The sequence below is a fragment of the Lontra canadensis genome, unplaced genomic scaffold (genome assembly GCF_010015895.1).
Source record: "Lontra canadensis isolate GAN:19392208 unplaced genomic scaffold, GSC_riverotter_1.0 scaffold57, whole genome shotgun sequence".
NCBI classification, from domain to species: Eukaryota; Metazoa; Chordata; class Mammalia; order Carnivora; family Mustelidae; genus Lontra; species Lontra canadensis.
This window is the reverse complement of record NW_022631051.1, coordinates 7,589,184-7,824,090: the sequence shown is the minus strand read 5'-3', so window position 1 is coordinate 7,824,090 and position 234,907 is coordinate 7,589,184. Positions and strand designations below refer to the sequence as shown.

The 234,907-nt window shown below is 44.0% G+C and overlaps 3 protein-coding genes across 8 annotated transcripts; 1 reads left to right on the top strand and 2 right to left on the bottom strand.

Moving 5' to 3' along the window:
- The first annotated feature begins 55,283 nt into the window (after window positions 1-55,283).
- On the top strand, window positions 55,284-73,934 carry MPPE1 (metallophosphoesterase 1). Of its 5 annotated transcripts, XM_032875777.1 has the most exons (12): window positions 55,284-55,574; window positions 56,569-56,618; window positions 58,124-58,221; window positions 61,381-61,764; window positions 64,406-64,514; window positions 68,209-68,312; window positions 69,448-69,522; window positions 70,972-71,080; window positions 71,238-71,306; window positions 71,393-71,515; window positions 72,177-72,317; window positions 73,283-73,934. In XM_032875777.1, the coding sequence occupies exons 4-12, from the start codon at window positions 61,496-61,498 to the stop codon at window positions 73,463-73,465; spliced, it is 1,182 nt and encodes a 393-aa protein (XP_032731668.1). In that variant the 5' UTR covers window positions 55,284-55,574; window positions 56,569-56,618; window positions 58,124-58,221; window positions 61,381-61,495; the 3' UTR covers window positions 73,466-73,934. The 5 variants fall into 5 exon arrangements, with proteins under 5 accessions (XP_032731668.1, XP_032731670.1, XP_032731671.1 ...); XM_032875779.1 differs by lacking the exon at window positions 56,569-56,618; XM_032875780.1 differs by lacking the exons at window positions 55,284-55,574; window positions 56,569-56,618 and adding an exon at window positions 57,091-57,413.
- A 98-nt stretch (window positions 73,935-74,032) lies between these two features.
- Window positions 74,033-211,948, bottom strand: GNAL (G protein subunit alpha L). Of its 2 annotated transcripts, none has more exons than XM_032875775.1 (12): window positions 211,279-211,948; window positions 173,736-173,808; window positions 173,004-173,058; window positions 172,726-172,845; window positions 116,537-116,634; window positions 87,338-87,392; window positions 85,858-85,931; window positions 85,253-85,311; window positions 84,588-84,708; window positions 82,210-82,340; window positions 80,056-80,123; window positions 74,033-76,274 (listed from the first exon to the last, which is right to left on the bottom strand). In XM_032875775.1, exons 1-12 carry the CDS (start codon window positions 211,649-211,651, stop codon window positions 76,128-76,130), a joined length of 1,374 nt encoding a protein of 457 aa, XP_032731666.1. In that variant the 5' UTR covers window positions 211,652-211,948; the 3' UTR covers window positions 74,033-76,127. The 2 variants fall into 2 exon arrangements, with proteins under 2 accessions (XP_032731666.1, XP_032731667.1); XM_032875776.1 differs by lacking the exon at window positions 211,279-211,948 and adding an exon at window positions 174,075-174,596.
- On the bottom strand, window positions 93,418-96,123 carry CHMP1B (charged multivesicular body protein 1B). The gene has a single exon (XM_032875782.1). It carries the CDS (start codon window positions 95,990-95,992, stop codon window positions 95,393-95,395), a length of 600 nt encoding a protein of 199 aa, XP_032731673.1. The 5' UTR covers window positions 95,993-96,123; the 3' UTR covers window positions 93,418-95,392.
- Window positions 211,949-234,907: the final 22,959 nt, after the last annotated feature.

Below are 234,907 nucleotides of genomic sequence, written 5' to 3'. Positions count from 1 at the left end.
ACAAAATTTCTATTTGGTGCCTTCTTGGCTCACCTTTCTGCTCACATCTCCCCCCCACCCCCCCCCCCCCAGCTGTCCTGGACCAAACTGGGTGCTCAATTATATCTTCAGATAAAGCTCTTCTATCTAAACATCTAGAGAAAAAGACTTCATAACTTCATTGCTTAACTCTGAGATATCTTAAGGTAGAATCATGTGGTTTGGAATGAAGTTTGGAGCCAGCCAGATTTTCCTAAGTTAAAATATTGGCCTCGTTTCTTCCTTGCTGTGTGGATTTGAGCAAATTACAAATAACCGTCTCTTTGCTTCAGTTTCAATTGTTCCTCAAAAGATGATTTTTGGGGGGTATTATATGGGCTCCCATCCAGGTGTTTGGCACTTGTGTGTTTGCTCTGGTTATTAAAGACTGGCTCACCAGTGATCAGCATATCGCTTGGCACATAATAGGAATTTAGTAATTATCTGTTAATCATTGAAGATTGAAATCAGCTTGTCTAATAGATTATCCAAGTTTCTCATGCTTTACTGACCATTCTCCGTGGAAACAACATAGTTCTTTCACCATCATGACTTGTTTGCTAGTCCGCTTGTTACCTCCTTCAGAGGCCCTGGGAAATCACATTTACTTTGTTAAACCCCTAGAGCACAGTGTTCTGCCTTGAAAAACTACTATTTAACTGTCCTTTCTACCCTGACCCTGAGGATGCAGCCTCATTGGACACTCTAGTTCCATCAGGAGATGGAATGCAAGGTGACTGTGCAGAAGCCAAAGGGTTGGTGGGGGGAGGAGGCAGTGAGAGAGTAGAAGGGCAGACAGGACAGATTGTCTCCTTTTTGCCGTGCCTTTTATACCCTTATTAGTCTGGGATTCCTCTCTCCTGAGGTCCTTTCTGGAACAAAGCAAAGTCTAAATAAAATGTCAACAAAGTTCTTCTTTCTACGTACTTCTAGTTTACTCCAGCTTACTTTGATATCCGATTCTCCAGGGCCAAGACTCACTGTGACATTTGAGGAGTTTTGTTGGTTCATCTCATCTGAATTCCTAGAAGTAGGCCCAGGATAAAGTTTGACTGTTCTTAGCCACGGGTGTAGAAAGTTGGTGTTATGGGCTGAAGCTTGTTGCCCCCAAAATTCATATGTTGAAGGCCTAACCACTAGCACCTCAGAATGTGACTGTACTTGGAGACAGGGCTTTTAAATAGATAATTATGTTAAAATGAGGTTGTTAGGGTGAGCCCCAATCCAATATGACTGGTATCTTTATAAGGAAAGGGATTTGAAGGCATGCCTGAGTGGCTCAGTCAGTCGAGCGTCTGACTAGGTTTCGGCTCAGATCATGATCTTAGAGTCCTGAGATCGAGCCCCTTGTCCGGCTTGGTGCTTAGTGGGGAGTTTTCCTGAGAGTCTCTCCTTCCCCCCCTGCCACTACCACTGTGCTCTCTCTCTAAAATAAATAAATAAATCTTTAAAAAGAGAGAGAAAGAGGGAGGAAGGAAAGAAGGAAGGAAGGAAAGGGAATTTGGGCACAGACACAAAAAGAGAAGATCAGCACGAGCCGAGAAGAGAGGCCTCATGGGAAACCAGACCTATGGACACCTTGACCTTCTATTTCTTGCCTCCAGAACTGTGAGAAAATACATTTCTAAGTCACTCAGTCTGGGAGCTTGAGGCAGTCATAGCAGTTTCCCAAAGAAGGCTGCCTGTGCATCACCACACTTAGGGTTATAAGGAGCTTTTCTCAGCCAAGAGGTCTTGCAGAGGGCCATAGGGAGCCTGGGTCTCCAGGATGGAACAACAGAGCCAACTCTTCCGCCCACCACCCAGCTCCCTGCCAAGCTCTGTGCATGTGTGTGTGTGGGGTGGGGAGAGGTCACTTACGCATAATCAGAGTCAGCCAACATCACAACTTCTCATGAAATTGAGTCAGACAGGTGATGACCCACAAATGCTCTGTATTTAAATATTGCCCAACATATTGTGCATGACTCCACAACAAAGGACAGTCCAGGAGTCCTTGCAAAGCTCTGTTCCAGAGGAGTTGTCTATTAAAAAAACATTCTCTGAAGGTTATATGTCCTCATTTACTTCCATGGGAAAACTAGAGATGCTTTTTCCTACTCCGGAAAAACTCTCCAAGTCATTATTCCCATTGAGGAAGGGTTTAGTGTGGTGGTCATTACCCCTCCTGCTGAATGTGACCCTGTACCAGATAATCCCTGAGAATTCACCAGGTGTGCTGGCTTTCAGAATTTTGCAAAGCTTTTCTAGGGCTCCTGTTTCTTCTTGCTATTTTCTCAACTCACTGCTTACTTGGATTCTGTGTCTGTGGATCCCACCATCATAGATCCTGGAGACAGTGAAATTATACTTCAATAAGTTCAGATGCCACCTTCATCATGTTAACCTAACTTGCAAGACCTCAGTCCTGTAAAATAAATTTCCAATATTTCCTGTTCCATGCACTTGAAATTCTTCACGAGAGGTTTTATAAAATTAATCATACAAGCAAAGCAGATGGTATTTCACAATCCAACTCTTTATTTCCCAGCGACTGGATTCTTTCTAGCTTCCCCTCCTGCCGATGGCAGAAAACTTACTTCTAGGACAACTCAGATATGTCCGTGAATTTTCAGACTTTCCAAGTTCAAAATTCAACTAATTCAGCTTTGGGCTGTCTCCCCTTTCCCTAGGTGGGTCCATGCAAAGAGGTCTCAGCCTTGGGAGAAGACCTTCCCCCTTGAACCTCGCTCTATCTTGCGCTAACAGGAGGCTGAGATGGGACATGCCCCATCCAGGCTACTATGCTCGTTCCCGCTTTTGACAGCCTTGGCCATCCTGATTTGGGGTACTGACAGATGGTGCTAGTTTTTCCCTCGGCCCCTGGGCCCTTTCGGGTCTTGGGAACCCCTCTCTGGGGACACTGCGGATATGGGATGCTCGCCAGGCAAGGTTCCCAGCTTAGTCTTTCCAGCTTGGACATTTTCGCTTTTGCTGGCTCACCCTCCCCCAAGCTGATGTCGTGGGGAAGGAAATCAGGTCGTGTATGCTTCCCAGATCCAGCCAGGAAGGGGCCCAGGCTTCCTAAAGTTTTCCAGGAAAAGATCGCCTCTCCCGCTTCCCCCAGCTCCGCCCTTCTGCAGGAGTGGGCTGAGTGGCTGGCCTTAAGCTTTAAGTCTTCCCTCCCAGGGCTCCTCCTCCGCCCCTCCCCCATCGCGTTCTACTAAGGGTGGGAGGGATACAGCCTCTGCCTCACCATATCTTTTTTCAGAATTTTTGTTTAGTCAGCACTGACCAAATGGGCAAGCTTTGTTCTGAGTTCTCATGATAGTACCCCTCCCACCCCCCAAGGGTAACTCACCCTCGGATCTCACTGCCTGAAGGGGGAAGTTTCTTGGGGTTGCAAATGAAAGGCGACGGGACCTTACTAAGAAACTCCTCCATCTGCCTGTATTTTAAAACTGGATTGTTTTCAGGGAAATGTTTCTCTGCCTTTTTATTGAAAGCTTCTGTTCCATTTGTAAAGCTTTTTTTTTTTCTTTTCTTTTCTTTTTTTTTTTAACCTAAAAAGGCATTGTTACATTATTGTGGGGAAAGTTTGTTTGTTGGTACAAACAAAATGCTACGAAGTTATTAATAACATTTGAGAGGAAGACGCAGTGAGAGTCGGCTGCGTTTAATCCAATTATGGCTGCATTTGACTTGACATTTTGAAGTGGATGGAACAATGACCCGCCCTGAGTAAAGGAGATTCATCTCAAAGCTTTATGTCTTCATTACATAGACGCTGGCTTTTCAAAGTGTGGATACTTGCACTTTTCTTTTTTAGGTTATTTTGACAACTGCAGAAAGGGGGAAGTTTATGAATAGGTTTAGTCGTGCCAGACCTTTCTTCAGCTGACAGTTCTTTGTCTCTCACACATCCTTCTGCCGTTCAAATACCCCCTTTTTCGTAATCATAAGTCTGCATCAGCTCCCCTTCTTAGAGTTAAACAAACTTTCTGGACCAGCTTTGTTGCATAAAGCCCTTTTAAAAGTTCACATGCCTTTGGAAGATAGATTAAGTTTATTAAAATGGAGTTTCTGGCAATTATCAACATCAGTCACGTTTTATTAAGGCAGTGTTTTTTTATCGAACTTTACAAAATCTGGTCTGAACTTAAACATAGAAAGTACTTTCTAGGATAGGCGAATATGGGTGTGTGTTTACGTGTGTTTGTGTATATACACATGAAGACAGAGAGAGAGAGAGAGAGAGATAATACATCACCATATACCTTTGGGGAATATATAGCTGACAGAATAAAGCTAGCAAATATAGAACTTCACTAAGAATTTCCATTTCTGGGGCACCTGGGTCCCACGTCGGGGGTGGGGGGGTGTCCCTGCTCAGCGGGGAATCTGCTTCTCCCTCTCCCTCTGCCTGCTGTTCCCCTGGCTTCTGCTCTCTCTCTCACTGACAAATAAATAAATAAAATCTTAATAAAAATCACTTTTAAAAGTGAATGTTTAAATTTGCTAAATAGAAAATGAATTAAGTTGAACTAGAAACTTACTAATAATTACTAATTTTTAGGACCAAAGACACCCCTTTCATCTGCACCAATACTATCCTTGAGGACACTAAAAAACTCGCCGAGTCATCTCTTGGAGGTAATGGTGGTTGTGGGGGGACCATCACTGAGACCACAGACAGAAAACAAAGTAAAACAAAGACACTCCTTTTATTTCCATATAAAAGAGCTCTCTTGAAGTTGTTAAAGTTAACTTCTACAAAGGCAACCCAACTTTTCCCGACTTAGGGGGAAAAAAGTGTTCATATTTATATCATGAGCATCGTTCTTATGCCAGCCGTATTCCAGAACTTAATTTGCCTTTTGTTAGCTATTTGCAATGCTTTCTAACATTTATAACAAAGGACACACTTCAACTCTCAAGCTGCTGGGGTTTTAAGTTTCTTATTTCACATTGGTGGACTGTTGAATTAACTTGGTGTCTTATAAAACGGTTTACTTAAGATGAGAGCATATTTCCCCAGGATTCCAAATAGTTTTGTGATTAAAAGTGAAGTCTTCCAGGAGTGCCTGGGTGGCTCAGTAGGTTAAGCAGCTGCCTTAGGCTCAGGTCATGATCCCAGGGTCCTGGGATGGAGTCCCATATGGAGCTCCCAGCTCAGCAGAGAGCCGCTTCTCCCCCGCTGCTTGCCGCTCTGCCTACTTGTGCGACCTCTCTCTCTCTCTGTCAAATAAAAAAATAAAAATCTTAAAAAAAAAAAAAAAGGTCTTCTGGAAACAGTACAGAAAGAGAAAGGGGCTGCCATCCACTTCTCCCTAAGTTTCAGAATCAAAAACAAGGAGACACACTCTGAGGCCATATTGTTAAGGCTAAGCCAGAGGTATTATGTGATCCCACCCACAGTAAAAGCATCATTACAGCAAACCTGGGGCCTCCTGTATCAGGCCTACTGCAGAGCACAGACTTCTGGGAATTCCTCAGGCCACCAATATGGCCACTCGCAAGCTACCCTCGGGAAGTATGTACATGTTTGTGGTAGGCTCCAGATTTAAGCAAGGCCAAAGAAAGCACATTCTTTATTTTGCAATGTGAGCCCATAGACAATAAGTAACCTGAAAGGATTCTGAATTTTGCCCAGCATGGAATGAACAGAAACCTTAGGCATAAAGTCCAGCTGGGTCAACGAGTTTCTCTCTCCTTATGCTTGGCTTTATTGGACGAGCAACTCAAGCCAGCACCACTTGTCTGTGTCTCAATGGCTTGAACATTTCTAAATATAATGCCTTCTCTTTCCACTGTGCAAATAAGTAAACACGCAAACATGAGCAGATGATTGAAAACATTCATTTTCAACTGATTTATAAAATTTAAAAAATTGTGAAGACATTGCTAAAAGCATAGATTCTGATTTGCTTAAAATGAATAAGAAAGATTTCAAATAAGAAATTGTGAAAATAATGCAGCATTATTCACAATAGTATGTGAACAACCTAAGTGCTATTGACAGATGAATGGATAAAGAAAATATGGTGTGCATATGTGTATATATACTCACACATACACACAAACACAATGGAATATTGTTCAGCCTTTAAAATGAAGGAAATCCTGTCATTTCTGATAACATGGATGAACCTGGAGCATATTATGTTAAGTGAAATAGGCCAGATAGAAAGCATAGTATCACTTATATGCAGAATCGAAAAAAGAAGTGGAACTCATAGAAACAGAGAGTGGAAAAATGGTGCCAGGGACTGGGGTTGGGGGAAATTGGGAGAGGTTGGTAAAAGGTTGTAGACTTCCAGCTCTAAGATGATTAAGATCAGAGGATCTTATATATAACTCGGTGAATAAAGCTGATGAGACTGTATGTAGAAAGGAAGTTTGCTAACGGTGGGGGTGGGGGCTGGGTAGGTGGGGGTGGGGGCTGGGTGGTTCAGTTGGTTAAGCTTCTGACTCTTTTTTTTTTTTTTTAAGATTTTATTTATTTGACACAGAGAGATCACAGTGGACAGAGAGGCAAGCAGAGAGAGAGGAGGAAATAGGCTCCCTGCGGAGCAGAGAGCCCCATGTGGGACTCGATCCCAGGACCCTGAGATCATGACCTGAGCTGAAAGCAGCGGCTTAACCCACTGAGCCACCCAGGTGCCCCTCTTTTTTTTTTTTTTTTTAAGATTTTATTTACTTATTTGACAGAGTGATCACAAGTAGGCAGAGAGAGATAGAGGAGGAAGCAAGCTCCCTGCTGAGCAGGGAGCTCGATGTGGGGCTCGATCCCAGGACTCTGGGAAAGGCAGAGGCTTTAACCCACTGAGCCACACAGGCGCCCCAAGCTTCCGACTTGATTTCAGCTCAGGTCTTGCTCGCAGGGTTGTGAGCTCAAGCCCCCAACTGGGCTCCACGCTGGGCATGGAGCCTACTTACAAAACCAACAACAAAACCTAAAATGAAGTTCGTTAAGAGAGTAGAACTTTAACGTTCACACCAAAAAAAAAGGGGGGGGTGTAACTGAGGTGATGTGTGTGTGTGTGTGTGTGTGTGTGTGTTAATTAACTCCACACGGGGAACTATTTCACACAAATTAATGTGTCAAATCATCACATCACACATTTTAAATATCCTACGATTTTGTCAATTATACCTCAGTAAAGAAAAAACAAAACAAAACAAAAAAACCCACAAAATAGATGATACACTGTCCAGCAGTGCTTTTTTTGGTGTAAATTAAATTACTGTTTTGGATTAACTACCTCTTAATCAAATTACTTTGGATCAAATGGTCTGCCACACAAAATGCAGATGAAGGATGGATATAAGGCACAGAGAGAGGACAGGATCAGATTTTCCCAAAAGTATAATCTCAACCTTGTCCTGAGGCTAATGGGACTTCTAGTAGGTTTGCTTGCTTCCAGGAGAGGAGGGGAAGAAAGGGTATGCGAATGGGGAGCGGGGGACAGCAGTGTCCACTCAGACTTGCTTATCCTTCCAGGTCCTCAAATCATGATCTGCAGGCTCTTTATGGCACAAGAGACCCTTTGGGTGATTCCTAACTGCCCCCCAGTGCAGGGAGCTTGCCTTCCTTGTTGGTTGCTCTGGGTACTCTATAGAAAAGGCTGAAGTAGGGAGAGAAAGATTTGCTCAGTACTCAGAACACAGCAGCAGCAAAAATGATTCATAGCTTCCCTGCCTTCTAAGATCACTGAGAATCAAATGTCTTAAGAAGAAATACGCTGTGGGGCGCCTGGGTGGTTCAGTTGGTTGAGAGTCTGCTTTCGGCTCAGATCATGATCCCAGGGTCCTGGCACCAAGCCCCACATAGGGCTCCCTGCTCAGCGGAGAGCCTGCTTCTCCTGCTTGTCATGCCCCCTGCTTGTGTGCTCGCTCTCTCTGTCTCTCTCTGTCAAATAAATAGATAAAATCTTTAAAATAGAAAGAAAGAAAGGAAGGAAGGAAGAAAGGAAGGAAGGAGAAAGAAATACCCTGTGATGCCTGGGATGGGGAAGAGAGCGTAAGGACCCTTTCTAGAGATGTGATTTATTGGGCAAACAGCATTGTCCTCTCAGAGTAATTCGGGACATGGAAGGAGAATTGCTCATGAATGTGATAAATTATCCTGAAACTTCAAAGTATTTGGATGGGTCTTCGGTATATCTCTTCTTACGTAGAACAGTTAGTGGTATAAATAGGCTGTGTCCAGGAAGAGAAGAGGTGTGGACCAGGAAAGTCTATTTCTGAGCTCTTCGCAGTCAGTACTGTCCAAAGTCAACTTAGATCAACCCTGATGGTGAACATGGTAGAAGGCTGTTCTCTTTCTGGGCTTTGAGCCCATCCTCATTTCTCATGCACCCTTCTCCCATTGCTGATACTGTGCCAGGCTTGATCACTGAACACCCCCGATACCCAATTCCCTGTTAGACCCGTGCCCCCAAGACACACACACACACACACACACACACACACACACACTCAACATCTTCCCAGAAAGCTCTTCTCTCTTCTGGTCCTAAATAAAACTTGGCTTTTTCTAAGAATAAAGTCCCCCTTCCAAAGCTCTTCCACATCCCCAGGACCTGGGGCCTGTGAGGATGGAAAGATGGGAGCTGGGAGAAGGAGGTTAGCATTTCCCACCCCCTCCTCCACCTCCCCAGTGTCCTGCCTGTCCCATCTTTGCCTAGCTCTTAGTCATCTCTGTAGTCCATTCCCATACTCCACTTCCTGTCTGGACTGTCCATACTTCTTTCTCTCCTGCACCTATTCCCACTCCCTTAACTGTCCCAGTATCTCCAGGAGTGGAGCACTGGAAAGAGTGTGACTTCAGACCAACCCGGGTTCAAATTCCAGGTATGCTACTGGCTAGGACATCAGGCTTTTCACGATGACTGAACCTTTTTCAGTCTTCCCTTGGTCATCTAGAAAGTGGCTATAATACCAACTTCAATAGGACAGTCTAGAGAAGTTAATGAAGTAACGTCTAAAAGATCTAGCACCTAGTAGGTGCTATTAAATGTTGGCTTCTTCTTTCTACTTCCTCAACTTTGGTGCTACTCTGCAGAGCTTTTCCTCTCCCCTTCACTGACATTTCCAAACCCTCTCTGCTCACTGTTCAAATGCCCTATTGCCTATTTCACTAGGAGGTAATTCACTTTGGGACACACAACACCCTTCCCCTGTACCTATTTTCTCCTGATTCAAAGGAAGATGCGCTTCTCCTCTATTTCCTCCCCATTGTGCTCTGGACCGGCTCCTCCATTCTCCTTCTGGACCTCACTTCATCAATTACCTCCTTTCTCTGGTATGTTTACTCCCTGTATTCATGTCCACTGACTCTTTCTTCCTTCTTGCCCAGCCCATAGACATCTGATGTCTTCCTCTTCTTAAATGTCTTCTGTATAGCCCCGCACTTCTTCTAGTCTCCACTTTCCCATTGTGTCTGGATCTTCTTGAAGGAGCCTTCCCTCTCCTTAGTGCCCAGCCGGCCCGTCCTCAGCCTGCCGCAGTGTGACTCCCTGTGACACCTTACCTCGTCTGCTCTCAAATGTCACCAGTTCCCTTCTGAGTCCTGCATATCAGACACTTTCTCATCTTTCTTCCTACAGTTCTCGACAGCAATTTCACTCTGGGGGTTACTTCTCCTTGGCACGCCCTTCTCTTTGTTTCCAGAACCTCAATATCTGCTGATACGTCTTCTGCTTCTTTCTCAGTCTCCTTTGAAAACTCTTAGTTCCTCTCATCTAAGTCCACTCTCTCCAACATTTACTGGGTGCCTATGGTGGGTCAGACCTGTGTGGATGGATGTGTTGCAGAGAGACTAAGACAATAATAGAAGAAGTGTTTGTTGAGTTCAGAAGCAGCGCAAAGACCAGACCCACAGTCAGAAAGGGCCAGAGTGCGGTCACGGGAAGCTTCACGGAGACGTAGGAGGAAGAGTAGGTGTCCACAGATAGGAAAGGAAAGACAGGTTATTTCATGTAGAGGAAACATTCTCAGGGCATTGCCAAAAAGGTAGGTGGAAGTAGATTTACGCAACTAAAATTTGGAGCAACTCAAGTCCCTGAGGTACTATGTCCCTCTTTTTCAGTGTTCTCAACCAGTGTGATCTGGCCCTTCAGGGGACATTTGGAAATGTCCAGAAACAAGTTTGGTTGTCGTAGTGTGGGGAGGGCTGCCAGCATCTAGTAGAGAGAGACCAAGGATACTGCCCACAATGCAGAATTTTCCAGCCCCCAATGTTATTAATGTTGAGGTTGAGACATGATATTTTAACTCTAGTCTGAAGAGTCTGGCTCCAGGCCGACATTCTGAGTGTGATTTGTTTCAGACCAGACCTTAGGCAATTACGAAGTTTTACCTGGCAGGTCTCACAGGGGGTGGGCTCTGCCCTTCCCACCGTAGACTTGGTGCTTAGCCAGCGTACTGCTGTTTTCTGGAAAGCGTGGAAAGATCCAGAGGTCAGCCCCACAGTGCTCTCCTACCCTCAGCCATCCTCTGAGGCCTATCTGCAAGTCTGGTCCAAGCATCGCCATTCCCATGGCCTCTTTTTGTGGGGGAGGTGCCTCAGATGAGACTTTTCTCAGGACCTTGCCAAGACCACCTGGTCTGGGGGTCCTCAAAGACACTTCTCTCTACTCTGACTCAGCATTCAGTCCTTTTCCACTCTTAGCCTTCCCCACTCTGTCTCGGCCCCCAGGTCCTGGCAGCTGAACTCTTTCCAGGCAAGGCTGTAGACCTAGTCACATTATGCAATTACTTGAATTATTTGGCTCTTTGTCTTTGACTCTAGGAAACACTTCATGATTTTACAACCAAATGAATAAACGCGTGTGTCAGTTTTCCAGATGGCAAACCCAAGAGAGGTAATTCACAGCAGATGATAGAAAAAGCCTTCAAGGAATTTTGTGGACAGCTTGGTAAAGGAAAACTTAACTGGGGTCCATAGAGACTCTTTTCTTTAGGTCTCAGAGTCAAGGTGCCAGTGTGGAGTGAGTGCCTAGGGTTACCTAGCAGTGGTAGGGATCAGCATATGGAAGTGTTAGGATTCCTTGATATTTAGGGCCATGTAGGTTAGAATCTGATTGTACTCTGGCTGGTCATCCTGGAAAATCTTGTTCTGTTTTTGGCATGTTCTAAAAAGTTATTTGCTTAAATTAGTGATTCAAGGCATTTCAATGTGCAGCAGTCCATGCAAAGCCCACAAAAATGTCACAAGGGCACTGAGGGACAGCTCCCCTTTCATCACCAGCACCTGTCTCCCACTTTCCTTCTCCAGAGGCAATTACTGTTTACACACCATTCTTTAGGAGGGTGGATGACAAACCCGAAGAGGTCCAAGGAAACACCTGGGTAAATGAAGAATGTTTATCATGGAGAAGGAAAGACTTCCTAACATGCTGGAGAATAAGGTGACATGAAGAATTTTCCAGAAAAGAGACTGGAGCAGAAGTGGATTTGCTCTGGCTCTCATGGAACAGAAGCTTCTTCACTGTACTCCCCTAACCCCCCAACCCCGCCTTGCCCTGTCTTCTTTGAAGCCTTCAACCTATTACCCTGTTCATAATTGTTATTCTTTTTTTTTTCTTTCCTGAAAGAGAGACCACCCCACCCCGGCCCCCAAATTGAATAAGATTAGCTCCACTAATTCTGGATCCTGCCTTGAGCTAGAATTAGTCTACATAATTCCTTGGGACAAAACTAGGATTAATAGTAGAAAGTTACAGTGAGGCAAACATTGCTCAAGATCTGGAAATTCTCCCAGTTAGAGCTATTAAAAATTGGGATGGGCTGTGGAAAACCAGAGAGTACGTCATTGGATGCTTAGGGTAGAGGTGCGTGAGGCAGGAGTGTTGTAAGCCGGGGTGGTGATCTCTTCCAGTTCTAGGAATTGGTGTCTGAGAGAAGCTATAGAGCACTGGGAAAGCATTTGTTTGGCTTTGTACCAATAGTAGGTAACCCTAGTTCAGACACGTATTAATTTGCTAGCTTTAAGTCACTGTATTATAATCATATAATAAAAATATTCAAAAGTATTCAGCATTTTAGGATAGACTTTCTCAAACATATTCAAACCAGCAGGAAGTTACTGAATTTAGTTTGCAGTAGACTCCTATTAATCTATTACTCCTAGTACCCTGCTCCTCTAGCCATGCTCTTAGATGCTGAACACGCATGGTCGTGTTATTCCTGAAAGCTCTCTGGGGCAGGGAGAAGTAGTAGGCAACCCACCATCCCAGTAATGTTTGCTGTGTGGGACATCCAAGGGCAGTGGCCACTGGTCAAGTCATGTCAGCAGACACTTCCTCACCATGAATCCCTGACCGTAATTTCACTAATGGTGACGCTGTCATACACTTTGGGTTACTAGTGTCCCGTTTTCATCAGGAAGAAACTCTGCACTGCATTTTCTTTCTTTCTTTCTTTCTTTCTTTCTTTCTTTCTTTCTTTCTTTCTTTCTTTCTTTCTTTTTTTTTAAGATTTTATTTATTTATCTGACAGAGATCACAAGCAGGCAGAGAGACAGGCAGAGAGAGAGGGGGAAGCTGGCTCCCCCCTGAGCAGAGAGCCCGATGTGGGGCTTGATCTCAGGACCCTGGGATCATGACCTGAGCCAAAGGCAGAGGCTTTAACCCACGGAGCCACCCAGGCGCCCCTGCACTGCGTTTCCAAGGCCAAACACATGTGGGTCAATCCCCTATTCTGACCTTTAAAAGTCTGTTTTCTTGGACCACTCACACCCAGTGTGATATTGATCATGGTTCTCAGGACCAGGGAGAACTGAATCTAAGAAATTGGCTAAGCAAGTAAAAAGGCAAAAAACAGCAAAGTGTTTAGTCAGCAAAGACAGTGTAAAAATATACACTGGGGCAGGAAGCAGCTCCCAGCCTTAGGGCTGGCTGGGAAAACAAGGCTGGGATGCCAGAACCTGCCAGCTGGGAGGGGTGCCCTGGGGCTGGGAGCCAGGCCTCCTCAGAAGGCAGGACAGAGGCTTCCAGAGGGCCTTGGAAGAGCAAGGGTGCTGTTTGGTGGAACTTTCACCTCTGTAAGGCACATGCAGCCTGGCGTGCGGGTCTGGAAAAGAGCTGGGAGTTCGCCAGTGCCATGGTGACAAGAACAGCAGGCAAGCAGGTGCCCATTCCCTCCTCAAGCCTCCCAATCTCCTCTCAGCACTCCTCCTGGTAGATTCCCAGGGAGCCAGCTGGCAAAGGGCAATGGATTTGCAGAGACTTAACCTTGACGTCTAACTGCAGAACAGAGAAGGGTGGTGCTGAGCTGGAGGCCAATAGCTTAATAACCAGCACGGCCTCCCTTGCCTGTGGGAGACCCCCAGACCCCTCACGATCTGGTCTGCTGACCAGACTTGCCTTCCCTGTGTCTCCTTCCCACCCTGGTGAAGGGTTGCTGTCCCTCCTCGCCATTTCTCAGAAAGAACTGATGATGCCCCCCTCCCTTATGCTCCATTGTACCTGCCCAGGTCATTAAGAAAGCACTGGGAACACTTCCCAAGCATTGGTCAACGTGTCAGTTTCTTCCTATTAAATTCCTAAGCGCCTTGGTGGAAAAGGGTGAGTTTTCATTATTGTGTCTCCAAAGCCAAAGCTATAGTTGGCACATGGTAGGTACTTTAAAAACACTTGCTGAGTGAATGAACATGTCTTAGATGTTTGCCCTATCATGGCACTGATATTCCAATTGGAAGAGGTCAGATGAATCATTGATATACAGATTGAAAGTCTTTATTATTATTGTTTCTGAAGATTTTATTTATTCCAGACAGAGAGACAGCACATGAGAGAGCATGAGAGAGAGGGAAAGAGAGAGAGAGAGAGGATGGGGGCGGGGGAGAGGGAGAAGCAGACTCCTCACTGAGCAGGGAACCCAAAGTTGGGGTCTGTCTCAGGACCCTGGGATCATGACCTTAGCCAAAGGCAGATGCTAACCAACAGAGCCACTCTGGAGTCCCACAAATTGAAAGTGTTTAAAGGAAAGTGAAGCATACTTCACATTAAAATTTATATTTTAATTTTTCCGAGTTTGTGGAAAACTCTAACATAACTTCCGTTTAGTAATTAAATGTATTAGGTAGCTTTTCAGGGGTCTCTAAAACTCTACTATAACTTCCTGTTAGTAATCAAAGATATTAGGAGCTTTTCAGGAAGTTTAAAATCCTCCATCTCTCTCCGAGATGGATAACACATGGAAAATACTTGTGGTCTGAGAACAGAGGTGTTTTCATATATGGAAGGGTTTTTCTTTTTTCCCATTTTCTTTGGAAAAGATGGTTATAGAAACAGCAAAAACAATTCTAAATCTCCTCCCAGGAAAGCACACGGGCCCCACAGAGGACGCTTCCCAGCTCTGAAGAGGGCGTTCCTTCTCACGGCTGTCCCCTGGAGAAGGAATGGGCTCAAATGATGTCTTTGGGCTCATGACTGGCCCAGTGACAACTCTGGAGGCTAAAATAATGCGGACAATAATAACTCGAAAGGCTCCTTAAACAAGGGACACAGACACTTTAAAGAGTATGAAGCTGACATTTGCGCCCACTAAGAGGAAAGGAGGGCCAGGCAGCTCAGGGCTCAGAGGGATGAGACCCAGAGGGGCGTCCTTGCGCATGCGTAAGGAGGCCAAAACGAGGAAAGGAGGTGGGCCGGGGGACCCGCGCCCCCGCACCGCTCCCCCCCCCTCCCGCGCTGTCTGCCTCGTCTCTGGGGCTGTAATTCCCAGGTGAGCACCGTCAACCCCCCAAGTGACATTTACAACCACACAAGAGTAATAGAGACAACCCTGTGAGATTTCCATTCAGCTAAGTGCATTTCATGTGAAAAAAAAAAAAAGACGTCCTTGGCCGATCCTGTCCTTTCTGCATTTTGATGTTAAAATCTCCTATCTGTAATAAAATGATTGTGATGTGAAATGGCAGCGTTTTGTTTTTGTTTTTCCTTCCCATTTGGCCACATAAATGATTGACAAATCTATGTAGGTCACTAAAAGAAAAAAGAAAAGAAAAGAAAACAAAAAAGAAAGGAAAAGAAAAAAAGTGTGTATTTTTGGGATTTTTTTTTGGTTTTGGTTTTTTTTTTAGATTTTTTTTTTCCAGATGTTCCCAGAAGTCGAACCATGATAAAAGCCATGTCCCACGGGACCCCCCCCCCCCCCCACACACACACACCTGAGTCTTTCCTTAACCAAGAGGGGAAGTATTGGGTGGAGGGGTCAACAGAACATGGCTCTTCATCCTTGTTAATAAAGCAAGAAAAACAAGTCATTGGTGAGAATCCCTAGAACTTCCCAGGCTCGTGAACTTCTCCAAGTACTAAAAAGGGATCCCCCCCCCCCCACCCAACTCCACTTCCTCTCTCTCTGTCTCTTTTGCAAAATGTCCTTCCAGGAAGAAAAAAAAAAGAACCCTCTTAGAAAACACAGTTGTTATATAAATATTCCAAAAATTGTATTAATCTGAAAAAAGTTGTGTGGGTTTTAGGAGAAAAGAGCCTTGGCCTTTCTGTGGCATGGGCAACTGCACCTCTTCTACTTTCCTAAACTGTGGTAGAGAGCTGTCAATGGGGAGGTAGCATTATTCTCCAAAAAGAAAAGACTTTTTTAAAATCAATAGTTAATGATCTAAAATTATAAAATTAAAAACTAAAAGTTCTTTACCCTTTACCCTCCGTTGATAAATCTTGTGCAACTAGTCAACCATCTAATAATGTTACAATTCGCGTATTAATTTGACAGATTAAATTCCCCTAAACAACAGTATTTCCCAACTTGGCTAAATTATCTTAGATAGTTCAAGCTGTAATTACGAATGTAATATCTAATTCTTTCAAATACTTCAACTTGGAGTTTTTATAATTCTCAGGGGCAAAATCGCCTTACACACTTAAGTGTGCTTCTCCATCTAATAATGATCAGAACCCAACAAATCAGGTTCCCCAACCCTATCAAACATCCTCACAGCAGACAAACCATATATAAAATAGTGTAAAGACTCCCTAACTTACTGTCTCAACTATATAAACACAACACAAGCAAGTCCCATATAATATGGCCTTCATTTCCTTCTTCATCCCAGAGTTAAAAATGTGCTCTTCAGCCCAGGCATCAGAACCCACATCCCAGGCAGCAGAGCAGGTGTGGGGTCTCAGGACTGAAGCAGAGGCCCAGTGAGTCAGGCTGGTACCCTCACTCCCAAAGACTTCCTTGCTACCTGGTAACTCACTTCTTTGCTTTTATGAATTTTTTCACTCTGAATGTTTTCCCCCCTGATTATAGCTACCCCCTGCCTGGTCCCCACCTCCTTCTCTCTGGTCCCCTATCCCCCTCAGAGGAGCCCAGAGTCAGTCCTGTAGTTGCAGATCAACTCTCCATGCCCTGATTCACTCTGCCTGACATTATACAAACAAACAAAATACAATATACAAACAAAATACAAACCTGGTGTATAATCAAGGGTTATCCATACATAGCATTTTCTGAATCTGTTATTAGAAATTTATGTATAGCTTTCCCAAAGCATACCTCATACCTTGGCCTCTTTTGAGGTCATAATGGACTCATGGTTTTTTAGAGAATGATTATTTTCTTCTTAATGCTCAAGTTGTCACAGTGTAGCCCATGGGAGCGCCTTATTTAAACTGGCTCCTTAGTGATCATGAAATACCCCGTATCTTTGACAGCAAGCGAGTTGTGTCAGGCTGGGTTTTATTTTCCCTCTCTCACAGCACGGAAGTAGCTGCTCGGAGTGAAAGCAGCTGAGGGACCCTGGGGGAAATGACACTGATTTAGGCCACTTTAGTAAATGCCTTGAGTTCACATTTTGTATCTAATTTTATCCCCATCTCTACTGAGTGCTCTTTTTATTTAAAGCAATCTGATGTAAAATAAGATTTTCAATGTTTCCTTCCCTAAGCCACCCTCTTCTCTTTTCTGACATATCTATATCCTCTGCCAACTTTTTTGGTTTATTTTAAGTAGGCTCTGTGCTGAGTTTGGATCCCAAAACAGGGCTCGAATTCACCATCCTGAGATCAAGACCTGTGCCGAGATCAAGAGCCTGATACCTGACCGACTGAGCCACCCAGGGACCCTTCCTCTTGCCAGCTTGAATGCATCATACTATATGGTATTTCCCCCAACCATTTGATTAAATCATACCATCTAACCTTTCTGCTACACAAGTGTGTACCTATTTAGATCTTGGAACCCTTGCTTGGACTGCCCGCTCTTTTAAAATCCTTATGTATGTCATTGGCCATTGTTCTGGATTCCTTTGACAACTACCAAACTCTATTAGGAGCCAGAACCTAGGGATTAGAGATAGAAGACTGAAATGTAAATATGCTTTCATATCTCTCATGACTTCAAAATCAGTAAGATGCTTTGTGACTATCAGGCATTAATGTTAAACTGTTTATGTATGAACAGGTGATATTTACATACCAAAGCATACTTTGATTTTTGACTGCATTTTTGTTACCTTAGTGTCTGTGCCTGCAAATGGCAGAAACAGAGAAAAGAGAAGGGACAGTCACTGTTGGCTCAGTTCACTTACAAATATTAATTCCACAAGCATGTGAGTTCTTACTATGTGCCATGCCCTCTTTCAGATCCCGGGATCCCTGTCCTTGTGGGGATTACGCTCTAGTGCCGGCACATACTCTGTTGAGTAAAGCACGTTTGCTTTCAAAACCTGATTGAAGCATGCTAGAATTCCCAAGGAGACCGGAAGAGCAGAAAAAGGCCCCCTTACTACAGGCATATAATCTCTCCAACTGAAGTGCTATAGTCTGGAACACTTTTAACAGAGAACAATGCCTTCCAACTAAAAGGCAGGAATCTAGGACACAGTTACATTTTGAGTCACTGAATTGCTATGAATGATTTTCCATTGAAATACAAATGTTAACATTCCAGGCTTTGCTGACTTCCTAGAGAGATTAGAAAGTAGGAATGTACTGAGAGTGTGCATCCGGGAGGTTTGAGAGAAGGCAGGCAACAGACAGGAGGGACTGAGGGTGCCTGGAGCTGGTCTGTGTCCCAAGCCCATCCAGGTGGCTTGCCAAGCGCACACAGGCCTGCACGACCAATGGTGGCCGGTGCTCTGCTCTTTGCCTAGAGATTTTATTTAATTTTTAAAAACTTTTTATTGAGGTACGTATATAGTCAGAAAAGTACATAGAACTTAACTGAATTTTTTCTTTTCTTTCTTTCTTTTTTTTTTTTTTAAGATTTTTTTATTTATTATTTGAGATAGAGAGAGAGCCGGAGAGCTGTGTGAGAGCCAGAGGGAGAAGTAGACTCCCCACTGAACAGGGAGCTCAATGTGAGACTTGATCCCAGGACTCCTGGATCATGACTGAGCTAAAGGCAGGTGCTCAGCAGATTGAGCCCAGGGGCCCTAGCTGAATTTTTTCTTACAAAGTTTTTCTCGCTCTTAAACACAGAACTCACTGAATTTTCACCACTTGAACATACCTATGCAACTAGCCACAATGAAAAAGCAAAGTTTTATTTTAATAATAGGAATACTTTTGCATATGAATGAAATCCAAAAGGTCAAAAAGGGTATGTATGAAATGAACCTCTCCCCTACCCCATTTTCCAGTCACCCAGTTCTCCTTCCTAGAGAAAAAACATTGTTTCTAGTTTCTTAATCAGTGGGCTTCACTTATTTTTAAAACATTTTAATGACAGTATAATGAACATACAGTATTATATTAGTTGCAGGTGTGCTATATAGTGATTCAACAATTCTATACAGTACTCAGTGCTCATTGCAAGCACTTAATCCCCTTCACTGATTTCCCCCAACTTCCCGCCCACCTCCCCTCTGGCAACCATCCCTTTGTCCTCTACTGTTAGGAGTCTTTTTTTTTTTTTTTTAAACTAATGAGTTTCTTTTTAAAAAGATTTTATTTACTTGAGAGAGAGAGAGAAAGAGAGAGCTCGTGTGCTTGTGAGCATGAGTGGGGAGGAGAGGCATAGGGGGAGGGAAAAGCAGACTCCCGGGGGAGCAGGGAGCCTTACCTGCCAGGACCCTGAGATCACGACCTGAGCCCAAGCAGACGCTTAAGGGACTGAACCAATGATTTTGACTGAACTTAAGGCGCCTGAACCAATGGTTTTAAATCACACTTTCTCACAGCTATATGAGGGCTGGGTGCGGGGAGGGAGGGTGAAGTCCTGGAATGTTCTTTATGTGAGCCAAATAAGGCCCCTGAACCTGTACCAGCCTCGGCCTGGCCCAGGCTGCCCAGGGACAGTAGCCAAGGAGAAGGGTCCAGACACCAGGTTCAAGCCAACAGCCATCCCAAGTCCTGCCCGGGGCACCCCTCCAAGTCCCTGTCCCGTCCCCGCGTGCATGACAGGTTGAGGGAAGGGGGTTACAGAGGCCGGAGGGTGGGGGTGGGGAATCTGAGACTCAAGTCTTATGGGCCCTTGGCCACCAACGAGGAAGCTTCCGGGAGGATCAGGCACAAAGGTGGGCAGAGGGCCATTGTCAGTCCTGGGAAAGGGGACTGCAAGGAGGCGGAGAGGACGGCCTTTTCCTGAGAGAACGGGGAAAGAAGGCAGAGCCTGCCACGCCTAGAAGGAAGAGAGCAAGGCCGCTGGGAGACAGCCTCTCCCGGGGCTTCTGGGGGGCGGATCCCCAGGGTCTGGAGGCGGTCCCCCCTCCGGGGGTGGGAGAGCTGGGGACTGTCTTCCCTCCGGGGTCCGGAGGCGGTTCTCTCGCGGGGTGTCCGGGGACGGTCCTCTCTCTGGCCAGGCTGCAGCGCAGAGGCTGGCAGGACCCGGCTGCAGTGGCCCGGCCCCGCGGTACTTTTATTTTGGGGATCTCCAGGAGGGATTTTAAAAATAGCCTGGCTGACATGTGAAGAGTGACTTTCTATAGCAAGTGATGAGTGCCTGCTCAACTGCAAGCCTGAGGACGCAGTGAAGAGGACAAACAGGGACCGTAGCCGCCTGCAGGGATAAGTGTGAATGCACCCGCCTGAAGTGGGACAAAGGTCGCGCGTGGGACCCACCGCCTGCGGAGGCCCAGACGCTGTGGTTCTTGTGCCCAAAGCTCAGCCAAGGCATTTGTATTTTCAAGATAATAGAGAAAACAGAATTTTTCATTAAATGTCTTTTTTTTTTTTTCCCCCTCTCCTGGAGCAGGGTACACTTTTACCTGGGTCATCTTTTGGCCTGGCTTTTTTTGTTTTTTTTCCTTTTTTCTTTTCTTTCTCCTTCCCTCCTTTCCTTCCTTCCTTCCCTACTCCCCCCCTTTTCCTTCCCTTTCTTAATAAAGAAACTGACAACGATCTCCTTCATGTATTCATCTTTACCCGGTGCCAAATGAAGAGTTATTTTAACTCATCAGCACTTCAGTTGAGTTTGAAGCTAGTTATTAATTAGATAACAGGTGTTTATGGACACTTGAGTTTAGTCTGAGCTATGCCACTTCGGGGGGTACGAAGGCGTAACCTTGGCTTTCTGGTCCTCAGGTTTATTATCTCTGGGAGGATGAAACTAGCGCCTTGGACGTCATATATGGCACAGTAATGCAATTTGCGTTAAATTGCGAAATCAGACGACGGTTTTTCTAAGACTTCGGAGGAGAAGAGATCAATGAGAAAAAAGGAAATCAGGGCAACATTCCAAGAAAGGGCCTATCTTCAAGTTTAGATGACATTTCAGTCCGTACTCATTGGGTTACACTGAATTAAGCCTCCTGGAATCTTTGTTGCGTTTTATAACAGGAAGGCGGGGTGTTCACGGAAAGCTCTCCCCACACTGCGGTATACTCGTCGCCCAGGTGAACGCGCAAGCTATCCTAGCACCCCGGAAGCTCCCCTTGTGCCTAACCCCCTCCCGCCCCCCCCCCCGCTACTCCTCCCTCCCCCCTCCACGAGGTAACCGCTGTCCCAATATTAACACCACGTATCCATTTTGTTTGCTTCTGAACGTTAATATATGTCTTCTGCTCCAGCTCTCAAGCTGCAGCCTCTAGGTTCCAAACCTGACTGCGGGCGAGACTCCCTTCCACGGACCCCTTCGCCCCGGGACCCACCAGAAAGCCTCAGAGAACCTGCGGCGGGGCGGAGGGGGCGGGACTTGCCTCTTCCTGCTGGCTTCCTGTTGGCTCCCTTTCCTGCCAACGTTACCCCAGCAACCCGCTCCCCGCCCCCGCACGCCCCTCTCCGCCCGCCGCCGCAGCGGCTTCCTGCGGGCTTTCGTTTCGTCTAGTTTGTAAGTTTCGCAGCATTTACAGAACCAGCCTCAGCGCACCCCGGAACGCCAATCCCAGCACCAGAGGGGTTGGGCCGGGGCCCTGCCCTCAAGCTGCTGGATTTCAGGAATTCCCACTTTTCTCTTTTTATTCCCCAGGCCGAGGGGGTTAGTAGCTACCTCCCTGAAACCTCTTTTTGACTTTTAGTCGTCTAGTTAATAGCTTTATACCTAGCTCGCAGTTCTTTCTACTGCCTTCTCTCTATTGGGATAAGCCACGGTGTGGTTTGTCTCCCCTTACTGGATGCTGACTATAGAATCTGTTCAGGGTTAATTCTTCTGTGTCTGGCTTCTTTCCCGCATCCTGTGAGACTCCTCGGGCTTAGTCCGTGCAGCTAGATAGAGTTCGGGAATCGTCGCTGCAGTTGATTTGCACTCAATCGTGTGGACACGCCACCATTTATTTATCCAAATACTGTTGGTGGTTTTGCAGTTTGGGCTGCTATATGACGCTGTTGTGAATATCCTTGCATGGGAGGGTTGATGTCTAATGTGCGTGCGTTTCTGTACGGGTGTCCTTGAAGTGGACTTGCATGATAGGGTATGTATCTGTTCATGCACACGGTTAGGGAGATCATTCACACGGTGTTCCAGAATGGTGGTACCTGTTGTACACCCACCAGCAGCGGTGCAAGGAGAATTCCCTTTCTGCACATGGTAACCAGTTCTCGATAGGTTGAACTTCAAAATTTTAGGTATTCTGGTATATGTGTGGTGTTATCTATCCTCTTGGATACACCATTTACATTACAAATTACCCCCAAATTTGGTGGCTTAAAAACCTCATTACCTCTCGTTTCTGTGGGTCACAGTTTCTTTGGGAGTGACTTAGCAGGATGGTTCTGCTCAGGGTCTTTTTCTCAGAGTTTGGATTCAGCCCCAGTTCCTCACCGTTTGGGTCTTCCTAGGGCTGAGCAGCCAGCTGCTTGATATGGCAGCTGGTTCCCCACTCTGAGTGACTCGTGAGAGATTGGGGGGGGCACCCACTTCCATCTGCTTTATTCTCTCTGTCTGAAACCAGTGTTTACTCAGAGTGCCCTCAAAGAAACTAGTCCGCATGTCTTGAAGGGAGAAGTAGCAAAGAATATGTCAACTTATTTTATTTTTAAAAGATTTTATTTCAGGGCGCAAGAGTGCACGAGCAGGGGAGTGGCAGGTAGAGGAAGAAGCAGGCTCCCCACTGAGCAAGGAGCCCCATGCAGGACTAGATCCCAGGACCCTGGGGTCATGACCTGAGCCAAAGGCAGAATGAGTCACCCAGGCATCCCTGGACTTATTTTAAAGCCCTCACACACACCATGGTTTTCATTTACAGCTGGTTACTAACAAAATTGAGACTGTCCATTTGAGTATCCTCCTTGGGGAAGTGTCTATTCACATCTGTTGCTCATTTTTCTCTTGTTTTTTTTTTAATTGATTTGTAGGACTTCTTTGTATATTCTGAACACAAGCTCTTGTTAGAAGTCTGTGTGGCCAATATCTACTCAGGCATGGGAAATTTCTTTTAGGCCGTGCCATGTTTTTGAGTTTCTTGCCGTTCACATACATTACTTTTATATTTTAAAGGAGCTTTAAAAAATAAAATTCTGGTGTTAGACGGACAGGGAAGCAGACGGCCAGGAGTTAAAACATCAGTGGATGTGAGGAAAGAAGGACAGTAGGTGCTGACAGGACAGCTATTCACTGGAAATTAGTCACTGACCTGAACATTCCCCAAATCCGTGTTTGAGGGCAGACGTTTAAGAAGCCTTAATTAATAAAGTTCTGTTTTCTGTCCCAGATTTTGAAGATGATTTCGAGGATAACATACTATGTTCCCTGCCTTCCCAAAGAGGGATACCTTGTCCCTGGGGATACAGATGTTTTCAGTTTTACTTACTGTTTGTTTGCTGACAAAAAAATGCATTAGCCCCGAGCTCAAAGTTTGAGCGAGAACACTGTATTTGTTTGTAAGAAACTAGCGAAGCAGCAGAAACAGCTGATCTCAACAATCTCTAATCAATATGCCCTTTCCTGAGGTTTCCTTGGGAATTGATTTATCCTTAATTTGTTACAGGAGAGCGCCTTCTCCATGATAAGCCCTTCACCAATTAATACAAATATTTCCCAATACCATAATTCTTGGTACTTTGTTGTCCTTTGCCACTTAATGTAAAACTCTACCTTGAAAGAATTCTTAATTTTTCAGAGCCCAAAACGTTATGAATGGGACAATACTGTGTGTGAGGTCATTGTGTGCTTTTAAACAGTTCAACATGAGAAATAACATTAAAAACCTCCAGGTTTTGTCTTCCCTACTTAATGTCTCTTGGAATTCTGCTGACTGATTTCCTTCCTAACCTAACTCCTCACCTGGTTAGGATCTACTGTTTGAATCAGCATATGAAGGAGAAGCTGATTTCGATCCTGAATGGATCAGGCTGCGGAGTCTCATCACAGTAGAGGGCCGCTTGCGCCACCTGCTGGGAACATCGATAGTTCTTGTCGTCTCTGCTGAGTCTAGTTAGATCACAGCCTAATCACTTTTAGTATTTCTGACGATTATTTGCCTGGAGACCCTCTGTCTTTAAGATTACATTTCAGAGAAAAGCAAAATGTAACTTACCCTAGAGATAAAAATAAACTCAAACCAAAGTATGTAGACATATCTCAGCCATTATCTGCTCTTACCCCAAAGGATGTTCTCAAGAGGGGCTAAGGTAATAGGTATAGCCAGAAAATGCCTAATTTCTTTAGGGTGATCACTGTGGGGTGTGTGTGTGTGTGTGTGTACTCTTATTCCCACCAAAATGATGTCCCTCTCTCTTCCTTCCTTCCTTCCTTTTCTTTGTCATCTTCCTTCCTTTCTTTCCTTCCCTTGACCCTTCCACCCTTATTCATCGTCCTCTTCTTCTTCCTTCTTCTTTGTCTCCCTCTCCCTCACTCTTTCTCTAATGAACAAAGCCATTTATTGAAAATCTGGTATACCTCTGGAACAAAAACTTGAGCGAAATAGCTCCATGTATATTCTTCTGTTGACAAACTTCCTTTTCTTTTTCCTTTTTTAAGATTTTATTCATTCACTTGAGAGAGAGAGAGAGAGAGACAGCACAAGCAGGGGGAGCGGCAGGCAGAGGGAGAGGGAGAAGCAGGTTCCCCATGGAGCAGGGAGCCTGATATGGGGCTGGATCCCAGGACCCTGGGATCATCACCTGAGCTGAAGGCAGACGCTCAACCGACAGAGCCACCCAGGCACCCCATGTTGGCAAACTTCCCAAGCTTCAGATTCCTGCAGAATTCTGTGGTGTGCACTGAGGAAACAGAGTGGCCGCATACTCCGTGTTTGTGTGGTTCTCCAGTGCTGCACTCATACCCTGCCACAAGCGTCTCTTGGGGCCTCTGCTCCCTAAGGAGACAGGAAGAGCACAATCAAAGACTTGGGCTTAGAGGTTCAAAACTTGGCACTTATGATTTATTAGTATCAGTTGCTTCTTTGATCACAGTCCAGCCTGCAGAAACGCTGAGTCCCTGAACTCTCTATTGTCTGCTGGATTCCTACCCCCTCATCCCTGCCCTTTGCCCCACACCTGCATTCCTCTCTGCCCCCCCCCATCCTGGAGCACCCCTACTCTGTGATGGTCTGGACTGCTGGCCTTCTTAGTCTGGTCTTCCTTGCTCCCACTCTTGGCCCCCAGCCAGTCGCCACCCAAGGACAGACTTCATTAGTTCTGCGCTCCTCAAGGAAAGATTTAACAATGAGTTGAGTACCCCGTCCACAGCTTTCTTTGCTTGGTTACAACTGGTTGCTATTTCAAGCTCCATCCAGTCGATCCAACCTAAATCCTTAATTTCCTCTGGATGTGATGGCTATGTTTCCACATTGATGATGCCAGTAGGTTTTACTTGCAGAGATCTGAGAAAAATTGCTTTGTCTTATATGAATTGGAAACTCAGTGAACTAATTTCATAAGCTCTGCTACTTTATCAGCTGGGTTAGAATGAGTCATGGTAGGTGATGAGTCTTAGGGTCACGAGGACTTGTGACTTAGGACTTGCCTGTACTTCCATTGTGCTCACAGAGCAGCCTAAAAGTTATATTTCTTTTTCTTTTTATTGTTCCTGAATATAGGGGGAGTGTGATCGTGTCTACTCTTTGACAAGAGTTTGAGATAATTAATATTTGAACATCCCTATGTTAGAATAAAAAGCAGTCTCCTTTGTCTAACATCCCTTTTGTAAAGTTACGAAAATAATTTTAAATACTGTCTTCTGAGACAATTATGCCTTCAGAGGAAATTGTTCAGATTTTCTTGAAGGTCTACACTTTATTCTTCTGTCCGGTCTTTCAGGATGATGCCTACTACTGTGAACCCAGGGTTTTGGCAGACAGTTTTGCTCATTTCTTGCTTGAAAGTCTAGAGAGCAGCAGAGCCAGTGACCATCACACTTGATTTTAAAAATTAGAAATAGTTATCCTAGCAAATTAAATTAGGTAAAGTTTAAAAGTGTCACAATACAATGGAGTACTTTCTTATGCACTGGTGATGGCAATAGTCAAGAAAACAAAAAAATCTTGGAGATTCTCAAAAGGTCTAATTTGATCATGGGACTTCATTGTTGACATATTCAATAATTTATATTGAAGCAAAGGCTGGGTGGCATTTTAGGGAAAAGATCAGAAGTCCCAGCCCTCCGTTGACTCACTGGTGATCTTGGATAGGTTATTGAACCTTTCTAAGCTTTAGTTTCCACACCTGTAAAAACAACAACAACAACAGATGATAATAATAAAGTTCATCCTATAGGATTGTTGTTCTTATTTCTTTTTTTTTTTAAATAATGTATTCATTTATTTGAGAGAGAGAGAGAGAGAGAGCGAGATAGTGAGAGAGAGCATGAGTAGGGGGCAGGGAAAGGGAGAAGTGGCTCCTTGTTGAGCAGGAAGCCTGATACAGAACTCGATCCCACGACCCTAGGATCACAGCCTGAGTCAAAAGCAGACGCTTAACTGACTGAGCCACCCAAGTGTCCTTCACTGAGTTCTTTTTTTTTTTTTTTTTAAGATTTTTGTTTATTTATTTATTTGACAGAGAGACAACAAGGGAGGGAACACAAGCAGGGGGAGTGGGAGAGGGAGAAGCAGGCTTCCCGCTGAGCAGGGAGCCTGATGTGGGGCTCGACTCCAGGACCCTGGGATCATGACCTGAGCTGAAGGCACAAAGCCCAACGACTTAGCCACCCAGGTGCCCCTCATTTAATTCTTTTAAATGAGTTACCGGGACAGGGTATGTAGTAAGTGCTCAATAAATGCTACCTAGAGAAACAAATTAGTTTCAGTTTCTCTTTGGTAGTATATCCTGTGGTAACTAGCCTCCTGATTCAGGCCTTTGGAGAATCTTCACCTACGTTGTACCAGAGGTTGTCTGTGGACATAGCAGAAGTCAGCGCGGGTTACACCTGCGGGTTACACCGGCTATAAAAGACTGGGTCTTCCTTCCACCGTCTTGGGCTCTCCTCATTCCGGGGGTGACATTCAGGTTGCTGACAGTTTGGCTACTTAGTAAGGAACTGGGGTATTTGACCAACAGCCGGCAGGACCTGGAAGTACTGACAGATATGGGTGTGAGCCTGGAAGTGAATTCTCGAGCCCCAGATGAAGGCAGCCCCAGCCGACAGCTTCACTGCAACCCCATAAAAGACCCTGCACCAGATCCCCAGAGTCTAAAATAGGGATGCATCTCACAGTTGATGGTGGCTTAGATTTCAAGAAATATTCTCGTCTCTCTAAATCATATCATAGTTACATGATCAATCCCACCCAACCCCCCCAAACCATACTTCTTTAACTGCCACGATCTTTATTTTTTGGAATAAATGACGATGTTTGAAACAGAGGTGCCTGGCACATTTGCCATCTAGAGGCATTTTGGCTATTACTGACCAACCGTGAAACTAACCTATCAATATGCAATTGTTTTTATATTGAAGGTGCCACTAGGGGTGTTGTTGAAGGTTAAGAGGAGCTGATGACTTAGAAACCTGTAAAGGTGTCCTTGGCAGGCACTGAGAGAAAGGCTGTGATTGTGAATCAGCTGGGTACATGGGGACTTTATTCTGTGGCTTATCAATCTCGCTTACAAGTCACTGGTAGGTTGGTCACTGATATCATGGGATAGAATGAAGCTTGTGGGAAAAGGTGTCTCTCTCTCTGCTCCCTCCCCACATCCTGCATCCACATTAGCCAGTGTTGGAAGTAGTGTGAAGTGAGGTGAGGAGGGAGGAGGTAAGGAATATAAATGAGATGCTTCAGAATTTCTCCATGGTGACAAGAAGGTAGTTTGTCAGCAGAGGAAACATGGGTCCCTAACATCAGACTCTCATGTGTTTAACATTCTCGTAATGCATTTATTAGGTCATCAGAGAACTGACGTATTCATTGTAGGGCAAGATCTAACAGAATTATCATGAGCTCCATATTTGTTAAATAATTATTATTTCTGCCTTGCAGTGCCCTGCAGATGCCTCTTTTTATATTTTCTCTCCATCACCCTAATATAGCACTTGAGTTGTTTTCATTTGGCTTACCCTTCTTCCGTGCACCATGATGCTCTCGCATTGAGTTTCCCAAAGCATTACGGTGCTCACAAACTGCTATAGATGCTGTGGTCAGCAGAATAACACCCCCTCCCCTGCCAAAGATGTTCACATTCTCACCCCTAGAACCTGTGAAATTTTACCCTCCCTGGCAAAGGAGGATTAAAGTTGCTGCAGTAAGATCAGAAAGATACTTGGTCTTTGTCCCAGTTCCTGAAACAGAGCTTCTCGAACTCTTAGAATTTCTGGAATGATGAGGTGTTCCAGTGAGGTGACTCTTGCTATCCTAGATAGCATCAGGGTAGCAGCCAGTCACCAGAAAGGTCAAGAGTTGATCAGAATCTTGGAATTTTCTGCTTCATTCTCCCTACCCCCTCTCCCCCAACCTCTGGGGAGGGAGGAAGACCTGGAGATTGAGTTCATTGACAATGGCCACAAGCATGCTTAAATAATGACACTTCCATAAAAACACCTGAATAATGTGATTTGGGGAGATTCTGAGTTGGCAAACACATCCATGTGCTGGGACGGTGGCACACCTCAACTCCACCAGGACTGAGGCTCCTGCACTTGAGGCACTTCTGGTCCTTGTCCTATGTACTTCATCTGGCTATATTTGTATCCTTTAAAACAAACTCTCATAGCATGTACAGCATTTGCCCGAGTTCTTTGAGTCATTGTAGTTAAAAGTGGACGTTGAATGTTGAATGTTGGTGGGGGTTGTGGGGGAACCTGCAACTTTGTAGCAGGTTCAAGGAGAAATGAGGCTATCCTGGGGACTCCATACTTGCAACTGGTGTCTAAAATGAGTGCGGTCTTCAATAAGATACCACTTCCCACTTCACAGTGGGATACCACTGTCCTACTTCACAACAGTCAGAATGGCTAAAATTAACAAGTCAGGAAACGACAGATGTTGGCGAGGATGCAGAGAAAGGGGAGCCCTCCTACACTGTTGGTGGGAATGCAAGCTGGTGCAGCCACTCTGGGAAACAGTACAGAGGTTCCTCAAAAAGTTGAAAATAGAGCTACCCCATGACCCAGCAATCACACTACTGGGTATTTACCCCAGAGATACAAATGTAGTGATCTGAAGGGGCACATGCACCCGAATGTTTATAGCATCAAAATTCACAATAGCCAAACTATGGAAAGAGCCAGATGTCCATTGACAGATGAGGGGATAAAGATGTGAGATACACACACACACACACACACACACACACACACACACACAATGGAATACCTCAAAAAAAGAGAAACGATTGTATTCAGTCATACAAGCTAACACATTATATTTTTTAAAGTAATACATTTTTAAAAATTATTTATTTATTTATTTATTTGACAGAGAAAGAGAGAGATCACAAGTAGGCAGAGAGGCAGGCAGAGAGAGGGGGGAAGCAGGCTCCCCACTGATCAGAAAGCCCGATGTGAGGCTCTATCCCAGGATCCTGAGACCACGACCCGAGCTGAAGGCAGAGGCCTAACCCGCTGAACCACCCAAGCACCCCTTAAAGTAATATTTACCCCAATGTGAGGCTCAAACTCACAACCCTGAGATCAACAGTCCAATGATGCTCTACAGACTGAGCCAGCCGGGAGCCCCAGACTAACACATTATTGACTGATTGTGGGGGGAGAAACAGAGCAGACAACTTTTTTTTTTTAAGTGAAGTTATGTGATGCATTTTTTAAAAAAGATTTATTTATTTGACAGACATCACAAGTAGGCAGAGAGGCAGGCAGAGAGAGAGAAAGCAGGCTCCCTGCTGAGCAGAGAGCCCGATGTGGGGCTCGATCCCAGGACCCTGAGATCATGACCTGAGCCGAAAGCAGAGGATTTAACCCACTGAGCCACCCAGGTGCCCTTATGTGATGCATTTTGTAGTTTGCATGGCCTGTAGTGATTTTTATTTGTTGTATGTAATATCTTCCCATGTTTGGCTCAACTTAGACTAGGGATGAAGAGTTCCCAAATACGTCAATGTTCTCTAATAATTGTTTGGTTTATTTAAGCCCTATTTGTGTGAGTAAAACGAAAACATGTCTATATTAGAAGATTGAGGGCTCAACCTTCTCATTTTAGGTCGGGAGAATATTTCCTGTCATCTATCTCAGCAATTTTCAGCTTTTCGATGATATAACTTCAAAGGAATTTTGGAAACTGTGTACCCCCTCACCCACATTATTCATTGACAAATATTTTTTCATATATTTTCTTCATAAGCTTAAACAGTTGCAAAGGATTAATTGCTAGTCAATGCAAATAAAAGTACATTTAAATGAAACCGTTACATCTGTCTTTTAAATGTATCCAAGGAAATATAAATGTCATAGTGATTTATATCCACCGCTCTACATTTAGGAAAAACAAACAAGCTCTTTTTAAAGTTAGAAATCTTACATTTTCCTCTCATCTTAAAATCATATTTCCATCACATACGCTTAGGCTTGAACGTCCGTTACTGATCCCTGCATGAAGATAAGTATATAAATGAAAATCAAATTTTTAGAAAATCTCTTGTAACCACAAAGCTTTAGGTGTTTAATCATTCCCCTCTGGATTAATCCAGAGTGAGGCTGATGAGGAATGGTTTTCGCCCTTAAGGAGAATGCATTCTTCTTGGGAAGGCAAGACTCGCATGCAGATGACTGTCGAACCGTGTTTGCAGAGGTTGAGGCATAGAATTTTAGAAAGCAGGCGACTGCCAGAACTGGAGTGTCTGGACCACCAAACTGCAGTTGCGTGGGTAGAGAAAAGGACATCTTCAAATCTGTATCAGAATAAGTTGTTAAATTTTTTTTTTTTTTTGCTTTTTGGTTTTTTAATGTTTTGTTTTGCATGAAAATATCCAAATTCAGTTACCTGTGGACCAAGTTCTGTTTACTGCATTGTGCTAAGTGTTGGGGATACAGCAGTGAATAAAGGATTTTACATACTACTATGGACCATTATTTTTCCCAGTGGTGATATTGGGGGACCAGAATATATCCAGGAAGAGATCACCATTAAAGGGGAAAAAGCAGAGAAAAATGACAGGAAGAGCAAACAGAATAGGAAGCTAAAATTAAAAAAAAAAAAGTAATTACAATACTGGAATTAGTAATAACTTTTTCTTCTGATACATTTAGTCTAACTGCCACAGGGGTTGACAGTGATTAACACAATCTCAAAGGCTAGTTTATGTGTCATAATGTAATTTGAGGTTTCTCTCTCTCTTTTTTTAAGGTTTTATTTATTTATTTGAGAGAGAGGCAGAGAGAGTGAGAGAGAGAGAGCATGAGTGGGGTGAGGGGAAGAGGGAGAAGCAGACTCCCCACTGAGCAGGGACCCAGTGTAGGGGGCCCCTTGAGGTCTCTTTAGTATAAAACCCAAGATTTAAATGGAAAAGCCCAGTGGAAAAATTGTGTGTAAAGACATCTACAAACCAGAGGAACTAAGAGCAAATACTTGGAAAGGGGATTATCAAGGAGCTACAAGGGACTTAATGGTCACATGGTACATCCCCTTATTTATTTGATTTTCTTCCTTTATTTTATTTTTTATTTTTTTATTTATTTTTATATTTATTTTTTTATATTTATTTTATATTTATTTTTATTTATTTATTTTATTTTATATATAAAATACATATATAGTATGTATTTTATATATATATTTTATATATATAATATATAAAAATATATAAAAAATATATAAATATATATATAAATATATGAAAATATATAAAAAATATATAAAAAATATATAAAAATATAAAAATAAAATATAAAAAATAAAAATATTTATATTTTATTTTTATTTATTATATTATTTTATATTATTTTTATAAAGATTTTATTTATTTATTTTAGAGAGAGAGGGAAGGGAGAGTGCAAGCAGGGGAAAGGGTAGAGGGAGAAGGAGAAAATCACAAGCAGACTCCTGAGTGTGGAGTTCAAAGCTGGACTTGATCTCATGACCCTGAAATCATGACCTGAGCCGAAACCAACAGTCTGGCACTTAACCTACTGAGCCACTCAGGTGCCACATGCGCCCCTCCCCCGCCTTTTTAAAGAAGAAGAAACAGACTCTGCGTAAGGTTAGTGAACTGGGACTCCAGCTCAGGGTTTCCACTCCTTAGACGCTCTCTAAGTCTCACACTACAGATCTAGTATGGATTAGTTTTGTTTCTTTTATTTTTACAAGTTTAGTTTTGATGCGGAAATAATTCTTTAGACTCTGTGCTCACAAATTTAGACCAGCTTGTCAGGGGTAATCTTTACGGGGTCTTCACTTTGGGGTGAACATTAAAGAGAAGAGGAAGAATGTGAATTCCAAGAGGAGAAGTAGAGCATCTCTGTATGATTGTCGTCAAGCTGATGGGTGCCAGAGTACGATGAAGTACTCATTAACGAAGGCCACTGGTTTATTCTAAGCCTTTGACATTTACAGTGAGGTGGATACATGAAAGTGATCAAGATGACAGTGATTCTTGGACCCAGGATACTGAGAGAATGTAATTTTGGGTTTCGTGATTTAATAGACATTTTCCTAGAGCCCTGGGAGAAGTCCTGACTGCAGGTGTATGGCTGGGGTATTGATACAGTTACAGAAAATCCTAGTTTGGAAAAAAAGAAACTTAAGGAGCACCTGGCTGGCTCTGTTGGTGGGCATGAGACTCTCGAGCTCAAGGTCATTTGTTTAAGCCCTACACTGGACATGGAGCCCATTTTAAAAATAAATAAATAAATGGAGATGTTACATTATTACCATAAGTGGCAATCCTTTATCAATTGCCATAAAAAGATAACACATTTAATAAACACAGAGATCTTCTTCAAAAAAAGAAGAAAAGAAATTTAAGTCATGTAAGAATTCCTCGCAGAAAAATGTATTTGTAATGTATTCTAATTCACAGGATTACTAAGAGAGCAATCCAAAATAGTCATAAAATTTTCAAACTTGGGGCGCCTGGGTGGCTCAGTGGGTTAAGCCTCTGCCTTTGGCTCAGGTCATGATCTCAGGGTCCTGGGATAGAGCCCCACATCGGGCTCTCTGCTCAGCAGTGAGCCTGCTTCCCCTTCTCTCTGCCTACTTGTGATCTCTCTCTGTCAAATAAATAAATAAAATCTTAAAAAAAAATGTTCAAACTTAAGTGAAAACAAAGTAGGGATCATGGTACTAGATGGCAGGATTGGGCAAAATGTGTGGGAACTTTACTGTCTTGGGAGTGTGTTTAGCACTTGTAACTCTGATACACATATTGTGCTCTATTTTGTTTAAATTCCCAGCCTCAGAACAGAATGTTGGGATGTGTTAGAGAATAGAGTAAAGGCTGATGGCTGTTTTAAAGAATATATCCATTGGTGTGTGTGTGTGTCCGTTGAACATGGGCACTGGGGAGACACTTGTGCTTAGCATTTGCTAGAAGCCGAGTGGGGTGATGGGTGTGGAGGGCCCAGGGCCACAGTCACGGTCATCTACAGTCTGCCTTCTCCCTGCCCACCCTTATCCCTTGACCCACCATAGAAGTTTGCTCTCTAGCTCTGGGTAGTAGAGGCACAAGCAGACAAGATAGACGTCCATGTCATTGTTTGCACAGTGTGGAACACCCACCCCAGTTTATGGTCATCCAATGGTTAAAGCCAACTGAGGATTTACCATGTGCCAGGTACTATTCTAACATTTTGTATCTAGTAGAGTGCACAGTCCTCACAGCAATATTGTGAAATACTTACTGCTATCATTCCCACTTTACAGATGCAGAGCAAGGGATTAAGGAACTTGTCCAAGACCACACAGTTAATGAGAGGTAGAGTATGTATTTTGATCCAGGAAGTTAGCCCCCAGTTGGAATGCCTAACTACTGCACTAAGCAGAAGGTTACCTAGAGTCCTAGCCACATACCCAGTTATATCCAGTTCCAAGTTGTCACACGGCACCTGTTCCAGGCCGTTTTAAAAACTTTGTAAGCTCCAGGCTTGTTTCAAATTAAGTCCCATTGAACATTATATTAAACATTAAAATGCACCCACATCCATATTAAAAACTATATATGTATTTGTATTTTTGTTGTGAAACATTCAGAAGGATTTCAAAAAGAGTAATTTTGCTCTTGAAATTATTTAATTTTGAATAATATTCAGTTTATGTTTGATTTCTTGACAATCATTGGGCACACTCAGGGGTTTGATCAAAGTGAGAAAAACTATTTTCAAATGTCATAATATTTTTATGGATACTCACTTTTACAATGAAGAAATTTGATACATTTGATAGTGTTAGTGAAACATGTTAACTCCAGTTTCACAGTTTTCCTTTTGGGTTTTGGAATTAAAAAAAATTATTGTAAAATAAAACACAGACACAGAAAACCACACAGAACAAATGTATGGGTTAATGAATTATTATGAGGCCAACACTCTTGAAACCACCAGTGAAGTCAAGAAGCACAACTTTGCCAAGCACCCCAGAACACCCTAATCATGTGCCTATCCCGGTCACATCATGCAGCCCCCAAAAGTAATCATTACCCTGTCTTTCATAATACCCACTTCCCTATGTTTCTTTGTAGTTTTATTACCCAAGTCGACAATAGAGTTTGGTCTTGTCCATTTTTTTATATGTCTTTTGAGTTTCCTTTTTTTTTTTTTTTAAGATTTTATTTATTTATTTGAGAGAGCATGAGCTAGAGAGAGAGGGTTGGAGGAGCAGAGGGAGAGGGAGAAGCAGACTGCTTGCTAAGCAGGGAGCCCAGTGCGGGCCTCCATCCCAGGACCCTGAGATCATGACTGAGCCAAAGGCAGACACTTAATAGACTGAGCCACCCAGGTGCCCCAGGACTTTTAAGTTTCTTTTAATAATTATTTTTTTTTGGTTTTTATTTAAATTCCAGTTACTTAACACTCTAATATTAGTTTCAGGTGTACAGCTTAGTGATTCGAGACTGCCATACAACCCTTGGTGTTCATCATAGTTTCTTTTAACTGAAAAGCTCCATTTCCATCCTCTTCTTGCCTTACAACCTATCTGTGGGCGGCCTGTAGGGTTTGTCCTGCAGAATTCCCCACAGTCTGGATTTACCGACAGAGTACTCATGCACCTGTTTGTCATGCAAATTTTCACCTTGATCAGAAGTTTGATTGGATTCTTCCCTCTGGCAAGGCTCTAGGAGATGGTCTGTTCTTTCTTCAGGCAGCAGGGATCTCACGCCTGATGTGGGGTGGTGGGAGTCATCGCTGTTCAGTGCCTGGACCATAAATTCAACAGGAGTTACAAAGCAGCTGTAGTGTAATTATATGCAGTCTTTTTCATCTATTTGCTCGGAATACTTCCCTAAAGCATTTCATAATCCACACCTCACTAACCCAGTGTACAGTTCACATAGGAAAGACAGGATACATTTTAATTCCTTTTTTTCTTAGTTGATTATCTCCTCATGGTACAGTTTGAAAGTTAGTTTTTAAAAAACAGTATTAATGTGAACTCATGGATTTCAACATATCTTAGGTTTTTTTTTTTAATTAAGATTTTTATTTATTATTTGCAAGAGAGAGAGTATAAGTGGGGAGGAGGTGTGGAGGAAGAAGAAGAAGCAGACTTCCTTCCGAACAGGGAGCCCGATGTGGGGCCCAACCCCAGGATCCTGGTTGGGATCACGACCTGAGCCACAGGCAGATGCCCAGCCGACTAAATCAGCCAGGCGCCCCACTTATGGGTTTTAATTCATTGTAATTATCTTTATTGAGGTCCAAATATCCTGATCTTTGACCTGAGCCTTTTCAAGCTTCCTTTAATTCCTTTAGACATCAGCCTAGTAATCTTGAATAGGCCTTTCCAGTGACAGAGTTAGGAAATGAACAACACACACACACACACACACACACACACACACACACAGAGGCATACAGGTGCACACAACAAAATACCTCGTGATCTAATAGAGATACTTCTGAGTGAGTATTCCAGGGCTTTTAATCTAACCTTTTTAATGTCACATGTATATGCAGTTTTGTGTTGGTAAATCCCTGACAGCTTAATATCCAAAGCCCTGATTTTTAGCTCTTGCAAATTTAGGAGAGGAAAAAAACCTTACTCTCTTATGTTCAGTAAAAGGGGCATGTGAATTAAAGTCACAAAGGATGGATTAACAAGAGAAGATGTTTATTTTGTGTGTGTACAGAGATTTCTTAGAAAAGAAATGAAACCTTAGAGAAGCAGTTGGCCTGAGGGTTTATATGCCATTTAAAAAGGATCATAAATTGTGGAGAAGAGACTAGGCAAAGCAAAAGGCGAATGTAGTAAGTTGTGGGACGGGTGAGTAAGAAACGTATGGTAAACAGGGTTGGTTCGGGATTGTTTGTTACGCAGTCTCAAGTCATCCCATGTGAGGAGATTGTCTCTGTAGTTCTATTCTGGGTACAGGAGAGGGGGACACCTTTGCAAGTGGAAATTTCCTTAACAAATGGAAGGCCACCTAAGTTAGGCTTGCGTAGGGTGTGAGCAATCAGGCATTTAATGATGGTCATTGCTAAGGAATCAATATAAAACCAAAAAGTAATGGTTCGAGTAGACCATATGCCAGTTCAGAGGGCTGTCAGTGGAGAAGGGCTCTAGATTTTGGGCTTGAAGCAGCTTTAACTGGTACAGTGAGGACTGCAGTGGCAATCTGGTGACTTTCCTGCCACTTTGGCATAAGGATTTCTTGATCTGAAGTCAAAAAAGAAACAATAAACACGGGAAGAGCTTTCTAGCCCCACCCATCTGCCTAAAATAGAGGCATATTTTGGGGTGACATATGCTGATTCCCCTCCTTTTCCACATCTGAAACTTTACAGGAAGTTTCACATATTAAAGGTGAATTGGTGGGGTGCCTGGGTGGCTCAGTTGGTTAAGTATCTGCCTTCAGCTCAGGTCATGATTCCAGGGTCCTGGGATCGAGCCCCATATGGGGCTCCCCGCTCCGTGGAGTCCGCTTCTCCCTCTGCTGCTTCCTCCCCAGCTGGTGCTCTCTCACTCTTTCTCTTTTTCCCTCTCGCAAAAATAAATTAAAAAAAAAATCTTAAAAAGAAAAAAAGAAAAGAAAAACAAGAAACAATGATTAGAGCAGACACACACACAATTTCTGAGTTTGGAGGGCTCTCTGGAGAAGGTCTTCAGATGTGGGACTCAAAGCATCTTTAGCTGGGGGAGGAGGGCCGGCAGGGGAGGCTGACTTTCCTGGTTTGCAGTCTGAATGTCTTTGGTGATGGTGCAATGACCTCAATGTCAGAGCACCGTTATTTCTCCGGCGGAGCATGGACCCATTCAGCATCAGCCTGCAGAGCTTCTTTGTTTAGTTGGTAGGACATGGGGAGTCAGGTGTGACTTCCCGGAGGCACCAGGGCAGGAGGGTGAGAGAAAACACGGAAACACTGATCCCTGAGAGAATCCGTAAAATGGCCTCATCCAGCTTACAAAGAAATCAAAATAGCTTAGTGACAACGGACACTCACAAGGGTAGGTTCTAGTTTTCCACTGAAACATGAACTTTCTCATGAAAATTACCCCCCATTTCTAGCAAAGATGATCAAAGCAGGAGTGTTTTAGTTGCAAAACAAGCCTAGTCTCATCAAATGTAGCTTGATTATTCATGGTAGTGCAGCAAGAATAGTAACGGACCTCAGATTTTTTGAAGTTTGTTTTGCTGGAACTTTTTTTTAAGATTTATTTTATTTACTTACTTAGAGAGCGAGAGCTGGGGGAGGGGTAGAGGGAGAGGCAGAGAGAGAGAGAGAATCTCAAGCTGACTCCACACTGAGCAAGGAGTTTGATCTCATGACCCTGAGATCATGACCTGAGCCAAAAATCAAGAGTCAAATGATCAACCTGTAAGGGCCTATTTAGGCAGAGGGGCCCCACCCCGGTTGAACTGCCATTTTGTTGTTTATGCAGTAAAATTTAAATTGACCCTGCTCCCCCTCCCCAGGGGAACTTACTTAAAAACAAGTCCCAGGTAACAAAGTCCAAATACAAGGGTGGGTCGGGCCAGGTGGAGGTATCCAATCAGTGGGGGCGCATACTGTCTCCCTAGCTACCAAGGAGTATGGGCCCCGCCCTTTGGGCACCTTTTGGGCACCCATTCTTTTTTTTTTTTCCAAAGATTTTATTTATTTATTTGACAGACAGAGATTACAAGTAGGCAGAGAGGCAGGCAGAGAGAGAGAGAGAGAGGGAAGCAGGCACCCTGCTGAGCAGAGAGACCGACTTGGGACTAGATCCCAGGACCCTGAGGTCATGACCTGAGCCAAAGGCAGAGGCTTTAACCCACTGAGCCACCCAGGCGCCCCATTGGGCACCAATTCTGACCAAGGTGATAGGCTGGTTCAAATGTCTACTAGGGTAAATTGTAATTCAATTGGTCACTTAGCATGACTGTGCAGCTTTCTCTGTGTGTTACAACTTCATTGGCCACCTGTGCGTGGCCAGGCCCAACCACATGGCCTTTGCTCTATAAAAGCTAGTCTGTGAAACAGAGAAGGGTCGCCCTCTCTTGTAAGAGGCACGGCCCGAACGTTCCGTTTGATTCTTGATGCTTGACGCGAAATAAAGCTTTGCTTAACCTTCGCTTTGTATCAGTCTCACTCCTTTAATCACAGACCCATTATTGGGGCACCCAACATTGGGGACCCAACAAACCCCCTGAGTAACCCAGGTGCCCCTTGCTGAAACTTTTTTTTTTTTTTTTTTAAGATTTATGTATTGATTTGACACAGAGAGAGGGAGCCAGCGCAAGTAGGGGGAGCAGTAGGCAGAGGGAGAGGGGGAAGCAGGCTTCCCGCTGAGCAGGGAGCCCAATGAGGGTCTCGATCCAAGGACCCTGGGATCATGACCTGAGCTGAAGGCAGATGCTTAACTGACTGAGCCATCCAGGTACCCCTGCTGGAACTTTTTTTTTTTTTTTTTAAAGATTTTATTTATTTATTTGACAGAGATCACAAGTCGGCAGAGAGGCAGGCGGGTGGGTGGGGGAAGCAGGATCCCCGCTGAGCAGAGAGATCCCAATGTGGAGCCCAATCCCAGGACCCTGAGATCATGACATGACCTGAAGGCAGAGGCTTAACCCACTGAGCCACCCAGGCGTGGCCCCCTGCCTCCCCGCCCTCCCCGCTGGAACTTTTATAAGGAATCTCAGATTAGACTTTTAAAAGGATCTGGAGACTAAGAAGCCATGTAAAGAACTCCTAACAGACTTTCTGGCAATACCTATGGATTTGGGCGAATCCCTTTTCTTGAAGTCCCCCCCAAATCCTGAATTTCCTGGAAGTGACCTTCCTTACTCACCCATAAGACAAGGAACCCTACAAACCGGGTTCCAGGCTGGTTTTTCAAGGATCTTTTTAAACAATGGTTCCATAAAGTCAACCTTAGTTCCTTAAGACGGTCTGGACTATCTGATTCTATGCACACCTTTCTCAAATATGACATTCCAGTCAAAGCCTTTGTAATATAATCGGACTTTCCACTTGTGTCCTGTTAGAAGACAGATTTACTGAACTTCTACAAGTAACTATATTGCCACAAAATCAGGATATCCCATAAGACTTTCTGAATTCTAGAGATATCAGGTAGGTAGGGAGAAAAATAAGTGTTTCTGTTTTAAAAAACATAATCTACCAAGTTGCTAAAAGTTATATAGATAGCTTAAGAGAAGATGTTTCCTTGAATCTGGAAAATAAAACATTAAAGACCCAGTAATATCCTGAGCAAAACCATGAAAGAAATCATAATAATTTTTTTAAGTTCATTCAGTTCCTTGTGATTAATTCTTATTTTGCTACTACTGGGTTAATAGTCTCATAAGCTTATCAGCTTCTCTGCTAAAGTTGTGGAAAACCCTTTTCATTTTTTAAGATGAAGTGCCCCAACCTGCACAAAGGAAAACCCCCAGTTTCTTCTTCTTCTCTCTCTCTCTCCCACTATCCTTACCCCAATCCTGCTGTGTGGCCCCAGGCATGCTGTGTACTTTTCATGACTTAGGAGTAATAAACCTTGTTTTCTCTAAGTTCTCTAATGGTTGTTGCTGTGGGGAATCTGGCACTCATGGTAACGCACAACAACGGGTCCAGCTACAACACTGGCTCTGAAAGGCAGTAGTCGATGGGGGCTGCCACAAACAGGATGGGCCCAGGTGAGTGCCCACAGGCATTGTAACCAAAAGCATCACTATGGCTAGGCTGAAACCAGCCCAAAACACAGCATTTTATAATTTATATTTAATTTTTTAAGATCTATTTTTTTTTTTTTTTTAATGGGAGCATGGTAGGGGGCAGAGGGAGAGGAAGCCAGGGAATCTTATGCAGATTCAGAGCTGAGCAGGGAGTCCCATGTGGGGCTTGATCCCACAACCCTGAGATCATGACCTGAGCTGAAACCAAGAATGGATATTCAACTGACTGTACCATCCGGGTGGCCCACCATTTTATGATTTTTAGAAGCATGTATGTTTCTTCGTAGTACAAATTTCAATGAGGCAAAAGAACATGTTTATTGACAGACCCAAATATCTCAGTTTCTCTGTAAGAATAAGAAGCCAAAAGTAGATAAAGTTAATCTTGTGTCTAGTAGTTAATATTTCTGTATTTTATCTTATTTAAAAATGATTACAAATATCTATCATCTAAGTTAACCTAGTATAACTTTAAAGTTTTAAGTTACCAAAAAGATTTTGGAAATTATTATAATTTTTAAATATTTTATTTATTTATTTGAGAGAGAGCGAGAGCGAGAGGAGGAGAGAGAGCGAGAGAGAGAGAGCGCGCACAAGCACATACACATGTGCATATGGCAGGGGGAGGGGGCAGCAGGAGAGGGAGAAGCAGGTTCCCTGCTGAGCAGTGAGTCCAACTCAGACTCCATTTCAGGACTCTGGGGTCATGACCTGAGTGGAAGGCAGATGCTTAATCGACTAAGTCACCCAGGTGCCCCTTGACAGTTATTCTTGGACAGTTGTATTATAAAACAGAATTCTGTAGGGGCACCTTGCCTGGGTGGCTCAGTGGGTGAAGCCTCTGCCTTCGGCTCAGGTCATGATCTCAGGGTCCTGGGATCGAGCCCCACATGAGCAGAGAGGCTGCTTCCCCCTTTCTCTCTCTGCCTGCCACTCTGCCTACTTGTGATCTTTCTCTCTGTCAAATAAATAAATAAAATCTTAAAAAAAAAAAGAAATAACATAACCTAGGGAGAATAAAAATGGCATGTCTGCATTATTCTAAATGCTGACAACTTCGACGATATATGTTTTAATTAAACCAACAATATGAAATTAGCCTTATTTACCAAAAATTATGCCAGTTCATGTGAACTTGAGAGCTACTTGGATTAATTCCTATTTTTCTGAAAGTTTTAGGCATATCTATTTTATATATGCGCTTATGTTTTTCTAAGCCGATTAAAAGAGATCTCTCTTTTTTTTAAGGGGCAGATTTTAAAGATTTTATTTTATTTTAGAGTTAGAGATAGAAGCAAGGGACAGAAGCAGAGGAAGAAGGACAAGAAGACTCTGTGCTGGGTGCAGAGTGCACACGCGGCTGGATCCCACGACCTTGAGATCACGACCTCAGCCAAAATCAAGAGTCTGATGCTTAACCGACTGAGCCATGCAGGCATCCCCAGATTTCTTATATGGAAATTTATGGATTAATTCTGGCAATACCATCTGGAAGAATGAAACACCACATATACATATCCTACACACACAGACATACAAACATGCGGGGAGATACAGACAAGAATCTTAAAACTTTCATCCTAAAATTTTAGCCACAAGTGAGGCAAACATAGAATTCAAACCCCACGAGTTTATGTAAAATAGTTGGATCCAAACTGTGTTCCTGGCAGATGGAATGGGTTTAGGTAACCTGCTCAATTTTACCAATATTTGTGGAGAAGACTTTTGAGATTTTTCGTTTGCCCTGATAGGTAATGTTATAGGGGTATGGATTGAACTTTGGACAAGAGACCTTTTGGAAACACCAACAGGTGTTTGGAGGATTTTAAAAGCTTATCTGAGTGGATAAAATATCCAGTTCATTTTCAAGAAGTTGGAGTAAGATGGCTGTCAGTCAGGGAACCATTTGCTACCTCCATGGAAGTTTATTTTTCCAAAGAAAGGGCTCTCAGGTTCTTGGAGGGACAGTTCCTATTATCAGAGGTTTGGGGGCAATTACTATTTAAAATTCCCTTTTTTTTTTTCTTAAGTGCAGAACAGTTCCAATTTCCCAGGTCCTGACCTTTTACAGTATCCGTAAGTCTTTTCGGATGAACAAGGGGGTTGTGGGAACAGGTAAGAATGGTGGTTGGGTTTTGAATTACTTCTAGGGCCTCAGTTTCTGTCTTTGTAAAGATTCAGTTGGTAATATAGGGACAGTTGTTTTTCCTTTTAACCCCAAAGAATTCAGTCACCTCAGTGATAATATCAAGGGGCTGACGTGCATGTCCAACTACATTGTGTTGGTTTCTTTCAGGAAGATTTCTAACTAAGATGAAAATCCAAGGATTCCTAAATTCTGGATTTAGGAATGTGCCTTTGGGATTTTTTTTTTTTAATATAAATCATTCCACAAAGGCTTGAGTTTGTTTTCTTTCCCTCTGAGCACATAGTTCCATTTTAGCTCAGTTATTTATAGGTGAGGGGCCCTAAAAATAGATCCTCTCAGGCGCTAAATACTGGCTTCCAAGTGGGCAACTTTTGACCATAGTGCTCTTTTAAAAAAATCCTTTCAAGGGGCATCTGGATGACTCAGTCAGTTAAGCCTCTGTCTTTGGCTCAGGTCATGATCCTGGGGTCCTGGGATCAAGCCCAGGGTCCTGGGATCTAGCTCCACGTAGGACTCCCTGCTGAGCAGGGAGCCTGCTTCTCCCTCTGCCTCTGCCCCTTCCCCCATTCATGCTCGTTCTCTCTATCTCTCTCTCTCTCTGTCTGAAGTAAATAAAATCTTTTCAAAAATCTTTTCAAATGTATTATTATCAGGTTTGGCAAAGACAGACAGTGAATTTTCCTGGCCGTCTGAGCCTCCCACTTTTTTTCTTTCCAAAAGGATACCCATTACCAAGGTGACTTGAAACAAAAATCAATAAGCCTTTTTATAGCTTTACCAGGGACACAAGAGGCATTTCCAAAGAGGGCACAAAAGATGCAGCCACCATCCTCCAGAGCCACTGCCAAAGACAGACAAAAGAAAGACCTAAGTGAACCGAGGATGGCAGGGGTCAAGGGAATGTCAGCATCAGTGGGGTGCAGCCCACATCTCTGTCTGGTCAGCTATAATTTCTTGGGGCTCCCCAACCTGAAGGCTGGCTGCCTGCAGAAGCAGGTCTGACATCCTGACATAAAACGAGACAAAAAAAAAAAAGCAGTGACTGTCCCTGGGATAGCAAGAATCAATAACCATTAAGTACTCCAAACTGAGAGTCCCCCAGGAGTAATACCCAAACAACTAGTTCTTCTGAGTGTCTCCTCCTGCTCATCTACATTTAGATCATCAGATCAGAAATCTGAGAAGTTGCCGGTTTTGTCAGTCATCCCGAGTTCTCACCTACAACCTCCTAAATGATTGCGGTGTCCCGCCTGTCCTTTTGTGGTAGTCAGAACTCTAGCGGAGTAAAAACACCACATCTTTTCCTCTACTCTCTGAGGTTCTATACCTGGGGCCTGTGAATTAAAGCCACAAGAGGCAGATTAACAGGAGAAAAGTTTTATTTTGCATGCATACAGAGCCTTCTCAGAAAAGAAGTAAAAACTCAGAGAAACCGTTAGGCCTCGGGCTTACATGGCATTTTATTTTATTATTTTTATTTATTTATTTGAGAGAGAGAGAGCACACATGAGCAGGGAGGAGGGGCAGAGGGAGAGGAAGAAGCAGACTCTCCACTGAGTAGGGAGCCTGACTCAGGATTTGAACTCAGGACTTTGGGATCATGACCTGAGCTGAAGGCAGATGCTTAATCAACTGAGCCACCCAGGTACCCCTTATTATGTGTCATTTTAAAAAAGGATGGTGAGTCCAGAGAAGAAACGAGACAAAGGAAACTGGGGATTTGGTAAATTGTGGAAAGGCATAGGAAATGTATGGGAAACGGGTTATTTAGTAAGGTTTCTTATGTAGTCTCAGGTGATATAAGACTTATCTCCTTAGTTCTCTTCCCAGTACAGGAGAGAAGGACATCTTTACAAATGGAAATTCCTATTACAAATGGTAATGAAAGGTATTTTCTGCTTCTAGCCAGATGGGGGGTGGGGGTTCAGAGAGCTCTTGCCCTGTTTGTTGTTTCTCAGTGCCTTCAGATCAAAATAATCATTATGCCAATGTGACACATTCTGGTCCCCTTCCCAAGTTTCCATAGTGAAGAGGTTTGGGACAGGTCCCCCCAAAACGTACCCCTTTGGCAAGTAGACTCTCTTGAGCTGAAGGACTGTGGGCCCCAGAGAAATTTTTCCTCCCTTAACTACATAGAAGACTCCATTGGAGGGTCTTTGCAAGAATAAGAATTATAAACAGAAATAGATTTTATCTGGGTGACCCATCAGGATGGTGGGGCCAACATCTCATTAATGAACATTTGCTCTTCTTCTTGCCCTGTGAACTGCATTCCTTCTCTCTGAAGTCCCAGATCCCATGACCTTCTTCTTACCTCGAGATGACAAATAGACCTCATCTTGCCTGACCGACTTTGGAATGTCCATGACTGTGTGGCTTCCCCAAACGTATGACATGAAATTGGATTTTCTTCTCATATCAGTTTGATTCTCAGTCCAGCTAGAGAGACCTTGAAGGAGGCAGACTGTTCTTGCTCCCTGACAACAGTGCACACACCCCTAGCACGGCCGATTTCAAAGGATGTGTCCAGTGGGATGGGACTGCTTGTCGGTTTGGAAAGAGGTGCACACAACCGGCTTCAGCACAGCACTGTATGTACCTCCTTTCTTTCACACCGAGAGTTCTGGGGTCAGGTGCACAGGAACTAGGAGATTAGAATACCCCATAGTCATGAAGTCGCTTTCGCCCTGTTATATGTGCAAAAGTCTTAGAATAACACTGCCAAGAATGTTGCTACCAGTAGGCTTACTGAAATCAGAAATTTGTTTTTGTATTGTGCTCTCCATTCTTCCCCCATTAAGAGCAAGACAAAGTTGTACTCCATCTGTTCTGTCTGGGGTGGACAGCTATTACACACCACACTCTCGTTGAACGCAAACTTGGTCTGAGTTCAAAAGAAACTGTATCTCCGATGTTCACTGCTGGCCTTTATGTCCATGTCTCTCCCTCGCCATTTTGACTGTCCAAAGCTTGTTTTCTGGAAGAAATCATGGGAACTTAATTCACTGAATTCCCGAGTGTTGATTACAGTCGTCTGGGACCCTGACCTTTGAAATTCACTTTTGCTGTGTATAGAATTCTTCAGTCACGTTTTCTTTCCTCATGAAATGTTAAGTATGTACACTCTGTTTTCTTCGGGCATAAAGCGTACGGTCAAAGTCTGATGATAATCCTGTCAGGGAGCAAGAATTCCTGTCCCCTTTAGGGTCTTTTTAGCTGGACTAAGAACCATGTTGACATGAGACAGAGTAACAGGAGAGAATCAAACTCAATAGGGTACTTAGGGGGAATCCACACAGACATTGAAGTCCCAAAGACAGATGGAATGGGGTACACGTGTCTCCTGACACGTGTCAGGAGAAGTGGGGAGTGGTCTGGGGCTTCAAACAGAAGGAATACAGTCCTCGGGAATAACAAAAAAGAGTAAATTAATGTTTTCTGGGCGACTCAAAAATCATGGGACATAGAGGGCTTAGGTCACACAGGCCTTGCTGGGTTCCTGCTTGTCTGCCACAGCTCATAGTATAACGTAGGAACTCATGGTGAGAGCTCCCTTCCCAGAGCGGATTCTCTATCTGAATTCTTTTTAGGCAGCTGTGGGGGAGATAAAGAGCTTTTCCTGCATCTGCTGGGTTTTGATTTGGGGTGGGGGTTGATTTTTTTTTTTTTTTAATCAAAATCATCTTTATGCCTAAGTGGCCTGTCTTGGGGCAGTCTGACCTTGACCCCTACAATCTCAATTCTATTCCCTCATAAATCACTTCTTACTCTTTTTGCCTAGATGCCCAAACACATTTTCTTTACATTTTTCTTGAAAGTCTCATCATTTCACTGGACTCTGTCCTGATGTTCAGCATTCTGAATTGAGAGTCTCAGGTATGTAGAGTGTGCTTTCAATATTTTTCAAATATGTGCATTTTTTTTATTTCAGAAAAGTTTTCTTGAATGACAGGTTTTAGAATTGTTCTCTCATATTACTTTTCATCCTCCGGGGATCCCTATTATCTGTACAATATTCTTCCCTATCGTCCATATTGTCATATACTTTTTTTTTTAAAGATTTTATTTATTTATTTTACAGAGAGATCACAAGGAGGAAGAGAGGCAGGCAGAGAGAGCAAGAGGGAAGCAGGCTCCCTGCTGAGCAGAGATCCCGATGCAGGGCCCTATCCCAGGACCCTGGGATTATGACTTGAGCCGAAGGCAGAGGCTTTAACCCACTGAGCCACCCAGGTGCCCTCTGTCATATACTTTTAAACTCATTTTCTTTTTCTTCATTTCTCATTGGTTTTAAGGTGCCATGGGTTTTGTATTTCCTCTCATAGTCATTTCAATGTAGTTTCTATTTCTTAAATTTTCTTCTTCTATTTCTAATTTTTTCCCAAGTTGTCTCTTCATTTCTGAGTTCCTCTAATTCTGATTTTATCTTCCTTCATTCTCTTCATGTCTTTAGCTTGTTTTGAAATAATGGGCTCCAGCCTGGGTCTGTTTGGTGGGCATGACTTTGTGGCATAACATTCCTGGCTAATTTCATTGCCTGTGGGAATGGTACACTACTTTTTCTATTTTTTCCTGACAATAACTTTGATAGCTTTCAAATGTAATTCTTTTCTAATGTTTACTCTTATGTGCATTTCCTTCTCTTGAGCATCCCAAAGGCGCAGAGTTCAGGAGCAAAGTTCACTTAGCAATGCCCTCTGCTGTTCATGAGTGTGCTAAAATATACAATTTTGCTTTCTGAAATTTCTCCTTTCCCATTTTTTAAAAGAAAGATTTTATTTGTTTGTTTGTCAAAGAAAGAGAGAGATAGAGAGGGAGAGTGAGCACAAGCAGGAGGGGCTGCAGACAGAGGGAGAAACAGGCTCTCTGCTGAACAGAGAGCCTGATGTGGGACTTGATCCCAGGACCCTAGATCATGACCTGAGCCAAAGGCAAATGCTCAACCAACTGAGCCACCAGGCACCATCTTGTCCTCTCCTTTCCAACTTTTACCTGTACTTTCTCTTTCCCACATCTCTCTTGTCCATGTCCTGCAAAATTCTTATTCCATCCCAGGTGTCTTCCCCTCTGTTCAGGGTCTTATCCTTATCCTGGTAGGGAAGGAGGGATTGCAGTCCTTCCTCAAGTCTATCCCTGGGCTCCTGGCACTTGGTGCTGTTGGATGGGTGACCTTATTTTCTACTGATGTTCTCTTCTTCATTTCTGGGGAAACTCTAGGCTGTTTCCCCATCATTCCCCTGTTTCTACCTGCACATAAGTTGATAGCGCTGGGGCTAGCAGCTATCCGTGGTTGTTCCTTACTACCTTTACATTTTTGGGGTGTGTGGGGACACCTCGTCAGCTAGTTTTGTCCCAAGTATTGTCCATGGGTTTCAGTTTTGCTATCTACTCAGTCCATAGCAGCTAATAGATAAATGGTCCCCTGATGTTAAAAAGAAAGAGAGGAAAACTTTTAATGAATCACTCTTAATAATTTGCCCTCTGGACTCTGACTTGAAATAAACATGTGAATGAAGAACAAATCAGAGTGACCCTCCCAGGAGAGCCCTAGCCAAGGTGCTTAAAAGCTATAGTCCTTAAAAGTAATTAAAGTTCCCTAAACTAGAATCTCAGACAATAACTTCATATGTCTTAAAGTTTTCAATTTATCCAATATACAGTAGTTCCCCCACACCCCTCTTATCTAAATTTTGCTTTCCATGGTCTCAGTTACTTGTGGTCAACCATGGTTGGGAAGCAGACAATTGTCCTTCTGATGTGTGATCAGATCGGAAGGTCAGTAGTGGTCTAATGTTACATTACAATGCTTAAGTGACTCTCCTCACTTCCTCTCATCACATGGGCATTTTATCAACTTGTGTCATTGCAAAAAGAAGAAAGATGAGTACAGTACAATTAGATAATTAGATATTTGGAGAGAGAGAGAGAGAGACCACAGTCACATAACTATTATTGCAGTAACTATTTTTAATTGTTCTATTTTATTATCAGTTATTGCTGTTAATCTCTTCCTGGGCCTAACTTATAAATTAAACTTTATCACAGGTATGCAGGCAGAGGGAAAAACAGTGTATGTAGGGGTTCAGGACTCTCCTTCATTTCAGTCATCCCTTGGGGGTGTTGAAATGTATCCTCCATAGATAAGGGGGGCCCTGCTATATTTTTACTGGGAATTGATTATGTGTTGTGTATTCTATTTTTTAAATCAATTAATTAGACAGAGATAGAGAGAGAGGGAGAGAGCACAAGCAGGCGGAGGGACAGGAAGAGGAAGAGGGAGAAGCAGGCTTCCCCACTGAGCAGGGAGCCTGATGTGAGGCTCTGATCCCGGGGCCCTGAGATCATGACCTGAGCTGAAGGCAGATGCTTAACCCACTGAGCCATTCAGGCTCCCCAGCTTTTTTTTTTTTTTTTTTTTTTACTTTAGATCTCATGTCAAACAGGACACCAAAGGAGAGCAGATTTTGCTACTGCAAGATGTCTCTTTGGAGCTAAAGGCAATTCAGACCTATCAGATTCAGGAAAAGCTCTTTACTCCCTCCTCAGTTGCCTAAATTAACATGGGAAAGGGGGCCTGTACCGGAGAGTTAGTACCTGAGATAATCTTTTACTGAAGAAACTTACCTGTAGAACGGGACAACCTTTGTGTTCCAAACATCTCCTCTTGCCTTCCTGTGCATGGCTTTCTTGCCCTTGGCAACCCCAGGCCCTACTCTTTTCTTTAGCTCAGGATGCTCTATAACCCTCAGTAACCTGGCTATTGTTTGGATCTTACATTTTTATGGGGCTTTTGGACATACTGTTAAAAAGAAAATCACAAGCCCGCAATGGAGTCACTTGTGCTAGACCATGTCAGCAAACCAGGGTTTAATACCTAACCTAATTGTGGCTGCAAACTTCCCCAGAAAGGTAGCCTTAACGGAGCAGTCAGGAGTTTTCTGGTCAGCACCAAGAAGGTAATCTGTCACATAGGCCCTCTCTGTCCCCCAAAGGAAGATGAGGAACTCCACTTAATAAGACACTTTTGTCCCCAAATGAAGGTGACGTCACTTGAAATACTTTTTTTTTTTTTTCCTGTTCATGACTTCCTTGTCTTGCCTTTAAAAACTTTTCCTTTCTCTAGCTCTTTGGAGCTCCCCTCTCTTTGCTAGATGGGATGCTGATGATTCATGTAGTGATTAATAATCTTTAAAATTTACTCAGTTGAATTTTTGTCATTTACCACTATGAATTTCTTTTCTTTTTTAGAGTAGGCTCTGTGTCCAATGCAGGGCCTGAACTCATGACCCTGATATCAAGAGTTGCATGCTCTACCCAAGCCAGCCACATACCCTGAAATTTGTTCGATGTTACCTGTTAATCCGTTTTTATCAATTTAGTTAGACCAACTAAAGAACCTACGATAGAGGAAGGAAACTGTTTCTGTCTCCTCAGTAGAGAGGATGTTGACCTTAAGAAAAGAGGAAAAAAACTGCAACGGTCAAAGAACCAAATCTAAGTTGCAAATGCGTAACTGAGGTAGGAAATGGCTCCTTTAGGATCTCATTCTTTTACGCATCTTAAGAAGGAACTCAATGTGTCTAATCAAGCTTTATAAACCAGATAAATTGAGACTAGTAATTTGCATTAAAACAATTCTCTCATTTATAAAATTGTTAGCGAGCTCTTAGTGAGCCTCCCCCCACCCAGCTTGGTTTTGGTGTCTTGTTGGATTTTCTCGTGATTGTTTATAGAGTTCAGTTATGTGTACGGTTGAGTCAGGAGTCCATTCTGTCAGAGAGCCAGGGGCCCTCTGGACTTTGGCCTTTCTCCTGAAATGAGGGTATAATGCCACATGAGCTAGATAGAACAGTACGTTGTCCCCTAAGATGTCTCCCAGTGTACCCACCATGTTGAATGCTCCCTGAGAGTGAAGGTGGGACCTATGAATATGGCATATATACTCACCAGAGTAGGGTATAGTATATGGCAAAAGTGAGGGGACATTGTAAAGGTATTGAATCTAAAAGTTGACATTAATTAAAAAAGAGAGACTATTTTAAGGCCTGCATTGTCACAGGAATCCCGTAAGGTCTATAGAGGAAACAGAAGTGGTCAGGTAAATCTGACCCAACAGTGGCAAACGTTCTCTGGTTGGCCTTGAAGAAGTGACTGCCATGTTGTGGCAAGGGCCACACACGTGGCAGGGAACAAGGAGGAGGCCTTGGGAGCTGGGGTCTTAGTCCTATAAACACACAGCTGAATTCCGCCAACAACCATGAGCTAGAAGGGGATTCAGAGCAGAATGCTGTAAATCACTAAGTTTGTGGTAATTTGTGACCCAGCATAGAAAGCTAAAACGTTGTCTTCACAAAGGTCCTCCTGAATGTCAGGATTCCTACTCTCTCTTCCCCCTGCCTCATCTCTATCTCACAGCACAAGCCCTGGAATGATCTTTGAAAACTTAGTACCTAGGACCAAAGACTCTGTGGGTATCTGCTGCGTAAGTGAATGAAGTAAAAAATGCTAACATCTGAATACTCTGGAGTATTCTGCTTCATGTGTTTCACTTTTCTCCAGTGTGTCCATGGATAGGATGCAGGTAAATATTTTTCTATAGGGAAATTATGGTTAAAATGCAAATGATGGCTCAACTTTGTCTCTGAGGCCATCTGGTCCTGGACTTTTGCTTATTGGGAGTTTTTTGATTACTGATTCAATTTAATTACTGGTAATTGATCTGTTCAGAATTTCTATTTCTTCCTGATTCAGTTTTGGGACACTATATGTTTCTAGGAATTTATTTGACTCTTCTAGGTCGTCCAATTTGTTGGTATTTGGTTTATCATAGTATCTTTTTGTAATCCTTTGTATTTCTGCGGTGTTGGTTGTTATATCTCTTTCTTTTCTAGTTTTGTTTATTTGAGTCCCCCCCCCCTTTTTTTTTTTTGGATGAGTCTTCTTAAAGTTTTATCAGTTTTGTTAATCTTTTCAAAGAACAAGCTCCTGCTTTCATTCATCTGGGCTATTGTTTTTTGAGTTTCTATTTCATTTATTTCTGCTTTGATTTAAAAAAAATTTATTTATTTATTTGACAGAGAGAGACACAGTGAGAGAGGGAACACAAGCAAGGGGAGTGGGAGAGGGAGAGGGAGAAGCAGGCTTCCCACTGAGCAGGGAGCTGATGTGGGGCTCCACCCCAGGACTCTGGGATCATGACCTGAGCCTAGGGCAAACCTTTGTTTGAGCCACTCAGGTGCCCCTCTGCTCTAATCTTTCTTATTTCCTCCCTTCTACTGTTTTTTTTGTTTTTTTTGTTTTTTTTTTTTTCATTTTTCTTTTTTCTAGCCATGCCAGGTGTAAGATTAGGTTGTTTCTTTGAGATTTTTCTGGCTTCTTGAGGTAGGTCTATATTGCTGTAAATTTCCCTCTTTAAACAGTTTTTGCTGCCTCCCAAAGATGTTGGGCCATTGTGTTTTCATTTTCATTTGTCTCCATATATTGTTTGATTTCCTCTTTGATTTCTCGGTTGACCCACTCATTGTTTGGGAGCATGGTATTTAACCTCCATGTCTTTGTGCTCTTTCCACATTTTTTTCTTGTAGTTGATTTCTAGTTTCATAGCATTGTGGTTGGAAAAGATACATGATGTGACTCTAACCTTTTTGAATTTGTTAAGGCTTGTTTCGTGGCTTAACATGTGATCTATTCTGGAGAATGTTTCATGTGCACTTGAAAAGAACGTGTATTGTGCTGTCTTAGGAGGGGATGTTCTAAATGTATGTTAGATCCACCTGGTCCATGGTGCCATTCAAAGCCACGGTTTCCTTCTTGATTTTGTGTTTGGATAATCTCTCCATTGATGTAAGTGGGGTGTTAAAGTCCCCTACTATTATTGTATTACTATCAATTACTTTCTTTATGTTTGTTATTGGCAGCTTTATGTATGTGGGTGGCCCCTGTTGGGTGCATGAATCTCTATAGTTGTTCTACCTTCTTGTTGGATTGTTAGTGTCTTTCTTTGTCTCTTAGTACAGTCTTTGTCTTAAAGTCTATTTTGTCCAATATAAGTGGTAGTATCCCAGGTTTCTTGTCACTTATACTTGCATGATAAATGTTTCTCCATCCCTTCATTTACAGTTAGACTCTCAATGATACTTTTAAAAGGGCATTATATCATATAGTTCTTTTTCTTTTCTTTTTTTTTTAAAGATTTTTATTTATTTGACAGAGAGAGAGAGAGATCACAAGTAGGCATAGAGGCAGGCAGAGAGAGAGAGGAGGAAGCAGGCTCCCTGCTGAGCAGAGAGCCCAATGCGGGGCTCGATCCCAGAGCCCTGAGATCATGACCTGAGCTGAAGGCAGAGGTTTAATCCATTGAGCCACCCAGACGCCCCCCATATAGTTCTTTTTCAAATTAAAATGCATCATAATAATTTTGTTAGGTCAGATTCGGTTATGCTTCAGGTATAAATGAAATACTTCTACAATGTATTTCTCAGTTAGGTCTGTGTTTTGTGGACTTAACAAACCTAACAAAAAACTTTAGCCATACAATGATTGCTTATATTGGTTTTCCATTGCTGCTGCAACAAATCACCACCAATTTAGTGATGTAAGACAACACAAATTTGTTATTGTTCTTCCAACTGAAGTCCCACTGGGCTAAAATCAAGGTGCTTCTATGAAAGAATCCATTTCCTTGCCTTTTCCAGCTTCTACATTCCTCGGCTTGTGTCCCCTTTCTCCATCTTCAATATCATTAACAGCAGGTAGAATCCTTGTCAGGCTGCATCTCTCTGACCCTCTGCTCTGGACTGAATGTTCGTGTCCCTTCAAAATTCCCATGTTGAAATCCTAATGACAGATGTGATGGTACTTGGAGGTGAGGCTTTTGGGAGGTGTCGGTCATGAGGGTGGAGACTTCATGAATGGGATTAGTGTTCTTATGAAAGAGACTTCCTGGGGCTCCCTCACCCCTTCCCCCATGTGAGGACACTGTGAGAAGGTGTTGGTGATGAACTAGGAAGGCGGATCTCACCACTGTCTCAGCAGTCATGCTGGTACCTTGATCTTGTACTTCCAACTTCCAAGAGTTGGAGAAATACATTTGTGTTGTTTAGAAGCCACCCAGTGGGTACTGTTTTGTTATAGCAGCCTGAACAGATAGACCCACTCCTGTGTTATCCCCTCTGACTCTCATAGTGGGGAAAGGTTCTCCACACGTAAGGCCCCAGTGATTAGATTGGATTCAGTGGGATAACCCAGGAGAAACTCCTACCTCAAAGTCCTTATCCTTAATCACACCTGCAAGGTCCCATTTGCCATGTAAAGTAGCATATTCACAGGTCCAGGGAGTGGGATGTGGATGTCTCTACCGGGGGTGGGGGGCATTGTTTCTTCCAACCACTATGCCACACACCTACCTCCTGCTTCAACATTATCAACATTTTGCCAATATTGTTTTTTCTCCTACTTTCTTGTTTTTTAATTTTCTGGAATATTAAAGCAAATTCCAGAAACCATATAATCTGGCTGTAAATAGTTTCTCTAATCTAAAAAAAAAATAATAACCGCAATAGCATTATCATAGCAAAATCTCCAATAATTTTTTTTTTAAATTTTTTTTTAAGATTTTATTTGATAGGCAGAGATCACAAGTAGGCAGAGAGGCAGGCAGAGAGGCAGGCGGAGAGAGAGGAGGAAGCAGGCTCCCCACTGAGCAGAGAGTCCAATGCAGGGCTCGATCCCAGGGCCCCAGAATCATGACCTGAGCCAAAGGCAGAGGCTTTAACCCACTGAGCCACCCATGCGCCCCTCCAATAATTCTTTAGTGGCATCTAACATCCATTCCATATCCAGGTTTCCTGATCTTTATTTATTTATTTATTATTTTTTAAAAATTAATTTGACAGAGAGAGATACAGTGAGAGAGGGAACACTGGGGTGGGGAGTGGTGTGAGAGGGAGAAGCAGGGTCCCAGCTAAAGGAGAAGCAGGCTTCCCTCTGAGCAGGGAGCCTGATGTAGGACTCCATCCCAGGACTCTGGGATCAGGACCTGAACTGAAGGCAGACGCTTAACAACTGAGTGACCCAGGCATTCCCCAATCTTTAGGTGTGTTTTTTTTTTTTTTTTTTTTAAGGTAGTTTTGTCTTATGACCCAAACAAGGCTCACAAACTTGCATTTGGCTAATGTGTCTCTCAGGCCTGCTTTATAACAAATCTCCCTTTCCTCCTCTCTCCTTTTGTTCTGATGCTATTTATTTGTTGAATTAAGAAGTTAGGTCATTTGGTCTGTAGAACTTGCACATTCTGGATCCAGCTGGTTGTTTTCCTGGTGATGTGATTTAACCTGTTCACTGGTCCCTATAGTTCCTTAAGCTTGAAGTTAGTTCTAGGCTTTACCGGATTCACATTTGTTTTTTCTTTTGCTTTTCTAGTCAACAAGAATACTTCAGTCAATGCTGCATACTTCCTATTGCATCGTGTTGGTACACATACGCTGTCCCAGTTTTCGTGATGGTAAAATTGTTCGTCTGGACATATTTGAAAATATTACAATATTCTTAATTAATAATAATACTACCATTTACTGCTTGCTTCCTAGATACCCGGCATTTTGCTGGTTGCTTTCTATAGGATTTCTAGTATACCTCCGTATATATACTCACAGATGTGCAAAAACATGCTAGAACGGGTTGGTTGGAAGCCCCTGTGTGTTATTGCTTGGGGCTTCAGTTTACTTCTCGTAACGCGGGGTAATGAGTTTCTTGCTCTTGATTTACACGGTTATTTTGAGTATTATTTTAAATAATGGATGTGAAAGCTCTTTGGAAATTAGACCAGGTCATATTATATTAAGTAACACTGGTTAAAAAAAAAAAGAAAAAGAGAAAGAAAGCCCCAATAAACTCATCACACACTCCCCGAAGGCACTTTGTCCCGCCCTGGAGAAGACCAAGCAAGGTAAGGCAGAGCCGCGCGGCACTCGGGGAGGGCGTCAGGAGCGAGCCGTCACACAGCGCCACCCGTCCGCGCCGCGCGGACGCCCCCGACTCGGCTTCCTGCCGCCCCGCCCCCAGCGCCTGGGACGCGGGGCCCGGGCGCTCCGAAGGCTCGCGGAGCCCGCCTCGAGCCGCGGCCGTGCACTTGGGAAGCGAACTCGGGGCCGCCCTGTCCACGAGCGGGGCGCCGGGGCCGCCCCGATCCGCACCGGCCGGCGTGCCCCCTGCCGGGCGCCAACAGCTTCGCGGCTTCGGCGCGCCCCTCGCCTTCTCGGACGTTGCTCGGCGGGGGGTTGCAGGGAGCCTCGGCGCTAAGGCCTTGAGCGGAGAAGAAAGTCTAGAAGACAGCAAGGATGGCACGAACAGCCGAATCGTTGAGGAAGATGCAGCCGAGGGTAAGGTTTTGCTTTCTTGCAGCCACTGTACCAGACGCCCGCGGAGGCCAGCGGGGGTCTCCGCCTCGACCCGGGAGGGGGCGGGGCCTGGGGCGGGGCCGAGATCTTCGCGGCCACTCAGTGTCTCCCGCCCGCCCGAGGTGCCAGGGATGATGGCGGGGGGTGGGGTGGGGGGCGAAACCCTCTGTGCCACGTGCGCGGAAACCGGAAGTGGCGGGGATGCCCCGCGGGCCGGAGGACCCGTTGAGGTGGTGGGGGCCAGGCTCCCCCGAGAGGCTTTACTTTCCGATCTGCCTCGCTGGGTGCCTGGCCGCCCACTGCAAGCAGGATTCTCCGAGGATTCTAACGACCGTGCTGTAATATTTAGGCTTCTAGGTTCATTGCTATTTCTTGTTACTGCAAACTGGAACCCCCTTGCCTTTTTAGGATTGAGAGTTGGCTGATTGAAAAATACGGGGTTCTGGGAATTAGTCATTTATTGGCTGGAGAGTGACGATTACATAAGGCCCGGGTATTAAATTGTAGGCGCCTCTCATTTTCTGATTTACTGATGTAGATAGACCAAAAAAAAAAAAAAATCCGTCTTATCGAAGGTGGAACATTTAACATTCGAATAGCCATGGTTGACACTGTGGGAGTATATTGAAGATAATGGACAAGTAAGAGGCCAAACTATAGGTCGGGGCATATTAAACATTTTTTAATGCTGTTTTTGGGTGGAGGGAATTTAGGTATTTAATGGTGGCTTTGAAGTTAAAACTCAGTCACTGGATAAAATATTTTGTTCCTAGTTAGGAATTGCAACTGCTATTTTTATGTGTTAGGCAATATAGAATGTGGCATGCATGTATTATATATTAATATTTTATGCTATAATTTAAAAGAGCTATTCTTGAACAATAACATGTCAGTTATTTTTCTTTAGCTGGTTTTTTGTTTGTTTGTTTGTTTTTTACTTTAAACACTGATCAGTTTCCTTCTCTGTGTGCCCCAGGGCAGCAGCCATAAAAGGTTTTCCTTTGGAAGACTTCCACGTAGGGGCTTGTGAGAAAATGTGTTCTGTGTCCCTGTTTGCCCGTCTTTAAAATCCTGCCTGGCCCTCTGACCAAGGGGAACAGAACATCTTCTCTATTTGTTCCTCCTGCTTCTATGGCTGGAGACTGTGAAGCATTTAAAGACCAAAGGAGTGTTAATAAATGTTTGTAACTCTAAAAGTTTTGGGACAGTAAGAATAAATGTAGGCTGTTCGCTCCACAGATGTTTATTAATCATTTGTTTGCAGGCAGGACCCTGGGCGCAAGCAGAAGGGGGATGTGAGGATGGACCAGGTAGGGTCCCTAACTTAGGGAGCTTACAGACTAGTGCAGTAAGAAATATGTTTTCTATCATGACCAGGACACACAGTGTTGGGAGGCCTGTATAGTTTTCCTGCTGGTATATCATTTGATGAGCTCAATAAAATTGACAGATTCACCTCAGGGCGGGTGTGTGTGTGTGTGTGAAAACAGTAATGATTTAGTAATTTTGCTTTTTAAACCCAAACTTGCTAATGCAAAGGGAAGTGTCTAATATGGACAGAATTCTTAATCACTTAACCACAAGAAGGCAACACACAGAGAATATTGTCTTTATTGAAACCACTCATGGCCTAGTTTTACATCTAGTGATAAAAGATGGATAAACACATTTTTTCCCCCCATGTATTCATTGAGTAGGCAGGAAGAGCAGGCAGAAGAGCTCTCCATATTCAGGCCTGGGTAGAGTGCTCCACAGTGCTCCGATGAAGGACCGGACCCTCCTATCATTCTTGGAAAGAACCTAGTTTCTCTCCTTTGGCCTGTAAGAGCCTAGACGTGGAAGACAGAGTAGCATTTTAGTTATTCGGGCTGTGTGGCTATGGGGATTTTAAGTCCTTGACCTGCTTATTATGGTTGAGATTAAAGTTCAGGTTTACATTTAGTGAGCAGAGGGTCTAGGGACTTGGGATGTCAAGTATTAGTCCAACTCAGTAAATGAGTGGAGAACAATGGCCACAGCTTCTAGATTCTCTCCCATTTCTGGCCTTTCTTCTCCCCTGGGCTTCATTCTCCCTCCTCTCTCCTCCTGTGGCTATTTAAATCAAGTCCTATTGCTTCTGAACTCACCAGACTGGAAGGCTTGCTCTCTAATCTAATCCTGCCATACTTGCCTCCTGGAAAGAGCTTTGCTTAAAAAATTGGTGAGCATCATTTCTAGCAATCCCATGACATCATAGGAGGCAGGTACTGTGACCCCAATTATGAGGCTCAGAAAGGGTAAGTGGCTTGCCCAAGGTCACAGAGCAAAGTTTTAGGTTGGGCTTTTTCTGGTTCAGCATAGCTCTTTTCTGCTGGTGGGTATCGTAACCTAGGATAAAATACTGAAGAGGGGGAAGTGGCTGGTTCTCTAGAGAGCTCTGAGGTTTTCCTCTTTCCTGCCAAGAGAGGTAGGCTCTGTTGTGCCGTGACTGTCGCTGTGCTGGAAATGTCCGTTGCTCCCAATTCCTAGCAGTCAGCGTGCTCTTTCCACAGGTCAGCTGCGTCAGAAAATGAGGGAGCGGTGCTGTCCCTGAGGTCAGCCTGAGCACAAAGAGAAGGTCCCTTGATACCTATCTGGAAGCCACCCTAAGGTAGGAGCGATGTCTCATTACCTAGTGTGTGCCTGGCATGCTGGCCTGGCTGTGCCATTTCTGGGGAGAGAATGGATCCCCTGCCTTCCTTGTCCCTCCCTCCCTCCCCTCCGTCTTTCTCTCCTCCTCCACTCCCGCCTTCCCTCCTTCCATCCTACCTTCCTTCTTCCTTCCCTTTCTTTATTCTTAGTCCTCTGGCTGAAGGGCTTTGTGTAGGGTATTTTTTTTTTTTTTAAATATCTTTATGGAAAAAAGAACACAGATGCTGGAGGGAAGGGCAGGGACTTCTCCAACCTTTTGTTTGTTTGCGCTCCTTATCTAAGCTGTCCGCCTGGTGGCACAGGCCAGGCCCAGCCTCAGTGGGATCAAAGGTACAGGGAAGCCGTGTTGGGGGAGAGCTGGGCGGACCGATCTTGAGTGCAAAGCCCTGGCTTGTCTCTGTGGGTCCCGTCCTGCTCCCAAGGGTCCAGGGAAGCTGGCAGACTGCAGTTTTGAGTCCTCTCAACCCCTGACCCCCACTGTGTGCTGCACTTGGACTGCAGCCTGGGCCTGCCTGGTTCCAGGCTGCTCCTCTCCCCTGGTCGTGTTCCGTGTTCTGGATCTTAGTTATCACTGCTGACACCGGCTTCTTAGATTAAAGGAAGTGGGTGTAGAGGAGCAATTACGAAGTCATCATTCTGGTTTTCAGCTCAGGGAGCTCGGAGCCTCTAAAGAGCAAAGGTGTGCGTGTTAAGAGAATTGTAGGGCGGGCCCCAGAAGGCTGGGCTCCTTCCTCTCCCCTCACCCTCTAAAGCCTGAGGAAACAGGAGGGTTTGGGGGAAGTTTCAGCTGCTGTGGTTAGGATTTCAGAACACTCTTGGGCCTTTTGAAAGAAAGATAGTAAAACCAAATGGTTGCTTCTGATACATTTGATTGAATCAAACCAAAGGAAATGAGATGGTATCAAGAAATATATTCATGAGTCCTTTGAGGTTCTCTCTCTTTTAAGAGAGGATCCCTGTCCTTGGTCTCCCCAGTGAATGGTTACTAGGGGCATTTATACCACATTCTGGACTTTGATTGCTGATAGATGGGTGATAGCAGGAGATGCATTACTTTCTCCCTACTGGCATTCAGTTAAGTGCTAGCCTCATGGAATGGAATCAAGCACAGGGGGGACCGTGCTCCCCGAGTGACCTGGGGCTGTCATGGTTTGCACCACTGCCCCATTTTTTATCTTTAATGCCACTTTCCCTCTCAAAGATGTTCCCAGTGGGAAAATAAAGTGTCCAGTGATTCCAGTTATGGGGCACGCGTTGTCTGTCCTTTGAGAAACCGAGGTGGCGAGGAGGTTCTAGGGACGAGGACAGGGTGTGGCATGTGGTCACTGGTGGTCAGACCCACTTGATGAAGGTAGTGTGGATGTTTGGAGGAGAACTGCAGGAAGAGCGTTGGATCCCAGATTACATGCACCGCTGCCTTTGACCTCTTGATCTGAAAGGACACAGTTACAATCTGGCATTCGTGTCCTGTTGCCTCTTTAATCAAGTATTTACTGTAAACACCACCATTGGAGAACAGGCAGAGGAGGGGTGATCACTTGGGCCTGGAGCCATTCCTGCCCTATGATCCTGACATTTCTTCTTTTCCAAAAAGCCACAGACCAGGTGAGGACCCCGTGCTAGGGCCGACAGCTGTCAGTGCTCCATTGCGGGGAGCGGGAAGGCATCCATCATTTATCACTTTCAATTCTGAGGTTATGTTTTAAACTTCTGTTAAAGGCTCAAAATACATGTTTGCCTCCATTTATTTTTCTTTAGGTAAGAGTTAAAAAATTTTCCGTATCTTGATAGTTGGTGGTTATATAGAATGCCACCGTGCCGTAAGCTAGGGACTCTTATAGGGACTCAGGCTTCTGTGCAAATGTGGAAAGTTCTGGAAACTGAATTTTGCGGAGATTATTTTGGACCCTACAGGAGAAGTGTGCTCTTGACTCCTTGCCTGTCAATCAACCATATGAGGTTTCCTGGATTCATCTTAGAAAAGCATCCCCCCCAGAAAGGGATTTTCTATATTTATCGCTCAGTGAAGATCTGTGGTCAGTGGTCCTCCACGCCTCCACTGAGAGACTTCTGGAGCTTCTCCCAAAAGAGTTCTCTGCAGCTTTCAGGTCACTGCCCTTTAAGATCCTTGTCTGGAGCCCAAGATGAGGAACTTCAGTAACATTTTTTTTTTTTTTAAGATTTTATTTATTTATTTGACAGACAGAGATCACAAGTAGGCAGAGAGGCGGAGAGAGAGGGGCAAGCAGGCTCCCTGCGAAGCAGAAGGCCTGATGTGGGGCTCGATCCCAGGACCCTGAGATCATGACCTGAGCTGAAGGCAGAGGCTTAACCCACTGAGCTACCCAGGCGCCCCCAGCATGTCACTTCCTAAAGTCCATTTCAGGTCATCCTCATGCCAGCCTTGCTCTTCAGATGTGTCAAAAGTGGCTGCTTTTTTTTTCTTTTTAAATAGGAAACAAACCTCATTTATGATTCAGAAGAATCCATAACCACCTTAAGTTTCCCATTGAGAAACCGCTACCCACAGATGTCTTCTAACCGAAGGCCATCCCAAATTTTAAGGCTCATATGCAGATGAAAACCCACGTTCATGGAAACATATAACCCAGCTGCCATGTTGACAGATGGGGGGCTCTGGGAGACCCGGCCTCTGAGCCCAGAGTGGCATGTAGTCCTTGCATCCCTAAAGCACATTGTGAATATTCAGTTCTTTTGTGGAAAACGATATGGAAAAGTGAGGAATTCACACCAGAGGCAACATGATACAGGGGGCTTCTTGGCCTGTTGATTTGTAAGGTCAGGGACGGGTGGGAGTAAGTTTTGGGAGTCACGTTACACTTATTAATATTTTTCGACTGTTCCATTATGTGTCCTACTTTAACATCCTTTGGGTAGATTCTTATTTAATGACTTCCAAAGTGGTAGTCAAACTTTATCGTGTTAGTGGGAGGATCATTCTTACAGCGTAATCTGACCTATTAGCCTCGTACAAGTACTGGACACTTAATTTATTCGGGAATATCGGTGGGATTCTGTAACTTATTAGTTCTTACTAGAAGGAGAGTTTATGGCAGTGTTAAGAAATGTAATCTGATCCTTTCTGTTTTCTCCACAGGTCCATGGCTAAGCCCTGGACACCGGATGCGCCTTACCCAAGATTCCACACTTCTCTTGCGGTCAGTTCTTGATGGATTTCACTCCTGGATGCTGGCGACTCCTGGGCAGGAGACATGGCTCCAATCAGGCTGGGGTTTGGAAACCAGGATCTGTGTCTGCTCAAGAGAAGGAGTTTCCTGCTGTTGAAACTCACAGCTGTTGTCTTTGCCACGCTTCTATTTTGTGAATTTTTAATCTATTATTTGGTGATCTTTCGGTGTGATTGGCCTGAGGTGAAAACTCTGGCTCGTAACAGTGGACAAAAGACTCTGAAAGCCATGTTTTTGGCTGATACCCACTTGCTTGGGGAAGTACAAGGCCATTGGCTAGACAAATTACGAAGGTAGGAGCTACAATTAGGAATCTTTCTGAAATTTTACCAAAGGCGGATCCCTCTCCTTCTAGGTCAGGCTTGTCGTTAGTTATTTTCCTCTCAAAGAGAGACATATGGGGCCTTTGATTTTTCCTTGAACATAGTGTTTGCAGAGCCTCTCTTATTTTAAGGACCCAGGACTTGGAAGGCACGTCTGGATTAAAGTCTTGTGACTTTGGACAAGTTCCTAGGGCTTTTCCAAACCTGTCTCTGCCTCCTTGTTTGTAACTGTTCAATACCAGAGACTTTGCAGCCTGTGTGAGGAAAATTCCCCCAACAAGGTCTGGCACACGGGTGTGGTGAGCCAAGGTTGGCTTCCCCTTTCCCTGGGCAGCGGAGGAAACATACCTGGGTTGGTGGTGGTCCCCTCTCACAGTCAGTGGGGTGTTGTTTGGAGCCCACTCGGTTTTTGTGCACTCTGGGCAGCCAGAGCCAAGCAGGTCTGTGGCTGTCACTCTGGAGAGAGGATCAGGTCCTATTTGTTCAACTTAGACCGGCCCAAGCAGAGTCCACCTGCTTTCCCATCAGAATGCTTTTTAAAAAAGTTAATTGTGGTAAAATACACATAACGTGAAAGTTACCATGGTCAACAGTTTTAAGTGTATATTTCAGTGGCATCACATACATTCACAGTGTTGGGCAGCCGTCCCCACCGGCCAGCTCTAGAACCTTTTCTTCTTCCCAAACTGGAACTTGGTCCTTGCTAAGTACTGACTCCCCTTTCCCCATTCTCCCAGCCCCTGCACCCGCCATGCTGTTCTGTCTCCATAGATCTGACTCCTCTGGGACCTCATACAAGTGGAGTCATACAGTATTTGTCCTCTTGTGTCTGGCTTATTTCATTGAGCAGAATGTCCTCTAGGTCCATCTGTGTTGGGGCATGTGGCAGAATTTCCTTCCTTTTTAAGGCGGAGGGATAATTATGTTGTGTATTTAGACCATGTTTTGTTTCTCCGTTTCTCTGTGGATGGATACGTCTACCTTTTGGCTATTACGAGTTAGGCCCACCAGAAGGTGACTGATGGGGCTTTCAGCCATCATGGCAGCAGAGCTCTCTTCTTGCCCCTCAGAATCCCCTCCTTGACTTCTTTTCCTCATCATCTCTAAACAGGTCTTTATCCTTGCGAGCAGGAATACCCTTGGAGTAGTCTGGATTTGGATGAACCTTATGCTGAGTGGGAGGAGGAAGAGGTGTAATGTCCCCAGGGGTGAGAGGAGAAGGCAAGACAGAAAAAGGAAAGCTGGAGGGGCTGCCGTCCTTCTGTACTCAAGAGTTTTAAACCATAGGAGGCATGAAATAAGGGCCAGGGTGAGACTTCCTTTGCTTCTATTTGGACCTTACCAGTTGAGCTTTCTTCCCTGCCCATTATTGCTGCTGTTTCTAGATCTTTCTTCTCCAGGGTGAATTACATTCATCAAGAAAAACAGCACTGAATTTTGGGGGTATCTTGAGTGAAGGTGTGCACATGCAGCAAGCAGTTTACATGGGGCCTGCATGGTCCTTGCTGACCTCAAATTACCTTTTCCTATTTGTGCCCTGGGATGTCACAGTCCCCTTTGGTAGGGGAGAAACAGCCGGGATGATGCCTTAAAAAGGAGGGAAGAATTGGGATCCTTAGGAGAATGACACGGGTCAGAGTCGGTCAGGGAGAAGGGAGGGTGGTTCGAGAAAGTGTGGATGTTTGAATTCCTACTAACTGCCCTGTGAGAGAACGTTTTACAATTCCTGCTCACTAATGAAGAATAGGAATCAGAGGGAGTGGGTGACGTTCTCAAGGCCGTACAGGGGGTTATGGGTGGAGCTGGGGGGTTAAGCCATTGCCTGTCAGGTTCAAGAGCACAGGCTTTTTTTTTTTTTTTAATTAAGATTTTATTTATCTGAGAGAAAGAGTGAGTGAGAGAGAGCACGAGCTGAGGGGGGAATGTGGGGCAGAGGGAGAAGGAGACTCCCCACTGAACTAGGGAGCCGAATGTGGGGCTCCATCCCAGGACCCTGGGATCATGACCTGAGCCAAAGGCAGATGCTTAACCAACTGAGCCACCCAAGCTCCCCCCAGGCTCTCTTCATTCACTTGTCTTACCTATGGGGTGATTCCTTGGATATCTGAAGTCTGCAGGGTTTACAGTCTTGGTATTGGCTAGTCTGATTCTCCCATTATCTTCCCCCAGTTCTGAAGGCAGGCAAGAAGTTGAGGTCCTTCAAGAGTGGAAGTTGAGGCAGATGCTATCCTCTCCTCACTGGGGTGTCAACTTAGTCTACACTGAGTGTCTTTGGAAGCTGCGTTGAGCTCTCCCTGACCTTTGGGGCTTGTTATGACTGAGGGATGGCTTCTGGGGTGCAGTGTGGCGTCTGATCTGTGGGTGCCATATGGGGGGAAGTCAGCTTTTAAGATGCGCAGGTGGGGCAGCCCGACTCTCCCTCAGACCCTTTATTTCCCACACTGAATCACACGTGGACTCTGACCCTTGCTAGCGTGGGAAGGGAATGCAGGGGTGAGGCTGTGGAAGGAGAATGGGACCATTTGGTTGACTTTTTAAATGGCCTCGTAAGACAGATCTAGGCTCCACATAAGAAAGAGACTGATGCTGTGCTTTTCTCTGTTGACCTTAGGGAATGGCAAATGGAGAGAGCTTTCCAGACGGCTCTGTGGTTGTTGCAGCCCGAAGTTGTCTTCATTCTAGGGGATGTCTTTGATGAAGGGAAGTGGAGTTCCCCCCAGGTAGGAGCCCGTGATCCAGCCACCCTAATCCTGCTTTGAGGGTCCAGGGCAGGGAGCCCAGAAAATCCATGAAGCAGTATCTGGGAGGGTTGGAGGTTTTGCTCAGCACCAACATTAAACATGTGTAGTCTATCTTTTTTTTTTTTTTAATTTTATTCTTTTTTTTTTCCTAAGATTTTATTTATTTATTTGACAGACAGAGATCACAAGTAGGCAGAGAGAGAGAAAGGGAGAAGCAGGCTTCTGCTGAGCAGAGAGCCCGATGTGAGGCTTTAACCTACTGAGCTACCCAGGTGCCCCACGTGTAGTCTATCTTGATGATTGTTAGGATCCGTATCTCCTGCCAGTCTTGAGTTAGGCTGGCTAATCATAGATAGTTGACGCTTGCACCATGCTGGGTTAGGGACGCCAGCCTTATGCAGTCAAAAATCTGTGTATACCTTTGGATTCTCCCAAAACTTAACTACCAGTAGCCCACTGTGGACTGGAAACCTTGCTGATAACACAGTCAGCATGTATGTTACATGTTACATGTATTCTATTCTGTAATCTTAGGATAAAGTCAGCTAGAGAAAAGAAAATGTTGCTAAGAAAATCGTAAGGAAGAGAAAATACATTTACAGTACTGTACTATCTTTATAAAAAAACAAGTCCATGTATAACTTGACATACACAGTTCAAACTTGTTTGACTATCAGCTGTATCTGTTTACGTAGGAAACAGGTAGATTAGTCAGAACTCGCTTTGCTGGAATGCACATTCCCATGAACCTCTCGGGAAAGGGAAAAAAGAGGCAAGGTGTGTAAATTTGCTTGTCACCAAAATTATAAAATACATATTGAAATGTAATTTGACTTTACACTGGATTACTTAGCCATGAAATTATGAGAATTGTGCTATAAATGTGACTGCTACTCTCCTTTTCTTAAATTTTTTTTTTTAAATTTAAATTTATTAGAGAGAGAGTGAGCTCGGGGAGGAACGGATGGAGAGGGAGAGAGGAACTCAAGCAGACTCTGTGCAGAGTGCAGAGCCCAACATGGGGCTTGATCTCACAACTCTGAGATCATGACCTAAGCTGAAATCAAGATTTGCATGTTTAACGGACTGCACCACCTAGGCGCCCCTCCTCTTAGCAGAAGGAGTCTCAGGGACCTGGTGTGAGGTTCTTGTGCCTTCAGGGGCCTCCATCTGGGTGTTGAGGTGACATAAGCCTTTCTATAACTAAAGAGAAGGGCTGTTCTCACCTTAGCTGTCCAGTATTTTACTTACTATATTCCTGGAATTAATGGAAAATAGAAAAAAGCTATTTTGCTGCTTATGAAAATGTTTGGTCATAAATGGTTTTAGAAGGTATTTTTGTGGGGTGGGATATTTAAAAAAAATTTTTTTTAACTTAAACTCAATGTAATTAACATAGAGTATATTACTAGTTTCATCAGTAGAGGTCAGTGATTCATCAGTTGCATGTAACACCCCGTGCTCGTTGCATCACATGCCATCACCCAGTTACCCCATGGCCCTCCACCCCCCGTCCTGTCCAGCAGTCCTCAGTTTGTTTCCTAGAGTTAAGAGTTTTCTTATGGTTTGTTTCCTTCTCTTTGTTTCCATCTTATTTTTCCTTCCCTTCTGTTATGATCCTCTGTTTTATTTCTTAAATTCGCATATGAGTGAAGTCGTGGTTATTTGTCTTTCTCTGACTGACTTATTTTGCTCAGCATAATACCCTCTAGTTCATCCATATTGTTGCGAATGGCAAGATTTCATTCTTTCTGATGATGGAGGACTATTCCATTGTGTTTATATGTGTGTGTACCCCATCTTTATCCATTCCCCTGTCATTGGACATCTGGGCTTTTTCCATAGTTTGGCTACTGTGGACATTGCTGCTATAAACATTGGGGTGCAGGTGCCCCTTCGAATCACTGTGTCTGTATCCTCTGGGTAAATACCTAGTAATGCAGTTGCTGGGTGGTAGGGTAGCTCTGTTTTTAACTGAACCTCCATACTGTTTCCCAGAGTGGCTGCACCAGTTTGCACTGGGGTGAGAGATTTTTTAAAAAGCCATTATCATTTCCCAGGATAATCCAAAAGCTTTACAAAGAAAGTCTTGGTCCAGATCTGATTAGAAACCCACTGTTTGGAGTGCCTGGGTGACTTAGTCAGTTAAATGTCTTTTTTTAGCGCAGGTCATGATCCCAGGGTCCTGGGATTGAGTGCCTCACCAGGCTCTCTGCTTAGCCAGGAGCCTGCTTCTTTCTTTCCCTCTGTGTACCGCTCCCCCTGCTTCTGCTCTCTCTGTGTCAGATAAATAAATAAAATCTTAAAAAAAAAGACAAGCCACTGTTTATAGGGTCTCATAATTAAATATGAGATAATGGAAATAGTATATGTAACAAGCAACTAGTTATAAAATGAAGTTGGATGTATATGTTGCTTTTACAAATTGAGGGTAGCATTTTATGTTTTTATGTTTTTCTTTTTTTTTTAAGTTTTTATTTATTTATTTGAGAGAGAGAGAGAGAGAAATCACAAGTGGGGGTGGAGGGGCAGAGGGAAAAGGAGAAGTAGGCCCTGCACTGAGCAGGAAGCCTGACATGGGGCTCAATCCCAGGAGCCTGAGATCCTGACCTGGGCGGAAGGCAGATCTTAACTGACTGAGCCACCCAGCACCCCTGTTTTTGTTTTTCTAATTTTATGTTATTCTGCTTTTATCTTATCTTAACTTTAAATACTATCTGTTAAAGTGAAGTTTTTGTAAATGTATTGAAGAACTTTCTCTCCAGCATGTTTCTCGGTTTGGGCCTTACTTAAAACTCTTAGGATAAAGTTGATTACTCTCCAACTCCGTATTGTCTTTCCTGTGTCTGTCCAGTTGATGTTTTTCGACTTAATAAGAGCCAGAATGATACAAACATAATTCTCAAGCTTTAATAGTTAAAGTAAATGTCCGAATAATTTTGAAATATTTGTTGGATTTTGTCTTTTTTTCCTCTACATTCTATCTGTTCTCTTTCCCACAGTGGTAGCCACAGGGAAATGATAAAATGAGGGATGTGCTCATCTTTGTTTTGGTTGAGACACGTGAATTTACTGGACATTTTCTACAAGCCTGTTTTCACAGTGTGTCCCAGTCTGGAGTGATTATTAACCTGGGGTCCATGCATGGGCTTCAGGGGATCTTTTTAGGGGATCTTAAAATAATGGGTATATAATTGCCATCTAATGTTTTAATATGGGGGAATACCATTTAATTAAAAGCTGGCATCAAATTAAATCATTGAAATATTAAGTCTTAGAAAATGCAGTGTGACATAGAATTAGAAATTAGGTTCTTGGGCATCTGGGTGTCTCAGTTGGTTAAGTGACTACCTTCGCCTCAGGTGGTAATCCTAGAGACCCAGAATGGAGTCCCGTTGGGCTCCCTGCTCAGCAGGGAGTCTGCTTCTCCCTCTGACCCTCCTCCCTCATCTTGTGGTCTCTCTCTCTCATTCTCTCTTTCAAATAAATAAAATCTATTTTAAAAAAGTTAAAAAAAAAGACATTCTAAGTTCTACATTAACTCTCTGGGCATCTGATTTGGAGGGGGAATTTAATGTCTCATCATCAGAATAGGGAGCATTTTTTTTTTTTTTTTTTAGCCACAGGGAAGAGAGGTTCTCTGGGTCTCAGCAGTGATCCGTTTTCCCCATAGGCCTGGGCAGATGATGTGCAGCGATTTCGGAAAATATTCAGACACCCACGTCACGTGCAGCTGAAGGTGGTTGCTGGCAACCATGACATTGGCTTCCACTATCAGTAAGTTGTTCAGTGAAGCATTGCCCCTGAGAGCTTCATTAACTAGAGCTTTAAACCTGCCACCATTCAGGTGAGAGCCTTATTTGTGCTGGGGGAGGGGGTAGACATTTGTTGTCCTTGAAAGATGGAAGCCCTAAGAGCATGAACTCCATAGGGTGAAGATTTTTGTCTTGCACAATGTACACCTTTAATGAATCTCTGTTGAATAAATGATTTGTCTGTGCCCGTAGGTGATGAACTTGAAGCTTACAATTAATGACCAATTATTTTCTTTGGGACTCAGAAAACAAGACCATTTCAACTTTTGTAAATAGTATTTTACATAGTGCTTACAATGTGTCAGTCAGTTTTAAGTATTGTATTATTTTTTCCTCCAAATTTTTATTTAAATTCTAGTTAGTTAACCTATGGTGTAATACTGGTTTCAGGAATAGAATTTAGTGATTCATCACTTATGTATATTGCCAATGCTTATCATCACAAGGGTCTTCCTTAATCCCCATCCTCCATCTAGCCGACCCCCCCCACCTCCCTCCAGCAACCCTCAGTTTGTTCTCTATTGAAGAGTCTCTTAGGGTTTGCTTCCCTCTCTCTCTCCTTTCTCCTTTCCTCTATGTTCATCTGTTTTGTTTCCTAAATTCCACATATGAGTAAAATCATATGGTATTTGTCTTTCTCTTATTTTGCTAGCTTCATCTGCGTCATTGCAGATGGCAAGAGTTCATATTTTTTGATGGCTGAGTAATATTCCATGGCTATAGACCACCTCTTATCTATTCGTTAGTCGATGGACTCTTTCATAGTCTAGCTGTTGTGGATAATCTTGCTATAAACATCAGGGCTAAGCACTTTACTTCCATAAATCAACTCATTTAATCTTTCTAATGGTCCTGTTATTTTAACCATTGTGCCAGTGAGGAAACTGAGACTCTGGGGACTAAGTCACTTGCCCCAGTGCTTGTGGTCACTCAGTGGTGGAGGGTTTGCCCCTGACAGCCTGGGCCAGCTGGAGCCCTCACCTCACAAGGCTAGTCCAACACTCAGATCCCGAGTTATTTCCTGTGTTTATGCTAACTCTTAAGAGGTCCTAAAATGGCTTGCTCTGAAAAATGTTTCTTTTTACAATTGAATCTAGGATGAGCACATACAAAATAAAACGATTTGAGAAAGTTTTCAACCCCAAAAGGCTGTTTTCTTGGAAGGGAACGAAGTGAGTATTATTTGTGAATTCTTAGGAAGCCCTTTCCTTCCTTTGGACTTATTTTTCTAAGGGAGCCATTGTCCTGGGTTGGAGTTGGGCTTCGTGTGGCCTGCTATACCATTTCAGATGAAGGCACCACAGGCCTCCTCCCTCCCTGATGGTCACCATCGTGGTCACCAGCCCGGTGTTCCTTAACAAGCTGCAAGTGGACCGGCCATTGATGACTTTGCCTGGCCACTGAGGGCATTCCCTTCCTGCCTGCCATGTTTCTGGGTGCTAGAACATTCATCAACCCACTCTGTAAAGGATCTTATTTTTATTTGTTCAAAATATACTTCTTTTCCTTTATAAAGGATGCCCTCGTGGGTATGCTGTCCCAGGATTTGGGGGCGGGTATGTTCACCGTCCTTTAGCTGTGTGCCACCCCAACTCCTGTCCATCAGCCTTGATTTATAGACCAAATCCTCCTCACCCTTTCCTCAGACAGTGAGCTCCCCCTCTGTGTGGCCATTCTCATGCCATCCCCGGGCCCTGTCATGTCTGGGTGTGTGTTCCCAGGGTGGTGGATAAGACTGTACATGTTGTTCTGGTTGCAGACCTACTGGAGGAAGAAGAGATGGGAGAGGAAGGCTCTTCCTCTTTCGATCATGGCCCCTGTGGGTGTCCAGCGCTCATGGCTTTGGCCATGGCAGCTCACTGGGTCCGTCACAAGAGATGACCTGTGACACTCCCAGAAACCAGGTCAAGGGTTCTCCACCAATGCTCACTCCTTCCCTCCCTTTACCTGTATACTGAGTCTCTAGCAGCTTCCTTTCCTGAGTCCTATGAAGACCGGGCACAGTTTCAGTTCTTTTTCCTTAGGCATAGAGTTTAAGAAACATGAAACCCACTGATCGTATTTCAGATCATTTAGTTAGCTCCCCATCGCTAAGATTCTTTAAATTTCAAGCAGTGTTTACTGACAGGTGCCTTCTTCAGGCCCAGCTGATATGTGTGTTGGAAACAAAAGCCTGTTTAACGGTAGTCTGTACAGATCTAGGTAAAGTGGTTTGTAGAGGGCAGCCATCCCTGGCTTTACCAGCATCCTGGTTTGGGGTCATCTGTACCCGTTAGCTCTGGCCAGCACACCCCCTCCCTGCCCCTCCTCGCCCTGTCTGCTGCGTGTACAGATGTTAGTGAAGATTGCCTGTGCTTCACTGTTCAGGGATTTCTCACGCATTCAAGGTTCCAACTCCTTTGACTGTATCTTAGGCTCCCCTCCCAGTATAACGCTCTGGTGCCTTCTTAGTATCAACTCGAACCTAAAACAGGTTAGTCGAGTTGAGGCTTCAGGCCACTCTGGGATGGGTTTCTTCACACTGTGGCCCCTCAGCTTTTGTGTCATGGGAGCAGAACTGCCAGAGTCCGGACACGGGAAGCCCAGGGGCTCTGACCGTCCGCTTGCTCCCTCTGCCTCAGTTTCGTGATGGTCAACAGCGTTGCCCTGGAAGGGGATGGCTGCCACATCTGCTCCAAAGCGGAAGCTGAACTCCTGGAAATTTCTCAACGACTGAATTGCTCCCGTGAGGTAGGAGCACCCGAAGGCACAGGGGCTTCTGTTCTGGCATCTTCTACGGGGCAGTCGCTGCACCTGGTATTTCCTGCGTCGCTCAGCTCCCTCTTCCTTTCCTACTGCTCGGGGCTCGGGGACGCCGGCTCTGCCAGGTTAACCGATTTCTCACAAGCAGGAACGTGGCTCCGGCCCCTGCCGAGATGTGCCGCTGCTGCCCGTGTCCGCCCCGGTGCTCCTGCAGGTGAGCGGGGACCGCGCGGCTCTGTCTCCCCAGATCTGGCCCAAAACGCCCCCCCCCCCACATCTGACTCTCTAATATCTGGGCAGCATTTCCCGCTTTACCGGAGGAGTGATGCTAATTGTTCTGGGGAGGACGCTGCGCCTCTGGAAGAGCGGGGCATCCCCTTTAAGGAGCGGTATGACGTGCTTTCCCGGGAGGCCTCTCAGCAGGTTTGCGGGGGAGCGGGATGCCCACCCACCCACGAGACTGACGGACCGCCATGGACAGCCATTGGCACACTTGGAGGCGGGGTGGGGGAGTGGGGCATTGGGGGGTGGGAGTGGGGGGATAAGGGGATGGGGGCTCAGGTTTTCATGTCCTCCTTTGGTTCCTCCCCTGCCCCCAGTAATTCTGTTTCCTAATATCAAGTGAGTAATAATATCCTCAGCTATTCTTTAGTCCGAGTTTTTGTTCATCAACTTAAATGTGTTTGAAAATGTGAATGGAATTTAAGAGTTAATTTTGGGGCACTTCATTCAGATGAGCTTACTTATATGTTTATAACTATATTTATATTATAGAAACATATATTTGTATAGTGGATGACATACTATATCATACAATAGAAATATAAAATAAATTTATAAAAATATTTGTAAAAATATAAAATCTGAGAGGAGGACAGAGTCTCCCTAAAAGCCTGAGCTTACTTTTTGATAGGGTCTCAGCCAACCAAAGGATGTTAAGGAAAAGATAAAGCCCCCGACCAAGTAGGGATTTTATATTTAGCTTCATGAAATAAGTGGGTGGCTGGTCGCTGGGCCCTGAGGGGACTCTGTGCAGGCACTGACCACCTGTTGCTGTGTTCCCCTGCCCCACCGGGTGTGGTAGCTACTTTGGTGGCTGCGGCCACGTCTCATCCTGAGTGGCCACACGCACAGTGCCTGCGAGGTGCTCCACGGGGCGGGAATCCCCGAGATCAGCGTGCCCTCTTTCAGTTGGAGGAACAGAAACAACCCCAGCTTCATCATGGTAATGTGAACATTTATTTTCATCTGAACGCTCGCATAGAAGTATTGAAATCAACACAGTAATCAACTATTTAATTGCTGCAATCTGTAAAAACATACAAATGCTGTGAATACAGACTTGCCCTCCTCCCCATGTGCACTTGGTTTGATTCACAGACCCCTTTCCCCGTACCTCTTGCCTCTCTGGGGACACGTGAGAGCTGCATGGCCCTGGAGGGGGTGGGGTGGGGGCTGGGCATCCTTCAGAACGCGTCAACCCCATGGACCTGGTATGGTCCTCAGATAGGAGGCTCTGTGTGTCTAATTTTCAAAGAAACCGGAGCCTGTCTTCATTGGCCAGACGCCATCATCTTGTCTTATGTCAGGAGAATGCTATAGCTCTGGCTAGTGCACTTGACATGTCATTTCAATTAGTGGCTACTTTTACTTCATGAAAAGATGGGGAAACCCTCATGTTTTCAAGTTCAAAGTGAATGAGACCACTCCTCAGTGTCAGTCCACACCGCAAAAATGCTTAAAAGAAAAGCCCACTGAGGTGCCCCCGGCCCATGCATTTCTGGGTAACAGGTTGCTTAATTTAGCAGAAGTGGCATGAGAAATGGCTTTGTAGTCCTTGTTTCTCAGTGCCCACTGATGTAAAATCTCCATGCGTCTTGCATCTCTGTCATGTTGCCCAGTGCATTATAGGGGGGGACCTGCTGTGCCAGGGGCTAGTTTCAGTGGAGGGTTCAGCTCCACTCAGCACGCTGGGAGCCTTGCCTTCATGTCTCCACCAGTGCTTCTGGTTGGTGGGTGGTGGCTTGTGGAGGCCCAAGGCTGTGCCCCTTCCTCTCAGGAGGAGAGCTACTTCCTGGCCTCACCTGACTCAACCAAGATGGCTGCCTTGCCTCAACTGTGTCTAAGTCTGTTGTGTGGCAATGTGGGAGGGCTCTTGCTGCAGCATTAACCTCCTCATTTCCTTTCCAGGGCAGTATGACGCCCACAGAGTACGCCCTTGCCAAGTGCTACCTGCCTCACGAGGCTACTGTTCTGGCCACATACTGTGTAGCAGCTGGGCTCCTGGCGGTCCTCCTGTTAGTCCACTCCAGACTTCTACCCTCACCTTTTCTTTTTGGCTGGAACCTGCTCAGAAAATTTAAGACAACGTAAAGAGCAGGAGACTTGTGTATTTCGTCATAAGTAACAAAGCCAAAGAAACTGGACCTTGGGCAGGGCTCACAGGAGATGAGGTCAAAGGAGGCGGTCTTTATACACATCACAGAAACTGTTAATCACTGATGCAAATTCCTGCAGAATAAATAGTTGATGGTACTGTTCTCATGCTATAAAAATGGAACGTGTACTCTACAACAAGTCTTGTCTCATTTTATCAAATATATGTATAATCAAAGATCGTGTCTGTACAATATGTAAAAGCTATTAAAGTCATCACTTGCATGCACTAGGCTGTCCTACCTTCCCCAGGATGGAGCCGGCGGCCCGGGAACACACTCGGGGTTGTGTGTGCACAAACACTGGGTTTGATTCTGTCCCCTTACGAAGTGGTCCACAAACTCCTATTATATATGATAAAGCTGTACACTTAAAATAATAAAAGTACAGATGTCACAAGCAGGAATATGTTTTTGTAGACTTTTGTACTTCTGTGCTAATCATGGAATCGGATTTTTAGAGAAGGTTAATTTTCTCTCCAGCAGACCAGGCTGTTAAAATATAATGCCCATCCATGATCCAAAGGGACTTGAAAAAAAGGACTGGGAAGTGGCTTTTGGTATTTAAAAATAAATATGTTTTGATAATTTTCCACCAGATAAAATGTGTTCTTTCTGTGTGTCTTCTGTGAGCCTGGCTCTGTCTCTGAATAGGAAGCTTAGTCCCAGGGGGATTGCTGAGGGATAATGTACGTAAGAGCACACAACTTTGCTTTTTGGGCACACGTTGGGGGTGCGTGGCTCTGGTGTTCTTCCATGTTCTACGTTGAAAGTGCAACGGAAAGAAAATAATTGCCACTTTATGTGTCTCATTTCAGATCAGGGTTTTACGCAACAAGGATGAGAGGTGCAGAATTGAGTGACGCTGCCGTAAATTATGTGTTTATTACCCTGATCGATCATCTGGAAAGTTGTCATCCTCTTTTTCTTGGAAAAGTCGAATTTAAATCTGGATGCATTTATAAAGGATTATAAAATGCTGCCTTCCAGAGTAAACTTTAAGATATTAAAGACTAAAAGGAAATGAAGTGACGTCAGTGAGGCTGTCACTTCTGGATTTGTATTGTTGAAATATAACTTTGGACATCTCTGCAGGTTTTGTTGGACCCAAGAAAACTGCCCTCCAAGCGTGGCTGTGGACAGAACATGTAAAGCATCACTGCTCTAGTAATTCTTGCTTTCTAGATCTTGTACCATACTATAACTTATAAGGCTGCATTTGCAAATCTTTCCTGTGTGAGAAACAGCCATAGGTTTTTGATTCTGCATTTCAAATAAAGGTTTCGTAATCTTTCTTCTTCAAGGGGCAAATGGAGATGCCATCCTTTGACTCTCAGACTGGACACAGACGCTGACGCCCTCTGTTTCCTTCTTGCTATTTGCTCACAATAGAAACTGTGGTCAAGTGGGTGGTTCAAAAGCTTCGACTAAGGGAATGCTTGGCCTATTTCTACTCAGAGGGCTTGTAAAAGTCTTTAAATTGCAAAAATTCAAACGGCATTGTTTGGAGGAAAGAAAAAATCCTTGGTTTCTGTAAGAAGCTTGTGATGTGGGTACAAAATGGTAAGATGTGACTAATTCATGTGTATAATTTATATATGTGTGTGTGTGTATATATTTAATCAAGGATATTTTTAAAAGTACTAACCTGATAAAATAGTCTAAATCCTACAGATACCATTCTCTTTTTTAGAGCAAGCAGCAGGTAATGCTGACATTTAGCTCTTCACGATAAAAACACGGTTTCTTTACAGATAAAGCCGTAATCAAGGCACAAGGACCTACAAGGACTTTTGAAGGAGATATATAAAATAATATTACATTTGGTGGTCTGTACAGTTATAATAAACCAGCCATAAAACAGCAACAACAACAAGGTATGGAAGGAGACTCTTGTCCAAGCATAATCAAAGTCTAGAGAATCATTTGGAGACAGGACAGCGGTGCATGTGGTAGGTTTTCTGCCTAAATGTAAAAGGCTCCAAGTAGGTCCAATGTAATGCCTGAGGTCGGCAGCGACTCAAAGAGGACTGAAAAGAGGGTTTCCCTCCACTCTGTGACTTGAGGTCTGGCCTCGCTCTTGGGCCGACTCAGCTCCGAAAGGGAGGCCACTTATCCACCTGACCGCATCGTTCCCCTGCTTCTACAAATCGTGCTTGATAATTCGGAAAAATGGCCATTGCTCCCCCATTTATAAAGCTCCCGCTGAATCAATAAAGCACTGAGTGGATGAATAAGAGGGGCCCTCGCCCAGACAGACTTCACTGCAGTACCCCACTGCGTGACAGCGGTGGTCTGCAGTGACACAGATGGGTACAAGTGGGGACGCTGGGGAAGGTTGTGCTCAGTGAAGAGGAAAGCTACAAACCAAACCCGAGGGGAACAGAGGTAGCCAGAGGCTTGGTGGTCACACAGGAGCGAACACAGAACAGGACAGGCGGCAGCTGGATGAGACTGGGAACTGCCTACTTTTGACCACGGCTTGGGGGTGACAGTGCTGGAGTAAATGCTCCACCTGGCAGGGTGGCCAGGGGAGGCAAGGCGGGCAGAGAGAAGGTTCGAGAAGACGCGCCCCCTCCCTCCTCCCCGCCAGGGCTGCCTCACAAGAGTTCGTACTGTTTGAGGTGCATTCTCTGGATAATGTCACGGCAGTCGTTGAACACCCTGCGAATGTTCTCGGTGTCCACGGCACAGGTGAAGTGTGGGTAGCAGTAATGTTTGCCATCCCCTGTGGCTGTGCTGATCCTCTGCAAAAAAAAGAAAGAAAAGCTGTCTGTGCGGTGGGGCCCTGGCTACCACGCACATGGAGTACGTGGGAACACTGGCACCACCACCCCATTAGTTCTTGGAGAAGGATTTAGGCAACTCTTTGACCAAAATTAAGAGGATCTGGGGTTGTGGTGTGTTTGACATAGGAACACTTAGCTGTAGGCACCGCTGGAAACTCAAAGAAACTCACACTTACCACTGCCCACAGAAACTTAGGGTTCAGTTGATATAGGAGACACCTTCAAAAGATGGCCACTGAGAGAAATCAGGGTAGAATTTTCCAGAAATAAAGGTCAGTCCCAAACTAGCGCTATCAAACAGAACTTTGTGCATAATGGAAATATTCTCTACTCACCTTGTCAGTACGGGAGCCACTATTACTAGCTGATGCAACAGAGATGGAATTTTTCATTAAATTTGATTAAGTTTAAATATCCACATATGACTAGTGGTTCCAGGTGGAGAGCACATTGGTCACGCTGCCTCCTCCTCCCCCTAGAACTTGAGTGTTTCCTGGGGGTGTCCCCTAGTGAGCAGTGGGAGGTTCTGTGGGAGGTTCATGGCTTTTCTCCCAGAGGAGAAAAAGCATGGCTGGTTATGATTCACAAGGACATTGTGGGGTGACATGCCCAGTGCACTGAGAAACTAAGTGGGCACATTTGGAGAGAGCCTGTCATGGGCTGGACTGTGTCCTCCCCACACCAATTCATATGCTGACGTCCTAACCCCAGCACTTCTGAGTGCGACTATTTGGAGACAGGATCTCTTTTTAAGGAAGTAATTTAAGTTAAACAGTGGTCATGTGGGTGGGCCCTAATCCCATAAAATGGGTATCCTCATAGGAAGAGAGGAGATTGGGACACTCACACACAGAGGAAAGGCCATGTGGAGACGCCAGGTGAAGATACAACGAGAAGGTGAACATCTACAAGCCAAGGAGCGAGGCCTCAGGAGAAACCAATCCTGTTGACCCTCTGATCTCGACTTCTAACCTCCAGAAGTGTCAGAAAATAAATGTTGGGTAAGCCCCCAGTCTGTGGTGCTTTGTTATGGCCGCCCCATCTGGGGAACGCAGAGGTCATGTGGATCTCTCTTCATAGGTGCCCACAGGGATCCCTGCACGTCCTCCTTGTCCCTCCCCACCAACCCAACGCCTCTTCCTGCAAAGCATCTTGGGAATCAGCTGTTGGAGAGATGCTGAGACCCCCAGCCGGGCTGTCTAACGATGTTCCTCAGGTTATGAAAGTCCTTCTGGGAGGACTTATTTTTAGCAATAGTCAGGCTTCTCTTGAGCAATTACAACTTTTACAAGACTGATGGACCCTGAAATGTGTGGGTTAGGCAGAGGCAGCCCTGCAGCACTGGGGGAGGGACAGGCACCTGGGGAGGAAGCACGCAGTGGGTAAGAAACAGGCTTCCTTCTGTACTAATGGGATGGCTTGTCCCTGCCTGGGGCAACAAAACGTAAGCCAGAGCCACTCCAGAGCGTGCTGCAGTCGGCTTATCTCTAACCGTTTCCTAGCATTTCTAAACCTTTTCATTTTAAATGACAAAAATGAGCTTGTCAAGGAAAGCTGGGCCATTCCAGACTCTGCCTGACTGGCGGGAGATGATGTTCAAGGTAAAACGGAGGGGAGCTCATAAAATACCAGGATGAGAAGCCCAGTTAAAACACACAGGCTTCTACCAGACGCCAGAACATTAAGACACAGGGTACAGGATACCGACCTCATGCTCTACCTTTGAAACCTTCTGCTCTAAAAGATTTGGTGCTGCCTGCCCTGGGAGCCCCTCCGGCCCAAGTCTGGGCATGGTGGGCTTGTGGGTGGTTTCCAGTCTGAGGGACAGGACCACCTGAAGATGATAAGGAGAACACTGGGGGCTGACCACCCAGCCCTCCCTCCCTCCTGGCTCCTGGCTCTCTCCATTCTGAGTTCCTCCCACGGGGAGATGATTTGGGCCTTCCCATTGTGGGAGGAAGTGACCCTGACTGGGACAAGCCTCCTGGTGGCCAGCGCCTTACTCACGGGAGGACATGTAAGGAGGTTGCTCAGACAGTGTGTGGCCCTGTCTCACCGAGGGGCTCTTCTCATCATGCCTTCCCCTCTCTGCCCAAGCCCACCTTTCCCTCCTCAAGGCCAGGTCCCCCCATGTACCTCTCCCCCTCCATGTACAGCCCTTATTCCCCATCCCGTCTCAGGGCCTTTTATGGCCAAAGTTACTGTTTTGCCTACACCTGCTTTGTCCAGATTCAATACAGATCAACAACCGTGTCTGCAGCCCGCCCTGCTTCCTTCGAAGTCTGGGGTCAGGGCTCCCAACTCAAAACTCTTCAGATGACTCACTGATCCAGGCAAATTCCACCATAAAAAAAAAAAAATTCATTAACCCCCTAGGCTTGCAAACTGTACGCGAGCCAGACTATGTCCATTGTTAGAGAAGAAAAGATTTCTGTACGACCTCCCCATGGTAGTGGCACAGCCATTCATTTTGGGAGGAGGGATCCCTGTTTCTAATCTTTACATGGCTATTGTGCACACTTGGTTACCTTCCAGTTCTCATCAGAACAGCTTTTTATGGGACACTATGTGCTTTTCTATTTTATGGTCTTGCAAGATGTTCCTCAAAAAGGGAGTCTGTGATACCCTACAAACAAATTCACCTTCCTGAAGAGATTCGCCATGCACACGGGCACAGCCAAGGCTCTGACAACGGAGAGACCGGTCTCACTTGATTTACACGGCATCTCCCCGACTCCCTCACCGCAGGACCCTTCCCGGTGCTACCTATTAACCTCCGGGGGAAACACTGTGCGTCAGAACTCACTTTGGGGACTGGATTTTCTTCTCCTTTTTACTTTCACACTCAGTATGTGAGGCAGGAGGCCACCCAAAGGGGCCGTGGTGGGAAGAGGATAGAGAAAGAGGTTCCCCAGGGTCAGGCGGGGCCCGATGTGGAGCTCCCCCACCCCGCCCCGCAGACTGGGAGGACTTCCGCCTCTCTGGAAGCACGTAGCCCCTGTGTCCAGTGCTGTCGGGCACTGCTGGGAAAATGTCCTTGGTGTTGTGGCATCTACTACTTTCAGTCTAGTAAAAACTCCCAGCAGTTACATGCTGCATGTTATTCAAGAGACTGTGGATGGATGGACGGATGGATGGATGGATGGATGGACGGATAGATGAATAAAGCAAATGCAGCAAAATTTTACCAATTGGTCACTTTGAGTGAAGAGTATCCGGGAGTTAATTGTATAAGTCTTTTACTTCTTTTTTTTTTTAAATTTTATTAACATATAATGTATTGTTTGTTTCGGGGTACCACTGTGGGAAGTCTTTTACTTCTTAGGTTAGTTTGAAATCATCTCAAAATAAAAAGTTTGAAAAAAGAGAGAGATACTGGAATTTGTCTGCATGTCTGAATTAGCCTCCTAGTGGTGAATGGAGAGGTCTGTCAAAGGTCTCTTTCGTTTTAGAAAATGCAAAGGAACACAGTATGGCTCGTCTCCGTGTCATTCCCTGGGACCTTGGGCACAGTGGGAGAAGTGCTCCCTGTTGTTGCTTGGAAGCTGTGTGACCCGAGGTGAGAAGTCCAAACTCTCTGAACCTCGGTATGCTCAGTGGTGAGAGGAAGCAACACCTCCCCTCATCTCTCATAATTTGGGGGGGAGATTAAGTGAGATCATGAAAAGGTAGGTAATATGTAAATTGCAAAGAACACTATAAATAAGGTGGTAGGAAGACAAAGAACGAAAGTGCTTACCAAAAACAGGTCTCGGATAAAGAACTTAGCCCGGGTCACCTTGGGATCTTCTCCTGCATCTGGTGTTGCTGTGAAAATGACAAGTGGAATTCAGTTTAAATAGCATGAAACAAAGATCCAACTCTAGGGAAAATAGAGGAGGAACCACAAAGTTGGGCTGCCGCAGACTCATAGCACTAAAAGGCGCCTGCAGGAAGGCAAAAAGCTAAAATGTAACTTTATTCCTCTCCTTTAGCTCTGACAAAAGTTTTGTTTTTGGTGGTAGAGGAGGACTCCCACTCAAGTAAAACGAAAGCACGCCACTGGGCACTGACCAACGCCACAGCTGCCATTCCCTTCAGAGCTCTGGTGAGAAAGAAGGTTCCAGAGCCTGTGGTTTTAGCAGTGGTTGTGCTCATCTGGTCTGCATTCTGTTTCCTTAGCCTTGTTTTAGGGAAGACCTCCCATTCGCTGTTCCTACCACTGACTCCGGCATTTGGATCCCTTCTACGAAATCAGCTGTAGTGACCTGATTCGCCCATGCAGATTTGGAATTCATGGGATCATTCGATATTTGCTGTGACCCCTGAAATCTACTTTCCTTAGAATCTAGGCTTCACTGCATGTTTGCATTACTCTCTTCCTTCTCTGTTGCAACTACTGTGATTATATCATTACTCACATGAGCCGGTGATGGGGAGGGCTACAGGTGTGGAATCAGGCTTGACCTGCAGACCTGCCATGCTTGGCCCAGGCAGGTGCCTTGGGTCGGGGCTTGGGCCCCCCTGAGGGGAGGGAGCGGGCAGGGAGAGGAGCACAGGATCCACGGAGGGTGTGTGTGGGAGGAGCACAGGAGCCATGGAGGGTTGTGGTGGGGAACCCAGCTTGTAGTATTTCCTGGCCAGGCCAGGTCTGGCCTCAGCTTGTGGTGAGATTAAATCCATGTTGGTAGGGATCAGAAGTAGGGCTGTGGTTGTGTTTCAGAAAGATTTTGGCAGAAATTCAGAGAATGTTCTGGCAAGTTGAGTGAGCAGTGTCAGGGAGCCTAGGCAGGACATCGTCTTGACCAGATCTAGAGCTGAGAAGAGGCGAACGAGGGCCAGGACCAAGATGGAGATGAGGGAAAGAAGGAAGAACACATCACAGTGGACACCTGAGTGTTGACTGTCCAGGGTGTGGGGCATGGGGGGCCTGGCTACCTGGAGAAGAAAGAAGGCCCGGCTCGCTGGAGGCCATAGTCCAGAGTTGAGAGGGCAACGTCCACCCAGCTCTGCTGACTTCTCTTAGACAGGGGACTGGCCCCCCGGCTGGCCGAGGTTATCGCAAGGATCACCATGGATTTTCTTCACGTCTTACCTGAGTTTCCCTGAGTTCCTAGGACAGTCCCTTTCGTTCTGCTTTATTTAGTTGGGGGTTCAAATTTTTAAGAAGTGGTATCATTTTGCCACAAATAAATCCCTCCTACAAGGTGGCCCAGAGGGATTTATTTGCAGCAAAATGAACTGAGGAGCAGCAGTGGGAAAGGGGTCTGCCCGGTTCGGGGCCTTCTGGGATTTAGCACTGATAGGCTCCTACCCAGTCCCTGAACCCGGTGGGTGGTTGACCGCCCTGGTGGTGGTGGCCAAAGTCATCTCTGGGGACAAGAGAGTTAGACATGGTGGCTGAAAGCGTGGTCTTGGACATGAAGGTTCAGAGGCTTCCTGTCCTGGCAGGCTCTACCTGACTGGCCTTGAACAAGTGACACCCTCTCTTAGCTCACTTCCACAGGAAAGCATGCCAATACCAGAAAGGGTTATTCCTAGGGTTACAGTGAGGGTCAAGGTCAATGTAAAGGGCTGACACACTGCCCAATTCACGACAGACCCAACCAAAACACCAGGAGACAGAACTTAATTCAGCCTATGACAGACGCTCCAAAGCGTCCTGTCTCCTACTGCACAGTTTGAATGGAAAGTCAAACCTTGACATTTTTACACATGGAATCCTAAATGGAACATTTTAATATACTAGTACTTTAAGGTAGGGCAGTAGTCCAGAGGAATTGATTCAAATTAACTGGAATTCCCTAAAATCATTGAAACTGTTTGAACTATAGTAATAGGGGTATTAAAAAAACACAACAACAACTGATCAATCAATCCTTTTCCTTAGGAAAAACCAGTTTTGAAATCTTACCATCTTCAGGAACAGTATAATTTGCATACTCTGGGAAATAATCTTCAATTTTTGATTTCCCTGCCAAGACTTTTTCTGCCAGCATATCCTGTTTGTTCAAGAACAAGATGATAGAAATGGTCCGTAACCACCTGAAGAGAGAAATAAACATACAAAGTCCACATCCGCTAGTATGTGAAAGTACCTGTAACACAGGAGTCACTTGCTGAAAAGAACCACATTGCCATCTTCCTGATATGTATAGGAATTAGAATTGATATACCAACCTCATGGACCCCCACTCCAGCTGCAAGCAACACATTCTTATAATAATTAAACCTTATTATAAATAAATACTGATAGTTGATGTAGTAGTTCAGTATTTTCTTTCTTTTTTTAAAAGATTTTATTTATTTATTTGACAGAGAGAGAGAGAGATTGCAAGTAGGCAGAGAGGCAGGCAGTGGGGGAGGGTGGGGGGGAAGCAGGCTCCCTGCTGAGCAGGGAGCCCGATGCGGGGTCCATCCCAGGACCCTGAGACCATGACCTGAAGGCAGAAGCTTTAATCCACTGAGCCACCCAGGTGCCCCAGAGTTCAGTATTTTTGAATTCATCTTTACTGGGAATGTAAATTTACTGTTACCAAAGCTAAGATTTATTTATGGAATAAATATGCCTGGATTTTTGAGTGCAGTTTACTAATAAAGGGTGGGAAAATGAGACGTTGGAGCATTACTAACAACCAGGAAATACATGAGTCATTAGCTAATCACACAGAACGTAGTTTGTAGCTGGCTCGGTTCTTCCTGTGCTGAGTCTGAGCAGGCTGAGGTTCTCCAAAGGACGTTAGACTTCAGTCAAGACCTCGGCAGTGGACGAGCTAAGGGGAGGAGGGTCTCAGGTACAGGGACAGTGAAGGATGGGAAGGTTCTCTTTTGTTAAACAGACAGAATAGGCTCAAGATGAACTCAGTACGTGCATCAGCAAAGCCTTTGTAAATTCTATTATTTCCAAGGAATCAAGCTGATTCCTTGTGCACAGGAATCTTATTATGAAGTAGAAACACAACCCATTTTTCCTCCAAATGGAAATAGCTTTACTGTTCCTTGTTATAAAGAATCCTGGTAAACGAATTTTTAGTTATAGAAAAATTAATACGTAGGGAAAAATAAAACATAATTATTATTAGAGGCAACTATTAGAACTGCTATGTTTTTACTTCCAGGTTTTTTCCTACCCTCAGACATATTTATAAAAATAAGATCATGGGGGCACCTGGGTAGCTCAGTGGGTTAAAGCCTCTGCCTTCGGCTCAGGTCATGATCCCAGGGTCCTGGGATGGAGCCCCACATCGTGATCTCTGCTCAGCGGGGAGCCTGCTCCCCACCCCTTCCTGCCTCTCTGCCTGCTTGTCATCTCTGTCTGTCAAAAAAAAAAAACAAAACAAAAAAACCAAGATCATGGTATTTTAAAACCTGCTTTTTCACTTAACAATATTGTGCTCATTTTCTCATGTGTATATTTATGTATATATAAATATATATATAATATATTCACATATACATTATATTCACATATTATAATTATATATTTATATATTATATATGTATACATGTATATATTATATATGTCAGCAAGTGACATATATAAATATATATTTAATTAATATAGTATATTATATATAACATATATAGATATATATATAAATTTTTAATGACTCCAAAGTATTCTTCCATATACCCAGTATTTCCTGACACTTTCTTTCTCATTGTCTTAATACTATACCACTGAGAACAGTTGTTGAACACTTTTGATAGAAATACTTCTCTGATAAACCAAATGTTTTGCAAGTTCAGCTTAATGTTTCCTGTCATCCTTGGCGATATTTCTTCTTAAATAGTTCAGAAGATACTTGGAAATTTTTTTTGATACTTTGATTTTTAATATTTTTGTGTGTATATGTGTGTGTATGCATTTGGTGGGTATTTCCTTCTAAAATAATGACCCTTTCCAACAGTAGCAGTTTCAAACATGATTATGCTGTGCTTCTGACCTGTAGAGGATCTTCTAGAGATGATCTAGTGATGTGTGGGTGGTACTTTCTAAATTTCATAAACCAAACAAAACCAGTTTTGAACTCTAGATATGATCTTGAGCTTTCAAAGCAATATTAAAATTTTCTTGACAAATCGGAGTGTCCTCAAAGAACACTCCTCTTATTAAGTGTGTCTATACCTGAGATGGACACAAAGAGGTCCTGCTAACAGTTCTGGATTTATCAGTACGGAAAGAATGAATATATCTGGGTTATAAGAATGACCGTGAGCTGAGTGGCATCTTTTTCACAAAGGAACATTTGCCATTTCCAGAGGCGCAACTGAATTTCTGATTTTTATCACCTGTTGTTCCAGATGCTTTCAAAGAGGTCCAGGGACTCTCGGAGCCTGTTGGTGTTGTTATCTTCCCGAATAACCATGTTGTAGCTGCTGCAGGCCGCCACGTAAATGATGGCTGTGACGTCTTCGTGGGAGGAGAGAAAGGGAAGAGCCTCCATTAGACAGAAAGCCACTGTGCGGTCATGACAAAGCCCGAGTCCAACCGCTCCTCGTTTTCACCCCGTGATTATGAGAAAGACTTAAAGAAGCACTGTGTGTCCAACTGGTGGTTTCCGTGACACACCCGTAGGAGCCCGTGCGAAATGTGAAGCTGGGATGCTTCCATTCCTTTTTTTAAATTTTAATTTTTTTAATATTTTGTTTATTTATTTGACAGAGGGAGACACAGTGAGAGAAGGAACAGAAGCAGGGGGAGTGGGAGAGGGAGAAGCAGGCTTCCCGCCCAGCAGGGAGCCCTATGCGGGGCTCGATCCTAGGACCCCGGAATCATGACCTGAGCTGAAGGCAGATGCTTAACAACTGAGCCACCCAGGTGCCCTTGGATGCTTCAATTCTTGATTAGATTCACATTTAAGGCAGGTAATGGATCGAATTCAAAGCTACTTAAGGGCAGCAGCGGGAATGAGTGTAGGACTCCATCTCTAGTCTTGAGAAAGCAGAGCAATCACCGTTAAAGCACTGGATCCATTTTCTTCTCTCATCCCTCTGGCCACCCACGTCGAACATGCTGTGGAGGAACACAAGGACACAATCCCGTGAGGCGAGACCTGCTCTGTGTCTCTCCTCTGCCGTGGCTCCCGGCCCATGGCCCTGCTCCCCGTGTGGCCGTGGCAGACGGCTTGGCCTGCTCTGAGGTTCTGCACCCCTGCTGGGCCTGGGAGTCCACACCCCACTGTTTCTGGGGGTACAGAGCTCACCCTGCAGTTACCCGGCCGGCCTGGGCCTCTTCTCAGGACGGCCTACACGGGACACCCTCCTGCCTGAGCGGCTGCTGTGGACCAACCCAAACGCTGCTGGAGTGTCCTCACCTCGGGTTGCTGTGGCTCCCACCTTCCTCCCTGCCCTAAATTTACTGCTTCCCCTTTAGGGCCATGGAGTCTGTATGGACGTATCCAGAAGGGCAGTGAGGCACATCGGGGATGACTGGAGCCCCAGGGCCCATGGGGGAAGGCTGGACTACCGGCCCCGTTAGGGCCCCAGCAGGCAGCCGGGGGCGGGGGGAGGGGGTACGTCTGGCCTCCCATCTCTGGGAGGCCTGCTCTTAACGACTTACTGAAAGTTCACTTTGTCCACTTGGAATCGAGTCTCGAAAATCCCTGATGTCAGGACTCTGCATCTGAGAAGGTCCTGAGAACAAGAAGACAAACAAGATGGCATCACTGTTCTTCGGAAGGAAAGCCCTGAACGCAACCACAACTATAATAACCAAGCTTTTTCCTTTTCTTTTCTCTTTCTCTCTTCCTTCCTTCCTTTTTTTTTTTTTTTTTAAAGATTTGACTTATTTATTTGACAGAGAGACACAGCAAGAGAGGGAACAGAGGCAAGGGGAGTGGGAGAGGGAGAAGCAGGCTTTCCACTGAGCAGGGAGCCCGATGTGGGGCTCGATCCCAGGACCTCTGGGATCATGACCTAAGCCCAATGCAGACGTTTAAAGACTAAGCCACCCAGGCACTCCCCAAGTTTTTCAGATAACCATTTCTTCCAAATGTGGGAGAGACAATAATACTTAAAAAGTCAAATAAATCTTCTGCCCCCAACCCCCCGCTGCCCCTCAAGCAGAAAGTCACAATTAATGTACTGGTTTGGTCTTAGAGACTTAAGAGCTGTACTTTTATTTTCTTTGGGAATTAAAAAAAAAATGACTTCTGTGCGGGTCCCAGGATGTCCTCATAGGTGCGGCTGACATGGGGACCCTGATGGGGCTCTGTGGCCGCACCTTCCTGGAGAGCCGTCTGCTCCTGGTGCCTGCTGCCACTTGGGTGAGAAATCAAGGGCTTGATTGCTCTGTGGGGTAATTTTGAGCCCTGGGGTCAGCCTCACAGAGACGTCAATTTCAGGGGAGACAGGAGCTCAGGCCTGAGAAGAGAGAGCCTCCAGGAGGGGCCCCAGCTAAGGCCCTCCAGGGGGACACAGACCCTGGGGGAGTCTCAGAGGAGCAGTTTGAAGGGAGCACCCAGCTTCTTTGGAGTTCAGTAGCTCTAGAGGAGCCTGGGGGCGGGGCTCCTAAGCTGAGCACTTCAGGGTGATTGAGTCTCTGCAGATGCCTGATGGTCAAGGATTGGGGGGACGGGGCAAAGAAGGTTCCTTCCTGCTACTTATAAAGGGGCTGCGGGGCGCTATCATCCAGCTCAGCCCAAAGACCGAACTCTGAGTCACACCTCTATATGTGAGCCAGGCCAGGGCTCAAAGCACAATGGGCAGAGGGGATGAAGCTAGAGAAGCAAAGGTTGAGCTCTCTGTGGACAGCTCCAAGAGGACGGGGAACTGCCTGTTCCTATTCCACAAATAAGATTATTTCCATATTGGCAGTTTAGAAATCTGGTAAATTTTAGAGAGCTAAGTCAGGGCCCGAATCACAGGGTATGGTAACTATACCCCGTGCACGTGCAGGGGACAGTGGACACAATTGCAGGAAGTGGCTGCTTTACGGATTTCATGCCTTAAGCCATTTACAGATAATCAGTGACTAATAGTGAGGGTTCCCCGAATCTCACCAAGTTCAAGCAGGTGGCTGTGGGCTCTAGCTCACCTACCTGGTCTGTGGGTGTGTAGTCCACCAAACTGACACTGTCGATTCTCTCCAGGAAGCTGAAAAGAAAGCCAACACATGCTCAGAAGTATTCTTGGGTGGCTTTCTCCTGGACAGTGGGCCAAGGGGGTGGGATAGTCACAGCAGCACAGGAGGGCAGGAGCCAGTGGGGGACCTGGGGTAAGTTCTGCTTTTCTTTTCTTTCCTTTTTTTTTTCTTTTCTTTCCTTCCTTCCTCTTTCTCTTCCTTTCTTTCTTTTTCTTTCTTTCTTTCTCCTTCCTTCCTTCCTTCCTTTTTCTCTCTTCCTTCCTTCCTCCCTCCCTTCCTTCCTATCTCTCTCTCTCCTTTTCTTTCTTTCTTTCCTCCTCTCTCTCTATCTCCCTCCCTCCCTCCCTCCCTTCCTTCATTTTTCTTTTTTTACCTCTGCTTTCCATCTTTCCTCTTACCCACAGTTGGGGGTGAGGGGCTACTCAGACATTGGGAAGGGGCACGGGGCCTCTTTCGAGGCTAAGCTAGTAGCAGAAGACCATGTTGCAGTGCAAATGCAACACGGGAGCTCAGAGACGTTCCTTTAGAGTAACAAGTTCCTAATAAAGTCCCAGAGTCATGTGCCTGTGTGCACCCATCACCAGGCTTCATCTGGTGTGGGCACCTGGAGGGACACACGGAAGGAGGGAGACGAGAGTGAAGGGAAAGGAAATCACTTCATATCTGTGCATGGAAGAAGATGTGGACGCAAGGGGCCCCATGGGTTCGTGCTCTCCCTCCTCACCTAGAGGCCGCCCTGGCCATCTTAGTGAAAATGGCGCCTTATCTGTCTCCACCCCAACCTTGCTTTATTTTTTGACGTGGCACCTCCGTGGCCCGACAAGATTCTCATGTGTTTATTTTACGCTTATTATCTATTTCTTCCTCCAAAATGCAAGAACCACAGGACAAGTCTTCGTCCTGTTGGCCTGGGTATCCCCAGCACCTAGCACAGGCCTGGTCCCTGAATCTTTGTTTGTGGAATGAATGTCTGCTCCCCACTCCTCCTGCAGCAGGTGGCTAAGAGGCCCAGCCCATAATGGACACTGTGGAGATTTTCAAAACACAGGAGGACATGGGGACTGGTCACCTGGTGAGCAAGAACTACTTCTGGAGACAGAGGGGGCAGCAGGGGCTTCAAAGGGAAGGAGAGCATATAGGGGAGGGAGGTGTTTGAGGGGCTCCTGATCGGGGGTGAGGCTCCAGCCCTGGGGAGAGTAAATGTGCCCCAGACTAAAGGGACATGACTGACTTCCTTGCCTGTCCAATTCAGCATGGTTTGGGTTCCTTTATTGAAGTCAAGTGATGATGGGCCTTCCTCTAATGCTCTAATGCTTGTGGGCATTTGCACAGTGTAGAACAGGTGTCACCTTCCCATCTCCACATGCTCCCTCCACCAGCCTGCATGGCAGGCCCACGAGATGCTTCCAGCATGGGAAAGAGGGAGGCCAAAGACACATTAAGATCACCTAATTCCCTTGGCCATTGTATCTCCTTCCTCCTGGAGAGCTAACCCCAGTGGTCCAGGATGGTGGCCTGGTGCTGGGGTGACATTTTGACTGGTGACATTTCACCTACGCACCCTTGTGCACAAGGGCCAGCAGCTCCACAGCCAAGGCCTCCCTTAGAGCTGCAATAGAGGTGCCTCCTGGCGCAGGTAAGCCACAAGCAGAATGTTGGAAGAAGCAAGAGGGGGTCTGCCGACGGTAGGGATTTCCTGTCAGAGACAGGAAGCAGCAGGAGGACAGCATCAGGAATGAGGTCATTTCAGCTATGGTGGTGGTGGGCTGGTATGTGATGGCACCGCCCACCATGGGCGTTGTCAGAGAATCATCTTCTGGAGAAGGACTGCAGAAGGGTGGCCGGGTAGCAAGGCTGCAGAGAGGCCAAAGGGACTGTGATCTGCTTGGGCCTCTCCAGAGTGGCTACCGTGAGCCCTGGTAGGTGCTGCTGTGTGCCTACCGGAATGGCGGTGAACTGGTTGGGGACAAAGCTCGTTCTCAAGGGGGAGGAGTTTGGACAGAGTGCAGACAACCTGGGAGCTGGGGGAAACATGAGAGGCCCCAGGGAGGGTCCGGCTTGCTTGAGGCCTGGTTTGAGAGCCATGGTGTAGTTTGGCTCAGTCATTGCTGGCCTTCAATTTGGTGGAGTGGAGAGCACCTCCTAAGTACACAGTGAGTTCCTGACCATCTAGCAGGAAAGGGGCAGAAAGACTCTTGTGATGGAGTGAGAGAGTTTTCAGCTCCTGGAAAGAGGCTCTGGTCTATAACCCAGACAACCAGGTGGGTTCGGTGGGGAGTTGAGCTGCTTCCCTTACACGACGTGGGCTACACGAATTTGATTCAGAGATGGTCTATCCTCTTGGCAGGAGACCTATAATACTGAACATGCGATAGGGAAACCAATCATCTCCGAATAACTGGGCTAGAAAATTAAACTAAATATGGAACCCTCGGCTATAGTTAGAGTTTAGGAAGCAACCGATTTCAAACAGGATGCAAACAGGGTGGAGGTAGGAGGGTGAATTGATTCAGATGGTAATAACTAGCACAAGTAGAAACAGTGAAATGTGGTGAAAAAAACACATCAAAAGTTCTTGATAGATGTGATTAGAGACTGCCTTCCAAAGGAAGCGGTGGGAGTACCTCACAGAACACTATTAAAAATAAGAGGTTCAGAGATACCAATGACAAAGGCAAAGATGTCAAGTTTGTTCCCATCCCTAATCTCCAGGATGGATATTCAAAGTTCCTTCCGGCTCTGATACTTAATGATCTAAGCGAGACCCAAGAGGCATCGATGAACATTTCCAAGGGTCCCTTCTGCATCGTTACTGATACTGAATGGTATTGTGAGTTCATGCATTTCAAATTTGTGCAATGAGAATAAAATGTGAAAACTACCCCCCTGAATGTGAATGTGTCCCCCAGTTCTTTGAAAGACCCTCTAAGGCATAAAGGAATGAAAGAGAATCTATAGTAGTAGATTTCTACCAGCTTTTTGCCTTAGTCTCTGTTGGTTCACTCGGTGCATTTTCCAGCATGCTTTAGAAGTACTTCAAATTGGAGCTCCTAAAATAGTATCTATAGAGAGATGAGTTTTAAAAGGGTGTTCTAAATTTTGTAGGACTACATTTTATTTTTTTATTTTTTTTTCCAAAGATTTTATTTATTTATTTGACAGACAGAGATCACAAGTAGGCAGAGAGGCAGACGGGGGGGGGGGCGGGGAAGCAGGCTCCCTGCTGAGCAGAGAGCCTGATGTGGGGCTCGATCCCAGGACCCTGAGACCATGACCTGAGCCGAAGGCAGAGGCTTAACCCTGAGATACCCAGGCGCCCCTAGGACTACATTTTAAAGGGTTAGTAAAATTATTTTCTTAAATATGCCACTGCCTCTTTAGTGGAAAAATTAACCAGATTAAAGAATCAAACTTCCAGAGGGTTCACTCACACTAGATATAGATTTGTAAGATAATACCAAGCTATAACTATAAAAAATCACCATAGTGATATGGAAACTATAAAAAAGTAGTTAAAAAGCAATTTACTTTGATTTTTTCCCCATTACTTCCTGCTACAGCTGAGGATAGTCATATTTGTAGAATCATTTTCATTCTTGTCATTTAGATCCCCCTCTGCTTGATACTGGCACAAAACAGCATTCATTGTTTATTTCTCACCTGCTGTCCGCTACCCCACTAAAATGACTCAAAAGTCACAGACTTCTTATAACCAGGAAGTTGATCATGAGGAGGGACCAGGGATCACGAAAAGATGAAAACCATTCTGTTAAATACCTTTAAACAATGAGATCTGAGAAAAAGCACCAACTAAACGTAATTTAAAAGTATCCACGATTATTTTGTTTGTGACAATGTAGCAATTGGAACTCTAAGGTTAATAAGAAACTTCTCTCAGTGTGTTACTGAAATTTACGTCCTAATGCTAATGCACATGATATAAAACTACTGTAGAGGAGAAAAACATTATCCCTGCAGTGACGAAGTACCAAGCAATTCTGCTGTGCTTGTGGCAGGTTAAGATCCGTGCTACTTAGAAGGGGGTAGGTGCTCAGACCAGGACCAGCAGCAGCAGCAGCAGCAGCACCTGTAGACCTTGGGGATGGGGATTTACAGCTGAGCCATATCCCCAGGTGGTTCCGAGCTGCAGTTTCCCTGGCGACTCAGGGAACCCTGTGCACGTTGAAGTTTGCAGAACACCTTTCCTCTGTTTTTCCTGCCACCCTGCTCTAGGCTCTACCTCGCTTCACCTGGACGATACAGCTTTTGATGACTCAAGATCCTGTTCCCTTCTCTTGGTGTAAAGTTCATATTTTCAACCTGGCCTCCAAGGCCTTCCCAACTGGCCAATCTCTTCGCTCTTTTTGATGTCTTGACATTGAACAAGCCCTCCACTCCTTTCAAATCCCCATATGGCTCTGGGCCTCTCTGATCTTCATGTAATTCCTACTTTTCCTCTGAAGCCCCAGAATCAACCCTACCTCCTGCAAGAAGCCAGTTCTAACCACTAGCAACACCGATTCCCTTCTCTGTGTAGTTCATGTTCATGATTTGATTAGCGTGGGCTCCTGCCTTACACTGTGACTTACTCCCTTTTCAAAGTCAAGGTATAAAACACGGCATGGGTGTCAAGGGCACTAATCTTAAACGTTCATCTTGATGGCTTTGTAACATTTGTATATGCTCATGTCCATTTTTCTCTTTACGTGTATGGTTTATCTGCCTAACTCCTGAGGACTGTTTAAGGCAGAAGTGTGCCTTTTTTTTTTTTCCTCTAGAAAGAAGCCCCAGATAGCCAACATCTGATACACTTTAGTTTAAATCTTTTACTGTGTTCATTCTGAATAAAAACTGCTGAATTGTTTGTTCTGCTACTATTCAAGAGGGAGGGACGGTGTATAAACCTGGAAGACCAGGAGTAAACATTTCAATTTGGGGAAATGCTCTGAAGAAAAAGGACACAATGCTTCCAAGGAGACACAACAGCACACTGGCTGAGTGCCCACTGCACCCGTTAACCCACTGTGTACATTGTCATTAGAGAACTCTAGGCATCACCGTGGTAAGAGCCCCAACGGAGCTATGCATTCACGCCAGGGACACGACCAGGAGCAAGCTGAGCTGGGTACCACACCAGGCCCAGTAATTGTGACAAAGACAGATGTCGTTTTACCATCTAGTCATAGAAAAACAAACCTAGGTAAACGAGGTGGGTATTTTACTAATGTGTCGATTAAGAAAAAATTACAGGTGGTTATTCATCAGTTTATTCAATGTCCACTGGCTTGTAGCTTTTTGCCAATAGTATTGAAGGTCTTGAACTTTGGATTTTGGCTATAGAAATGCCTCCTAGAGAATGGGGTGGATATTACAGAGGAAGCATCTGCTTTATGATGTGAGATTTGTTTGGCTAACTTGAGACTATGTTCAGTTTATCAGGTTATCAGACTGGTGCTTATTTTAGGTGGCTCTTTGCCAAATCAAGGACACAGGGTAGGCAACGCAGTGTACACATATCTGAAGGGCACACATAGGCATTAACACAAACAGCTTTAGTTAAGACTTTTCCAATGGCACATATATCATCTGAACTAAAATAAATAGTTCATAAAACTATATCCCAAATCCATGTTAAAACTGTGCATATGAAAGCAGAAAATAAAAAAGAGGTAAGAGTAAAAATTGTACTAGTGGCTGTATGGAACATTAACTGTATCCTCGGTATGTTTGATTTGAGCCTTTTATAAATTTTATCTATCATCAGTCCAGGTTAGTTTCTGTTCTTTTCTTTTTTTTTTTTTTTTTTAGCCCAGGTTAGTTTCAAGATGGGGGCAAGAATCTTGTTGCCACGACAAAACCAATATGGTAAAGAATTAATAGCTAGGGTTTCTAGAAATATACGTGGACATTCCATGTTAACAAAACAGAAATTAAGGTGGTAACGGGGAGTTTGGAAAGATACCACACTTTCTGAACCAAATCTACCTCTGAATTTTTTTTTAAATAGTTTTTCAAACAGGATGCACACTCATGCAATAACATGCAATCTAAAATGATTTATTTGACAAACTTCTGTGGCTTACATTTCAGCATTTCATCAACTGCAAAAGTGAGGAAATAATTCATGGGCCTGGTATGTTTTTGAAAATATTTATGGTTCATAAAAATGTATATTCATATAGTTTGAAATGAACATATTTTAAGAAAGTTCAGGCATATACAAGCATTGTTTAATCTCACAAAATATATTAATTTTGTTGGGAATATTTGTACTATAAAAGGTTCTTTAATTTACCAAAGGATTGAATACTAGCTATATTTTAAGTTGTAATTATTTTTTCCAGTCTAAAGAGGGGTTACAACTCATGCTATACTCACATAGCTGCTTCTGTGCAACCATGTGGATGAGAAGAGACACCAAAAGGGGAGAGTTCTAGAAAGAAGATACAGGGAGGACAATCGACAGGTGTCCCTTACGGAAAACTTCGGAACAACACCCAGTCAGTTATAAAGACACTTAAATATGAGGGTCACCCTCATCTGCATATACCTGTTCATTTTTTTTTTTTTTTACACACTCATTCATACTGGAAAACATAATGGTGACTAATTTTGGTCATGAATCTTTCAAAGGCCTTGGAAGAGTCCCTTTAAGTTATCTTCCAAAACACTGTAATTCTTGTATGGGGAAATCTACCAGTGAAGGAAAAGGGGGAATTTGAAACATCCTGAAGTATCTGACTTGGATTAATCTACTTGCCCAGGCAAAGCCTCCATGTTTGGAGGCTATGAGAAAGTGGTGGTTACGGGCTTTACTTTGCAGCCAGAGAATACACACTGCTGTTCCAGAAAGACGAAAGACAGCACAGATGGGCTCTAGGCTTGGAGGGTCAACCCTGCTGTCCCATTCTGCATATTGCCTTCTTCCCAGACTTCCAGCTGGCTGCACGTATATTTAAGTTATTTGCATGGCTAAATAAAACATCCAACTTCTATTTCTAAGGTTTTTCTCAACAAGTTGTTGCTTTAAAAGAAAATAAAAAATGCAAATAATTAGAACTTAAAAAGCAGTTCTAATTTTATATCTATTTTTGGTTATTAATAATTAAAGAAAACCTACAAACACACCACCCCAGGGTTTTCTCAAACCAATCAACAGTTCTTTGGCAATGTCAGAGTCATATGACTGCCATGCTAATTAACATACTTTATGACAAGTCTAATTAAAGTGTAGAAATAGAAAAAGAACTAAAAATGTGTTCAAGATGTTCATTTGAAACTGTCATGTTCAACTGTATCTTTTGGAAAAACTCTTTAGTAAATGAAAATATAAATGAGCCAACAGATTTTTCTCATAAAATGAAATTATGTGGCATTTTTTCCAGTTATAAAAGGAGAACTACCACACAGAAAATCTGTGGAACATAAACAGCAAGAAATATTATGCAGAATGCCCTACCATAATTTTAGTATAAGTTACCAGAACAGATCAATAGAACAGTAGTCTGGATGTGATGGCAAAGAAGAAAATATATACAGAAATAGCGGTGTCTGTTAAGTTGAATGACGTATTGATAGCCCTGTAATCAATCTAAGCAATCATTCTCCTCTCTGTAATTTTTATGCACCACCTGTCAATTCTAGATATTACCAATTACACTAGATTAAAAAAAAAGTTCCACTTTGATAAATTCAGGCAGAAAACGAAATACACGGAACAATAGTTTTGACCAAATTTTTGAGAAAGATTCATACACACCAAATTCACTAGTTCTGTTAAGAGGCAGCTATAAAAATACACATCACAAGCTATACGGAACTTTAAAATCCAGTTAAGATGGATTTTCTTAGTGTATCTGGAGAGCACTGTAAACCCAAAGGTAGAAGCATCTTAAGTAAAGAGCATTTCAGCATTCTTGCATGTTCAGTTTCTACTGTATAATATCTCACTAATATACAGAGCATTTGAGAAGGTGGCTACGGTCAGGAAACCTCAGAATGGGTTCTGTCGTCACACCTGATCCCGCAGGCGGGCCAGTCTCTGGGACAGTTCATCCTGCTCGGCGGAAGCCACGCTAGTGCCTACGGAGCCGGTCTGCCCCTGCGGCAGCTCCATGTTGAGGTCTAGGCCAGCCTCGTCTGCCATTTCCTGGAGCAGCATATCCACTTGGTTCTGGGGAGTGGTCAGCGTAGTCGTGCTGCTCATCGTGTCTTCCATTTGCTGCGTCTGGACGTCCAGCGTCTCAAACTGGTGCTCGAACTTGTCCATCAGAGCAGAGATCTTCTCCAGATTCATAGTCTTCAACGTCGCATCCATCGACTTAACCACACCGGCCATCGACTTGGTCACCTTGCCCATCGTCACCGCCGTCTGGACTCTGGCAGCTACCGCATCGACCCGCGCACTCATTCTCAAGAAATTCACCGCCTGGTTCTTCTGGCGAATGGCATTTTCGGCGTGTATCCTCGCCACTTCCATGTTGCCCTTCTGAATGGCCTTTTTAATCTTGGCCTTTTCGGCCTTTTCCTCCTTGTCGCATTTTTTGGCACTCCTGCTGAGTTCTTTGGCGGCGAACTTTAGGTTGAACAGGTGTTTCTCCATGTTGGACATAGTCGGACGGTTCCTTAGGGTAGGTGGCCAGGGCCAAAATGAGTTCGGAAGAGGGAGAAAAAGGCAGATCCGCTCCTGGCTGCCGCTCCTTTGTTTTGGTCCCACTTCCTGTTTCTGCCGCGCGCGGCGCAGACGGTGACGTTAGAACCCGGCGCCGGGGTGGGGCCTGCGGGACGCGGGGCGGGGCCAGGGGAGGGGCCTAGGGGACCAGAGAGCCAGGACACATCCCCGGAGGCGGGGCTCGGACCGGACGACGCAGACGCGGGTCCGGTCGCTCTGGACGCTGTAGTTGTCAGTTAGGGCTCTCGCTCTCTAAGGCCAGTTTTGAAAGTATTTATGCATTAGTAAATTCACAAAAACTAGTGTCCACGCACACCTGGGAATATATCCATCGAAGCAGGCAGGCTGTGTCTAGAGCTACGAGTAAAAAAAATCTCTGAACTCCAGCCTGGCAGGCCTTAAGGTATCTGGTAAAAGGGCTGAAAAGCTGCAAAGCGTCAACTAGGTTTGCAGACTAATGCTTTCTTTATTTGCATGGGTAACTGCCGCTTTCTCAGGGGACCCTGAAGCCGTGGATCAATAAATCACTGACAAAACAAAACAGAAGTTGCATCATTGACTTGCTTGGAGTATTCGGATACTCTTTTTACGGCAAGGGATGAAAATACCTTCACAAGCGTGGACCACCATATCCTTCTCGCAGCTCTCAGTTCAGCGTAGAGATGTGTCGCCAGCAACGATCATCCAAAAATCCTTCCGTGGTTTAGTCATAAAAGGACCCATCTTTTGCTGACACAATTCTATCTATTTGATGTTTTATAAATATCCAAGGAACTTCACTTACAGTTAACTTTGACAGGCTACACTGTCATTTTAAATCATGAAGGCAAAGAATGATGAAGTATTGGGACCCACCCCCACTGGGATACATCAAATTGTCACTTTAAAAACGCAGGCTTTCAAATGGTATCAGTGTGTGCTGTAGTTTTTTGTTTTTTGTTTTCCTGAAAGATTCTTCAGGTACACACAATAACAAAATACAAGAAGGCCCAACCTGCCCTAAGGAGCCAGGCTGAAAATGAATACTGAGAGCTAATTCTGTTCAGAGAAAATGTTCATTTGGCATCTCACCAACCGTCTGTTTCAGTTTCCTGTAGTAACTTGCCAGCAGTCTTGAACCGCAGAGTAAAGGAGTGCTGGTGCCCCTTGTATCTTCTGAAAACACAGCGCTGATTATATGGCTCACTTGCTCCAAAACCTGGGCATAAACGCTGAACTTCTCTAGGAGACATACTGGGTCCCCCACCTTCTTTCCTTTCCTTCCCCTATGTGCCAGTCAAACCAGACGGAAGCATGGAAGTCTAGGATCATTTGTGTCATTTGACCAGTGTGGACAGTGACGTACACTCGATGCTCCTCTCTCTGTGGCGTTACACCGCATTCATCTCTGCCTATTGAGATCCTGCCCCTTCTCAAAAGCCACCTTCTCCACGAAGCCTTCCAGGAGCCCTCTCCTCTGGGCCGCCCCTGTACCCTGTGTCTCTGCCCTAGCACACAGGGCATAATTCCTGATTCAGGGCCTGTGGGTTTGAGGGCACCTACTATATTATGAAAACCCAGTGGGGTGGATGCTACGAACACCACAGATTTACTGGTCAGGAAACTGCAGCACAGAGAGCAAAGCAACAGGCCTGAGACCACACACCTGCTAAGCGTTAGAAATAAGATTCTTCGGAGACAGCGAGACCAGTAATAAAACAAGGCGGAGTCCAATCGGTTAACAAAAATAAAAGACTAACCATCTTTGGCTTAAAAGAAGCTGGTGACTTAGCTGTTCTTTTGAGAAGACTGAGGAATTGCATTGACTGCAAGGTTCACGTGACCTAAGTCAGGTGATAAAAGCAACTGACATGCCCTGATGGTACAGTCATTGACGGATGGCCCAGCTCCTCTCTGGGCTGGGGTAGAGTTCCAGAAGCCATATTTTCAGATACAGGACAGCCAGGAACACAGAAGAGGCCAGACTTGCCTTTGGCCAGTGCTCCTCCTTTTTTTAATTCCTGACCTCAGGAGTAGCAGTCCTCAGGCCCCGTCCTCTTCTCTCCCCTCTTCTCAGCCAACCCCATTGCGTTCAGTGTGATCTATAGCTAACACTCTCACTTCTACACTTCTAGAGCGAAGTTTCCTTCCGTGTTCCTGTATCCCCAACTGTCTCCTGACACTGGAGAATTTTGGGAGCCAGACTGTTTGGCAACTCCTTCAATGAACTGAATTGTCAGTCCTAACCCCCATCAGAGGTGCTTAAATGGCACTTCTGTCCCTGCAGTTGTTCAAGCCACATCCTTAGGAATAATCCTGGACAACTCCCTTCTCTATACCTACATTCTGTCACTAAGTTCTTCATTCTTTACTTCCCATCAAGGGTGAACACCTTCAGGGTCTGTTTCTGACTAGCATGCTTTCTTTCTTGCATAGCTAGCAAAGGGGAGATTATTTTGAGTTTATGAAAGATTTTCAAAGGCAACTTTGGTCCTGTGGCAATTCTGACTGCATGTGAGAATCTTCTGGACTTATTTCATGGTGCAAAGAAAGAATACAGACCCTCCTTGATTTACGGTATGCTACATCTCAATAAACCCACTGTACATTGAAAATATAATTTGAAAATGCACTTAATACACTTAACCTATTGAACATCATAGCTGAGCCTCGCCCACCTTAAACATGCTCAGAGCACTCCCATTAGTCTACAGTTGGGCCAAATCATCTAACACAAAGCCCATTTTATGATCCAGCATTGACTATCTTATGGAATTGAGCACTGTACTGAAAGCAACGAACACAAGGGCTGTATGGGTACAGAATGGATTTAAGTGTGCTATCCTTGTGATCATGTGGCTGTCTGGGAGCTTGTCACTGCTGCTGCCCAGGCCTTCTGGAGAGGAGCTCACTGCACATCGCTAACCTAGGATAAGATCCAAATTCCAAATTCCAAGTATGGTTTCTACTGAATACGTATTGGTTCCACACCATTGTAAAGTTGAAAAGTTGTAGTTGAAATATCGTTAAGTCCAGGACCCTCTGTATACAGTTTACCATCCTGGGACTAGTCAGAACTTCTGCAGTAATAATACCACCTTCTAGCACCCACAGCCAAAGCAGAAACTTTCTTAGGGACTGTAAGAAAATTTTGATTAGAGTACAGACATTTCCAGTTAATTATTTTTATCATGAAACGAGGAAGAAAAATATGTTTCAATTTAGCTCCTATGGCCCATTTTCTTCCTTTGAACTAATACATGAGATATTTAAGCAGGACCTATGGCTTGGTTTCACTGGAAAAGAGTCACGTGTTAAATCTAAAGACATTCCAAAATAAATGAAGGAACTAAATATACATGAAAAATAAATATTGTGAGTGTTAAATGATTGCTGGCTTCTCACAGGTAGTCTTCCCATGGTTTTGAAATGTTTTGCCTTGAATTCTCTTTTAGAGCTCCTCCTCACTCACCACAATTTGTATCTGTGTATATATTTGTGATTTGCTCAGTAGCAGTCTGTCCCTTTAGATGGTTCCATGGTGACTTTTGGTTCTTAAGTCAGACTTCACCCCTAATACTGATCAACCTCTGGGACACACAGATGCTTCGTAAATTTCTGCTGAATGTATGAATGCATCCAAAGAAAACAGCATTGGATATATACCCACTTGGTGACCATTTCAAGGACTATATTACATACTTACGGTATCACTGTATATATTACATTTATATCTATCACTTTTTTATTTCAGAACACAGTTATAATTTAAGACTTCAAGAGTCCTCAAACCTTGGGAAACTGCAAAGTTATTGTACCTCAATTATGTTAACATGATGTCCAGGTTTGTAAGATGAGACCAAGAAAGAGTTGGAAACAGAGAAGTCGCACTTGAGTGGGTCTCCACATTGTTGTGCATGCTGGCTGGTGATGTGGGAAGTTAACACTCTTGGGAGTATCCGAATTCCCTATGTCCTGATGGTCTCATTTGGCATCTACCACTATACTAACACAGGGATTCTCCTGTTCCTTCTCCACACTGAATAATTACCAATTTGATGACAGGCTGAAAATTAAATCTAGATACTCCTGGCCCTTTGAAGACAGTCCAGGATTTCTTTCCATGCTGAGCAAAGCAATGGTCACCTTGTTCTAGAAGTTCATAGACACGGTGGGGAGGGGTGTGTGCTCCATATGCCTTCCTAGTTTTCCTTGTAACAAAGAAAGATCTGGATTTAGGAAAAATCAATGGTAGTCATTCTTTTTTTTTTTTTAAGTAGTCTCTAAACATGACTTTTCCTGCTTGGGTTTTGTTAGACTCTCTTTAGTTCAGTCTTACTTTAAGATGGTTTTGGACTTTCCCAAGTAAAGAAGCAACAGGAAAGCCGTGGGAGCCGTGTGCAATGTGGTCCTGACTGGGCATTGGGCACCGGGCTCTTCTTTTCTGTTCTGGGCAAAGCTATGTGATCATTTGTGTGACCCAGACCTCACTGGGCATCATTTCATCATTTATAAAGCTGGAAAGGCATCATATAAAACCATGATCTAACAGTGAGCAATAATGCCTACATCAGGCCTTGGCACCTTCAGGAAGGACTGTTCAAAGCTACTAAGTTAAAAAAAAAAACCCTCAGAATAATTCAGACATAATGTGTTTTGACAAAGGTGTGAAGCAATGAAGACTTTCATACACTACTATTGAGGGTGTCAGTAGATACAATCATTGGGAAAAAATTAGCATTCTCTAATGAAGTTAAACTATGAATCTCCTATGAGCACCAATTCCATGTCTTATTATCTGTCCTAGAAACAATTTCGCACATGTATACCGGGTTACGAAACAAAACGTTCAGGGCATCATTATTTGTTATAGCCCAAACCTGGAAACAAGCCAGCTGTCCATGAACAGAACAGAAAAGTAAATTGTAGAGTTTCATAATTGAATATTATGTAGTAATGAAAGTAAATAGCTATAATCATACTCAACACATGAATTAATCTTAGAAACTTAATTTGAGCAAAAACCCCCAGACCAAAATGGTATACACTGCAAAATCTCATTTAAAAAAAATCTCTGAAACAATCTGTATAGATTTACTGTAAAATTTACTAAGAGAAAATGTGTATTATCTAAATTGTCCTTTTGCCAGCAACTGGTGATGGATGTTTGCAGATCTCTCAGGAACATGTGGAGTAGATTAAGCAAAAAAAGAGAAGGCAGACTGTCTATTTCTATGCGAATCTTCCATTTACAGAACATTCTGTAGAAAGAAAATCTATTTCTTTGATGGGGTTCCTGCCTCAGAGGGAGAGAAAAACTTGAGTAAAAACTAAATTACAGAAGGAAAACAGAAACCTGAAATATTTTTTGTCTGTGAGATGAGTGTGTTCCTCTTTCTAATCACTGTTCCCATTTTTCACCAGAAATCTTTATTATGCTACTTTTTTCTTCTTTTTAAGAAAAGCTTGTTTCCCTCCAAAGAAACACATGGCGATATCTCCTGCTGCCTGTCTAATGGGACATTGGTGAGGCATCCTGAAGCCACAGTTCTGGGTGGAGAGCAATTTCACAACTACCGATCTGGGGCAAATGAGTAGGACTGCACACCGGCTTGTCCAGGCCACTCTGGGAACCAGGAAGCTGGCTGCTCCCACACAACTTAAAAAAAAAAAAAAACTTGAACATTAAACTTACAACCCACGAGTTAAAAAATTGTTCACGTGCACACCAGGCAGTAAATTTCACTGCATATGAAAACTTGCTCTTGTCCTCCTCTTGGTGCACCTTGTATATATATATATATCATTAAATCAGATCGTCGGAAGCTGGGAGTATCCCCAGAGCTAGTTTGGTCAGGGTCCTGGGAGATGGTGGTGGTGATGGGGTCTTGCTGCTGCTCCTGGGAACAAGTGTGTGTGGCAGACGCACTCCTATTCCTAATCAACGCTGCGTCTGACCTGCCACGAGACACAGCTTGCAAGTCACAGTTAAATTACGCTTAAGTCAAGTGACTTAGAATACCCATGGCCACAGAGCAGACAGTACTAGTTCTAACAACTGAATATTCTGAGAACCATTTAGAGTCCTTTCAATTCTAGTTTAACCCCCACTATATATAAAAAGGAAGGAGTCATTGGCCATTAGTGTCTATGCAAGGCTAAGCCCGGTCATCCCTTATAGTCAAGGAAGAAGGCAATGAAACCAAATTAAAGCAATTAAAGGCACACATAAACATCTGTTAATTTCAGCTGGTGTCTTCAGCTTAAGAAGCAACAACATTTTAGAAACCAAATACAACTTAATTCAGTGAGCCCTACTAGAAACTATCTATTTATTTATTATTTATTTATTTAAAGATTTATTGATTTTTTAGAGAGAGCATATGAATGAGAGCTGAAGAGGGTGAAGGAGAGAGAGACCCAAGCAGACTCCTTGCTGAGCGTGAAGTCTGAGGTGGGGCCTTGGTCCCAGGACCTGGAGATCATAACCTGAGGTGAAACCAAGAGTCAGACCCTTAACCGACTGTACCACCCAGGTGCCCCAAATAATTCATTTTTAACCCTTCTATACAGAATGTAAAAAGCTTTATAACAAAGCAGAGTATTTCTTGTCACGTCTATACTTCTATAATGTACTATGACAGGATTCAGTTTTCTCTGAGACAGTGAACACTGGTGGTTTAAAAGGAGGCCAAAGATTGAGATATATATCTATATATCTATATCTATATCTATATATCTATATTATATTTTAAAAATATTTTATTTATATTATATTTATATATTTATATAAAAATAATTATATATTTATGTTATATAAATATATTTATATAATAAAAATATTTTAATTTTATATATAAATTTAATATATATTAAATATAATAAATATAAATATATAGAAAATATAGAAAATATATATATTTAAGTGTTAACGTCATGGGGTGCCTGGGTGGCTCAGTTCGTTGGGCGTCTGCCTTCGGTTCAGGTCATGAATCTGGGGTTCTGGGATGGAGCCCCACACAGGGCTTCCTGCTCAGCAGGGCATCTGCTTCTCTCCCCTAACCCCTCTAGCCTGCTCGTGTACTCTCTCTCTCTCTCTCTTTCATGCTGTCTCTCTCTTTCAAAGAAATAAATAAAATCTTTTTAAAAAAAAGAAACCTTGCCTCTTTTAAAAATAAAGTGTTAACCTCAAAATGGTTTTGAACTCAAGTCACTGGAAGGAAGATATCTCAACTAAAGCGTAACGGATATGCATTCTTTTCCTTTCATCTTTGTTGGGGTTGGGCTAGAATCTTCCAGCTCATGCCTATATCCCATAAATATTTACCAAGTTCACCGTTCAGGGACGGTAGGTAAGTATCTGCAAACGTGATGTTTGTGTAATGTTCCAGAAAGCAGGGGTATTTATTTCCCCCAGCGTTTCTTCTCCTGGAAGGTTCTGCCCAATCAGGGCACTGAGGTGCCAGCTGAGCCTTCCTGACAAATTCAACATGTGGCTTCCTTTCTAGGAACCACCAGGCTGCCTTAGGACATGATTAACCTTGTCCTAAATATAGTAAGTCCCAGCCAAGATTAACATCTGGAAAACAATACTTAATAGTGTATCTAACTACTGCAGGAAAAAGAAAATAAAATTTTTTTTGAGCAGTTTAGGGATTAAAGGAGAATTCAAAGCTAAATGAATTTCACCTTACAGGACTGTGTGAGACTCTCTGAATTCTTCAGTGTTACTTACATGAAACAGAACAAAGAAACAACCACAAGTTGCAGTCAGCATGGTTCCTGCTCACTTGGAAGATTCCTGGTGTTTCCTTTTTGCCAGCATCCCACAACGGTGTCCCACTACCTGCCCTAGGTCCTTACAAGGAAGCTGACCTTTAGAATCTAATTGTGGAAGCATGTAGTTGGAGAAAAAAGCTGTAGGGAGAGCCTTCTGAGGAGGGGTGCCCCTGGGGCTCTCTATATTCAGCAATGAAGTATGTGATTTGTTCAGATCACACTGTGTGTCAGAAGAAGAACCCAAATGAGAAATGGGCCTATTAAGTCTCATAGATTTTAGAAGATATATTTAGTCACTGCCTGCCTCCTGGCAGAGTATGGCAAAGTGATTTCTTTCTTAGCAGTTACCATTTGTCTCAGGTAGCTGATAGGAAGACTCTTTCTTTCCTTCCTCACAGAAATAATGCAGAACATTCGCCTTAATGCAAAATATGAATTCCAGATTCCCAGTAACATAAAATAAATTAAGACACAAAGGCATACCATGCACTTAACTGTTGTCATATGAATACAAGTGTTAGTGAGCAAATGGAAATTGTCTTTGTGCTTAGATTTCCTTAATCTAAAAATAATAATAGAATAAACTTGTATTTGAAAGGTGGCTTTTCACTGATATCATGGGTTCTAATTATTATGTGATTAACATGGTCTGGTGTTAAGAAAGATACGTAATTCTAACCACTGACACATGTCAGTGGTATTTTTTTCTTTCTCCCTGTTTCTTTGATACATTACCCAAGGGTAGCTTCCTTATTTGCTAAATCCAGTTTAAAGGATTATAATCAAATTTCTTGAGACTGTGAACAGATTCTTGTCGTATACTGGGAGGAGGGAAGTAGTTGTACAATGTACTGCGATGGTACACGGTTTTCTCTGAGACGGTGGGCATGTCTGTCCTAAAGGAGGCCATGTGGTCGCAACCATCGATATTTCCTTCCTTTAAAGGGCTGAGTAATATTCCATTGTATTGACAGACCACATTTTGTTTCTCCGTTCATCATTATGATGGACTTTTTCTTTGTTTCTACTCTCTGGCTATTTTGAATAATGCTTCTACAAATGATATTGTGCCTCGATCTGAGCTTTACAGCAAAACTGAGTCTGCATACATGAGAATGGTGACTATGAATGACAGAGAACACAGAGAAGGATAAGTTTTAAAGTCCACTCAACTAACAACTATTTCTTAACCACCTACTACGAGGCAGGCATGGTTCCAGGTATAGCGAGCAACAATCCCACGCGAGCAGCCAACAATGGCACATGAACCATCCATGAGGAAGAGTTTAAAAAACTTGATAAGATGTATTATTCACTCAACATCTGTTTACTGAGTCTTTACAGTGTCAGGCTCTGCATGGACAGGAGTTACTCAGAATGCCATGGAAATAACTTCTGATAAAATTACCTGCTAACTTCCATGACAATTCTTTTTTAGAGATTTAACATAGGTCTTAATGATATATTTTCAGCATGAGAATCATATTTTCAATCAGTGCTTTTGCTTTTGCATTTCTTCACTTTCCTGGCTTACACTGGTTTAAAAACGGAAGCATGCATAAAATGTGAAATGTTATAAATCTTACACTGAACGCTTTCCACAGCGTATGCAGAATGCAATGGACGGGGTCAGAAATACGAACTTCAATCAAGCAATCGCTCACCACTTTTGAATGGAGTCTCTTCCCCTGCCTTGGAATTAACTAGAAAGGCCCTGAAATTAGGAGATCCCCATGATCAGCGGTGCCCAAATTAATTTTACCAAGGCATCCAAGTTAAGATTTAACAGGACTAATTCCAACAGGGAATCCGGGCTGAAGGTGCGTTTGCAGTGCACTATTCCATGTAACCACTTTCAGGACATTTTCATCACTCTGAAAGGAAACCTTGTACCCATCAGGCAGTCACTGCTCATCTGCCCCCCTCACCCTCCCTCAACACTATGCAACCGTCATCTACTTTCTGTCTCTATGTGTCTGTTCTGGGCATTTCACAGACATGGAATCACACAACATGTGGCCTTCTGTGTCCGCTTTCCTTCACAGAGCATAACGTTTCCAAGGCTCTTCCATGCTGTAGCCTGTATCAGAGATTCATTCCTCTTCATAGCTAGATAATCGTCCATTGCACAGAGGGACCACATTTCACGTGTGCATTCATCAGCTGATGGGCATATGGGTTGTTTCCACTTTTCAGCTCCTAGGAATAAGCTGCCGGGCATATCCATTTGCCTTGAAGTTTTTGTGGGGTCATATGTTTTCCATTCTCTTGAATATGTATCTGGGAGTGGAACTGCTGGGTCATATGGGAACTCTGTGACTACCTTTTTCTAGAACTGCTAGACTGTTTTCTGGAGGTGCTGTACCATTTTATATTGCCAACAGCACTATCCGAGGGTTCCAATTTCTCCGCACGCTTGCCAACATTTGTTTTTATTTGATTTTTGGTTACAACCATCCTCGCGGCTGTGAAGTTGTATTGCATTATGGTTTTGATGTTCAGCCCCTTCTCATGAGTGTATCGGCCATTCACATATCTTACTGGGGAACTGTCTATTCTGATCCTTTGCTTATTCTGAAATTGATGAAAACATTAACATTAAAATTATTTAACCTTTTGTTCCTGAGCTGGAGGAGTTATTTATATATTCTGGAATATAAGTCCCTTATAAGATACGTTATTTATAAATATAGTCTCCCTTCTGTGATTGTCTTTTCACTTTCTTTTTTTTTTAAGATTTTATTTATTTATTTGACAGAGAGAAGGATCACAAGTAGGCAGAGAGGCAGGCAGAGAGAGAGGAGAGGAAGCAGGCTCCCTGCGGAGCAGAGAGCCCGATGCGGGGCTCGATCCCAGGACTCTGAGATCATGACCTGAGCTGAAGGCAGAGGCTTTAACCCACTGAGCCACCCAGGCGCCCCAGTCTTTTCACTTTCTTGAACCATGAGGAGGTCTGTAAAAAAATCCATTCTGGCTTTCATCTGCAAACTATGCTCATGATATGAATTGGATGGAAATGGAAGGTAGATGAGAGCAGCTTCAGAGAAGAAAATGGGTGCCCTTGTGAAAAATCCACTTATTTATAAGCTTAGGGAGAGGCCTCATCATCTTTACAATTCAGCGCCTGGTGGCACCTGGCACACACTTGAAGCTCACATAACGTCGAACTTTTAACCTAAAACAGCCTCTCACATCTTTAGGTTTAATCAAGTTGTGAGATGGCACGGTGTGGTCCTGTGTAATCTTAGCTGATTTGGTTTCCTCCTCTTCGGGTTAGTGTGAGGATCAAGTGGTCAACTTGTGGGATGTGCACAGAACAGTGCCCCACCTGGTACATTTCTACAACTACGGGCTATCTCACAGCTACCCGTAGAGGTTTAGAAATCCGGGACACACCTGCAAGTCTTTCTGAAGCTGCACACTTTATTCATGGTTTTCAATCTGAGGTCTTTGGGGTCCTTGGGAATGTTTCAAAGAATTTAGCAAACATTCTGGATAATTGTAATAAAAACCCTCCTACAGGCAAACATCTTACGTGGCATGTTATAATGTGCAGAGTACGACTCGTGCTGTTAACTCGTGCTGCTTTGTAATTTATTTTTCTGTAGCCTTCTGTACACATGTGTATCCCTCCCCCTACATTTTATTATGACACACACTTCAAACATACAACTTGAAATAATTTTATAGTGGATGCTTGAACACCTGCCATCTAGATTTTGCCATTATCATTTTACCGTACTTAAAAAAAAAATCACATATCTATCTACCTTACTTTTGATGCATTTTGAAGAAATGGTAGACACCAATTCACTTCCTCCTAAATACTCCAGCACACAGATCTTTGTCTGGACATCAGTATTTGCTCACAGGTTGTTTTTTCTTTCTTTCTTTCTTTTTTTTTTTCTGTTGAGGTAAAATTTAGGTCCAAAGCAACATGACTCTTGAGTATACCTTTGTGGAATCTTGACACGTGTGAATGGACACGTGTGGAACCCAAGCTCCTATCAAGCTGTTATGCACATATTTTCCACTTCTTGCAGCCGTGCTGCTGTTTGGCAGGAAATCTGTAGGAGGACACTGGCCAGCGTCCAGATGGCGCAGCACCTGACCCGTAGTATAACCACGAAGGTAAGTTCCCACGGGACACAGACAGTGCCATGCCCAGCTGTACCACTGCCCGTCCCATGCTGAGCCCCGGGCTCTTATCACAGAGCAACGATCACATCACCACAGGTGCAAATGTGGCCCAGAACAGAATTCTGTCTTCAAGACTGTCTTTGTGCATTTAAAAGTTAAAAAACCAAAACATTTAAGTGTCTATCAGACTTTGCATTTATCTTCAGAAAAGGGAGGAGGCTGCTAGGAAGATAATTTCTTATTCTTCTCCTTTTCACATTCGGCATCATTTGACTTAAAAATGTTTCTTTGGATTACAACGCAAATTAAAACCACAACAACAGAACAACAACAACAACAACCCTGTTTTTGCTACTATTTGCTGTTATTCATCTACATAAACTAGAGTATTCCCAAACCCTTTCCCCAGCAGGAAGAAACTGGATGTTGAACCCTAGTGAAAGACTCAATTGTCATCTCTGAGCACTGGGTTTCAATTCTGTTTTTATCAAAATGGCCACATGGATCTTATATGAAGTTAATGTGATCCATGTGAACATCTAAAATAAATTTCTTTCTAATAAAATATCACTCTGGTTTGATACATTTATTCTCATAAAACACGACTTTGGTTTGGTACTTGATGCAAATTGCATTTGGTCCAGCTGCCACAATTTTGGAACCTGGCCTTAGTCTTTATTATTATTTTTTTAATTTTTTAAAAAATTATTATTTTTTTTAAGATTTAATTTATTTATTTGGGAGAGAGAAAGAGAGAGAGGGTGAGGGAGCAATCATGAGCCGGGGGGAAGGGTAGAGGGAGAAGATTCCCTGCTGAGCCAGGAGCCCGATGAAGGACTCAATCCCAGGACTCTGGGATCATGACTGAGCCAAAGGCAGACGCTTAACTGACTGAGCCACCCATGCACCCCACTGGCCTTAGTCTTTAAACTGGGCCCTGGGGAGTGTTTCTTGTCACCAACTGAGCCACCTCAAGGAGCATGGGAGAGGCCAAGGGCGACGCGCTGGGCTTCTCACTGCTACTGATCCCTCCTCACTCCTGGTACCCCGCAAAGGGCAGTTTGACAAGGGTTCTACTTCTAAGAAGTAATTGGGGAAATACAGTTCCAAGGCAGCAAAAACATTACTATTATTATTATTATTTACCACATATAGTTCAAAGGCTTGATTTTCACAGCCCTCAAAATGAATCTAACAATATATAGGGAATGGGAAACACCAGAAACCAGTGTGATGTGCTGGAAGGGACAGGACTTGGAGCCCCATCTCAGCATCATCTCTCTTTACAGGAGGTCTGAGGATTCAGTGAGGTGATGTGTGGGAACCCACAGGATTCTCCACTCAAGAAAGTGGTTTTCTGAAAGATTTAAAAAATTCTATTGGACTCTGATCCTGACTCCTGGCACAGAGCTTCTGAAATCCTTGTAAATTCCTAAGTGGGAAGAGCACTAGGGGTTTCTTCTGTTCTAATATTTCATCTTTGGCCCCCCTGTTCCCGACACTGAGCTCCTAAATCTCTTGCACTTTTCTGTGTGACAGGAGCATCTTTTGTTTTGTTGAGGTGACTCTGGCTGGGCTCCTGGATGGGGCTGGGTACTGCAAGGACCAAGCCATGATTAGAAGCTTGGACCTTTCAGCTCCCCACTACTCCATCTTCCGGGAGGGGAAAGGGGCTGGAGTTGAGGATAGATCATGCCTACATGATGGAGCCTCCATAAGTACGGGGTTTGGAGAGCCTCCAGGTTGGTGAACGCGTGCCCGCGCCAGGGGGATGACACATCCCAGCTCCACAGAGACAGAGGCTCCTGTGCTCGAGACACTTCCCGACCTCACCCTGCACATCTCTTCATGCGGCCGCTCATCTGTATCCTTTGTCATTTCCTTTAATAAACCAGTAAATATAAGTAAGTGTCCCTGAGTTCTTCAAGTTGTCAATGGCAGGGCAGACACCGTACATAACCTGTTCCTTGAGACCAGCATCTGACGTGGGGCAACCTCTTGGGACCGACCCCTTAACCTGTGGCATGTGACATGGGCTCCAGGTAGACAGCGTCAGAATTGAGTTGAATGGGATGACACCCAGCTGGTGTCGTGGTGAATGGCCTGGTGTGGGGAAAATACCTCACATGTCTGGTGTCAGAAGTGTTGTGAGTGGGTGAGTGTGAAGGGGACACAGGGGGAGAGGTGTGGGCTTCCTCCTCACACGGAAGCATGTGTGTCACACAAGCCCTCTTCAGAGTTCCTTCTCAGGGCAGGGTTTCCAAACGGGCATGGGAGAAACAGATATAATCAGGGGCTGACTGACTTATTCTGAGCTATCTGGTCTACCTCCTTTGCCCTGATACTAAATTTATTCCTCATACCTAAAAAAAGGCAGACTGTACTGCCCATGAACAGCAACATTTCCAGTTCTACAGATCAAGAAAATAAATCTGACAACACATCTGGCCAGAGATGAAGATCAAAATGAGCGTTAAGAAGAATGTTTACATGCCCCCATGCAGTTGATTATGTATTTAATGAGTTCAACAGTATAGAGCAACACACACATTTTAAATTATAGTTTATCTTATTTTAAAATGACCTGGGGAAAAAAAAATCAACCTTGAAGTTGAAACCTCATTTTTGCTAATAATTTCCTGATTGTCTCCAAAGCTTAGATTCGGGAACTTGGGAGCCATGGGAACCAAATGGCGCTGGGGAGTAAATGTGGGAGATGCGGTCATCAAGGCTCCTGACAGATGGCCAAAGGCATACAGGGACATAGCAGAAAGTCACTGTACCCTTCTCATGACTCTTTCCTTTTTTTCTGGAATATTCTCTCTCTTTGAGAGTATTCTAAAATCAATTATTCAAATGGGTGCGCTCCCAGAAGGGCTTATCACGTAAACAATCGGTACAAAGCCCAAGAACCTACACTCTGAGCTGTGGAGTTTCAAGTTACATTAAGCAAAGTCTGATTTTATAAACCTGTTCTAAAGATCCAATTTTCTCTGATTTTCTTTCTCCCAAAATAGCTGTTTCCATGGCTACATAATCACTTATTATCAGGACTTAGAGGAAATGCATTTTGGGGGATAATGCAGTAGAGATTGTCTTTTAATTTTCACAGTGGGAACTGGGCAATTCCGGATAAAATATAATCTCTGGTGATTTGCACAGCTTGCTTGGTGCCTCAAAGACTCATTTTCCCCCTAAGTACAATACTTAATGCTCAATTATAATGACTGTTCCCACACTCCTGCAGCCAGGCCGGTGGGTCTGGCTGCCTGCCTTACTGACCCTCTGCTCAGGGATGTAGGGGTGGCCACTGACTGGACCTGTGGGTCCCAGGGACAGTGGGTGAGGCCACGGTCCGATGCAGGCCACCTGGCCTTTAGCAAAACCGATCTCTCTGTTTCCTCTGAGATCTGGCCTGCAGATTATAGCGTGCACCTGCTGTCAGAATCCAGGGCTGAGAAAAGCAGACAGGGAAAGCAGAACTGAAGTGCCCAGAGAGCAGGAACAGAAGAGCTGGTCCCCACAGTGCCTTTGACTCAGCAGTGGTTCCCCAGAGAGACTCAGAACAAATTTGCCATTTCTTGAAGTAGCCCAAGCAAGTATCCACTCCTTGCATGTCAAATAGCATGATAAAGATCGCCATAGCTTTTTTCATTTTTATATCATGGATGCTTTACCATTTGGGGGCTCCTGTTTGCTTATATGTGTTTTTAGAATCAGAGTGGCATACATTTGTGATTGATGGAGGCCTTCTAAAAAGCAGGCTTTGTAAATGCAAACATAGACTTTCATCTGTGGTTGACAAGAGGACCCCCGGCTCAGGGAGGACCTTGCCCCTCTGGCCGACCTTGACCAGTGTTCCCATTGCTTTTCCTGCCCTGACTCCCTCCCTCCTCCATAATCATCCTTTTTTTTTTTTTTTTAAAGATTGAGATATAATTCCCATAACATATATTCCACATAACATAAAAATTCACCAGTTTGAATTGTACAGTGGTATTTACTATAATCAAAAGGTTGTGCAACTATCAATACCATCCTATTCCAGAATGTTCCCATTATCCCCCAAAGAAATCCTATACCCACTAGCAGTCACTCTCCATTTTCCCTGCCCCTGGCACTCAGTAATCTATTTTCTGTTTCTGTGGATTTGCCTATCCTGGACATTTCATATAAACCCAACCATATAATATGTGGCCTTTTGTGTCTGTCTTCTTTCACTTAATGTAATGTTTTAAAGGTTTATTGATGTGGTAGCATGAATCAGTGCTTCATCCATTTTTAGTCCAAAAAATATTCCATTGTGTGATGGACCCTGTTTTCTGTACCCATTCATTATTTGATGGACATTCGGGTTGTTAGCACTCTTTGTCTCTTGTGAAGAATGCCGTCATGTATATCCCTGGATGAGTTTTTGTGTGGACATATTTTTTTTTTAAGATTTTATTTATTTATTTGACAGAGAGAGAGAGAGAGAGAGAGAGAGAGATGGAGCACAAGCACGGGGAGAAGCAGAGGGAGAAGGAGAAGCAGGCTCCTCTCTGAGCAGGGAGCCCGATGCGGGGCTTGATCCCTGACCCTGAGATCATGACCTGAGCTGAAGGCAGATGCTTAACTGACGGAGCCACCCAGGCGCCCCTGGGTGTATGTTTTTAATTTTCTTGAGTAATTCAGGAGTGGAACTTCTGGGTACCTCTGTGTATAAGCTTTTAAGGACCTTCCAGATATTCCCAGACTCCTCATCGGCAGTTCTGCCTTAACAGAATTTCAGCATCACTGAGAACCCCTCTTCCCCAAAATATTCTCCTGGTTTCTGCCATGGAAGAAAGGACTTTAATGGAGCTTAGAATTATTCCCTTCCTAATAAGTGTTAAGGTTCAAAATGCAATACTGTTGAGCGAGGGAACACAGTGACTTACATTCACACCGAGATGTAAGTCAGATCTTTTCTCAGAGCAATTTTGATGGGAGTAAAAAAGAAAATGTGTCAGAACACTGGGGATTTGCAAGGGGGGAGAAGGAGGCCACAGAACCTGAATCTGGGGTAGGGTGTGCACTTTTAAAGGGACAGACCAGCTTTTCCTATTACTACCATAGCTCATACCAGGCTCCTCTTTTGCTAATTAATTTTTCCAAATAGCACCTACTGTGCACGGACTTCACGAAAGAACATTCACCTGGACATTTAAGGAGGAATAAGACACCTTCCCTGAAGAATTTAAGATTACAAGGGTTGGACAAAATGGCCTGAGTATCACTGTCTCAGGTTTGATGCTGACATGTCCTTTCTTTCACTGGAGGGACGCTGACGACTGGTGGAGGCAGCTTCTATTTCTTTAACTTCAAATTTGACAACATAATATTTCTGTTAGCCCTATATTGCTCTAACAAATGTTTCCACGACATTCCTTGTTTTTTAAAAATCTCTCACCCCCTACCTTGAAATCTGGGTTTAGAGGCAAAACAGCAGCTATTAAGCTATCAATAAGCTATTAATAATAACTATTAAGCTATTAATAACAAAGGTTATTGATCCAACTTGATTCCCGTGTGTATTAAAATGGATAAAGAAAGCAACGTCGTAACAGTGAGGATTAACCCAGATAGTGAGGTCTTGGTGGGCAACTGCTTTCTGTGATTTGGCCAGACCCAGAGTTAAGAAAGCACCGCTCAAGCTTTGGTGCCTCGTTCCTGTCAAGTCTGGGAGGGAGTCTTGACCTCACACACAAGGCAGCCTGTGCCCATGGCTCTCAGTCATCTGAAAGGACGGGACCAAAGGAAAGCTAGACGTTGGCTCTGGGAAACCATGATCTTACGTGCCTTAGTTGACCTCTCTGGCCCTCAGCTTCCACATGATGACGTAACAGCAAGAGCTGATCTAGGGCTTGCAGGCACTATTTTGAGGACTTTGGAGATGTACATATTTAATGCTACGAGAACTGTATGCGAACGGGACCCATAATTGTCCCCATGAGTTTGCCTAGAGCCTTACATGACTGTCCGTGGCGGAGCAGACATCTGAATCCTAACTCCCTGTTGTCAAGGCTCATACGAACTCTTCCTTTTAAAAAAATTTATACTTGCATATTCAACGTTAAATTAAGCCATTCATTCTATCCCTGGAGTGGTGTGAGAGTAAGTGGTCTGTTCTTTCTTTTAAGTAAGGGAAATTCCTGATATGATACTGAGTAGCACTGGGATGTTCCCTCACCACGTCTCTGCTCAAGAAATACCAGAAAAGGACAATAGAGCACACATTCCCATCAACTCGAAATGCCAATGTAAGTGAATTTAAAATCATTATGAGCTGTGCTTGAAATTGCTAGCATTAACTTAGGGTACTCTTTCTGTCTCTACGACACCGTGGTGGCTTTTGAAACAACAGAGATGACAGGTTCGAGAAAGAGCTAGTGAGAGCCAGAAGGAAAGATAAGGGTCCTTCGGGAAGGGGTGTGCCTCCTGAGACCCCCCCAGGGTGTGTCTGAGCTCCACGGGGAACCCTGCCCCACTCTACATCCACATCTAACCCAGCCTCGCTCTCGTGGAAGCAAAAGTCCATAACAAATGACAGGACAGTAACCACAGCAGTGTACTCACAGATGTCAACTAAAGGGCACGCCAATTTAAAAAGGGAATATTGACTGAAGGTAAGTCTTGAGGGAATGGTAAAGAGTGGCAGGAGACGGGAAATTTTACATACTATTCTAGATCACAAAAATTTTTAATTAGTAAATAGTTTCTTCAGCGTATACAGTGGAGGGCCATTAATGCTCCCAGTGCTCGTTTCAGGGTGTACGCAGCAGGTGGGTGTGCATTGCCATTTCGCTATCCCTGCCGCAACAAGACCGCTTGCGAGACTCACCTGCCACTCACCCAGTGCTCATGGACTGGGGGGACGATGAGCCAGTTCTTGGTCATCATAAGAAGGAGGTTAAGTGAAGCTTCTTAACATCATCAATCTCCCCCATCTCAACCCTGAGATCCTTCCCCCTCCTCTGAAGGAGTCCCTCTCCACCTACTTCTCTGTTGTGGTTTTAGGCTCCTTTTCCTCCTGAAACCAATCTCTGGGGATTGAACTTCCTTGTCCAGGCCCCTGTCGATTCCAAGCTCCAGGCTCCTACAAGCAGCCATCTGCTTCCTCTCTCCCCTTGGGCAGCCCCTCTATCTCCAATCTACCTTCTCCAAATCGGAGTCTAATATTGTCCCATCCTCCCCCACATAACATCTCCTGGATTCCTCCCTTACAATAAATGCACTGTGACCTTCCCTCTTGTCCTCCTTGATCCCTACTTTCCTCTGTCTCCAGCATTCTGATTCACCACCTCGTTCTAACCCCTTTGGGTCCCAGGGCTCACCTCCATGGCTGCACCTGACCCCAGCCATCCCGCTCGGGTCCTTGTTCCCTTCTTCTAATGTGCCACACAGTGGCCAGAGTGACCCCAACAATCTCCGTCATGGAGCCAATGGTCACTCACTGCATTTGGAAGAAATCCAAGGTCCTTGGCAGAACCTTTGGCAATCGGGAGGGTCTGGCCTCACTGACCTCTCTCATGTGTTTATGGCCACTCTTCCCTTACTCATCTGTTCCCAGACTGGCTTCCTGTCACTGCCTGGGACACACCCAGCACCCTTGCCATTGGCTTTTCTCGGTGCCTGTCATGAGGCGATAGTGCCTGACCTCCTCTGAATGAGGAGGGGCTGGAGTGGCCACCCAGCTACCCTCTCCTGGAAATCAGCATTCCCAGCATAGCTCCACCAGTGGCTTCCATCTATCGTGGATTCCCAGATTTCATGCTTATGGAATCTCTTCCCCAGGTAACATTTTTAGAGTTTCCAGACTTAAAATGTAAAAGCACTCATTTCTTGCTGTCCCAAGTGTTATATAAAACAACTTTAAATACAGTTTTTGTCACCAAAATAGCAAACATATCTAGACATTCTTGATTAACTTTCTTCTTGGGCCCACTATTATCTAATAGTCATAGAATGAATCTAAAATAGCAAAAGAAAATAGGAAAGTGAGCATTTCAGGGAAAAACAATGAGCCAGCCTAGGCACCAGAGTCCTTTCCTTATTTCCTATTTCTCTTCATTGCACTTTTTTCCATCAAGGCTTTACTTATTCTATTAATTACCATCTACTTTCAAGGGTCTAGTCTATTTCTAACATGTATAGGGTATCGCTTATCATTCAATTAAGTGCTTGGGCTCGATGGCAGACGTGGATAGTATTTTAAAATTTAATTTGGGGGTCCTGTTCCAAAGTGAAAATGTAATAACGAATATCTAAGCACCTCCCAATTCGCAGATATGCCTGTCATTTTATAGAAAGCAAAAAGACAAACAGAACTGAAAACGGGTCCGGGGAAAATGAACACACCTGCTTCTGGTTCTTCCTTGAAACACTGATTCCCGTCGGAGTTTCAGTTTTCCATCTACCAAACCCGGGCCCTTCGAAAAACTGATTTCTGTAGTAAGATGTTAATGCTTTGTTCCTTGCACTCAAGAGACTTCATAATTGGCAGCATAATTGAGGGGGGGAAGGGTAGCCTCGGAGAGGCCGGGCCACGCTCAGGAGCTGACTTACTATTGTGCGCAGTCGATAAGCTGATACTCGTTGGACCTCTCAAAGCACGCCTTCACGCCTTCATCATCCCAGAGCTTCTTCACATGATCGAAGAATTCCTAACATTTGAAAAAATTCGAGTAAGAAAGCACAGGTGTTAGAATCTTTTAAAAAGTTACAAGTAAAAAGAAACTGCCCCTCACCCCACCATTTTTTTTTTTTTTTTTTTTTTTTTTTTTTTTTTTGCAGGTAGCCCGTGAATTGTTTTCCTTATAGAAGTCTACTTCACACACGGTAAAACACACAGGACTTGAGATGGGCCTGAGGAGAAATGGATATACCTGTGTTATCGTCGCTCGATTCCACCTGCCAAACATTCTCGTCCTTCCAGAAAGTTCCACCAAATGAAAATTACGAGTCTAAAGTAAATTTGTGGCATTCACCAATGATACATACAACAGCTATTTTAACAGTAATTTTAAAGTTCTTCGAACTCAGTCACCTGCCTAGTGGTACTGTCACGTCAGCAAGGAAAATCATGCCTATCACAATGGTAAGTTCGGTTTTAGCTGTTGTCCCTTCAAGTTTCCGTGAGCCACGATCACGAATAGCCGTGACTGAGCAGATGGGTTAAATGTGGCCCAGAAGCATTAGGTATATTAGAAAGGAAACCTTGAAATTTTCTCTTTGGGGATACTAATTCAGTTTTTTTGTGTTTCTTTGTTTGTTTTTTGGGCATTTTCTAAAACTACAAATTACACGTGAACTGTGATTTTTGGTTCCCTCAAGCCCCTGTGGGCACAGAGCTCAATTTCACCCATGATGGCAAGCTCTCCTTCTCTCCAAGTAAGAGGTGGCTTTATGAATTCATATTTCCAAAATTACCCAAATTAAATTAACAGTGCTATGGAAGCAAATGACAACACATCAGCTGCTAAATATAAAAGAAGTTACGTAAATTTTCACAAACCCCTTCATTAGAATATTTATATCCCTTCCCACATCAGTCATCCTCACGGCAGCCCCAGGAAGCACCCATTCCCATCTCTGATCTGCACCAAATCTGGGGCTTCTGATGCCTCATGTCCGTTGATTTTTTGGAGGGGAAAAAAAAAATAAAGAGTTGGTTCTTTTCTGGAAGAGTCACGATTCTAAAAGGGTGCACCTGAATACCGTGGGGGCCCTCTTTGAAAAAAGAAACAAAGTCACGAGTATGCAGTTAGGTACAAAACCTCAGAAGGGGCAGGAGAGGTGAGGGGCCATGAGGTTCTTATGTCCTAGTATCAGGGACAATCTTTAGAGGTCTGCCGCATCTCTACACCTATGGTCTGTCGGGCTCCTCATTGTCAGGAACAACTCCAACTACCCACAGCTGACAACGAAGGTAAATCTCCGTAGGATGGAGAGGAGCTGAACCTCTCAATTTTTGTCTCCCTAGATTTATGGTTTCTTCTAGAATCTCGCACTGCTGCTCTTATCACTCCAGTGAGGGTGTTTATATAGGCTTCCTTAAAGTTCTTTTTTCCCTTCAAAGAGCCATATGAACACACAAACACACACACACACACCCCAAATGAGAAATCCTCTATTTTCTATTGTCAAGATGCTCTTGAGAGACAATGGTAACCTTAGTGTCATGGTGATTTTTGGAATCAAGCTCCATCTCTCTTCCCTCCTGCAAACCCCCAGTGTAGTAGTTTCCTGAATAAAGTCCCTTTACAGTCTTCATCAGGTGTCAGAATCATTTTTTTTTTCTGCAGCAGTCTGAGCTGAAGCCTCTGAGACAGAATTAGAGAGGAGAGCTCGAATTAAGAACCAAGATGCATGATTTCTGGGGTCCGTGTTAATAGGGATGGTGGGCACTGTGTTTTTAAAGCAGATGCTTTGGACAACACCGGAAGAACACAAAAGCAACAACAATCTCGGCTTCCACTTCGTGGTTGGTGAACAGACACTGGATTAGAATATAGCTAGGTCTCCAGGATTCTCCATATTTACTTTTTTTTTTTTTTAAAGATTTTACTTATTTATTTGACTGAGAGACACAGCAAGAGAGAGAACACAAGTATGAGGAGTAGGAGAGGGAGAAGTAGGTTTCCCGCTGAGCAGGGAGACCCTTGTGGGACTCCAACCCCGGATCATGACCCGGATGGAAGGCAGACACGTAACAACTGAGCCACCCAGGCGTCGCTCCATGTTTACTTTTTAAGCGGTTCCAAAAACCTCGTGGAAAATTTCAGAGCTGCTACTGCTGTTGCTTCTGCCTTTTATTAGAGAAAATTTCCAAACTTACAAAAGTAGAGAGAATTCCCCAGGTCACTCATTACTCAGCCTCCTCTGTGTGTACCAACACATAGACAATTCTCTCTTTTTTCTTTCTTTTCTTTTTTTTAATAACTCATGTCTTTCCCCACATTTATTATTTTGCAGCAAATCTCTTATGTCATATAATTTTATTTCAACATTATTTCTAAAAGATAAAGGCTCTTAAAAAATCATAGCCACAACACCACTATCTCAACTAAAAATATAACAACAAATAAAGAAATGATTCTGTAAAATCATTAAATATTCAGTTAGTCAATGCAGCCTCTCTAGCTATACTTAAGCTGTTGTCCAGAGCCAGGCTAGAATTCTCACGCATTTGTGAAACCAACTGGGAGATAAGTATGAGGAGTAATTTTGGCATGCCTCCATTAACAACTAAGATGAATAATATTAAATAAAACTAATTTCAGTGTGCATGTGCGCCTAAGGAAAAAAAAGATGATTCACAGAGAAATGTAACCCACTTCTGACAACTAAGATTATGGAGAAATTGAGAGTATAAAAAGAAAATTACTGATATTTCTTTTTTTTTTATTACTGAATAAGAATCAACTTGAGATCTTCATGTATTTAGCAACTGAAATATGCAAACATTTGTTACTCTTATTTAAAAGGTTTTGACATAGCATAACCTATAAGCTTACCAAGTCACTGAGGTGTACAGATGAAACCAATTGTATATCAGCTCTACTTAAATTAAAAAAAAAAAACCCAAGGGAGTTTGAGTTGTGTTATAGAAAGAAAAATAATAATGATACCAAATTTAAACTTACTTTTGAAAAGGCAAGGCTCTAACATTTTCATAGCACTATTCTGATTTTTCAATCAAAACTGAAATTAAAATTTAAAAAAATGCAAGTATCTAGCTCTTGCGTTTTGTGTCACAGCATTTTCCTTCTGGTCCTGCGGTCTACATCTCCCTTTCCACACGAAATACAAAGCTAACCTAGGATTCTCAGATGGGTAACCAGTTTTTTTCTTTTTCTTTAAATTCCTCCTAACCTCTCTAAAATGGAAATCATGCAACAGTACGCAACGTCAAGAACACAAATTCTTGCATGATATCTCTGCTGATACAACTTTGTGGTTGCACTCACACCTGAGATCTATTTTTCATTTTTTTAAAAGGTTTTATTTACTTATTTGACAGACAGAGATCACAAGTAGGCAGATAGGCAGGCAGAGAGAGAGGAGGAAGCAGGCTCCCTGTGGAGCAGAGAGCCCGATGCAGGGCTCAATCCTAGGACCCTGGGATCATGACCTGAGCCGAAGGCAGAGGCTTTAACCCACTGAGCCACCCAGGCTCAATTTCTCCATAATCTTAGTTGTCAGAAGTGGGTTACATTTCTCTGTGAATCATCTTTTTTTTCCTTAGGCTCACATGCACACTGAAATTAGTTTTATTTAATATTATTCATCTTTTGAAATTTTTTCACTTTTGAAATGAGAACCTAAAGCTTATTTCTTGTCTCCGGAAGGGAATGTTGTGCAGTGGTTTGGAGTCAACGCCCTGGGTACACACACAGGTCTTGGGAAGAACTGCTTTCACACACGGTACGGGTGGAAATTGTCATGAGGTTGAGTGTAAAAACACTCTTCCTCATGCTCGTTAGCCGATATTCCTTCTGAGGTGACTTACGGAAAAATCTCGAATTTTAGTATCAGGATGACTCTTTTTTTTTTTTTTTTTTGCATTTCTGAAGACAACGCTTTTTATATTTTCCTATTAATTTTTAATCTTCAGAGCTCTGTGGCTCTTCTCCGTTTTTATTTACATTACTGAGTTGATTCAGGAAAGCATACAGGTCCCGTTTGGGGGGTGAGTGTTCATGTTTGTGTAGGGCTTGGCCTTATATTCTGGATGCGATTTTCACTTCTGGTCCCACCTAACTTGACTTGTATTCCTAATTCTGTTCTCCTGCATTTTCAGTTATTTTATTACCTTGTATTATAACTTTGGGAACAGCACTAAACACTTTCCAGAACAAGCTGAAGCAAAAATAAATGTCTGACTGAACTTTTTATGGGAACACAGTGGATAATATCCACCACCATAATCCAGGGACCTTAGAAATGGGCAGTTTCAGGTCAGAACCCATTTATTTATATGGGATTGTCTAAAGCTCAAGTTTAGGTCTGATTCATTTAAAATACACACACACTCAGTTTTAGCCATCGGATTAAGAGAATGACACAACAGGTTTTCGTCATGTTTTTTCAAAGATCTGGTGGATATCAAGTTTGTGTGGGCGCTATCATGCCTGCCGACACCACAATTTTGTTATTCATAATCTGTCCATCCTCAAATCAAATTTAGTACAGTATGTTGAAAAGTCTATCTAGAAACAACCTTCAGAAACTGTGCTAAAAAACCCCAAACCCCAAACATTAAAATCATTAGCAGTCCCCTTGCCCATGTCTTTCTGCTGACCACTGGGAAAGAATCTTGGCAAGGAACCACATAGAAAAAGAGGTCGCCCCTAGCATTTACTGAGCGCTTCATATGTTCCAGGCAATGTTCTAAGGGTGGTATGTACAAGGTCTTATCTGAGACAACCCTGCCTTGTAGGCGATTCAGTTCCCATTTGACTGATGACAAAACAAGTATGATTAAGGATATTTTATATTCTCTTGGAAGGAAGTGGTCAAACCTGGCTTCAAAAGCATGCTCTGCGGCTTTCTACCTTCCCTGTTCTCCTCTGCTCAGTAGCTGCTCCCCGAGCCCGGGAGACCAGAGAGGACAAAGGCAAATTTGTAATATACGCCACACTCGTCTGTTTTCTTTTTTTTTTTCCCTTTAGGACAGCCTACTTTAACTATTCTTAGGATCATTTTAACAGCTTTTGAGATATACTATATATACCAAAAAAATTCACCCAATTATTCATACACTCAAGTTTTAGAACACCTCCATCATCTCCTTACCCTTCTTTGGAGCCAAGCCCAGCTCTCCCCCACCCCCCCACCCCCATCTCAGACACAGTTAATCTAACTTCTGTCCCCTACAGTTTTGCTTTTTTCAAGAAATTTCATATCAATGAAATCACCTTGTCCTTTGTGCCTGTCTTCTTTGAACTAGCATGGAATTTTTGAGATTCACTCATTTTGTTATGTATATTAGCAGTTTGTTCTTCTTAAAAAATTGCTGAGTTCTACTCTGCTGTATGGATATACCACGTTTTGTGTATTAATTCAGCAGCGGATGGACATTTGGGATATTTCCGGTTCTTGACTGTTGTGAATACTGCTGATTGGAATATCTGTGTACCGGACTGGGTTGATTCCGCCCAGGAGAGGAATTGCTGAATTTTATGGAATGTGTTTAACTTTATTTATTTATTTTTAAAAAGATTTTATTTATTTATTTGACAGAGAGAGATCACAAATAGACAGAGAGGCAGGCAGAGAGAGGGGGAAGCAGGCTCCCTGCTGAGCAGAGAGCCTGATGCAGGACTCGATCCCAGAACCCTGAGATCATGACCTGAGCCGAAGGCAGCAGCTTAACCCACTGAGCCACCCAGGCGCCTGGAATGTGTTTAACTTAAAAAAACTGTGACACTGTTTTCCAAAGTGGCCATTCCCTTATACACTGTCAAGCAGTGTCTAGTGGTTCTAGTTACACCACATCATCAATACTTGGTTTTGTCCATCTTTTTAATTTGAATTACTCTGGTGGGTATGTAGTGGCATCTAATTATGGCTTCAGTTTGTATCTCCCTAATGACCAATGACTTTGAACATCTTCTTTTTTTTTTTTTTTAAAGATTTTTATTTTTATTTTTTTTTTTAAGATTTTTATTTATTTATTTGACAGAGAGATCACAAGTAGGCAGAGAGGCAGGCAGAGAGAGAGGAGGAAGCAGGCTTCCCACTGAGCAGAGAGCCCGATTCGGGGCTCCATCCCAGGACCCTGGGATCATGACCCGAGCCGAAGGCAGAGGCTTTAACCCACTGTGCCACCCAGGTGCCCCATTTTTTAAAGTTTTTAAAAATTATTTATTTATTTGACAGACAGAAATCACAAGTAGGCAGAGAGTAGGGCAGAGAGAGAGAGAGAGAGAGAGGAGGAGGAAGCAGGCTCCCTGCTGAGCAGAGAGCCCAACGCAGGGCTTGATCCCAGGACCTTGGGATCATGACCTGAGCTGAAGGCAGAGGCTTAACCCACTGAGCCACCCAGGAGTCCCATGAACATCTTTTCATGTGACTGTTGGCTACTTGCATATCTTCTTGTTAAGTGTCTGCTCAAATATTTTGCCCATTTAAAGAAATTGGGTTGTATGTCTTCTTACTATCGAGTTTTATTTCTTTTACAAGAATAAGACACCTGAAAAAACTGTCTGGATTTAAGTCCTTTGTCAGCTACAGGTTTTGTAAATATGTCCCCCCAAACTGAAGCTTCCATTTTAATTTTCTTGAGCATCTTTTGATGAGCAAAATTTTAAATTTTGCCAATGTCTAGTTAATCCATTTTATCCATTTAGCATTTTGCTTTTTTTGGTGTTCTAAGAAATCTCCATGAACCCGAAGTAAAAAAAAAAAAAAAAAAAAAAAAAGAACCCCCCCCCCCCAAGTTTTCTTCTGAAAGTTTTACAATTGTAACTCCTATATTTAGGTCAATGATCCATTTGAGTTCATTTTTGAGTACAGTGTGAGGAAAGGGTCAAGTTTCACTTTTTTCCATACAGGTAATCAGCTTCCCCAGCATGTTTATTGTAAAGACTACCCTGCCCCACTGAATTACCTTGGTACCTTTGTTGAAATAGACCGTATACATGTGGGGTCTATTCCTGGACACTGAGTTCTATTTTAATGACCCATATGTCTATTCTTTTTTTTTTTTAAGATTTATTTATTTATTTGTCAGAGAGAGAGAGAGATCACAATTGGGCAGAGAGGCAGAGAGAGAAGCAGGCTCCCCACTGAGAAAGGAGCCCCAATCGGGACTCTATCCCAGGACCCTGGGATCACGACCTGAGCTGAAGGCAGCCGCTTAACCAACCGAGCCACCCAGGCGTCCCCCATATGTCTATTCTTATGTCTACAATACACTGTCTTGATTTCTGTGGCCTCGTGTTAAGTCTTAAAATTAGTAGTGTGAAGTCTTCAACTTCACTCCTCTTTTTCAACATCGTTTTGGCTGTTCTAGGTCTTTCGAATTCCCACATACATTTTAGAATTAGCTTGTCAGTTTCTATGAGAAAGCCTGTTGATCTGAGATTGCACTGAACCCATAGCTCACTGAAGGGAGAAGTACCACCTTAACAAGATTGAGTGTTCTAATCCATGCACAAGATGTGTTTATTTATTTACATGTTATATTATTTATTTAAATCCTCTCAAGAATACTTTGACGTTTACTGTGTATAGACCTTTCATTTCATCTGTTGAATTTTTTCCTCTGTAGATTTCTTGGATGTTATTTTTAAATGTACAGGATTTAAAGTTTCACTTTTGGATTTTTGTCATTGCTCGTACATAGAAATACAATTGCTGTCTGTATTTGAGCTTGTCTCGTGCAACCTTGTTAATTTCACCTGTTAGTTCTAGAAGTTTAAAGTGCAGCTGTGGGGCGCTTGGGTGGCTCAGTTGGTAAGCGTCTGCCTTCCATTCAGGTCCTGGGATCGAGCCACGCGTCGGGCCCCCTGCTCAGTGGGAAGCCTGCTTCTCTCTCTCCCATTCCCCCTGCTTGGGTTCCCTCTCTCGCTTTGTCTCTCTCTGTCAAATAAATAAATAAATAAAATCTTAAATAAAAAGAAAAAGTGCAGCTGTGGACATAAACAGTTACTTGCATAGCTCTGGCCTCTCCCTCTTTCTCTTCCTAAAGCATGACCCATAAGGCCTGGGGCAGATCAGAATTCTCTGTGATTCTGAGCACAGGGCTCTGAGCCGAAGGGACTTCACCGCCCACGGTGGCCAACTTCCATTGCTTTTGCTGCTTTTAAACACTCCCCCCCCCAAAAAAAAAGCTATATTAAGATGTGTCTAGCGATTCTTTTATTTCCAAATTATGTCACAAAACAACTGTGATAAGTATAAAGTTTAGTTACTCAGATCCATGAAACATAACAGAGAATCAAATAAATCGACCTTTAGTGATGAGAACATAATTTTCCTCAAGTATTTTTCTTCCACAAAATTAATTTTTTAGCTTTTGATTTCCCCATCACAATACTCCCACTCTTATGCCTAAAAGTCTCTCTGTAAAATCTTCATTCTCTGAGAAAATTGTGCACTCGGAGAATGCCTAAGAGACTCACCAGAGAAACTTATTTGTGTGGGAACAGAAATAAAATAATTAGGTATTTTCATTAGGGATAAGAGACTCAAAGAATCACGACTTTGGTCCTTGCTTCCAGACAATTCTCTATCAAGTTTTCTGACAAAAGTTCTCCTTGGAACATCAGGCACGAATTACATAACACTTTAAGGTATTATTCTTGGTCTTCTTAGTCACTCTAAATCCTTTCTGTGCTGAGAGGCAAAACGAAGTGAGGAACCCCCCCTTTTGGGAAGAAAGTTAGATTTAAAGGCAATGTCTTTAAAAGCGCATTTGCTGTATTCCAACTGGCAACAGTTATCAAATTAGATACACATTTCTTTGGGAACATTTTAGTGTAAAATCTACTATAAGTCTAAGGAGGCATCAGAAGGTATTTATGGTTTGAGCATAGATTTTGTATTTGGGTGCCCGGGTTCAAATCCTAGTGACTGGGACTCAGTTTCCTTCTCTGCTCCACAGAGATGTAGCAGTTCTGGGCAGAGGTGGGCCAGGACATATCAGAATCTGGTGAACGGGTCAAGGCAGGGGGCCGAGGAGGTGCACATGTGACAGGTGTGGGCAGGAAGGACATGAAGAAAGGATGGCTGAAATGACCAAACGAGAAACAGGATGGGGTGACATGAGCGGGGGAGATTCTGAGTCAGGGCAGTCAAGAAGTCAAAAGTGTGAGACCAATAGTGTGAAATGCTGATGAGCGGCAACGGTCAGGGGGAGTTCTCTGGCTTTGGACACAGGACGGCACCCAGAAGGTGGTGGTGCTGTAATTTTGGTAAAAATGTGGCGAGACCTGCCAGATTCCAAGAGCCAAGAGAGAAGCACATGATAAGGACACAGAAATCATGGATGGGTTTGAGAACTGAGTTCTAGAAACATCTACAGAACACCTGGTGCTGGGTGTGGGAAAGAGAGGGCACATGATTTCAGAACGTCAGGAGAGGGATGAGCTCCGATCACCAGCACAAGGCAGGTTACAGTGTGGCTGTGCTAAGAACCAACAACATGGGCAGCGCTTAACTCCCAGCCGAAGGCTTCTGATTCCTGGGTTTGCCCTAGACTTCAGTCCCTGCAGGAAAGGCCCCTCCGCGAATGTGGCTTGTCCAGATTTATGCACTTACCAGCCGGGGAGGGAGTGAAGCTGGCTGGCTAGAACTGTGGCAGATTACCAGAAGGAAGGGAAGCAAAGGGCACAGGTTGCTTCCAGAAGAATGTGTGCTACGGCTTGGAAAATCTGCCTTAATGGCCGGATGCTGTAAACTGAGCCTCTGCACAGGGAGAGGGGGCCAGTGACCTCGAGGGACCAACAGCTCTCCTCTGCAGCAGCAACAGGGTACAGCCAGGAGCCCCTATGTGGGGCAGCTCCCTGTGTACCCTGACTCTAAAGTTAGAGGACGGTGCCCTCAGTGGGAAGGAACAGAACTACATGGGAGTTTTGTTCCGTGAAATGTGGGGCCCTGCAGCTCTGCAGCACCAAATCAGTGAGAGCCTTCTCTGGAGGTAACATCCAGCTTCCAGAAAATTTGACACCTCGTACTCCGTCGGAGACGTTAGGTGACTGAAATCTCTAAGTAGAGGTAAATGAAAAGTATTTCAAAGGCAACTGCTCACTGAGCCCCTTTGCAATTCTTTTTTTTTCCCTGCCCTCTTTTTAAAAAAAATTAATTAAAAAATTTCAGTGCTCCAAGATTCATTGTTTATGCACCACACCCAGTGCTCCTTGCAATACGTGTCCTCCACAATACCCACCACGAGGCTCACCTGATCCCTCCCCCCACTCCCCTCCAAAACCCTCAGATTGTTTCTCAGAGTCCACAGTCTATCATGGTTCATCTCCCCCCCCCAATTTCCCCCAACTCCCTTCTCGTCTCCATCTCCCCATGTCCTCCGTGTTATTCCTTGTGCTCCACAAGTAAGTGAAACCATATGATAATTGACTCTCTCTGCTTGACTTATTTCACTCAGCATAGTCTCCTCCAGTCCAGTCCATGTTGATACAAAAGTTGGGTATTCATCCTTTCTGATGGAGGCATAATACTCCATTGTATATATGGACCACATCTTCTTTATCCATTCATCTGTTGAAGGGGATCTTGGCTCTTTCCACAGTTTGGCAATTGTGGCCATTGCTGCTATGAACATTGGGGTACATATGGCCCTTCTTTTCACTACATCTGTTATCTTTGGGGGTAAATACCCAGTAGTGCAAAGGCAGGGTCATAGGGTAGCTCTATTTTTAATTTCTGAAGGAATCTCCATACTTTTTTCTGAAGTGGCTGAGCCCCTTCACAATTCTGCAGCAGCCACAACTCAGACAACAGACAACTGACCTAAGAGGGAAAGGAAACCGTCCCCGATGCCAAGTGCCAAACACCTTGCAATGCTATCCTCACGCGCTTGTGCAAGAGTCTTGCAGATTTCTTCCAGTTCGGGGACTCTCTGATTTTAAGTTTTATATTTTCCCTTTTCCTTTTAATTTTGTATGCAACAGTTTTATTGAGATACATAATTCATATACCATACAATGCACCCATTTAAAGTTGTACAATTCAACGGTTCTTCAGTATATCCACGGAGTTGAGTAACCATCCCCACCACTGCTTCTGGAACATGACCCCTCCAAAAAAGCCCCATACGGTCACTAGTACGCCTCCAACTTTCCTCCCTGCCCCCAGCCTCTGGCGACCACCAATCTACTTTCTGTCTCCTTGGATTATTCTGGACATTCTATATACATGGGACTGTGTGAGATGCGACCGACCTTTTGTTTCTGGTTCTTTCACTTGGCATCATGTTTTCAGGTTGATTCATGTTAGAGGATGAATCAGTGCTTCACTCCTCTTTATGGCTAAACAACACTCCATTGTGTGGAGGATCACATTTCATGTATCCATTCACCATTCGATGGGTATCTGCGTTGCCGGCACTCTTTGGCTCTTGACAAAGCTGCCATGAACATCCACGTATGAGTTTTTGGGTAGACATATGTTTTTAATTCTCTTGGGCATATACCTAGGAACGGGTCTCCGTCCTTTCCGGAGGGAAACATCTGAAACCACTTACAAGAGTTACAAGTTGGGTTTCTAATTCCACATGTTTGTTTCGTTCACCTCAGTGTTTCATAACCTGACAGAACACTCAGTTACGTGTCCTCACCCAGGCAGACGGTGCGGCAGACACTACAAAATGGTGGATCTGGTCTGGCTTTGGAATTTAGTTCAGGTGTAAATCTGAACACAGACAGACCTGGCATTCTTGAATTCCCGACAATGGCAAAACAGTAAGGAAGCCTCAAACATGAGCTGAGGGCCCAGCTCCTTCCGCAGGACTGGACCCCACCCCTCTACTTTTCTGCTCCTGTGGTCGACAGTCCCCTCCTGAGCTCACTGGGGGCCATGTTGTGTAGAAACGGGAGGCATCAGGGAAGAGGCAGAGCCGGTTCTCTTCCTGTGGAGCTGAGAGTGACCAAATGAGTGTCGGGAAGGGGAGGTGTCTGTTCCTTCCAAACCCTCCACCCGTGGACTCACACAAAACCACAGGTGTTGTTCATTCATGGACCCGGCAGACGTTACTGAGGGCCTGGGATGGGTAAGACTTATGAGGGCAAGAAGAACAAAGTTCAGAAAAAGAAAAACAAAGGGCCTGGTGGGCAAGAAAGGGGGATTTCCTGTTGGCGGATGATTAGGCTCCTGACCAGCCAAGCTGCCTCCGTACTCCAGGCTTCCAAATCATCTCTCTCTCCTGACTTTCCTCCCATTCCATGGTCACTCTTGCTTGGTGCTCTTTGCTTGGTCCTTCTCCCTCCATAGCCTCCTAACACTGGACAGACTCATGGATCCTCCTGAGTCTTCTTCTTTGTCTAAGCTCACTTACTTGGCTGTTTCCTCCATCCTGGGGCTTCAATCATGTGAAGGTTCTAGTGACTCTCATACTGACGTCTCCAGGTTGGACCTCTCCTCTGATTTCTGCTCTCACACCCCCACTGCCTGCCTGACAGCAACACTTGAATTCTAACAGGCAACTGCAACTCAGGAAGTCCAGAATGGGAGGCCTCGTTTCCCCCCTAAAACGCGCTCTGCTTGAAGTCTTCCCCAGTCAACGGCAATGCCATGATTCACTTGCTCCGTCCAATACCTGTGGAGGCATCCTTGACCCCTCTCTCTCACACCTGACATGGGATCCTTAAGGAAATCTCCTTGGCGGTACTTTCAGAACACACCCAGATTCTGATCACGTCTTAGACCTGCACCGCTGCATTCCTGGTGGAAGGTGTCATCTGGGACTGGCAGGTATTGTCACAGAATCCACCTGGTCTGTTTCTACCCTTTCTTGCCACAGTCTAGTCAGCTCGGGAGCCATGGATTATTTGAGAACGTAAGTCAGATCACATTACAATTGGGTTCAAGACAATCCTATGCTCACCACCCAGTGTCCACAGATGATGAATGAATGAACAAAACATGGTAGAGACATAGCAATGGAATTATTCCATTTTAAAGAGGAAGGAGATTCTGCGGCAGGCTACAACATGGATGAACTGAGGCTATTATACTCAATGAAACAAGCCAGACACAAAAGGACAAATACTGTGCCCCAGGAGTAGTCAGGTTCATAGAAAAGAAAGCAGAATAATGGCTGCCGGTGGGTGGGGTGAGGGGAGTAACGAGGAGTTAGTGTTTAGTGGGGACAGAGTTTCAGTTTGGGAAGACGAGAAAGTACTGGTATGGACGGCAGGGATGGTCGTCCAACAATGTGGATGGTACTTAACGCAAGAGAAACCGTACACTTAAAAATGGTTAAAATGGTAAATTTTATGTTTTGTGCATTTTACCATACTAAAACAAGACTGTATTAAGAGAAGCAAAGCAAACCAAACCCATTCGATGCTTCCCATCTCAGAGTAAAATCCAAAGTCCCCATATTACCTGACTCCTCCCCTCTTCTGCATTCCCCTTCTGACCTCACCTCCCTGACCTCTTGCCTAGTGGCTCTTCCTGGCTCTTCCCAGTACTCTGCCACCACCACACCCCTACACTGCTCCTGCTCTTCTCACTGGCTGGACCCTCTTTAGGCCTCTGCTCAAACGCCACACTGTCCTCACAACCCTACAGAAAACAGCGACTCTAAGGGTCACGCTGCAGTCCCTGTCCTGCTTTGTTCTCCCTTCTCCCCCTCCAGCCATCAACATCCTGTGAGCTTACCTACTCAGCGGCTGTGCTCTTGCCTGCTCCACTAGAACGTCGGCTCCATGAACATAAGCTCTGATGGCGCGTGTCAATGGCTATTTTTGGAATCTATGAATGGATGGGAGGTCACTGGGGGTTTGGATTAAGAGAACCCCAGAGCTCTGTTTTACGAATATGAATCCAGAGATGACAGGGACGTGGATCACAGGGATAAGCCACTGTATACAGCAAGACTGGAATGAACTTGCCAAGGGAGGGAGGGACGGAGGGAGATAGCCAGGGAGGATGACAAGGACAGGACCTCAGAAATCCCCTAGATTTGGAGGATTAGAAGGTTGGAGGAAGAGGAGAGCCAGGAGAATGAAAATCAAGACGTACTCAGGGGCAGGGCCGCTAGCAAAGGTGGAATTCCAAGGTCAGATTACCAAGGTCAAAGTGAAAAACCATGCACAACAAGGTGGTAGACAGATGGTTTCCTTTGAATCAGCTGAGTTACTTTGATAAGAACTGAAAACAATTTCCAGGAAACCCCACAAACAGAATGGTTCTAGTTCTTCCTGTCTCAGTGAATCTTTTAGGACTAAATGATAAAATGAGTGAGCAGCTGTAAGATTTTAGGGGGAAGTCCAAAAAAAGGATGATGTTTATCAGGCTTTTTTCCTACCTTGACTCTAATTATCAAGAAAATGATGTTTTCTCAGCAAATGGAGTATCAAGAGGGAAGAAGTTAAGGCATCTGTCAGATTACAGGAAGAAGAAATATTTTTTCATAGCATTTTTTATATTATATATATATATTTCTTAAAAGATCTTATTTATTTATTTGTCAGAGAGAGAGAGAACAAGAGAGGGAGCACAAGCAGGGAGAACAGCAGGCAAAGGCAGAAGCAGGCTCCCTGCTGAGCAAGGAGCCCGATGTGGGACTCGATCCCAAGACCCTGAGATCATGACCTGAGCCGAAGGCAGACACTTAACTGACTGAGCCACCCAGGGGTCCCAGCATTTTTTTTTTAAATCCTAAATCCAACTTTCTTCCTACCATAAGAAAAATGTCCCTCAACTTTCAGTGAAACAGGTAATTAAGTTCATATTTGAAAAAAGCTTTGAAAAAAAAACCACTATATATGATGGTTAAGCATTGCACTGATCATTGTTCTAAGGACCAGCCTGGGTCACGTACCTGACAATGTCTCCTCTTTCCCCACCCACAGAGCACTGTCCTCAGAAGCACCCGGTACCTAAAGATGCTGGAGAAGAGCAGTTCTAATGTTCCTCCTGGGTAAATATCTCACCACCTGCACGGCTCTAACCACCAACACCTCTCACTTCGATTACAGCAAGAGTCCTCTGTTGGGTCTCCCTGCTTCTACCCTACAGTATCTTCTGCAACTGGGGTCAGGATGACACTTTTACAGAGAAGGTCAGCTCAGGTCACTCCTGGGGGACCCTACTCACTCAGAGTCCTCACAATAACTCTAAGACCCCGTTTCTGTGGTGCCCCTCTTTCCATGCATCTCTCTGCAATCACACCATCATCAATCTCCACCTGCTCACTGTCCAGCCACTCTGGCCTCCTGATCTTCCCTGTACCGCTGGGGTCTCCTGCCCCGGGGCAGGACCTTAGCACTGCTGCCCCTCAGGCTGCATGGACTGTGCTTCCCTGAGCCTGCTTTGCTTGCTGCCTTGCCTCTCAAGGCTCTGTCTTTAACCTGCTTCTCAATGCAACCCTCGCTGACCATCCTCTTTAAAACCACGCTGCCCCCGCTCCTCCGATCCCATGCCTCCGTTAACCTGCCCCAATGGCCCTTGTCTCTGTAGTGCTTAGCACCTCCTAAAATACTCTTTCATAGATTTATTTATTATGTCCTACTTATTCCTTGCATTCCCTGCTAGATTATAAGCCCCATGAGGGCAGGGATCTTGCTGCTTGTCTCCTGATGTCTATCAAGCACTTAAGACAGTCTTGATGGACACTAAGAGCTTAATAAATATTTGCTTCAGGAGCAAGTGGATGAATAAACTTTTCTGGGCAGTTCTCTTCTCTCTTTCCGTCTTCCATTTGCTTTATTGTCAATGTTCACCTCCATGCCAAAAGTTTATGCTAATTAAGAAAGCTGAAAATTCATATACCTGATTTGTTCCTAACTTTGAATTGATGGGAACCCGGGTGTGTCTCCAAGTGGGTTTTATAATTTTTTAAATTTAATTAAAAAATTTTAAAATATTTTATTTATTTATTTGACAGAGATCACAAGTAGGCAGAGAGGCAGAGAGAGAGGGGGAAGCAGGCTCCCCTTTGAGTAGAGAGCCAGATGTGGGGCTCAATCCCAGGACCCTGAGATCATGACTGGAGCTGAAGGCAGAGGCTTTAACCCACTGAGCCACCCAGGTGCGCCTATAATTTTTTTTCAATTTTAGATTTTATTTATTTATTTGAGAGAGAGAGAGAGAGAGAGACAGCATGAGCAGGGGGAGCAGTAGACGGAGACGGAGAAGCAGGCTGAGCAGAGAGCCCGATGCAGGGCTCGATCCCAGGACCCCGGGATCATGACCTGAGCTAAAGGCAGATGCTCATCCAAATGAGCCACCCAGGCGTTCCTATAACTTGACGTTTAGCGGAATGTTTGTCCTGGTTTTCCCCCACAAATAATTTAAAAATTAACTCTTCTGGAACCCAAGAACATTATCGTCCTTAGAAAGTTATAGAGAACTCATGTGATTGATAGTGTAGTGACCACCACATGGGAAAGAGCTTCCTCTTCTCTGACAGGCAGAGCCGAGCCATCCACACGGCAGCCCGGCCTCACTGACCACAACACACTCAGCAAGTCCAAGGCTGCCCAGCCCTTTCCCAACCCTTGGCTGGCTATATAATTTGGCAAGGTCAAGTTCTACCCAGGCCTGTGGCTTGAAGGAATTCGACTAAGGCAGTGGCCTCTTCCATTGGCTTCTGCCAGGATTTATACCTCTCCTCTTATCAAACGCTCTTTCTACCTGGCAGTAAATTGCCCCCTCCCATTTACCCGCCTCCCCAGAATGTCCAGCAAGGGCCTTTTATTCCATAGGGTAAAATTCCTAATTATGACCAGAGGTGTTCACGGATAACAGACAACCAACGTGTACCGTTATCCCTCCATTTATCCTTCCATACATCTGGTCACACAAGCCTCACATAATTCTTAAATACTGGGCCTCCCTACAAGGGTTGATAGGACACTTGCTGTTGGTCATCTTAGCCAACCATCCTTCCATCCATTCATCTATTCATGTACACGACCACTCACCCACCCACGCATCTGCCTATCATCCACTTGGTACGTTTGTATTTGAAATAAATATATGGAGATAAGGATATACACAAATATATAGTTGTTATAATTTTTTTAAAGATGTAATTAATTAATTAATTTAGAAAGCATGAACGAGCAAGTGGGGCAGAGGGAGAGGGAGAGAGAATCCCAAGCAGACTCCCCGCTGAACACAGAGCCCAATGTGAGGCTCGATCTCACGACCCTGAGATAATTACCTGAGCCAAAATCAAGAAAGTCAGACATTTAACCGACAGAGCCACCCAGGCACCCCCATACTTGTCATTTTTAAGGCTGTTGGTCCCCAGGGGAAAAATCAGAACATGGCTTATTAGATTCAACTTACAAAGTAAAACAATAATAATAACGCAGTAATGGCACTTTGGTTTCATGGCCTGTGGAGAGTAGAGAGACATGGGAGAAAAGGAAAGGAAGGGGACAGAGGAAACAGACACATATTGGGGACAGAAAGGCAGCATGAAATGAAGAGGAAGGGAAGACAGGAGACAGGACGAGAGGCCAAGGGAAAGACTCAGAGAGACAGGGCCCAGAGAGACAGGGGTTCACACAAGCCTGGCAGCCTGGAGACAGTGGGACATTTCGTGAATCGTGTCATTTTCAGGCGTTGTTAGGTAAACGTTAAAGCCAGCGCTTAAGCAAAAGTAATACTAACTAAGGGTTGGTCAGTCACTAACAAACAGAAGGCTGTGGCTGGCACGGGCTGGATGGTGACCGATTATATCACTGTGTTATTGCATAAAAGCAGGGAAACATCCTCACTGCAGAAAAAGTAGAACTTCCATGTTTAAGACAGGGCAATTACAAGATGTCACAAGACATTTAAAAATGTTGCTGTAACCCCTGGTCTAAGAAGACAATGGTACTGACAGCAAAGCACTCACAGTGCTCCTGGGCCAGAGAGAAAACCCTCCCACAAGCACAGTCCCAGAGCCAACAGCGGCCTCGTGCCTGGGGAATCAGGCTTGGGAGCTTAGGTCTCATTACCGTGAAGTGCAATTTCTAAAGATGTTGTTAGAGAGGGTACATTCATTTAAAATATGTTAAGCTACTAAAGTACTTGGAGCTAATGATTTGGGATCCACATGTGAGGCTGAACGTCCCATGTTATGATGTAAACACTGAATTAATTCCGTGAAGACGTTTAACCACAAATATACCAACTTTATAGTCAAAGGATATAATTCTGAAATGTCAGCAAACCATTGTACGTACTCATGTTTAAATCCAAGCACAATTCATACATCTTTGAGGAACCAGATTAGGGTTTGCCTTTTACTGTAAAGGTGACGGAAGACTGGGGAAGACTTAAGCACAATCGACTTTAAAGGCACAAGGATGAAGAGAGGTAGCTACACAGGGGAAGGTCCTGCTGAGGTCCAGTCCATCTGATTCTGTGTTTTGTCCTCCTGAAATAGAATTTCCCTCCAGGTATGGAAAGAGAAGCCTCCCGTCATCAGCCCCACAGGTTCCACAGTACCTCTTGGGGTGCGTAACACAAACCCAGGGCAGGAGTATCACAGTGCACTGTGCACGTCTGCCACTGTACCTGCTCATTATGTATCTGTTATTGAAAGTATTTGTTCGAGTATGTTTCTTGTAGAAAATCTAATTTACTCATGGAGGTTGTAATGTTTACACGAGCACTGGGTGATTAGTTTGATAACTCTTCTCTCTCCGATTCTGCGTAATGACATTTGTTCATGGCTGGTCCAAAGCCACTCGGACCTTCTGTTTTGCTTTTCTCTGTGTGTGGGTCTGTTTGCAAAAAATACATAGCAGATTCTGACTGATTCATTTCTAAACTTGACTGGAAACTTATTCACACTGTCCCCAAAGAGTTATCAAAAAGGAATACTAAACAATCAAGTAATTCAAGGGATAGAACTTTGTCTGCCATAAACATTTAAAAAAAAAGATTTTATTTTTATTTATTTTGAAAGAGAAAGAGAGAGTGCAGAAGCAGGGGAAGTGGGAGAGGGAGGGGGAGAAGCAGGCTCCCCACCGAACAGGAAGCCCAATGAGGGGCTCGATCCCAGGACCCTGTGATCATGACCTGAGCCAAAGGCAGCTGCTTAACTGACTGAGCCACCCAGGTGCCCCAAAACATTTTTTTTCTGACTGCAAGAAGTTAAAATTAGTCCCCTAAAGCAGTAAATGTTAGCAGTATAAATCAAAAGCATTAAAGATGTTGTATCTTTAAGCAGTACTATCAGGAATTTATCCTAAATTAAAAAAAAATCAAGAGTTGTAAAAAGTTACATGCGGTATTTTACATATATCATAAGTTATATATATTGTAGAATAGCAAAAAAGTGCATGTCTACAATAGGGAGTTTGTGAAATGAGTAATGGGATACTCATATGATGAATACTCTGCAATCATTAAAAATCCAGTTGTAAAGGCATATTTATTAAAAGAAAAATATTTCTAGTAAGTTTAAAAAGTAGGTTTGAAATCAGTAGTGGGCTAAGATCCCAATTTAATAAAAAACGGGTATGCTTGTCCATTAAGATACTGGAAGGATGTCAGCAAAGGTTTATATTGTTTATCTCTGGAGAATGGGGTTACAGAAGGACTTTATTTTCCTTCATGGTACTTTCCTGTGTTAAAAATTAAAAAAATCCTACAATAGCTATGGACCCCTCACCATGTTAGTCAGCATGTTGTCGGTATTGGGGTTCCCTTTCACAGGCTTTCTGCTTAATTATGTTCATCTCTGAATGTACGGCATGCCTGCACACAAGTAATGGGACAGAATGGAACGATCATTTTCCTGTAGTGCAGTAACAGTCTCCTGGTGGGGGAATGTTCTGGAGTTTGACAGCAGACCGCGGCTTTAATAAGCCTCATGGCTGGCCCCTCCATTCCTGCATGAGTGAAATGCTACAGTCCCCAGTCACTTGGAGCTGATGAAACAGGGACTGTTTTACGTCTACCCCATGGAGAACCCTTTCTCCTCAGAGAAATCTGTTCTCCTCCTTACTGGGGTCTGAGGAGATCGAAAGAACCCGGATGAAATCCAGACCTTCAGCACCAGGCTGCTCTTCTCCGACCAGAGTGTGCAGGAGAGCCAAGGCCAGGTGTCCTGCTGTCACCAGCTCTTGACATGGCCAGACGGCCCAGACATGCAAACAGAGCCCCAGACACCACCACTCTCGAGTTCAAGGAAATATCGGTCTGAAAAAGGGTCTCAGCTAAATCTTTCCCGTATGGGATTTATAATATTTTAAGTATAAAGTCTGTTGTATCTGCCCTTTCATTACTGTCCTCAAATCTGTAGGTTAGTGTAAATGATACTTGGAAAAACCGCAGTATTTTAAATTATTTTATTCTTTCACTAAACAGAAATTTAAGAAAGCGATTTGTTCCTGATGATGGACACAAACATTGTTAGGTGCCTGTTTACTTATTTGTTTATTTTTTACTTTATTGTTTATTAGGTGCCTGTTTATTTATTTATTGAAGATTCTATTTATTTTTTTAAATATTTTATTTCTTTGTTTGAGAGAGAGAGAATGAGAGAGAGACAGCAGGAGGGGGTGGGATCAGAGGGAGAAGCAGACTCCCTCCTGAGTAAGGAGCCTGATGTGGGTACCGATCCTGGGATTCCAGGATCATGAACCGAAGGCAGTTGCTTAACCAACTGAGCCACCCAGGGCCCTGAAGATTCTATTTATTTATTTGACAGAGCTAGAGAGAGCACAAGCAGGGGGAGCCACAGAGGGAGAGGGAGAAGCAGGCTCCTCTGAGCAGGGAGCCCGATGTGGGGCTCGATCCCAGGACGCTGGGTTCATGACCCGAGCTGAAGGCAGCTGCCCAACCAACTGAGCCACCCAGGCGCCCTGAGATTTTTTTAAAAATTGAATTGAAACTTGCATAATATAAAATTGACCATTTTAAAGCCTGCAATTTGGTGGTATTCGTAGATTCACAATGCTGTATACCCACCATCTCTGTTTAAATAGGTTCTAGAACTTTCATAAGGTTCAAAAAAAATCCATACCCAGTAGGCAAACTCCATTCTTTCTCCCTCCCCCAGTACCAGGCAACTGCTGATCTGCTTTCTGTCTCTATGGATTTGCCTGTTCTGCAGATTTCACATAACTGGAATCACATAATGTGTGGCCTTCATGTCTGGCTTCTTTCCCTCATCACCACGTTCCCCAGGCTCCTTCGTGCCTGAATCAGGGCTTCATTCCTTGACAGTTGAGTAATATTCCATTGTATGTATAGACCACGTTTTGTTGATCTCTGCATTCGTTGATGGACACTCAGTTTGTCCCACGTTTAGGCTATTGTGAAGGGCGCTGCTATCAACATTAGTTTATGGATGCCTGTTCGATTCCCTGCTCTTGATCATTCGGAACCGCCAGGTCATATGGTAGCACCGTTTAACCTTTTGAGAAATGGACAAGCTGTTTCCCACAGTGTTTTCCACCGCATCTTCCTCTCCCACCAACAGCACAGGAGCGTTCCCATTTCTCCGCATCCTCACCAATACTTGTTTTTATCAGTGTTGTTTTTCATTATTTTATTTTATTTGCGGGAGGCAGGGAGAGGGAGAGAGAACATCAAGCAGGCTCCATGCCCAGCGTGGAGCCCGAGCTGGGGCTCGATCTCACGACCCTGATATCGTGACCTGAGATGAAATCAGGAGTTGAATACTTAACCGAGTGACCCAGTCACCCCTGAGAGTTGTTTGTGTTTTTATGGCAGCACGGCTAGTAGGTGTGAAGTGGTAGCTCATTGTGGTCTGATGTGCATTTCTCTCACAGCCAACGATGCGGAGCACCTTGTCATATGCTTATTGGTCATTTGTGCATTTTCTCTAAAGAAATGTCTATTCAAGTCTTTTTCTCATCTTTTTTGTTATTGAGTTGTAAGAGTTCTTTATAAGTTCTGGATACTAGATCTTTATCAGATATAACGATTTGCAAATATTTCTCCCATTCTGTGGGTTATTTTTTCACTTTGTGGATAATGTCGTTGGGTGCCCGAAATTTTTGATAAAGTCCAATTTATGGATTTATTTACTTTGTTGCTTTGATGTTTGGTGTGTCATAGCTGAGCAATCATTGCCAGATCCAAGGTCATGAAGCTTTACCCCTGTATTTTCTTCTAAGTCTCTTCATAGTTTCAGTTCTTATGTTTAGGTCACTGATCCCTTCTGAGTTAACTTTTGTGTGTGGTGTGAGGTTATGTATATTGTTTAAAGGTAGTTCAGTCTGGATTATTTCTCAAACCACATGAACATCTGTTGGGAGATGACATATTTCAATACTATAAGAAGCCTATACTACATAAATACACCTAATTTTATTAAGGAATTTTGTAGTGTCCTCTCTCCCACAAATGGAATGTGAAGAGTCTCACACAGAATTCTCACAATCATGTCACTGAGATGGCAGTTTGTGAAAGACATTAAAAAAATTTTTATTTGTTTATTTGACAGAGAGAGAGCACAGGCAGGCAGAGCGGCAGGCAGAGGGAGAAGCAGACTCCCCGCTGAGCAGGGAGCCCGATGTGGGGCTCGATCCCAGGACCCTGGGATCATGACCTGAGCCGAAGGCAGCCGCTTAACGGACTGAGCCACCCAGCGCCCGTGAAAGACATTCTGAAACAAGGATTACATTCTTCCTCAAAACTTGTCTTCAATGCCTGAGTACTTGCTAAGTGCCAATAATCAACCAGTCATTCAACAAACACTTACTGAGTTCCAGCCATGTGCTAGGGACCATGTTAGGGGTTGGGGAGACCACAGTGAGGGAGAAAGAGTTTGAAATTTTGCCGATTATGGGCCACAAGTATAAGTCACCACTCCTGGTCTCAAGCAATTTGCTCTTTAGTACAGACACCACGCTCAGGTATACCAAATCATTAGAAAATAATAAAGGGCAGTAAAGTACTGAATATAATATAATGACTAAGTTATGGTGTTAACTAGGGCAGCCATAGGAAGTGAAAGCTGCAGGAAATCGGGAAAGGGAGAGATCAGATTGGAAATGTCTCTAAAGAAGGTAGGCTTAACTCCCAAGAATCAGCAGGATGTGAACAACAAAGGTGGTCATAGCCAGGAGCCTCTGAATAGATTGGCTGAACTTGTGGGGTGGAGAAATCGAGAGCAGGGAGCACCGAGGGTGAGGCTGGTGGGGTCACCGTGGGGGGCGGAGCAGAGATGGACACGGGGGAGCTACTCGAGCCCAGAGTTCCTCGTATCGTCCTCCTCTGGGTCCTTGCCACTAAACCCAATGGAGCAGAAAGGCCTACACATAGGTGTTGCTGGTGGGGCTCAGCAGTCCTTGTGACTAACGTTTTCCCTGGTAACAATGTTTTACCCAAATGCATCACATGCACAGATGGTTGATGTGTGTGTGTGTGTGTGTGTGTGTGTGTGTGCGTGCGCACGCCCAGATGGGCCTAATATCTTACTTAGATAGTGGGTAGTTGGTTACAAGTTTTTGTTTGTTTGTTTTTTAAAAAACTTTTGAAATGTTTTACCAAGAAAAACTCCCAGGAGAGACGCCATCTCATTTAGTTGAAACAAACAAGCATGATCTCTTGGTAATCAACCCTCTGTTTAGAAGGCAAGGAAAAGTCTCTGATGGCTTCTCTGATCACCTTTCAACCTGGGTGTCTCTATCACGCAACGAGGGAGCTGTGGCTCCAGAAAAACACCGAGCTGTTTCGGCTACTGTGGCTGGTAACACAGATACAAAGGAACAGGGAAGTTAAAAATAACTGTGGCCAGGAGATCTCTTTAGAGTGTCAGCATCGCGTTCTTGGAAACCTTCATTAGGATGCTGGCGGTGGCTAACAGATCCCTGCGCGTTTTCCAACGTGACGCTTTCCTTCACAGTCATCAGGGTCAGCGTCCCTCTAATGTTAAGAGTTACCGAGTTCAGGGGCCCTTGGGTGGCTCAGTGGGTTAAGCCTCTGCCTTCAGCTCAGGTCATGATCTCAGGGTCCTGGGATAGAGCCCCACATTGGGCTCTCCACTAAGTGGGGAGTCTGCTTTCTCCTCTCTTTCTCTGCCTGCCTCTCTGCCTGCTTGTGATCTCTCTGTCAAATAAATAAATAAAATCTTTAAAAAAAACAAAAAGAGTTACCGAGTTCACATCAATGTTACAAACTCTTGGTGCATTTGCAGGAACGATGAGGTCTCTCTTGAGCGTGAACGCCACACTATCATAAACAACACGCACCCCCCCCCCAAGGGATGTAGTGATGTCAGAGTGTTGGAAGCTGGGGAGTCGTGAGGTGCTAACGAATGCTCTGGAGAATTCTCCTGTCCCAGCAATGGTGCTGTGAGGCCCCAGAGTGCTAAATCGCACCCCTACCCACCCAACCCAAGGCCCAGGGTAACTTATATTCAAGCTATCAAAAAACATTCTTCCCCTTTAATTTTTTATGTGGCATACATCTGGCCTCTCATTACGTTAAAATAAAAGCACCATTCCTGGGCCACTGGAGAGTCCTAGGAAACTGAAGCCTTGAACTTGGGTTTTCTAGATTTTTCTTCTTATTTTCAATACCTTTCCTTCCTCGTGATTTGACGCATAATTGACATATAACATTGTATTAGTTTCAGGTGTACAACATACTGTTTTGATTTTTTTATATCTTGCAAATGAACCTTTCCTTCTTCCACTGCTGCTGTATACTGCAAGTAATCAGATTCGTGAGGTACTTCCAACAGAATGTTTGCTTTGAGACCTTCACTCTGAGACACAGGAGGGTCACGGGGTCGCAGGCCACCTCTTGTTACACTGGCTTTTGATAACAGGGTCTTTTTAAAGCTCCCAGGTCTACGCTTTCCATTTCTCGGCTCAAAGTCAGATGAACATAATTTATATAAACAGGATGTGAAACTCTGTCAGGGTAAGCTTGTTTCCAAATTATGATAGTAAGCGCCAAGATAAAAGCGGAGATAAAATGTAAGTGGGATGGAGATACACAGAGTACTTCAGTGAAAAATGCACTTAAAAAAGGATATTTTTATGTTTATGGTCCAGAAGAGCATCACTGTGTTATCTGATCCATGGGGAATCTGTCTATACAGGCAGAATCTTGCCTTTATTATGCTTCACAGGGACTGCCTTCTACCTTGCACTCCCCACATGGGGAGTCCCCACCTGAGTGTGGGCTGTGAGAAAACGCTGAACATGGGTCAGCCAACCACCTGGAAGCAATGCCAACATAGTGGGAATGGACCACTCAGAGACCCTTGTTGGGACCAGAATTTCCACCACCATTTTAAGCTTCATCAGTCACTCACAGCTCCCCGGGCTTAGATGCACGCTGCAAGAACAGGACCGTTTGGGGCTATTTTAGGCCCTTCTGTCACAGACCTTATATAGTCTTGCCTGGGGTTAGCCTTGACTAACTTCTGGGCATTCCAAAGCAGTACTCAAGTCCTTATGACTGCAGCTGGGAGCTTCCCCCCAAACCCTGCCCCAGCTGCCCCTCTGTGTCTGCCAGACCCAGCGGGGGTAAATTTGCAGGTCAAGAAGGCCCAGCTCCTGCTCACCAGACTGAAGCCCAGCCCGGGGGCGGGGGGGTCAGCTACCTGAACTGACACAGGGCTGGCGGAGGGAGTGGGGCGTTAAGCCCTCTTTTAAACCGTTCTGTCATGTTTATGATTGATGTTCTGTTGATAGGCAAAGATACTGTTGATGACTTTTAATGAATCGAGATCTATTCTCGTAAATATAAAAAGGGCTCCAGGGAGGTGCAGTTATGACAATGACCGTGACTGGTCCCTGCACAGAAAGCTTCGTTAAGTCAGACAACCTGCACTGGTGACGGCTTGTCGTGGAACTAGAAAGTTCCAGCACGCCCACAGAACATTCTTGAGGACAGCCTCGCTTAACTAAGCCTCCCGAGAGCTGCACCCTATTCTGCCCTCCCTGCCACCCAAGGGTGCGGCAGAAACGACCGGTGAGCTTGTAAAATGGATTCCTCAAACCTTCCTGCAAGAATTCCTGAATTAAAATCTTGGAAAGCAGGCTTAAGAATCTTGTTTTAGGGGCGCCTGGGTGGCTCAGTGGGTTAAGGCCTCTCTGCCTTTGGCTCAGGTCATGATCCCAGGGTCCTGGGATTGAGCCCCGCATTGGGCTCTCTGCTCGGCAGGGAGCCTGCTTCCTCCTCTCTCTCTGCCTGGCTCTCTGCCTACTTGTGATCTCTGTCAAATAAATAAACAAAATCTGAAAGAAAGAAAGAAAGAGAAAGAAAGAAAGAAAGAAAGAAAGAAAGAAAGAAAGAAAGAAAGAAAGAAAGAAAGAAAGAATCTTGTTTTAAAAGCTTCCCAGTTGATTCTGGAGTGCAGCCTGATTTGGGAATAATGCACTGACCTCGCGGCTGAGTTGAAATTCTTAGGGCTCCCTAAGATCTCAAAGTCCTGGTTATGGGAACGACTGCCCTTTTGACCGAGGATTCATTTAGTGGGGACAGAAAGAAATAAAGAAGGGAAATCTACAGAGGGAAGTGGGAAACTGGCAGCGTCCAAGACCCGGCACTGAAATCCACTCTGGGCTTTTCTTTATGATCAAGGCCATCTAGAGCAGGTCGCCCATGATCCGCTAAACACATGAAAAACCTCATGAGGGAAGTAAAATTCACCAAGGCTGATAGATCTCAAATACAGGAAACCATCCAACCAGGATGAAGGTTTATCACTTAAATGATGGCTGTCAAATGATGCCAAAGTCTGAAATGTTCTACTTCCATATCTTATGTCAATGTTGCAAAAAGTCACTAATGATAAAATTAGGTGATGCCGTAAATGTTGAGAGCAGCTTCAGCCCATCTTCCTGAATATCATATTGTCACCTCCAGGCACAAGAGCTGTTGCCAAAAAAGTGATGTGTTCTTAGAGGCTTTAGTGCTAAAATCTATACATCTTAGGTGTAGGAATGGGCTGTTTTCAAGTTTGTACAATACGGGCTTTTGCCACTGTCAGATTCTTATTTTCCTTTTCATTTGGTCATGGGAAGTAGAGACCATTCTAAACGAGGACCATGTTAAATGCTATGATCTCTTCGTCTTTAGTTTCTCATGGATGTTGGTCCCCTCTCCCTTACTAGACCATAAGCCATAAGCCATAAGCCATAAGCCATAAGAATAGAGATTTTAAAAGATCTTTCCCGTATCCTTCTAAGCCCCTAACTCAATTTCTTGAACGCTGCTGGCGCTAAGGGAACATACGCTGTATTGTTTCATTGACTTGGGAGGTACAGAAGTGAGCTGAATTAACAGAGGAATTAAGAAACGATGTTCTTAAAATATAAAAAGATTTAAATGGTCATTTGTGGAAATCTATCCACTACTTTTCCTTAGTTACATGGAAAGAATCCTTACCAAACAGTATTTCTCATTCGGATCTGACCCCTCGCCCTCGGCCAAATGGATTTCTTTTTAGTGGAAGTTCTAGTGCTCAAGGGGATAGGAAGAATAAACAGACTTTCTATTCCCTTTACATGTTCTTCTCTGTATTTCAGTCATCTGGGGTCTTGGAGTAAACTGCCCTGGGGGGACTACCATCACAGCTATCCATTCTGTATTAGAACATGTTCTGTATTTTAGGACTCTGGATTATAAGCTGGAATGAGCACACACAAGGCACAGGGGATAAACATCCCCTTCTCCCAATTTCTGAGAGCCAGAATTCTTTACCCTGTTTCTAAGAGCATCCTTCACAGGTAAGGAATAATCAAGGAGGGGCAGAACCACTTTTCTTCTCTCTTCTTTTTAGAACAGAGAACAAGTCATTTTCTTTCACTTTAATAATTTTCTCTCTTGAGAGAGGAATTCAAATGTCTTTCACTTGCCAGGAGAGTGGGAGGAAGGTGGGTGGAAATCTTTAAAGACCTTCAATAACAGCCTGACACAGAGCTGAGCTGGCTCTGTAACCCATTCAGAGCCAAGGCCACAGTTGGGATTTCACCGGAGGCAGGGAATGAAACTGGGGCCCTGGTCAGAATGACCCCTTCTGGCCTCCCATGCACTAGCCTGGACCCCAACTTAGGAAAGGCACATTGCAAAAAAACAAAAGGAAAACAAGGCAATTCGATTTTAACTTTGCCGGTAACAACACCCTTAGAGAGGCTAGATGGGGAGCCTTCTGGGACAATGTTCTTGGAGAGGCGTGGCCATTGCTGGGTGGGTCCTGCCCAAGCTGGGGTTGCGGGGGCACTGGTGCTGGCAATTCCATACCCTGGGCCCAGCATCCGGTTCCCTCTAATTGTTAGACCTGTGTGATGTGTACTTTCCATTTGTTCTACTTGTTGGGAGGGCCCAGGCACTCCTGCTTAACCCTAGAGCACTCCCGCATCCATCTGCTGTGTGGATACTCACTCACATTTCTTTCTTTCTTCCTTCCTTCCCTCCCTCCCTCCCTTCTTTCTTTCTAAAGATTTTATTTATTTGAGAGAGAGAGAGAGAGAGAGAGAGCGCGAGCGCACGAGATGGGGAAGGGTCAGAGGGAGAAGCAGACTCCCCTTTTGAGCAGGGAGCCTGATGCGGGACTCGATCCCAGGACTCCAGATCATGACCTGAGCCAAAGGCAGCTGCTTAACTGACTGAGCCACACAGGCACCCCACACCCCATGTTTCCAGAAGTTGGCTAAGAGCCGGCAACACGGGACTAGGGCAGAATTCAAGGGGACCCACCTAAGCTTTCTATCAGCTTTTCTGGACCCTTTCACCTTTCAGCTTTCTAGACTTCATTTCCAGATTCTGCTGGGGCAAGTCTTAGAAGAACTGTCCAGTAGATGTCACTGGAGCGGAGAGAGGCAGGAAATTTCAAATGGCTGATAGAGAAGGGCCCTGATGTGGGGCTTGATGAAGAGTATGATTCACAGTCATTCTAGACTTTGGGGGAACTATAAATGCTACAATATCTGGAACTTTCTCTCCTTGAACACTATTGTGCTAATTGTCTTCTGGTTCTTAGTTTTAAATAGTAGTGACTGAGTAATGCCTCTTGTTTATGCCCCTTTTCTAAACTTGACTTCTTTGTACACCGTGACTCATATTATTTCCTCCCACCTTTCTGACTCCCTCACGTACAGGACACCCAGGCCCGCGCAGCTTCCTCCAAATTCAACAGAACACGCACAGCGAGCTCCTTTAAGCCTCAGAAATCAGGCACTGGCTTTTTTCCCCCTCCCTCTCCCAATTTCACTGAGGCTGAAAAAGCCTCCCCCACCCATGTATCCCATTCAGATTCGTAATATAGTCCTCTAAAACACACACAGACCAGAACCCGATTTCTTGGCTCAGAAATAAAACGCTAATCTGTATGTATTCAGTGAATTACTAAACACCCTAAAAAGTGCATGCATAAAAGAAAATGAACAAAATCACACAATCTGTCTCTGCTCCAGCAACACATAACCAGGCGGTTCTTTTTGAGCAAAGGCAGCAGGAAGAATACGTTAGGCGGACCGCGGCTTTCGGTAACTCAGGTGTGGCGAGGTCAGGTCTCACAGTCACACCTGCTGCATACGCAGAGAACACGGCTGTTGGCAACGTGGGAAAAGGGCCATGTGCTTGGATTCAGTCCCAACATCGGGCCACGGGAATGGCACAAGAGACTTAGAAGCAGTCAGCCGGACGAGGGGTCGCGCCCGTTTGGCAGGACACTCATCCACTGACCTGAAGAAAGAAAAGTGTCGCAGAGAAAGTTCTACAAGAGTAAGAGGATCTTGTCAGCCCCTGGAGGGCAAAGACAAGTGTTCCTGGCCCCTTGAGGAGGAAGCATGGCTCCGGGGCCTGGGCCCACTCCTGAGTGAACACTAGCTAACATGGGCCGCCCTTCACAACACCCTCCAACCTCTGAGGGTGCAGTGGGACTCGAGAAGCACAACGAACGGCCACAAATGGTGCTTCTCACCTGGCCCTGTGTCTGTCAGTAAGTCTAATGCTGAGGCCAGTGAAGAAGAAATCCTTAGGGCCGCCTGGGTGGCTCAGTCAGTGCAGCATGTGACTCTTGTTCTTTGAGGCTGTAAGTCTCTATACCCCACGTTGGATATAGAGATTACTAAAAAAAAAAAAAAAATTAAAAATATAAAAATATATAAAAAATGTATTAAAAAGGTAAGAACTTCTGTTATTCCAAAGACACTATAATGAATTCAGCAGAGGGATGCCTGGCTGGCTCAGTCGGTTAAGCATCTGCATTCGGCTCAGGTCATGATCCCAGGATCCTGGAATAGAGCCCTGCATTGGGCTCCCTGCTCAGTGGGAAGCCTGCTTCTCCCTCTCCCACTTCCCTTGCTTGTATTCCCTCTCTCGATGCCTCTTTCTCTCTGTCAAACAAATAAATAAAATCTTTTAAAAAAAGAAGAAAAAAATTGTTATTCTCTTTGCCCACATCCTCTGGTGTCAGCCCCGCCTGTCTGATATGGCAGCCACTAGTAACAGGTGGCTTTGGAGCACCTGACACATGGCTTTCTCAAATTGAGGTATGCTGCATGTGTAAAATATACACTGGATTTTGAAAATTGATTAAAAAAATCTCATCAATAATTTCTAGAAATTGCACATCACCTGAATATTTTGGATATACTGTGTTTTTTTACTTGTTTCTTTTTACATTTTAAAAATGTGGCTACTAGAAAATGTGAAGTATGTGGTTTGCATTAGTGGCTCACATGACATTTCTATTTTCTGTGTTTGGTCAGTGCTGGTCTAGAGAACGCATTCCTTAAAAGAAGGGTGGCCACAATTACATGTGTCAATGCGGTCCCTCTGAGATCAGTAGAACGTCTTGCCTTTGTGAACACATAATATAAAAGTTTGATTTAAAATTTTTCCTTCTGTATAGCTAATATGCAGCACTTCCAATGTGCAAACACTGAGTGTAATCTTTCACGTATATTAGCTCCTTTAATCCTTACTGCAGCTCTTTGAGGTAGGTACCATTATCCTGCCCATTTTCAAGGGGAACAGACTGAGGCACACCGAAAAGCAGAGCTGAAATCTGAACTCAGACAGCCTGGCTCCAGGAAGCAGACTTCTCATCACAACCATTTCTGTTGACTGTTGAAAGTTATTACTTTTGTTTTTAAAAATTTATTATTTATTTATTTTTGCGAGAGAGGGAGGGAGAGAGAGAGAGAGCACGCGTGCCCACACAAGGGGGAGAGGTGCAGAGGGAGAGGCAGAGGGAGAACCAGACTCCCTGCTGAGCAGGAATTCCCGATTCGGGACTTGATCCCAGGACCCCAGAATCATGACCTGAGTTGAAGGCAGACAATTAACCAACTGAGCCACCCAGGCGCCCTTAAATTACCTTAAAAATAACCTGGATTATACTCAGCATAAAAAAGAAATGGGAGAGGCATCCGTCTCTGGAACTGGAGTCTGATTAAGTGCAAGAAGGACTGCTAGAAAGTGATATGAAATTTACAGAGCAACAGTTACTTTTACAAACATCGATTCTCTGCCACATCTTCTACATAATCAGAATCTGTTTTATGCCAATGAATCTTAAAGTATTGTCATTGATCACAATAAGTACAAATCTCAAACAGAATTCCTGAGATCTATGATTCTTTTCATTGCACAGTATGCTCACACAGCCCCTTCAATATCATCTTTGATATTAAGAGAGGACACGAGGCCACGAAGCGCATAGGACAATAAACTTTAAAAAAGTCGAATTTCTTTTTAATGGGGGCTGCAGGTGAACAGCTACTGGCTAATCACACAAGGTCACCATTGGTCCTCACAGGGTCTTCTGCTGTTTTATCTCATTATTTATTTGTTCAATAATACAACGAACACCTCAAACCCCTCCCCCAACCCCTCCCCCCACCAGACACGACCAGTAACTGACATTTACCCAGGTGCTCTTCCACACGCCCTTTCTCTGCTTCCTCTCTGCTCCCCTGAAGAATGCGATGACCATTCTCTCCTCTTTGAAAACATTTTATTTTACTTTTTTTTTTTAAAGATTTTTTTTTTATTTATTTATTTGACAGACACAGATCACAAGTAGACGGAGAGGCAGAGAGAGAGAGAGAGAGGAGGAAGCAGGCTCCCTGCTGAGCAGAGAGCCCGATGTGGGGCTCGATCCCAGGACCCTGAGATCATGACCTGAGCCGAAGGCAGCGGCTTAACCCACTGAGCCACCCAGGCGCCCCTGAAAACATTTTAGCACACATATACGTATACGGAAACAATATGATATTTAGTTTTGCTTGTTTCTGAACTTTACAGAATGGTATTGTATCATAGATGACCTTTCAACGCGGCAGTTTTTCCTTCAACGTAAAGATACTGAGATCTATCTTCATCGGTTACCGTGTGGGTGTAATTCGTTCACTTTTTACTGCCGCACACTTCATTTTGTGCCCTTTCCACGCATTATGCCCCCATTATCCGGTTACCGGGCATTTGGGTTATTTCCAGGCTTCTGTTCTTAAAAACAGTACCCCTATGAATATTCTTGAACACATTTCCTGTTACATATATCCTAATGATAACACTTATTTGTTACAACAAATCTAATTTAGGGGCGCTTGGGTGGCTCAGTCGGTTAAGCGTTGCCTTAGTCTCAGGTCATGATCTCAGGGTCCTGGGACTGAATCCCACATCAGGCTCCCTGTTGAGTAGGAAGTCTGCTTCTCCCTTTCCTCCTGTCCCTGCTTATGTGCTCTCTCTCTCTCTCAAATAAATAAATGAAATCTTAGAAAAAATAAAAAGAACAAATCTAATTTTGAAACCCATTTATAATCCCTGCCCATCTAGCCATAGCATTACCTAGGTTTTCCTTAAAAATGGCGGAATAAACAAAGACCCAGTAGCTTGATAATTCTATTTTGTGCAATTCATAATTTCTTTTCCATGTTACTTATCAAACACAGCATTTCAGTCCTTTTCATCACAAATAGAACACGTAGAAATCGTATTATACATATAAATCATAAATTATACATAAATCACAAAGTAGTTTACCATCCTCACAAAAGACAAGCTTTATCTTCAAAGAACTCAGTAATCTGTTCATTATGCAAAATGATGCTTTTTTTTAAAGAATTATGCAATTAGCCAAGGAAATGTTTACAAGTGCTCTTTTCTTTTTTTGAAGCAATCTTATGTTTAATTTTTCACAAAATGCTGTATTTTCTCCATTCTTAAAGTGATAGACTTTTGAGGATATGGGGGTGGATGGGAGGAGAACACTACCAAATTAAGTGTGCACATCTATTATAAGATACATGGCAACTTCAGAAATTCTACATTTTTAAGAGGTGTACAATAGGCACTCTCAGTCCCAGGATGGGCTCTCTGGCTTGGGTGACATAAAGGAACCTTGAATCATTCACAGCTGTAGTTCAATGGGTGTTTCTAAGTCCAGTTTTTTAATGTATAAATCAGGGAATGCTTTATTGATAGGGACCATAGCTATGGCAAGGAAAAAGAAAACCTATTTTCTTTACACGGAAAGTCTTAATTTGAGACCTCGTTTGGAGGTTCTAGCAGAGAAGGGTATACGGTATACTTGTATACCCTTGACCAAAGAATGGTCCTTGGTCCTCTTCTCTTGGGGAAGGTCGTCCTCTTTGATCAGGAGGACGCACATGGAGTGGTGAGGGAGGAAGAGGCCACCACCTCGACAGTCTCACCAGGGAAATCAACCCTGGCAATTAATTGGGGGACAGGTGTCCCAGCCAAACTGCCTTCCCATCCCAAAGTCTTCATTTGAAACAGCCCTAAAAATCACTCGTAAGTTTCAGTCATGCTCTGGTTGATATTTCAATCCTTTAGAATTTCAATCCTATAGCCACAGGCTCTGAGTTGGTTAAAATGCCAAGACACCTGATAGGGGAATGGGTTAGCAGTCTGGTATCAGTCATTCACACCTTGGTGAGACTTAGTTTTCCAGGGTTGGGCGTGGAATTGTCAGGACCATGTACATCAAAGTCTTTGGGTTGCCTGCTAATTTTTATTATGATTCAAGTCCCTTTCTGGTTCTAGTATTTGAATTTGGCCAATGGTAATAGTAATCATTTACATTTATGGTGTTTCTTTAACTTAACCAAGCTTTTTCATGCATGGGATCTAATTCATTCCCCAGTGCAACTCTATGAATTAGGTATTACTCTCCCCATGGTACAGATGAGAAAATTCAAAGGCAAGTTGGCTCAGAGGCCATGTCTGGCCAAGAACGGACTTAAATCTTTTTAATCTCGGGCTCATTCTACTATACTGCACTTCACTAGGATTGACTGGAATAATTCTGAAAAACTGTTTGGACAGACGACCCATCTTCCGTATAGCTAAAATATTTTTATTTTAAGGAGCTAAACAGTTTCTTGAAACATAACTGTAGGTAAGTATTTATGTTTTTGGAAGACCTTAAAATATTTAAAGATCTAGAGTTAGCGTGTCTTCAATTTGACAGAAACGTATCCTTTTTTTAGGTAGAAGAGGCATAATACGAAATTTTAGATACACGCTCCAAGAAAGGCCTTACGTATTAGGATTCAAATAGATAAAAGCAGTGTGCTAGGCTAAACCCCTGGACAAGAGTGGGAATGTGACTAAGCAAAAATCCCTCAACTTCAGGGACTGGTTTCAGGTCCCTATAGAGTAACTTTGCGTAACAGCACTTGCAAAGAAATTTTAAAACTTATAATAGAAACTTATCACAGAGATATTTTTATGCTACAGCAGAGAAGAGTAACACAAACCACCTGAGACCCTACAAAAGAAGAGGACTATACAGCCAAACACTGCAAGAAGGCACTAAGTGAGCCAACAAGATCCATGTTTAATGGAGCATGTAGTCCAACGACAATGTTAAAGACCTCTCTCAACCAGTGCAGTAAGCTGCAGAATTCCTCAAGTGAGTGGAAAAAGAAGTCTCTGTTTGACACTTTCCCCCTTGCTTTCTGTTCATGATGGCACGACTGAATTTTTCCGGTAGGGTGCAGTAAAGCTATAATAGTATGCAAGTGAAAATGGCTGCCTTGCAAGCAAAAGTTGGGTTGATGAACTGTCCTTCAGGGCAGTTTCCAGGCTATCCCAGTTTGTAGGTTACCCTAGACCTCACCGAGGGGGTGCTCAGGAAATTCTACTTGAAAGAATGAATGATCCAGTCTTTCCCATACTTCCATTTTCATCTACTTGCATTTTTGCTCCAAAAAGAAACAGAGTGGTTCTTAGATCTGATTATTTACGGACTAGCTGGAGGTAGGTCAGAGTGAACTGAAAGAATGCCCTATTTTTCCAGGTAATCTCCCCTTTTCAGGCTGTTATAGGAAGTTGAGCCCCTGTTACACAAGCTCCTGTCAGCAGGTCCCTCTCTGAAAAAGAGTTTACCCACTAATCTCAAGGCACTTCATCAGATGACTTATTCCACCCAGTGTCCACCAATCAATTTCACTAATATCTGTCAGGGACAGTAATGAGTCATAATATGGACACTGTATACTTGCAACCTATGGGATGAGACCTACTAGTGGAAATTTTGGGTATAATGGTCAACTATCAGAAAAGTCTAGATTTGGGAACCAAGAAAGTTGCTTCCTTCCTAACCATGGCTTATAATCTCTTGCCCTACTTTTGGCAACACCATGAGGTCCATTCTCTGACCCACAGTGTGTTTGTCTCCACTCCACCAATGTCATGGTTACCAGGCTAGGGAGAGCAGATCCCTCCATGACATTTACACCCTGTTTCTAGTTCTTTCAGTAGTTGTAGTCAATGTATCTCCTGATCCATGCTGAGAACTGATAAAAACAGGTTCTTGAGAAGAGGGATTTTTACTTTCATTTTTTAAAAAAGATTTTATTTATTTATTTGACAGACAGAGACCAAAAGTAGGCAGAAAGGCAGGCAGAGAGAGAGCGAGCGGGGGAAGCAGGCCCCCCGCTGAGCAGAGAACCTGATGTGGGGCTTGATCCCAGGACCCTGAGATCATGACCTGAGCAGAAGGCCGAGGCTTTACCCACTAAGCCACCCAGGTGCCCCTGGATTTTTACTTTCTATATGAATTTTCATTCATGTACCCCTTGCATTATTGTTTAAACGAGACCTTTGTCATAATTCTACTGGCTCTCTGAGCTGAATCGACCTTTCAGGGATCATCTCGCTCAGCACCCATTTTTACAGATGATGCAACCAACCCCCTAGATATTGAGTGATGCTTCCGAAAGTTTCATCACTTGTCCTCACTGAGGGAGGAGAAGCTAAGACTCTTCCTATAGAGTTTCTCTGCAGGATGTTGACTCCAGGCTCGGAAGACTTGCGTAATGATCTAGGGGATGGTCAGTCGGTCTGCAGTTAGGAGCATTTTTGAAGAAATAACTGAAAAGAAGAGAACTAAATGGGACTTAATTTGGATACAAAAGGAACCTTGTCTAGACAACCACAGAGGGTTCAGATATTCTGGAGAATTTAACTTCTCTGATATTGAACTACGTTTATCTGTTCCAAGAATGGGTCAAAATCACACAAACAAACCACTTTCCAACTCCAAAGGCAGGTAGCCAGCCCGCTGCTCTTCCCCCTTCCACAACAGTCACTCCTCACTCTGTCTATGTCATGGGTGGTTGTCAGAGTCCCTTCCCAAACAGGAGGGGCAACACAGTTGCGCATGGGAGGCAAGCCAGTCACGGGAACCTCAGGTACCGGAAAAGCCAGTAGGCGGGTGTAGACTCGGGGACCCAGAGGCAGCAGTGTGAGGGCATTAAAAATGTAGACTCCAGAGCCAAGACTCTGGACATGAACCCACCACTGCCTAGTCATGTGGCCTTCATCTCTGCACTGCAGTCTCCTTGTTTATAAGACCAGACGCCCCGAGTCCCCGCTGCTGGGGAGGTGGGTGTGTGAGGATTATGGGAGCATGTATGTCTGCGGCCCTCAGAGAGGAGTGAGTACTGGGTGAGTGTCTGCTCTCCTGGGGAGCTTGCAATCCTCGGCAACCTTCCCCACAGAGGTGGGCGCCCATCTAGCTGACCTACTGGGTTTTGTCTAAACAATGTGCAAAGAAGAGCAGGTAGAAAGGCATTCAGGAAAAAAATTCCCAAGTGCTAATTCTATCACAGGCTGAACAACGATAGGTTATTCTCTTATCCTGTCATTCTTATTAAGATCTGAAGACGCTTGTCGTGAGCCTACTCTTCGCATCCAACGGCGGTGTCCAAATGAGCGCCTTGCTTGGGCTAATGGATCTCTGTTTACGTTCCTTCATTCTTGGGGCAGTTTGCTGTATTCTGAGCACATGGTACTAGGAGATGAAGTAGAATTAGTCTGAGTACCTGTTGCCCAGGCCTTCACACGTGCAGAAGGTGCCATACAAACAGAGTTCCTGAAGTAGGTCAGCTGGAGTAACAGGGAATTTAATGGGATTTTAAGCCATATGGTTCATTGTACCTTAAAGTGAGAAATTCTCACTGATTCTATGTCATCTGACACATGAATAGGAAGAATCCTTATCCCAGAAGGAAGGGCTGTCCCTTCTAGTCGCGCTGTGAATGTGGGCAAATCCCTCTGTCTCCCTGGGATTCTTGCTCCTTGTCTATGACGTCACTCCAGCCGTCTCTGGACTTACTCATGCACGCCATAAACTGAGTTTTTACAAGAGGACCAAAGGAAAGAAGGGTGCAAAAAATGCTTTTGGCCTTCTGATTTCCTAATGTTGAGGAAAAGCAAAATGGCGTTTTATTCTGATATAATCTTTAGGCTTTTATGATTTTATTTTTGAGGTTTCATTCCTGGGGTGCTCCCCCCATTATGCACAAGTGACTGGTGGCATAACAGATAAAGAAATGTGACAAATGGCAAAGGGAACCTACAGTGCATGATCCAGGAGCAAATCTTAGTGATGAACAGAAAGTAAATTTTCAAAAAAAATTTAAAATTTTCAACAAAGCCAAAGGATGAAGAGAAGACTACTATTTCTAAGTTTTCAGGTCTTATTATAGGAGTTATCTCTCATTATTTATACACATCAGAAAGCGTGGATCTTATAAGATTTGAACCCTCTCTTCAACATGCTCTTGACATAAAAAAACTTCTTTTCTAAAAAGCATGGAATTCTTCTTTTCTAGTGAGCTGATTGAAATAGCGTTGTTACCTATAACAACATTTTGTGTAGTCAAAACAAGAATAGCTGGAGAAACCAAGAGAGCAACATGGACAGCTGAAATGTGAGAACAAGAAAAGTGGGTTTGAGCCAAGTGCCAGCAAAAGTGCGTATCCTTCAGAATTGTACTGCAAAATGTTCCAGATTCTACTGAAAAAGGAGCGATTCTAGAAACTGAAGCTGTTTATTTTGAGGCATTACTGGACCATGGTAATGGGTAGAGAGATTCCAAGTCACTTCTATCCAGACTCTTCTCTCTAGGCATTAACTATGACAGTTAAACCCTAGGTAAACCAACAGTTAACAAGATTCTAGAGAACCTATCAATCCAAATCAAAGACTTCTAGATACTTACGGGTTTAACTTTTTTCCCCCATGTCAATGAGGGATGGGGGCAGGGATCAGAAATCTTTCTTGAATCAGCCCATACATCCCTGCCTTCTTGAAAATCTGGTATTTCACTTCTTGCTTCTTAAAGACCCAGCATATAAATCACAAGCATCAGTCACTGTAGACAAGTGGCACCCCAGGAAACTTGTCCCCACACAGAATGCCTCTGGGGATTTGCTTCTGAGTTCTGATGCAAGAGTTCTACTCATTTCTGTCTTTTTCCTTGTTGTCCATAGTACTTTTGTCTGCCCCTTCTTAATTTTCAATCTGATACAGGTTTCCTTGTCTCGATTATAGATAGACCCTTTAACATTGTGGCCTGGAGTGTGGGCTCCCATAGCAAGAACCAGCTCTCTCAGCAGAGCTCAGGGATGTGCGGCAAGTGAGTTCACCTGAAGGAACTTGAAGGAAATGAGATAATCCGTGTAAAACTTTAGAACGGTACGTGCTGCAGAACTCAGAATCCAGTGATACCCAAACCAATGGCTTAAAGATATTTTCATAAATGAGAGATCATGGGAGGTTGGATAAGCCATAAGGACTTGGAACAAAACTAGCCTGGCTACCTTCTTCACCCTCGCATAGTGAGCGTTAACAACTGGTTATTCATCCCGCCCTCCGACTTGGGACATGATACAGAGCAATCCCTTCAAAGCATTAGGTTTGTCTTCAGTGATCAGGAATCGGAAAGAAGTCACCGTTGAGGGCAGGTTCAGCAGGAGCTCTCTGCCTACACATTGGGCTCCCCTGCGAGATGGCAGCCTGGCCTCTGCCGTGGGAAGAGCTGTCATCTCTCCAATGAGGGCCTGAAAGATGGCCCCAGCCGGGCGAACCCCTCCCGCCCTCAGGTAGGTGATCACACAGTCAGATACAGGACTGCACTCAGGGACTGATTCCTTCTTATCTGAGACGCACGCATGAACCAGCAAGTTCCACTGACCTGACCTCGGAAAACAAAGATCAGAATGATGACAGTGAGTGACCTGTCCAGGTCCCACCCTGCTGCTGGAATCAGGCTGACTCTGCTCATGGCATCGACCACTGGTCCCTGAGCCTAGGAAGTGACAGAACATGTTCTGAAAGTCCAAGCACCTAGCCTCCAGTCCTAAACGACGTGCTTGCCAGCCCCATGACCCTGGGCATGTCAATTGCTTCTCTGTGCTTGTTTCCTCCCGTGTGAAAGGACGGATGGCAAGGGTGCCCGCCACAGAGCCCTGCTGGAAATACCCTGCCCGGGCAGCCCTTGCCCTGAAGAGCTGTGTCTGAGCATCACTCACTATTTTCATGGCTATCAACTCAATTTACCAACTTCACCAAAAAACAACACCCCCCCAACAACAAAAAAACCCAAAACCAAACAAAAAACAAAAAACAAAAAACCCAACAACTCTAAAACAAAACCCAGATGAAAACCAAGAGGTAAAAAAAATGTTGGTGATATTTCACGATTTGTGAATACATTTTACAATCCCAATTTGTTTTTTTCTTTATATTTTTTATCGAAGCTATAGAATTTACTCCAGGTGAACACATTCTCTGCAAAATAGAGTATTTTTAGCTCTTCCCACGCAAGCCCAACCCTTGAAAAGCTCCCACAGAGAGAAATGCGACAGTCTGAGCCTGTGTCCCGAGTCAGACTTGCTCTGGGGCCACTCCCAGAAGTGCCGGCTAGCGTGGACAGTGCGAGCCTCCCACGTCGGTGGCTACTCCCTTCTCCCTGTTCCCGAGCACCTTGCTGGGCTCAGGAATTCAGCAAGGATCCCGAGCACTACACTGTCTTCTGGGGAGGGGGTGTCCCCCTCCCCGTGAGCAGAGGTACTCTGCATGTTTCTGGCACACACATGTCTGATAGCAAAATCCCTTAAGGAAAGTTTCCAAAGCTCTAGCACGTGGCAACACCCACAAAGGCAGTGTAAGTACATTTTTAAATGCCATAAGGAAGGCAATTAGGTAGTAGCTAACATTTACTGGATAGTTCCAGGGTGCTAGGAACAGTGCCAAGCACTGAGATGCATTAGTGCATTTAATTTCCATCACAAGGTAAGCATTATTATTATTATTATTGGTATTATCATCCCCATTTTACAGATGAAAAAACTGAGCACAGAGATGTCATTCAGCTCACCCAAGGTTATAGAGTAGATGGCAGAAATAAGAGAAGAAGCTCCATAACGTTAAGGAACATTTCCTCTAACCACCAAAATGACTCAGACACAACTGTCTTAATACAACTATATATGTGAAGCTATTATTATTAAATTTCTGGCACTATTTTGCTTCCTTTCTTTTCAAATGAGGGTCTGAAGAAAGGATACCAAACCGACTAAGGCAACTAGTTCAGAGACTAGTTACACAGAGCACCTTCCTGTTTACCTCCCACCTCCAACATACCCCGAGACTCTCTCAGGGTAACTACACACCAAATCCTTTACACATGGCTTGACGTTCTCGTTACGACTGGAAACAAGCAAACCTGTCATGTCCTTGGCCACCTAGAATGTGTAATTTCAACCCAACGAGCACTGAAGCAGCTCGAATTAAATGGATGAGGGCATGGGACGTGGGACATGGGGCATGCAGACAAGGGGACCCCAAGGATCCAGCAAACAGGAGGATTTGCCACCTCTCACCTCCCAGCCGGGGAAGGCTTCCAACAGGAGATGGCTCCTTGGAAGGCTTCTGACCAAACATATGAGGAGACTAAGGATGTGAGAAGAAACACCTCAGAGGAGAGAGGACGATGAGAAGGGGGACCCCATAGATGGTACTGACCAGAGTGAAGCAGAAAGGCAGAGGAGAGGGAGACTTCTGGAACAAGAAGGGAAGAGCTTTGTCCTGCTGCAGCCTGGCCAGTGATGGTGGCCTTCATCGATGACCTGCTGTACATACGCAAGGCCATCTCTGGGGAGTAGGGGATGGGAGGCACTGAAGACTGCTGGTCGGAACCCAACTGTAAGGTTAAGCCACATGAAACTGCCAACTGTAGGTCAAAAACGGCAATAGATGAGCAACTTTCTCTTTTTGTAATCTGTACATTTGTACCTTTGAATCCCCTTCCCCAATTTTGCCCCTCCTCCCAGCTCCCTCCTCTCTCCTCGGGCAACCACCAGATTGTTCTTTATTATGTATGACTCTGTTGCTGTTTTGTTTGAGAGATTCCACATGTAAGTGAAATTACATGGTATTTATCTTTCTCTATCTGATTTATTTCAATTAGCATGGAGCCCTCTAGGTCCCTCTATGTTTGTCACAAATGGCAAGCTCTCATTCTTCTTCAGGGCTGAGTAATATTCCATTGTAGATCCATTACCTATGGACGGATGCTTAAGTTGCTCCCCTATCTTCACTACTGTAAATAATGCTGCAATAAACATAGCGATGTGCATGTTTTTTTGAATTAGTGTTTTTGTTTTCTTTGGATAAATACCCAGAAGTGGCATTGCTACATCAACATCGTAGCTCTACTTTTAAGCTTTTGAGGAATCTCCACACTGTTTTCCACAGTGGCCACACCAATCTGCATTTCTACCAACAGCGTATGAGAGCTCCCTCTAATCCACAGCCTCATCAACAATTGTTAGTTCTCATCTTTTTGATAAGAACCATCCTGACAGGTGTGAGGTGAGATGTCTTTGGGGGTTTGATTTGTATTTCCCTGATGATGAGTGGTGTTTAACATCTTTTCCTGTATCTTTGACCATCTATATGTTTTTGGAGAAACGTCTATTCAAATCATTTTTCTATTTTTTAATTAAATTCTTTCTGGGTTGAGTTATATGAATTCTTTATATATTTTGGGATATTAATCCCTTACTGGTTGTATCAGTTGCAAATCTCTTCTTCCCTGAGGTCAGTTGCCTTTTCGTTTTATTGAAGTGTTGTGTTTTGTTGATGGTTTCCTTTGCTAAGTAAAACCTTTTTAGTTTGAGGTAGTCCCACTGGCAATTTCTTATTATTCATTTAATAGAGAATAAAAGTCTGCTATACAAATTTAATGAAAACGACAAGAAGAGAGCTGAATGAGATGAAAATGAAAACAATGAGAAAAGAACTGAACGAGGATTAGGAGACTCTGTGTTCTAGTTCTGACTTGACCCTTGGGTCAACACATCTGGATGACTCCAGACAAGTCTCTTAAAGTTCTGCTGTCACATCTTGCTCATGTATAAAGTAAGTCCACATTTAAGTCTAGACTGGACACACTTAAATCCACTTCCAAGTGAAGTGTTATGAATCAAGGAGAAGCCATCAAAGAGAATAGAGAGGAGGTATGGTCAAATGAGGGGAATAAGTCAACTGCATATGAGCCATGACCAACTGGGGTAAGAGTAGTGCTGAGGCCAGAGCAAGGACTTGAAGTAGAACCTTGCGAAGATTGAGTCTCCCAAATTTCTAGGTCACAAAAACCACCAGAGAAGCACAAGTAGTCATTTGGCTTAAAGACAAAGCAGTTGCAATTTTATCCTCAGTGAAATCGACTTGGCCCATTTAAAGCAATCCTTCTGTCGAAGCTCATACATTTTCTAAATTTTTTTTTGTAATTCTTTTCTATGATCTGTAGAGCTGATTTTATTTATTTCTACCACAGCATTCATACTATAACATTTTACGCTAGAGAAAGTATAAAAGTCTCCAGCTGAATTACATAACAATTCACTTCAAGACAGCCACGACTCTAAGAATGTCTCACCATGATACTTCTGCAGGGCTAGACTCCCTTTCTAAGATTTATTTATTTATTTGTTTATTTGACAGACAGAGATTACAAGTAGGCAGAGAGTCAGGCAGAGAGAGAGGAGGAAGCAGGCTCCCTGCTGAGCAGAGAGCCTGATGCGGGGCTCGATCCCAGGACTCCAGGATCATGAACTGAGCTGAAGGCAGAGGCTTTAACCCACTGAGCCACCCAGGTGCCCCTAGACTCCCTTTCTAAATTCTAGTTGTGAGGACTCCTCGGATGTGTCACACTTTGTACATGGTGCTACTCTGGTCACACTGCCCTCCATCTCCGGTCTACCTGACAAATTCATTCATTCTTCAAAGTCTAGTCCAAGCATCACTTGCCCAGGACAGGGCCACCAACTGCTCCCTCACAGGCGAATCCCACTTTCTTCTGCATGGACAACACATCTCAACGTGTCCTAGTTATTTATTTAAACCCTGTGCACCCTGTCACTCCTTCTGGGTACATAAAAATTCACCTCCGTATTTCCAAGCTCCTGACTCCTTCGTCATTCTTGAAGAACTGAATGGAATTGAATGCTATGCAGATAAAACTGATAGTGGTTAATTTGTAAGATAATATCTTCTAGAAAATTAGAGAAATTCACGTGATGATATGACATACTAATTAATAGTAACTTTGTAACAATAAAAATAGGAAACACTGATGATAATCTTTATTGACTTAATTCATTCAAGTCAATGCAGATGCCAGTTGAGTCATTTTCATTTCTCGGGTAAGCAATTACATAGTTTAATAAAAACAAATACAAATATAATGGTTTAAGAACTATTTTTTTAAAAACTACAGAAATGTAAGACCTAGTACTTTGAAATGAGAGGTCATCATTTAAAATGCAAAGCAATAGGACATTTAGATAATATCAAAATTTAGGATAGTGGGTAAGAAGAGGAAGCTTGAGAAAGAGGGGTTAGGCCTCCCCCAGTAATTTCTCAAATCAATCATGTTCTCACCAAAGGTATTCTTTAGAGTAACAAACACACTGTTGGGGATAAAAATAAATGAAACCCGATAACAACTCCATAAAACTGCTAATATTTTTGATAAAAATGAAAACGCAAGGAACAATTCTTGTTTTTCTACAAATACTCATTTGCCTGAGATTGCATAGATAGTTCTAGAACCCAATAGAGAATCAGGGGATGATAAAAGTCATTTTGAAACCAAACATCATTCTCTCTTATCTGGTGGATGGATGGAAACAGGGGAAGAAAAATAAAGAGAAAAATGCCTGTTTTCCTTTTCCAGAGATAATCGTAAAAGTAGTTTTTGTTGTGTAACATCTTTCATTCCTTTTAGGTATTTTTGAAGCACAATCATTGAACTAAGTGTAATATGTTTAAAACACTGTTCATAACTCACATAATACTTTATGTGGGATTCAGCCTTTGTGTGTGTGTGTGTGTGTGTGTGTGTGTTTTAGATGTGTACATGGATAAATATGTAGGATAAACAAGATTTCAGTAAGGTTCATTTCACCTCAGTCTGGGATGAGCAAGTTCCAATGGAAATGAGTGAACCAACCAGCATATTTATTTATCTTTTCTTTTCCTGTATTTATGTGCTTTGTAGAATGAAGAAAAGACAATGAGCCTGAACACGGTTTTTACTACTGACACGTCTTTAAAGACTCAGTAACTATGTGCATGTGTCATAAGTCGACTGCCACAACTGTGACTTCACTACTCAAGCTAAAGGATGACAGTCTCTGTTTTTCCAAACACCATGGAACAGAGCCGAAAGACCAGGGGTGCACCCTGGGTTCAGCCAAGTTCACAGCTCCCGAGTCCTGAAGGACAGGGAAGCGGCTACTCTGGCAAACAAACGTATCTTGATTTTGGGATGGGGATGTGCTTCCTGACCAGATGAGTGCGCATGTGAGTCTGTGGATTGCCACGATCCCCTCCTGTCTGTGCTCTCTTGTTCAGTACCCCAGCAGCCATGCTCCAAATACACAGTGTGTCCTGTTTTTTTAATATAATGAATAAAAAGTGTTCTAGCTGGGGTGGCAGTCTGCGTCCCAACTCCCTAACCCTCCATCTCCTTTCAACACTCAGTTTGACTTGAGCTAAGCTGTTTTTTTTCCCACCACTGTCCTTGGCTCTTCCTGCTTTGGTGGTGAAAACACAACTCTCCCAGTAGACCCACCACATCAGTGTGACCTTGAAGCCTTTGGTCTGAGCCCTGTCATCCTGAGTGGCTACACGGCCTCTAGTCTATCCCACGTGAGGTAGCATGACATCACATGACACTGGGTTGTTCATTCATTCTACATTCATTCTATATTCATTCTACAACACATACTGGAGATTTTGCTGTATGTGCATTTTGTTTCTTCACTGGGTCTTTGGGTTCCTGAAGCTAGAAGTCTTGGTATAACTTTGTGCAACTCACAGTCCTAAGTACAGTGTTGAGCACATGGCAGTTACCTCTTGGGGACTTTTTTGGGATACATTTTTTGAGCACAACTTGGTGGCAAATGTCACAGCAAGCCAGGAGGGGATGGAGTCAATGCCCAATAAAGGTATGTTCAATGGCCAAACACAACATGACCATGACCCGAACTTTAAATAAAAAGGACAGGTAAACATTTGAAATCACGACACAAAATCTGCTTTTGGAGTGAGTTTAAGCCTTGTTAATTAGAGGAATTTAAATGGAGCAAATAAGGCCTTTCTTTAGTTATTTTAACCACTAGGCATTAACTGAGGATTTACTAAGAGTTTGAAACAGACCTTTGGCAAGTCAATATTTAGATAAGAACAGAGAGACAGCATCCAGACTGTTCTGGGAATCTTGGTTGTTCGGGTAGAGTAAGAAGAAAACATCAGGCGGGTTTTGCAGGTGGTAAAGCAAGAATGGCGGGGGCAGGAGGGACAATGTACGACATGCAGATGGACATAAGCACGTCACATGGGAGGAGACCAGGGATTTTTCCTTGTGCAGAGATTTCAAGGGCTGGGAAGCATGGGGGGGACCAAATGTCCTAAAGCCAAGAAGGAACACTACAGGATGGGTAAGGAATGAATGGGAAACTCATGTGGGAAAGGCATGCGGTCCGACCCTACATGGCCAGAGAAATAACCCCAAAGGGCCCCCAGCTGCTCTGACAGGTTATTACCCATGCAGACCCTGAAGGTCAAATGCCCTCCAGGTGTTCTGCTGGGATTAATTGTATACTGTAAGGTTCCCCTCAGAGGCATGAAGACTGTGGCTTCTATCCTTTAAAAGGTGGATATTTAATGGATGCCTAACACAATCTTTCTATATTTTCATAATCAAGTACTCTGGCATTTTGCCTAAGCAGTAAGACAGTTACCTTACAATTTAAAAGTTAAATCTTTCATGTTAAATTTTATTTCAAAAACATTTACTTGGCAATTCAGGCTAGATCTTTTCTCCGTACAAATAAGATGGACTGCAATTGTGTTTTATAACTGACTACTCCCTGTGAGATAAAAACACGTTGAGAGGATTGCTCTCTGAGGGCCCTAAGTCAATTTTATGCCACATAGATTGTCTCTGGGTGTGAGTTCGGTGTATGAGGGCAAGAGTATGAGAGAGACTTTTCACTCATCTTTACATCTTTTGGATTTTGTGCCATGTACAAATACTTTCTATTCAAAAAAACCACAAATACAACTTAAAAAATGAAACTGCTTTGTGTAGTGAAAATTTTATGCATAAAGTCGATTTAATTTAATCCCAGTGCTATAATAAGGGCAGAATAAAAAAGAAATGTACAGGATTATTTTAAGAGGTGAGGAAAAAAACCCCACACATTCTGGATGATGTTCTCATGCAAAACGAAAAAAATTTAAAAGTCAGTGTTTTAGAAGAATCTTTTCAGGAGTAAATTCATTATTCTGCTTCTTAAAACCTCAGTATACCTTTCTCACAAATCACATGTGTCAACTCATTCAAGGCTTCATGTTGAAAGAACAGCTTACTTGTCTGTACCTTCCACCATTTTCTGAGAGAGAACTGCAAAGTTCAAGACCTTTTCTCTCACAGTTACATAAAACGAGCAACGATAAGGACAACATGCTTTAACGCTAAGGTATTTTTAAAGTCATATTCTTCTGAAAAGATCAAGTGTCCTTTGAAGTGAACTTCTGCTTTGGTAAGCCGAGGGACAAACTCCCAATATATCAAAATCTGAGGTGAGCCTTGACAACAAAAACCTCATACTTTCAAAGGATTTTAAGTTTCGATGACATCTTACTTAAGGAATTAAAAAAATACGGTGTCTCACTTTGTGACCCTTAAAATGTATCAGAAATTAAAAACAAAACAAAACAAAACATGTTGCCTTACTTTGGGACCCTGAAAATGTGTCTTTTGTCAGGAAAAACACTGTAGGGAAGACTTGCCTTGGGCCTCCAGCCTGGATTTCTTGGTGTGTTGGTCTAGGTCAGAGGTCGTTCCACACGCTTATATTATTAAGAACACAGAGTGATGTAGTTTTTTATTATGTGAAAGGCAGCATCATGACCTACATTGTATTTGGTTTTCACTGCAGTATTTAGAAATAGCTTAAAAAGTTGCTCCCAGCTTACCCCTTCAATATGTATTGCACAAAAAATGTATTAGTCTGCTAAAATTAGAGAGTGTGAATGTTTTGATAAGAACAGGATATTTAGGGGCGCCTGGGTAGCTCAGTGGGTTAAAGCCTCTGCCTTAGGCTCAGGAGCCCTGCATCGGGCTCTCTGTTCAGCAGGGAGCCTGCTTCCCTGTCCCCTCTCTCTGCCTGCCTCTCTGCCTACTTGTGATCTCTATCTGTCAAATAAATAAATAAAATCTTAAAAAAAAAAAAAGAACAGGATATTTATACAATCCCCAAAAAACATTCTTAGAACATACTTCAGAATTACTGAGGGGGGAAAAGGGCACCAGACCTCACCTTCAGTAAGAGATTCATTGTTCATGTCTGTGATGCACTAGGACGGACACAAGGTCACTCCTGTGCTTTTCCTGCCAAAGCCCTAATAGCCTCTGGTCAGGACACATCAGATGAGCCACAGTGAGGGCACTCCACAAAATTAATGTCTGGTCAATGTCGTGCCAGAAAGGAGGGCCGAGGAACTGCTATATAAGGAGGAATGGAAATTGAATTTGTGCTTGATGCTGGATTGGATTATTGACCAGAGTCATCACTATCATTATTACTACTATAACTTCACTGTATTATTATTGGGACAGTTGGTCAAATCTGAACAACACTTGTAGGTTACAAAACAAGAGCGTATCAATGTTAAATCTCTTCATTTTGATAACCGTACTGTGGTTATAAACATGCGTGTCCTTGTTCATAGGAAATCCACAACGCGGTATTTATTTATTTATTTATTTATTTATTAAAGATTTTATTTATTTATTTGACAGACAGAGATCACAAGTAGTTAGAGAGAGAAAGAGAGGAGGAAGCAGGCTCCCAGCTGAGCAGAGAGTCCGATGCGGGGCTCCATCCCAGGATCCTGAGATCATGACCTGAGCTGTAGGCAGAGGCTTTAACCCACTGAGCCACCCAGGCGCCCCCAAAGCGCGGTATTTAAAGGGAAAGGAGCACAAGGTCTGCAGTCAACTCTGAAACGGTTGGTGAAAATGTGTGTTCGCGTGGATACAATGGGGAAGCAAATATGGCCAACTAGCTATTACTGAATCTGTTTGATGAATGTCTGCGAGTTCTCGGTACTACTTTTGCATTTTGGGGGTAAGTTTAAAATTGTCTCAAAATAGGGGCACCTGGGTGGCTCAGTGGGTTAATCCTCTGCCTTCGGCTCAGGTCGTGATCTCAGGGTCCTGGGATCGAGCCCCGCATCAGGCTCTCTGCGCAGCAGGGAGCCGGCTTCCCCCTCTCTCTCTGCCTGTTTCTTTGCCTACTTGTGATCTCTCTCTTTCTCTGTTGAATAAATAAATAAAATCTTTAAAAAAAATTGTCTCAAAATAAAAAGTTATTATTTGTTAGGAAAACCCTTATGACAATGTTTCAAAGAACAAAAAATGGAATTTTAGAAAAACATCCTTATTGAAGCTCTAGTGTTGTTGATGGATCCAATGGGAATATTTTATTAAATTAACAGCAATTCCTTTCATTAGTATTCCAGATGTGCAGAATGAGGTATGGGGGTTCCGTCCCTCCTTGCCTGTTGACATAAGCAACGTAAGGCTCAGAAGCAGGTTTCTGATGGAGGAGATGTCCTTTGCCCAGACAGATGAACACTCAGAGCACCATGCCAAGAGCAGACATGCCACAGTGGCCTCTTCATGAGCTCAGGAGTGGTCTTTCCAAAGAGAACCTGCCTTTTGTCACTCCCTGACTAGAATCACTGGATGATTCTTCGTAGCCTTGAGGAGGAGGCCCAAATCCTCCGGCCTCAGTTCAGCATGAAGCTGGTCAGGTGGGGTCCCCCCACATACTTCCAGTAGCTCCCAACAAACGCCTCTATTGTAGCATTATACAATACCATCAACCTTGTTTATAAGGCTGTATTCCCTCTAGATGATGAGCTCTTTGAGGATCTTAGTATCCACAGACACTTAAGTTCACTGACTAAATACTGAAGAAGAAAGAAGAGCTGAGGTAACCTCTTGTTCATCTCACTCCTCCCCCTCAGCAGCACTTTCACTCTCAGTTTTGTCAGAAAAAGTCTTGGGGATCATCAATGTTATCCCACTGAAGACTGCTGTTCGGACTACTCTGTTACAAGAGGCTCTCACTGGAAGGAAATAGCCAGGGAAGCCATGTTCCATCTTTGCCAACTACCACAGCGCTCCATGCGCAGCAGAAAATCAAACTTCTTGCCTCCCTGGCAAGTTCTTTCTCTCTGTTGCTGCCGTTTCCTCAGCGGGAACTCTCAGACTAGGTGGTCTCTAAGACCACCAACAGTTTATTTTCAACAGCGCTGTTTTTAAAATATGACTTTGACAATGCCCTATAGAATCAGTATGGTGCCTTGCTCCAAGACACAGGCACTCACCACTTTCAGCAAACTTCAGAAAAGGAAAAAAAAAAAAACAAACCCAGCTGTGCAAATTAAAAAAAGAATGGTTGTTGTTTATCAAAAACAAACAAACAAACAAACAAACAAACAAAACAAAACCTAGAGAACATAACTAGGGCATTTAAAATATTTTATTTAGAAAGTCAAATGCTGATAACCTTCCTGAGGAGACACCCGTTCTTGACATACGATGCATTTCAGTATTAACTCCCCTTGTGGGGGGAGGGGGTGTTTCAGGATACAGCTCATCTTTCTATTATTAGAAAGCCTATGTTGAGATGAGTACTGGGTTACAAGAATGAGCCAGAAGTTTGCTGGAGCTTGTGGCAAAACTGGGCAGAGACTGTAGTCCCAGGGAGAAAGGTAAAAGTCTGACAGAGATCTGGCAAATCTAGGACAGTTCCAGGTGGCCTCAGAGAACCTGTCGCCAGGCAAGGCACAGAGCGGAAGGGGAGGACAAAGATGGGCAGAGCTGGTGGGAAAGGAGGAAGACTGCCAACGTCACTTCCAGAAAATCTGACTGGAAGTAAGTGAAGGAGGAGGAAGAAGGCTGAGATCTGGGAGGGGTGGGGGGGTGCAGCTTCAGGTGACAGAGGCCAGGTGGGACACTGCCCGGGATACCTCCCACCCTGACGTCGGTGCTGTGAGGAAGCCTGCAGGCCAGAGTTCCTGAGCAGTCAGGGCCAGCCCATGGCTTGATGGCTTTCTGGGGGTAATTACAGTCACCTCCTCCCAGGTATGTTTTGAGGTGTTGGGGACATCAGCTCTTGGTATGGACCAAGGACATGGTTATAGGTGCTGGCTCAAGGAAGGACTGCAGTGTGGGGCTGGCTGGTGCGGGAATAGCCAGAGGGTTCAGTTGTCTCCCCTCCTCAGACCCAGAGAGGAGTGGACAGTGTGTAGGCAGTTGGGAGTTGGTCTGAGGCCACCAGGGCTTGGGACAATGGACGGTGATGAAGAGCGCCGGCCAGGCATGGTGGCACCCAGTCAATCCCAGAGCCCCTGCCCTTCCACACAGCAGTAATGCGGATCCTGAAGGTGCCCCTCCCACGCGCCATCACTGCTTCCAGCCTCCTAACAATGTCACACAGTCGGTATTATGATCATCTACTCCCATTTCATGGTTGAGAAAAGGCAGACAGCAAGGAGGTGATTTGCTCAAGGTCACACAGTGGCAGGAAGCTCAGAATCTGAGCCCAGGTGATCTGGCTCCAGTATATTTCCTCGAGACAGGGACAGTGTCCAGTCTGCAGACTCAGAGGCCCTGGGCAGGTGTCTCTGGAGCATTCCTGCCCCAGGTGGACATTCTTTCTAGATCCTGCCTTGGCACTTGAAAGCACAGAGGCAGCCTGAGCCCTGTGAAGCTGGTCTCCTCTTGGGCTCTGGTTCAAGGCAGTCCCCTCCCCCTCTGGGTGGTTTATCGCTCCAGGGGCAGCTGAGATGGGAGAAGAGTGTGCTCACAGCATAGCCCCAGGGTGCCCCTGTGCAGTCATCCTGATTTACTCATGACATCTGAAATGATCCAAGATGACTTTTCTCTCGGATGCCACATATACGAATCTCTAAGAGTTCACTACCCACAGGAGTAGTTCCCATAATTTACACTTTCTAGTTTCCTTTCTCTTTTAAAACGCAAGCTAAACCTCACTCCCTCGAAAGAGTGGATGCTTGGGAGGTGGATCTGAGTGTCATCTTGGGCGAAAGTGCTGGTTTACTGTATGGACGGGAACCTTCCTTTCTGTGAAAGTGTGATGTCCCAGGGGGCCAGGCCCCTGACTTGTTACATCTGCAGCTCCCTAGAGAAGTGGACAGAGGATTCTGTTAAATTCTAACAGGCGTTCAGGGATGGTTTTCAGTGTGAGTGGTGTGAGTTGTGGGGGGAGAGGACAGGCGGACAGCCCAGAGAGAAGATACTTGTTCCTTGGGAGCTAAACAAGTGGCCCGTTGTTTTCCAACAGTGCTGGGGAGTCCAGAGGGCTCTGATGAGGTTCAGGGACAAATGCTGGGGACCCAGGTGGACATGGCATCTTGGGCTCTGGAGGGAAAACCTGCTCCTGATACAGTTTGTGGGCTACAGAGCCTTTCTGGATGGTGGTGGCAGGGGCGGGGATGAGAGAGTTCAGTTTGTTAAAAAACACTAGACCACTTAACCTGGATGATGTGATGTTCTAGAATTCTGCATGTCTTCCCCAGAGGACACAGGACAAGCACACAGGCGGGAGCCACTGAGGGCGCCTCAGCCTTGGACGGTTCGGTTCCCAGCCCTTCTGTGGGTGTGCGCACCCCTCTAAGAGCCTCTCTGGGAAGCCTGGCTCCCACTGCCGTTCTCACCGAGTGGCAGCCCACTCGCTTCAGGCTCTGTCTTTAGAGAGTGACGGATCTAAGACCCACAGGGGGTAGCCAGACTCCCTGGGCCTTGCCCCTGTGCCTGCAGGGTGCCAGCCTATTCCTTAACCAACAGCCCCCCCCCCCGCCCCCATCCTTTTACCTGGGAGGAGGGGACAGTGTCCTTCTCCCCTCTCTGGGTTGATGCTGACACACAGTTCTGATAAAACATCAACGTAGGAAATGCCAGGCGGTAATGACAGATCCCTGATCAACATGTCAGACTGCTGTCACATTTCTCACAGTCTTATTTTCCATCTTCCCCTTTAAAAAAACCTAGCAAGGGGCGCCCGACTGGTTCAGTCAGTTACACGTCTGCCTTTGGCTCAGGTCACAATCCCAGAGTCCTGGGATCCAGCCGCCTCAGGCTCCTTGCTCAGCGGGAAACCTGCTTCTCCCTCTCCCACTCCCCCGCTTGTATTCCCTCTCTCACTGTATCTCTCTCTGTCAAATAAATAAATAAAATCTTAAAAAAATTTTTAAAAACCTAGCACACTATAATTTTAAAAGAACCGATAATATACCCACATTTTAAGAAGGAAAAAACTGAACAAACGAATTAATAATTCAATTTAAGTAATTGCTCTTGGTATGGTGTCATGCTATGAGTTTTTTGGGAGGTGGAGAGAGATCTGTCATGATCATCACCTGAGACTATTTTCTCTTTATTATTATTATTTTTTTATTGTGTTATGTTAGCCACCATAAAACTGAGATTATTTTCTATCACCTCATGTGTAGATGCAAAGGCATGGTGCCCACTAGCAAAGGGGTTCCTGGATGGACCCCAGTACACAGAAAGACAAGTGTTGGTTATATGAAGGAGAAAAGAACTAACTAGGCACCTATCAGTGAATTACACCACCCCACACCAAGCTGCCCCATTATCTTACATATGGATCGCTATAATTGATTCCCAGACCATTGTCCCACTGCAACCTGGCCTTCCTAGGCACCATTTTCCACCTACAGCCAGAGTGATCTTGATAAAACACAACCAGGTCATGTAATTGGCCTGCTTGGAGCTCTCTGAAGGTCCCCCCAGATCAACACAGGCCTGGCCTGTGAGGCCAGTGAGGTCTGACCCTGAATGCTTTCTCTAACCCCCATCAATAGTTAGCTAACTGGGCACTATTCACCAACTACATTGGCCTTCTCTGATAAAGCTTAGGCTTCCTGTAATTCAATTGAAATTCAAATGGAGGGGTGGATGGGTGGCTCAGTTCGTTAAGCCTCTGCCTTCTGCTCAGGTCATGATCCCAGGGTTCTGGCATTGGGCCCCTTGGTGGGCTCCCTGCTCAGCAGGGAGCCTGCTTGCTTCTCCGTCTCCCTCTGCTCCTCCCCACCTTCCCCCACTCTATCTCTCAAATAAATAAATAAAATCTTAAAAAAAGAAAGAAATTCAAATGGAAGGCAATATGAACAGCAGCACAACAAAACAAAAAACAAAAGCCCAAAGCCAAAAATCAAAAGGTAAACTTAAGTGTCATATTTTTAAAGAGAATCATTAAGATATCTCAAGATAAGTTTAGACTTTATATTATAAGGGGCAATCTCAAGTAACTTTAATACATATTATTTTAATTTTCCTTCTTAAAGAACTCTGAAATTAATTTTTATTATAAAATTATTTTATAGCTGCAAGAAAATGAACCCTTAATGTGTTGGATTATGACACCAAAAGACTTTCTCAATGATTCAATCTCAAAAGTCCTAGGTTTAGTAAGTTTGTGTTATATTTAATATTAAGATACTGGATTTAGCTCTATTTTTATGACTTTAACAATAATAGACATTTTCTTTAAATAAAAGTTAATTTTTCCCCCAAAGTATCAACTTCTTCGATAGATGCAATGTCACACAGACATTGTGACATAGATGACACTCTATAGCTCTAGCCAGCCGAATCACTACTTTAGTCCTACCCGGACACCTCCATCCTTTTACCCCTCCAAGCCATCCAGTTAAAGACACAGTTCAGTAAAGAAAGGGTGCCCGCTGCCGCAGACACCCAGCCCCCTTTTCTATCCAGTTTGCCACCTCTAACTCCTTGCTGTTGGAAATTCTAGAACTCTTGCAGGCTACACTGGAATGCTTATCAGATGCAAAAATCACGGGAGAGGATGCACATAAAAGCTTTCAAAAGGGTCATTCTTTTTATTACTATTATTATATTAGTCACCATATGGTACATCATTAGGTTTTGATGTCGTATTCCATGATTCATTCTTTGCGTATAACACCCAGTGCTCCGTGTAATACGTGCCCTCCTTAATACCTATCTCCAGGCTTACCCATCCCCCCCCTTCCACCTCCCCTCTGAAACCCTCGGTTTGGTTCTCGGAGTCCATGGTCTCTCATGGTTCCTCTCCCCCTCCATATCCCGCCCCCACCTTCATTTTCCCCTTCCTTCTCCGAACGTCCTCCATGCTATTCCTTATGTTCCACAAAAAGGGTCATTTTTATCTGCCATCCTGCTACAAAGTCTCCAAGACAAGGGTGTTCTGCTAAAATGAGCAGAGTAGAGGTGAACAGGTGCACACTGGCCCAGACTTCAGTCAGAGCAGGGCAGGACCCATCTATTTTACACACTGCTTTCTGCATCACCTTCCTTTCAAAGAGGGGATTGTGAGAATGCAAAATGTCTCAAGAGCACTGTGCCAGGCAAGGAACCCTTTAAAATTCTGTTACTGTTGGGTGTACACACACACACACACACACACACACACAGGCACACACACAAATATGATCTTTTGGCACAACTGTAAGAAAAATGACTTTCTGAGAAATCTAACAAATATATTTTCCTTTGGCGCATGCTTAATCAAATTACGAAATAACAATATTTTAAGAATACGTATGTAAACAAAACAAGAGAAAATTATTATTCATTTTACCCTTTCACATAAGCAATACTGCTATCCAAGGAATTAGGAAAATGGCCCAAAATATTGCAGGTGCGAGGCAAACTATGTTTTCTTCCCCATCATTGAATAAACGTTCAGAAGTGATCTATATTCTTTACAGCATGCATTCTCTTCTCATTGGGGCCATAGGATACTCATCTTAAGAGTGAACTGAATTCTATTCTATTATCCCCATGGAAGCAGTCACCATAACTATTTCTCTCTGCTCATGTCACTTCTATTCTTTTGTTCTCTGGGAAACTGCCTCATTGTTAATTTAGAAATACATGTAGAAAAAAATACTACCCATATTTCTCAAAGATAGGCTATTTTCCTGATTACCTACGTCACCAATACCTTCACAAAAGCATTTCTTACAACCCTTTTGTCTTTAACGTTTTTAACTAATGTTAATATTTTGGCATGAAGGAAAGCATTTTTCTTAGGCAGAGAGCTCGATTTTGAAGAAAGTCAAAGATAAAATAATACTAACATGGATTCTCAAGCAATCTCATTGAAAATGGTTCTCTCTTCCATCATTCAAAATATTTCAAGAAGGATTTACTTACCTGGGAATATTCAAAGTCGGTGATAGGAGCTATACTCTTGATATAGTCTGATCGGAATTGGTTTTCTGGGTTGGCCAGCGGAACTGGAGGTATGATAGTACTCATCGCTGAAACAATTGTCTAAAATGGAATGAAGAAAAAAATATGGATAAATATAATATTTAGGCTCCTTGTATGACAACTAAAATATGTAATTTTTGTTTATACAGTTTTAGAGAGCAGAGTAATTAACTTTCTGCTTTCCTTTCTATTAACCAAACATTTAAAAAAATCCTTACCACAATAGCATCTTTAACATTTTTCCGGATGTCCAGAATTTTCTGTTTCTTCTCTCTGTATTAAAAGATAATTGTTATTAATTTAATTTACCTTTAGCACTGACTTGAATCCGCTGAGTGGGATTTTAAACTTCCAGCTGCAGCATGGGGTTAGACTGGTTTTCTTAGAGGTCAACATCAACCCCCCAAACAGCAGCTGCATAGTTTTTAACTGGGAAAGGAAACCATACTTCTTTCCTAATTTGTACACTAAGCAAACTTGAATGCATACATTACAATGTAGTTTTAAGCAACTACACAGGTTACACAAAGCATGGCTAAGTTGTTATGAAAACTGGATATAAAAACTCTAGCTACACTTGTAAATCTATTTTACTTGATTTAGCCATCTGTTGATTGTTATGTATTGAAATAGAGACCGACCAAGGATATAGAGAAGAGTGTATACTGACATTGGTTAAGAAATGCAGCACAGACCAACATCGCAAGAACATTTAGTCATATTTTGTTAAGCAAGTTATGTTATTTTTCATCTAGATGCTACCAAAAGAAAGATTTGCCTAAATATACCAAATTCAACAACACGCTTCTCTCTCACTCCCCTCTCCCCCAAAAAGGTCTTATTCGATGATCAAATTAACTATTCAGAGAAAGCACGTTTGGAAATGCTGGAGAGAAGTGAAAAAGTTTGCATGCAGTTTGGAAGCAAAAGCGAAATGGATCATTCCTTACTCAGGATTAAATCCATTGACATGCAGGATCCTCATTTGTTTGACGATCGTGCTCTTCCCAGACTCACCAGCCCCTGCAAACAAACAAAAAGAATGCTGGGGTCCGTGGCCCAATACCGTTGTCATCTCTCCTGCCCCCCCGGACGGCAATCGCCCTACCCCAGCGTAGGCATTTTCCAGTACACGACAGCTCGCGGCTGGAGGAGCGAGCGGGTCCCCGCGGCGGGCGGCGGTGAGCGCGGCCACCGCCCGGCCCTACCCGCCCGGCCCCCGCGCTCGCTGCGCTCCGGGCAGTGCGCTCCGCTCGGGCCGGGAGCCGCCGCGCGCCCTCCGGCCTTACCCAGTAGCAGCAGGCGGTGGGTCGCTTTATAAGCCAGACGCTCTTTCTGCAATTGCTTCTCGATCTTCTTGTTGGCCTCGCGTCGTTCTTTTTCATCGACGCCCTGGTCTTCCGCCGTCTTGCTGTTGCCCAGACACCCCATGCCTGCCCGCTTGGATGGACGTCAGGCAGACTTAGGTATTTGCACAAAAAGCAATAGAGAGTTGTAGATGTGTGTGGATCCTGCGATGGCTTCTCTTCCTTGCCGCTGAAAGAGATGCTCTGGTCTCTCGGTGTTTGCCGATCCGAACAGGCGTTCCTGCTCCCTCCCTCTGCCCACCGCAAACTCGCAACTAAAAAGGATGCGAGGAAGACGCGCGGAGCCCAACAGATGCCTTTTTTTTTTTTTTTTTTTTTTTTTTTTTAAAGATACAGGTTTAGAATTCTCTGCTGGACAAATCGCGCACAATGAAGGGAGACGGGGGCCGAGAGCACCGGGCTCTGCTGAAGCCAGCCAGGGTGGCGCTGCGCCCGCCGCCCGCACCGCCCGCAGCCCGCCGCGCTCAGCCCCGCTCAGCCCCGCCTCCGCCTGCGTTGCAGGGGAAGCGCCTCGCGGGGGAGCGAGAGGAGGTCCCGCCCCCGCCGGGTGCTGGCGGACAGCGACGCGGGGACACGGAGCGCGCGGGTCCGGTCCCCTCCCGGCGACTGTGCGCACCTGCAGGCCCGCTCGCGCCCTACGCCGCCTCCGCCGTCGGACGCGCGCCCCCTCCCGGTTCCGAGCGACCCCGGGACCTCCGCACGGCAGGGAAGGGGAGCTGGCCTGTTCGCGGGGATCTCGCTGGGGGCACTAGCGCTACTGGGGCTGGAGGGGTTGGGAGCTGACGTCTACGAGCCCGGCCCGCGGGAGGCTCACCCGCGCGGGGTCCGCACCTCGGCCGCGTGCCTCTCTCGCACCCCGAGCCGGGGAGACTGGGTCTGGGCGTGCGCTCCCCGCCGTTGCCTCGGACGCCTCCCTGCTCCCAGGCAGGCGAGGACTCGCTCAGGATCATGCATATTCTATCAGGGAGGAGGATCGGTAAGAGGCTCACCAGTCACACCGCCTTTGTTCCGTTCATTTTCTAGACTATTCCAGCGCACCCACGCCGCCGCCTCCCTTAGCCTCTTGTCTTTCTCTCCAGCCCCCGTTTCTCCTTCGCAGTTCTCGGAACAGCTCTACTCCTTTCTTGGAGACACTGTGGCCTCGAACTTTGGCACAGTAGCCCTCTAACCAAAGAGCGTACAGACCGGTCCGCGTTCTCATCCACGGTGCTGAGTGCGAGTTCCTCGGTTACTGCTACCACTAGCTGGCCTGGACGGTCCGTCCGCCGCAGCTTTGCACTCGCGTTCTTGGACTTGCGGGGAGGATGACTTAGAAGTCCGGGACAGAGATCACCTCCTTTCCTGTGGCGCTGTTGGGGCACGGTGATGGTCTCCAGGCTCTGGGGGGCCCGAGGCCCTGCACACTGATTCTTCCATGTGGCCTTGTTCATCTGTCTTCAAGTGCCCCAGTTTCCTCCCAACCCACATTTCTCTCACATTCAGTAAGGCCTGATCTTCTTTACAGAGAGCAAATGGCACCCGGCGGGTTGGGGGGGGGGCTTCCGAAGCTCTGCTGCCCCCTTCCCTCTGTAGCCCGCGCCCCGAGGGGGGCACAGCCAGCCTTACTTGTCAGTGTGTCTCATTCAAACCCAACGGCACCTCCTTATGTCGCAGGCTCCTTGTTAGGGCCACCATTTGCCCCTCCTGCTCACAGCAGCCAAAGAGTTATAAAGGGAATCTGACTGGGGCCTGTCCTTCCTGACCTCCTGTACACACCTCAGCTCCTAGGATCCTGGCTTTGGCCCACCTCCCTACGTTCAAAATATTCTCATTAGGGGCATTAGTGGCCTCCCAGGCACTAACTTTCATCTGAGAACTTGGGTCTTTGCTTTCTTTGACCTCTCTGTGGAGCTGGCACTGATGGTCCTTTGAGACTGTCTTGTTCTTTGGCTGGCATGTCACGGTGGTTTTGATGCTCTTCTCACCCTCTGGCTGGTGTAGGTGTCTGGGCCCCCACCCACCCTCTCTCTCTGGACACACACACTTCTGGCAGGGCTGACTGTGCCCTCCATAGTCTGTGCACACAGCTCAGACTGCGGCCACATCACATCTCCAGTTCAATTCACTCTCTTGTCCCCTGCCATCCTGGAGCAGACTTCCACTTTCATCCCCCTGACATAGATCCCCAGTTCTGCCTGCCAAAGGCTGAGTTCATGCCCTAAGCCTCCCCTCACACCTCCAGCCCATATCCTATCCGTTCTCTCTCTGTGATAAGGGTCTCTGATTTTCCAAACCAGAACATAGGACTCATTCCTGACTCCTTTTCCTTTTCCCCAACCCAAACAGTTCCTGTGTCCCATGGAGTCAGTTTCCTAAATACCAGCTATCTCTTCCACTGTCTTCCATTACTAGGGTCTTAGATCACTAATCTAATGTGGATTTTGGCAATGGCCTTCAGCTCATAGTCTAGTGCCTCATGTTACCACAGTAACAGCACAGATCTACCATGTCTGTCCCCACCACCATCAAGTCCTCGACCATGGTCCATCAAGACTGGGTTGGTGTAAACTCTGTGGCCTCAGCTCTCAAGGGTCACCCCTTCCCAGCACTGCCCTGAGTCTCCTTCCAACCGTATGGACCTCTGGAACACCTTGGCTTATCCATTGGGTTCACCTGCTGCTTCTTTCTGGAATATCTGGGATATCTTCTTCAGTTGGCCACCTCCTAGTTATCCTTCTAGCCTCACTACTCCCTCCACCTTCAGTGTTAGGCCCCTCCCCGTGCTCCATCATCCCATCAGCTCCTTGAATTGTAATGGTTTATGTACAGCTTTTCCCAAAGTCAGCTAGATCTTGGCCTGCATGAGGGCGGGGCCCGAGTCTGTATTTTCCATCTGCTGCACCTGTGTTTGTCCTGCGTGTGGCTGGAAGGAGGTGCCCCATGGATCTTTGTCAAATGGATGAATGAATTCCTGAAAGCCAAAGAGAACTCCTGCTCCAAGGGTGGGGGGGTGGTCTCATGAAAGGAATTTTGTCATCAGATTTTAAGTTCAGGAAGCACTTGTCCTGTTTGGTACTATGCTGAAAATATTAATACTTTCTTAAAAAACAAGAGTAATAAATTACTCTTCTGGACACAGGTAGAAGCAAACATAAAGTGCCATACTATATGCTGAGCTAGGTGAAAGGTTCGAGTTTTGTGGGAGGGGACTATTATCACCATTGCCTGGCCTTGCACTTGGAGTTAACACAAATGTTCACACATAATAATATCAACCTAGCATGTACTGTGGGTGATGAGGGCACTCAGGAGGCAAGAAAAGGTATATAAAAATTGCATAGTATAGTGGGATGTTCATAAGGATTTGTCAGTTTTCTTAATGCCAAGATTTTTAAAAAGATTTTATTTACTTATTTGCGAGAGAGAGAGAGAGAGAGACAGAGATAGTGATAGAGACAGTGAGAGAGAGCACAAGCAGGGAGGAGAGAGAGAAGCAGGCTCCTCACTGAACAAGGAGTCTGATGCGGGACTCTGCCTGGGATCCTGGCATCCCAGGATCATGATCTGAGCCAAAGGCAGATGCTTAAGCCACTAAGCCAACCACTGAGGCATCCCTAATGCCACGACTTTTATAAACAGTTGGAAGAAAAATTTCAAAACAAATCCCATGGAAACTCATAAAGGGAGAATTAAATTAGAACCCCGAAGCTACACTTTTAAGACAGCCTGATAATTTAGTTACCCTAAAAATGCAGCAAGAAGTTTCCACTTGTTCAGATCTAGGAATTAGGGGTGTCAAAAAACAAGACAATGGGCCCCAAATCGAGTTGCTTATGCTAAGCCCCACATGACCAAACTTAGAATCAATTGCAGTTTTGACTTCCCTAGAAATGAAATCTTAAACCTGTCAATCCGCAATCACCCAATGAGCACATGTTAGGTAATCTGCTTCATACACCACTGTCACCTTACAATAACCAACCCGCTTTTTAACCTAGAGTTATGTCCTTGTTTTTGCTCTATGCTGGTTATGAAAGTCTTTCATTTTGCCCAGCTCCTCCGAGCTCCTTTATTTCAGTTAGATGGGATGCTGCCTGATTCGAATCAAGTTTTGCTCAAATAAACTCTTAAATATTTTAATATGCCTAAGTTTATAATTAAACAGGCTTAAAGATAAATTTTTATATTTGGAATTCCAGTAAGATTTAGATGATCCTATATGATGAATACTACACCCAAGAAGTTAATATATCAATACAAGAATAATAGGTTCCATGTAAAATAGCGTCTCCTAGTTGGTCACTGACTGCCAGCACTGCGCTAGTCCTTCCCATGGTGTAATTTTTGTAGCATTTGCAATAACCCTAAAAGGAACTATTGTTGCCATTACTTTACAGGGGCTTTGAGGGGTGAGTAAGGGGTGTATCTGGGATATAAACCCTTGAATCCTGACCTAACAGGGGCACGTTTAGTGTGTTTCACAACACGCCGCTAAACATTCCAAACAGAAAAGTAATGGCCACTTACAGTGATGCAACTTTTTTAATGAGACATGCAAAGGCAGCTTTATCTAGTCTGTTATCAGGTAGGAGATCAAGACGCCTTGGGGTACCTGGGTGGCTCAGTGGGTTAAAGCCTCTGCCTTCCGCTCAGGTCATGATCCCAGGGTCCTGGGATGGAGCCCAACATCGGGCTCTCTGCTGAGCGGAGAGCCTGCTTCCCTTCCTCGCTCTCTGCCTGCCTAACTGTGATCTCTGTCAAATAATAAAATAAATAAAATTTAAAAAAAAAGACACCTTCCCCCTCCCTCCCTTTAATCCAATCATCTGGCCTTCTCCTAGTCTGGTCTGGGAAATCAGTCCTTGGTGTTTTAAACCATGGGATCGGAATCCAAAATTCCAGCTGGCTCACCTGCAGTGGCAGGAGCGGACCTTTTCGGGAGCACGGAGAGCAGCCTGGAGCCGCGGGCGGTGCAGGCCTCTGTTGCCAGGCAACGGCTGTGGCAGCATCGCCCGCACCGAGATGCGCACACCCACCTGCGTGCGGAGAGCCAGGGCCGCCCCACAGCTGCCTGCCCATAGAGGGGGCGGTGGCCGGGTCGGGGAACCGCCTGCGCCTCCCTAGGAGGGCAGAGGAGGCCCTGGGCCCCCGGAGGAGGATTGCAAAGGCACAGAGTTTGGGAGAAAAGGACAAAGGTCAAACAGAGGGATGGCTTCCTTACTCTGGTTGATATTTAAGACAGGGCGTCTCAAGCCTTAGCGCATTTGGAAGCTTAATTATTTAAATTTCATTTACACTTTGTTTTGCGAATTTTGAATCATGGTTTAATTTATTTTTTAAAAGATTTTTACTTATTTGACAGAGAGAGAGACAGCAAGAGAGGGAACACAAGCAGGTTCCCCACTGAGCAGGGAGCCTGATAGGGGGTTCCATCCTAGGACCCTGAGATCATGACCTGAGCCGACAGCAGACGCTCAACTCGCTGAGCCACCCATGCGCCCCGTAAGTTTTTGTTTGTTTGTTTTTAAAGATTCAATCTCATGCAGTCTCTGGGGTTATAAGAATGTGTCCAATGATTAAGAGTTCTTTTCAAACCTATTTTTTTTTTTTTTAAATAAAGTGAATTACCCTCTTCCCCTGATTTGGAACAAAAAGAGACAAACAATGCCACCTGCATTTTAAAGGCTTGCCAACCCTCTCTTGGTGTCAGGGAGGTACCCCTGTGCAAGGTCAGAGCTTCACGAGGTATGGAGACAAGAATCCTGGTTTTGACACACCGATTCAGGGTTGGATGTCAGCAATGCCTACCCGCCTCACAACTGTTCTCAGAATTTAAGCAAATCTAGTAACAGGATGCTGGAAAGCAAGATAGCTAAAAGGATCCAATTTTTTTTTTTTTTTAATCTACACAACGTAGATTCATGGCATTGAACTCATGTTTATTTCTTCCTACAGGCTATCATCTGTAGAGATGTACCACCAAAAGGGTAAGGAGAATCTGAGGCCAATTTTTTACCTCCTTGAGCAGTCGGGGGATATCAGACTAGCACACTTCCACTAGTCAGAAGGTAAGGTGTGACAGTATGCGGGCACCCAGCGCCGAATGGTGTGGTAGGGCCCCTGCAGGGATGGGAGGGTCCATGGAAATGGCAAAAGCTTCTCCAAGGGGGAGGGACCCCAGGTATGTCTTGAAAAAGGGGGTTGGACCGGATAGGGAGAAGGAGTACACTTCAGGCCAGGAGGATCTGCTTAAGTAAAAGCAAAGGAGAGGGAATAGGTACTTTAGAGGAGGCGGAGGGACACACAGCAAACACTGTCTCTGAGGTGGGGTGAACCCAATGAGCCACAGGAAAATATAGATTCTTGGTACTGCAATTTCTCTTAAGGCAAAAGCTCTCCTATGGTGTGTGTAACTTAGTGGTTAAGAGCATGGGCTGCTGAGCAAGAGTGGCTGGACTCAGGTCCGTCATCTGCTGCGTGGTTCTGCTTCTTTCTCTGTAAATGGGTGAGGACAATGGCACTCACCTCACAGAGTTATGGCAAAAATGATAGGAATCCAGTCATCTTATCACAGTGCCTGGCGAATAGAGAGGTCTCCATGAATGTAGCAATTATTATCATTCAACATTCATTTAACAAATACATAGCCATTTAACTTCTCTACATGAGGCAGCATGTTGTCCTGGAGGAGCTCCTGATTGTTTTCTAGTAGGTGAACACACGAGCAATGACATACAGTACAGCCAATACGGATTTGTTGAGGGCTTAGGTACTCAGCTGAGCAAAGTACTAGCTGCTAGGTAGGAACATAAAGTCAATGAGACAGCTTGGAAATGGGAAAAAAAAAAAAGGCATAGGTGATGGGTGAATGGATAAACAAAATGTGGTCTATGTGACTGATAAAATAGTATTCTGCTCTAAAGAGGAAGGCCATTTGGGGCGCAGGGGGTTAAGTGCCCACCCTTGATTTTTGGCTCAAGTCATGATCTCAGGCTCATGAGATTGAGCCCAATGTGGGGCTCCGTTCTGAGCAAGGAGCCTGCTTGAGGATTCTGTCTATCTCCCTCTGCCTGTCCCTCCACTCGCACTCACTCTTTGTAAAATAAAGAAAAAAAAAAGAAGGGCATTCTAAAATATGCTGCAACGTGGATAAACCTTAAAGACATTATGCTAAGTGAGAAAAGCCAGTCACAAGAGGACATTTACTGTATGATCCCACTTCTGTGAGGGACCTCGAGTGGTCAGATTTCTAGAGACGGAAACTAGAATGGTGGTTGCCTGGGGCTGGGAGCAGGTGAATGGGGGGTTAGTGTTTAATGGGCACAGACTTTCTGTTTGGGAAGATGACAAATTCTGCGGATGGATGGAGGCAGTGGCTGGGCACAAAAATGGGAATGTACCTAGTGTCACAGAACTGTACCCTTAAAAATGGTGAATGTGGTTGGGGAACCTGGGTGGCTCAGTGGGTTAAGCCTCTGCCTTCAGCTCAGGTCATGATCCCAGGGTCCTGAGATCGAGCCCTGCATCGGGCTCTCTGCTCAGTGGGGAGCCTGCTTCCCCCTCTCTCTGCCTGCCTCTCTGCCTACTTATGTTCTTTCTCTGTCAAATAAATAAAATCTTTAAAAAAATGGTGAATGTGGTAAATTTTATGTTATATGTATTTAACCAAAAGAAAAACAGGAAAAAATCGCATGTAGAATCTTCATAATGACAATGGTGGAATAGAGATCTTTCTCCATTGTGGTTTCAGGATACTTGTTTGGACTTTTCTGATTATAGTTAAGGGACTCCATTTGCTGCAATTGTAGCTCTTTACCAGAAGGTGGCAATGTAGAGCAGGAAGGACAGATGGAGGTTGGAGGGATGCTTTTTTAAAAAAAGATTTTATTTATTTATTTGACAGAGTGAGACACAGCGAGAGAGGGAACACAAGCAGGGGGAGTGGGAGAGGGAGAATCAGACTCCCTGCTAAGTAAGGAGCCTGACATGGGGCTCCATCCCAGGACCCTGTGATCATAACGTGAGCGGAAGGCAGATGCTTAACCACAGAGCCACCCACGCCCCCCCCCCAAGGATGTTTTATAGTGGTACATTTACATTCATTCATTCACCATTAAGTATTCTTTTGAAAGCCTAGACACACAGAGCCTTGAGATTGTAAGGATTAATCAGATATTATCCGCCATCTCAAGAAGTTTATTAGTCTAGTAGAGAGGGACAGACATGCAATCAAGTAAATGAGGTAAATTTCTCTGAATTCTGGAGATTACAGAGGGATCCCATAGGGGTGTGTGTGTGTGGTCAATGGTAAAAGCGAAGAAAAAAATATAATTTCCCTTCCTGGAGAAATGTATGCTTAACTTTGCTAGTCACCTTTATTTTAATTTTAAAAAGACACTGAAAAGTGCTTCATGTCTGGCATCTTCTCTGATCATCACAGCAGCCTACAAGATGCCCATTATTATCCACATTTTGCAGATAAGGCTATTGGCTTCAAGGCCCCACAGCGTCCTGAAAGGGCTGAGCACCTGTCTGATCACAAAGCCTGCGCCTTTTCTAGAAGGAACTCTCCAGCCCATACAGATTAAAAACAAAACAAAAAAACCCACACCATTCTTCTTCCTCTAATTCCAAAAGGAAAACTCAAACAAGCCCACCTCCTTTGTAACTCAGTTAGACAGATTAATCTGCATATAATGACTGATGAATTAATTAACTCTTTGCCCAGTTGCCGTAGCAACTGGTTTCTTTTAGAATTTGGCTTGGTTACAGAGTTTAAAGCAACAGTGTTCCTTTGACAACATTCAAATTGTATATGAAATTAAATGGAACACAGACACATTTTACCACAGGTGGGGACTATGTAGCTTTCTCAGAAAAGTTGGAATGGCTCTTCCTAAAGCTTGCAGGGCTGTTGACAAAGAACAAGGGAGATAGAGACTATATATCTATATATTACATGATTGGTTTACATTTGTCATTAAGTAGGAATGATTCAACAGATTTAAACTATAAATACATGAAAGACCAACATTCGAAAGGGGAGTCTTTGCCTGCAGATAAATCCTAGTCCATCTTAGATGTGTTATAAGGTTAAGCCAATATGGAAATGTGTTAATGCTGTTATTGACAGCCAGGATTTTCAGAGAGGAAGAATGAGATACAAATACAGAAGGAGAGAAGGCAAGGGAAATCCTGTGAGGATGAACTGGGATTGTAGTGGTCGCTGTAAAATCATGATTTCCAAAAGATATATGTGTATGTTGCTAGTATGGGTACGCATGTGTGTACATTTGTATGCTGTGTACATATGTATGTATATATAGTCGACCTTGAACAATGCAAGGTTAGGGTGTTGACCCCCTACAGTTGAAAAATCTGTGTATAACTTTTAACTCCTCAAAAACTTAACTATGGGGGCACCTGGGTGGCTCAGTGGTTAAAGCTTCTGCCTTCGGCTCAGGTCATGATCTCAGGGTCCTGGGATCGAGTCCCGCATCGGGCTCTCTGCTCAGCAGGGAGCCTGCCTCCTCCTCCTGTCTCTCTCTGCCTGCTTCTCTGCCTACTTGTGATCTGTCTGTCAAATAAATAAATAAATAATCTTAAAAAAAAAACTTAACTATGGGGCGCCCAGGTGGCTCAGTTGGTTAAGCACCTGCTTTTGGCTCAGGTCATGATCTCAGGGCCCTGTGATCAAGTCCTGTATCAGGCACTCTGCTCAGTCTGCTTTTTGTTCTTGCTCTGGCCTCTCAAATAAATAAATAAAATCTTAAAAGAATCAAACCCCCCCAAACTTAACTGCTAGTAACCTACCATTGACCAGACTTATTGTTAACATAAACAGTTGATTAAATACATATGTTGTATGTTATATGTATTTTATATTGTACTCTTATAATATAAGCTAGAGAAAAGAAAATGTTATTAAGAAAATCATAAGGAAGAGAAAATATATTTATGGTACTGTACTGTATTGAAAAAACACATACAGGTACATTTGTGCGGTACAAATTTGCGTTGTTCAAGGGTCAAGTGTACATGCATATATTTCTTCATTTTGTCTGCTGAAAAGGGCAAGATGTTAAGACACACCAGCAGCAATAAGCACACCTCCCACCCAGGTGTGATGCTTAGTCTTACTTATCACTCCAAGGAACCAGGGTTCCTTCAAAGAAATGGGTGATACCAGCCTGGGGGGCAGGATCGCTGCCACGTAAACCTGGAACATGGTCTTGCCAGAAAGTAAGAAAGTACTTTAAAACCATTGGGGGTCTGTCATTGGACACAAGAGCCAGATCGAAGGGGCTCTCATTTAGTCAAATCGGGGATGAGATGAGCACCCAAATATTTAGGTACAGAAGTGAATTCTAAACCACTGAAAAATACAGGGATTCTGGTCTGTGCCAATAACAAAGAGATAGATAAATGGGGGAGAAGGGAGCGCTCTTGCTAGCTAGCTGCCAGAGAATGTGAACGGAGTCCTGGGATGGGAGAATCAGCATATGCAACCGCATAGTGAAGTTTGGGTCAATCCATATACGGGAACTACTTTTTTTTTTTTCAAGATTCTATATTTTAAGTAATCTCTATACCTAACATGGGGCTTGAACTCACGACCCCAAGATTGAGAGTGGCATGTTCTTCTGACTGAGCCAGACAGGGATCATTTTCATGAGCAACAGCATTTCTGCATGGTCTCCCCACAGACTACTTATCAGTTGCAGAGTAAAACATAGTAGCTTGTCAGTGGAGAAACTAGACAAAAATTTGGGTGATTAATATGAACACCATCAAAGGAGGAGGGATAGAGGTGGTCTGCACCCTTGCTGCAGCTCCTGAGAGGGACACTGGTCATCTAGGTAGTACCCAAGCCAGGGGACATAACCAGAACCTAAGTCAGGAGGAAACATTGGGCAAACGGGAACTTTAACAAAAAGGGAGGGAGGGGACTGTATTCTTCAAAAATGGCAATGTCAGAAAAGGCAAAAAACAAACAGACAAACAAAACCCAAACCAAAACAAAAAACAAAAGACTGTGGAGCTGTTCCAAGTCAAGGGCAACTAAAGAGAGATGGAAACCAGATGCTGCCCCAGCCGGAGCCTAGATCCCGTGCTGGAAGGGAAAAGCCACACAAGAGATAAATGGCTCAACTGGTGAAAACTGGGACACGGAGGGGAAATTAGATGGATTGATGACGTCAGCGTTCAACTTACTGAAGTTGCTACCTGCACCTTTGTTCTGTAAGACGAGTGCATGCTGAAGTCTCTTAGGGGTGAAGGGCCGTGATGCTGACACATCAAATTTGAGTGAGGAAAAAAATCATATATCTATATCTAGACCAAAGATTCATGGAAAGAATGCAAATGATAAGGCAGAGGAGGCAATGGGGATCCGGGCGACAGATATCTGAGAGTTCTTTTGTTCTTGTTGTTGTTAAGGTTTGTTTATTTATTTGAGAGGGAGACAGAGCCCGGGTATGCACTGGCAGGCACACAGGCTCGGGGAGGAGCAGAGGGAGAGAATCTTCAAGCAGACTCCCCACTGCACGGGTAGCCAGGTGTAGGGCTGATCCCCTGACCCATGAGATCACTACCTGAGCCAAAACTAAGATGCTTAACCAAAGGAGCCACCCAGGAGCCCCTTCTGAATAAAAGGGGAAGGCACCCCCTTCCAAATAAAAAGTTAAACAATTAAAACAACCCCATAGGGATTCTAGGCTCCACAACAGGCTCAGAAACTCATTAAGAATCAAGTGCCCCGGGGGCACCTAGTTTTGCACAGAGCTCTCTCCAGGCTGTGTGTCCTTGTTCTGTCAACAACCTACACAGCCACAGTATTTCTGTTCATGTCTTTTAGTGGTGTGTCGAGAGCATGGAGTACAGGAATAACATGGTGTTAACGTTGGACAGCTAAGAGCATCTGACCCCCCTCAGCCTCTGTGATTATTAGAGTTTTAGCTTGGAAGTTGTCGAGTCCCCGAGAATCATTTGCTGTCCTACTGCCATCAGATGGGTCCTCAGTGGTTCCGCGTGGGACTCACATCACACAATGTCCCTGTTTGGCCTGAAAAGAGTTGTCTCCAATGGTGACAGACTGGGTCTGTGGGAAGTTTCAAATATTCAAATAAGACACGTACATCAGGCCTGGTTCCCTTTAGTGCTGGGATACCAGCAGGCCCATTATCCCCGAGTCCACTACCTTATGTGCAGAAGAAAGGATCCTATGCTGGGTGTTCTCCTGGTTCTGCTCCTTATGCCCAGGAGGCTGGCATCTGCAGACCGCCTCATCTGGGCTCTCTGCTCCCAGCTTCCGAGGGTGCAGAGGGGACAGAAGGGTGGAGGGACAGGTCAGAATGTTTCCCGCAGTCCTGTCAATAACACCTTCACCAAGCTCCCTTAAGTCACGTGGTTTGAATGGGCTGTTTGTTTCCTGCCAGGATCCTGACCCATACGGGTTCCTTCCTCTGAGCTGTTATGTCCCTGTGCCAGGCTCATGGTTTGGGAAGCAGAGTCACCTGGATTTGAGACTCCACTGTTATGTTGGGCAGGTGACCCTGTGCTGTGATCTGACGTGCGCCATGCTTTTGGAAGGAAGAATGACCCCCTCACTGGAAAGATGAGGGAAGGGGCAAGTGCGGTGGGGGGGCGGGCAATCTACGCAGAACTGGAGACCCAGACAGGGTGGTGAAGACAATACACATTTTGAGGAAGAGTGGAAGGGAGAAGAATTGAGAAAAATTTGCTAGAACTTGGGGGGTCAGGGAGAGGGTGAGTGAAAAGGTGCTAAAGATCCTTAGAATCAACTAGAAGACGATATACACAAGGTGAAGCATTTACGGGTCATTACTGCAAAGAAGCAAGCTATTCTTCTACAAAGACAACTAATATGCAAGCTAATTTCATTGTCACCACATAGATATTTGGCTACATGTATGTTTTTCAGTTTTTAATACTGAACTTACAAAACTTTGTAAGAATGGCGCAACATTGGTTTGCATATCCTTCACCTATGTAAGCACGTTGGCTGTGTCTGCTTTATCATACGCTCTATGCATATGATGCATGCATACTTATGAAAACATACTTCATAGATACACGCATGTTCCAGGACTATCTGAGAGTAAGATGCAGACATTAGGTCCTTGTCAATGCGTCTTTCCTAAGAACAAGAGTCTCTCATCGAACTGCAAACATCATTCCAGTCCTATTAGCTAATCTACAGTACCCATTGAAAGTCCACCAATAGAAAGAAAGAGGACTCTTAGAGTCACCCCTCCATCCCTCCTCTTTCAGGAGCTGACCTGCTGACACACAGCATTTAGCTGTCAAGTCTGTCTTTTTTAGTACATCTGGGAAACGTCCACCCACAGATGATGTAGGAAAACTCTGAAGGATGCTTTTCAGGTGCTGAAGGAGAATATGACCACCAGCAGCTTCCAAACAGCATAGCAAAACCTCCTTTCAGACACGGGCTCACCCCCCGGAGGCCTTTTGCAAATGGGGGTTGCGGAGTACTGGCGTGAATCTTTTAGGACAGATGCTGTACAAACGCATTGTCAAGGGGTCCTTGGAACTTTTTCATTTTTAAAATTTTTATTCTATTCTATTTTATTTATTTTATTATCTTCTGTTAGCCACTGTAGAGTACATCATTAGTTTTTATTGTAGTGTTCAGTGATTCTTTAGTTACGTATAACACCCAGTCCTCATTACAACATGTGCCTCCTTAATACCCATCACCCGGCTATCCCATCCCCCCTTCCTCCTCCCTCTGAAACCTCAACTTGTTTCCTGGGGTCCATAGTCTCTCATGGTTCATCTCCCTCTCTAATTCTACCCCTTCAGATTTCCTTCCCTTGCCTGTGGTCCTCCCTGCTATCCCTTATGTTCCACCTATGAATGAAACGATGTGATAATTGTCTTTCTCTGCTTCACTTATATCCCTTCCAGTTCCATCCATGTTAATGTAAGTGGTAGGTATTCATCCTTTCTGATGGCTGAGTAATATTCCACTGTATGTATGTCCTGGTGCTTTACTGAGTCCGCATTCAGGTGATTGCCTTTGCTATTATTTAACTTTCAAATTAGTTAAAAGTAAAATCAATGCCTCCACGATAGAAAGAAATAAAACTGCACACAAGTATCTTTAATAAAAGCAATCTCAGCCCACCAGTGGAAGAAAAACATAACAGTTCTGGAGGCACACTGCTGGCCCCGGGGGAAGGGGAAGTTTTCATTTTTTGCTTCTGGCCTTCCACATTCTCTGCACTTTTTACAATTAATTTGTATTTTTTATAAAGATTTTATTTATTTTATTTCACAGACAGAGATCACAAGTAGGCAGAGAGGCAGGCAGAGAGAGAAGGGGAAGCAGGCTCCCTGCTGAGCAGAGAGCCCGATGCGGGGCCTCGATCCCAGGACTCTGGGATCATGCCTTGAGCCGAAGGCAGAGGCTTTAACCCACTGAGCCACCCAGGTGGCCCCTGTATTATTTTTTTAAAAAACGATTTTATTTATTTATTTGAGAGAGAGAGCACAAGCAGGGGGATCAGCAGGCAGAGGGAGAAGCAGGCTCCCCGTTGAGCAAGGAGCCCGATGGGGACTCCATCCCAGGACCATGGGATCATGACCTGAGCCAAAGGCAGGCAATTAACCAACTGACAGGCGCCCTAATTCACATTCTTTTAAAGAAACCAATTGGCGATGGAAATTACTGAAATCACCCATCCTTTGTAACCACATCTTCAGTCAGTCCAACAGCCCTTCCAGCACGGCTCGGCTCGCTAATAATACTCGGTGGTTGCCAACCCTCCCACCCGCCCAGCACTTTGTCCTCCCCAAGGTGATTCGGCCCCTCCCTTTGTCTGGAAAGGTTTCCTACAGCATCTCTATGCATCTCTGCAAATCTCCCAAACCTAGGCCCCTGCCAGTGTCTCCTGCCCGAAGGGGACCCTGGACTCATCTCATGAAAATCCCACTTGGGGTTTAACTCTCTCCCCCATCGCTGTGGCTCTGTGAATGCCAGGACTCTCTACTAGAGTAAGCCCCTCCAAAGGCTGTTTCCTACCGTGGTTGTCGGGTCCGTGATGTTCACTGAGTGAATGAAAGAAAGACTCCAGGGCCTCCATTAAGGGACAGGTGGTATCCCCCTGGGAACCCAAAGCCAGTGCCATGGGGAGGTTAGGATCCTAGGCAGGCCCCTGACGTCCCCATGGTCCCCATGATGCCCAGCTGTGCCTAGTTTTGTTCTGTGCTGTGCTTGTCAGCACCAAATGGACAGAAATCTCCTCACACTCAGCTCTTTCTGTTTTGATCATGTTTCACAATTGTTTCTGTTTACCCTATCCTAAATGATGATCTTGGGATATTAAAAATCTGAAGCAATATGTTTATGGACATAGATGTTCCATGAACACTATTAGCGTCATTTTAGAGTCTATAATCCATAAAGGAAAAAGGATTTACCACTGCATATGAATGTTTCTGGCAGAGTAGAACCCCCCCCATTAAGAATAATAGGAGATAGTTAAGTCTTCATGGAATATATTTCTGGAACATTACTTTGCATTCCTGCTTAACCAAATAAAGTGTTCTTAAAGTAACTTACCTTTCCTTGATTTTATAAGATCTTATAGAAACCAAAAGAAATGATCAAAATTCTATACTCCTCACTGTTGTTTTCTTTCATATGACAATGAAAATGCTTCTATGCAGGAGATCTTAATTTTTTAAAAATTAAAAAAATTTTTTTGAATTTCTTTTTTTAAAAAAAGATTTTATTTATTTATTTGAGAGAGAGAGAGAGAGAGAGAGCATGAGTGACATAGGGTCTGAGCAGGGAACCTGATGTGGGTCTCGATCCCAAGACCCTGGGATCATGACCTGAGCTGAAGGCAGAGGCTTAACCAACTGAGCTACTCAGGCTCTTGCAGGAGACTTTTTTTTAAAAAAGGTTTTATTTTGGAAATTTTCAAACATATGCAAAGGACGACAGAAGAGTATGATGAGTTCTACATAAAATAATTGACAATATTGCTTAATGTTATAAAATATGCAGTCACGGTCAGTGTGGGAGAAGGCTCTTGACACTGGGTCTTGGGCTTCATTGAGAGCTCCCACGCTCTAGTTCCAAGATCCAGATGTTTCAAGGACCTCTGGATATCCACCCTCTCACCAATCCCAAGTCGGGAATTATTGCTATAGGATTAGTGGTGAAGTACAATGAGATGAAAAATGTGACTTTCCTGACTCCTGATATAATTTGATCGAGTATATTGGAACAGAAATTAAAAACATATCCTTTACTTACAAAAATACACTCAACTCCAGGCACAATTCCTACAATAGAGCAGAAGAGTGACAGAATCTTTATTGATCCCATGTTGACTGTATGCTAGGGATGTGGTCCTTTGTCATCCCCCCCCCATTTTCCTTTAAAAGTGGAACATAGGAAAGTATATTAAGTACAGTATATACTATAAAAAGTATATAAAGAAAAGTTGGATTTCTTTGAATCTAGTTGATCATGTTTTTACTACACATGCAAATAACCAAGCCGTTATCCTTTCCCTAGAGCTGCCTGGAGCCTGAGAGCAATTCATTTAGGTCACATCACCCTGCCTTCGGCTCCCAGAGCTCCAGCGATGATGGTTTCAACCTAATCCAGTCCGTGTGATTTGATCCTTTTGCATAAAGAAAAGGTTATTGCTCTTTGTCACCCCCTCAAGTCCACCAAGAAACCACTGAGCTTTTGGAAAGACAGTTGCATCTGTCCAAGAACATGAGAACCTCCCCTTCTTCCCCCCAACCCCATGCTTTAATCTTTCCTGGTGAGCTGGGGGCAGGAAAGTCTTGAAAAGTCTTGCAGTTGCAACCCCCCACCCCCAGTACTGGCACAGATCAATCAGGGAGAAATACGAAGCACTTCTTGACTGCTAATTCTCTGTTGGCTCCTTACCTTCTCACCTGCCTGATATTTGCATTTTGTTTGGGTGGAGTGTATCACTGATCTCCCCAAGTATTTATTGAGGGCTGATGATGTGCCAGGTATCTCAAGGAGTGACTCACACACACTGACTAGCTCTGGGTTCTGTTAAGGATTTTATCCTTTATCCCAAGGACTGCAGAAGTCACGGAGCTGTCAGAAGCAGGGCAGTGATGGGGAAAGTTTGGTCTCAAAAGAATTCTGGTCCGTGGAGAACCAATTACAGGTAAGACAAAACTGGAATCAGGAAGCAGTTAGCAGGTGGTGTGCTTATCCTGGGACAGAAGGGACCAGAGCAGTTTTGCAGAGTGGACAGGGGTGTGACCTGCCCAGGAATGTGCAGAATCACAAGTGCACTCAATATGCACACACGTCTTGGGGGCTTGGATTTCTCTAGCACAGAAAAAATACTCCCGGAAGAGAAGAAAGAGAACATACAGGTGAGGGGATGGGACCTGCTGCTGGTTTAACTCCAATTCCAGAGTGCTGCTGGGGGGTGTCCCGGTAAGCACCCTCCCCCCCAACACCGGCCTCATCCATGGGGGCTGCGTGGGAGCCCATTGGGCGGGGCAAGCATCAAACAGACCAATTTAACTTCCTTTTGACACAAGGTAATGGAAGAAATCCTCCAGTACCCACTATTTCATACCGAGTTGCTTAATACATGCTATTTCTCCCACTAACAGAACACCGATTTGGGCGGCAGCCATCTCAAGTAACCAGTATTGGCTAGTAGGGTCCCTGGTGCACAGGTGGCTGACTGCAAAAACCCTGTTCCCAAGAGCTCTTGGCACTTTCCAGTTCGACAGCACCACCTGGCGGCTGGATCTAGGAATAACCTGACCGTGAGCACAGAATTTAAGCAGCTCTCACAGGTTCCAATGCAAGCTGGGCTGCCAGGCACCGCCTCCTTTTCCTTCTCAGCAGGACGGTGTGTAGTTTCATTTCTCTTTTCCCCCCAGTTTGCTGTTTCTCATGTGTCAGCTAATCAAAGTCAGGAAAATGGCTACTTCAAAAATACACAGCATCTCCTTTATCCATTCCTTCTTTCCATTCTCTCCTCCTAATACTGTTTCCTCTCTTCCTGAATGGCCCCGTACTTCTGCCTCCATAATTGCTGTTAGCTGTTAAATTATTCTGTTCATTATCAGTTATTGGGTTCTGCAGACTTAACACTGATGTTGATAAAAAACAGCGATTCAAAGTATATTGACATCTTCAATATACTTTGAAGTATATACTGTACCCATTGGTTAGCACATAAAAGGGGGAGTCGTGGGGTGCCTGGGTGGCTCCATCGATTGAGTGTCAGTCTCTTGGTTTCAGCTCAGGTCATGATTTCAAGGTCAGGGGATGGAGCCCCCTGTCACGCTCCTTCCTCAGTGCAAGTCGGCTAAATTTTCTCTCCCTCATCCTTTCTCTACAAGATAAATACATCTTTAAAAAAAAAAAAGTGCCCAGTGGTGGGGTGCCTGCGTGGCTCAGTCAGTTGAGCAGTGGACTCTTGATTTTAGCTCAGGTCATGATCTCAGGGTCATGAGATCTAGCCTGGCAGTGGGCTCTACACTCAGCTTGGAATCTGCTTCTCCCTTTCCGTTTGTTCCTACCCCCTGCACATGCTCACTCTCTCTCTCAAATAAATAAAAACATAAAATCCTAAAAATAAAGAAGACACAAATGGTCAATCAGCTCATGAAAAGAGGCTCAAAACTATGAGTCATTAGGAAAATAATAAAGAGCACAGTGAAAACAACACACCCACTAGGATGGCAAAATCAAGATGACGGACAATACCCCATAACAAGTGTCAGCGAGCATGAGGAAAACCTGGAATAGGTTGTACCTGTTGCTGGTGGAAATGTAAAATGATTCAGCTGCTTTGCAGACTGTTTTACACTTTGTCAAAAGGGTAGACAGGGTTACCATATGACCCAGCAATTCCGCTCCTAGATATTTACCTAAGAGAAAAGAAAACATATGTGTAGGCTGTACCTTGTACCTGAATGTTCAGCCAGCGTTCTTCATAAGGGCTAACAGGTGGAAATAACCCAGTGCTCATCAACTGAATGAATGGACAGATAATGTCGCACATCTGTGCAGTGGAGTCTTATTATTCCATGAAAAGAAAGTACGGACCCGCGTTACACGTGGATGAGATCGTGCTAAGCAGAAGAAGCTAAACAACAGAGAACACATATAGTATCATTATTTACATGGTGTGCCTAGAATAGACTATTCCGTAAAGACAGAAACTAGACTAGTGGTTGCCAGGGACTGGGAGGGGGTGGAAAATAAGCAGGGGATTTCTTTTGGGGGGGGTGAACATGTTCTGGAACTAGACAGTGGTGACGATTCCACAGCCTTGTGAATACACAAAAAGCCACCGACTTGTAAGATCTTAGAAACAATGAATTTCATGGTATGGGAATTATATTTCAATAAAGAAAAAGAAAATTATATTTCAGTTAAGAAAAAAAAAAGATGACAGTCTTTGTGGATTGAAATGAAAAAACATAATGGGATATCCCTGTTCTCCTTTCTGTTTTGTCAATGGTTATTTCTGACTTATTCTGTGCCAGATTCTTCCAGATTGTATGGAGAACACAGAAATGAACCAGAATGGACATGGCTCCCATGGAATATAGAATCCAATAACAGATTTAAGCTACATTTATAAATATCTACAACATATGGTAAATGGCGTTATAAGGGAAGTACATATAAAATGAACAGAGACTTCCAACAGAAGGGATCAGGGTAGGTTTCAAAGAGGAGGTAACACTTGAGATGACCTTTGAAATGTAGGGAGGATCAAGCCTTGGAAGGGCGTGGGAAAGGGATTCCAGGAGCAAAGGACAAGGCAAGCAGAGGGCACAGAGAGGTCCTGTCTGGTGGGTTCACAGTGCAGATCAAAGAGGGAAGTGGTTCACGAGAAAGGGGGGTTTGTACCCTTTGGCTCCCTACTATAAAATAAGTAGGTCCTGGGGATGTAATACATAGCCCGGTGACTAGAGTTAATAATACTGCATTGCATATTTGAAAGTTGCTAAGAGAGTAGATCTTAAGAGTCTTAATCACAAGAAAAACCATTTATTTATAACTATGTGTGGTGACAGATGTTAACCAAATTCATTATGGTGATCATTTTGCAATATATACAGATGTTGAATCATTATGTTGTACACCTGGACCTCGTATGTTACAGGTCAGTCATGCCTCAAAAGATACTAAAACAAAATAACCTTAAAACAAAGTTTGCTGTCTTATCTCTTCACGGGATCTTCGGCACCATACCCCCTAACCTCCACTGGCTGGGGTGCAAGAAGAAAGGACGGGTGCCTACCAGCATTTACACTTGGTGCTAATTACCATTCTGGTCTTCTTCTGACATTTATTTATTGAAAACTATTCCTGCAGTCATCACGACGGCCCCTGGAGATGGAGGAGGAGACAGGAAGGATGAGGTCCCTGGTCCTAGGAGCTTTTGGGCATCAGACACTAAGCAAATGCATGAATGAAAATACAGTCATGAAATGTGGTAAGTTCTGTGACAAAAAGAGACAGTTACCCTGGGGAAGAATAAAATGGGCAGCAAGGAAGGACTCTCTGAAGAGAAAGTGATCAGTGAGCTCCGATGTGAAGGATAAGATGGAGTTTAGGCAGGTGATTTGAAAAAAAAAAAAAAAAAGGACCAGTTTTCCAGGGGTGGAAACCGGAAGCGTGAAGAGATACCAAAAAGAAGGACAAAGGGACAGAGAGAGTCAGCTGTAAAGTACTCCTGAAATGGCAGAATGGCAGTTACTGGTGGTATTACACACACACACACACACACACACACACACACACAGGCAAGGATGTGAGTGGTAAGCAACGTAGCTGCGTCATGTTGAAAACAATCTGACTTTGGTCAGGGAAGCTTGTTTTCTATTTAACTTCTCAGGGAAAAAAGTTCCCATGTCTGTGTGTTAGATGATGCAATGGCCAACGGGTCTATGAACCTTCGATCCCACCAACATGACATCCTGAATGTCATTCCCATGGTTTTAGAAAAATGGCTTACATATCTTGTCTGCTGCCAAACACAAAGACCAAAGAACAAATAAAAAATATGATACCAGCAATCCTTCCCCCCCAGTGGTTCTGACGTTTCGCAGTGAGACTTTGCTAAATGGTCCACCCACACCAATGTGCTTAAACCCTCAGAACTTTAAGTGATGCCTTCTGATTTCTCCCCTGAGAGGAAGTAGTCCTTCAGCAGTAGGCTCCCAAGGAAACAATTTACCTTCAAAATGCGTAAGTGTTTTTAGCTTGCGATATCGATTGGTGTTATAACACTCACTGTCTAAGACAGGAATCCAGGAACATTTTCCTTTCCTTACTGTGACGTAGCAAATATCTATGTTTCTGTTCATTTCCTCACCGTAAGGAAATAAAAATACGGAGAAATTGATAGGTGCCTTACCAAAGACTAATGGTGAAACTAAGGTCAGGAAGAATTTTAGAAAATATTAAAGTGAATTCGTCTTGAAAAGCAACTTTGTGCGGGGACAGACAGTGAACAGACTCAGTGCTGTGGTCATTTCATAATGCGTGTAATGTTGAATCCCTCTTGTACGCCTGCAACTAGTAGAACATCGTATGTTAACTAGACTTCGTTTCTTTTCTTTTCTTTTTAAAAGCAACCCTGAGATATGCGACAGGAACAAATGCCAGTTAGAAACAATTTTCAACTCTCATTTGAGCTGTTCAGCCCAGCATTGAGAGGCCCCTTTCCCGTGGGTTCTCGAGACTCAGTGATGACAGGGTCGCCAGTAGTGTATCTGATATAACAGCCAGAACATGGCCGAATGGAGACCTGGAAACGATGGAGCGCGCATGACACCGATGTCAGGACTCACCGACTTCCTGTTTATATGCTATTCCTCTGCCTCTCACTTCCATGAGTCTGAGTTGGAATCCCATCCCTCAGGATAGAAAGAGTGTGGATTAAAGCAAGCCATGTGCAATCTCTCTACGCAATTGGCCCCATGAATGGCTTCCTATCAGGCTTTCTGCCTTTGAGTTTCAGGTTTATAACTTCAATTTGTGGTCCTGGTCTAGAGAGAAGACACATGGGAACAGGGCATAAAAGAAAAAAGCAGTACGGGGTCCCTGCCATTATGTAGCAGTTCAGTAAGTGTCCAAACAGGCAGGCAGTCTGGACGCAAAACTCCTCTTCCAATCCCAACTACACGACGGAGAGAAGCGACACCCCCCCCACCCCACCCCGCCCAATACTGCAGTCCCACTCCCGAATTTGGTGTTTGGGGTCATTAGAACACAATGGTAATCACCTTCTTTCTGTATGAAGCATATTAAATTTAGGTATGATGTAGCAAGCCATAATTTATTATTTCATTATATACCTAGAATCATCCTTGTTGAATTTTAACGTATCTATCCTTATAAAAAGTCCTTTTTAAAATAGTGAATTTATTAACCTTTTATTATGTATGTGCCAGGCACTACTTTTCAGGGCTTCATTAAAAAAAAAAAAAAGATTTACAATGAAGTACAATAAAGTACAATGAAGATCTTAAGTGTATAGGTTGATAAGTTTTGACACGTTTACACTTGTATAATTACCACTCCAACTGAGATGCAGAATATTTCCATGACCCCAGAAAGTTGCCTCATGACCCTTTCTAAAAATCTGGCCCCCGAAACTATTATTCTGATTTCTATCATCATAGACTGGTTTTACCTTTTATTGGAATTACATATAAATAGAGTCATACTCTTTTATTTTAGTACACTCTCTTTTGTGAATGTACATGATATTTAAAAAATTCATCCATGTTATGTTTTCTAGCTTTTTTTTTTTGTTGAATATTTCATTGCCTGAATGTATGTAATTTGTTTATTCATTCCCCCGTTGATGAAAATTTGGGTTGTTTCCCATTTTTGGCTATCTTTCTTTTTTCTTTTTCTTTCTAGATAGGTTCCATGCCCTGTGTGGAGCCCAATGTAGGGCTTGAATTCATAGCTCTGAGATAAGACCTGAGCTGAGAGTAAGAGTCAGATGCTGAACTGAGCCACCTAGGTGCCCCGAGTTTTGGTCATCTTGAATAAAGTTGATATAAACATTCTGTACAAATCTTTATGTAAACACATGCTTTCATTTTTCTGGGTAAATTCCTAGGAGAGGTATTATTGAATCTTAGGATAGGTCTATGTTTAACTTCTCAAAAAATTTCCCACTAATTCTTTGACGTAATTGTACAATTTTACTTGTACCACCAACAAAGAGTGAGATTTTAGGTTCTAGATCAGGACTCAGCAAACTTTGGTTTGCCACTTGCTTTGTATATAACCCATGAGCTAAGAAGGGTTTAAACGGCTGGGGGAAAAAAATCAAAAGAAAAATAATACATCATGACACTTAAAACTCTAGGACATTCAAATTTAAGTGTTTATAAATAAAGTTTTATTGGAACACAACAACATTCATGTATTTCTGTGTGGTCCGTGGCTCCTTTCTTGGTACAATTCAGCCCTGAGCAGCTGCCACAGAGATCCTATGGCCTGCAAAGCAGAACATATTTAACATCTACCCCTTAGAGAGAAAGTTTGCTGAACCCTGTTCTACATCTTGGCCCACATTTGGTATTGCTGGATTTTAAGCCATTCTAGTGGGTATGAATTGCTCTCTGTGATTTTAATTTGCATTTCCTTGATGACCAGTGATGTTCACTGCCTCTTCATGCATCTTCTTTTGTGCAATGTCTGCTTCAAGCCTTTTGCCCATTTTAATAGGGCATCTTTTTATTATGTCAGTCTGTAGGATTCCTTTTCATGTTCTGGAAACAAGCACGTTGCACCTGTGCCCTGAGGACATTTCCTTCCAGTGCTCAGCCTCAGCCCAGCACAGGGGTCTCTTTGAAGCTGGCCAAAGTCCATCCATAGCCCAGGGATTCCCACCAGGTCTGCTGAGGTCCTCCTGCAACAGCTTGCTTCTGGTCTGCCTTGCAGGCTGCTCTACAAAGACCACCACCTTAGCAATTCCAGACCACACTCAGCATCCTCGCCCCACCACACCACGGAGCTCCCCCTTCCTGCACATGGTGGAAGAAATTCTGCCAGGTAGCACAATCCCATTTTACAGACAAGAAATTAAGTAACTAGAAATTCTTCACTTAAAGGGAATCAGAACGCTTCTGGGCTGAACTGGAATGTTCTGTCTAAGCCTTGGTTGTCTTACCAGGGCCAGAAGGCACACTGCCTTTAAGTCCTTCAGTAGGCGAATGGATGACAATACCTCCAAACAATGGCACATTCTTAAAAAGCAAGGAGCTATCAAGCCATGAAAAGGCATGGAGGAACCTTAAATGAGTGTTGCAAAGTGAAAGAAGCCGATCTGCAAAGATTACGTCATGTGGGATTCTGACTATGTGACATTCTGGGAAAGGCAAACCTATGGTGTATGAATTTGCTAGGGCTGCTCTGAGAAACTACCACCGGTGGAAGGTTCTCTTGCAGAAAATTGTCAGTCTCAGCCCTGAACTCACAAATTCACAAGAAAACTCGACCAACTGCTAAGCCATTGACCTGCTGTTCATGATTTCTCACAGGTTCGGTTCCCTATAGGCTCTAAGAATAGCCTAACATGCAAACTAGTACCATTCATGGGGAGGCCCCTACAGGCTCCCATAGGCCTTGAATACTGGCCTCCATACACATCCAAATACCTGGGGTCCTTTCTTCTTAATAGTGGCCCTGACATTAGGTTCATACAAACCGCAGGGCCTTTGCACTTGCCTCTCCCTATCCTGAGTAGCTATTCTCCATATAGTTTCCCTGGTCCCATCTTTTATCCCCTCAGGCCTTAGTGCAAATATCCATCTTCTCAATGAAACTTCCTGGCCAACTTATTTAAAATTGCAACCCCGTGCTCATTCAGCAGCCCCTGTGCTCATTAGTTGTCCAGTAGCTGGCAGCAATGATGGAGCATGGCAGAGGTGCCTCCTGGGCAGGTCCCTGTAAAGAAAAGTCGTTATGGAGTGGGTTGGAGGGGCTCAAATCCTACCATCCCTTCTTTTTGTGGTTCTGTTTGGCTGCAGGCAACTGGAGTGCCTTTAGAAAAATCCCATGATTCCGGGCTGTTTCTTTAGATCAAATTGGGCTTTGTCCCCTGTAAGGTGCAGATGTTCCTGGGAAGGGGAACAGATCAGATCCTGCCCTTACACCACAGTGTGAACTGAGGGATGATGGGAATCGGGGGTGGGGGACAGGAAAGGGCAGTCACCATGCTCTGCTCTGTGTCCTGTGCATCACATTAATTTTCATTATGATCCTTCTGGAAAGTACTCTCGTCTTCATGTTATACTGAAGCTAAGGGAGCTCAGAGGTGCTAAGTAACCTTCCAGGGTAGGAAGGGCCAGAATTCTGGACAGGTCCTGGCTCTGGATCCTGTTCCAGGGCCTACACAGCAGGGGGGCTCTCTGCTAGCTGACATAGCCGCTTTCTCTATGGATGCGTGCAGACGACAGAAAATAGGAAAGGACAACGGCTTTGCTATACGTAAAGATCAAATTCTGACCCGCAGCCTGCAGCACCCAGCCCAGGAAATGAAGCCATTATCTCAAGCAACCTGTCCAGGAAGGCAAACAATAATCCTGTAACAACTGGCCCCAAAGGGCCAGGACTCCAGTAGTAACTGACTGCTTCCTTCATTTTTGTCCCCCACCCCAAAGCAGGACCAATTGGGAGAAAAGCAGACAAGTTCTCTTAACCAATCAGGATGCCCTATTTCTAGCTGGCCCGCCTACGTCTTGCCCTCACAGCAGCCTCCAGCGGGGTTATACCCGAGGTCTTTGCTCTTAGCACTGAAAAGCCTCCTGGCTTCACTGGCTGCCTTTGAACCCCCAGATCAAGTGATGGTGCCTGACTCTCCCGCTGTCACCAGCTCTGAACGAACAGCCTCTGCTTGCTATCATTTGGGCGGTCTTCACTGACTTCCAGAGTGTGCTCTCAGAAGCCACTGAGGGCTGGGTACACATGGCTTGTGGCTGCGTTGGGCTGATAAAATCATTCTTGGTTAGGGAAAGGGAACACCACAGGTCAGCGTCTCATGGTGTTTTGCGAGAAGCGCTGTTTCGTTTCAGAGTTCCACAGTGCCTGTGGCTGGAAACTTCAGGGAGGCTGGGATGGGGGTGTCCTTTGCTCTCCTCTCTGTCGCCCCTTCCTGGGAAAGGGGTGCAGGGGAGATGCAGGGAACAGACTACTTAGGGGACTACACGGGGACTGGTGGCTAGACTAGCGTGAAAAAGTCTGTTCACCCCGCAGCCATGCTCCTTTGGAGCCTGACGAGGTGGGGCTGTGTCCTCCCCTCCCTTAAGAGGGAGCACGGAGGAGCAAAGCCCATGCTGGCTGCAGAGGGCCCAGGGCGGGAGACCAGCCATTTCCAATGAGACTGGAAACTCTACAGAAAAAAATGACAAATATCTTTGTGGCATCTTTTAGCCCCAATTGAATGATAAGTTTCTCATAATAAAATGTTGTTTTTGGTAATGGACTTAATCTTTACCTCATTTAATAACTTGATAGGAATAACCAAAATGTCCCATTTAAGAACAAGGTGCTGTAAGGAGAAACTGAAAGAAAAGACTGCTATCAAGAAAGAGGAGGAGAGACAGAAATGCAGGCGTGGAGCCTGAAGACCACCTCAGGCCACCTGGCTGGTTCTGGGGACCGGGGAGGGTGCCAGTAAGCGGGCCAGGCAGCTGGTGTTGGCCCCCAGCATCTGTGGGCTGGCAGGAGCAGGGGCACATTCACGTGGGAGAACCTGTCATCACCACTTGGGTCACTGGCCATCCCCATCCCAGCCTCTTTGAAGTTCCCAGTCCATTCCTCACTGCTCTCACTCTCTGCCTTAAGACCCTGGGCCCCCAGTAGGTCCTGGGTCCATACTGAGGGTCAGGGCACAGAGGGCCAGGCCAAGAGATCCGGTGGAACTCCAGAGTCTTCCCCTGTGGTGTCTGATGGATTCTCCTTGGCACATTGAATTTCTCTGTACAGTGAAAACCTATATAGGATTAAAAAAAAAAAAAAAAAAGTAACTCCTAATACACTGTGTGCTCCAGGCTGTGACCCACCGTGTGACCCATGGCAATCCATGGGGTTCAGGCTATTTTGAAGAACGGCTATGCTGTTTTTTCCTTTTTTGGCTTGAGTAACAGGAATATTTTTGGTGGGGGGATTATTTATTTATTTATTTATTTGACACAGAGAGAGACACAGCAAGAGAGGGAACACAAGCAGGGGGGTGGGAGAGGGAGAAGAAAGCTTCCAGATGAGCTGGGAGCCCGATTCGGGGCTCAATCCCAGGACTCTGGGATCATGACCTGAGCCAAAGACAGACGCTTAGCGACTGAGCCACTCGGGCACCCCGAGTAACAGGAATTTTGAAACCCATCATCTGTTTTCTTAAGTGAACATTTGGCTGCACTTGATTTGAATCAGGGATTATTTGCACTTAGGAGTTTTAGGTCAAGGGAGAGGCTGAGGCTGGAACTAAAGGCCTCCTTGGGCCGCAGCAGTGTCCCGGGAAGCTCGCCTCTCTGGGTCCACTTTGGTGGCTTGCTCACACCAGACCACCACTCTCCCTCCATCCACAGGTGACTGCAAAGCTCCGGCGTCTGTACCTGCAGCGTGAGACCATGGACCCTGATCCCCTGCACCTTGTTACGAGCTGATTATTGTACCCAAGCCCAAATCGGAGAGTTTCCTTCTGAGAAAATGCCATTAGATCCAAAGAGGGAAGTGGATCTGAATATTAAATAAACATTCTCCATTAGCCACAGCAAGAGTGTGTCAGACCAACTGCCTCTGCCGGCTTTTTGGTTCTATGCAGCACTTAGAAATAGTTGATGTTCAGCTGTTACATTAAAAAATCATTCTGCAATAAAATGCCAGTTAAAAGAACTTCAGAGATAAAGAATTATGTAATTGTCCTTTATCAGCCCAGGAAGGAAACGGATTCAGTAGATGGCTCTCTCTCCCGTCCCCCCTGTCCCCCACAGCATCTGACTGGCTTTCTTTAGCACTTTGAATTCTTTGTACAACGAAAACCTATACTAACCAAAGAAAGAGGGACATCCCTCATGTTACAAGAAGGTCACCTAAGTCAATTACAGCATCTCTGAACTGAACTTTGAAATCTGGCACGGATGAAGAGTTTCAATGCAACTATGGAAAATGTGCTGTTTTTTGCTTTTCACTTGTTCTGAGAGGAACCTTAATGTTCTGTATTCCAACAAACTGCTCAAAATGGGGGGAAAACCCAACCCCTTAACTTTATAAACAGAAATATATTCAACAAGTGTATTTTCACTCTTTTGTGAGAAAGGTATCTGGCAGTGGGACTTGGGGGACCTCCCCCTGCAAGCTTCTTTGTGTTGCCTTGTCCCTCCATCCTTGGTGCTGTCACATGGGTGCTGGGCTGAGCTGTGTGGTGTGGGTGCTTCATACCCGTGTCTCCTGCATGAGGCCAGGAGTTTTTGAGGATGATATATGCTGACTCCCGGCAGAACTTGTCTTGGAGCAGGTGCATTAACTGTGACTGAATTAGCAAATGACTAGCCCACGACACAGCACTGACATCCTTTGGAACATACTATTTGCTCTGCCGTCAAACAGCTGTTTGATTAGCAACTTCCACCCCTCTGGGTCAAGCTGGCTTTGTTTGGTCTTGTCCTAGGTTTCCTTCTGGGGGAGCTGTGCTCTTATGGCTTGTCTACATCGGCCATTGAGTCTGACCAGCCCCAGGGGGCTCAGCTAGCATGAGGCCCGAGCACTCCCGGGGATCAGCAACCCCCTTCTCATTCTGTGTTGGTCCATCCTGTGGGCCCTAACCCGCTTTCGGCGTCTCACTCTGCTCATTCAGAATGGTGACTTTTTTGATTTCAGTAGCTGGCCTACCTCTGATTAATTGTCTTTCCCCTAAAGAAGAAATACAGTCTGGGTATAAGTTCATCTTATGATTCAGACTCGACCTGATGCCTCTTACAGGAAAGCCACTTGTGGGGAAAGAGAATCAGAAATGCAGGGCTTGGCCTCCCAGCTGGAGCAGGCATGGAGATGCAAAATTGTATTCTCATGATGCTTCTAGAAACTCCCGCAAAACACAGTTGCTTCTCTGCCATTAAGTTTAAGGTTCCACACTGGAGCTTGGCTTTATTCTTACCATTAAGTTCTTTCAAACTATAAAACAACAGTTCATTAGAATTATACCGTCAAAAATTCCTCACCCACTACTGTGCAGGGAGGAGCTGCTGATGCCTGGATCCTGGATTAGCTGTTCCCCTCACCCCTCACACGTTTTAAAACCACTTCCGTGAAAACTTTAAAAAAAAATCTGATGCTGTTGTTAGAACACTAGTAAATAAACAGTGTCCATTGCTTACATGTGGACAGGTTTTTTTTTTTTTTAAGATTTTATTTATTTATTTGACAGAGATAGAGAGCACAAGTAGGTAGAGCAGCAGGCAGAGGGAGAGGGAGAAGCAGGCTCCCCACTGAGAGAGCCCTGATGTTGGACTTGATCCCAGGACTCTGGGATCATGACCTGAGCCAAAAGCAGCCGCTTAATCGACGGAGCCACCCAGGCACCCCATCAAATGACAGCTCCTGAATTTCTCGATGACTATATTCCTTACAAAAAAAAAAAGATAACCTTTCATTGTTTTCTTCATGTCTCTTCACAGTCAGTCCCCCTTGATGGCGTCATTCATAAAAGGCAGGGGCTAGTATTGATTTCTGGAGCACTTTGGTGGTTGGAGATCAAAGGAGCCATCTCCTTCCCATTCCACGATGCTCCATCCTGCCACTCAAACTTTCTTCATGTTCCCAAACCGCCAGTCCTGTTTGTTCAGCATCCCGGGTCTCTGCGATGTCCTGGGAGCTGAGAGTACTTCCAGGTTCTTTCTGCTGCTCGGCGATGCACAGGAAAACCAGGATGCCAGGTGCGAACTCTGGGCAGGTTTCTGCAGGTGGTTACACATCCAGGATCTAGAGTAGCATTTCGGACTTATGCGCAAACACCAACATTCCCCAAAGCAATTAGGTTCCTACCTTCCTTGGGCTCTCCTGTGAATAACACACCCTAAGGAAGGAGGATGCTTATCATATTATTAGGCTTCTATGTTGAACCCTAATAATGTCATCATTAACCCGAGCTGTGGCCATTCACCACACAGCGCATGCACGCGCACACTGCTGTTTCTTTTGTAGGCTTCTGTCCTTTTCCTTTGGATTTCTCCTCGGGTGAGACTGTGTCCTCTCCCCCTTGGGATGTCTGTATTACCCAGAAATGCACCTGCCGCATAGTAGGCTCGCAAAGAAATGTGTGTGGTTGGCGAGCCGGTGAAGTGATTCAATGAATAAAGCAACCTTTTCCTTTGTAGCTCAGGGTGTGGGGAGAATTGCTCCTTGTTTTCCTATTATGCCAATCTGCTCTTCCTGAGTTTTTCCTGGGAGACTCTTTTGCCGTGTTCCACTTCCTGGGAGGGAAAACTTGCTTTTCAGGCGCTGAAAAAATACACTGAGTGAAGGTCAATCCACGCGATGGGGATGCAGGCGTTCCCTGGGTCTCTTCTGTTAGGATTGAAGAGGAGCTGACCCAGTGGGATGTTTTCACACTTCCTTGTCCTCTGTCAGTCAGCAGCGGTACCCGTGGCCCACATTTCCCTTCTGGCGGCTTGCATCTTCTCTGCCCTCAGAAGGGCAAGTGAAGGGCTGATTGGGGGAGGAGGATGGGCAACAGCCTGTCTTTCTTCAGTGGCATCAGTATGGCCCCTTTTGATAGCAGCAGGGTAAGGATGTGGTGCCTGCTTCTGACCAAGACACAGAGATCACGCAGCCCTACATACACGGAGGGCCAGTCTGGAGGGACAGCTGGGCTGTTCCCCAGAACTGGGAGGGGCTGGGTGGCAGTGTAAGTCCAAAATCCTTCTTCAGAAGGAAAAATTTTCCTACTGGTACTGCGGATGGAAATGTCTTTAAGTGGTGCTTTTTTTTTTTTTAATTGGTAAACTATAGCTTTCAATAACGGGACATGATCTTTCCTGCTTTGGTCAACTTTTCGGGCTTTTTAAGAGGAAGGTCAGAGGCTTGTGGCCCTGAGCTCTTCCTCTTCGGATCCTAAATCAGGGATAAGAATCTTTCTCTTTTTCTATTAAAGGAATTTAAAAAGTATTTAATTTTAATTTTAATTAATTAATTTTTAAAAAAGATTTTATTTATTTATTCGACAGAGAGATCACAAGTAGGCAGAGAGGCAGGCAGAGAGAGGGGGAAGCAGGCTCTCTGCTCAGCAGGGAGCCTGCTGAACAGAGAGCCCCCACATGGGGATCAATCCCGGGATCCTGAGATCATGACCCAAGCCAAAGGCAGAGGCTCAACCCACTGAGCCACCCAGGCACCCCTTATTTATTTATTTTTAAAGATTTTATTTATTTATTTGTCAGAGAGAGAGAGCGCACAAGCAGGGGGAAGAGGCAGAGGGAGAAGCAGCAGGCCCCCCGCTGAGCAGGGAGCCCAATGTAGGACTGAATCCCAGGACCCTGGATCATTACCTGAGCTGAAGACAGTGGCTTAACCCACTGAGCCATCCAGAGGCCCCAAGATTTAATTTTTCAGAGCAATTGTAGATTCACAGCAAAGGTGATCAGAGAGTACAGAGATTTCCAACATACCCCCTGCCTTCCTGCAGCCTACCCACCCACCAACATCCCACACTCTGTATCAACAGAGTCGTAAGTTTGTTAGAGTTGATGACCCGACACTGATAAATCTTGAATCCCCAAAGTCTGTAGTTTATATTAGGGCTTACCCTTGGTATTGTATAGCCCATGGGTTTGGACAAATAGATAAAGATGTGTACCCACCATTACAGTATCATACAGAGTAGTTTAACTGCCTTACAATTCCTCTGTGGTCTGCCTAGTCTTCCTTAGTAAGGGAATTTTAAAACACTAGGGGGCAGTTTTCACCAGATCCCTAAACACTATTGGAGTCACTGCTTCCGCTGATGGGTCTGATTCTCCTCTCTTTTCCAGTTGAAGAGTTTGTTTTGGTTTGAAACCAACTAGACAAAACATCTACATCTTAATAAATTTAGACACGAAGTAAATTACTCTGGGCGCTGTGGGGAAAGGAAGAATCAGGGTTCTTCATGTATTCCAATCACTTCATTTATGTCATGGGGTTTTGACAGTCTCCTGGTTCTCTTTCAAAGTCATGAGCGGATTTTAGGTCCTAGTAGATTGGTCTTACTTTTGAAAATGCTTATGCTTGGAAACCTTTCATAGACTGAATTAGCTAGCGAATTTGCTAGATCTCTTGGTCTCAACTCAACTGAACGATCTGCTTGCTGCTGAAGAGTTTTGGGCTAAACCGCAAATGGGTCTGACTGTCAAGAGGACAGTTACGGGTAGTGGAGGGAGGGAGGCTGGCTCATGGACCTGACCGCCAGATGGCAGACTCGTTGCCGGCACCAAGCCAGCCAGGAACCCTGGTGAATGGAAGACCCGATAATCCCTCTCCTGTCTTTTTCCTCTTCACCTGCAGGAGGCAACCACCTGTACCCTTTCTGCGGTTCCATTTGGATCCTTCCGAACTGTTCTGTTAAGGCCCACTTCGAAAGGTGTGGTCACTGCTCTTTTGCCCCCACCTCACCCCCAGAAGGGGCTCTGTGACAGCTTCCCCACTCACAAGCCCTGTGGTCTTCAACCTCTTGTACCACCTTTGCTTAACAGCCAAACACAGTGGATTCCTTTTCAGTCTTAATCCTTGAACTCCCAGATGAAATTCCTGGCTCCTCCCTTCCTCCTGAAACTCCTTCTTTCTCAGCTTCTCCTAGCAGTCTGTGTTATTCTTTGTATCTTTCCTTCTCCAACACTCTTCTGAAAGATGGGGGCTCTGTGTTCTTCTGTCCTGGGCCCTTTTTTCTTCTTACTGTACACATTCTCCCGGGAGGGGGGTCCCCAGGGAGTTACTCCTGTGTGTCTCTCTTCAGCTCAGTGGGCCCCATGGTTCCAGACCCCCAGTAAACGCCCACCTGCTTCCCCAATGATGCCCACTGGTTTCTCCTGGTGGCTCACCTTCAACACATTGTTCTCCTTCCACTCCACCTGCCTCTTCCTCTTAAATCCTTTATGGTGGGGCATGTCATTGCCATTTTGCCTAAGAGAGAAGACTAAGAGTCCATGGAGAGACTCCTCTCCATGCCTACCTTCCACCATCTCCTCAGTCACCAGATTCAGTGGATCCCATTTTGCTTCCGTCCCAATCCTTTCTTGACCTTCTTTGTCATTACTACGTCGGCCTGTGTTCACCTTCTCCCATCTTACAACTGGACCACTGCAACTGTCTCCAGCTGGCCATCTGCCGGTTTGGTGCAGTGAAGCCAGACTGCCTGGGTTTGAATCCTGGCTCCGTCCCAGAGAGGCTGGGTGAGCCTGGGATGGGGTTAGCCGTTTTAGGTTGTGTGATCTCATGTGACCTGTGTGTTTACAATTTCGAGTGTGCATATCATGGAGAGAAGTGCTTCAGCTGAATACAGAATTCAGAGACTGTGACAGTCAATGGGGTGTTTACCGCGTGCCAAGCTCTATGCCAAGTAGGTTTACCTACAACTTTGTCAATTAGTTTCACTGAATCCTCTCAGTTACCATGTGGCATTGGGATTGTTACCGATGTGGAAACTGGAGCCCAAAGTTCGGGCCCGTTTATCAGGGACAACCACTATGTTATAACTCCGGGATCTCAGTGGTAGACGGGTCCGCTCAAAGAACGGCGCAGGCAGCTTTGCTTGCTACAGGTGTTTGGACAGATGAGATCTTCTGATCCCACACCCAGTTTTGTCAGTTGGGCTTTTACTGGGTGTAGACGCAGAGCGGCTGTAGTTGGCGCCCAGAGGTCTGTGCTGCTTGGGATAGAGATCAGAGGTAAGAACTGGTAGCCTGTGGACCGTTTCAGGCACAGAGAGCGTGTTTTATTAACTTGAGCCGATGCTTAAAAATAAGCGGGTGTCAGATGAAGATGGCCATTTCCACCTTATTCTGGAAATTCAGAAGACCTGGCAACACTGGGGTTGCGTTCTCACAGGGCAATTACGTGCTGAAGCTAGGACACGACTGTCCCTTTTAGACAAGGGCACACGCTTTCTCTGAAACCTCCTCCTGAACTGTGCCCCCCCTTGTCACCCCCCATTCATAAGTTGAAGCCTTAACCCCCAAAGTGACCGCATTTGGAGATATGGCCTTTTGAGGAGGCTATTAAAGTTAAATGAGGTCATAAGGCTGGGTTCCTAATCTGATTTTCCCCTCTTCCCTCATGTGCATGCACAGGCGTACAGAGGAAAGGCCGTGGGAGGACACGACAAGAAGGTGGCCATCGGCAAGCAGGGAAAAGAGGCCTTCCCTGTGACCCACCCTACACACCTGTCATCAGACCCCTTCTCTGAGACCATTCCCTCCCCATTCCTGCTACACTGCTCTAGCTCTGACTCCAGGAGCCCTTCAGGACCTGCGGCCTTTTAACTGGAACGTCCATCTTATCTGCACCTCACCTCTGTTCCCCCTTTAAATCCAGCCACTCCATGCCTGAAAGAAGGCCCCACTTAAGAGTTAGAACAGAACCACATCGGTCTTGCAGTTGGCCCTCAAGGTCACAGTGGTTCCCAGACTCTTGCGTTCCTAGCACCACGTGGGGTACTAAGTCTTGCACAGGAAACAAAGCTCAGGTCATCGGGATGGACCCATGGGGGTGTCAGCATGCAGCAAAGGACCTAGAGAGCATGTGGGCTATAATAAAATGCCATGCAAGAGGTGCAAATGGAATTCAATAGGGACACGAGGGAGTTACACATTTATTCCCATAGGAGGACTGGGCGTGTCTCCGGGAGGACATCATCACAGAAGATGGGACAACCTCGGACCAGTGGGCATGGAGTATGGAAGGGGCCTAAAGTGCATGCATCTTTCCTGAGCCTGTGATTTCTCCAATGTACATTCTAGAAGAAGGAAGGGAACAGGATCAGTGAGCCAGATAAATGCCTGCTCAAAACATAATGGCGGCAGAAGCAAACATCTGAGGGCATGAATGGTCAGTAAATGGTGCTTTTGATTCAAAGATTTCCAGCTAAATCCACTCTCTATCCTAACAAAACCAAGAACCTTTCTCAGTTTAATTCAAATCTATGCAAAATCCGATAAACAATGTCATCCTGACACAACAGTGTGTGTTTTCATGTTGACATCACTGGGTGAAAGATACAATATACTTTATTACCAAAGAGTGAGTCATTTGAGTCAATGTCATTTCCAATATGATGTTGATATACAAGCTCTATTAGGCTCTAAGATAATGTCTTTAACAAGGGTAGTCATTCAACATAAGCACCAGAAGTGAGCTCCTTGGAGAACACCATTCCCTTCTTCAGAGATTATCTCCCAGTTCCCTTTTAAAGAATCATGAGCTTATTAATTTTTACATATATCAAGCATGTTCTGCTTTACATATCCTTTTATTTAAAAAGAATTTCTGTTCAACCACAGCATCACACTATAACAGTATTGCATCGCCATAACTCTAGATCTTCTTTATTTTATTCTTCGTTTATTTCTTGAGACCGCAATCCTCTCCTTTTTGAGCTCTATTAATCTGAAGCACTTAACATTTTTGACTTGAGTAATTTCAAATTAGTTTCTTTACAGAAAACTAAGTGGGTAGGAGCGTACTTTGAACACTTGCATTCCTGAAGATCCTAGACAGAAGTAATGGGTAATGGTTTAATGGTATGAAATTCCAAGATTACAATTCTGTATTTTCAGACCCCTGGAAACATGGCTTTGTCATGGCGTAGAAGTGAGTACTGTAGATGAAAACTATTTCTGATCTGGTCCTCTTCCCTTTTCAGATAAACTGTGTGCTTATTTTAATTTTTTTCTTCGTTTCTCCCCTCCCCAATTTCCCCTTATCTTAGAATTTGGCAGCTGGGTTTGTGTTATTCTAATTATTCATTCTTTCCATAAGTGAGCTCCTCAAAGTGATGACTTATTTGGCTCTCGAAATGTTAAAATAAAAGCCGCCTTCACTTACAACCAGGTATCTTACTCAGGTCATGGGGATGGGTTCCTTTCCTATGCATAGCAGAGCACAGAGGCAAACAGTTCTTTTTTCCTAATATCTCACAAAATTTGGGTCAAAGCCCACATACTAAATTTGTTCTTGTTGTTTGCCTTAAAATTTAAAAGGCAACAAGCAACATCAGGAATTCATGATTTTATTTATTTATTTACATTTTATTTATTTATTTATTTATTTATTTATTTAGATTCTACAGTAGCGTGTATACAAAATGCTTTCTGGGCGTTAACTTGGAGAAGCCTTGCTGCCATGCTCGTTAACAGCAAAAGCTCGGAGAAAAATCCTAGCAAACCATGTAGTAGCTTGTTTCCTTTAAAACGCTGGTGACTTGGCACCCACTTCCTCGCAGGCCCTTAGCACCACGCGCAGCGCTTGGGGGAGCCTGCCACGCTACTCTGCTTCTGGTTCTGAAAGGGAAGCAAACGTTCTGGGAGCCCCGGGGTTGAAATTACTCAATGAAAAAGAAGTGCCATGTCTTCAGCGGTTGAAGTCTCTTCTCCAAAGGGGCCAAGCCACACCCACCGACCGCTCTGCCCGCATTCTGCGACTGGAATGAGAGCTTTGCGGTCGCGCTAAGAGGTCTTCCAGCCTCCTGCCATTTGCGTTCCTAAAACAAAGTGCCGAACGACTACACCGTTGCAGGAAATGAGATGCTCGCGTTAGCCATCCCTGTGGATTACAGACTAGGGGAGGAAATCAATCGAGGGGGGCGGAAATTCCCAGAGAAGCTCATTAATTAGTAACAAATGGGCAACTGGCCAAAATCACAAGACGCGGAAAGCAGCAATATCACCCGGAAAGGGGTTCTGGGCCAAATCACGAAAGTAAATATTGTCCGTGTAAAAATCAACGCGGCGACCATTTTCGCCTGCCCCACCTCCCCGAGCACACAGCTGCGACCGGGGCCCACCCGGCGCGGAACCAGAGAGGCCCCCGCGCCCGGGGTGGGGCGGGGCGCGCGCCGACGGCACCTACCCAGCAGCAGCAGCCGGTGCGTCTGCTGCAGGTCGCGCTTCTGCTCGCGGAGCATGCGGTCGATGCTCCTGCTGACCTTCTTCGCCTCGCGCTCGGCCTCGCGCTCCTCTGCTCGCAGCTGCTCGGGACGCCGCCGCCGCTCCTTCTTCGGGGCGGCTTTGGGCCGCGCGCACGCCGGGCTCCCGCCGGCGCCCCGAGGGAGCGGGGTCGGGACCGCGTCTCCCCCGACCGCCGCCGGGGCCCGGGCGGGGGTCGGGGCCGGGGCCGGGGCCGGGCGGGGCCGCGCGTCCTCCGCAGGCGCTTCCGAGGCGGCGCGGGAGACGTCCTCCGGATCCCCGAAGAGCAGCGGCCGCAGACTGTAGCACAGACCCATGTGGACGCCGGGGTGCTGGGGGTGGGGGGGCTCAGGCCGGGGCCCCGGCGGAGGGGCGGGAGGGGGCTGCACCCGGACCCGGCGCGGCGCTGCCGGCCGCAGGCTGCGGGCTGGGGGTGTGGCGGGCCCGGGCTGGGAGCCGCGGCCCCTCACAGTCCCAGAGGGCCATTTTACATTTTCCGCTGGGTGCAGGGGGTGGCGGCCGCCTGGGCTGGAGATCACCTGATAACGCGGCGAGCGGGCCGCGCCGACGGGCCTCCGCGAGCCCGGCCCCCGTTACCGTAAATACCGCCTCCCCGGCTGTCCCCCGTTACCGTAAAAACCGCCGCGGGGACCGGCCCTCCTTTACCGTAAATACCGCCGCTAGGGCCGGCCCTCGTTACCGTAAATACTGCAGCCGGGTGGTTCGGTTGCAAATACCACCGCCGGCTCCACTCTGGTTACGGTAAATATAGCCGCCTGGCCCGGCCCCCAAGACAGTAGGCACCGCCTCGCGTTTGAGTCTTCGATACCGTAAATACGGTTGCCCGAGCCGGCCAGTGCCGCAGTGGCGGTGGTGGTGCCGTCACCACCCAGAGCTGCCATTGCAGCGCTCGAAAAACACCCTGGCTGTGATCTGGAACAGTGGTGAATAAGAGCGGGAAGCCAGACAAAAGGCTAGAGGTGCTAGCTTTCAGATTTCGAATTGCCGGGGTATTACCTGCAGAGATCACCGCACCTTGCCTCTTTTTCACTTACACACACCCACACATCGTCACACTTTTCATTCTTACCTTAATTCTATTATGCCTTTGATCTCGACAAAATCTCCAAATCCGGAGGTCCATGACATCATTTTAAAAATTACACTTATTAGAATATTGAAAAAGAGAACATGTCATTGTCATCTACTATATTTCATTTGTTAAAACGAATACATGGAATTGCACTCTGTATCTTATTTTTTAATCCACAGTATAGGGCGGAGAGGAGCAGAGGCTTTTCAGGCCAAGTGCCCTTTCTCCAGGCCTCCTTTAGATACAACCCCACCAGAGATCCCCACTGTCTCTACTATTTCCCACATAATATCCATCGTCTTAGAGAGCAACTGCTGAAAATGTCCATAGTTTTTAAGAACTCTGCTCTAACACGTGTTCCTAATCTACCAAATGACATGAATTATGATAAATATATCTACTATAAATCCCATTAAAAGCAGCAGATTGGTCTGTTTCATGCAAGGCCCTGCTAACAAGGGTACACTGTACCCACTGGCACTTGGTTGTAAATACTACATTTGATTAAATATTTAAATTTTTTTGAAAGAGAACTTTTTATTACTTTCACGTACAGGAAATTCAACAGCGTCTGCTCATTCCAGTTTGGTGGCCTGTTCTTTAGCCTTTGCCTTTTGCAGCTGGGCGATGCGAGCTGCTGACTTTGGACCCAGGACGGTGGCTCTCCAGTGATGGTAGATCTCATTATATCTGTCATTGTAATCGGTCCTGATGGCTTCCACCAGTTTAGCTGGAGCTCCTTTATCTTCCTGTGTGAAGGCCACAGTGGGGCAGGTCTTCCTGTGGAATGGACACCCCAGCCCGGCCTTCCCCTTGACAATGCGGTAGGGAGCCCCCATCTTACCACACAGGGTAGGCAGGAAGACAGCCAGCTCAATGGGGTCCGCATCATGGGCAATCACTGTCAGCTGAACCTTCCTGTTTTCTGCCCCAGTGGTGACATATTAACTCCCTCTAGAAGGACAGGTGGCCTCTGAGTGGGGATATTCCCTTGGATGGCTGCTTTCTTCTCAGCCAGGATCAACAATCTCTTCTTCTTCTCTTGCTTTGTCTCTGGTCTGTGTTTGTGGGTGAATGTAAGCAGTCGCTGTTTGACGGTCCAAGGCCATGGTGAAATGGTTAAAATCACAGGAGGCACTTTTGGACGTTTTTAGAGAGTAGACCTTTGCCACTGAAGCCGGATGTAGCGGGGGCATTTGTCCTGTCCGATGCCAAAATTCTTGGGCCTTTTCTCAAACGGGATGGAACGCCTTCTTGGTCCTCCATTTCTTCACAACAGCAAGAGCCGGGGCCCCCTTCTTCCCTTCGCCTTCTTTCCTTTTGGCATCTTGGATGGCTGGAGGAGAGGCTACATTTTGATTACATTTTTAAAGAAGGAAATTGGAGATTTAGATTCACATTTATTTTAGGGCCCTATTAATAACAAATGTATATACCATGTAATGTTTTGGACCTAACATTACCCCCACATTCACCAAAATTAGCTGCACTTTTAGGTTCTTGAAGAGTAGAAGGAGGACTATAGAAAATCTAACTTGAGAAAACAGAGAAAGCTATCAAGTATCAGTGTGATTTTCACTATTCACCGGCCCATTCTCCATTTATCCCTTCACTTGTTTAGTATTTATCAAGCACCAACAATATGCTAGGCATTCTGGTTGGTATCAGGTGAAGCAAAAGACATGGGTCCTTATGGTGTGTCTACACTAATGAGGTAAAAATATGGTTAATCATTATGTATAAGTTAATAGATTTACGATATATTTCAAATTATGCAGATGCTGTGAAGGAAAAGAAGAGGGTTCTCTAAGAAGTAATAAGGGAAGGCCCAATTTAAAATTGGGAAAGGAGGCAAAGAAAAGGAAAACACTGATTCAAAGGAACCCATGGATCCTTATGTTTATACCAGTATTATTTATAATAGCCGAGATATGGAAGCAAACCAAGTGTCCATCGATAAATGAATGGATAAAGAAGCTGTTTCCATATATATATTTGAAAGAGAACTTTTTACTTTTATGTACAGAAAATTAAAGTGTAATATAAATATAAATACACAAAAATTCAATAATACAACTATAAAATTATATTAGTAATATATATTACACATATATTATATATAGTATCATATATACATATATATACACTGAAATATTAGTCAGCCACGAAAAAGAGTGAGATCTTGCCATTTGCAACAAGGATGGACCTAGAGGGTATTATGCCAAGTGAAATAAATCAGGGAAAGACAAATATCCTATGATTTCACTCATATGTGGAATTTAAGAAACAAACGAGCAAAGAAAAGAGACAAGCAAAACCCAGACTCTTAAATACAGAGAACAAACTGGTGGTTGCCAGAGAAGAGGTGGTTGGAGGGAAATGGGCGAAACAAGTGATGGAAATTAAAGAGCACACTTATCATGATGAGCAATGAGTACTGTAAAGAATTAAGTCATTATATTGTACACCTGAAACTTATAGGACACTGTATGTTAATTATACTTCAGTAAAAACAATGGTAGGGGAAGAAGTTCATGTGTGATACAGGGAAGGCCATTCAGAGGAGGAGATATTTGAACTGAGAAGAATAGATACCAATTCTTTTCCTGTTATAACTTATTAAACTTTATCAACTAGTATCACAAGAGATGGATAAAATTTTACGTATTGAAGCCAGGTGAAAACAGAAACAAATACAGATTTTTAAAAATTTATTTTAGAGAGAGAGAGAGAGGACCTCTCTGGAGAGGAAGGAGGGACAGAGAGGGAGGGTGAGAGGGAGAGAAAGAGAGAATCGCTCAAGCAGACTCCACATGGAGCACTCGGGGCTCGATATCACAACACTGAGATCATGACTTAAGCAAAACCAAGAGCTGGATGCTTAACTGAGTGAGACACCCAAGTGCCCCTAGTACAGATTTTAAAAGTACATGAATTAATTTGTATCTAGAGGGAATTTACTCAGATTTAAGGATTTACTTAGAGAGATAGAAGACAAGGTTTTCTATTGGTACCCGATATCATAACCTGAAAATAATTTCTTAAAATCCTGTTAAAAGAATCCTAAGAAAGAACTGTTGGGGACCCATTTTGGCCACATTTCAATTTCTTTCAGCACTTTTAATTACGTACCAGTTGTAAAAAAATGGATTGTGTGTTCTCTGCATAGGATAAATTAGAATAAAATATTTAATATTTATATATCACTTTAGTTAAATTTAATGTTTTCTCTTCAATCCAAGGTTGATTTTTTAATTCATGCATAATTAGGTCACACAAGTAAGCAATTTCTAATGTCAAAGAATGATTACAAATCTGAAAACAAATCATGAGGGAACTCTGAAGTAAACATAAAATTATAGCATATAAGGTGTAATCCAATAGGATTATTTCAGTCTAAATTCATTTTCCTTTGAACTAAGAACAATCAGAAGTAGATACATTGAAAAGTTTATGTCTTAGGTCTTTGTATGGAAATCATGTTCAGTTGATGAAAGTAGCATATTATTATTGCACATTTTTGCAAATTTTCACACTGTTTAATTGGAAACTTGAATAAAATTGTAGAAATGAGTTAAGGCCAATTTGGCTTCTTTCTCCTCAGTTGGAGCTATATTTGAGTAGTGTGATGTGTAGTTATAGAGGAATGATTAAACAATGATACATTCTCAAGAATACAATAATAATGTATCCATTAAAAATGAAAGAGGGCTCATTTCCTATAATGCAGGTTTTCTCAACCTTGGCACTATTGACTTTTGTGGCTAGATAATTTGTTGAGGCGGGGAGCTGTCCTGTGTATTATAGGATGTTTAGCAGCATCCTTGGCCTCAACCCAGTAGGTTCCAGTAGTACTCTTCCTCAGTAGTGACAACAACAACAACAAAACATCTCTGGGTATGCCAAGTATGTCCTTAGGCAAAACTGCCTCAAGTTCAAAATCGTAGTTGCCATAGATTGGCAGAGTAGTAGCTCAGTTGGACTGATCAATTAAGAGATATGGTATTTATATCTCCTATTTTAATGTACTTGAGAGTAACCAGAGCAAGTCTACCCTTGAAATATAAGTACCATGGGTAAGCTTTGTGATTTTAAGGCTTTTTGCTTGAGGACACTTCCCAGTTCACCATTCGTGGGCGGCAGAAAGCCACAATATTACAGGCATGAATGGCTACATGATTTGGGGGGCCCAGTGCAAAATAAAAATCCCATACCCCTTGTTGAAAATTTAAGAATTTCAAGGCAATGATAACGGAGTATTAAATCAGCCATGAAGTCCTCTGTGGCTTTGCAGATAACATGCCAATGAATCTGGGCCCACTTAATGGCTTGAGATCTCAGAAAATAGAATTTGGAGGCAGGGAAACAGCCCAGAAAATTAGTAGTGAAATTCTAGGAGGGAGGAAACTTTAGAAATGTGAGCCCCACAAATCTGCATATAAAATCCACTTATGTCTTTGGTTGACTACTATCAACAATGCAGGAGGAGACCCTGGGAGCCTGACAAAAACACCTAAAAAATATAAAGGGACAGAGCAAAGATTTCATCTTCTTTCTTCAGGACAGAGATTTTTTTTTTTAATTTTAATTTTTTAAAATATTTTATTTATTTGACACAGAGAGTGATCACAAGTAGGCAGAGAGGCAGAGAGAGAGGAGGAAGCAGGCTCCTTGCTGAGCAGAGAGCCCGATATGGGCCTCGATCTGAGGACCCTGAGATTATGACCCAAGCCGAAGACAGAGGCTCGACCCGCTGAGCCATCCCAGCGCCCAGGACAGACAAGATTTTGAGTTCAGCTATGTTAACTAGTTTAGAGAAAAAACAAAGCAAAACAAAAATCATTCATTAGAGAGATATAACAGAAAATAAAGTCTCTACAAGATATCATTTATAATTCCCAGAGTCCAATTAAAAAGCATTAGACAAACACACAGACAGAAAAATGTGACTTGTACTTAAGAAAAAAAAGAAGGCAATAATTGATGCCCAGATGAACCAGATGTAACAATTGACAGGGACCTTAAAGTAGTGATAACAAACATATTCAAAGAGTTAAAGGAAGATATGCACATAAAGAATGAACCAATGGATAATCTGGAGAAACTGAAATTATAGAAGAGAAACAAATGGAAATTCTTAAACCCAGAAGTACAATAGCTGAAATTAAAAAAAAAAAAAATCACTGGATGTGCTTACCAGCAGGGGGAAGACAGAAAAAGGACAAATTGATGAAATTAAAATTAGATCCAGAGAAATGATCCAACGTGAAGAACAGAGAGGAAAAAACTGAAGAAAAATGAACAGCTTCTCCGAGGCCTGTTGATCAATATTAAGTGTTCTAAACAAAGAGCAATTAAGAGTCCTAGAAATAGGTGAGGAAGAAATTGGGATAGAAACAACATTTGAGGAAGTAGTGGCCCCAAACTTCTGATATTTGATGAGACATCATTAACTTAATATCCAAGAAATCCAGTGAACCAGAGGCAGGATTAATATAAAGAAGAATGCACACAAGCGTGTATGATAAAAGCACTGAACTTCAAATATGAAGAGAGAAATGTAGATGTAGCTGAAAAAACCAGGGAAACGATGTATAGGAAGCAGCCTATGAAAAATGCTGGCTTTTCCTCAGGAACAGCAGATGCCACAAGGCAGCAAAACAGTATTGCTGAAGTGCTGAAATACGGAAAAATATTACCAACCCAGAATTTTATATCTTGCCAAGGTATACTTCAAGAATAAAATGAAAAAAAAAAAAAAAAGTAACATTAGGGCTGCCTGGGTGCCTCAGCGGGTTGAGCCTCTGCCTTCAGCTCCGGTCATGATCTCAGGGTGCTGGGATCGAGCCCCACATTGGGCTCTCTGCTCAGCAGGGAGCCTGCTTCCCCACCCCCCACCCCCACCTGCCTCTGCCTACTTGTGATCTCTGTCATATAAATAAATAAAATCTTCTATAAAAAAGAGTAACATTAAAGAAAATAGGAGACAATGGGCATCAGGTGACCTGTACTATGAACAATGCTAAATGGAAGTCTTATGGCTAAAGGGATAGGACACAGGTGTTACCAGGTGGTAACTCAGATCCAGAGGAAAAATAAAGATCAGTGGAAATGGTAAATATGTGGGTGAATCTGAAGACTATATGTTTCTTTTTAATATTTCTTTTAAAAACATATGCCTATTTAGGGAAAAATATTAATAGTGTATTATGGGTTTATAGTGTATGCAGATGCAATCTATGAAAATGTTACAAAGGGTGGGGAGGGCAAAGGGACTATACTCTCACCAAATTCCAGTATTTGATGGAAAGTAGTATAGTATTAACCATAAGTAGGTTGCAGTAAGTTATCAATTGAATTTCCTTCAGGGACGAAAATATTCTTTATCTTCATTGTTCTCTAAAGTAGCCACTACTTACATGTACTTACTGCACACTTGGAATGTGGGTATTGTCACTGGAGAATTAAATCTTAATTTTAATTGCTCAAAAAACCCCAAACTCTTAGCTACAGAAACTGGTGGTTGCCAGAGGGAAGGTGGGTGAGATGATGAGCAAACTAGGTGAAGGGGATTAAGAGGTACTAACTTCTGGTTATAAAATGAGTAAGTCCTGGGGATGAAAGGTACAGCATGGGGAATATAGTCAATAATATTGTAATAACACTGTATGGTGACAGGTGGGACTGCACCTACCATGGTGAGCTCTGAGTAATGTATAGAATTGTCAAATCGCTATGTCGCACACCTGAAACCAATGTAATGTTGTATGTCAATGATACTTTCATAATTTATAAAAATAAACGTCCATGGTCGCATGTGGCTAGTGGCTACCATTTTGGACGATGTAGCCACTAAAAAAGAATGAAAAGTGGGATGCCTGAAGAGCTAATTGGGGAGGAAAACTGAAATACCACAACATATTCAAGTAGCCCCGAAAAAAGAACAGAGGGAAACAAACAACTGAACCAAACAGAGAATGTCAGAGTAGATAAAAGACCCAACTTTCTTTCTTTTTTTTTTTTTTAAGATTTTATCATTTATTTGACACAGAGACAGATCACAAGTAGGCAGAGAGGCAGGCAGAGAGAGAGGGGGGAAGCAGGCTCTCCACTGAGCAGAGAGCCCGATGCAGGGCTCGATCCCAGGGCCCTGAGATCATGACCCGAGCCGAAGGCAGAGGCTTAACCCACTGAGCCACCTAAGCACCCCTACTTTCTACTTTTTTTTTTATAAGGAACATACTTAAAATACTGACAGGGATAGGCTGATAGTAAAAAGAAGAAATGGGGTCTTGGTTTCCTAGTGTTGCAGTTAATAGTTTACCACAAGCTAAGAAGTTTAAAACAACAGATTCTCATTCTTTCACAGTCCTGAAGGTCAGCAGTCAAAATGAAGGTGTTGGGAGGGCCACGTTCTCTCTGCAAGCTGTGGGGGAAAATCCATCCTGACCTCCTCCAGCTTCTGGTGGCTCCCAGTGCCCACTGACTGTGGCTGCTTCACAGCAATCTCTGCCCTTGTGATCACTTGCCTTCTTCCTTATGTCTCTGTGTGTCCTCTTCTGTCTCTTATAAACACAGTCTTATTGGATTTAGGGCTAATATGATCCCATCTCTATCCTTACCTTAATTATAATCTGCAAAGACTTTATTTCCAAATAAGGTCACATTCTGGGTTTTTTGGTGGGGGGGAGGGCATGAATTTTTGAGACATGCTGCTTTGCTCATACGTATGGAGATATTAGTTATGAGAAACCTGGAATGGCTACATGAATATCAGGCAACCTAGAATTCATTATAAGGAGATTTGCTGAAAGCAAAGAACACTACTTCATCATGACGAAAAGGTCAATGCATCAGGAAGACATAACAAATACAAACACTATAGCCAATAATTGCAAAATGCTCCTCCCAAATTTTAGTGAAATGTTCACTGACATAGACCAGAACGGGACCAAAAAATATACCAGCAAATTGTAAAACACTAAGTCTTAGAGAGCATGCTTTCTGGCCATGATGGAATTTAGTCAGCAGGACAATAAGGTATCCAGAAAATCTCCACACATTTGGAAATTAAGCAATCGACTTCTGAATGATCCATGGTTCTTTGAAAAGTTCAATAGAATTAATAAATCCCTAGCAAGAAGTAGAGAAAAGGCAAATTATCAATATCAGGCATAAAAGAGGGAACACCGCAGTAACTTTATTCATCAAAATGACATATGAGAGTGTTATGGACAAATTTATATCAACACATTCAACGATTTAGGTGGAATGGACAAATTCTTTGAAAATACAATTTAATGAAACTAATATAAGAAGAAAGAAAAAAACTGAATAGTGGCATACCTAGCAAATAAATGGAAATTGTTATTGAATATGTCCTCACAAAGAAAACTCCAAGTATTGAGTACTTTACTGGCGAATTCTATAAAACACTGAAGGAAAATAATAATACCAATATTAAACTCAGAATAAAGAGGAAGAAAGCATTTTAAAACTCAGTGTCTTATTTGAAGCCAGCACAACCTCAGTACAAAGACTTGACCAATACAATACAGGACCAGGATATTTTAGGCCAATATGGCTCATGAATGTAGATGCAAAAAAGCTTTAAAAATATTAGCCAGCCATGTATGAAAATAATATGTCACAATCAAGTGGGATTTATCCCCACGATGCAAGGTTGATATAACACATTCTCTGGATTTCCAAATGACATAACTGGGAATATTCAAAATACTAGGGGTGCCTGGGTGGCTCAATCAGTTAAACATCTGCCTTCAGTTCAGGTCACGGTCCCAGGGTCCTGGGGTCAATTCCTGCATGGGGTGGGGAGTCTTTGCTCACCGGGAAGCCTGCTTCTCCCTCTGCCTGCCTCTACCCTTGTTTGTGTGTACTCTCTCTGACGAACAAAATCTTTTAAAAAAATACACACACACACACACACACACACACACACACACACACAAAGGAATAATCTTAAAAGCATTCTAGAAATAACATGTGAGTTTAGCCAGGTCTCAGGATACCAGGATACCAGGTCAGTATACAAAAATAAATTACTTTACTATATACTAACAAAAACACCACCACTGCCACTGCAACTGGAACACAGAATTTTTAGAATTCCACCTACAGTTCAGCCCCAACTACAGAATGGGAATAAATTTGATAAAATATGTGAAAAACCTCTACACTGAGAGCTACAAAACATTGTTGAGAGAAATTAAGGACCTATATACATGGAGAGGTTGAAACATGAAAGACTCGGTATTGTTTTTTCCCTCAAATTAATCTATAGGTTCAACACAATATCAATTATAACCCAGAAGCCATTTTCATAGGTGTTGAGAAGCAGATTATAAAAAATTGATATGGAGATGCAAATGACCTAGAATATCTATAGGAATCTTGGTAAAGAGAACCAAAGCTGGAGGATTTATACCACCTTTCTTCAAAACTCACTGCAAAAGGAGAGTGATCAAGATAGTGTGGGATAGAATGTTTATAGCAGCAATGTCCACAATAGCCAAACTGTGGAAAGAACCTAGATGTCCATCAACAGATGAATGGATAAAGAAGATGTGGTATATATACACAATGGAATACTATGCAGCTATCAAAAGAAATGAAATCTTGCAATTTGTGTCGACGTGAATGGAAGTAGAGGGTATTATGCTTAGCGAAATAAGTCAATCGGAGAAAGACAGCTATTATATGATCTCCCTGATATGAGGAAGTGGAGATGCAACGTGGGGGGTTTGGGGGGTAGGAAAAGAATAAATGAAACAAGATGGGATTGGGAGGGAGACAAACCATAAGTGACTCTTAATCTCACAAAACAAACTGAGGGTTGCTTGGGGGAGGGGTTATGGACATTGGGGAGGGTATGTGCTATGGTGAGTGCTGTGAATTGTGTAAAACTGGCGATTCACAGACCTGTACCCCGGGGGATAAAAATACATTATATGTTTATAAAAAAATTAAAAAATTTAATAAAAAAAAGAAATTAAAAAAAGATAGTGTGGGACACAAGTATAGGCAAATTTGTCAGTGAAATAGAATGCTTAGAGCAGAAATAGACCCACACTAACACGGTCTATTGGGTTTCAACAAAGGTGCCAAAGTTATTTAATAAGAGGAAGGTTTTTCAACAAATTGCAGTTGAACAACTGGATGTTCACATCAATGGGCCCTATCCCCTACCTCACATCATACACACAAAAGAAATGGGCATTGAACAGAGTCTTAACTATGAAATCTAAAATTATAAAGCTTTCAGAAGAAGACGTAAGTGGATAACTTTGTGACATGGGGATAGAAAGATTTGTGTAGGATACAAAGAAATTAACCATAGAAGAAAAACTGGACTTCATAAAATTAAAAACTGCTTAACCAAGAGATACCATTAACATGAGTAGACTGAAAGTATTTGGAATACATGTCTTGACCATGAGCTTTGACAAACCAGCAAAAATAAGATACCTCAAAAATGTGAAATACCTGAATGCTCTATGAAGGAAGATATGATTGACCAATAAGCAAATGAAAAAACGATCAACATCTTTAGTCCTCAGCAAAATCAAATTTATATTGTATCAACTAAAATGGCTAAAATTGAAAAGACACTCAACACCAAGTGTTGGTGAAGATGTGGAGAAACCAGAACACTAAAGTTTCTCTAGTGGGAAAATATAATGGTCCCATCACTTTAGAAAAAACAGTTTTGGGTCGCCTGGGTGGTTCAGTGGATTAAAAGCCTCTGCCTTCGGCTCGGGTCATGGTCCCGGGGTCCTGGGATCGAACCCCACATGGGGCTCTCGCTCAGCGGGAAGCCTGCTTCCTTCTCGCTCTCTGCCTGCCTCTCTGCCTACTTGTGATCTCTGTCTGTCAAACAAATAAATAAAATCTTTGAAAAAAAAAACAGTTTTGCACTTTTATTTTATAAACATATACATTTACTTGTCCTTTAAGCCAGTAACTCCACTCCTAGGTATTTATCCAAGAGCAATTTAAAGATGTGACCACAGAAAGACTTGTAGAAGAAAACCTAGCAGGCTTTTTGACAACAGCCCCAAACCGGAAACAACACAAGTACCCATTGTCAGGACAATGACTAAAGAAATTGTAGTATATTCATACAATAGAATATTACTCCTAAATAGAAAGAAACAAACTACTAATGAATTTTGCAACATGGATTAATCTCACTGGCATTTTGCGGAGTGAAAAAAACCAACACAAAAGTACATATTCTGCTTGCTTGAAGTTCTGGGACATAACAAATTCAAATTGAAAAAAATAACAATGGTTCTCTGGTGGATAGCATTGAATGAATTTTCAGGGATATAAAGAAGGTTTGATAGGATGGGGTGTGGGTTATATCCATTTTTCAAAATTGTACAACTAAGATTTGGGGGTACATTATATGTTATATCATTATTCATTATATGTTATATTATATATTACTTAAAAAAACCCTAAAATCTGGTGGAGTGTGGGAAGTGGGTCGAGTTCCAGATGATATAAGAATGGCAGAATGTTTTTAATTGTTGAATCTGGGTGATTAACACATTTGGGTTCATTATACCCTTCTGTTTACTTTGTGTATGTTTGAAATTTCGCTAATAAAATGTTTAAAAATCATGAACTAATAAAAATTAAATATATTATGTGACATTACGATAATGAAAAATGTTGACAAATTTAAGGACATACAAAATACTCATCAAAAATGAAAAAAAGTAACTTCTACAACAGCACATTGTGGAAAAGAAGCATCTTAATGCATGGAAAGTCACTGAAGACCTGCTTTCTAAAGTGTAAGCAATGTTGTCTCTGTTGAATTATGGGTAAGTTTTCTTCTTTGTTCTCTTTTCCATTTCTCCCCCCAATGAACACCATCATTCTATTGACATCTTTCTTGCAATTTGTGCAGAGAGATGAGATCTAGTTCAATCCAAACCTGGTCTGGGCATTTTGTTATTCTGTATCTCCGCAAGTGCAGAAAAGGACCCTAAAACCCAGGAGGGATGTATTTGCTTCTCCTAACCAGATTCCAAGCAGATGAGAGATTCAGAGTACAGGCACCTTGGAGATGCCTGACTCCAGACCACGACAACAAAGCAAATACAGCAAAAATTTGTGTTAAAGAAATGGTTTGCTTCACCAGTGCATATAAAACTGACATTTACACTATATTGTAGTCAGTCTATCAAGTGCACGCTATGTCTAAATTATTAGCATTCTGTCTAAAAGGATAATGTATATACCTTAATTAAATTTTTTTTTTTTTTGCTAAAAAATGGTAACCATCACCTGAGCTTTTAGCAAGTGGTAATCACTGATCACAGATCACCATAACAAATATAATAATAATGGAAAAGTTTGAAATCTTGAATTACCAAAACATGACACAGAGACACGAAGTCAGCAGATGTTGTTGGAAAAACAGCGCTGGTAGACTTGCTTGACACAGTGTTGCCACAAACCTTCAGTTTGTAATACAAACAAACAAAACAAACAAACAACCCTCCCCCCCAAATAGTAACTGCAAATCACCATAAAATGAAGGACAATAAAACAAGGTATGTCTATAGTGGGTTAATATACCCATGGGTTGTGCACAGTGGTTTGCTGGAATTCCAGTAGAAAATAAAAGACATCTTGATAAACTTGTATTTTATATCTAGATTCTTTTTGTATCTATCTTGTAGGTTTCATAACAATCATGATATAGTAGAATAACCGGTAACATGCACATGTTAAGGTTTTGAGCTGAAATTCACTGACTGGGTGAACAAAACTATTGGAAAACACTGATTTAGAGGATATTTGCCCAGCTGTGCTACTTGGGGAGCTCCTCACAAGGCACGCTGGGAGGCCCCGGGTGGGACCTTCCTAGGCTGTTGGAACGGGTTTCCAGTGGGGAACTGGAATGGCATGGGGTTCTGGTTGCTGGTCTCTGAGCAGAGACTAGCCTGTGGCTCTTAGCCCTGGTCAAACTGATGTCAAAAGGATGGTCCCCAACCTTTGTTCTAAACTAGCACCCCTAATAGTTCAACAATCTTCCACGGTTGGGGAATGAATGGATAAAGTGAGGTGTAAAGAAGTGAAATCACGGGGTGCCTGTGTGGCTCAGTTGGTTAAGCGTCTGCCTTTGGCTTGGGTCATGATTCTAAGGTCCTGGGATCAAGCCCCATGTTGGGCTCCCTGCTCGGCGGAGAGCCTGCTTCTCCCTCTCCCTAAGCCTGCTGTTCTGTCTGCTTGTGCTCTTTCTCTAGCTCTCTGTCAAATAAATACATAAAAATCTTAAAAAAAAGGAAGTGAAATCACTAACATCATGGAAATGGACTTAGAATATTCTTGATATTCCTTATATTTAGACTCTGTTGAGAAAGCAACACTCAGCAAACTGAAAACAACCAAACCCTAGAGCTCCAAAAAGAAGGAAATCAGGAAATAAAGGGAGAAGCATAACTACCATACTTTCCTTTAACGATGGATAAGACGTTATAATGATGCAATCTAAAATTAGATGTTTTCCTGCAATTTCATTGGCCTGACCCATGGGTATCAGGTTGAATTGTGCATGAAGACTCTACTTCCAACACAGCACTCGAAAAGGAGCTATTAGATGATTACCAGTCTTTGTATGTACCCACATAAACAGTAAGCTACGAATATCCTGGGTATGATGAAAATAATCATTCACCAGTGAAACAGACAGGAAACATTTTTGCAAGCTAATGAAATCTGAAATGCCGCCACACAAGCTTCACATCTCTTAGCTTTCTTAAACCGAGCTAGACATCTTGCATCTTAGACCACGTTCCTATTGTCAGGCAGTAGAACACCAGGACCAAATGAACAACCGGCTCGTCACCCACGGTGTGAACATACTGGACAATATGCATATGTATGTGTGTTTTGGAAGACTGTGGTGGAAGTGTCTGATTGCTTCCTGCATCTTCAGCAACGCCTGGCGCGTAGTGAGCTCTGAGGAAGCATTTCTTGCTTAACAGCTACAGTTGCCATCTGTGTGTGACACATCGTCTCTCAGAAACTTCTTTTTGTTTAGTTTTATTTTTATCAAAGTCGGATACACATACTTTAAAGGGAAATTGTTCTCTCATTTATGAAAAGTGGCTTTCCTTTGCCAATTTTTCCCACCCATGTCTGCTCTGAGGAGGCAGCCAATTTCAACTTTCTTAGTTTTTTTTTTTTTATTTAATATTTATCTTACTCTTGTAATTTACATGTTTCCACTGCTACTGCTTGACTGTTCAGTTTCATTAGGGAAACATTAACATAAATGTTAACATTCCCTGCTTGCTGCCTCCTCCCTTCACATTGACTTCTTCTTCTTCTTTTTTTTTTTTTTAAGAAATTGAGGTATAACTGACATGGGACATTCATTATGTGTGAAACAATGATTTGAAATTAGCATGTGTGTTGCAAAATCATCACCACAGCATGTCTGGTTAATATCTGTCAATATACACAGTTACAAATTTTTTCCTTGTAATGAGAACTTTCAAGATTTACTCTCTTAGCAACTTTCAAGTATGCAAGGCAGTATTATTAACTACAGTCACTGTACTATATATTACTTTTCTAGGACTTTTGTACCTCTCAACCTTCCACCCATTTTTCCAACCTCCCAACTCCCACCTCTGGCAAGCACCAATCTGTTCCCTGTATCTATGAGTTGCATTTCTTTTTTCTTTTTCTTTTTTTTTTTTTTTAGATTTCACATATAAGTATGGTCATGCGGTATCTTTCTCTGACTTATTTCATTCGGCATAACGCCCTTGAGGTCCACCCATATTGTTGCAAATGGTAGGATTTCCTTTTATTTTATGGTGGAATTATATTCCATTGTATATATATTTTCTCCATCCATTCATCCATCCATGAACACGTAGGCTGCTTCCATGTCTTGGCTATTGTAAATAATGCTGCAACAAACATGGGGGGTGCAAAGATATTTTCATCACTCTTCATGCCCTCTCAAAAATACCATAGTGTTTTATTCATTTTTTAAAAAAAAGATTTTATTTGAGAGAAAGAGACAGAGTGTGAGAGAGAGCATGAGACAAGGGATCCTGATGCAGGTTTTGATCTGGAATCTGGGGACTCCAAGATCATGACCTGAGCCAAAGGCAGACACTTAAGTGATTGAGCCACCCAGGCACCGCTTATACTGTTTTCTTTAAGTTTAGGCCAGTATTTAACATTTATAATCATTATGATCAGGTAAATTCCTGTTATTTTATAAAATCTATTTTTTAAAGATTTCATTTATTTATTTGAGAGAGAGAGAGTGTGAGAGAGAGAGGACAAGGGGAAGGGCAGAGGGAGAGGGAGAAGCAGGCTCCTGAGCAGGGAGCCCGATGCTGGGCTCGATCCTAGGACTTCCAGATCATGACCTGAGCTGATTGACCTGAGCTGATGGCAGAGGCCTAATCAACTGAGCCACCCAGGCACCCAGGCACCCTGGTAAATTCTCTTTACAGCTGAGCTACATAACTGATGAGAATCACTTTTCCATTTCTGTAGGGGGTTATATTTCCTCTAGAGTGAGTAATCCTCTGTCTACTTGGTTTTCTACATTCTCATCACTAATCCAAATCTATATTCCTCCCTCCTCTTCCTACCATGGTAGGAATTACCTCTCAACACATTCAAACATTAGTATTATCAATTGCATTGTCTGCTTTTATCTGGACTGGTTGCTCTCTCTTTCAGCCTGGGACATGGGTATTGCTGGGCTCTCTCCCTTTGCTAGGAAATTCCTCATCCTAGGTATTGTTTTCACCTCTTTTCTTTTGGTCTTCGCCTCCCTCCATTTTATTACAGTCCATTTGAAAACAAAAATTCAATTGTTATGCAACATTTCATCATTTAGACATACATTACTTTTCCTAATCATTCTGATTTTTTTCCGTAGGAAATGTTGTTAGAAGCAGTATTACTGGTTGACATGAATTAACTTTTAACTTTTGTATTTATTTACATATTTATTTATTTATATATATAAATATATAAATATATATATATTTATTTGACAGACAGAGATCACAAGCAGGAAGAGAGGCAGGCGGGGGGGGGGAAGCAGGCTCCCCACTGAGCAGAAAGCCCCATAGAGGGCCGATCCCAGGACTCTGAGATCATGACCTGAGCAGAAGGCAGAGGCTTAACCCATTGAGCCACCCGGATGCCCCTTAACTTTTCTTTTAAAGACTCTTTTTTTTTTTTTTTTTTTCAGAACAGTTTCTGGTTCAAAGCAAAATTGAGCAGAAAGTACAGGTGCATAGCCTCCCCCATTACTGATATCTTAACTAGATCGATGCATTTGTTACAAATGGCACACCTAATTTGACCCATATGGCTCACTTTGGTGGGGTGCTTTCTGTGCACTTTGGCAGATACACCACCATCAAATATCATGCAAAATAGTTTCACTGTCCTTAACATTCTCTGTGCTTTGCCTATTCATTTCTTCTTTCCCATTGCTGGCAACCACTATCCTTTTATTGTCGGCAGCTTTGCGTTTATCAAAATGTTATATGGATGAAGTCATACAGTGTGTAGTCTTTTCAGATTGGCTTTTTCACTTAACAATACACATTTAAGTTTCCTCCATGTCTTTTCATGACTTGATAGCTAATTTTTTTTAAGCACTGAATAATATTAATATTCCATTGTCTGGATGTCCCACAGTTCATTTATTATTCACCTACTTACTTCCAAATTTTGGCCATTATAAATAAAGCTGCCGTAGGTATTTGTGTGGATGTAAGTTTTCAGATACTTTGGGTAAAAGTACCAAGGAGCATGATTGCTCCCTTGTATATAGGATTCTCTACTTTCTGGCTGCTATGAATTTCTCTTTCTTGTTTTACTCTATTTTGTAGAACAATTTTTTTTTTTTTTAGAAAGGTGCATTGTAAGTAAACTTGCAGAGAACTTGCATATCTAAAAATGCCTTCCTCACCATGTTTACTTGCTAGTTTGGCTGGGTATAGAATTCTGTGTTCAAAATATTTTTCTCTTACAATGTTTTAGGCATGAAGTTGATTTTTAGTTTCCAGTGTTGTTTTCAAAAATTTCATTGCTGTTCTGATTCTTAATCCTTCATATGGAACCTGGTTTTATTTTTCCCCTCTGGAAGTTTATGGGCTCTCTTCTTGCTTTCAGGGTTCTGAAATTTCACAACGTGAGTCTTGATGCTGTGGGTCTAATTGCATCTTTGTGTTAAGTTGTTCCTTTCTTTCATTTTTTAAGGTATTACCTATTGGATTCCTTCAATGCAGACACTTGATGTTTCAATCTTGAGAAAATTTATTACTTGATTTTTTTATTCCTTTCTTTTCTCTGGTCTTTCTAAGACACCTGATCGTTCAGATGTTAGACTTCATGATTTTATTTTTCTTCTCTTATTTTCCAATTATTTGTCTTTTTGTTTTACTTCTTGTGTGATTTTTCTTGACTTTGTATCCCAAACATTCATTGATTTTTAAAAAAATCACAATACATATATTGAGATATAACTCATAGTCATAAAATTTACCTTTTTAAATTATACAATTCAGTGTTTTTTTTCCCTAGTATATTCACAAGATTGTAAAACTGTTGAGTCTTTCTTATTCCCAAACATTTTCACCGTCCCCAGAAGAAACTCTGTATCCATTAGAAGTTTCTTGCTCTTCCTCTCTCCTCCCAGCTTCTGGCAACAACAACTAAATCTTTTTGTCTTTATGGATTTGCCTATTCTGGACATTTCATATGACTAGAATCATATTATATGTGGCCCTTACATCAGTATCTTTTACTTCATAATGTTTTCAAAGTTCATCCATGTATCATTACTTCATTCATTCTGTTGTATTCCATATTTTACTTATCCATCCATCTGTTATGGGCGCTTGGATTATTTTCACTTTTTTGGCTATTGTGAATAACACTGCTATGACTATTTCTGTACACATTTTGTGCAGACACATGTTTTCATTCGTCTGGGGAATTACTGGGTCATATGGTGACTCTGTTTAACTTTTTGAGGAACTGCAGTGGCTGTACCATTTTTGCATGCTTACCAGTTATATAAGAAAGTCCCAATGCCTCCACATTCTCACCCACACTTGATATTTTGTTTGTCATTTGGTTATAACCTCCTAGTGTGTGTGTAAGTGGTATCTCATTGTGGTCTTGATTTGCATTTCCCTAATAACAATGATATTGAGTCAAATTAATGAAGTTTTATTGATTTTTTTAAATAAGATTATTTGAGAGAGAGAAAGAGCGCACAAATTGGGGCGAGGGGCAGAGGGAGAGGGAGAAACAGATTTCTGGCTGAGCACTGAAGCCCCAGTGCAGGGCTCCATTCCAGGCCCCTAAGATCATGACCTGAGCCAAAGGGGGACACTTAACTGACTGAGACTTGGGTAAGTGCCCTTGATGTTGATTGATTTTTAAAGTCTACTATCCAACTCTTCATTTCCAACAGCTTTTTCCTTTGGTTGTCCTTTAGATACATATATAAAATATAAAACCATTCCACCTCTGTTTACTGGAGACGTGTCTTTCTTTGCCTCTGAGAGCATATGCATGAGTATATTTTGAAATTTTCTTATTCTTGAATCATTTCTTCCAAGTTTCTTTTTACATGTTTATTTTAGTGTCTTTCATTCTCTACATTTTACTTCAAACCGTCCAGACATCGTCTGACATTCAAAGTGTACTGGGAGCTCTGTGTACACGAACAATACTGTTCAACGGTCTGGTCTTCCCTGGATGGGGGGTGTGGCTGGAAAAGTTTCCTGGCAGGGGAGGGGGATTCCTAATCAAGTATCTTTGGATCTTTTCTTCTGGATGATTAGATTCTCCAGAAGTTTCCTCCATGTTTTTGCCCAGAGTGTCTAAGCTTGAGCTTGGCCCCTTGCATGGTGACAGCTGAGTGGGGAATCTCATCATTCAGCAAGTCAACGTTCACTTAATCTCCTTATTTTCAGTTCCGCAATCCCTTCTTCAGCCACACCCAGTTCAGGCATCCTGATTTATACTCTGCAAAGAGCAAGGCAGGGGCCTCTGTGGGGACTGGTGAGGGGTAGTCCTTCAGCTACATAGAGATAGAGTGTGGGAGGGGATGTAAGGGCTTAACTGCTCTTAAAAACTTTTTTAGCACTAAGATTACCCTCATTTCTAGATTTATGTTCATGTCTGTTATGCTCCTGCGTCTTTGGCAGTCTAGTGGCATAAATCAGGGGCATTTCTCATTTGCCCACTGTTGCCCAGCTTTCTTCAGGCTGCTACGTCATCTACAATTGATCTGTCTGTTCTGGCTTCCAAAATTTTTTCTTCACTCCTACCATCTTTTTCTTTTTCTTTCTTTACATTTATTTATATATTTATATATTTATTTAAAGATTTTATTTATTTACTCGACAGAGACACACATGCAGTGAGAGAGGCAAGCACAAGACACACAAGTGGGAGAGGGGGAAGCAGGTTTCCCGCGCTGAGCAGGGAGCCTGATGCGGGCTCCATCCCAGGACCCTGGGATCATGACCCCAGCTGAAGGCAGACGCTTAATGCCTGAGAGACCCAGGCGCCCCTACTTTTTTCTTTTTAGTTTGATTTCAGTCTAGTGGGGTTTAAAGAGGTAGAGGAGGTTTAAGCACTCTTGGGTCAGGTTCCAAAATATAGATAAAAATGAACAAGTATCCAATTCTCTGTGCACCTTGGGATCACAACATGCACACAGAATGCTTTGATATTAAAGGAAGCCTTCCTGTGGCCCCATTCTTGAAAAAAGACTTTCTCATCAGGCACTATTGGTCAGATCCACTCTGCTCTTTTTTTGGACACTGAATCTTGTGATGTGGAAAACTCAGTCAAGGGATAGCTTTTGTCTCGATAGCAAAATCACGGTTATAGGAATAGTTTGGTTCCTCCAGAAATAGTATAATAATTTAGGTGTAAATGATATTCAGATTTATGAAATGGTGATCGTAGACCCTACTACAGCTATATATTCTTTGGATTAACACAGATGCAGTGTCTTCAATAAACATTTATGGCTGAGGGCTTTGTGGGCTCTGTGTGAGGTCTTGAATTCGGCACCCATGGTGGTAGGGAAGTAGGGAGGGGAGAAGTACTTTTCTACTGTTAAGATAGTCCTTAATAGTCCTTCTTTGTGTAAGGATGATGAAGTCTGAGATCTTGCTTCATCTCACCAAGAAACTAGAAGAAAAAGCACAGAAGGCTTGTCTTTTCATGGCCAGAGATGGAAAACCATTTTCACTGATACCTCTGATTTCTGTCTTCCTCTTGGGAGGGGTCTTTGCTTCTGTGGAAGGCTGTCCCTCTAGATCTGCTGGGGGTGTCATTCTTTCTCACTTCCTCTAGCATCTGCTATCTGCAATTACTGCTTTTCTTTCTTGCACCACATATTTCTTACTTTCTGGTCAATCATTCCCAGTAGGAATTCAGGTCCACTTCACTCTTTGACCCCCACTCTTTTGGGCACCTGTGCCACGTGGTGTACTGAAACCAGCTCTGGTCCAAGTCAGCAGGGAACTGCTTGCTGCCACAGCCATCTGGCACTTCCTTGTCAACATCGAGCTCAGCTACATTTGATACAATTCTTGGAATTGGTCTCATCTTTTATGACCACTCTCTCCTACTGTTCTTCTCCAGCTGCTCCATTTCGCTCTCCTTTTCTATCCCCACTTTTTTATTACTTAGTTTCTAAGTGGTGTGAGTGCTCAGACTCAGCCATTTCTCTCTTCCCAGGTCATGGTTAAAATCCAGCCCATGGTTTGAACCTTTCCTCCATGTTAGTGACCCCAGTTTTTCACCTCTAGCTCGTACCTACTCTTCCTGAGTTCCAGGTTCCAATGCTTACAAACTAATTGAAAATTCCACATGCATGTCTAATGGTCATCTTATTTTAACATGTACAAAATGGAACTCATTCTCCTTCCACCGCATGGATTCCTTTTTCTGTCTTCCCCAACTCAGATAAGGGGACCACAGACCATCCATTGCTCAAGATAGAAACTTAGGAGGCCCTGCCTGTTCCTCTACTTCATGCTCCACATCTGTGATCAAGTCCTGCCACTTCTACCTTCATAGGTACTCGAATACTTGAATATTTCTGTCTCAGTTGACTGCACCCTGGGTCCAATGATTGCCTTCTTTTAGCTGGTTTTTTTCAGGAGCCTAACCTAAGTGATTTCCTGACTTCTACTACAAAGTGGCTGCAGTAAACTTTAAAAAAAAAACGTTAAGTCCAATTACGTCATTCTGTTTCTTAAAAGCCTCCAGGGATTTCCTTTTGCATTGGGAATAAAATTCCCACCTCCTTACCCTGACTTATGTGCTCTGCATGATCTGGTTTCTGCCTACTTCTCTGAGTCTTCTTCTACTAATTCCCTGTAACATGCACAACTGTCTCTGGCTTTCTCTCTCTTCCTTAAACACCAAGTTCATTCCTGCCCCAGGGCCTTTGCAACTGCCCTTTCCTCTGCCTTGACAGCATTCCCAGGCAGCTAGAAGCTAGCATGAGTGAACGGCTAGGTGTAAGGAACAGGAGCTAAACGTAGGCTCCATGGGAGGAGGAAGCCAATTTTTCAAATTCCCTGTATCCCCTGTGCCTGGCCCAGTGAATGAGTGAGCTAAAGTTATTTGAAACACAGTATCAAAAAGAAAGGAGATGGGGCAAAGCATTGAGAAGCATTTGGAAAGAAAGTGGGGTGCCCTTGCTCCCACCCCATCTCACTTCCCAACCGCAGAGTAGATTCTCCACATGTGGGGACAGAGAGACAGAAGAGTAAGGAGAAGTGACCCACTTCCTGGCTATACCTCAGGGACTTCGGCAAAACCCAGAGGGAGATAATTATGAGGCGATGCTGCAGTTTGGAAACAGGGCCACAGACAGCCTTGTATGTCAGGAAAGTTAGAGTCAGCATATCTGAGGGAAGAGGCAACAGTGCATGAGAAAAGTCTCTGAGGGGACCCGGGAGTAGGTAGTCACCACACCCGAAGTCACAGCATCACATTTGTTCACAGTAACATGGACAAAACCCCAATAGGGGGGTTGCTGATTGGACAGTGGTATGAGGCTGGCTCTCCTGGCTTTATGAGAACACTTTGTGCCACCTCTTTCCAGCCCCATTCAGTGACATCATATTGGGAGTTTGAAATTGGCTATGGTGGGAGTATTTATATCATGGGAAATAGCAAATGCTAGAAATCAGGACTTTTCCTTTTTCTCTTCCTTGGACATTCTGGTTTACCAGTACACCACTGGGAACAAACCAGTAAATGACTCAGAAATTTACTCAATCTGAGTGAGGTCTCCAAACAGAAATTTGGTTGGGTTGTAGGAAAATACCTGTTATTCTCTGCATGCTTGTGATAGTAATATATTTTTCATTTTTTTCATGCTGAGAATTGTCTTAGGTAGGGGCCT

What these genes read in the sequence shown, in the direction of transcription:
- GNAL (XM_032875775.1), bottom strand. Translation starts at nt 211,651, where the DNA reads ATGGGTCTGTGCTACAGTCTGCGGCCGCTGCTCTTCGGGGATCCGGAG. An exon ending in ACTACACACCCACAGACCAG is followed by an intron (nt 85,932 to 87,337) that starts GTAGGTGAGCTA and finishes TCTTGTTCTCAG; the next exon opens with GACCTTCTCAGATGCAGAGT. An exon ending in GTGGACAAAGTGAACTTTCA is followed by an intron (nt 85,312 to 85,857) that starts GTAAGTCGTTAA and finishes GTTCCTCCACAG; the next exon opens with CATGTTCGACGTGGGTGGCC.
- CHMP1B (XM_032875782.1), bottom strand. Translation starts at nt 95,992, where the DNA reads ATGTCCAACATGGAGAAACACCTGTTCAACCTAAAGTTCGCCGCCAAA.
- MPPE1 (XM_032875779.1), top strand. Translation starts at nt 61,496, where the DNA reads ATGGCTCCAATCAGGCTGGGGTTTGGAAACCAGGATCTGTGTCTGCTC. An exon ending in TGGCTAGACAAATTACGAAG is followed by an intron (nt 61,765 to 64,405) that starts GTAGGAGCTACA and finishes TGTTGACCTTAG; the next exon opens with GGAATGGCAAATGGAGAGAG. An exon ending in GACTGAATTGCTCCCGTGAG is followed by an intron (nt 71,081 to 71,237) that starts GTAGGAGCACCC and finishes ATTTCTCACAAG; the next exon opens with CAGGAACGTGGCTCCGGCCC.